The 262,265-nt window shown below is 40.7% G+C and overlaps 1 protein-coding gene across 6 annotated transcripts; it reads left to right on the top strand.

Moving 5' to 3' along the window:
* The first annotated feature begins 110,434 nt into the window (after positions 1-110,434).
* On the top strand, positions 110,435-243,540 carry LOC102460994 (TLE family member 4, transcriptional corepressor). Of its 6 annotated transcripts, none has more exons than XM_075931744.1 (22): positions 110,435-111,621; positions 112,500-112,597; positions 113,851-113,914; positions 115,253-115,297; positions 146,836-146,898; positions 157,793-157,903; positions 162,576-162,650; positions 180,372-180,576; positions 180,723-180,739; positions 226,943-227,062; positions 227,596-227,649; positions 228,257-228,409; positions 230,667-230,799; positions 230,951-231,144; positions 231,346-231,422; positions 235,397-235,646; positions 236,974-237,221; positions 238,165-238,312; positions 239,281-239,431; positions 239,716-239,792; positions 241,738-242,190; positions 242,735-243,540. In XM_075931744.1, the coding sequence occupies exons 1-21, from the start codon at positions 111,577-111,579 to the stop codon at positions 241,843-241,845; spliced, it is 2,436 nt and encodes an 811-aa protein (XP_075787859.1). In that variant the 5' UTR covers positions 110,435-111,576; the 3' UTR covers positions 241,846-242,190; positions 242,735-243,540. The 6 variants fall into 6 exon arrangements, with proteins under 6 accessions (XP_075787859.1, XP_075787860.1, XP_075787861.1 ...); XM_075931745.1 differs by having other exon boundaries at positions 180,375-180,576; XM_075931746.1 differs by lacking the exon at positions 157,793-157,903 and having other exon boundaries at positions 110,436-111,621.
* The last annotated feature ends 18,725 nt before the right edge of the window (positions 243,541-262,265 follow it).

A 262,265-nucleotide genomic window follows, 5' to 3' on the forward strand; every position in this document is an offset into this window, starting at 1 on the left:
CACTCAGCTTTTTTCCCTTATGATGTATTCGTTTATTAGCAATCTTCAAATTTCCTAAAATCAATATGGATCAAAAGGATTTAATACAACTAAGATGAAAGTCTATGAAGCTTTTTGTGACTGATTTATTTTAATTCACAAAATACAATTTCTGTTTGAAATCTGATCATTACCTGTGCAGTAAAATACTAAGAACCACACTTTGTCACCTTTACACACACTTAATAGTCTGTACTCAATGAGTGTTGTAGTAATTACTATTGAAATTACTGTTCTATATTAAGGATGGCAGAATTGAACCCTATGAGATTATCATAAGCTTAGTGAAAGAATATATGTACAGTACAAAAATATAAAAAGAGAAATTCACATAACTTCAAATTACTCATTGTACTGAAGAAAAGTATAATTAAGGGATCTGCAATTTTTTTTCAGAAGATCTATCCATACTGATTAAAATAGTTATATCATCCTTTGTATAAGTGCATTTCAGAACATAGAGTTACTTCTTGAGAAAGGCAGCTATCAAGCTGAAGATATTACCTGTTGTCTTCCAAAATATGAGAGATGACACTGAGGTTCCAGCTGGCAAAGTTTGGTGTTGTCACTGCTGTCGCATTGTTTTGTGACAACTTGTCTGGTGAAATCCTAAGGCAAAATTTCAGGCAAGTATAAGTTGATACAGTGCCACTGACGTTAGTGGAGTAATACCCAAGATTTTTTTCTTTCACAACTTGCCTCTCTCTTCCTTATCCTTCTAGTTCTCATGCAGAACAGAAGGAGGCATTCATTTTTATCACTGTAGTAATGAAATGCTACATGTACATACAATCATCTGATTTTTCACTGTAATCAGAAAAAATCGGAGCCATCATCAGGTAAAACACAACAGTTAAAACACAACAGTGCACTGATTTCAGATGCTGAACGTTACTTGAGAATTTCTATGGAAAACTTGTTTTACATCATCACATTGGTCCATGTAATAGACCACATGACCAAGATAAATAAATGTGGAAGGCTTTAATAATAATGTCTTCAGATTACTAGAAAGATGAGTGAACTGACCCAATGTCTGGCATAGCATTTGCTTCATTGCCTAATTTTAGATTAATGCTGTCTACCTCTCTCATCTCTAATTTAATATTTAATAACCAGTGCTCTGTGGAAGTCTAGATATTTAACAAGAAAATATATTTTAAAGAAGGGGTTATCCCCTCATTCACACAGCCCCTGTCATTCAGTTGTTTGTTTTGTGCTTTCCCCACTAGTTGACTGGCTAGACTAGAGCATCCGATGTGTGTTCTCTTTTTTTTTTTTTTTTTTTTTTAAATGTTTACTCAATATGATCTACACAATTTCAGGAGGACATGAGATTTATCATAGCAACCAAAGGAAATTTCTTCCTATTTTGTTCAAGGTTCAGTCATCTCTAGTAGATGAATAAATGTCAAGCTAGAGAAGAGTAAGGGTCATCATACCCAGCACTATAGGGATGTAATTATTTAAAGAGACTGTCAGAAGTCTGATCTGCTCTATAACACAGGCCATAGAACTCCCCCAAAATAATTCCTGTTTGAGATAGAGCACATCTTTTAAGAGAAGCATCCAATCGTGAGTTAAAAATTGCCAGTGATTGAGAATCCATCCTTGGTGAGTTGTTCCAATGATTAAATACCCTCACTGTTAAAAATGTATGCCTTGTTTCCAGGCTGAATTTGTCTAGCTTCCTCTCAGCCCTGGCTCTTGTTGAACCATAAAGCATTGTCTGGTCACTTTAAGCTGGGCCAGCTCTAAGGTTTTTAGGGCTGTGTGCAGTTAGATGTGTGGGTGCCCTACACACGCTTCCAGATCTCTCACATTTGTTGAATGAGAACACACGGATGATATCTCAGCTCTTTAGGTTGGGACCATAAATACCATGCATTTTCTTTCCTTACCCTAATATGTAGGTAGGGATTTGAACCCTAACCAAACCCATGGCCATGGCCATGACACTCAATAAAATCCTGAATGTGCTTTCACTTACACGGGTGGAATTCCATTGACTTGGGTGGAAATATTCCTGATTTGTACTGTATAAATGAGCTCAGAATCAGGCCCAGTCATGTATATCATTATAGATGGTTATATTACAACATTTGGATGGGTACAAACTTTTGGAAGGGGAATATTTATTGTTGCTTATAGGGCAGGTGGTTTGTTTTGTTTTTATTCTGATTAAACTCTTCCACGTTCTTTTTCTGTGCCTTTAGAGTAAGTTACTGTACATGTGCAACTTTACATCTCTCCCTCTATGCAAAACCTTTCCTCTGTTCCTTCCAGGATTATTTTATTTCCTGAACTAGTCCCTTCTCTTGGTCATCTCACTGTCTTCTTTTCCCCCTTTCAATTTTTTTCTCTCCTTAAAACTTCTTCCACAGTTTCTTCCACTTTTATCTGCATTCTCTTTCTGCCTCCCTGTGCCTCTGTTTCTCATTATCCCATTTTCACCACAAATCTTCCTCTCTTCTGCATCCCACTCTCTCCCTCCTCTTTAATCTCTGGCTTTCAAGAGGGTCCTATGTGTCAGCATGGACTCACCCCGGCATGCTTAGGGCTGACTCTAACAGTAGGACTGAAGTTTAAAATATTTGTCCAACTTAACATTTTAGTTCAGCTGTGGGGTAAGGACTGGCACAGCAATGAGGCAAGTATTAGTGTGTCAGCTGGCAGGCCAGTAACTGCAGTGCTGCCAAACCTGCAGCCTCCAGGGCCTTTGCTCCAGCCCATGGAACAGGCTGAAATACTACTGCGATGTTTCCTGCTCATGCTTCAGTGCTGCATGGTGAGGAGTACAAGCTGCCGCCCGCTGAGCACTCTATAGAGATAATAACTTGAGACCCCAGGGGACTCAGAATGTCACTGCCATTATCTCTGCTCTGGCTGGGACACATCAGAGTTTCACTCTTTTTCCTAAGAGAAACCCTCCATCCACTATTCCCTTAGAGACACATACAGTTCTGACCATATTACTTATGACTCCACTCCACTCGCCTCATCTGACATGGCAAAGGAACTTGGCATAGGAAAGAAAGTTGCGTATCAGCTGGCTTGCACGCTACCTTCCACATCCTAATGACTTAACTAATCAACCAAACAATGGGTACTTATAGAGGTACAAATTGTTCTTATCAGCCTCTTGTAACTTGAACAATCCAATTCTCTATTTTTTTTCTATTTTTCTTCTCCCCCATCTTTTTTCCTCCTCCCCATCTTCCCTTATTTATTCTTGGATCTGGACTTCTAATATTCCAGTCATCTGAAGAAGTGGGATGTACTCACGAAAGCTCATTATATCATCTACATATTTTGCTAGTCTTTAAGGTGCTGCTAGACTATTTGTTTAAGTTTTTCCAGTTACAGATTAATTCGGCTACCCCTCAAAAGCTTTTGAATCATTGGTGTTTAGCTAGTGCATTCCAGATGGAGAGGACTGAGTGGGGGGGGGGGGAGCGTGTGTGTGTGTGTGTGTGTGTGTGTGTATAAATAGGGCTGATTCAAGAATGCCAAATTTGTTGGTAAAGTCTGGGAGAGGGACCATGAATGTAAGATTTTAGATTTATTTAATAGCAAGCACTCTCCTCTCTCACTGGAAACATAAGGGTTTCAGAAAGCATATTGGTTTATGTACTTGTCTGTATTTCTATCTGTATGTGGGATCTATAGAGATCCTATCACTATAGTATCTAGATACTCTGTAAGTGCCAAACAACTATAAAAAGCCCTGGGAGAGAAAAAAATGTTCATATTATCCAAGCAGTAAGAACATAAGAACATAAGAATGGCCATACTGGGTCAGACCAAAGGTCCATCCAGCCTAGTACCCTGTCTGCTGACTGTGGTCGATGCCAGGTATCCCAGAGAGAGTGAATAGAACAGGTGTAATGATCAAGTGATCTCTCTCCTGCCATCCATCTCCACCCTCTGACAAACACAGGCTAGGGACACCTTTCCTTACCCATACTGGCTAATAGCCATTAATGGACTTAACCTCCATGAATTTATCTAGTTTTCTTTTAAACCTTGTTATAGTCCTAGCTTTCACAACCTCCTCAGGCAAGGAGTTCCATCGATTGACTTTCTTTTATTTGTTTGAAAGCTGCTGCCCATTAGTTTCATTTGGTAGCCCCTAGTTCTTATATTATGGGAACAAGTAAATGGCTTTTCCTTATTCACTTTCTCCACACCACTCGTGATTTTATAGACCTCTATCATATCCCCTCTTAGTCTCCTCTTTTCCAAGCTGAAAAGCCCCAGTCTCTTTCATCTCTCCTCATATGAGACCCATTCCAAACCCCGAATCATTTTAGTTGCCCTTCTCTGAACCTTCCTAATCATTTTAGTTGCCCTTATTAAAGCAGTGATTTAATAAATTAGCCCTAGAGATTATGGCTGCTTGTACCACATGGGAAGTTCCCAATGGGAATTGCACAGCAAAGTTTCCACATAATAGTGTATATATTTGGAGGGGAGTGTATGTTTATGCTAGCAAGGTTCTGTACAACCATAAATGAAGGCTTGGTACCAGAAAAGCTATTTTTTTAATTGTTACCACACAACTCAGGGTCATAATCTTTATTAATAGCTGCATTGTTTTACTTATACCATTTATACTACTTCTGGATCCATGCCTCTATTTTACCACTGATTTCTCCTTGACAGACATTGATTCTTAAAATATTGAGGCCTTTTCTCTAGACTAGTGAAAATAGGAGCCAATGTCTTGTTCTCTGCCAAAAATCTTTCTTCTCAGTCAGATTGCTGTCAGTGACAATAATGTTGGCAGTTCTCTCTCTGGGAGAGCCTGAGGTATAATGCAATTGTAGGCTATTCATACTTCACAGGTTGAAGTTGCTATTTTTTCCTTCCCTAAGAAGAATCTGTACTCGTCCATTTTTTATTTTCCTTGACGGGGCTGCCGTCAACTGTCATTTCATGAGACTCTTATGGCAAATGGAGAACAAACTGCTGTGCTCTTGTTATCTCTGCCTTGGACTAGTTTCAGAGTATCCTCATATTTATTATTTCAACGTGGCTTACATGAGATTTCATTCCTTTGCTATATGTGACCATTGGTTCTACAATTACATACAAGTGTCAGTGTGGCCATTATGCATATAGGCAGTGGATGACTCTGTGTGTTCATATCCAACATGTTGTGGATTGTACCTTTAGAATACTGTTAGTGAGCATGTTTTTGTTCAGTTTTTCATGTCTACTGTAGTGCAGTGATCCTATTCATCATTTGTGTACAATGTGCAAACAAAATGTACATACATAAACAAAAGCTAAGGAAAAAATGCAGAAAGTATAATGACATCCTATTCTGTGCACAGGTAGTAACATACATGATTATTTGTTGGTTTGTTTCTGGTAGCACCCATGCTAATACAGCACAGCAGGAAATAAATCATCCACCAATTTCTTGGAATGCAGTGGAGACAACTTTATTACAAAGGTGCTGAAAGTGACTACGGGAGAGGCTGCTGTACCTTTGACTCTGAAAATAGGGAGGAATTGGTTGAAAATGCCAAGATGGAAGAGCGCATGGGTGAAGAAATGATTCTGAGGAATGGGAGGAGGGAAAACAGTAGAATGGAGACACTGGACTTCAAGAAGGTAGATTTTAACTCAGAAAACTGGTAAGTAAGATCCCATGGGAAATAAGTGTAAGGGAAAAAAAGTTTGAGGAGAATAGGGAGATTTTTTTAATGAGGCATTATTAATGGCACAAAAGTAAACTATCTCCATATATACGAAAGATAGGAATTATAGTAAGAGACCATCTGACTTAACCAGGAGCTCATCAGTGATCTCTAAAGAAAAAAATATATAAAAAGTAGAAACTAGGTCAAATGAAGAATGAATATTAAAAAAAATCACATGTAGGCACAAAATTAGAAAGGCAAAGGCACAAAACAAGATTAAACTAGCTAGGAACATAAAGAGTAAAAAGAAAACAATTTTACAAATACACTAGAAGCAAGAGGAAGACCAATTACAAAGCCCATTACTCAATGAGGAGGGATAGAAAACATAGCAATGACTGGAGTGTTAAATGCTTTTTTGTTTTATTTTTTTTTTATGAAAAAGGTTAGCAGTGATTACGTAACATAGTGTAAATGGGGTCTGATCTGAGGCTAAAATAGGAAATTAACTTATTTACATAGATGAGATGTCTTCAAGTTGGCAGAGCCTGGTGAAATACATCCTAGAATACTTAAGGAACTGGCTAAAGAGATCTCGGAGCTTTTGAGAACTCAAGAAGAATGGGAGAGATCCCAGAAGAACAGAAAAGGGCAAATATAGTACCTCCAAGGACAATAAGGATAAGTCAGGGAGTTATGGACCAGTTAGCTTAATTTCAGTAACCAAAAAGATAATGAAGCAATAATCAAACAATCATTTGTAATTATCTGAAAGATAATACAATAATAAGTAGTGGTCAACATGGATTTGTCAGGAAATCTTGTCAAGCCAACCTATTAGCCTTTTATAACAGTGTAAAGCCACGTGAATGTGCGGAAATAGATTTGATATATTGAGAATTTAGTAAGAGATTTGATACTCTCTCTCCTACTATAAGGTGACTGCACAGCTGTTTGGAAAATCATACTCTGAGTATCAATGATTCATAGTTTAGCTGGAAGGACATATTGAGTGGGCCCCTGCCGGGATCTATCCCGGGGGGAGAGGGGAATGTCAATAGCTTCACACATTATTTGGATAAAAGCACAGACTGTACACGTATAAAATGTGTGGATGGCACCAAGCTAGGAGGGGTTGCAAGCACTTGGAGGACAGGATTAGAATTCAAAATAATCTTTCCCCACAGTGGTCAAGGGCTTTGTTTGCTCACTTTTACCCACTAGCTCTGCTGCTTTCCCAGCACCTAGTCCAGCAACACTCCTGGCCCTAGCCTAATGGTTTGTCCCTGGAAGTGCTCTCACAGGGTTGCTGATGATGGGCCAGGGGTGTTTCTGGAGTAGGAATGTTCAGATTATGGAGGTTCAACCTGTAGGATGAAAACCAATAAGGACTTATCAAAAGTACTTCACTTAGGAAAGAATACTTAATTTCACAAATACAAAATGGGAGATGACTACCTAGGAAGGAGCACTGCAGAAAAGGACATGGTGTTATAGTGTATCATAAACTAATAGGATTCAACAATGTAATACTGTTAAAAGTAAACCTTATTTTGGGATGTGTTAGCAGGAGTGCTGTGCACAATTCACAAGAAGTAATTCTCTCACTCCACTCAACAATGAGAAGGCCTCAGCTAGAGTATTATGTCCAGTTCTGGGCACATTGCTTTGAAAAAGATATGGCGGTATTGGAGAAACAAAATGATTAAAGCTCTAGAAAATTTGACCTATGAGGAAAGATTTTTTTTAAATGGGGTTTACTTAATCTGGAATGGTACATAAGTCTTGCAGTATGTAGAAGGTCATTACAAATGGGAGGGTGATAAATTGTTCTCCTTAGCTGCTGAGGACACAAAAAGAAGTAATGACCTTAACTTGCAGCAAAGGAGAATTAGATTAGATGTTAGGGAAGAAATCCTAACTGAAAGGGTAGATAAGCATTGGAACAAATTACCTAGGGAGACTGTAGAATTTCCATAATTGGAAGTTTTTAAATATAGGTTAGGTGTTTGTCTATAAGACATAGTCTAGTAATAGTCCTGTCTCAGTGAGAAGGTACCTATTGCCATCCAGTCCTACATTTTTACAATTCTATAAATCAAGGGTATGCCCCTATGTGGAAGAGGGTGACAAAAATGAACCCAATATCTCAAAAAAGAATCTAGCAGAAAAAGAGAGGGTTCAGAGGCTGGCAATGAGAATTGTTCAGTCAGAGCTCAGAAAGGTTCTCCATATGAAGTAGGATGAAAAGATTAGGGCTATTTTATCAGAGATGAATGAGAGCAGACTGTGTGATAAGTGTACAAAACCATGAATAGCATAGAGGAGATAGATCAGAAAATTCAGACTGTAAGAAGTAGGGGACATTCTGCTGGCAAATTTGAAGCTGGCAAAAAGAAAGGTTTTCTCATACAACTCACAATTAGCCTGTGGAACTCACTGCCATATAGCTCTGGGTCAAGAATATAGGAGGATTTTTAAAAGACTAAGTATTTATAGAAACAATAAGAATATCCTGGCTTCAGAGCACAGGCCAATCGCTAACTAATTGACGTTAAGGAGGGAGTTCTCACTGGGGGGCAGGGTATCCCATGATTGCCTCCTCCTTATCTGAAATAGCTGATACCGATTTCTGTCAGAGTAGTGGACTGAATGGATGAATTGTCAGTCACAGCAAAGACCCTGTGGTGTAGCAAATTTTGGCAACATGCCGCAATCACAAAGTAGTAACTCCCCATGCAGATTTAAGAGTTAGTAATAGATAACTGAACCCAGCATGGGCACTTACTGTATTGTAAATTTTCACATCTTGCTTTGAAATATTTGACTGTGACATTTTAGAGTCAAGGTAGGTAAAGTAATATCTTTTATGAGAACAACTTGGTGAAAGAGACCAACTTTTGCACTCCACAGGACTCTTTTTCAGCACCATCCTGGCTACAACAATGACACTGTAGACTGTTATGGCATAGTTAGGTTGTTCTGGACATGTCTTGAAAATGTCTTGTCTACATTGCATGTGATTTTTGACCTTGTGATTTCTATTTTAAAATTAATGATAGCCCCACACACACATTTTTTGAATAGGTGTCCTTTTTATATGTCTTCAAGGTTATTCATTTTTCTAGGAAATATTGGTGGTTTGAAGTGAAGTGTGGACTATTCATTTTTGGCCTAACCAAAAGGCACCCTGCACCCTGCTTGACTGCAAACTGATGGCACAACCGGGAGAATAATTACACAGTTGGACTAAAAAAAACCCTGTTGTTTAGCAAGATATGTGACTGAAACTTTTGTAATTCCTCACTCCCCCAGCAGAAAAAAAAAGGTTGGGTGAGGGAAGGCACTCTAATGAAAAGATATTTTTGGTGTATATTTTGCAAAGAGGGTAGCTGGCATCTTAGTTAAGAGATGATGTCTTAGACACCTTCCTTCCCATTCACAATCTATGGAGCACCAGCCCTCCCACTGATGATCAAATAACATGCCAGTAACAGCTAGAGGTATTGTTTAGTTAAATGTTATAAAATATATTTTAGCTTCTTTTTAATGTGTCCTAGCAGTTGGAAACAACAGGTGTTGGCAAACACATCTGCCCAGCCTGCTCTCTGTAAATCACAGCCAAGTGCTCAGTAATCCACTAATGACCCATGGACCCCACAGCCTGGGAGCCACTGCCACCTTAGGTTGTTCCCAAGAAGTCCTTTGTCGTGCTTCATTATTTGAAATTTGGGCTTTGTTAGGTAGTTCTGATTGGATATGAAAGCCACATAATATGGTGGTTCTTTATTGTCTGAGAACCAGGTTTATGTTTCAGACAAATTCAGAGTTCTGTTTCCATAAATATTCTCCAATATTCACTTAATTTGCTGTTTCCACCAACTCTTCAACCAGTAAACCTGTTTGCCAGAATATGCACAGAAAAAGTAATCAGATGCATGTGCAAATACAGAATTTCATAATAAAATTCAGACAAATATTTGCAGAACAACTTTTGCAGTATTTGCCAAACCCAGGTATTTTTATAGCTCTGTAGATGGATCACTTGTTGTCTTACCTTGTTACCTGCTATAGAAGATTTGTTGAACAGATGATCAATACTTATTATTAGAAATGGAAGGAATTCTTTTTTTTTAATTCCTGTTTTTATACCCCCTTCCCCCGGCTGACTAATATTTAGCCAACATTGAAACAATTATTGTCTCCAACTATAGGAGAGAAAATGGATTGACCAAGAGGAGTAGTTTGGAAGACCATCTTCACCTCTAAAACATATCACTGCTATTGTAAAATAAATATCTTTTATTTAAAACCCGTAAATGTGTAGCTCATTTTGGTCGTTTTTTCAATAAAGATGTCTAGGAAAGCATAAAAAGCATGATGTAAACCTCTAACTTTCTGATAATCTAAGAGTATCAAATAACAAGATTATATATAAACCATTTTATCACACAGAATATCAAGGTTTAGTCCAATCACCCACCAATTTTTCCACATATATTTTTGTTTTCAAACTGAGCATTTAGTCTTGAAGTATAGGAATCTTGTATTAAACTTTTAAATGCAAAGTAACTCATGTTAACCATTCAGCTGATGTAATCATGGTCCCATTAAAGTCAATGGCAAAATGTCAATGGGATTTCACACAGCATATATGTACTTATCAAAATGTATAATCCATTTTCTCACTTCAATGATATTTGAAGTATGGGCACTGTGTGTGTTTTACAATCAGACAACTCCATTGAAGTTAGTAGAGTTACAATTTATACCAGATGAGAATCTGACCATATGTTTATATATATATATATATGTATTTTCTCTCTCACTCACACACACTTGTTTGTGATACAAAATTGTGAATGTTTCTGTATAATCACCTATGATTGTTTTCTTCTGACGGTGCTTTTACCATCAGACTGGAAGTAAACATTTGGATGTACTTTAAACATCATTTATGTCAGTAGTTGTAAAAAAGCAAAGTATGATATAGACTTCTCCTGGCCCCCTCACAGTATTTTAGGATTTGCCTACCAGAAACGGTGTTAAAATTGTTTGCCTTTAAGTCTGTGATGATAGAAAGAAAAGACCATGACAGAAGAAGGAAAGAAAGAAAGAAAAGAAAAAGGAAGTTGAATTTAACTGAATGTGTCCATGATAAATATTCTCAGTTAATATTATGACTTTAAAATAGTATGTATTGTTGAAAAACTACTTTTAAAGCTTGGTATATACATGTAAAGTCCTAGTCTTGATTCTGGGTTCAGGAAAGACAGCTGCACTAGTGACAGCTTTCCAGTCTCAAGTGAGGAATAAAAGGGATCATTTTTTTAGCAGTTGCTCTTTCAAGGGATAGAATAATCGGAAGGGAGGAGAGCATTTGAGCAAGTTTATAGAGGAGGTAATTGGTAGTCATTGCAAAGCCCTTTGAGGGAAATAGCTTAGTAACAGTAGCGGGTGTTATTCATGTTGCCTCCAGGAGTAATGGATTAAAAGACAGGAGAGATGGAAATAAGAGTCAAGGGAGATGGGGAAGTTCCTTGTGAAGGAGGAGCTCCTCTTCTGGCCTTTGTGCATATACACATGCTACTTTTTCTACAGGCAGCTATTTCCATCCCCATAGCTTTATTTTTCAATGTTTATCTTTGTCCTTTATAACACATTAGAGACTGTCCTAAGAAGGCCACAAGCCCATTTTTTGGTCTCAAGTTGCATAAATCCAAAGCAACTCTGAGACCAATGGAGCAGAATTTCATACACTGTTTTCAGAATGTTAACGCCAACCTCAATATTGCTAAGAAAGCACATGGTTGCTCTAAGGGTTTTTTGTTATATATAGTATCCCTCTTGGCTGTTTTTTGCTTCTATTGAGTTTGCTAAAGCTTGGTTCTCTCTGCCACTAGGAGTCACTGCTATGTGTATCTCATTCTGTCTTAACATTAATGGCTGTGAGTTGCAGCTAAGCGGCCAGTGTGTTGTACTTGCAGGGCTTGACCAGTGCTGCAGAAGAAGGTAGGTCATCAATATTATAGATGCTGATGAACATGTCTCTCCATGATTACAGGCTACTTGTTAGTCACCCATTAGCCACACACTTCATTGTGAGTCTTAATGTGCAAAGTGAAAAATGAGCCTTAATTAAAAACAAAATAAAAAACCTTAAGCTACCAAGGTAATTGGAGATTCAAATGGTGTCAAACACTGGAACCAATGGAGCTGCAAAGGTAATACATAGTGTCATAAACTTATTTTAATTAAGTGTTTGATTCTCTTTATTTGGTGAGCTAAAGTAAGAGAGACAATTTAGTACCAAAACACTATGGTGCTTTTTTTTCTAAACCAAAGCATCCTGCGGCATAGACTGAGCTTGCTAGACATATTTTAAAGTTCATGCTTGTCAAAACCTGAAACCCATAGACATTTAAAGGCAATAGTGTTGTGCACACGTAGTTCCTCAAAATTATACACAAATGTGCAGGAAAAACATTTGACCATCTTCACATGGAGGTTGGCTTGCAAGTAAAATGTCTTAATTTGTTGAGATGTAAGTTAAGGTTTGAGAGTGATCATGTGGCTCTTGGATGAATTTATGCTAAATCAAAAGAATTTGCAGTGCTATCTGTTTTGTATTCACGTGCTTCTGCACTCATCAGCATAGTACCTTCCAGTAGTACCTTCCAGTAGTATAGTAAGCATGATTACAGATCTGGGAGATGCTGTTTGTTCTCTCGTTCTCTTCCCAGGAGGAAAAGTATGTGCTGTAGAGTTTTCTGTTTTGATAGGTTTTATTTGTGTTTGTTTTTCTTTGCTTGTTTACTTTGTAATATACATAATGCTCTATTTTTATGTCAGATAAGGGTGGGTCAAATAAATGAGCCTTCCACTTGGAGGGAAAGGCGGTGTGGTTCGTGACAGCCCTCGTTGCCTGGGGGAGTTCCTTCCGTAGACTCAAACCAGCCACTGAGAATGATCTGTTTCCTACCCAGACAAGAGTTTTCCATTGTGCCAGAGGAGTGAAGTTATCAATCATCATCTTCATCCTGGATCTTTAGGTGAGCTTTTAGATATCCTGAGCTTTGTCTTTGCTGGTGTGAGTGTGTAAGGCACATGTAGATACAGAGGGCATCCGGGTTGTGGTGTGTAGCTACATGCAGCTGTGAAAAGCTCTGTCATGAAGGAGGCAGTGGGGAGAAGATCTGCTGAAGACTGTGGTGAGGAAAGTCTCCAATAGTAGGACACTACACTGCTCAAAACAGCAGTGAAGATGTGGGAGGCAATGCTTTGGCATATAGAGAGCCATTTAGGATACATACCCTAAGGTTCTGATATGTCATTCACACACCTAAGCAGTGCTTCACTATCCACAGTGCTATTTGTACCCATGCTAGTGGGGCATGCAGAGGCTGTACTTTGCATGCTGTTATAGATGTAGCCAGAGATAAGGATCAGGACCTTGAACTTGAACTGAGGCATTTGTGAGTGCTTTTTGGGCATAGTGATGTGTGGATATCAAGTGATGTGAATAGTCTGAGTATTCATGTTGCCTTAGCTGCTGATTTTCTTGGTAGGAAGTGTACTTAAGCAGCTTTAACTGGTGGGTTAACAAAGTTTCATGTTTATCAGTCTGGGTCAAGCTGATCTGAGAACACATGAGCCAGTCTGAATTTTATTTTTCTATACTGAGGCTGAAATTAACTTAAATATATATCCAGTTTGGATCAGTACCTCTTTCTCTTCTTGCCTGACTTGCTATGGGTTATGGCATCCTCTCCTTCCATTTTATGAGCTTCTAGTGCAGTTCAAAATTTTCTTTCGTCCCTCCTTCCCTTTGAAAAGCTTGCGTGGTTGCTTTCCAACTTGAAATTCTCCTGATAGTTCCTCATTTCCCTTGTCTGTTTACTGCTTCCTAACTGTAGTACCTGCTGGCTTCATGCCCTGTCCCCCTTTAATCATCAAATACCTTCCATACTTCTGAAGATCACCTCATGGATTTGCATTTCTTACTACCAGAACACCTCTCTTAGGTCACAGTCATGGCTGAACTGTAATCTTTCATGCTCTATAGTGCACGCTGAATTAATCAATGATTGAAGCCCTGTGGAAGGGATACTAAAGCTGATAGACCCTGCAAAGAGAGATTGAAATTTAGTGGTGTCATACTGAATGCTCATAAGTGAGAGAGTGAAAAACCTGTGGCCGAATGGAAAATTGAAGGAACTGGGGATGAAACTGGGGAGCCATTTAAATCTTGTAAGGAGGAGAAGCTACTGAGGCATTTTATTTCAGGCTTGTGAAAGAAGCCTTTCTAACTGTTGAATGCTCATTTGAACAGAACCATTCACTTTTCGCTATTGGATAGATTAAAGTTCTCTGAGATGTGTGTGTCATATATGGCAAGAGAACTTATAAAAAACATAGATGAGTTTAAGTGGAATGTATTTGTAAACATAACCCAGTGTGTAAGAAATTCAGTAAGCATTTTTCCTCAAAAACTTCAGAGATTTTGGATGACAGAGTGATGTTGCATGGTTTAAGAAATAATATGCTCACAAAACAACCTTAATGGATTGAAACAAAATACAGGACTATGTAGCTACTTGTTTCAGCTACACCAGACTAACACGGCTACATTTCTATCACTATTCTTAATGGATTGAATGGCTCATGCTTTGACTTTTTCAAGTTTTTGGTTTTGTTATTTTTTACAATAGTACCTAGAGGCTTCAGTTAAGAGTAGGGTCTCATTGTGATAGTCATTGTACATAACGAGTCAATAACTAAGAGTTCATAATCTAAGGCCCTCATGATGCACACATTTGCATATGTGCTTAACTTTGCATGCATGAGTAATCCCTTTTAAGTGCACAGAATCCTAAAATTCAGGCCAAATCATCGATCCTGACCTTCTGTATATTTCAAGTCACCAACACCACCCAGCACCCACACATTATCCCCAGCAACCAAAATTAGATCAAAATGTTACAGCCCTCCAGAGACTAGACTGTTATGTGACCCATGATTAAGTCTTTGCAGGGTCAGGACCTACACAGACAAGAGTGAGAGAGAGAGGAAATGTTGTTATCTTCAGTTGACAGATTGGGAAATGAGAGATAGTGAGATTGTGTGTGTATGACCTCCTGAGGTCTCTTCCAATCCTGTGATTCTATGATTTGGTCAAGTCAAAATATGTAACAGAGCTGGGAATTGAGGATTTCCTGCATCCCTACTCCCATGCCTTAACCACAAAAACATCTTTCCTTTCAAACCTCCTCACTCTGTCCAATTTTTATCTTTGCTGATATTAAACTTTCTTTCTAAACTTGTAGAACAGTCATAAAATTTAGCTGGCCTGTTTGACCGGTTTCTCCATGTTCTCCCGCCACTTAGGTGCAGAATCAAACATTCTCAGTACATTTAATTCTACACATATAATTACTACTGAAGAAAGAGATCAGTTGCCTCAGGAAACAGAACAGTGACATATAAAAGGGGGAGGAAGACACATTACATAAGAAGAAAGATTTGCATGTGTTCAGTATCAAGTAGAGATGCTTCTTTTCTGAGCATTCAAGCTTTTATGGGTTCCCCACTGGGGAAGTGATGTTGCACATGGCTGATATGTTATAAACACAAACTGGCTAACACTTGCTGTATTTACATTGCACATTAGAAGTTTCAATTTCCATAGGGAATTCCAAATCCCTGCACTTATGGAACTGTTACACTGTGTAGAGACGTAAAAAAGCCTCCACTGCATTCATCAGCCAGTTGGAAATAACAGGAGCAAAAATAAATAATTCTTCATCCTTCAGGGTCAAACAAAAAACTTTGAATGGAAAAACGGACAAGTCAAAAACATTGGCATAAACAACCAAAATAAGCCATTAGATAGACAGGAATCATTCCTCCTGAAAGTAAAGTATGGTTTGACCTTTTCCCCATTTTTATTCTAATCTTAGTTGTTCAACAAAGATCCTTACTGCTTTTTGCCCATCTCTGGTTGCTGTGCTGGGAGAAACTTTTATAACACTCGGGCTGCGTCTAGGCTGGCATGATTTTGCGGAAATACTTTTAACGGAAAAGTTTTCCCGTAAAAAGTATTTCCGCAAAAGAGCGTCTAGATTGGCAAGGATGCTTTTGCGCAAAAGGTGCTTTTGTGCAAAAGCATCCATGCCCAGTATAAACGCGCTTTTGCGCAAGAAAGCTCTGATGGCTATTTTAGCCATCGGGCTTTCTTGCGCAAAAAAATAAGGTGCTTGTCTACACTGGCCCTCTTGCACAAGTATTCTTGCGCAAGAGGGCTTATCCCTGAGCGGGAGTGGGAAAGTATTTGCGCAAGAAGCACTGAATTCTTACATTAGAACGTCAGTGCTCTTGTGCAAATTTAAGCGGCCAGTATAGACAGCTGGCAAGTTTTTGCACAAAAGCAATTGCTTTTGCGCAAAATCTTGCCAGTCTAGACGCACCTTCAGGGTGCATTTACACTGTATCTGTAGCTCAAAATAAGCTATGCAATTTGCACTACATAAATTGCATAGCTTATTTTGAGTTAATTTCAAAATACTTATTTTGAAATTTGGCAGTCTCTGCACAGCACTTATTTTGAAATAAATCACTATTCTGAAATGTCCCTTACTCCTCAAGGAATGAGGTTTACAGGGATGTTGGAATAGCGAGCCCAATATATTTCGAAATAACAGGTGTGCTCAAAAGACGCAGAATAGCCCAAAATAGTGCTGCAATATAGACGTAGCCCTGGTGAAATACGGAGAAGCCAGTCTTTTTGCCATACCTTAAGTTATATTCTCTGTCTCCATTCTCTTGTCTATGACTGCACGTGTATAATGGGGACTTCTGTAAATTCAGTCTCTGCATCACTTGGGCTTTGTAAGTACAAAGGGGGAGTCAACTCTGTCATAGTCAGTAGAATTGTGCTTGCTTATTTCAGCAATGACTGTTGGTCCTAGTCTCCCATTCACACTTTTGTAAAGCTCTTTGAGATATCTTATTGAGGAAATGTGCTGCATGAATCAAAATTCTATCTGTTAATTAATACCACTTATTAATTTATCAGCAAACATTTTTAAAAGATACAGTTCTATAGAATTACAAAGCATCATTTGACAACAAAATGTGACTGTTAAATATGTTTTTCAGCCTGCTCTCCTCATGGAAACAAATTGGAGTTCTTGGCACATCTTCACTTTGCACTGTGTTTGTGTTTACTATAGTGATTTCTTTTTGTTCTGTGTTTGAGTTCTGTAAGAGTCAAGGGCTCATCTGTCATGTTCTATAGACAATCTCAGAAACACCTTCTCAGACAAGGTATGAACCCAAGGGCTGTTTATATGCATGAAAACTTTTCTCTGCAGAGAGGTCACTTTGGAGTAAGATAAACCAGTGTCATCACATATGCAGCATATATTACAATGACTTGCACTGCACTTGTAATACCTATTCTGCACTGCAATGGGAAGCATTGTTATTGTCCTCAGCTCAATTATCGCTTGAAAAATAAAATGCAACGAGCCCAGATTGTTAGCACTGTTACAGTTCAAGTGTAAATAAAACCACAGATTATAGCTATCATAATCTCTCATTACTGAGATGACAAATCATATTTTTTCCTGTCTGCTGATATTTAGAGTAACTGATATACAGATATTTCAATTATAACACAGATACATTATAATAGAACTAGTTTTAAAAAAGAGAGATTTGGCTTCAGAGCCTTGGAAGGCCTGGATTTTTCACATCTTCTCATTGCCAAAAGTATTTTAAGTGAATCATGCCCCAGGTTGTGTTTAGGTACCAGTGACATCAGTACTTCCTCAAAGTACGTTCCATTAGCTCAGGGGAAATGCCATTTGGTGCTCACTATGCAGTACTGTCCCATTCAAAATTTGCCAGTTTTACCTAACATTAAGAAACCAGGTTACCTGAGTATTTGCAGGAATCCCCTGTACATCTAATGGTAAGAATTACTTCACTGGGCTTTGGCTCAGTCAAATAGATACTTAAGGCAGGTTTTTAAAGGTCACTACAATATGCACCACTTACAAGAACTTATTGTGACACTAGTGTGATGTCATACAGTAACCTGGTAAATGAACTACAGACCTACCCCAGTCACCTGCTACTTCTTTCCTTTATATATGGAATCCAGTTAGCCAAGATGCAAATGTTTGTTCATTGTTTTACAGGATTTTAGGTGGAGGGAAAGGAACACATACATATCTTAGAAAAAGTAATTCAAAAATATTCAGCATGCATATTCTGTTTTATTTTGTTAAAAATCCTATATGAAATACAATTTACTTCTCCATTTAAAAAAAAAAACTGTTCTATTCTGTTTTGGTTTGCGGGGTTCTGTTGTCATTTCTTCCTAAAGTGCTGTTTCCTCACATTTGCATCTACCAGCCTTTTTAATGTGATATTCCATTTAAACTGCCTTTTAATTGTATGTGCTGCCTTGGCAGAACATGACTGATGTACTAGCGTTAATTAGGGCTCCAGTCAGCAGCCTGTGCCAGCTGGAAACTGAGAAACAAGCGTAAATTATTCTGTCATCAATCAGCTCGAAAATGTTTGAATCACTAATTAGTTTGCAATTTGGGTGACAGTTTATCTGACGCAGGCGGTGTCAGAAACTTCAGATCTTAGATGAATAATTTGCTAGCAACAAGCACATATTCCCTGCTTTTAAATACATGAAGGTTTATCTGCATGTTGAAAGGTGGCTCAGCAGTCTTCATTAACTTCCAACTGGGACTATGTAAATCAGGAATCAGTGTGAGACACTTCAGTCTGTGGTGGCTTAGCAGATGATATTTAGAAAAAGAAAGCCTCTTTTCTCTTTTTTTATTAATAATTCATAAACTGATAGACGAGGATGTTTGGGGCTTTAACAGCTTAAAAAAATCACAATGGTAAAAAAAAGGCAATCACACCCTTTTACATGAAAATTAGTTGTGCTGCATCTTGCTGTTTAACTGATTTCTTCTCCTCCACTGTCATGTGGCTGGAATGTTAAACAGCAAGTGATTAGCCCTTGTCCTTTAAAGCAGGATCATTATTGGAGTTTTATTAAATGGTAGACTTGTGTTTCTATTTAAAAGGATGAGGGCGAAAACAAGAAATTGTTCACAGGAAGTATAAAAGGTTATCTGTGTCTGAAAAGTAGAAACTATTTTACATTATAAATACAGTCAAGAGGGTCTTAACATCGCTGTTATTTTTAACTATCAGAGAGATAAGCTTGATATCTTGCAAACAGATACAACCCTTGCACAGTCCACCAATAAAACAAAATTGGAGAAGCAATTTAGTGGCAGAATTAGTATTACTTTGTAGACATGCTTATGTGCCTTCTGCATATGCATCAATGTATCTTAATTTGAAAGATCCACAGCAACTATGGGTAGACACAATTGCAAGAGATCAGTATTCCAGAGGCCAATTAACTAGCCCAGTTGCCAATTTGAAGATGCAGGTTAGGATATGATTTTAGAATTCCCTCAGGTTGGCACAGACAATGCTCTCAGTACCCAGATTGCCAGTAGGGAGAAAGAAGTAGGGGAAATGACATTGTGTAATTATGATTAGCTTGTGCTGCTCTGTGAGCACATCGCAGCAGTAGCACAGGAGTGCAGCTGTTTGATAGGGGTAGTTGAAGGGTTTTGAAATAACAGACCAGCAATGGGTTTGATGAAAGTCCCCTTTCCTTCTGGACCAGTTCTTTCCACAGCTAAGTAATATTTATTACAGACAGAGCTGATAGAACTGCCTATACTTAAGTTTCCCTGACATTTCCTATTATAAGATGCTGTTTTTGCTGCCTTAAAACTTTGCCAAACTTTAACTGGTTAAGCTGAAATTTTCCATCCCAGGTGTCTCACTCAGGCTGAATTAGTTTTGGGGGAATTTCAGAAAAATGGTTCAGCTGTTTCCAAGAACAAAACTAGGGGAAAAAAAATGTTCTTCTGCCCTTGTTTTAAAAAAAAAAAAATCCTTACAACTGTTTTAAGAAGCTATCACACCTTTCTGCTCTGAGGCAAGGACTTGAAATTTAGCAAGATGGTTACCTTTTTCCTGGTGTTTCCCTTTGTCTGTTTTCAGAAAAGCTGCCCAAATTTAGCCAGTTCATAAGTCTTTTCAAATTCTCATTTACATTTATTCAGTAAGATTTGATAGATTATGTCTGCTACATTCTCCAAGAATTTCATCTGCCCAGTACATGCTCCAGAGTGGTCCTCAATGGCTGAAACTAATAGGCTACGTCTACACTACAACTTTTCTCAGCAAAAATATGCTAATGAGGGACTCATTTGCATGAGTTATGATCTCATTTGCATATTTTCTGCTGATCCGTTTTTGCACTGGGGTTTTTGCGCAAAACCAAGCAGTGTGGACGGGGCTTTTTTGCGCAAAAACCCCTTTTTCTGCAAGATCCTTATGCCCCAAAAAAGGAAGTTTTTGTGCAAAAAGAAAATGTCCACACTGCTTGTTTTTTTGCAAAAACAGATAGGTAGAAAATATGCAAATGAGATCATGATTCATGCAAATGAGTCCCTCAACTGACTATGGGGGACAATGAAAAACAGGACTGGGGAAAGGTCAGAGGTAAAGAATCAGGAAACAAGAAGTGCCCACTGCTCTTCATCAACATCCAAGGAGCCAGGGGAAACTGCCTATAGAAGCATGATTGGACAAGGGAATGGAAATAGGTTCTACAATCACAGTGTATCCCATCCTCTGCCAATCCAGCTTTCTCCTCCTGGATGGGTGGATAGCAATGTGGTGAGTGCCAGGAGGTGATAGATGAGGAGGTCTTGCAAATTTGTGGGGCTATTGATGTGACATGAGTGGATCAGGAGATGTCGAGAGAAGTGCAATCAAAACCTCAGTAACAGGTTCTGGAGAAGCCTTGTTATATTTGAATGAGATCTCTGGGTTATCAGCTGTAAGAGATCCATTTCCAATGTTTATTCTGTTGTCTCAGAACTTGTTGCCGAACTAAATCCTGCTGTGGTCAGGAGAAGTTGGTGAACCTAAATTATAATGAACTTCATAGTTCAGTACCATTCTCTTCTTATATGAGGAATATAAATGCTATGATATCAGTCCACAGAGTGAACTGTTCCTATAACTCATCAATGAGAAACATATTTATTGTTAAAGAATTGAAATAGCAATAGCCATGTCCCCTGTGATTCATGTATGTGGTTAACTGATGACTAGAGCTGGTTGACAATTTTCAGACAACTAATTTATTCATCAAAAAATGCAGTTTTGGTTGACTTGAAATGGTCTGCAAATTTGACAGGACCGACTTGAATAGTCATTGGGTCAGAGCCAGAGGAGAGACTCTACAGCATGGTGGTTCAGGCGCTTATCTGGCAGGTAGGAGACACAAGCTCAGCTCCGTGCTCCAAAGGCTAAGTAATTATTTATACAGTTGAACAGCTTCAATGGATCAACCTCAAAGTATATGCAGTGGCTAGGCATTCTCCTGCAGTGTAGAAGACCTATGTTCAAATCCCATCTCCACAGCAGGCAAAGGAGGAACTGAACCTGCTTCTACATAACAGCTAATTTACCTTCCCATAGGACTAAAAGGGAAGCAGCACTTCTCTTCTAGACATTTTGTAAATTTTCCCCTTCATTTCCTTTCTTATGTTAAATAAAGAGTGCCCAGAAATAAAATGGCCAATTTGGAGCTGAACACAATCTGATGGTCTAATGGATCTAGAACACATTTATTTTTCAATTCATTTAATGTTTTTGAATTTTTAATTTGTTTGAACCCGTTTTTTTCTTTTCTATTTTTAAATGCCAATGAATACAAATAATGTTATTAACACAGATGACCTTGTTGTCTGGTATGAATACCTTTTAATGATATTTAATGCTGGCTATATTTGTAGTGAGCCTTCAACTGATGGTTGTGCGAACTCACTCTTCATCTGTAGACATCCCACCATTTCCTACATATCTGGTGGTAAGCATGCTGGGTTTTTTTTCTATATTGCTTCCCTTGAAATCCATCAGTTACTGTTCCTCAGCTTTAAAGTTGTTCCTCCCAGGTCTCCACAGTGCTTTTAGAATGTGGCCCTCTACTCTTTCCCTTTCCTTCTATCCTTTTTCCTTTCCTTTTAATGAAACCTTTTCTTTCTGTGAATAGGTATGTTACTATGTAATATTTGTGTAATATTCTCCTATTCAGCACCTCTAGCACTTTGATAAAGATGAAGATGAAGGACATTAAATAATATGATATTTATTTATTTATGTATTTATTGTATTTGTATTTGAAGGAAGAACTGAGATGTGAGCATGTTGGGTGACTGTCCAAGAGATGTTCTCCATTATTTCCCCTACCCCCAGCCATTGTTTCAAAGTGAGAGGAGGTGTGTTTATGGGGAAAAACATCCACTTGGTACTTTTGAAACTCCAGAATCTATCACTCTCTTCTGCAACTATGAAACAAATCTGTGCTCTCTAATTTCTTCCTTGTTTCCCAAAATTTAATAATGGGGTCTCTTAGGGCATGTCTATACTACAACGTTATTTCAAAATAACTCACATTATTCGAAATAACAAGGCGAGCATCCACACAGCAATTCTGTTATTTCAAAATAGTTTTGAAATAACGGGCTTCTTATGTCTCAACAATAAATCTCCATTTCTTGAGGAATAACGCTTATTTTGAAATAGCTATTTCGGAATAGCTTTAGTGTGAACACTCCACTACTGCTATTTCAAAATAGCTCTTCCCCAGGGCCATTCAAAGTAACTACTCCCCAGTGCTTTCTGAGGCTCCAAATTGAGGTAGCACATCCACATTAGGGGAACCTGCCTCGGACTAATTTTGAGGCTTCCCTGTAGTGTGGAAGTGCTATTTTGAAATAGTTAGTTTGGGAGTTATTATTCCAAAATAACTTATTTCAAAATACCCTTGTAGTGTAGACACACCCTTACTTAGTGAAAAAGGAAGGGAGGAGACTGGATAGTTAAGAGCTGAGTGAACAACTTTAAGGGAAATATGTTAAGAGTTTTAGATCAGATTGACTATAGCAATGTGAACCATGAACACAGTGAGGAACAGAGGGGGAAAGGATTATCATAGAATAGATCATAGGATCATAGAGCTGGAAGAAACCTCAGGAGGTCATCAGGTCCAGCCCCCTGCCCAAGTCAGGACAAATCCCAACTAAATCAACCCAGCCAGGGCTTTGTCAAGCTGAGACTTAAAAAACTCTAGGGATGGAGGTTCCACCACCTGCCTAGGTAACCCATTCCAGTACTTCACCACCCTCTTAGTGAAATAGCTTTTCCTAATATCCAAACTAGACCTCCCCCACTGTAACTTGGGACCATTGGTTCCTTGTTCTGCCATCCGTCACTACTGTGAACAACTTTTCTCCATCCTCTTTGGAACCTCCCTTCAGGAAGTTGAAGGCTGCTATCAAATCCCCCCTCACTCTTCTCTTCTGCAGACTAAACAAACCTAAATCCCTTAGTCTTTCCTGTTAGGTCATGCGCTCCAGCCCCCTAATCATTTTGGTTGCTGTCTGCTGGACCCTCTCCAATGCATCCATATCCTTTCTATAGTGGGGGGCCCAGAACTGGACACAATACTCCAGATGTGGCCTCACCAGAGCTGAATAATGGGGAATAATCACTTCTCTAGATCTGCTGGCAATGTTCCTCCTAATGAAACCTAACATGCCATTAGCCTTCTTGGCTACAAGCGCACACTGTTGACTCATATCCAGCATCTCATCTACTGATTTCAGGCAACATCTCACCCCACCCCACCCCACCCCACCCCACGCAAAATATACTAATTTATCAACAGATTTTTGGTAGTAAGAGATCAGACTGAAGAACAAAAGGGGGAGTTGGGACCACTGGAATCATTAGCTGGTCTAGATTTAAACAGGGGTAACTGAGAAGACAATTTGGCTCCAAGTCTCATTCTGTTGTTCAATTTGCTGTCCATCCACTGGTGTTCTCTATTCTTCCAAGTATTTCTTTTGCCTTCCTTATCCAAGCCCCAGTTCTACTAACTTAATGGGTAGCTTCATTTCAGAGGGCTTTGAAATTATGTAGGCATAGTTGGAAGTCTACAGTTTCTCTTCTGGTTGGGGGACCTACTGCAATGACCATCTCTGTATTTCTAGAAATCTGTATCAATAATCCATATTCATAGCTAGGACTGATCCATTCAAACCCGTTATTTGTGGAATTCTCAAAAGTCCCGAGTGACATCTATATTAGGTATGTACTTAAAATAATAAAGCAGTCAATCAGCTGAAATCAAAGGAATTACTCCAGATTTCCACTAGTATAAGTAAGTGTAGAATGTGGCCCTTTGTATAAAATGATGGAAGAAGTTGCAGGATTCTTCTGAAAAATTCTGTAATTTCCTTAGTTCAAGATTATCCTATTTTTAACCATTCAAAACTTTCATTTCAGTACCATGGTTGAGTTGTTCATCGTTTGTATTTATGGAAAATGAAGCACTAGGTTGCATATTCCTCCGTTATTTCATGTCGACTGACATTATTTCATTTTATATAATGATAGACTTTTTCTTCATATGTAGTTCCCTTCAATATTGTTCTATTATGTAAAAAATAATTCACTTTCTAGGATTCATTTGCAAAAGGACTCACAGATGTGAATTGCTTCTGGGATTTTACACTCAAAATGAATTATTGGAGCAAAGCAGAGCACATAAGCCAGTGTGCTCTGCCTCTTGCTACTCTGACACTGGTGCAGCTGCCCTATCCCCTGCACATGCTGCCCCTGTGGTCATTCTGGAGCATAAATATTCCTGCTATCTGACCCCTCCCTTTCCATATGATGGAAAACCAATTGGATTCCAGGCATGGCCCATTGTCCTGGCAGAGCTAAATCTTTATCTTGCTTTAAGTTATGACAAGAGGAAGCTGCATACCAAATTTGATGGTCCTAGCTCTTACCCTTTAGCAGTTCTTGAACAAACAGGCTCTCGGATGGATAGGCAGACAGATGGATGTACAGATGGATGTACATAGTAGGATCACCACCTGAAAACTTTTCTGTTCCAGCCTAAACTTTTTATTACATTCAACTTAAATTTCAATTTATGTTTTTGGGAGGCGGTGTTTGGGGGGGTTTTTTTGCTTTCAAATGACAAAAAATGTTACATAGGAATTTTTTATTCATGTAATGTATTATCCTTATAGGCTCTCATAGGTCTTGTGCTACCCTAGCTATGAATTTCTCAGTGAGACAGGATAAAAATAAAGTTTTGTAAGGTATTTTCAGGAGATCAAAAATATAACTTGATTTGATGTGTATCACTGTGAATCTTTGCTAAAAATTGTTTCTCTTCCCCAACCCTCTGCCCCCCCCCCACTCCACATACTCAAATCCTCTGCTCTATACACCCTCCCAGAGCTGGAACCCCAATTCCCGCCTACCCTAGGTCACATTCCAAACCCCTGCAATCCAGTCCTCTGCCCTAGGTCACAACTGCCTCCTTCACCCAAACTTCCTCCCAGACGCCACTCTCTCTTCTGCACCCCAATCCCTTACCCCAAGCACCCTTCTGCAGCCAACCTCCATCCCAGGCCCTGCACCTTCTCTGTTAATATCATGGATGAGTACAGCCCTCAACCACTTTCTAAAATCTTGAAGTGGCCCCTGTCAAAATTATTGCCCACCCCTGCCCTAGAGCAATTATTTAAATGAAGCAAGTACCTGTTCATTTTGTTTTCTAAAAGACAAAAATTAATTGAGTTGACACGAGCAATACTGGGTAAATCTTCTAGTACTTAATAAAAACACTTCTGTTTATTATAAAATCCCAATATAAAAAATTGTTACCTGTGCGGGAAGAGGGTATTGGAGAGGATTGTTACCTGCATTTTGGTACCTTCTGAGGACTGTGCTCTTGAATGCTCTCAAGTCCCTGTAGCTGAGCTATAAGAACATAAGAACGGCCGTACTGGGTCAGACCAAAGGTCCATCTAGCCCAGTATCCTGTCTACCAACAGTGGCCAGCACCAGGTGCCCCAGAGAGGGTGGACCAAAGACAATGATCAAGCGATTTGTCTCCTGCCATCCCTCTCCAGCCTCTGACAAACAGAGTCCAAGGACACCATTTTATCCCCTGGCTAATAGCCTTTTATGGACCTAACCTCCACAAATTTATCTAGCTTCTCTTTAAACTCTATTATAGTCCTAGCCTTCACAGCCTCCTCTGGCAAGGAGTTCCACAGGTTGACTACACGCTGTGTGAAGAAGAACTTTCTTTTATTAGTTTTAAACCTGCTACCCATTAATTTCATTTGGTGTCCTCTAGTTCTTCTATTATGTGAACTAATAAATAACTTTTCTTTATCAGCCCTCTCCACACCACTCATGATTTTATAGACCTCTATCATATCTCCCCTCTGAAAAGTCCCAGTCGCTTTAACCTCTCCTCATATGGGACCCGTTCTGAACCCTTTCCAAGGCCAAAATATCTTTTTTGAGGTGAGGAGACCACATCTGTACACAGTATTCAAGATGTGGGCGTATCATAGTTTTATACAGGGGCAGTAAGATATTCTGGGTCTTATTTTCTATCCCTTTCCTAATAATTCCTAGCATCCTATTTGCCTTTTTGACCGCCGCTGCACTCTGTGTGGAAGTTTTCAGAGAACTGTCCACGATAACTCCAAGATTTCTTTCCTGATTTGTCATAGCCAAATTAGCCCCCATCATACTGTATGTATAGTTGGGGTTATTTTTCCTGATGTGCATTACTTTACACTTATCCACATTAAATTTCATTTGCCATTTTGTTGCCCAATCACTTAGTTTGGTGAGATCTTCTTGGAGTCCCTCACAGTCTGCTTCTGTCTTGACTATCCTAAACAGTTTGGTATCATCTGCAAACTTTACTACCTCACTGCTTACCCCTTTCTCCAGATCATTTATGAATAAGTTGAAAAGGATCGGTCCTAGGACTGACCCTTGGGGTACGCCACTAGTTACCCCTCTCCAATCTGAAAATTTACCATTTATTCCTACCCTTTGTTTCCTGTCTTTTAACCAGTTCTCAATCCAAGAAAGCACCTTCCCTCTTATCCCATGGCCATGTAATTTACACAAGAGCCTTTGGTTAGGGACCTTGTCAAAGGCTTTCTGAAAATCCAAGTATACTATATCTACTGGATCCCCCTTGTCCGCATGTTTGTTAACCCCTTCAAAGAACTCTAATAGATTAGTAAGACAGGATTTCCCTTTACAGAAACCATGTTGACTTTTGTCCAACAAATTATGTTCTTCTACATGCTTCACAATTTTATTCTTTACTATTGTTTTGACTAATTTGCCCGGAACTGAAGTTAGACTTACCGGTCTGTAATTGCCAGGATCGCCTCTAGAGCCCTTTTTAAATATTGGTGTCACATTGGCTACCTTCCAGTCATTAGGTACGGAAGCCGATTTAAAGGATAGGTTACAAACCACAGATAATAGCTCAGCAATTTCCCATTTAAGTTCTTTTAGAACCCTTGGATGAATGTCATCCGGGCCCGGAGATTTGATAACATTAAGTTTTTCTATTAGTTCCAAAACCTCCTCTAATGACACTTCAATCCAGGACAGTTCCTCAGATTCATCACCCACAAAGGACGGTGCAGATTCAGGAATCTCCCCAATGTCCTCAGCTGTGAAGACTGAAGCAAAGAAATCATTTAGTTTCTCCGCAATGGCTTTATTGTCCTTGATTGCTCCTTTTATAGCTCAATCATCTAGGGGACCCACAGGTTTTTTAGCAGGCTTCCTGCTTCTAATGTACTTAAAAAACATTTTGTTATTTCTTTTTGAGTTTTTGGCTAGCTGTTCCTCAAAATCTTTTTTTGCTTTTCTTATTACATGATTACACTTGATTTGACAGTGTTTATGTTCCTTTCTATTTATCTCACTAGGATTGGACTTCCACTTCTTAAAAGATACCTTTTTGTCCCTCACTGCTTCTTTTACATGGTGGTTAAGCCACGGTGACTCTTTTTTAGGTCTCTTGCTATGTTTTTTAATTTGGGGTATACATTTAAGTTGGGCCTCTGTTATGGTGTCTTTAAAAAGTTTCCATGCAGCTTTCAGGGATTTGGCTCTAGTCACTGTGCCTTTTAATTTCTGTTTAACTAACCTCCTCATTTTTGTGTAATTCCCCTTTTTGAAATTAAATGCCAGGGTGCTGGACTGCTGAGGTGTTCTTCCCACCACAGGAATGTTGAATGTTATTATATTATGGTCACTATTCCCAAGCGGTCCTGTAACGGTTATATCCTGGACCTGATCCTGCGCTCCACTCAGGGCTAAATCAAGAATTGCCTCTCCCCTTGTGGGTTCCTGTACTAGCTGCTCCAAGAAGCAGTCATTTAAGCCATTGAGAAATTTTACCTCCACTTCTCTTCCTGAGGTGACATGTATCCCGTCAATATGGGGGTAATTAAAATCCCCCATTATTATAGAGCTCTTTATTTTGGTAGCCTCTCTAATCTCCCTCAGCATTTCTATGTCAGTATCGCTGTCCTGGTCAGGTGGTCAGTAATATATCCCTACTGCTAATTTCTTATTATTGGAGCATGGAATTTCTATCCATAGTGATTCTATGGAACATGTTGATTTACTTAATATTTTTATTTCATTTGATTCTACATTATCTTTCACGTACTGTGCCACTCCACCACCCACCCGGCCTGCTCTATCCTTTCTATATATTTTATATCCCGGTATGATTGTCCCCCACAGATTTTCCTCATTCCACCAGGTTTCAGTGATGCCTATTATGTCTATCTCCTCATTTAATACGAGGTACTCTAGTTCACCCATCTTATTAGTCAGACTCCTAGCATTTGTGTACAAGCACTTTAAAAATTTGCCACTGGTTATTTGTCTGCCCTTCCCTGATGCATTGGATTCCTTTGTATGCGGTTGTTTGTCAGCTCTGGCCCAGGGTTTGCCCTCTCCCCTCCTCTCTTTCCGACTACAGCTTAGAGAATCTCTATCAACGGATTCTCTTCTAAGAGAAGTCTCTCTCCGATTTACGTGCATCTCCGCACCAATCAGCTTTCCCCCATCTATTCCAGAGCTGTTGTCATCTTCTGTGTTACGCTACTCGGGGGCTGTTACCCCAACTCTTCCTTTGCTGGGGGAGACCAGAGCTTCAGCAGGACGGGACGGTGGGGCACCCCACATGGTAAGTAGGCAGGTTCAGTAGTATGATCGGCACACCAGGTGACAGTCTCAAGGGGACCACTGTGATCCAAGCTGCCACATAGATTATTTAGGAACAGAGTTAGGAAGGATTTAAATGGAAGATAGGTGGCTAAATCCTCTGGACTGATTTGAAAATTTTTATAGCAATCTAACAAATCACTGTCTAAGGCAGGATATTACTATAGTGTGTAGAGATACTTGATAAATTCTGAGGAGAAGGCTGAATTGTTTAGGTGCATAACTAGCAGTAAACGAAGATGAAATTCAGAAAGGGAAAAGCTATGTTTAATATAAAAGTATTTACCAATAGTGAAGATAGAATTGACAGGGAAATTATTTCACAGTCAATTCTAACAGTTGGGTTTCAATCACTACCTTCAGGACTTTTAAATCTAGAGGCGACAAAGAACAAGAAATTATACTGGGGGGATCAATCGTGCTCTTATAGAAAGATGGAGTAAATGATTTGCATGTTTGTTTAACTCGATTTATAGCAAACTAACCATCCATTTATCTTATTTTTAATACTGAAATACCCAGAAGTAAAATTTAAGATCAACATATATAATTAATAAATTATATATAAACATAAACCATTCTGTATTTGCATTATTGGGCAACTAATATTTTAATTATCATCATACTTTCATGTCTAGTGACCTTTCAACATTCTTCAAACCACATTTTCATTCTCAAACCTTTCCCTATCTCTATTAAAATAAATAGATCTTACAATGTGTCTAGAGAAGATTAGCACACTGGTGGTCAGACACATGAAGGAGAGAAGTTAGTTTTTAAGTCACTGTAAATACTTTGGACCACAAGCTAAACAGTTATTTTATGATTTTCCCCCTTAACTGTGAGCATGTGCTTCCGCTCTTTACAGAAGAGAGATTGATGTACGCAAATTCTTAAATGCTTTTCAGTATTGGGGTCTCTATCATTCTGTAAATACAAAATTTTGCCAAGCTATTTCTGAATATTTCCAAAGTTCAAGGTAAAAAAAGTAACTTAACATAATGAAGAAGCAGATCATGGTATTATTGGGGAGTAGTAACAATTTCCATTAGCAAGTTTGAGCAGTTTTCTGTATAATAGCTGAATTGTCAGAGCAAAGCCTGAGGTAATTTTATTGATAGTTATTTGGTACAATGTAGGCAAAAAGTTCTGAGGTGAACACATGTGGCTTACCTGATATTCATGCTGGGCTGTGCATATTCCACTCAGATTCTGAATAGTCAACCTTGTGAAACAAGACCCAGGGTCAGAATTTAGTTCTTTTATTTGTAGGAACCTAGTACATTTTAATGTTGGAATCACTACTGTTATTTATACACTTCCAAAATGTATCACTTCTTGAAATTCTGTCCATTTATCAGCCAGTATCATTGTTGTGATATCCACAGAAACTGCTTGTGTGTGTTTCACTTCTCAGAATAACATAACTCCAGGTGCGTCATTGCCCATTACTCATAAATATCTGAAGATATTTTTATTTGGTAAAAAATCACCATTAAAACTGATGCACTTGTGTAACTAATCAAAGCTGTTCTACCCTTGCTTTTAATTGGAGAACTAAGACATTTATAGGTAGATTACAAAGATATTCCAGTGTCGGCATGATCCACATTTCTGTTTTATGATATGGTAATGTGTTTAGCATTTAGGCCTGAAATTACCAGGTACTTCTGCTCCCATGCAGTGCCTCATAGACATCAGGGGAACTCCACTCACACAGAGTTCTTTTGTAGGATTAAGGATTTATTTTGCACAAGATTAATTGAAAATACAATTTTAAACAATCCTGCAGCAGACAGAGAAAGCTCTTTAAGGTCTTTGATCCTGCAAGGTTCTCAGCACGTTGGTCCTGATCCAATTTTGGCATGTAAGTTAGACATGTGACTAGTCATATTGACTTAAGTATTTTTCTGGACCAGCGCAAAAATGTTCAGCATTTTGCAGTCTCAAGCTCTCCATCAGAGGTTTCAGGGGTTCTCAATGTTGTTGTTTTTGTAGTTTGATTTTTATCTTATTAGAGAGAATGGTTCTTTTTTCATCCACAGCAGGACTGACAGCCTCCATGGGCTGGAGGCAAGGTGTGTATGTTGGAGCTCGCCTTTTATCCCCAGAAGGGGCAGAGCCTCAGGTAAAAGGGGCAGGACCAAGGGCAGTCAGCCCTTAGTGCTGCCCAGAGTTGTGCAGAGCTGTGGAGCTGCACTTCTGTGGCACTTCAAAGGGACCCAGTGCTCTGGACACTGTAGTTGCCTTAGTAGCAGTGAAGGTGTCCAGGAGCTCCAGGCCCTTTTGAAATGCCAGTCCCCTGTGCAATTTCTCCCTTGACCCTCCCCCAAAATTGGTGGGCCTGTCCATCCTCAATGACTTATGGGTTTTTCCTACCTATTGAATGCTTGACTTTGCAATCTTAATGTTTTTAACATAGGTTTTGGTAATGCAACTTCCTAGCTTAAAAAAAAGCATTTGGAAAAAGTCCAAATTCTATTGTGGTATCAAGATAGCATATGTATATGTGTCAGTTTTTAGACTGGGATCTTTAGATCCTCTGCAAGATCTCTGCCACTTGAACTGAGTGAGTGATAGTAATCTGCTGCTGTCATTCCTTGATGTAGCCCAGCATAGAGGATGATGAGAGACACACTTTCCAAGTGGGTCACACAGATGCTTGTTGGCAGCAGAGCACTAGTGAGTGATGGGAATTTTGGTTTCCATTCTGTGCTTTGAAGGAAAGTGAGCTCTAATGAGCACAAATTTGTCAGCCCTTTCTCCCCTTTGGCTTGACACCGTCTGTCCCATCCCCTTCAGCCCATCCCTATATATCTCTCTTCCCCACCCTTGGCTTCTTGTTCCAATCCCATTCTCCTTGACTTGCTAATCACTGTTGCCACTCTTCATGTAACCTACACACTTTCTGGGTGTGGTGTACTGTCCTACCTAGTGGCACTGAGATCACATGCAGAAAGAGAATAATGTGTCTGCTTTACAGCCTTAGCTGACACCAAGATGACTTTCAACTCATGCAGATCCAGAGGTCTTAGGTTCAATTCCGAGGGTCAGCATTACATTTACACTTCTTCTCCCAGTCCTATTCTCCTTGCTCAGCCAGTGTTATCTCTGTACTCACTCCCCAAGTCTCAGACTCTCCCACTTCCCATCTCTCCCCTAACACAAAATCCACTCGCTGCCAACTTTCAAGTTCCTGCTCCAAAGCACTGCAGCACCAAATGTGCTCAAAGAAAAGGTCCCCCCCAAAAAATTGAACATGGGCAAAAACATTATTTTTCTGCTTTGGAAATGGCTGAACCATTTTTCCCCTGAAATTTGCCAGAACGATACAGCCTGAGGAAGACAACTGGCATGCAAAACTTGAACCCAAATATTTTATGGAATCATAGGGTTGGAAGAGACCTCAATAGGTCATCGAGTCCAACCCCCTACCCAAAACAGGACCAACCCCAACCAAATCATCCCAGCCAGGGCTTTGTCAAGCAAGGACTTAAAAATCTCTAGGGTTGAAGATTCCACCACCTCCCTAAGTAACCCATTCCAGTGCTTCACCACCCACGTAGTAAAATCATTTTTTCCTAATATCCAAACTAAACCTCCCACACTGTAATTTGAGACCATTGCTCCTTGTTCTGTCAACTATCACTACAGTGAACAGCCTCTCTCTATCCTCTTTGGAACCCCACTTCAGGAAGTTAAAGGCTGATATCAAATCCCCCTCACTCTTCTCTTCTCTGAATTGAATAAGCCCAGATCCCTCAGCTTCTTCTCGAAAGTCATATGCTTCCTAATAATTTTTCTTGCTCTCCACTGGACTTTCTCTAACATGTCCACATCCTTTCTGTAGTTGGAGCCCTCATTGGATGCAATACTCCAGACCTCAGCAGTGCTGAATAAAGGGGAATAATCACTTCTCTAGATCTGCGGCAATGTTCCTCCTAATGCATCCTAATATGCCATTAGCCTTCTTGGCTATAAGAGCACACTGTTGACTCCTATCCAGCTTCTCATCCACTGTAATCCCCAGGTCTTTTTCTGCTGAACTGCTGCTTAGGCAATCAGTCGCCAGCCTGTAACAGTGCTTGGGATTCTTCCATACCAAGTGCATGATTCTTCACTTGTCCTTGCTGAACCCCATCAGATTTCTTTTGGCCCAATCCTCCAATTTGTCTACATCTCTCTGGACACTATCCCTACCTTCCAATGTATCTACCTCTCCCCCTAGCTTAGTGTCACCTGCAAACTTGCTGAGGATGCAATCCATCTCTTCATCCAAGTCATTAATAAAGATGTTGAACAAACCAATCCTAGAACCTATCTTTGGGGCACTCCACTTGATACCAGCTACCAACCAGACATTGAGCCATTAATCACTACTTGTTAAGCCTGACAATATAGCCAGTTTTCTATCCAACATATAGTCCATTTATCCAATCCATGCTTCCTTAACTTGGTGGCAAGAATACTGTGGGAGACCATATTAAAAGCTTTGTGAAAGTCAAGATATATCACATCCACTGACTTCCCCACATCCACTGACTTCCCCACATCCAGAGTCAGTTACCTTGTCATAGAAGACAATAAGGTTGGTCAAGCATGATTTGTCCTTGGTGAATCCATGTTGATTATTCCTGATCAATTTTCTCCTCTTCCAAGTGCTTCAGAATGGATTTCTTGAGGATGCCTTCCATGATTTTTCTGGGGACTGAAGTGAGGCTGTCTGGTCTGTAGTTCCCTGGATTGTCCTCCTTCCCTTTTTTAAAGATGGGCACTTTGTTTGCCTTTTTCCAATCATTTGGGACCTGTCCTGATTGCCATGAGTTGGCTCTGAAATCACATGAGCCAACTCCCTGAGCACCCGTTGAATGCATTAGATCCAGACCTATGGATTTGTGTGTTCAAATGTTCTAAATAGTTCTTAACCTGTTCTTTATCCACTGAAGGCTTCCCACCTCCTTCCCATACTAGTTGTCTAGTGCAATATTCTGGGAGCTGACCTTGTCTGTGAAGACAGAGGCAAAAAAAGCATTGAATACTTCAGCTTTTCCCACATCATCTGTCACTGGGTTACTTCCCTCATCCGGAAAGGGTCTCACCCCTTCCCTGACCACCCTCTTATTGCCATTATGCCTTTATATACCTTTCTTGTTACTCTTCACATCCTTTGCTAGTTACAATTCCAATTGCAATTTGCCCTTCCTGATTACACCCCTGATTACACCACTGCTTGGGCAATACATTCTTCTCTTAGTATATTCAAATTTCCACTTCCTGTAAGTTTCCTTTGTGTTTAAGCTTGCTAAAGATTTCACTGTTAAGCCAATCTGGTTGCCTACCATATTTGCTTTTCTTACTGCGTGTTGGGATGGCTTGTTCCTATGTCTTCAATAAGTCTTCTTTAAAATGTAGCCAGGTCTCCTGGTTAAGTGCTGGCAAAGTTATAAGTAAAGTAGAATTTTGTAATCCGAAGTGTTGGAAAAGCTTAGTGATAAGGAGGCGCTACTAACATCACATATACATATATATAAATACATGGAAATTTGTCTTTAAGACAGGATACTTAGAGAGAAACCTGTCAACTTCATGTTGGTTTTCTAAATGTGCTGAAACGGCTTCAGGATGAGAGAGAGTCATCCAACATGCTCATTAAATTGGGCAGCATTTTGAACATTGTGCCACTTTTGTCAAGACACCGCCATCAAACAAAATCTTCATTTTTTTACTAGATACGTGTCATATCAAAAAGGATTCAAATAATTTCTCTGTAGGATGGTGGTCAAATTCTTCTGCATTTTTTTTCTGTATGTGGAAAACAACTTTTTTTGTGAAGGGTGTGGAAATCTGCTTGTTCATTAATCTTAGTTTGATTATTCCATTTCTGAGCAGTTATTTATAAGGTGTAATGCTTTCTTTTGTGTTATTTAATGACAAGTAAAGAGATAAAACAACATTTAAGAAAATAAGATTCAAAACTGTTGGCAGTGGATTTGATTTGAGTTCAAATTTATGTTTGTTTAGTGCAGAAGGGTTTAATCACACTTTTTGTTTCAAAGCCTGGAAAAGTTAAATATTATTTATCTCATTTAATATGTTTAAACAAGATCAGCCAAGACATAGTATTTCATTTAAAAAGAAGTACCCTGGTGGCAGTAACAACAGTATCAATTATAGAAACGTTAGTAACAATGAAAACATTCAATTTCCCCAAGAAAGGTCAACAGTAAATCTCTCCAAAATGTGTACAGCTCATAAAAGGAATGGTTTTGCAACTGTGATTGAAACAGATGTTCACAAATTCAACATTTAAAACACGAAGATGCTATAAAATAAATGAAGACAGGATTAATTTAACAAGTTCATTCAAGAACAGAATGAGAGAAATGAGTGAATGAGTATAAATTTATATAATTTAGAATTTTATTTTACACTTGTGCTGATATCAGTGGGGTTACATGGATATAAATTGACAGAATCTGGTGTGTTATAACTGAAAGAGGAGCTGGCATTAAAAAAAACCCTCCCTATTTTGCTGTGTAAGAGACTGGAAAGACAGTGGCCTAATTCACCTCACCTACAGTAGTTAGTTTACACTGCTTAACTCCATTGCTGTATCATTACTCGTGATTTATATTAGTGTAAGAGAGAACAACACTGATGTAAGTGCGAGCCAAATCAAGTCCACAAGTGTCCACAGTGCAGTCCTATACATGGCCATGTTTCAGATGAAATCCAACTGCAGTTGTCTCTTAAAGGCACCTATTATCTTTGTATCTACAGGCCAAGCCACAGCAATGGAGAAAGCCTGTAAAGACATTTTTTTGCTATTGGTTTCCTTTGTATTCCAGAAAAATGTGAGATTTTTATTTAAAATAAATTCTTATCCTGGGTTTTTCCACCTACATCACTGTGTGGAGCACAGTTGTCATGGAGAAGTGATTAAACACTGTAAAAATTAGGACCAAAATTTTGACTGAGAACAGGCACCCAATGATAGATCATTAAAATGTTGCAAAGCGTCACTGAGGTGGACTCCTCATTGTTTCAGATTGCCACATGAAAATTGTAACAAGTTCATCATGCAACGGTGCACCACAAAGCTAACAAAGACCAGCATGAATACAGTGCATTGCTGCTGTGCAAACTGCCCTGGTTCTCTCTTTATTTTATGATCAAATTCAATATTGAGATCAAATAATCTATCTTCCAAGCAATTGATTTTCCAACTTTTTTCATTGTAAAGAATACTTATAGGAGATCCTCTCTGCACTACTTCCTTTCCTAACTGCCAATACTTTACCGCTTTGCTCTCAAATCATTCTGCAGACCACTAGCAATCTAGAGAACATAGTCTAAGAAATACTCATACAGTGTAAGTGTCTAGTTAATAGAGAATTTTCCATTGTAGGTTGTGTTTGTATGGCTATGCTTGCAGACCTGTATTTTATAATTGTCTGTACTGTACATTGGAAATTATGGATTCTGTGAGCTAGTTTTTTAAATCCATTGATGTTTCCCATTTTAAATAGTCATTTTAGAGTCTTTTATCTGAAAGGATTTTTTTCAAAAGCATGTCCTGAAACCGCATTCAGGGAAGTTTAATGGTATTTCTTCATTAAAAGATTTTATGTACAAGTTAGTCTTTTGAGCTTTTTATAACATACTTAGAAGAAGAGCTTGAGAGAGCAGAATATACAAAACCAAAGAACAATATGGTAATATAGAGAGCACAGAAGGAGCTTAGGTTAGGTAGCAATTTACTGCTTCAATATTCAAAGCATATGCATAGTATATATTTACTCAGTAATTGAATGCTTGGTGGATTGAGTCTTAATCTACCTACCACATTGGTTTCTCTTCATAGTTTACCTTTTCTTGGAAGGGCTGAGTATATTACTGAAGGATGTGCATTTATGGGTTTGACTGGGACACCCAGGCAATATTTTTCAAAACATAATACACATTGGATAAAGCAAACAGGTCAAGATCTAGTAAAATTAGGCCACAACTAAACAGTAAAATAATATATGGTGCTATACATTGGGGATGTAATTTACCTCTGTGTAGAGGAAGTTCCTTTTGTGCCCTGTTCTGTGGGTTTAGTGCAAAATGCTTACATGGCCCCTCTGGAGTGGGGTAAATAGAAGCATTAATTAAAGGGAAGACTCATTTCAACAGCAAAACATGTTTTTCTTTCTGCAAACGGAAGTTTTGCAAAATTTGCAGGCTTGCTTTTTTATATATTTTCTTATATTTTGTACAAAATTCACATGGTCAGAAACCAGGAACTTTTTCAAAGCAATTTTTCAAGTAACTTGTCTTCAGTAGCAATCTCTGCAGAGTCTTCCTATTTTCTGCATAGTGACGGACCACTTAAATGTTTGACAAGAAGGCAACAATCTAAAAGGCAATAATAGATCATCATTTAGCAGTTCAGTGAAGCTCATGGTTAACTTTAAGCATGTGAGTAATCATCATCATAATCAGTAACTTGTACTTATGTACTTTGCTGCATATGGATGAGATTATTTACAATTAAGCATATGCTTAAATTCTTTACCAAAGCAGGAACTTATTACTCATTGGACTAACTTAATAGTAATTCTTGTCACTGCCCTTTTTGAAATCGGAACCCTCATCCCAGTCAAATCTGTCAACTGTCTTTAAATTTCCTCCCACTAATGGAGCAATGAGGCAACACTCTATTCTTCCCTCTTGAGCTTTTAGCCCCCACTTGGAAAACAGTGAGGGAGTGAAGATGCATAGTGCCACTGAATGCTTTTTCCATACTGGAGCTGGTCAGGAGGGAAGGGAAAAGCATCTGCAGTTTCAACCTCATGACACCAGAAGCCTCTTTGTCTTCCTTCAGGGTGGGGCGGTTGCTGCTCTGGCGTTACTTCTTTCTCCCTGACTGCCCTTTCCAGCTCTGAGTGCAGGGTGGTCAGCCACTGTCCAAGAACAACAGCTTCCTTTAATCTTCAGCTACATCTAGACTACAGACTTCTTGTGCAAGAACCTCTTTTCAGAAGAGATCTTTTGAAAAAACTTCTTGCACAAGAGCGTGTCCACACATAAAAGTACATTGAAGAAGCAATGCACTTTTGCGAAAGCGCGCGTTCAGACTCATTGGACACTCTCTCTCATAAAAGGCCACCAGGAACCAGTTCAGGCAGGGCTTTAGGTCCCCAATTGCTTCTGAGTGCTGGTGCTGGAGTCCTTGCAAAAACACTCTGAAAGGGACCCCTCCTCCCCCATATAGCCGTTTCTCCGCTGCTGCGTGCTTGATACCTCTTCGAGGGACAGCAAAGCTCTCGCAGTGCTTGCTGTGGTTGCCCTGTTCTTTTTTGGACACCACAACTTTGTTGTTTATGCTACAGAGCTGGAGCTGCCCCTGGGCATGCGATGGCCCCCAGGGCCATGCTACAGTTCTTGCAGCACTTAGTGCTAGCTGCCTTCCTGGTCCTGCAGGACCTGGACCCCAAGCTCATTCTGGGGTCCCTCTCCATGGCAGCAGCTGCTCCACTCTGCCTACTGCACCCTATTGTGGAGAGAAGGTCCTGGAGGCTGGACACCAGTTCAGACTGGTGGGACCGGCTAGTCATGGAGTAGTGGGATGACCAGCAGGCCTTAACAACTTCCACATCCAGAAGGCCACCTTTCTAGAACTCTGTGCCTGGCTCATCCCCGCCCTCTGGAGACACAACACCCACCTGCGGCCTGCCATCTTCATGGAGAAGCGGGTCACAATCACCCTCTGGAAGCTGACCACCTCTGACAGCTACCAGTCGGTGGGCAACCAGTTTGGAGTGGGGAAGCCCACCATCAGGGCCCTTCTCATGAAGATAAGACCCTTTGGGGCTGCAGTCCCTGTGTGTGTGTGGGGGAGGAGAGTGTTGGATAAGGGGGACCCTTGAGAGAGGGGGCTGGAGACTGGGGGGTTGGAGTGGAGGTGGGGAGGAAAGCCCCGTCCTCAGGAGCTTGTGCTGTCCCATCCTCACACAGCCCTGCTACTGGGGGGAGGGAGGGGAGTGGCCACATAGGAGTTTGGGGGGAGGCAGAGGGGAGCAGTGCGGCCACCTCCCAAGGGCTCAAGCATCCCCTCTCTAATTCTCTGTTTTGTGTGTTTCTTTGTCTTCTTCTGCAGGTGGTGAGGCCATCAACTCCCTCCTGCTGTGAAGGGTCATCCGTGTGGGAGACCTGGATGTGACTGTGGCTGGATTTTCCACCCTAGGGTTCCTGAACTGTGGGAGAGCAATTGATGGGACCACAATCCCATCCACACACCATACTATTGAGTAGCCCAGTACATAAATTGGAAGGGCTACTTTTTCCGTTGTCCTGCAGGCCCTGGTTGACCATCGGGACAATTTACCATCATTTTTGTCGGGTGGTCGCGCAGGGCGCACGATGCCCACATGTTCAGGAACTCAAGCCTGTACCATAAGCCAGAGATGGGTACATTTCCCCCCCTTCCCCGCCAGGACTTTGCGGTCGGGGATGTGCACGTGCCTCTGTACATAGTGGGGGACGTGGCGTACCCCCTCATGCCATGGCTCATGAAGCCATACATTTCCAGTACCACCTCACCCGCATGGACGTAGAGGAGCACAACATCCCCAGGGTGGTGGCAGCATGTTGTGTCCTCCACAGTATTGTGGAGCAGAAGGGGGTGAAGGGCATACACCGACCACAAGGACCGAGTGTTCGAGCAGCCCCGGACAGCTGTCATCTGCCAGGCCAATCAGATGGGGTAAGAGAGGGGGAGCATCCGGGAGGCCCTGAGGGACAGGTTTTGTCAAGCATCCCACTAACTCTCCCCAGAGCCTCCCCCAATAGGGGCCTCTGGCTTGCTGCTTTATCCCTTCCCCACTACAACCCCTCTCTTTGCCCCTTCCCTGACCTTCCAATAAACACACCGGTGTGTCTGACAAAGTGCGACCACTCACCTGAAGGTCCCTCCCAAGCATCCAAGGAGATATTGTGGCTCACAGGAACCAGCTCAAGGAAAAGGGTCACGGTGCCCATCTCCTCCTCCTCTACCTCCAGCGTGGTCGGCTGGTCTCTGCTCTTCCCAGTCTCATCTCCTCAGCTTTTTGGCAATTCCTCTTCTGCCAACCAATCACTCAGTCTCCTGCCAGAAGATGCCGGAAGGGTGATGCTGTTCAAGCTTGGGGATTGGGAGCTGTAAGTCTCATTACTCAACAGCCACTGCTTGATCAGCTGAAGAGTGATTTAGTACAGCAGTTCCCAACCACCAGTCAGCCACGTGCTACAGCTGGAGCAGGCTGCTGTGAAGCTGACCCTATTGGGGCAGGCTCATCACAGCCCTGGTTCCAGCTCTGTGGCAGCCACACCGACTGGCTGGCAGGGCCACGTGGCAAGTGGCTGCTTCAGGGGGTGGGGCTGTTCCTAGAACAACCAGCCCTCATGGTTGAGTGGAGCTGCTCCAGGGTGGCTGGGGCCTCATGGTGGAGCAGGATTCCTCAAGGAGACTGGGACTTTTCCAGGGGCCAGGGCTGGCCGGGCTATGTGGCGGAACGGACTGTTCCGGGGGCCGGGGCTGCTCCGGGGGTGGCTGGGCTGCGTGGCGGACCTGGCTGTGCTGAGCCCTGTCTGTACTGAGCCCTGAGGCCTGGTTCAGGGACTCCCTGGTAGGGTGACTGGGATTGAGCAGGGGATGCCACTACCCAGGTGTCTGGAGGGGGGTGAAGGGACAAGGTGGGAAAAGCTCTCTGAGCTGGAGTCAGCACCCCACCGCTTTCAGCCTAGCTTCTCCCTGGCTTGGTACCCCTTTTTCTTTTCTGTCCCTCCCTTCTTCTTCACCACAGCCCCCCTTCTCTTGCCCTGCCTGCTTTACCCCTTTGCCTCTCTCCAAAAATTATTGAAAACCAGTTCTATTCTGCAAAGCATGCCAACTGTTTAACAATGTATGATTTTGATCTTCTCATGCACATAATGATATGTATTGTGTGTGTACAGATGCAATGTAAAATGACGACGTGACCACTCAAAATTAATTGCCACAATGAATACTCAAATATGCAAATAAATTAATTCCCATAATGAATCCGCAAATGTTTCAGTGATGGTCCGCCAAATGTTTTTGAATGAGTTTGCCAGTCAGTGGTATACAAAAGTTTGGGAAGCACAGGTTTAGTAGGTTTCCACTTGGTCTTGGATGTTAGTTGGAATTTGGAACCCTGCAGCGATAAGGTTAAAATAGAAGCGTTTTCTGTGTTCTGTGTGAACGACTGCCCAATCCTGGCAAAAGATAATAATAATCCTGTTATTCAACAAAGTGCATTTTGTGGCATGAACAGACACTTGTATTGCTAAAATGAAAGCCCATTGTTTAAAAAGCATGGGTTTTAAAAGCTGCTATACCTCTCTTTGTGTCCAGAGAATTCAATAGATTTAGACAGTATATATTTTGAGTCTCTTGGCATTTTACTTTTTTCTGGGCAGAAATAAAGGAGTGAAGCATGTCTGTATCAGTTTGTTTTATTGCCAGTCATGTAAAAGGGCATATCTTATTATTTTATCTAGTGGTCTGGCTATTTCTAATGAAAGGTTGCCATTGTGACTTTTTCTGATCCTTTCACTTTTAGTTTCGGGCCTTCTCTTTCCTGCTAGAAGAGGATTGTTTTGTTTTTAATATTGGGGGTGACTAATGCATGTGAGTTATCCCAAGTTGAAAGCACATTCAGGACAAAACATTTTAGTTTTATCCTGAGGTAAACTAGGTGTGATGGAGTGTGGTAGCTGAGTAGTTAAAGTGCTCTACCATAATTCTAGAGGCTCTGAGTTTGTCATGTGGGAACGCTGGCTTAAGTTCACCCTGCTGCAAAGTGGGTGCTCTGACCCATCTGGTTAGGGAAGCCAAAGGTGGTCAGATTCAGCAGCCACATTCCTCCTTAGTCTACTGCTGCTATAGAAATCTTAAACCGTGTCAGTTTAAGGGGCCATCTTTGGCTTGATGCAGAAACTAGGGGAGGTCAGGGTCAGATAGAGGTATAATGCCGGCATTGGTTAGCTTGCAGTAAAAACTAAAGTGTCTTGTCTTTACTGTTTCCACCTCAGGATCACTCCCATGCATTAGTTATCCCCAGGTAAAAGCAAACTTTTTTTTTTCGAAATTAGAGCCAAGACCTTAGTAAAGTGCTCTTACTATTTTCCTCTTGGTGAAACTTAGCTCTGGTGCCTACACAGAGACCTCCAATAAGACATATGGTCTGCGTGTCTACAAGGGAACCAGCCACACAAGCCTTGGAAGGCAGTACCAAATAGAATTGGGGACATTTGAGTACAGGGGAAAGATAAGGAGAGGCAATAGATTATGTGACTACATACATTCAGTAACCCTAACATCCTGTGGGTAGCAATAGTGTCCCTAGCCTCTGTTTGTCAAAGGCTGGGAATGGGTGACAAGAGGAGGAGGGATCACTTGATGGTTTCTGGTCTGTTCATTCTCTCTGGGTCACCTGGCATTGGCCACTGACAGGTGACAAAATATTGTGCTAGTTAGACCTTTGGTCTGACCCAGTATGGCCATTCTTATGTTCTTCTGGGTTTTGGAGCCATTTATGTATGTATCTTGAACAACAGCTGACAAGGGGATGCCGTGCACACTGCCAGAGTTACAATTCAATATCCACCTCTTAGTAAGGTCCCCACACAAACCCTAGTTGAATAGGTGATTTTGTGCAAAAGGGTGTGTTTCACCCCTCTAAACTAGAATGTTCATGATCATGATTTTGCATTCCGTGGTAGATTTGAGCATGTTCTCTTTTGCTGATTTGTTGTTCAATTCAACATGGTCTGTCAAAACAATGTCAACATTATCAGCTGAAAAATGTAATTGACTTTCTGATGTTTTTCAAAAATAACATCACTCAAGTAAGATAATCTGTTATGACAAACAAATCTAGCATCATCTTGGCTACCAGTGATTTTAAGTATTGTGATAGCTCTTCATTTGAACATTTCATCCCAATAACTTCAAGCCCAATAACTTCAAGCCTAACCCCTTGTTATTATTAAACTCAATATCTGTATATTTGTTACTGATCCAATTCTAACAAACACTGTACTTCTGTCAGTGATATTAGTGCATGAGTAGGTTTTTTATTTTAAATTGCTTTCAGACCACTGGCTCAGTTTTGCCTGCAATTAAAATGATGATTGTAATTCTATGGTTAAAAAGCATATTTTCTATGGCTAAAAAGCATACCCAAAAGTTCATGCAAAATGGCCTACATCTACATGCCCAGTACAGCTAATGCTGTCGAATGACTCCCAAGAGTATTTAACAAAATGTTCTATAACCAAGAACTTTCAATCAGTGTTCTTTTACTAAAGGAGCACAGTGGTCTAAAATGATCTTTTTCATTGTGGTTTTGAAACCATTCTCATTTGACTAAACCCTAAGATGGTCTTTGACACCGTGGCTGACCATTCTATCCATAATGAGCCTCTAAAAGCAATGTTGTGCCTGTCTGTTTATTTAGGTGAAGTATTTTTGTTTAATTATCACCATGTTGACAATCCTGACAAGCAAGTATAAAAATGTTGTGGAGCACCATTTTCCTCTGATTGAATACAATAACGATATATGTGTGCTCCTGCTGTCCACTTGAAGTTGCCTCCGTTTTTTAAATAAATTTTAATTAAGGAAACAAATTTTAAGTGTCCTTTTTTCACCCTGCATTGTCTCTTGAACGTCATGTTCCATGATTCATAAAGACTTGCTTCCACCATCCGAAAAACATTACTTAGAGGTCAGGTTAATTTTTTGCTGCTTCCACCAGCCTCATCCATGCTTTCATTTTATTCACACTAACTTTTTAAATAGCCCATTTTTAGGGTTGCCAGGCAAAATGTTGATCAAGTATCAACTAGTGCAAAATTCTAACAAAGGACAAATCACAGCTTTGCCATAAGTGCTAAGAGTGGAGCAATTCAATATACTTCTCAGTTTTCCCCCTTACTCCAGTGGGGATGTATTCTGTGCCAGGCCTATGCCTGCTGAAGAGTACTTTCCCTGATGCCAGCTCCAGCTACACTGGTGGCTCAGCCCAATTAGGGACCTTCATTTCTGGGACATTAGCATCTTTCTATGCAGCATCAAAATTGAATTAATTTGGGGGGAAATCCTGTAGTTCTTATTCAGGAAAAACTGACTAAGGTTTGTCTAAAGACAAATAAGGCTTATATATTCATATTTGCCATATCCTTATATATATTATTCCATATATAATAGCATTATCCTGTAAGCTAAGTCATTTAACTGATTTTTCTCTTAAATAAGAAAACTAAGTTTTCTAGAATGAAGACATTATATATATAGTAATAGCAATGTTCATTATGAGAGGCTTAATTATGGTCATCATTTACCAAAAAAATCAAAGTCTTGTCACAGAAAGCATAATAATGAATAGCTCTTGTTTAAAAATGAATGAACCATTTTTTTTCTGATGGTATGAAACCTACTTGTCTGCAGGGTGTCATCATTTTTATTCTCTTGTTTAAAAGAATTAATATTCATGCAAATTAGAATCCAAATAATTGAAGAATGAAGGCCTTTTTGCATTACAATTTATGTATCTATGTGTTTACTTACGTGGAAAATAACATAAAATCAAAAAGAGGACCCTGATAAATGAGTGTAATTTCCAGTTGTGCTGAAATTATTTTGGATTTAGAGCAAAATTGGGCGCGTAAATCACTGATGTGTTTAACTTTACTCTGCATCCAAACCAGTATGCCTAAGAGTCAAATTCTGCCACTCTTACTCATGAATAGAGCCATACTCTCTGGCTACGTCTAGACTGCATGCTTTTCCGGAAATGCTTTTAACGGAAAAGTTTTCCGTTAAAAGCATTTTTGGAACAGAGCGTCTAGATTGGCACGGACGCTTTTCCGCAAAAGCACTTTTTGCGGAAAAGCGTCTGTGCCAATCTAGATGCGCTTTTCCACAAAAAAGCCCCGATCGCCATTTTCGCGATCGGGGCTTTTTTGCGGAAAACAAATCTGGGCTGTCTACACTGGCCCTAAAGGACTTTTTCCCGAACGGGAGCAGCATAGTATTTCCGCAAGAACACTGACAATCTTACATGAGATCGTCAGTGCTTTTGTGGAAATTCAAGCGGCCAGTGAAGACAGCTGGCAAGTTTTTCCGGAAAAGTGGCTGATTTTCCGGAAAAACTGGCCAGTCTAGACAGCCTATGAGTAGCCTCAATGAAACTGAGAATTTACTGAGGCTATATCTAAACCACAGGGCCTACAGCAACATAGCCACAGTCCCATTGGCATGCTGGCATAACCCCACAGCCTACTCCTAAGGAAGGGGATTGCCATCGCTAAAAGAACACCACTTCCCAGAGCAACAATGGGTAGGTTAACACAAGCATTCTTCTGTTAGGTAGGAATTTTTCACATCCCTGAGTCCTCTAGCTATGCTGACCTAAGTTTTAAGTGTAGAGCAGGCTTTAATACTACTTAAAGGATGGAATTCACCTCAGAGGGATAGCACAGGCCTATGAATAGGATTCAGATGTGCATATATGGTACACAGGACTAATGTTAGCTAATTTCTGCATTAGGGTTAATTTTCCCTCCAAATGAGGAAAGGATGATAGATTCTTGCCTTGGTTTTTGAAAGGGTTTGCTTTTTGTGATAGAAGGATCTGGATGTAGGTAAATTGCCCCTCTCTTCACTTCTATAATAAAGCAGTTCAGAAACATACCTCCTGGTGATGTCACCGATCCTGTAAGTCATCCGTGAAATAACCTGTGCTAAGCTACATGCAGTAATGAATCATAACTGTGCTAGGCTCTAACTAATCCACAAAGCAGGAGCGGACCTGGTGACTCTCAGGGCAGGTATACAAGCCTCATAGGAGAAGTTAAGGGAGTATGGATTGGATAAATGGACTGTAAGATGGATAGAAAGCTGGCTAGACTGTCGGGCCCAACAGGTAGTGATCAACAGCTTGATGTCAGGTTGGCACTCTGTTTCTAGAGGAGTGCCCCAAGGATCGGTTCTAGGACTGATTTTTGTTCCACATCTTTATTAATGATCTGGATGAGGGGAGGGATTGCACTGTCAGCAAGTTTGCAGATGACACTAAGCTAGGGGAAGAGCTAAATATGCTGGAGCACAGGAATACGGTCCAGAGTGACCTAGACAGATTAGAGGATTAGGCCAAAAGAAATGTGATGAGGTTCAACAAGAACATAAGAATGGCCATACTGGGTCAGACCAAAGGTCCATCCAGCCCAGTACCCTGTCTGCCAAGAGTGGCCAATGCCAGGTGTCCCAGAGGGAGTGAATTGAAGAGGTAATGATCAAGCGATCTCTCTCCTGCCATCCATCTCCACCCTCTGACAAACGGAGGCTGGGGACACCATTCCTTATCCATACTGGCTAATAGCCATTAATGGACTTAACCTCCGTGAATTTATCTAGTTCTCTTTTAAACCCTGTTATAGTCCTAGCCTTCACAGACTCTTCAGGCAAGGAGTTCCACAGATTGACTATGCGCTGTGTGAAGAAGAACTTCCTTTTATTTGTTTTAAACCTGCTGCCCATTAGTTTCATTCGGTGGCCCCTAGTTCTTATATTATGGGAACAAGTAAATAACTTTTCCTTATTCACTTTCTCCACACCACTCATGATTTTATGTACCTCTATCATATCCCCCCTTAGTCTGCTCTTTTCCAAGCTGAAAAGCCCCAGTCTCTTTAATCTCTCCTCATATGGGACCCATTCCGAAATCCTAATCATTTTAGTTGCCCTTCTCTGAAACTTTTCTAATGAAAAATATATTTTTTTTGAGATGAGGAGACCACATCTGTATGCAGTATTCCAGATGTGGGCATACCATAGATTTATATAAGGGCAATAAGATATTCTCCATCTTGTTTTCTATCCCTTTTTTAATGATTCCTAATATCTTATTTGCTTTTTTGACTGCTGCTGCACACTGCATGGATGTCTTTGGAGAACTATCCACAATGACTCCAAGATCTCTTTCCTGATTAGTTGTAGCTAAATTAGCCCCCATCATATTATATATATATAGTTGGGGTTATTTTTCCCAATGTGCATTACTTTACATTTATCCACATTATCCACAAGTGTAGAGTCCTGCACTTGGGATGGAAGAATCCCAAGCATTGTTACATGCTGGAGACCGACTGGCTAAGTAGCAGTTCTGCAGAAAAGGACCTGGGGATTACAGGGATGAGAAGCTGAATAAGAGTCAACAGTGTGCCCTTGTAGCCAAGAAGGCTAATGGCATATTAGGTTGCATTTGGAGGAGCATTGCCAGAAGATCTAGAGAAGTGATTATTCCCGTGTATTTGGTTCTGGTGAGGCCACATATGGAATATTGTGTGCAGTTCTGGGCCCCCCACTATAGAAAGGATGTAGACACATTAGAGAGGGTCCAGCACAGGGTGACCAAAACAATTAGGGGGCTGGAGCACATGATTTATGAGGAGAGACTGAGAGATTTGGGTTTGTTCTGTCTGCAGAAGAGAAGAATGAGGGGGGAAGTGATAGCAGTCTTCAACTTCCTGAAGGGAGTTTCCAAAGAGTATGGAGAAAGGCTGTTCATGGTAGTGATAGATAGCAGAACAAGGAGCCAATGGTCTCAAGTTACAGTGGGGGAGGTCTATGTTGGATATCAGGAAAAACTATTTCACTAGGAGGGTGATGAAGTACTGAAATGGGTTACATAGGCAGATGGTGGAATCTCCTAGAGTTTTTTAAGTCTCAGCTTGACAAAGCCCTGGCTGGGTTGATTTCGTTGGGATTGGTCCTGCCTCGGGCAGCAGGTTAGACTTGATGACCTCCTGAAGTGTCTTCCAGCCCTATGATTCTAAACAGCAGATCAGTCCCCTAGGTGTCATTTCATGGTTTACAACCCCACCTATGCCTGCTAGTGGTAACATTCTCCACAGGCTTTAGCCTGTTCCAACCTTCCTCTTGCTCCAATGCGCTCCTAGACCCGCTCCACCATTTTTCTAACTGCACTCAGAATGCTTGTTTCTGGCTCCAAACACTAGACCTCACCTTCCCTGACGTGGTTTCTAACAGTGAGCCAACTGAACCTAGTCTGGTCTATTGGTTAGAGTGGTACCAGTCAGGTCTAGTGGAAATAGAGTCTAGAGCAGTGTTTCTTAAACTTTTTAAGACCAAGGAACACCAAACAAAAAAAAATTTTATGAGGAACATCAAGGATTTTTTGTTGAGGAAACCAAAAAAAGGAAGTTATTAAGCAAAAAAAAAAAAAAAAAGTCCCCTGCCCCTTTAGTCTGCAGAAGAGAAGAATGGGTGGCCATTTTGAATTCTGTTGTTCTCCGTGGCACACATCCGACTGCCTCGCGGCACACTGGTGTACCATGGAACACAGTTTAAGAAACACTGATCTAGAGTCCAGAGGAGGGCTGTAGCAGGCAAAGGCCTATGGAACCTGCCATGTACTAGATATGGACTGGCTTCAGAGCTTGCCTCTACACATTAGATGTGTTCCTTATATAACTCTTTAATACTCTGTCCAGTATGAGGTGAATTTAAATAAGGTTTGTTTCACACAGCATCACCTAGTGTGTGAACAGTGTAATAGAAGTTAGTATTCCTTGCAGAGCCTGTAATCAGACAGCGGAGGAGAATGACAAGTGACATTGAACAGACTGAGCTGCTATTTCTCCTGTGGGACTCATATACCTGCCCAGAAAGTCACCAGACCAGCTCCTGGCTTGAGGAATGGCAGGAAACTAGCACAGAAATTACTAGGATTGCCATTTTTGGTTGGATGTATTCCCGGAGATTTAATCACATCATATGATCTTTAATTAAAGATTAATCTTTAATTCCTGGAGACTCAAGGCCCATCCTGAAGGGTTGGCAATCCTAGTAATGACTCATCAACACATATGGTTTAATAGGGCTCCAGTTCAGGGATGACTCATCACTTTACAGACATTGCAGGTCTCATTTAACCCTGGAATAGTATCTTACAGGTTAGGAAAATGTGAATTCTTCATTGTAGCAGGCGTTTTGTTACCTCAAAGCAAAATGGAGTGAGACACTTTTTGAGCTGCTTTAAATTAGCTGTCACTGTTGCTTTCTGTAGTTGAAAAAACAAAGGATGTGGGTTAAAATGCACTTTTCAGATTGTTGCCTTTTCCACCAGGGGAATGGTCTGTTTGTAACTGGTTTTGACTGCAAGAGTTGGCCTTGTCATTTTACATTTTAACTAGGCTAAGAAATCCCTCAACCACCAGAATAAATTAGCAAATAACTGCTGGCAAAAAAAAAAAAAGATTTTTAAAAGCTAAAGTGCTAGGATAATTAAATGCATATTTCAACAGTATTTATCTGGCATTGATTGGCTCAGGCCACTTACTGTGAAGAGTTGAATAGTTAATTCAAGTGTTGGGCATCTCCTAAAGGAGATGACCTTGGGGTCATATAATTGTAACAGTAATTTATTTAGTTAAAGAAATGAATGTGTTCTCAATTAGCTTGGCAGACATTATAATAACACAAATGGGATTTATATTTGCTTATGTCACTCTGCTGTAAGGATAAATTATTGGATTTGTTTGCCTATATTTAGTTCCTCAGTTCAGGCTCCTTCACAGTAAAGATCTGAAGGTTTGTTCATTCTGATTAATAGGTGTCCAATCCTAATACTGCAGATATTGGCTTAATCACTCAAGAGACCCGAGGGACCTGCCCACATCAGTACAACTAGCAGAAGACTGTGTTACCTACTTTGCTACAGCTCATGCTGATTTTTTTTCAACTACCTATTTCAATTCTTCTTAAATTTACCCTGTAAAGTGGTGTCTGATTTGAGATTATTCTACCATTGAGGCTCTTGGAAATTTACCACACTATACTGCTGATATTTTCTAATCTGCTGTCACTAAAAGACAGGGAAGCACTAATTCATTTTACTGTGCTCTACTGCTACACCGCTGCTATCTTCTGATCTAAAAGTCTTAATATATCTTTTAAAATTTTAGAATGTTGGCACATTTTCACCATTTGCTGGTCAAGCTGCAAGGCAGAAATGTATGATAGCTATAATCCACCAACTCTATATCACAGGGTGTGATTTATGAAAGCTTGCATTCTAGTGGAGTTCATTATCAACTATTTCAGTTATAACTGAAGTAACCATCATGATTTTGAAGATATAGCCTCATATAGAGATGTGAAATAAGGCTCTCAGCCATAAACAAAGTTAGATGTCTATTAGACACCAAAGAGCTAGTCAGTAAGAGGTTCACAGCAGGCCAGTTAGATGCCAGACTAGAATTTGAGAAGCATGGCTTTCCAAAATCAGCCAGTAGAGGTCTCTGTTATACTCACTACTACTAGGGGTGCATTGTACACCCCCTTCTATGTGGTCCCAGCTTTTCTCTCTGGGTTATGCTACTCTTCTGTTGCATGCTAATATATGTTTCAAATGAACAGCACTTATTACTTATAAGCTGATCAGTGTCATCATATGCAGCCATTTATACAAACTAGAAGCAGCCAAAGGACATTCCTTTAGAAACAGACTAAACAAAGGCTTGCTGGTTTTGTTTGTCTGATTTTTAATAATTCTTAAAAAGTCTAAAACAATTATTTGGTGAAACAAGACACTTATCTCAGTATGGATCCCATTCAGCATTGCATTTCTGGTCTGCAAAGTTCCTAACCATACACTTAAGTGCCATTGACTTTAATTAGACTTCAGCAGATGCTTAATTTTAAGCTGAACAGGAATCGACTTCAACATGTTCTTAGATGCCTTGCTGAAGTGGGGCTTTAGTCCTTTGTAGCCAGCTGAATCCTGCAATAATCTCTGTGAAAATAGACTTCTGTACCCATGAAGAGCCACACTGAAGACATTCAGTCGAATCTAGTAGTACAAACCTTAAACCCTGATTCAGCAATCACTTATGCATTTGAATAGCCCCAAAAACTCATATTAAGTGTTTGAATGCAGTGGGATTGCTCTGTCAGGGTATGTCTACACTGTGGACTCAAGTTGAGTTAAGCTACACAACTTCAGCTATGTTAATTGCGTAGCTGAAGTCGAAGTACCTTAACTCGACTTTTGGCGCTGTCTACACAGCAGGAAGTCAAACGAAGAACACTCTTCCTTTAACTTCCTTTACTCCTCATGAAATGAGGGTTACAGAAGTCGGAGTAAGAAGCCTGTTATTTTGAAATTATTTTGAAATAACAGGCTTGCTGTGTAGATGCAAGTGTAGTGCAGTGTAGACATAGCCTGTGGTTTCATAAGGCATTGGGGTTTACATGTGCAGAACTCACTTATTTGTGTCCATAGGAAACAGATTTTCCTTTGAAATATAAACTAGAAAACAATGAGTTCCTTATAATATTTAATAGTTGAACTTTGAAGTGTTCAATAAACATTTGATTTCAACAGTCTTTTTTACTTGGCCAGTATAGTAGAATGTGCATTTTCATCAATTCTGCATATATCCCCAGATCACCTTGTGCCTTATTCCATTTTGTAAAATCTGTTATAAAAAAGAAGCATTCTTATTAAAATAGAAAGCTGTGCCACCCTGAGGTTTGGCTGAAGGAACATTCAAATCAATGGTCGGTTTAGGATGCGCTAGTCTCAGTTTAAATATTGAGTGTCAGCACTTACTGTAATTAATGTTGGGACAGAAAACTTGAGAGGGAGGTTGTATACACAAATGAGAACATTTTAGAAACAAACTATGCTGTATATGGGCCAATTTTTCTCCCTCCTCCTTTTTAACTTGCTCTTTCCCTCTTACAGTCTCTGATCCTACCTCATTTTCACTGGAATTCTCTATGTTAGATGTCCAATTGCTACTAACCTTCATTTCCTCTTATACTGCTGTATTTGCTTATAGCAGTGTTTCTAGGTCACAATATTACACTTCTGAAATCTTTGGTGCAAACACATTTCACAAAGTCAAATATTTTCACATTTTTGACTATGTTGCAAATTCTGAAATTGTAATTATACTGTGAAAAGAAATAGTTGTTTATTTGTGTTTAGGAAGGTAAAAGGAGACAAAATAATAAAGAAACGAGACAAGAATACGCTGTTTAAATGTACTTGTTGAAAGGATCACCTCTGGGATTAGACACTCCTCAGTGCATGTAATCCTTCATTAATATTAATGGAGGCTAGGCACATGTCTCCCAAGTCAAAACGGATCCCTTCCTTTTCAGATTCATAGCCAATTGCCATATGAAGACACCGTCATGGTTTAGGTTTTGAGATACATAGTTCCTAGATTTTCCCAAGACAAATCAACTATTATATCTAAATAGAAATGAATACTTTCCACCTATATCATAAGACATGCCTAAAATATAGGAATTCAGCACAGCAGCCTTGCTGAAATGAAAGTTTCACAGGTTATATCAGTACATTTTTAATAAAATTCTCTTACCTTGATCAATATATGACCTTCAATTTAGAGCTGAGATTAATTCTCTAAAACACATTGTGGTGCCATGTTAACACTTCAAATCATCTTATAAATGCTTGCTTTCATACTTGGCATAACTATTGTACCACTATAGAAACTGCTTCTATTGACCTTTAGATTAAAAATACATTGGATTATCATGATTGACACATTTAAAATGACTCATTCTTGCCAAACACACATAACAACTTTTTAACATTCCCTTTTTTTTTAAACGGCCTCCAGTTTCATTATATGAAATATGGCTGTATTATACACCATCTCTCATTGCCTAACATGCTTTTCTTTCCTTTTTTTTTCTTTGTAGAGTTCAAGATTTACATTTGGAGCTAAATGTTTCAGTGATTGCTCTGTTGGATTTCATTATACCAGTGTAGTTAATCAAAGCAAGTCTGGCCTTGCAACCATGATTCATTGTATAGTTTTTGAACTTAGTCATTTACACTGAATGAATATACACATTATCACCAGAGTGTCAGATTTTCTTTAACTGCCTGCATGACACTGTACTGTAATGCTCTAGTTGTAAACTGCTGATACCATGTGAATGAGCTAGTTTTTTTTTTTTTTTTTTTAAAGAAATTCACTGAGAGCTGTCCCTTTTGTATTCTTGCCAGGAAAAGGAGGAGTCATGGGTGGAGTCAGAGCAGAAGTGGTATGCCCTTGTAGTTCTACTGATTACTAGTTCACAGTCAATTAAATAATTTCAGTTTCATTGTTCAAGCTGGGTGGCCTGCACAGGAGTCATTAACAAGAAATCCCAAAATAAGCATAATAGATTCACCTCTGGTTGAGGTACATCCAACCACACACTTGAGAGTGGGTTTCAATTATGGGCAACGAAAATCACTATTGTTGGTATGGTTGGGGATAGATTTGGCTGCTATTTTTTTTCCTGGACAACCTAATTGAGCATATCATATCATTATTAATGAAGTCACAAAATCCATTAACCTCTAGGGCCTTATATAAACTAAGATTTAAGGTGTGATGTTAACTAACAAGGACTGGCTAACCTATTTGGAAAGTCAGGTGTAGACAAGTCACACTTTCTTGAGCAAATGCTAAGATGGTCAAGTTAAAACCTGGACTCCCCACTGGGCTCTAATTTAAGCAGTTTAGCACAGCTTAAAAGCTGTTGGACAGATTTACAAAGATCTTTAAGTGTCTAGAGATGCAGCAAGGAGCCTATTTGGATTTGGATAAGCACATTAAGCAGGTTAGGTACCTAACATCCATTGAAGTAAAATAAAAACCTTTGTAAATACCTTTGTAAATCTGGCCCTATTTGTTGTCTGCACTGGACTTTTAACCTAGATTAAGCATGTGGTGAGTAAACCATGACAATGTCACACCTTACATTTTAGTTTAGACAAAGACAGAAACAGGTTGTGTTGCTAGCATAGTGTTTAAGAAAACTGCATTAGAAAAATCTGCTGTTTATTGGTTTAGTAGTACTGCTGGTACGTATGGTATGGCTGCCTTCCTAATCTCTGCAGTTGATTTGCTAGCTCTGCAATACTCTCAGGTGGCACTATTCTTTTAATTTAAGCATGCTCAGAAGAAGCAATCTGTGTCACGCCCTGAAAAAACAGAATGAGATGTTACCTGTTGGTTTATGGCAACACAGTATTTCATGGGAAGCCATTATACATGGAGGGAGAGGAGCCTAGAACACAATATAGTCTGTAGTAGTAAAATCTCATACCATGGACAAGTTAGGGACAGAAAGGTAAGGGAGGTGTCACTATTTGTGAAAATGTACATAATACTAAGTCAAATGGTGTTACTCTCTGTATCATGGCAGGGTGAACTCACTACTTGCTTGCCCCCAGTTCCAGATCTTCTGGTTGATGGAAATTGTGATGCCATAACATCACCAGAAATGGATTAGGATGGGTATCATTGGAAAACCTTCACTCCCATGAAAATAATGGTACCAAACATGACACCTCAAACGATCATGTAGTTCAAGATTTTGAAAAAAAGTTTTAAAAATCTTTTTTTATGTTTATACTTTAATACAGGGATGCATTGCTTGCAGAAAAAAGACATTGATCTTTGATGATCCCAGGGAAGATGGCCGTGAAATGTAGTACTGAAAACATTTATTCAGTGATGTTCTTCTCAGCATCATCTTGTTGAGGGCACCATTGCTAGCCACATTGTCACATTGATTCTTGTCTGAGGTGCACTTGCGCAAGTACTAGGCAGGCTCCTGGCCAAATATCTGCAAGGTGGTGAGTGTCTGGTTTTGCATGTGAGCATTTGATTAGATGAAAGATCAATTTGGGAGTGCTTGATATTTCAAATATAACAGTGTGATCAGTCTATTCTTTGAGAACCATCCATGATGGATAGGACATGGTAGTTTTGGAGCTACTGCACTGATTGGTAAGTTGCCCTCTTGATAGCAGATCTAAATGCACCCCTTATACATGGCAATTTTTCTCCATATGTCTTTTTCTTGGAAAATATTTGCAAATGTTGTAATGTTGGTCTTCAGGTGTTAAACTTGGCATAGGAACACCCCTACACTTATATCCTCATCATCTACTGTCTCAGCTGTTCTGAGAACTTTTAGAGGAAGGAGAGAATCTTTAGAGGATTATTCAAATGCCTTCCAGTAAAATAATCTGGTTTTCCCAGCTAACCTCCCAAGAGTGTTACACTGTATAGTCATGTGGTAATGAGGCAGCTTTTAATGGTACACATGATAATATGTCTCAGAGATCTACAGGGAGTTTGTTTCCCATGGATTCTGTTTCCCAGGCACAAAACCGGAATCTTCAAAAAGTTTTGAGTAGCATTTCACAGAGGGCATTAGAACATGTGTCTTGTGCAAAAGTCCAGATTATAGTAACTTCTCTCTGTATGGCATTGGTAATTTTAGTGTCTGCTTCCTCATAAGAACTATATAGAAATTTCACTGAACAGGGCAAGGCAGCATATTTATTATGCCATGTGATGAAATTTTTCCTTTACATGCTGGAGCGTTTTCCCTGGAAAGCACGTGGTTAACTTGTCCTTCATGCAAGGATGAGATAGTAACTTATACTGAAGAAGTTCACAAAGTCAGCGATTTTGTACTGGACAGAGACAGTATCATGAAATCTCTTCTTTCTGATAATGTTTTTAATTGATTGCTTTGAATTTATGTAAAACATGAGGTAGACTTGTCATAAGGCCAGTATTTTCCTTGTAGCCTTCACTTTGTCATAAGGCCAGTATTTTCCTTGTAGCCTTCTAAAGAAGTGTTCAGGCAAAACTTGGTAGGTATTGGCAGTTTCTGCCTTTTTGAGAGATCACACATACCATCTATGATCACTATGCTGAAAGGCCTCTGCTGGCATAAGATATCGGTCATGTTGTCAGTAAGTGCTAGCTTAGTAAAACCATGCAAGATGTGCATTAGTTTGCTTTTTACCTGCCATAGATGCCATCACATTCGAAAATCAATTGTGGAATAATGCAAAACTAGTACTTTCTCAAAGTCTCACACTTTCCCATCCATTACAGTCCTGGTGACACAATTTATGAACACCGGCTGGATGGCAGACTTTACAGTAGTAAAAACAATATATATTTCTGTTGCTTTTCTCTTTTGATGCAGGAATTGATGTACATTCTTGGGGTAGCACCAATGTGATAGGGAATCTTTTGAACCAGTGCACCCACTTAGTGCCCCATGCAATGTTCTAGGATGGACTGCTCCACACAGTTTTTCATCTATCTCGTGTACTGACATTATGCTTAATGAGTGCCTTTAGGCTTCTAGCTCACTGCAAAAGAGGCATGTGTTCTTCTCTAAAAACATGCCATGGGACCTACAATAAGGCATGTCTTCATCATAGCTGGCACACGTCCTAGTGACTTCAACTTTTTCCTATGGCTCAATGTACTTCTTCTACTGTTTATAGGTGTTCTTCTAACAACATGTAAGGTACCAACAAGCATTATATTTAACCAGGTCCTTAGTGGTAGTATTCTCCAAAGAGTCTGCTCATAGTTAGTGCTATTCATCTCCCCATTAATGCCTAAAAATAATGAAGACCAAAATAAAAGCAAGTATTTTGTAATAAAACATTTTGAGCTTATAATTAATGTAATTATATTATAAATAATTAATTATGACAATGGGCATAGTGTTTGCAGATGGATTCTCATAATTTCTGGCTAGATGCTGATATCTTAACCAGTTCCTCATTACAACTCTTTTAGCTCAATAAACAAAGCTGATATTCAGTACATTTGATTTTTTTTCTTTTTTGCCAATGATGGCAAATCACCTTAAAGCACTCAGGGTATGTCTACACTGCCACCCTAGTTTGAACTAGGGTGGCTAATGTAGGCATTCAAAGTTGCAAATGAAGCCCGGGATTTAAATATCCCGGGCTTCATTTGCATCTTGCCGGGCGCCGCCATTTTTAAATCCCCCTTAGTGCGGACTCCGTGCCCGCGGCTACACGCAGCACGGAGTAGGTAGTTCGAATTAGGCTCTCTAATTCGAACTACTGTTACTCCTCGTGGCACTTGCAGTTATTGTATTTTGTTGCTTGGTTTCAGTTTTTCAAATGGAATTGTACCATTATCAGTAGGGATGGGGCCAAACTACAAAATTCAAATAGTGATCTTGATTTTGAAGAACCTTCCCCAAAGCTGAAAGGCCAAATCTTGTAGAAATAGAGACAACTTTGAAGTCTGGATCTAGATACAAATTCACATTCTGGTTCCCCTTCACAGAACTTAAGTGTTCAGACCCAAACTCTTACAGAGCCCCAGTTCAATCTTATCTATTGATCAGACCACATGCTCCAGGAACTATATTGACTCATGTATAGAAGGGCTGGAAGAGAAGTAGTTACTGAAAAATCACAGTTTTACAATTACACTGGAGAATCATAAGTTTTCATGAATAGAAAATTCTGTCATGGCTATGCCGGATGTGGTGCTCATAGGTGTTTGGAGCCCTTAGGGTCATGACATGCAGAAAATTGATTTTCTCACAGAAACTGGATTTACCCAGAGCATTTCTGATAAACTGCAATACAAACCCTGTGGATTTTAGGAAATCCAAGTACATCCTATGCTCTTCTACATGTTTTCTAGTCCTCTTCGCCATTATCAGTTGCATGTGCATGAGAGAGCCAAGGTACGAATATTATTCATGTGCAGTGGCAATATATCTCTTTGTAAATATTTATAAGTTATTCAGAAAGATGTACATGCCACATGGAGCTGCTATTTCCTTATGTTGCCATCTTCCTCCTCCTCCATTTGGCCATACCTTTTTGTGCACAGATACAAAGTTGTACATTGTATGGGCGGTTACACAGTAGGACTAGTGGTTGCTACCTTTTCCTTTCATGTGGACATCATTCCATTTTCTGCAGTATGTTTGCATTTTTATCCCCTCCAAGCTACCCACTGAAAGGAATAAAATGTTCTCAGGTCATCAGTTGAATTTCTCTACCATTCTTGGGTCTTTGGTAGTCTCCGTTAAAATAATACCATGTGAATTGATCATCATTGCTTCTTCCTTTTTAATATTTTGCCTCTTAAGACAAAAATTTCACACTTGCTCCACTGCAGTCAAAATTGACTCAATTTTTAAAATTAATAACTGCTTAAATTCTTCATCAGTACTGTAGTTTTAACATTCATTTAGATGTATATAATGCAGCGGAGTGAAACTGGGGAAAAAATATGCACAATCAACTCTAGTCTTAGCTCATGGGAGTTTGGGAGCAAAACATGTAATCTTGATTGGATATCTGGTTTTGTGGATACTGCAGTGAGTCTGTTTTGTCACTTCATAAGGACTATTTTCCACACAAATAAAAGGGTAACCAAAAGACAACAAAAAAATGGAAAAATAAGAGTGTGTCACCAAATATCATCTGCCACTTTAGCTTGCCTCTGTGATCTCACCTCCCACCCTACCAATCATATATTCTTAATTCATTCCACTGTTTAAAAATATGAGTATCTTTATGGTTATCATGCAATCATAACAAATCTCCTTTTGAATTTGCTTTCTGCAAATGCTCGAGTGTTTGAGTTTTACTGGTACTATTGGTCACAGAAAGCAAACTTCATTGCCTGAGCACTCACTAGAATCAAATATAACATGCTCACATGCAGATATTTCCACCAAAAATGTTTGCTTCTCTTCCCTCATTGGAACAGCAGGCAATGCCATGTGATTTATTTGGCTTATCACAACTAATCAACCCAACCCAGATATCATCTTATACTTGCAGATAACTTTGTTCATGATTAAACTGTAATGTTAAATTTTAAACATAATTTCTTATGTCAAATGAATCTGAGGAAACCATGATCTGTTCATAGATATATATATTCTTTCTCTCTGTTTTGTTTCAAATGGTTAACAGTTATTAAGATAAGGATATGTAAACTTGTGAGGCATTCAACAGAATTTGCCAAGCTACATGGGTTTTTTTTAGTATGACACTTTTCCCCATGAAGAGATATTAATGATTTTGCAAGACCCCAGATGTTTCACCTTTATTTTATAAATTAAGATTTTTTTTCCAGAGACAGTGTAAAACTAGACCTCTTCTGCATCACCAATAGATCTGATTCCAAAGCCTTTCCTTTTTATTATTAAACTGAAAAGACATGCTAGCACTTCACATACTTTAATACCCCAGGTCCTTTGCAGTTTTCTTTGCACTCAGGGGCTCCAAAAAAAAAAAACCCAGCAAAATGTATGTGGAGATTCTAGCCTTTGCTCAGATTGAATAAACAATAGCCAAGGACAAGACAAACAATATTGAGTTATTAATGTTTATTTAAAATGTGTTTTATTAGTTTTGGGAGTTAAATTCATCCTTTTTCAAAGGGCTATTCCAGGAAATATGCAGCACATAAGTCACAATTAAGCCCTATTTTGATAGATTACATGGTACTCAAAGGAAGCCAGGTATTTATCTTGGCCCTTTGCAGAGAGAAACATTTTATCCAGAAGGTGCTGAAACTTACATGCATAAAAGTATCTAGAAACTGTTGTGTAATCATGTAAAACCTCAATTACCCAAGTAGTCTTTACTCACAAGAGCACTGAGACCAATAAGTTTATTTAAGAGAGTAAAGGTTTGAAGTATGAGACTCCAGTTTAAAACTATGTAGTATATTAGAGTACAGAAACGTTGATGTTTTACATCTAAAATGACATACAAGTGTTTATATATTTTCTCAAACAGCAAAAGTTCCTCTACTGAATAGTTGTCTAAGTGATTTTTTTCAAAACTCCCACAGTAAATCAATGCTTTTTATGATAGGCCAGAGACTCGTGTGTCAGGTTTTGCCATACTTGTTGTTAAAGAACTATATGGCAAATGTGCTAGCTCCTCTCCCTAGATGCCCCAGTACTCCCCAGTATCAGCCTCAGCCTCCACCTCTTAAAGCTCCCCAGTACTAGCCCCACTCCCAGAGCCCTCCAGGATTAGTTTGCCCCCAGAGCGTCTCTGTGCCAGCCACCTGACTCTTAGAGCCCCCCCCGCCCGCTCCCCCAGCACTAGCTCCACCCCCAGTGCTTCCAGTGCCTGCCCTGACTCCCTCATCTAGTCATGCGCTATCTCCCAGCCACCAGCTGAGTGCTGCTGCCTGGGTTGCGGCTGCTCTAAGGCTGCCGTGCAGGGCTCTGTGCAGCCCTCCTGCTATGCAGCAAAGCACTCTTCCATGTCCAGGAAGAGACCTTGCCACTGCCTGGCACTAGTTGGCTGAGAGGTGGGGCAGGACATGCCTCTCCCAACTGCCATGGCAGGAGCGGTGTACCCCAGCTCTGGCCCCCAGAGCTGCCACATCCCGGCAGCCAGAAGTCTACGGCCAAACTGGCAGTTGGGAATTGCTGCCATAGAACTCCCCCAAAATAATTCTTAGAGCACATCTTTCAGAAGAATATCCAACCTTGATTTTAAAATTCTCAAAGAATCCACCACAGTCCTCAGTATATTATTCTAATAGCTAATTACTTTCCCTTAAAAAATTTTTCACCTTATTCTAGTCTGAATTTGTCTAGCTTCAGCTACCAGCCATTGGATCATATTATACTTTTTTCTAATAACCTGAAGAGCCCCACTATTCATCAAGACATTTGTTCTGCTTGTAGGTACTTATTGACTATAATCACCCCTTAACCTTCTCTTCATTAAGAGAAATAGATTGAGCTCCCTGACTCTGTCACTATAGGGCATGTTCTTTAATCCTTAAAGTAGTCTTGTGGCTCTTCTCTGAACCCTCTCCAGCTTATCAACATCTTTCTTGAACTGTGGACACCAGTGCTAGACAGTATTCTAGCAGTTGTTGCACCAGTGCCAAATACAGAGGTAGAATAATTAATTTACTCACTTAACAAGTGAGTGAGTAAGTGAGGTCATCTTAGTCAACATCCCATTGTACTCTAGAATGGCTATTGTCTCTTACTTTTTTCTGGCACTATCATGAAATCAAATTCATGTTTAGCTAACCAAAATAAGCAAACAAACATTGATCAGCATTTTGGCAGTTCATTGCATAACTTATTGTCCCTGTTCTATCTTCTGAGGTTCTCTTACTGGCCTGATAATAATAAAAATTTAATCCTAAATATCCAGGTATCTCAGGGAACATTGGGAAAGTGTGGTTATCTGGATTTTTTTTATATATATATACCTGAGTTTTATTCATGAATTTTGGACTGTGTGGACGTAGCCAAAATATGGACAATTGATGTTTGGGTCACTGAAATTGCCCTGTACTCACAGAATGAGAAATATATATATTACTTTAATGTAAACTGTATAGCATATTTAGCAACAACTACACTAAGTGCCAAATGGTGTAAGAAGCTGAGTACCTGAGAATTCAGCACCTTGCTGTTTAAGTGCAGAAAGAGCAAAAAGATTACATTTGTCATATATGGAAGATGTGTGTTGGAAGACTAATAGCTTAAGGGTGTCTCCTCACTATTTTTAAAAGACTATGGCCAAGTAGATACAGTTCCATTTTCTGTCTATAAGGAAGGTTATCTTTCAACAAATGAAACAGATATAGGCTTATGAGGTTATTAATATGAATGGTATTAAAGGTTTCTACTATTGAAAAGAAACCTAGTTTGACTTTCCCAATGGTAATCTGGGCCATTAGAACAAGAAAAATAAGAAATTCCAGACTCCATAAAATACCTCAGTCTTTACAAAATACAAAAAGAAAGAGGGAGGAAAAAGATTTTACTTAGTTCTTTTTATAGACATCATCAGGCTGGTTTCCTTTCTATTTACTTATCTGTCTTAAAATGTCCTGGGACTTGCACATCATTATCTGCAGTGAACATCATTAGTAAACAGGGAATTTAAGCATGTTTGTGTTGTTCTGGCTTGTTGCAGATGCTGACCTGATTGGATCACATGCTCCTTTGATCATTTAAAAGCAAAAAGGTTTTTACTGCAAAATGTATTGGACTAGTCTGCAAAATAAATAAACAGAATAAGTACTTGTTCTGTTTGTCTGAGAGAGAAAATTCCCCAGCACAAAATATAATTTGTATTTGAATATTTATAGTTAAATAACTTCCCGCATATGGAGAAATGACCTTGATTCTTGTTTGATGATGAAGTTCCTTTAAAAGGAAGGCTGGTGCTAGTAACTGCCCTATAATATTTGAAAACATACAAAGCCTTGTCTTGAGCCATTCAGATCAATGGGAGCTTTGCCACTAGAACAGGGTGAAACCCTTAATATAACTAGGACATACAGACAAGATCAGTGCTCTTGATTACATGTTTTAATTTAGATGGAATAAATGGGCCAAAGATATTAACTACCTCAGTTGTTATCCAACATTAAACATTGTTATACAAAGTCTGGGCCATGACATATAGTCTTCTCCGCTTCGTATTAATTTGTCCACAAATTACGACTAATTTCCAACACACAAATTTAGGTTCATTAATGTTAGTTTCCACATCTGATTTTACCAAGCATAAGTCCTTGAATTATATCAACTTGGCCTTTTTGGTTGGTTGTTTGTTTGGACTAATTAAATTTGTCTGGTTCTCTTGCACCTGTTGGTATTCATTAAGGCTAGCAACTTGATCTACTTTCCATCAACTTTGATTGTAACAGGGTACTGTAACATTTTATGAAATGGCAAGTATTTTTTATCATGGAGATTACAATTAGGATAAATCTGTAGACCAAATTATTACAACACTTCCCATTTTTAAATTTTGGATATTAATAAAATTCAATAAAAGCTACAGGTTTTGGTGACTGTATTTTGTGCGGTTAATTTTATTAATAATTTATTTTCACTTTCTGAGTCTGACTTGCCACTGCCTTCTTGCGTAATCTTTTACACATGCATGAAATGGAGCTAAATAACACTATCACATCAGAAGGGCATCTCTAAACATACTTTGTACAGGTGTAAGTGATGATGCAACATGCAAGAATAGAAAATCAGACCCATGCTAGGATGCTTATTTCATTTCAGGACCTCAAGGCATTTTTTGACATTAATTAATTCTCATCACTACAAGTTGGGCAAAAGAGTTGTGAACCCATTTTATAGGAAAATAAAATTAGTCAGAGAGAGGTTACAAGAGTCGTGCAAGGTCACATAGCAAGTCAGATCCTTGCTCTAATCATTAGCTCATATGCCAAACCTTGCCATGTTATGCTTTCATAAGTGAGACTTTTCTCAGAACAAGTCTGATTCTCCAGAAATTTAATTTACCACTTAATTTATCTGTATATGGTTCTTCTTCTACTGTCTTGTTATATTTATAACATCCCAGTGGCACATGCCATAAAAATCACTTCAGAGTAGATTGCGCCTTTATTTTCCTTGGCCAAGCATGGGAGTAATGCTTTCATTCCCATCCCCCTGCATGGCCTACCTAAAGCTTAGGTCTGAAGTAGGGCCCTTGCTTTCCAGACACTCATGCTTATGAGCAGAAGGAGGTGGGGTGTGAATCTTTGACTCTATCACTTGGTCAGTTAAAAGACAGCATAGAGAGGGAAGCAACTTCCACCCTTTCAAGGACTTGAGTAACTTATGGCCTGATCCAGATTCTACTCAAGTCAACAGAAAGCCTCCCACTGACTTCAGTGGGCCCAGTACCAGGCACTTATTTCCTCCCTGGAGGTAGAGAGTCAGAGGAGATGAACTTTGACTTTGTGAGTTACTTCCTCTACCAGTGGTTCTTGGAATGAAGCTTTTGCACACCATCACTCACTCACCCCTAAGTTCAATTTAGCCCAATGTGTTCTGAATATTTCCATGGGCAAAGGCTTAGAAAGGAACAAATCCACTGGCTTAGTAAAGTGAAAATAATTTCCCTAGGACTGCCTGAAATGTATCATCTTTCAATTCATGAGAGACCATGAATGTGCCTTGTATCATGGAAATAAACAAATCCCTGAAGGTGTGGCATCAAGGATATTCAGTTTCTCTGACCTCCTGTAAAGAGTCAAAGAAACCTTCTATTCCTGTAATACATTGTTCCCTCCAGGAGCCAGCACTGAGCTCCTTTAGGCTGCTGGAAAAAACATGGTGTCCTTTGGCTGTCCCTCTGTATATTCCGCAGCTTCGGGATATAGATTATACTACTTGTTGCTCCTGTTGACCATAGAATAAAAATGGGCCTTGGTTAACTAACATGGCCATGGCTGGGCTGAACCTTGTGAGGTGGGGAAAGCATGACATTCAAAGCCTTTATTTATGAAGAAGAGAGGTTATTTTTGTCCATTTCAGATAAAATTTATTGTTTCACCCTTGAGAATACAGACATGATACAGATCCCTAATAAATCAGCAATTTAAAGCAAAACAAAAAGCTAGGACAGTAAAAGCAAGTGGGTTTTTCCCTTCCATATATGGTATTTAAAAATAATCACATATGGAGCTGGTTGATTTACCTGTTGCAGATAATAGGCCAATATACAGGCAGTCCCCGACTTACGCGGATCCGACTTATGTCGGATCCTCAGTTACGAACGGGGCTCCCCCGGAGGACACGGACTGCGGGACCTCGCGGTCCTGCCACCCGTGTACTCCGGGGCTTTCTCCGCGTCTCCCTGGTCTCCCTGGTTTGCAAAGCCTCGGGAAAGCCGGCAGCGGAGCAGTCCAGACGCCCTGCGGCTGTCCCGCTGCTGGCATCCTCAGAGGCTTTGCTCCCCGTCTCCCTGGCAGACCAGGGAGACAGGGAGCAAAGCCGTGGAGGACCCAGGTGGCGGGACCGCGGTGCCTCTCGGTCCGCCGCCCGCGTGTTCCTGGTCTGCTGGGGGGGAGAGAGGGGGCGCAGCTAGTATGCCCCCCCCCCCCCAGCAGACTAGGCTTTTCTCCAGACGCCTGTGGCAGAGCAGCTGGGGCACTGCCGGTTGGTCCCGCAGTGCCGCTCTGGGCGCTACTGGACCAACCTGGCAGCACCCCAGCTGCTCTGCCCCAGGCGTCCTGATTCAGCCGCTGCTGGTCAGTTTCAGCAGCGGCTGAATCAGGATGCCTGGGGCAGAGCAGATGGGGTGCTGCTGGGTTGGTCCAGTAGCACCGAGGAGCTTCCTGGAATCAGCTGCTGATCAGTTTCAGCAGCAGCTGACTTGGGGACGCCTGGGGTTCTTAAGTTGATTCTGTATGTAAGTCAGAACTGGCGGTCAGTTTCAGCAGCGGCTGAATCTGGACGCCAGTTCCGACTTACATACAGATTCAACTTAAGAACAAACCTACAGTCACTATCTTGTACGTAACCCGGGGACTGCCTGTACCAAGTAGTTGTTAATCAGAATTCAGTGATGGTTATTTTTTGGTTGTTACTTGTTTGAGTCTTTAGGTGCTACCATCACACAAGATTGAGAAAGAGAAGGATCTTCTGCGTGAGGCATTATGGAAATGCATAGGAAGAAATGCTTGTTGCAGCCTAAAGAGTCTGCAATCAAAAAGGGCAAAGAGGAGAGACCTATAAAAGGGGTATCACAGATGGGCAAAGTGATTGGGATCAATCTTTTCCATCCATGTGCAGATTTTTTCCATCCATGTGTGGAATATACTTTTTATGTGCACCAAGGCATGTGCATGTGCATGTGCACCACCAATAGGAACAAAAACCTAGCTATGGACGCTCTGCTAATCAGCTAAGCAGCATTTGAATCTCTCCAGAATGGCTGCACAAGTGCCCAGCTTACAGGGAACACTGCCTGGGGCCATGCATTGTTAGTTCCATTTCTTTTTTGAAGTCATTTGTTGTTTTTTAATTTACTTGTATGGAAGGAGGCAGGAATAGGGGATGACAACAGGGTTGGGTGACTGGGAACATCAAAGAGAGAAGAGAGATGGGAAAATGAGAACTGGACAAGGTGGGAGGGGAAGAAAGGCTGGAGAAGAGCATACAAGACACAGAGAGGAAGCTAATGCTGGAGGTATGAGAGGAAGCTGGTGCTGGGAGCAGACTGGAGTAAACCACCTACCAGTGGGCAGTAAATATTATTCAGAGTTAAAAGTGTAAAAAGCAATGTACTGGCTTCCCTGGTGTCCTGGGGTTGAGAGAGTCTTGGGAGGTATGATGGGGTGTCTGCCCTGCACTGACCCTCTAAGAGTTAAAATCCAGCCTGGGAGAGGGCTCAGAGAGCAGAGCCCACAACTGAGGCAGAGACAGCCAAGTAGAGCTGTATAAATCAGGGCTCCTGGAGAGAGAATAAACACTCTTGTTGTCGCTGGGAAGCCAGAAGCTTCTTGAGACAGAGCAGTGCTAGGGAAAAACAGAAGGGCAGAGCTAGGGAGCTCTGGCCTGACCTTGCTGAGGCAAGGTGGGTATAGTGGAACTGGTGGTTCCCTGGGAAGGGAGGACCCCAGAATGCAGAGCCACTGACCTAGGACACTACGAGGAGGAAAGGGCACCATGGCTCGGAAGGGACATGGAGCTGAACCAGCAGAACACCTTCAACAGAGGTGGGCAGTGTTCCCTCTAAGTCTAAGTTGTGTGGCAGCTCTGCTCAGTCAGTTAGTTTCATGCATGAGCTCTGAGCCGGCAGGGCTGATTAATCACCTGTGAAGCTGTGCTGCCTCCAAGCATAGAGGGAACACGGGAGGTGGGGACACTGACCAGCAGAGGGCACTCTGAGGCAGGAGAGTTGATCCTGGAATGACCAGCTGCAGGTTCCATGGGGGTGAGTAAGGCAAGCAGGATTTGATCCATTAACAAATAAAACCTAATAACAGCTTGTGAAACCTGTGCTTTAGGGAAATTTGGGAAACAGTGGTAGCATCTTGAATTGAATATCAATGGATAATGTTGCTCTATAACTTCGTAACTATTGTGACTTCTATATAACACTCCTGTGGTGCAAGGCAAAAACATTGCCCAAAATTGTGTTTTCATTGTTTTTTAAGCTAACACATATATCCTATTGTTGAGATGATTTCCTTTGGTTAAGTGGCTTTGGTCAAAAATGTGAGGATTTTTGAGGGGGCAGTCAGGAAGGGTGATATGCATTTAATATGCTGGTTTGTGACCTGCTGGATCTGAGATAAAGAACCACCATTACTTTCTCCTGAACACTGCAACCTTTGCATTACTACCCATTACTGAATGACATGGTGCAGAAAGGCTGCTAGAGAAGGCTAATGCCTATACAGCTGGTGTAATGAAGAAATGGGAGGTTTAGGCAGGGGAAACCACAGCTCCAACAGAAGAAGCTGAAAAGATATAGATAAGATTAGTGACATATGTAAAGGCACAGATACTGTGTGACAAAGTCTGCCCAGCTGAATAGGCTGAAGCCAGCAGTAATAGGGAGACCATGTTCTCCCTAATCCTCCCAGATAAGCTGTTCCATCCAGAATTATCAGCCAACAATCTTCAGGGTATCAGGCTGAAAATGAAGTTTCAGACTGCTTTGATTCCTCATCCATAAATGAGAAAGTGCCTGAAGGATCTTTATTTATTCTCACTCCCACTGAAACACTCTTCAGAAAGTGCCAATATACTAGCAACAGATGCATAAAGCCTCCCTTACTTTGATTGACAGAAGATGATATAAAGCAGCCCTCACTTGACATTTCAGTTTCATAAGACTCCTAGCAAAGGGGGGGGGGGGGGGGGGGGAGAACCTTGTAAAAAAAACTTCACAAGGAAATAAAGGAGGATTTATGCAAACTCACAGTGAGTGTTTTCAAAATGGAATTTATCTGTTTTCTTGTTTCAGGTTTTCTTTTGACACCTTGTGCTGGTGATGAATAATGTCAATAATTATAATTTCAACCACGGGTTTATTAAATACTTATTATGGCTTCTTTTAAAAAGGATTTTTAAATATTACTTTTTGACAGTTGACCTGGGGGGGGGGGGGGGTCGCGTGCTCAATTACAAAATAATTGGTATATCTGGGGAAAATGTGTTTTTTGTTGTTTTTTTAATTTGGGGAAGAGGTGCTTTTCTTTAAAATTAGCCTTCAAAATAAGAATATGAACGTAAGACAACAACGATCTTTGTTCCCTTCATATTAATTATAATTGTCTGAAAACTATAGTGTAAGAATTTTGTAGATTTTTCTATGTCTGATCATGATAGTTCTAGCAAAATGGAGGGGGAATAAAATCTTCTAGAAACAGGTATAAGATGACTATCTTTCTGATATAACTATTTTAATACAGTTCTTTCCAGAGAAGTTAGACTGAAAAAACCAATCATCTTAGCTTTGGGAATTTACACTACCATTTTCTCATTAACTCTTGTTTTATAATAGATGGTCTGTTATCGCATGTAGTTGGCATTGCTCTGGGTGTTCAGAAGGTCATTACGTGCTATAGACCTGATTGTACTTAGAGCATCTGCAAAACTTGGGGATGAGAGAAGTATTTTTTCCTTGATAGCCACAAAAATGAACTTCTATGGTCAGACCTTGTGCTTGTGTATTCAAAAGGGCAAAATAGGAACTGTAGCATTATAAATAGTCATCTGTGTGTGTGTGTGTGTGTGTGTGTGTGTGTGTAAGGAAGAGGAACTGTACAAATTGTGATGTGTACCAGATGGGAGTCAGTTTTCATCATGAACTAAACCCACTTATCACCAACCCCTCCTGGTACTTTCCACCCTCTAACAATGCTGGCAATGTTGAGTCAAACAGGTGTTTTCTTTTGCCATCTCATTTGTCAGCCTTTTGAGTGGAGAGGGAGAGAGGCCCAGATAATGTAAGAAAACAGGAAGGCAGAATGGTGACTTGACTCTTAACATGCCTGCTTGTGTAAGCAGGCAGGCTCTTCAATAGCAATGGGAACTGCATTGTGGATTTGCTATACATGAAATGAAAGAAGATTGTTGTGAATCTGCAGATCTCAGCTGCCCATGATGGGATGAATCTGTCCTCTCTTCTGTGGTGAAAAGTGTTCTTCATTAGTTCAAAAAAAAGGGGGGGAGGATCTTTAGTAGGGGCAGAGAACAGAAACATGATCAAAGGAAACTGACCAAATGTATTAACAAAACTGCTGGGACATCTGTGAATACTCCAGAGATATTTTTTTTATTTCAAAATTTTGTTTCCAAATTAACAATGTTTTACACAGGCAACCAACTTTTACCAAAATAGAACAAATTAACACACAGTTTATTGACAGAAGAACAATAGAAAAGGAAAAATATGCTCCAATAGTAATGATCTTCATACAACATACAGGCAGTCCCCAAGTTAAGCGGATCCGACTTATGTCGGATCCGCAGTTACGAACGGGGCCCTCCCTCTCCCTGGTCTCCAGCAGACCAGGGAGAGGAAGCAAAGCGGCGGAACACGCGGGCAGCGGACAGCCCAGACGCGTCTGGGCTGTCCGCTGCCCGCGTGTTCCGCCGCTTTGCTTCCTCTCCCTGGTCTGCTGGAGACCAGAGAGAGGGAAGGCCCCATTCGTAACTGCGGATCCGACATAAGTCTGCAGACCAGGAGGACGGGGAGCAAAGCAGAGCAAAGCAAAGCCGTGGAGCACGCAGCCAGCTGACAGCCCAAACGCGTCTGGGATGTCCACTGCCCGCGTGTTCCGCCGCTTTGCTCCCCGTCCCCCTGGTCTGCAGACCAGGGGGACGGGGAGCAAAGCAGAGCAAAGCCACGGAGCCTGAGGTCAGCAGGATAGCCACGGTGCGTCTGGGCTGTCCCGCTGCCCCCGTGCTCCGCGGCTTTGCTCCGGACGCCTGTGGTACAGCAGCTGGGGCGCTGCCGGTTGGTCCCGTAGCGCTGCTCTGGGCGCCACTGGACCAACCCAGCAGCACCCCAGCTGCTCTGCCCCAGGTGTCCCCAAGTCAGCCGCTACTGACCAGTGGCTGACTACAGGAAGCCCCTTCCCTGGGCTTCCTGGAATCAGCTGCTGATCAGTTTCAGCAGCAGCTGACTTGGGGATGCCTGGGGTTCTTAAGTTGAATCTGTATGTAAGTCAGAACTGGCCTCCAGATTCAGCCGCTGTTGAAACTGATCAGTTTCAGCAGCGGCTGAATCTGGACGCCAGTTCCGACTTACATACAGATTCAACTTAAGAACAAACCTACAGTCCCTATCTTGTACGTAACCCGGGGACTGCCTGTATTTAAAATAGTGGGGGGAAGTAGGAGGAAACCACACACACACACATCCGCGATCCAAGTTATATGAATACTTTAAAAAATCTACAGAAAAAGTAAGCATGTAAAATTGCAATTATCTGACAATTTGTATCAACTACACAGTTAGTTGATAAGGGGGCCCTCCACAGAGCCACAGCAGGAGCTGGCTGGAGACAGGACTGAGCAGTCCCTGCTTGCACCAGCTCTGGACTGCAGTGGCTCTGCACTTTACATGTAGTAAGAGCCTCCACACTCTTACTACATTTAAAATGCAGAGATGCAGTATCTCAGATTGGTGCGAGCTGGGACGGTTTGGTCCCAGCTTGAGTCAGGTCCAGCAGCCCCTGTTTGCAGAGGCCCGGGCTGGCTGTAGGCAGGGGCTTCTTTAGCAGCAAGCCCTGTCCACAGCTAGTTCTGGTCACCATGAACAGGGGTGCTGCCGGAGCAGCTTCCCCTATCCTCTGATAGAGACAGTTGGGGGCAGGGGAAGGAGGACAGGCAGAGGGCACCACAGAGACAGTGCTGGGGGGGGGGGGGGACTGGCTTTTCAGCTGGCTCCCCTCAGCACCGGCTCCTGTTCTTCCCTTCCGCTCTGCTGCCACTCATACAGAGGCAGCAAAGGAGGAGGGAAGCAAGTAATCGAGAACTCCATTCGACTACTCACATCCCTCAAATTTATTAATTTATTTGCCAATGCTAACTATAAATCAATTGCCACAGTATTATTGCTTCTTATTTAACATAGAGATAAACATTATAATTTCAGAATGTAATGTGGAGCAGTGGAAGTCATTCCATTAAGTCTTAAGCCAGTTTTCCTGATTTAAACTGGAATTTCAACCTCTCATCTTCACTGCACCTTTCATAAACAAACAACAAAACCAACCCAACAACAATCCCCTTCTCTTCCTCCAAAAAATGATTTCCCAGAAATGTCATGTGGTGCATATTATTCCAGGGTAGAGTTTTTTCTGGGAAGTTTGGTAAAAATTGAAAAAAGTCAGTCATAGAGTTTGAGAAGTTACTTGAAATTTACATTTGATTTTTTTTTGTTTTTTTTACTCAAAATATCTCCAAAATGACTTGTCTTTGATGTGCATTGTTCTGTTGTCTGCATTGAATAGAGGGTGCGTGGGGGAAAGAGTTTGCCTTTGGGCAAAGGGCTTATAGGTCAGGGTAATTTACAGACATAAATAATAAAAACAGCCTGCAATACCCCACACTAATGTAAGCACACATGGGATTAACTAGGAGCTCTCTAAAGCAGGTTAATAAAAAAAAAAGCTGGTGGGGCCCTGTGGGGGAGTGGCAGTGTTTGTGCAAACTGCTATGCAAAAGGTAAGGAAACCAAAAGAAGGAACTGTGACTATGTGCCTCTTAAAAGAGACATAAGCTAAGAATGGTACCTAAAAGAAGGATGTTGAGATGAAGAAATATTCTATGCATAACAGGTATATGTGTGTGAATGTTTGTGTAACATAGTGTTAGGATATGCTGTCTGGTTTTCTTTTCCCTTTTCTGTCACCTTCATCTTTGGTCACACATCTCAATTCTGTAACTACCTGTGAGGGACAGGCAAGACTTCTAAAAAGACAGGACATAGGAAGCAGAAGGGGTAGCTGGGAAGTGTTGCAGTCACTTCCTGGGGGGAAAGGGAAGGGTATTTTGCAGGATGTAGAATCAGCCTGCAGTTGCTTCCTGGGAAGAGGGAGTAATGAAACTGGTAGACCCAGGCTGTGTCTACGCTGGGCTACTTATTCTGGAAAAGCAGCCGCTTTTCCGGAATAACTTGCCAGCTGTCTACACTGGCCACTTGCTTTTCCGGAAAAGCAATGACAATCTACTGTAAAATTGTCAGTGTTTTTCCGGAAAAACTATGCTGCTCCCATTCGGGCAAAAGTCCTTTTCCGGAAAAACTGTTCTGGAAAAGGGCCAGTGTAGACAGCATAGTAGGCTTTTCCTCAAAAAAGCCCCAATCACGAAAATGACAATCGGGGCTTTTTTCCGGAAAAGCGTGTCTACATTGGCCACGGACGCTTTTTCGGAAAAAGTGCTTTTCCGGAAAAGCATCCTGCCAATGTAGACGCGCTTTTTCCGGAAATACTTATAACGGAAAACTGTTCCGTCTTAAGCATTTCCGGAAAAGGGTGCCAGTGCCCCAGAGAAAGAAGGGAAAGCCAAACGGTCCAAAAAGTGCTCAGAGCTATCTCCACAACCTCCAGGAGGTGTTGTCATCCAGCACTGAGTAAACTGTCACACATCCTCACTGGTATTAAACATTGCACCCTGTAGGGGAGTGATCCCCAAAGACTGCATTTGATAGGTTTGTGCAAGGAGCAGGGGTATGAACTACAGGTCGTTCATGAAACAGACTCTAATGGGTGGAGATCTTTGCTTAAAGCAGCACCTGCTCAAACATGCCACACAGCCTACTTTGGCACTGAGGCTTTCAGCGGATTGGAGGTCACCCTCGTGTTCTGGGAGTGATACTGTTTTGTGCTCTGGTGCCGGTGTCTCTCCAAAGAGATAGAGGAGCTGTTCCCGGTTGCATGGGCTGAGACCAACTGAGACCTGCAGCAGCAGGGCTTCTATTCCTGGAACTCCCTAGTTCACAAAACCAAGGTAGCATTAAGACCTATTCTTGATCTCTCAGACTTCAACCAATGTAGTTCCTTCTGGTCATCCTCCACATGTTGACTCAGAACCACTGGTTTGCTGCTCTGCCCCTGCAGAATGCTTATTTCCATGTGGCAATGTCTTGCAGATGAGTATTCCATGGCCCACCTTCCATTGCCTCTGCATTGGAGTCTACTCCTCTGGGTATTCAGTATGAAGGAACTGAGTGGGTTGGCGGGAGAGGGGGGGTGAGGAGTGGAGCACCATCTCATGCAGTCAGGAGAGGGAATAAGGGCAAAAGGCTAAAGCACTGCCCTACTGTGGCCACGGGTAGGCAAAGTTCTCTGGCTCCAGAGTGAGCACACACCTATGTGGAATACCTATCTGCATTACATCTCAAAGAACCCCAATTACAGCAAGTAACCATTTCTTTACTGGGATGGGGGAAGAGCCTTTATGTGCTCCCCTGACTTGTGCTGTGGTTCCTCAGTCATGCTGCAATAGTTTTAAAGTGTGCACTGTGCAGAGAACAGTTGAAATATGCTTCCCCAGGAAACAAGGAATATTTTCCTTTGCTTTTGTCTCTATTTGGAGGGGGAATCGCGAGGGAGACAAGGACAGGAGAGGAAAAATTGAAATAAGGCATGTTTCATTTTACTTCAGTTAGGCATAACAGTTAATTATATTATTCTTGTACTTTCTGATTTAGCTGATGTCTCCTGTACCTGCAAGTAGGTCAGAAATACAACTCCCAGGATGTCTTGAAGATAAAGTACATCATTTCATAAGTGCTAATATTCTGGATGACCCTATCTTACAAAACCATAGAGGAGCTGCAGCAAGGAATGGCAAGTAAGGGGTTAAAATAATTTGAAATGCCACACAAAGTGCTCCCACAGTTTAAAAATGTTAATTAGTTTTGAAAGTCTAAGTCATCCCCTGCTGGTAAAGAAAATGAACATGGGAACAGAAGAAAAACTGAAGTTTCTGAATTAAAAATCTGTGTGGCTTTTCATCGACACTTGGTAGGCAATCCAGATACTCGATGCTGTCATCCAGCACACTGGTGCACAACACTGCTTAGCTTATAAAACCAGCCATTATGCTTACATGTATTTGTATAGGAGCCAGTTTTAGAAGATGCCGTGTGTCATGCACCAGCTCAACAGGGGAAAGGACTAGGACACCAAAAGGTATTCTTGCACGTTTCTGAATTTACTGGTTCCTTTCCCTGCCAATTATAGTGCTCCTAAGATAGAAGTTAATTGTTACATGCCACAGGGACTCTCCCCTGCCCTTTCCCCAGATCTGGCTGATTTAACAAAAGCTGAAGAAGAGAGGGAAGAAAAAAACATTGCCACCGTTCTGTGTAGGCAGTAGCAAGAAGAAATCCCTGGATCAGTCTTGCTACTGCCATTCCCAGTGGTGAGCAAAGATATAACCTTTCATATGACATCTTCCTCAAAAGAGACCAGATTCCTTTTACATGCTGAAGGTGATGAGTCCCTGGTATCACTCTAAGGGTACGTCTATATAGCAATATTATTTCAAAATAACTAGCGTCATTTCGAAATAACTTAGTCCTTGTCCACAAAGCAGGCAGTTATTCCGAAATAATGTAGAAATACTGTCAGGCTGGAAGTCTTCTTACTCGGACTCCTCTAACCCACATTAAATGAAGAGTAAAGGAAGTCAGAGGAAGAGTGCTCTATTTCAAAATAAGTGCTGTGTAGACACTCCCTATTTCAAAATAAGCTACACAATTGACGTAGCTCAATTTACATAGTTTATTTTGAGTTAAGCCCTGCTGTGTAGATGCAGCCTTAAAGTAGGGGATTTTGGTTTTGCCAGATATGCCTCCTCCTGTTTATAGTTACCCTACATACTGCGAAGTGCTGTTGGGCATCAATGGAGGGTGCATCTACACAGCACTTATTTCGAAATAGAGCACTCTTCCTCCAACTTCCCTTACTCCTCATACAATGAGGGTTACAGGAGTCAGAGTAAGAAGTCCTCTAGCTTGACAATATTTCAACACTGTTTCAGAATAAGTGCCTGCTGTGTAGACGTGGACTAAGTTATTTCAAAATAACGCCAGTTATTTTTAAATAATGTTGCTATGTAGACGTACCCTGGGTGTGAAGGGTGCTCACTACCTCACAAGACTCAGATGAGAGTAGCCGTCCTGTTTTGGAGGGAAATCCTGACTAGAAAATGATGCTATTATAGATTTTTAATAATATAAAAAAAATCACAGAAACTTCACTGTTCTTCCTGTTATTACAAGCATGAAAGTTCTTTCACCATCTTGTAGACACTATAACAGACAATATATAAGAAGCAGTCTTTTTCCTTTCATTATTTTAAACAGGCACTTGCCTTCTGTTTGTTTATTTTAAATGTATTACATTTTATAAATTCAGAACTTGTAGGCTCAGAGTAGGATGCTTTCCATGGCCCAAAGCAAACATCTCTGATTTTAGCATCCTATTATGCATGGATGAAAAGTTAAGCTAATAACTAATTTTCATCCTCACAACACACATCCCTGACAAGATTAAAAATTATCATCTTTAACGGACGTTTAAGTGGACAAATGGGCAAGTGAGGAAAGAAAATATGATCCTGGATTAAAACTAGATAATTTTACCAGAGCACATATGAAAATACATAGCGTATACAAAAGAAAGAAGACATAGGTAGAGAATATGTTATGTTTGTGCAATACAAAATCAACTGGGTGTAAAAGGCATCAAAGAGGCTCCAACTGGGAAAAACATCATAAAAAATCTGAAGTGTTTGTGGACAGAGCAAACACAGTCTTTCTATCACTTTTATGCATGGGGTTGTATTCTGTGCAGTGTCATAGGATATGTAGTCATTAGATATGTACTGAATAAGCATATCATACAGAATATACAGTCTCTCTCTTAATCTAACAATGGGTTAATTTGAGCCAAAGCACAAGAGCTCATCTATTTGTATTAAAAATAATATAACCTCCATTCTTTTTGTGTTTGGTGTTTGAAGGGAATATCAGCAGAAAATTAAATGCCTTAGTGCTGCAACAAGTGGTACAAGTGATCCTGTAGAGTATTTTTTTTTCCTTCCAAAATCCTTATTGAACTGTTTGGCTTTTACCTGAGGCAAAATCAATACTCATAGTCTTTAAAGAAAATAATGGCACTTTTTGTAACAGTTGGAATGTTAAACTCCAGTGACAAGGCTAAATTTCTACTCAGATAATTATGCTGAAGCCTATGCAGGGCCTGGTCTAACTAAAGGAGAAGGTCAGGTGAGATATGCAAATCCAGATATGTAAATTATGTAGCTGGAGTCAAAATACCTGTCCACACAGCAGGGGGTCAATGGGAGCAAACGCTTCCATTGGTTTCCCTTACTCCTTGCAAGGAATAGGAGTACCAGCCTCAACAGGGCACCCTTTGGCTATGTCTACACTGGTGGGTTCTTGCGCAAGAATGGCCGTTCTTGCGCAAGAATGGCCATTCTTCTGCAGAGCGTCCATACTGCCTGCCGGCTCTTGCACAAGAAGATTTACAGCAAAACGTGGTAAGAGAGGGATTCTTGCGCAAGAGCTATGCTCTTTTCTAACAAGTGTAAGCTCTCTTGCGCAAGAGCTAAAATGGCCATCAGAGCTTTCTTGCGTAAGAGAGCATCCACATTGCCATGGATTTTCTTGCGCAAAAGCACATGGCAGTGTGGATGTGTTCTTGCGCAAGAGTTGTTGCACAAGAACCCTTGCGCAACATGTTCTTGGGCAAGAATCCACCAGTGTAGACATAGACCTGGAGTTCAATCCAGTGGCTCTATACTAAACCTGCTATATCGAACCCCAGAAGATTGACCATAGCAGCGTCGATCTTCTGTGTGGTGTAGAACATAACTGCTGAAGAGCCATAACTGGCTCACTCAGAATTTTCCTAGGTAACATAGTTTAATGTTGCTGATCCCCAGGTCTGAATGGTCCCTGACCAGCTGTGTAGAAGAGAGATCAGTTCTCAGGCTGCTATGTTTCATGTCAGGGATCATCCTGCTCCCTGGCCAGTGGTGGTGTCAGAGGGATGTAAATGTGGTTTAAAGTCAAATTTATCCTCACCCCTATTTCTACATTAAGTGCAGCTCAATCAGACTAAAGGTATGCCAATAATCTGCATAGCTGCAGGCTGAGGTAATGGTTACAGAGTAAAGATAACTTTTTAAAATGTTTAAATATCATGAAATGTGAAATTAACTGTTATAAAGCATTGATTGAGTCTTACAACATTACGATTCATAAGCTAAGTGTCATCAAGCCTGGAAATTAAGAATCAGCATTAGCCTTAAATCTGCACCTTTTCTCTTATTTGTTTTATTTTCCTGTTATGAAAAGACTCCCTTCTCAAATAATAAAATTAACTTATAACACAATATGTAATCAGGTCAACCTGTCCCCTACCTATCACAACAAACTTTTCTCAGAGCATTGAGCAGCAATAAATTAAAAATATGATAGAAATCCTTCAGAGGTTTTCAATGACTATTTTTCTTGCATGTTACAAAGCTACAGGCATTTATTTTAGAGTGGCTTTCAAATATTGTCAGCCGACGGTCAGGGCAGTGTGTATGTGCTATACACCCGAGACTTCAACTGCTGGGACCGGGGCCCCTTGCAGCGGGCAACCTGGAGGAGGTTGACGGGCGCCCAATGAGTTTACAGGGAGAGCTTATAACACCTTAGATTTCAGCTGCTAGAATTCGTAATTCCTTCGCAGCGGGCAGCCTTAGGGAAAGACTGAAAGGTGCACCAGTGGATCTGCCACCTGGGAGTGACACACATCCAAACACCCAAGCTCTTCCTATATCTGTCCCTTAAGACCGGCTGAAGTTCTTTTAAATTGTGCCTGGTTCTGTTACAGCAACTGAAGGAGTCAGGTTAAAGCTTAAACAGTTACAGGTTTATTGAGGACGCTTATAAATCATATGGTTGCAATGGCTATTGTTCTATTTCTTAACTGCTGGCAAGTGTGTGTGTGTGTGTGTATATATATATAGATAGATAGATAGGTCTTGAAAAAAAGATTACAAAGAAAATAAAGATAGAAAATAGAGAATAATGGTACCAAATGACAGCTTAATCTTTAAAGAGCTCTATTCTATGCATGCACTAAAACAAAAAGACACATACGGGTACAATTTTTACCCCCTTCTGCGTCGCTCGGTCCCAGCGTGTCAGGCCAGGATCGGTCCCTCAATTCCTCAGAAAGACAAAAATACAAGGTGGGCGTCCCCGTGGGCATCCCCGTGGAACCTCGGGAGTGTCAATCTACCCTCTACTGGTCGGGTTAGGTGTTTTGACCCGTAAAAATTGTACCCGTATGTGTCCTTTTGTTTTAGTGCAAGCATAGAATAGAGCTCTTTAAAGATTAAGCTGTCACTTGGTACCATTATTCTCTATTTTCTATCTTTATTTTCTTTGTAACCTTTTTTTTTTAGATCTATATATATCTATATATATCTATATCTATCTATCTATAGATATAGATATATATTATACATATATACTTGCCAGCAGTTAAGAAATAGAACAATAGCCATTGCAACCATATAATTTATAAGCGTCCTCAATAAACCTGTAAGTGTTTAAGCTTTAACCTGATTCCTTCAGTTGCTGTAACAGAACCAGGCACAATTTAAAAGAACTTCAGCCGGTCTTAAGGGACAGATATAGGGAGAGCTTGGGCGTTTGGATTTGTGTCACTCCCAGGTGGCAGATCCACTGGTGCACCTTTCAGTCTTTCCCTAAGGCTGCCCGCTGTGAAGGAATTACAAATTCTAGCAGCTGAAATCTAAGGTGTTATAAGCTCTCCCTGTAAACTCATTGGGCGCCCATCAACCTCCTCCAGGTTGCCCGCTGCAAGGGACCCCGGTCCCAGCAGTTGAAGTCTCGGGTGTATAGCACATACACACTGCCCTGACCGTCGGCTGACAAATATGCAGGATATAAAATAGTTAGCCTTTTTATATACTAAGGCTTCAAACATAACCATACTAAATTTTAAACACCATCATCACTTTTACTTAAAGGATTCTTTAATATGCCACAAACTATTGTAATAATAGGAAATAGCAGAGTCCACTGATGGAACATGGGGCTAGCCATTCTGGGTTTTAGTCATAACACATTGAAATTAAAAGACTTGTCTATGGTCAAACAATGTCTTAATTTCTTAATATGTAAAATAGCAATCATATTTATCCATCCTTGCAATAAGCTTTAAAATCTTCGAATGAAAAGCATTATAGGCTCAGTCCAACTTCCACTGAAGTCAATAGTTTTTCAAGTTTAATTTCATTTAGTAAAGCCAAAATGCTAAAACTAGCTCTTCTCCCTGAAAACTACTAAAATATTATGATGGAAACAGAAAGAGGCCTATGAATAAAATGTGTTAAATCATTCAGTGACATATTACAGCATATGCACTCATTTTATTAACTTCTTGGGAGAAAAAAACCCTGTGAAGAAGTAAAACTCCTTACCAACCACAAAAACTCTATGAAGACTATGTGTCATGTAACTAGCTATTATACACGTTCTAATACCACTTCCTAAAATCTAGAAGCTATTTCTACCAAAATCCGGGGGGTAAAGGAAAGGTCAATGGGTTATTATAATGCTGGACATTGTGGGCCTGATTTTCAGAGTTGCTGGGTACCTCTCATTCCATTGACTTCAGTGGGAATTGGTGGAGCTTAGCATCTCTTGGCATCACATTGTCTCATGCCTATAAACCCATCAGCATGTGGAATTTAGGTAAACTCATCAACTCTGTTATATGTACTAACAGTATTTATATAATACATGTATAATTAATACAGCCTTATACATTACTGGCATTAATGACTTTGTAATTTAAATTAACAATGTAATATATTAACTCAAAAGGATACTTAAAGACCTTGTCTGTCCAAGAGACCAGACATAAAGCCCACTGAAGTCCATGGAAAGACTTCATCCTACTTCTTTGGATTAAGCCCAAGGAAAATCAATACCAATTTTCCGATAAAAACGCTGTAAACCCATGTTAGAGGTCAGTTCTTCATGAATACTATGCATATATCAATAGGATAATAGATATTTACATGTTCTTCTTAAATGTTGGTGGCTGTAATGCATGTGGGGGCTACCTTCAGTACTACAAAAGCTCTCATACCCTTTCAGGTGACTATTTTTGTAGACAAGGGATTTTTTTCTTAAGGGGTTTTTTAAAACTATTTCAAATCAGTATTGTGTATTGAGGAAGTCTATTGTCTGTAGGACCCAACCTCCTTTCTCACAAGTGGGTAAATGAAAGATATGTAGTGAACGAAGCAGAGAACGACAGGAAGATAATAGATTCTCATGGTTATGACAACTGAACATTGCCCTGGAGAACTGGATTCTGTTTCTGCCTCTGCCATGGGGTTTTCACGGTGTGACTTCAATGCATTCATAGCTTGAAATACAACACTTATGGTACCCTGACCTGAGCAGCAGAGATCACAACCAAAGGACTAGCTTGACCCTTCCTTGAGTTATTGCCAGTTCACTGTCTTAAGCATAGGTGGGACCTACATTATACTAGGCAATGCATTGGTGGCCTACAGGCAGTCACTCAATGTGTATTTCTCATTTTCTTGGTGACCAACTTGAGGCCTGGTTTGCAGACTGCTGTGGATTCACAGCTGCAACTGAAGTCAATAGCAACTGTGCTTAGAACACGCAAGCTGCTACATGATGCTACATGCTCTGAAAACTCAGGCCCTACATATTTTAAATTGGGCATCCTACATTTTACCTTACTTTCTCTTTGCCTAAAAAAACATTTGTAAAATGGGGATCATAATTGCATTGTACTTCACAGAGATATTGTGAAAATAAATTAATTAATGTTTGTGAAGCACTCACACCCATAAGAAGCTAGTAACTCTGTATTCAAAGCAGGGTTTGAATAATGTGTAGTAAATAGGGCATTGGGACACACACTGAATGATGAGGATAAAAAAGAAATATTGAATAACTAACTACTCAGTAAGCACCATCCATCATGTGCACTGAACAGAAGAGGGATCCTGTGGAAAAAAATAGTATGTGATCATGTAATTAAAGACTGAATCATAATGGATACACACGAGGGGGTTGAATTAAGGTTGCAGAGGAAATCTTAATTCTATTATCTAATTTAATAGAATTGTTGCTAGCCTTATTGTTGTTTTAAAGTAGGGTGGTTTTTGTTTGTGTGTGTTTCATTTAATCATATATAACTCATACAATCTGTCAGGTCAGGCTATGTCAGTTACTATAATGAGAGTAGACAGAACTACCTGTGGCTCAGCAAACCCATTGCCTTGTGAGTAGCCCAGGAGGGCATAAGGCTAAGGGAGCAGCCCCTGGAAGAAACACCCCACTGCCTTGTGTGTGAATTCAGGAGAATGTAAGGCTATGAGAGTGACTCTGGATTTTCTGAGTTTAATCAGGTACTAACAGTTTAGTATCTTTCCGGTAACTGCTGCAGCAGATTGGGTACCAGATGCATTGCTTTTTCCTCTCCTCAGGATTTTACCAGTAACACCAAGAGGGGCAGGAAAGAGAGAGTCCTGATGCATGGACAACTCAGGACCTCCATATCAGCTCCCTATGCTTGTTCCTTGTAGCTTGGGCAACGTCTAGACTGCAAGCCTCTTTCGAAAGAGGCTTTTTCGAAACATACTTTTGAAAAAGCCTCTTTCGAAAAAGAGCGTCTAGACTGCAACCAGTACTTTCGAAAAAGCAAACCGCTTTTTCAAAAGAGAGCACCCAGGCAGTCTCAATGCTCTCTTTCGAAAAAGCACAGTTTGCATTACATAGCGCTTTTTTTCGAAAGAGCACTTTCGAAAAAAGGCGTTATTTCTCATGAAATGAGGAGTACCATCATCGAAAGAAAAGCCACATTCTTTCGATTTAATTTAGAAAGAAAGCTGCTGTAGTCTAGACGCAGGTGAAGTTTTTTCAAGAAAAGGCTACTTTTTTTCAAAAAAAAAACCCTGCAGTCTAGACACAGCCTTGGTGAGCTACCCAAGCTTTACCTCAAGCATTCACAAAACATGGGAGGCAGTAGTCACTGGTTCTGAACTCTTGTTTTGGCACAGAGTTGAGTGCCACAGGGTGTCTCTGATGGTGGGAGAGATCATCATATTTCACTGGATATCTACCATAGTATTGGGCAGCCCCCAGAAAAGAAAATGTTATCCTGCCACAGTCTGCCTGCTTCAATAGGTGCTTGGAGGTTCAAATTTTATACTTAACAAATGGACTATAATCAACCCACTAGACAAATCAAGCAAAAGATAGGAAACATGCTTAAAAGACAGGGTGTTGGAACACCATGACAACTAGATTATCAGGGGACTTTCATTAAATCAACATTGCACATAAAACTGCCAGGATCAATGATGAGCTGAAACAACTCAACGTGAATATCACATCCCTCCAAGAAACACCACTAGCATAAAGAGGATCTCTCAGGGGAAAACATTACACATTTTTCTGGCAGGAGAAAAGCACTGAAGAAATGACAGCATGGCATGGGATTTGCCATAAGGATCTCACTTCTGGGGATGACTGAGCCACTTAAAGGATCAGAAAGAATTTTGGCACTGTTTGTTCACATCTGAGGGCCAGTCAACCTTGTGAATGGGTATAACCCAACACTCTCCTTGTCTTCTGACATCAAGGGCCATTTATAAAATCAGCTCAACACCACCATCAACAGGATTCCAAAACATTACAATGTTTTCTTGATAGGGGACTTCAGCACTAGGGTGAGTGCTATTCATGAACTATGGGTCAACTGGCTGGTCATCCTGGAACTGCTAGAACTTTGTTTCTACTATGCCGTGTGTGTGTGTAACAAACCCATCTTCCAGACAAAGCCACAACACAATGTCTAGAAACATCCCAGATCTGGCCACTGATACCAACTGGATTTTATCATCATAATGCATATCAATCTTAATCATGTCTTCATTATCCATAGTTGCACGGACCACTTTCTGAAATGCCGCAAGGTTAGATTTAAAGAAAATACACCTATCTGAAGCAAAAGGACATCTTCGTATTAACATCAGTACCATAACAGACCAAGAAAAATCACAGCAATATAATATACTACAATAAGCCCTTAACTCCAATGATTGTGCCACAAGTGCCCAGCTGAAGTGGGAGCAACCAAAGAACACAATCTACATCAGTCTTTGGGAAGAAGGAAAACAAGACTAACAACTGGTTTGACGTATAGTCCAGTCATAGATGACACCACTCATAGAATACTAGGACTGGAAGGGACCTTGAGAGGTCATTGAGTCCAGTCCCCTGCCCTCATGGCAGGACCAAGTACTGTCTAGGTGATCCCTGATAGACATTTTTCTAACCTACTCTTAAATAGCTCCACAGATGGAGATTCCACAACTTCCCTGGGCAATTTATTCCAGTGTTTAATCACCCTGACAGTTAGGAACTTTTTCCTAGTGTCCAACCTAAACCTCTCTTGCTGCAGTTTAAGCCCATTGCTTCTTGTCCTATCCTCAGAGGCCAAGATGAACAAGTTTTCTCCCTCCTCCTCATGACACCCTTTTAGATACCTGAAAACTGCTATCATGTCCCCCTTCAGTCTTCTCTTTTCTAAACTAAACAAACCCAATTCTTTCAGCCTTCCTTCATAGGTTATATTCTCTGGACCCTCTCCAATTTCTTCACATCTTTCTTTAAACGTGGTGCCCAGAACTGGACACAATACTCCAACTGAGGCCTAAGCAGAGCAGAGTGGAAGAATGACTTCTTGTGTCTTGCTCACAACACACCTGTTAATGCATCCCAGAATCATGTTTGCTTTTTTTGCAACAGCATCACACTGTTGACTCATATTTAGCTTGTGATCCACTATAACCCCTAGATCCCTTTCTGACGCACTCCTTCCTAGACAGTCGCTTCCCATTCTGTATGTTTGAAACTGAATGTTCCTTCCTAAGTGGAGCACTTTGCATTTGTCTTTATTAAACTTCATCCTGTTTATCTCAGACCATTTCTCCAATTTGTCCAGATCATTTTGAATTATGACCCTATCCTCCAAAGCAATTGCAAATGCATGTCCCAAATCAGCTAAAAGGGAGACCCAAATGAAAAACATGTACAATCATTCAAAGCAACAAGAACCAAGATACAATAAAGTGCTTGATGTTGCACTGATGACTATTGTTTGCAATTATGCAAAAGCATCTGAATAGCAACCAAAAGAGACAACATCAGATACATGTAGGACAGGATCAAAAAAGCCTTGGGTCCAGCTTCAAAGAAGATAGCCCCATTGAAACAAAAGTGAGCAGAAACAATGACTGCACTGAGCAGATGGATCACTGGGAAGAATGCTACGCTGAGCTTTACTCTTGTGAAAAGATCATTACAGACACAGCTATCAATGCCCTGAAAAGCTTGCCTGTTATTAAACAACTGAATGATGAACCAACTGTTGAGGAGCTTAACCCTGACATATATGACCGCCTCAATGGAAGGGTCCCCAGAAAAGACAGCAAACTGTCAGAGGTCATAAAATGTGGAAAATCCTATTCTTGTGAAGTACCACAAGAAAGGAAAGATGTCAACATCATCATTCTCTATAAAAACAAGGCTGACGGTAGAGTCTGTAACAATTATTATGCCAGATTTCAGAGGTAGCTGTGTTTAGACTGTGTCAGCAAAACAACAAAGAATCCTTTGGTGTCTTAGGGTATGTCTACACTACAAAGTTAGTTCGAACTAACGGACGTTAGTTCGAACTAACTTTAATAGGTGCTACACTAGCGCTCCGCTAGTTCGAATTTGAATCGAACTAGTGGAGCGCTTAGTTCGAACTAGGTAAACCTCATTTTACGAGGACTAACGCCTAGTTCGAACTAGCTAGTTCGAACTAAGGGCTGTGTAGCCCTTTAGTTCGAACTAGTGGGAGGCTAGCCCTTCCCAGGTTCCCCCTGGTGGCCTCTCTGGGCACAACCAGGAAAACTCTTCTCCTCTCCCCCAGCCCCGGGCCCTTAAAGGGGTAGACTCTGGCCAGACGGCACTGGAGTCAGCCAGCCCTGCCAGGAGTCTCTGCCCCGAACCAGTGGCCCCACCATGAGCCAGGCAGCCAGTGGGAGTGACATGTCCCCTGCCCAGTCCCCCAGCACCCAGGGGCCAGCCAGGGGCCGTAGACGGCGCGCGGCCTCCTGGACTAGTGCGGAGGTCATGGACCTCATTGAGGTTTGGGGGCAGGCCCCCAACGTCCATGATCTCCGCACTAGGAGGAGGAATGCGGCCGTCTATGGGCGCATAGCAGCCGCCATGGCCACCAGGGGACACAGGCGCACCCAGGAGCAGGTGCGCATTAAAATTAAAAAGCTGCGCCAGGCGTACGCCAGGGCCACAAGAGGCGGCGCCACTGCAGGGGCTGCCACCTGCCCCTACTTCACTGCCCTCCACCAAGTCTTGGGGGGCAGGGCGGTCCGTGCCAGCCCGGGGGACATTGAGCTGGGACCAGAGGGCCCTGACCTGGGCACACCGGAAGGGTCACCGCCAGCAGCGTCGTCCAGGGAGACTGTACCAGGTAAGTAGTTTGAATTAAGTAGTTCGGGGGGGGAGGTGGCAGGGAGACCAGGGACCGCGCGCGTGGGCCATGCCTTCCACGGATCACGCAGACACCTGTGCACGTGCGAGCACGTGCCATGCCACCCTTGGGCAGGTGGCTCCAGCTGCGTGACACCCAGGGGCCATTGCCCAATAGGCACATGCTTGTGCAAAGAGACGTGACATGCTCCCGACCCCGGGGCAGGACCCAGCAGGATGATTTCCCTTCACATGTCCCCTCTACACGGAGGCAGGGGACATCTCCCCTTTCCCCCCACCGCCCCGGCCACACTATACATGGCACAGGGACATGGGTGCGGTCTTGGGGCAGCTTCCAGTCCCGGGGAGAGCCAGACATCCTGACCATGGCCTCTGTACAAGCACAGCGGCTGTGACGGTGCAGGACATGGTCACCCTCACGTTGCGGAGTTGGGGAGGGGGCTGGGCATCATCCTCTGCGTCCCCAGGGAGAACTGACCCCTTCTCTTCTTTCTCTACAGCTGCACCAGCTGCTCGTGCAGGGCGCACCACCCCGCCTGGGACATGCTCCCGCACCCGCGGCCTGCTCCGGACTGCCAGCACGGAGCAGGAATACTGGGACCAGCACCTTGGGGCCCTGCAAGCCGTGCACCGCACACTACGGTCATGGATGCAGGAAGACCTGCAGGTCCGCCACGAGCTGCTGTCTGAGGTCCGAGGGCTGAGCACCAACCTGCAGCTCCTGCTGCAGAGCATGGTGCCCCGTGCTGATCCTGCACCAGCTGTCCCCCCAACTGCTGTCCCTCCTCCCACTCCTGCTCCCCCTCCCACCTCTCCCTCCTCAACCCCCACAACCTCTTCCTCAATGTCCACACCCCCCACCTCAACCTCCGCACCCTCCACCCCATCGCCCCGGGGACGCCGAGGCCCCCTCCCTCGCTGTACTGGGAGGCGGTCGGCCCGGCGAGACCCCCACCCCTGATCCTTCAGTTTCCCCACCCCCTCCTTTCCCTTGCTTCCCCCTTTCAGCTCCCTCCTCCCAGTTTTCCCCCTCCCCTCTCCCAGCCTCTCTCTTCCCCTCTCCCACCTCCTTTTCCCAGTTTCCCCGAGTTTTGTTAAATAAACAGAGTTTCTATTTTTGAACACATGTGTCCTTTATTTTGTACATCAATAAGAAGGGGGGCTAGGGAAGGGTAAGTGGAAGGAGGTGAGGGAGGAATGGGGCACGAGCCCCCGATGGGGAGGACTGGGCTGGCTCTGCGGGCTTCTGGGGGTGGAAGCTCTCCTGCAGCCCCCCGATTGTCCCCTCTCCCCAGATGGCAGCATGCGGCAAGTGCAGCCGGTCTGATGGCCGAGTGGTGTGATGTGCCCAGTGTGGGTACTTCGGGCACTCCAAGCCAGGACTGGTTTGTAAGCGGGGCACCCCTGAGAACTGTCTGTCCGGGGTGGGGGTCGGGACCCTTTAAGCGCAGCCCTCGGCTAGCCTGAGACAGCATCTCCACGCTCTAAGTCCTCCTCTGATGCCCTGCCAGCACTGCTTCCGGCCATCCTTAAGCCCTGTTCAGAGTCCACTCAATGTGGACTTGCTAGTTCGAATTAGCAAAACGCTAATTCGAACTAGTTTTTTGTTCTAGATGCGTTAGTTCGAACTAGCTTAGTTCGAATTAACTAATTCGAACTAAGTTAGTTCGAACTAGCGCTGTAGTGTAGACGTACCCTTAAAGACTAACAATTTTATTGTGGAATGAGCTGCAACTCACAAAAGCCTCTGCCCTAATAAAATTGTTAATCTTTAAGGTACCACTGGACTTGTTGTTTTAACTATTGTGCCATTAACCTTATGGGGAAAGCCTTTGCTGAGTCATCCTGGACAGACTCCAGTCTCTTGCAGACACAATCTATCCTTTGGCTTCAGAGCCAAAAGGTCTACTATTGACATAATCTTCTCAGTGAGATAATGACAAGAGAAATGCAGTGAACAAAAAGCCCCTTTACATAGCTGTCATTGATCTCACAAAGTTTATGACCTTGTCAGTAGAAGTGGACTATTTGCACTTTTGGAAAGATTGGATGTCCCCCCAAGCTCTTAAGTCTTTCCAGGAAAACATGGAATATGATGGTTCAATATGATGGTTCAGTCTCCAAGGCTTTCCAGATTCACAGCAGGATTAAGCAAGGCCATATACTTGCACCAACTCTCTTTTAGATCATCTTCTCATTGCTACTGAAATGAAGTTTTGATTCCTCAACAGAATGAATCTTGTTGCATACACGATCTGAGCGGACAGCTGTTTAATCTTGCAAAACTCGGGTTGTCCTCATCCAGCATCTGCTCTTTGCTGCAAATACAGCAGTGACAAACCACTCAGAAGTGAAGCCTGTCTCCAAAACCTCATGGAAGTTTTTCTAAAGCCCACCAAAGCTTTGGATTTATCTAAACCTGAAAAAAAGATTAGCATTTTGCCAAGGAGTTGAAGAAGCACCATCCATCAAGATCAACAGCTATGAACTTGAAGTGGAGAATGTGTTCACATAGTGGGGTCCACTATTGCAGTCAACCTCTCACTTGAAATGGAACTCAACATCTGCATTGGAAAAGCAACCACAAATATACCTAGACTAAGCACAGGCTTTGGCAGCCCTGCCAGCTTCCCTGCCCTGTCGGTTGCGGGCTCTGCTACCTCATGGGCTTTGCTGCTCAGCTGGTCCCCATTAGTCACCTCTGCTTTCAACCACCAGCAATCTCTGCTGCTGAGACTCTCTGATCCAGCAACATCCGTGGTCCAACAGATGTTGCTGGACAAAAGAGTCCCAGACCACAGAGGTTCAACCTACTGTTAAAAATACACTTAAAATATAGATGTGTTGCCAGAGTCTTTAGATATAAATTACTTGAGATTTATTTTCACAGTTTATATTTGTTGTCAGAATATCTCAGTAGAAGTATATCCATATGTTACACATCTTAGTATCTTATCTTTTCTTTACCTATAGGCAGATTGACTAGAGATTTAGTTAGATAAATCCTTCTCTCACAGAGAGAATTATTGTCATTTTATAGACTAGCACTAAGGTGAGGCTTAGATGTCTACAGTTTCTGTGATATGTTATATAGACATGGAAATACAATTTCTTTCTTTCACACATGGATGGGTAACTTCATTAACACATGGGGGTTCATTCAATACATATTAATTTTTTCTCCAAAACCAATGTCCTAAAAAGCTCAGGAGAAAATGTTCAAAAATAGCTGCAGAATGTACACCTTTCATTTGTGTATATACAGAACACAAACAGGTAACCGATCATACCAAATGCATGTTTACTCTTTGTGTATGTATGCATCTGGTTTGCAGACATAGTTTCTGCACCAAATTTTTAAAAACTGGAAGATATGACTTTTTTCATATACCAAAGCATTTTTTTCTCAACTGCAAGCTTACACTCTGTAGTTCCAGAAATGTTACACTGGTTTATTCTGAAATGAATCAAAGGGTAAAAGGCCTGGATGTCATAATAGCAGTGATTAAGTAGTTTTATTTTAAGTATGGAGAAAATAAGCCAGACTGCTGCAAAACTTTAAAATACAAATGTTTGTATAAGAACAATGCTGCTCTCATTGAAATCAAGGACAAAATTTCAAATGACTTCAGAGCACAATCAGACACACAAGGTGAGATCCTATTTCCATGCAAGGATCCACTCAAACATTGAATGCACCCTCAAGTGCCATTGATAGCCCATGCATGATGCAAAGGTAACAGAATCATGCCCTTGTTTCCTTAGGAAGGTGAGGTTCCATCCGGAAAGGTATCAAAGGTAAGAGCCTTGTGCTTGTTCTGACCCCTTTATGCCACATACAAAGGCCCAAGTAGCCCTGGATATAGTAGAATTCCCCGAGTTGAGGGAGTCTGAGAGACCACCCTTAGGCTGTCTCCCCAGGAACCACTTGCAACACCCAGCAGAGAGGCTGTGCTGAGGATGGAGCCCAGCATGTAGCACTGCAATGATTTTCAGGTAAAACTGCAGCCAATGTAACATTATGGGAAGGATTCTAGGCTATATATACTTCATTGGGGTCCCAGAATAGCTCAGGATCGGAAGGCCACAAAGATGGCTCAGACTTCCTGTGCTACACCAGGGACCTCACAGCATCTCAGGATTAGGAGTGTGCAAAAGGGATCTAAAACCACCTTAGCTTTCTTCCTTTGAGGATATGAGTTCTGTGTGGCACCATTTAGATATGTTCATACTTGAATCTGGAGGAGTACTTTCCAGCTCTGGTAGATGTACACATGCTAGCTTTGATGGAACAAGCGTGCTAATAAAACATCAGTGTAACCACTGCTGTGCAGATGATGGGACAGACTAGCAGGCCTGAATACAATCCCACATGGGATCATGTACTTAGGGCATGTCTACACTGCAGAGAAGATCGACCCTCTGGAAGTTGATTTTCTAGCATTTGATTTAGCAGGTCTAATGTTGACTCCTAAATCTAACGCTGAGGGCACACCCCCCCCCCCCCCCACCAGCATCTAATACTCCTGTTCTGCGAGGAGTAAAGGAAGCCAGCAGGAGCATGTGTAGTTGCTGCGGCGGCTCCAAATCCAGCTGTGCATTTTGCGTAGCTGGATGGTGTACCTTAAGCCAAGCTGCCTGGTATAGTATAGACCAGGCCTGAGTCAGGTGGCTGGCCCATTCTGCCATGTCTACCACCACAACTACACTTCTTTTTAGTACTTAGCTTAGTCAAAGCTAGTGCACGTATGACTGCCAGATCAGGAAATCAGTCCTCCAACTCCAATGGTAGACTTATCTTCAGAGTAGCAGCTTGGAATCTCTGCGTGCTACCATCACATTTCTGAGCACCCTGAGCTCCTTTTGATTTCACTATGAACATTGTGAGAATGGACCCGCTGACTTCAGTGAAAACTGAAGGTTCTTATTCAGAATCTCAGAAATAGTAGAAATTCTATATTAATTATACTAGATTATATTGTTCTTTAGTGGCCATTTATTTTTTTGATGAATAGACAAAAAAAGGAACATCACAAGGTCTAAATTGCTGTTGTGATGCAATAATTTATCTATTCTGCTGAAAAAATACTTTTGGTGTACATTTATTCAAAATCTCAGGGAATAGCTGTGTTAGTCTATAACTTTAAAAACAATGAGTAGTCCTGTGGCACCTTAGAGACTAACAAAAATACATATAGTATCATGAGCTTTTGAGGGCAAAATGCACTTCTTCAGATGAGATGATCACGAAATCCCATGGTACTATATATATATATTTGTTAGTCTCTAATGTGCAACAGAACTACTTGTTATTTATTCAATGTGTTATCTAATTTTAAAATCTCTTCTGTACATATTTGCGCATACCATTTTGGAACTAAGGTAAAAAGAAAGCAAAAATGTAGAGAGTTCCCAGTCAGAAATGGAAAAAAGAAATATTGTAGTAATGCAATGGCATGTTTCATTCTCTCTCATGTTGGCATAATGGCGGCTGATTGATAAAATGGACAACCAACATGTTAATTTTAATAAATGGCAGTGCCAATTATCTATATTAACACATTGTTTTCAGGAAGCTTCAGTGCAAATAGGTTTAAAAAACATAAACTACCATGCAGCTATGCTTTCAGCCATATGTTGTTTTATTATTTCTGCAAATGTGGTCAACAGTTTTCTTTGAGATGATCAAACAAATAAACAGACATTCACACAAATAAGGCATACAAGAAATCTGTGCTTCTATTTTTCTGTAGACTTCAGTCTTATCATTTGGTTTGTTTGCTAAGGAAAATTAACTGAATGTTTGTGATTAAAATTCCTATCATTTACTACTGTAGGAAAGCCAAAAGGTGTTGTGACCTTTAGTATATACATACAAGTGATAGACGTCTGATTGCACTCTAAAGAGGTGCATGTAGAGGTGCATGCAGATATCACAGAAGCACTCAGATTCTGTATTACATTGATTAGAGCAGAAAAAATCCTGGGCAAAAACCTGGATTAGATAGAGGAAACAGCTTTTGATTTGGTGAACTAAGCAAGGGACTGCAATTAAATAATTCCTGTCTTTTATTCCATAGAATGGAAAGCTGTGCTCAAGTCATTGGCAGATATCTGGGGTAACTTTCTATTTCCACAGAAATTTGGCAATGCTTTATTCTGTCACCTTCCCTGTTCAGTATCAGCATTGATTAGATGATGGGTAAATCTGAGGAAGCAGCTGTCAGTGGAATTTAACTGAATTCAATTCATTTCTAGAGGTGTATGTAGGTGTTATTGGAATGTTATTGCATCCAAGATAAGGGGGTTTAAATTTCCTGACCACGTCTATTCTATTCAGACCCATCCACGTGTTGGCTGTCTACACATCCCTGAAATAGAAAAGGGTCTGGCCAGCTTGTCCTAGTGTAGCCTCCCACATGAAGGACTTTCCACTGGAAGGAGTCAACTGGTTTGATATATATTTGGTGTAGTAAGGGTATCATCTTCCCAGGTATGTATATGCTGACCATCCACCCTGATTTTCTCAGGACAGTCCCCATTTTTAATGTCCTGTCCTGGAGTCCCGCACAGCTCTGAAATGTCCCGGAAAGTGCCCACGCTCCAAACTCAGACAGAAGCTGCTGCACGCTGCTAATTCCCCTTCCCCTGCCTCAGATGTGAGATCACTCCAGAAGCCTGGAAGGACAGTACCTGAAACCTTTCCCTGCTGCTGGGAATCCATCCAATAGGAGCAGAGAGAGGTGTTTCCTGTAGGAGCCTAGGAAAGCAAGAAAGCAGCTGGGGAGAGGACAAGGCAGGGATCCATCTCACCATTCAGCTAAGTTGTGGGGGTGTGGGGAATGTGGGTGATGCTAGATTCAGCTTGGTTGTGGGGGAAGTGCAGGTGGTGGGGAGGACAGGGTGAGTGCAGTTGGTGCAAGGGCCAGATGGTCTGGCACCCTTGGGACCTAACTGGTCCCAGATGAGGGATTTTGCCAGACCAGGGAAAATAATTTCTGCCCCCACTGTTGCTGCCCTCCACAACCCTGCCACCCCACTGGACTTCCCAGCTCCCTGGGGCAGCCCAGCTGGACTGCATGCTGGGCTTAATGCCCCCTCTGCAGCATGGCAGCTTCCTGGCTCCTCTCCCCTCTCCCCAGCTGGACTGCTGGACCAAAAGTTGCTCCCCTACACACACACACACGCAGAACACTGAGACTTTCTGATCCTAGAAGATTGCCGAACTTGAGAGTCCCGGTTTATAGAGGTGCAATCTGTAGAAGTTGTATGACCTGGGCAGATTCAGGATGCCTGTTTTAGAAACATTCTAAAAAATACTACTGCCAGTTAATACAATGAATAATATCCATCAGACATTTTTAATATTAGCAGACCAGTTTCCTGGCCATATTGCAGTAATAATAATGGCATTGTACCTCTCTATATTCCCTGTACAATGTCAGTTAGATAAGATATTCTTCACTTCCTGCCCAAATCTGTTGGGTAGACTTCCTGTGGTTTAATAAACAAGTGCTTCCTTCCTTTCCATTGCTGGGTTGAGTCATTCATGTTAGTGTCAGTCAGACTGGGATACCAACAAGTCAGGCCTAGTGGCTGAAGCCAGAGTCAGGCAGTTAGGAACTGGAGCCAAAGGTCAAACCTGTCTCAGCTGGAGTTGGAAGTCAGGCATCAGAGCCAAGGGTCAGTGTAGGCATAAACTGCAGAACAAGCAGGAGCTATCACAGCCATACCCAAATGCATTGAGAAGCCACTAAACTGCTACTTCTGCTGGCCTGAGAGTCAGCTTGCTTACTTTTCCCACAGATCAGAAGCGTAGCAAGTCAGGCCATCTGCTACAGGTCAGCTGAACTCCCTGGCTACGTCTAGACTACATCCCTTTTTCAAGAGGGATAAGGGATCTTTTCCAGACTGACGCTTTTCTCCAGCAAAGCTCCGTGTGGGAAAAAAAGCGGCAGCCATTTTTATGCTAATGAAGCAGGGGAGATTTAAATCCCCCGCTTCATTAGCAATTGCGATACGTCTAATTTACATCCCTTTTACGAAAAAGGGATGTAGTCTAGACGTAGCCACTAGGTTTCCCAGAGAACCCTCTCAATTAGGCCCTGAATCCTGACTCAGATTGTCTGTGTGTCTAAGATATTAAGTGGGTTGGTGTCATATCGTTTATTGGACTAATTTCTGTTGGTGAGAGACACAAGCTTTCAAGCTTAACAGAGCTCTTCTTCAGGTCTGAGAAATATAATCAGTGTGTCACAGCTAATCAGTAGGTGGAGCAGATTGTTTAGCACAGTATTTCTCAACCAGTGGTATGAGTACCTTTGGGGTACTTGAGAGAAGTCGGGGGGGGGGGGAGAGGGTACATCGACACAATTAAAATTTGGAGAAAACTGAATTTTTGTTTTAAGTTTTACAGCGCTTTATTATTTTTGTACTTTTTACACCCAAACATTTAATCGCCCGCCCAGCTATGATGAAGTTGTTTAAACAAATGTGTTGCAATGGTAGAAAAATATTCTGTGTTTCTGAAAACTGTAGGTACTGGGGGAACTTATAATTATTGTTTTTAAAGGGGTATTTTATAAAAAAAAGGTTGAGAAACACTGGTTTAGCAGACCTACCTTGTTAGGGTATTATGAGAATAAATAATTAAAAGATAGATTTTTGCCCAAGTGTAGTAGTTTGTTACTCTTCCTAGAGGCTCATTGAAATTAGTTGGTCTGTTTAAGGTTTCAGTTGTTATTCAGTGTGATCTTTAATTTAAGATCTCTAACATATTACTATTTTAAGATAAGATTTTTATCTTTTAATGAAAAGATTTTATATATGTGAATTATTGCTATCCTATTCAGATTTCCATGTTATAACATGCATGTATATCATATGTAAAAGTACCCTAAAGTTCAGCAACATATATCTCTTCAAAAGAAAAGCTTGAGCAGTTTCTCCTGAATTTTACCGTCATCTGACTACATTTTTTTCTGATGTTCAATTTTCACAGAGCACATTATGGACTTCTCTCGGGAGCAGAAAATGCGTTTTTTAAGTAAACATAAAATGTTTTGATAAATCAAAACATTCAAATGAACTTGCTCTTGAAAAAATATCTATTCTGTTTTTACTGAAGTTCTATATTTAAGATGATGATAATAAAAATTGGTTTCCCAAAAGGCTAAAACAAAGTCTTATTTCTTGCTGCAATGTTGCACATAGTTTCTAACAAACTAAATTGCCATACTAAGTGTAAATACAGCATTCCTCAGAGTTAATCCAAAAGATGTAAAAATTGCCTACTGAAAACTGAGTCATCATATTTTATTGTGGTTATTTAAAGGTGTGGCATCTTTCAGATGCATATTCTTCCATGTGACAGATGTTCATTGCTCTGGCTTCTTTTTCCATTCCACAAGGCACCAGTAAAGCCAACCACATCATTAATATATCACATTATTTAGAATATCAAACTTTCATAGTCTATTTCAGGCCACTATCATGCTCTGTTTGGAATAGTGCAGGATAACACTTTAGTTCGTCTAGACTGGCATGATTTTCTACAAATGCTTTTAACGGAAAAGAGCATCTAGATTGGCACAGACGCTTTTCTGCAAAAGCACTTTTTGCGGAAAAGGGTCCGTGCCAATCTAGACACGCTTTTGCGCAAAAAAGCCCCAATCACAATTTTCGCAATCGGGGCTTTTTTGTGCAAAACAAATCTGAGCTGTCTACACTGGCCCTTTTGCCCAAATGGGAGCAGCATAGTATTTCCACAAGAAGCACTGATTTCAGACAGTAGGAAGACAGTGTTCTTGCAGAAATTCAAGCGGCCAGTGTAGACAGCTGGCAAGTTTCAGTCTAGACACAGCCTAGATGAATATATATCCCATACTTTTAGGTACTTAAATACTATGTAATTGCTACACATTATCCTAACCTGTTCTTAACTACACCTTTGGAATTTAATGGGCGTACAAAGATTTGTTGATTACCTATATGGAGATAGAAGTTGAAACCCTGTTTTAATAACATAGCCTTCTTTTTCAGTCCTAAAGTATAGACTAAGCCTGATGCTGGAAGACAATAGTGCCTCTTACCAGGGGCCCCATTTATTGGGGTCTAGAGGAGCAGTAGCCCCCCCTTCCTGAGTTTGAACCCCTGGATTTCATGCTTGAAATCTACTTAAAGCTGCATGCCCTGACTCCAGAGGCAGTTCTTAAATGCAACAGTTTGGGCTACTTGCAGCTTTGCCTTTGGGGCAGGGAGTTTGTTATAAAAAGAGGGAAGAGCATGGTAATTAAGAATAACAAAAGGCTGGTTATTAAGATAATTGAAGGATCGTTAGATCATCATTAAAACATTGCTGAGTACTGCACTTAAAAAATGGGGGGGGAGTGTAGAAATGACTATTGTGCTGCAGGGATCTGCATTTGGATCACTGCTGTTAAACTTTGTCATAAATGTTCTTGAAAAAGGGGTAAACAGTGACTAATCCAAAGCTTACTGCAAAGTGTTATAAAATTGGGTGACTGGGCATCACAAAGGCAGCTGGAATTCAGTGTTGATAAGTGCAAAGTAATGCACATGGGAAAATATATTCCTAACTATAGATACAAAAATGATGGGGTCTAAAATAGCTGCTACCCCTCAAGAAAGATCTTGGAATCCTCGTGGGTAGTTTCCTGAAAACATCTGCTCAACGTGCAATGGCAGTACAAAAATTTAAAAAGTTAACAATATTGGGAATCATTAGAAAGGGATAGATAAGACAAAATACCACATTGCCTCTGTATAAAATTATTGTATGCCCACATCTCTATACTGTATGCAGATCAGGTCATCCCATCTAAAAAAAAAGATATATTGGATTTGGAAAAGGTATAAAAGGGAACAGAAATGACTAGGGGGTAAGGAACAGTTTCCATATGAAAGATTAAAAAGACTGGGACTTTTCAGTTTGGAAAAGAAATTATTCAAGGGTGGGGAGATATGTTAAAAGTCTAGAAAATCATGAATGATATGGAAAATAGAATAAGGAAATGTAATTTATTCTTTCACTAATAACACAAGAAAATGACCCAATTAAATTTATAGGCAGCAAATTTAAAACAAAAATTTTTTTTTCAGGCTCAACTTGTGGTATTCTTTGCCAGCAGATGGTGGAAAGGCCAAAACTATGACAGGGTTCCAATAAGAATAAAAATAAGAATAAAATAAGTTCAAGGAGGATAGGTTCATCAATGGCTACTAGATAAAATGGGCAGGGATGCTGTCCCTAGATTCTGTTTTCCAGAAATGGGCAACGAGATGGATTATGATGATTGCCTCTTCTATTTATTCTTTCTGAAGCACCTGGCATTGGCCAATGTTGGAAGACAGGATACAGGGCTAGAAGCGCCTTTGATCTGACCCAGCATGGCCATTCTGATGTTCTTATATAAAGCTAAAATGTATATGCCACCTTGCTGTAACCCATTAGACCTCACTCCCCTTCCAAAGCTGAGAGAGAGCCCAGGAGTCCTGACAGGTTCTGTCTCTTCCCAGACTTAGTAACAAAGTAAGAATATACATTAACATTTTAAGACTAACTAGTGTCTCTTGAGTGACTTGACACATGATGTCAGAAAGTGTTAGTGTTAGAACTGAGTCTAATATTTATTTAATTTTATTTATTTTATATAGGAATTAGATACAGTGCTCCTGTCAGCTAACAGCTAAATTGTCTGCCAAAAAAAGCGGAGTTTTCCAGTGCCTTGGTAGCCCTTGGATAGAAATGACGCATGTTGGGGGAGGGTGGATGGGGTTGTTTCCCCCCTCCCACTGAGTGCTTGGTTTGTGCTGAGCATGCTCAGTTATACTGCCCAAGCTGCTGTCCTCAGTCTGCTTCCCATGCTCTCGCTCTCACTTTCCTCTTCCCCCCATCACGGCATGCACAGGTCAGCCTCCCCTACCAATTAATTTGGTACAGTTAATCTGAGTCCCTCCCATCTTCAACTAGGAGATATGATGTCCTTGTATATGTCTCTGCACATCTCTTACAATATATATGAACATTACTATTGCTAACGATTACATTAATAGTAGTTGTGCATTATGGACCCGATGATTTAAAACAGCATTGCTCCTTTGAAGGAAATTGAACCAAGATAATTTACACCAGTTTAGGATTTGGCCCTCTGTCTTTGGAAAAATCAAAATGTTAAGTATGATCTCTAATAACCCATATGATACATGTTAGCATTTGGAATGTGTACATAACTGTGACAGATGGCTGGCTAAGCCAAAGCTCTGCCACTGTAGCCTGGTTAAAGAGGCTGAGGGGGAAACAGCTGAGCAAGCCCAGGCCTGAAGGGCTATTAGAAACAGCTGTGGGCTTCATGAGCAGAGGGCTATATAAGGCAGAGGAAGGCAGCTGGGAGAGGGGGTGAGGAGAAGAAGAGAGTCAGAGTGTGAGATGGAGGAGCTGGCTGAGTTGATTGTGAGCTTTGTACCTAGAAGGTAGTGGGAACTAACAATAAAAGGTACAGGTGACTGCACCAGAAGTGTCTCTAGCTGATTTGTGGACCAGAAGGTGGACCAGACCAAGGGGCCTGAGTAGGGATAATGTGTAAATGTTTGAATATGTAACAGTCCAAATTCCACTTCCATTGAAATCTATTAAATTAATGCCATTGACTTCAGTGAGAGCCAAAATTCCTAAACCAGTCGTTGATGCAACAGGATTAAAACATAAATACCAAAATTACAATTTTAAAAACCAGGCTTTGCAGGCCAGCAAAGCATTTAAGCACAAACTTGGGAGCAAGTCTGTTAAAGTCAATGGGACTACTTGTCATCTTAAAAGTTAAGCATGTGAGTGTTATTTTGCTGAGTCAAGGCCTAATATTATCAAATTGGGACCTTCTAGGTGTGCTTCACAGAGGCGGTCAAACTTGGAGTTAGTGGTAGCTGTATGAGGATTTCAGCTTTAAGAGAATCTCAAGCAATTCTGTAAAAGCTATGGGACTGACCAATCCAATTTATTTGCAGTGATTTCTGGATTTGGGTGTGCTAATAGGATAGGTCCACCAATGGTTATTATCCAGTATGGGTGGGGATAGTGTCCCTAGCCTTTGTTTGTCAAAAGCTGGGAATGGGCTACAGAGCATGGGTCACTTGATGATTACCTGATCTGTTTGTTCCCTCTGGAGAACCTGGCATTGAATAGTGGGCTATGTTGACCTTTGGTCTGACCCAATTTGGCCATTCTTATGTTCTTAATCTTTGGACAGCTTTATAAGATGTAATAATGATTAATAGTTTCAAATATTAAAGCTAGGGAAGTTTCCTTACACTTCCCTATGGGGAGACTGAATGATGTGAAGTGAATCCCCTCAGTTGCACGGTGAGGCAGTAGCAGAGCTATTATATAGCTCAAGTTCCCATTATCTGCCTGTTTTAACTCTTACACAGCACTCCCTCTGATTAAATATTTACTGCAATAGCTTATATGGACCAATCCAGTGGTTACTTGAGGATACAAGTTTAACATTTTCTGAAGCAGCATGGGCGATTGGTAAGGTAGGCAAGGGAAGGTACAGCCTTCCCAAAATTGTCTACACAACTGACTGCCTGAGTCTGGGGCCTCCAGCCGCAAAGGCTGAGGCTGCTTGTGCAGCAGCTTGGCTCCAGCCACTGAGGAAAGCAGCCCAGCTTTCCCTGCCCACTGCTGAGTGGCACCACAGCTTTTTCCACCCAGTGAGGAGGCATCGGGTTGCTGCATGGCAGCCCAGCTTCCCCCAGCCACTGGGGATAGGGCCACAGCTCGGCAGCCTGACTTTCCCTGGTCCTTTTCCGGGACTGCTGCACAGCAGTTGGTGGCTCTCCATGTGGGCAGGAAGGATCCAGCTGGGAGTGGGTGTGGCCTCAGTGGAAGGGGTGGGACCTCAGGCAGAAGGGGCAGGGCTGGAGCTTGCCTTCCCTAGCTGGTCTTTCACCTGACACCCATGTGAAAGTGCTACAGCAGAGGATTTTAAGACTCAAAACCTTTCTTGGAATGGGGCAGGGGAGTTATTCATGTAATTCTCATCTGGTAACTAACTCCATTTGAATTAGGAATGTAAGCAACCAATTGACTAATTGTCTATCTGATAAGCATAAGCTTACTAGAGAGTCAAGTCAGTAACTCAACTAATTGGCAGCAAGTGAGGGAAGCAAGAGCCAGTGCTGGGAGGAGACAGCATAGAAGCCGTGGGGGGAGGGACTGAAACAGTCCACTGCTCATGACAGTTCCTACTGCAGCCGCTTCAGCTTTTGAAATGTACAAGAGCCCACAGGGGCTCTTCAGAAGCAGAAGTGATACAGGGAGCATGGGGTGGGCAGGGGACTCGAGCAATCCCAGTGGGTACTGCTTGAGTTCCTGCTGGCCCCATGCTCCCTATGGCACCCCTCTTTGCTGCTTCTTTGTCTCCAGGTGCTGCCTGCTGCTCCTCTGCTGGCAGCAGGAGAAGATAGGGGAGGCTGCTGTGAAGTAGCCCCTGTCTACAGGGGTCTTAGCAAGGACCTGGGTCCTCCTGTGGACAGGGGTTGCTGCCACCAACCAGTGCCTGTTCATAGCAGCCAGAGCTGGGCTTGGGCAGGGGCTGCCTGGGCAGCTGCCCCTGTATATGGCCAGCCCTGGCTCCCACAAAGAGGGGCTAGTGCCAGAGCAGCCCCTGCCTGCAGCCATTCCTGGCCACCAGGAACAGAGGCTGCTCTGGCACGAGCCCCTGTTTGCAGCGGACAGGGCTGTCTGCCATGAACAGGAGCTGCTGGACTCAGAGCGAGCAAGGACTCAGCAGTCTTGGCCTGTGCTGATTGCTACACCTCTGCATTTTAAATGTATGTAAGCAGGGGCTGAACTGCTGCTTGCTATCAGCCAGCTAAAAGGAGGGGTGGGTATGCCCACTACAATTGTTTAGCTCTGCAAGGTAATTAACTGTTAACTGTTGATATGTAAATACAGCTCAGGAGAGAATCCGAGGTGTGGCTATGTAAATCCCATTCAGTCAGGGCTGATGGAGGGTAAGTGTTGAAATGGACTGTGGAGAATGGTAAATAATTTGGGACTGTTGTGGGGGGTCACTAATGTGGGAACTGTAAAACATGCCATCAGTGCTTGCAGGAGAGACACCACCATCATGGTAAGAGATCTTGGAGGAACAAGCCTCCCCCCTTCCAGAGTTGAGTGAACTGAGCTGGGGGGAAGGGTTAAAGGGCTTGAGTCAGCCTGCTTCATACCTGCTAGGTGTGAGCTGTAAGACTGGCCCAGCCTGCACCTTTCCCCCTGGCTGTGTCTAGACTGGCAAGTTTTTCCGCAAAAGCAGCTGCTTTTGTGGAAAAACTTACCAGCTGTCTACACTGGCCGCTTGAATTTCCGCAAGAACACTGACTTCCTACTGTCTGAAATCAGTGCTTCTTGTGGAAATACTATGCTGCTCCCGTTCAGGCAAAAGTCCTTTTGCGCAAAAGGGCCAGTGTAGACAGCTCAGATTTGTTTTGCGCAAAAAATCCCCGATCGCGAAAATGGCGATCAGGGCTTTTTTGCGCAAAAGCGCATCTAGATTGGCACGGATGCTTTTCCGCAAAAAGTGCTTTTGCGAAAAAGCATCCATGCTAATCTAGGTGCTCTTTTCCACAAATGTTTTTAATGGAAAATTTTCTGTTGAAAGCATTTGCGGAAAATCATGCCAGTCTAGACGTAGCCCCTTTGTTTTAAGAACAGACCTAAAGCAGACTCCCTGAGGAGTCTTTTCTTTTGCTAGTTCAGTGAAAGCTGGATTCATTTGTCAGTCCAGCTGGTGGCTAAAGAATTGAAATCACTGAGATCTGAAATCACTGGTTTGGCTGAGAGCAAGACCTACTGCTGCCAATGAAGTGGTGGCGACCAGCGGTGTGGTGCAGAGCAGCGGTGGGCGAGGAGCGGTGACCAGCGGTGTGGTGTGGAGTGGCGGCAGGTGAGGAGCGGCAACTAGCGGCGGTGGCAGATGCCCAGCGGAGCATCCAGTGGCATGGGACGGGACAGCTGGTGGAGCGTGGCAGAGTTTCGTATAAGGTGCCCCCTATCTATCCGCCCACCCCCGTTTCTATCCTTGTTGGGAGGTGAAACCCTGCGGGTGAACTTTTGGACTCTGGGTGGCACAGACCAGGGACAGAGACTTTTGGAGTGTCGGACTCTTTGGACTTCAGGTGATTCTTGGCTGGGGGGGCGTGGCTCATGTTTGGGTTATGAACTCTGTTTGTGGTGTTTTCCCCAAGTTAATACCGTATGACTTCTCTCTCTGTTTCATTAAATGTTTCTTTCCTACACTCAGACTCAGTGCTTGCGAGTGGGGAAGCATTGCCTCTCAGAAGCGCCCAGGAATGCGTGAATTTCCCAGATTACTGGGTGGGGGCTCGAGCTGGTTCTATGTGAGATGGACCCCAAGATATTGAACCCAGCCCTGGTTACTGCCAGGACCTACCCAACAGAAAGGTTACATGTAGTAGGAGCCCAGCGGCTCTTTCTACATTTAAAATGCAAAGGTGAAATGTAGGTGGCTCCTGAAGTTGGCACAAGCCGGGATTGCTCAGTCTTGGCTTGATCCGGCTCCTTGAGCTACCCCCTCCGCTGTGGCTATGCAGAGCGGACCTTTCAACTAGTCGTATAGTGGATACAAATTGTATCCACTATACAATTAGCCTGATAACCACATTTTAACATCCTTAGTTTGAATGATACCCATCAAATAAATAAGTATAACTACTGAATCCCCAGAAATGTAAAATGATAGGTTAAAATACCACACACAGCCCCACTCTTTCCAGATCTAGCACTAGAAAGTGGTGAAACACACCACACGGGGGATCCTGGATGTTTTATAGGCCAGTGGTTCCCAACCTTTTCGAGCTTCAACCGTTTTGAAGCTATTAAAATGTCACGGATCCCCCTCCTTGGGGGGGGGGGGGAAAGAAAAGTAAGGATTGAACCCAATTTAGTGGGCCTGCTCCTTACTTTTGAACTTTCCACAGACCTCTTGAAGTACCGTCATGGACCACCAGGGGTCCATGGACATCAAGTTGGGAACCATTGTTCTAGGCCACACAGAAACCCCAGCCAGAGCAGCACTGTGTGCCCAAATTTCTTTCAGTTCAGCATGCAATCCTCATTCTCAGTCACTAGTGGTATCTTGAGTTTTCTTGCACACAGTAGTAAGATGTAATATTTAATACTATAAAATACAGTAGAAAGACATTAAATTCCCAATCACTTCCTTGTGGATTAATTAGCAGCACAGCATTTGGTTTCTTAACTGAAGTACTGTAGTCTGTAATTTGAGGGTTCTCATTAGCAGCCCCGATTAAAATTGGTCAAAAAATGTGAACAAGTTCCTGTAATTCAGATTAATATAGATCTCATTTGGCTTTTCTTTTTTAAAATCTAATTGAGCAAAGGAAATGCATCATGAATTAAATAACAATCTTAGAACTTGACAGTTTTATTGAATGGTTTTCAGTGAGTTAGCTTCTGATTTGCTATTTGGTACCAAAGAAATATAGAATATTCCTCAAATCTTTAGTCAGTAAAGATATAAATGTAAGGCTGATGTCAAAGATAATTATGATGAATTTTAATAAAATGCCGATTCGAAATGTAGTTGTCTTGTTAGGCAAAGAGCTTTTCAGAAACAGCTTTCTCTACTGGGTTACTGTATTAAGAGTCTTAAAGCTTTTTCCAGTTAAGGTTAATTTATTATTTGTAATAGTTCATATGCCTTACCAACCCAGAGAGCTTTTCCCACAGATCAGTTAATAAGATGCAGAATAGAGAAAGGGCCAATGAATCTGTTTGTTACAGTCTACTTAGTGAGGCTATGGCTACAATACTGCAGTGCTGAAGTCAGTGAAAAGACACCAGCACGACACAATCCAAGGCAAATGCAAGCTGATACAGCACAAAGATTCTTTGTTTGAGAACAGCAGAAATTTCCAGCAACTATTCTGGACAAAAATGCAAGATAGAAGGGAATGTAATTAAACAACAAAACAAACCCAAACTAAGGGAGAATCATTATAAACCAACACAAGGACACTTTGTTTTTAAGTGCACACAATGAATTTTAAAGATCTTTGTTCAAAAGGGAAATAAAGTATTATGGAGGAGTGACACATTGGATGTATGGGTGGGTTCTGAAAAACTACATTATCAATTACTTTTTCCTTGTTTGGCTCCAGACCAGTAATTTTTAATGGAACAAGCCAAATACTAGCCTGGTTTTGACCACAGGAAGTGACTGTCTTGTTAAAGGATTCTATTTCATTGATGATCTTATGTTTTCCTCTCTCTCTCTCCTTTCTGATAGGGACTCTGATAGGGCAGGCACTATTTCAGTTGTTAACAGCAGAATGAAGGTTTGTTTAGTAAACTACCCCTTGTCCTGTTTTCAAAACCCACCCTCTCACATCCAATCCAATCCGTTTGTCAAGAGTTTTGCAAACAAACACTTAGATTCTGTCAGATGTGTTTCCCAACTATTTCCACAGTTTGGGCTACATTCTGCGCTTCTTTACACAAGTGTAATGCCAAAGTAACACCACCGAAGTCAGCGGAGTTACTTAGATTTACACTGGAAGTAAATTGAGAGCAAAAATCATTTTGACTTAATGTAAACTTTGATTTCCTTTACCTTAAATAAACCTTTCAGATACTTATGCAGTTACACCACCAACAGGATTAGTTATCAGTAGCAACATTACATTGTTTATCTTCGTGAGACCTGTTGATAAAAAAGTATGTAAACTAGGGATCATTGCACGCTATACAACCTGTCATGCCAAAAATCTTTTTCAGATAACAATACATGTCGTCTTCTTCCCTTTCATTAAAGTTAGTTGTTTATAAAGTTCCATACTCTAATGCCATTGAGGTCACATTTCCCATTGATTCCATGGGATCAGGATTTATCCCTCTCTGTAAATCTATCTAGCTGCTGAGGTTGCAATTGCAAGCAGATCAGGGAACAATTCAATGTGGTTGCAATTTGCAGTGTAGACTGGTCCTAACAATAGTATGACTGAGCTAAAGCCTTTGGTCATTTGGAGTCAAAGTCCCATTTATACAACAAATTGGAACCATTCTACAACCAACTCAAAAAGCTACAGCATGATAACTGGGTCCCCTAGTTCAGCTGAGGACTATGCATCTTTCATATCTTACACCCTATTTTGAAGCCTCAGTTGGGACTTAAGTGATGCATAGGCCTTGTGCTCTCTGCAAAGGAATAAATTTCATCCTAAGAGAGCTTTGCCCTCCAAAAATATACAAAAACTGCAGTGTTACAGTAGCACATACATCTAAAGTAAAGAAGTCAGCGTGTTAATCAGGAAAAATCACTTCAATGATTTGAAATATTTGTCAAAGGTGTTTGGCAAAATGTGTTTTTGCAAATTGTGTCTGGTTAATTCATGCAAAATTGGCCCTATACAGGATTTCCTCTGCCGGCAAAATTCCCATTGAAATTTCAAGGCCAGTAAATGACTTGTAGATATATGTTAAATGCAGAATTATATTGTTTGAAAAGACTGAAGCTTTACATGATACAGAATGAAGTACTTGAACAAAGTAAGACAATTCATCTAAATTGTTTACATATGTGGGAAGCCGAAACAAAAATAGAAATGTGCAAAATTAAAACTAAAGGAGAATTTGAAAACTTATTTAGAGTGAGTTTTGTACATTTATACTCCCTTGCAAAAGATTTGTGTTTACTGGACTAGTTATCCTATAAATTATAAACACATTATTTATAACAATATCAAGTATTTAAGTTCGCGTGGCTTACTAACAATCTACTATGTATCTTCACAATCACTGACAATTAATATTAGGAAGCTTGAAGCTTTTAAAAACTTGTTGATACAGGGTAATTTCATAGTACTAATACAAGATTTACCACAAGGCTTTATTTATCAGACAGCTTAGCGTGTGTGTGTGTGTGTGTTTGAGATACAGATCTAACAAGTCATATTCATATGATAACTTTTTCCCAAAAAAGTGGCATTAAAGCAGCATGGAACATGATGCCATAGCAACTGAGCCATTACTCACATGAAGTCCATGGATTTACTTAAATAAGAGCTTCGGGTTTGGGCCCATTATTCAGGGTCCTTTAGCACTGATAAACCTGTATTATTTAATTCATAACTCCACTAGAAAAGTTCAACAAAGGCTTAAAACTAGGCTACAAAATCCTAGCCTGAAAATAATTTTCCTTTTAGCTATAATTGTAAAAATATACAAATTGTTTACTTTAAAATGTAAGTATAAATAAAGATTGACTAGTGCAGAACTCATATGACTCTCAAATGACTGAAATCAAATGATGGGCTCAGAATATGATCAAAATACTCTTGGAATTTTAAACAAAATAATGTAAATGACAGATTAATCAACAAACACTGGTTCATGTATGAGAATTCATAAGGATTTTTTATCGGCGATCAAAATTCCTGGTACATATAAAGCCACCTAAATAATTTTGCAATCTTTTGAAACATCTTTCTTCAGAAAAATATATTATACATTTAAAAACTACTTTCTCTACATTCTGGAAAATAATACAAGTTATACAACCTGCCATAAAGCATTTTTCATAAGAGGAAAAAAGCAATTTTCAATTAAAAAAATCTATATTTAAGACTCATCAGGGTTGTCAGAATTGACAAAAGCTGAGAAAATCAAAATGACAATGCCATTCTGATAGTAATTTGCATAATTTTAAAATGGCAAGTTATGATGCAGTATCAGCTTTTAGTTTCATAGAATTTTGTCAATGTGTTGAAAAATTATGCCTTGCTCCTGCAAAAACAAATGCACATGGTTTACTTTATACATTGTCAATGGTCCCATTAAATTAAGCATGCACATGGGCTTTTGTAGAGTAAGGACTCTAGTACAATTTAAATAGGACAGAAATTGGTTTATTTTATGTCCACTCAGACAACCACTAAGCAGTAATGGTGAAGCGTTCATATGCATGAAAGCTGACCAGCCACCATTTTCATTTTTGGTGAGCTGCTCTCACAAAAAGATAGAGAGGTCTGTTTTACTCACAGAGACCTATGTATCTGCCCTTCTCAGGACTTTAATGTTTCAAATCACAGTACTATCCCAGATGTCAAACTAAATGGAGGTTTAAAAATAAAAAACAAAACTCAACTGGTGTTCATTTTACTTTTCAATTTTCTATCCAGATTTTGAACCTAATGCTGGAAACTGAAGGATAAGAACACATAGCACTTGTGAGGTTCAGAATTTTGCAGAAACAGACCCATAAGTCTTTCTGTGATCTGTCCCACCAATACTTCTGAGCATATGCTATGTCTCATGTGATTAAAAGTAAGCACAGGTGTAAGTTTTTGGAGGACTGGCATCCATATATCCTTGTTTTAGGATTTGATCCTGCTACTTGGTGATTGCCTCCTAACTCAAATAGGAACTAGGGATGTGAAAAATGAATAAAAATACTAACTGCATAACTGATAACCGTTACACAGTTAACCGCTTCCAGGGCTGGCCACAGACGCAGGGCTTCCAGTCCTGTGGAGCTGCTGGGGTTCTGGGCTCTGTGATTTTGCTGGCGCTCATGGCCCCATGGAGCCAGCACACCCTTCATCTTTGGCATCCTTTAGGAGTTTGAGGCTATGTCTGCACTGGCGGGTTCGTATGCCAGAAATATGCAAATGAGGCTAAGCGTGGAATATCGCTGAGCCTCATTTGCATATCTAATGAGCCGCCATTTTGCGGAAGAAGCTCTTGCACCAGAGGGAGCGTCTACACTGCCCCTTCTTGCACAAGAAAAACCCTCTTGCGCAATGCCGTTATTCCTGAAAATAATCAGCATAGTGTATCAGTTAACTGGTTTAATTCTTTCATCCGTAATGGGAACTGATGACATTGAGCAATTAGCAGGAATCACTCGGGGACAGATTTCTGAGGGTATTTAGGGTATTCAGAAAGGCACCCAGTAAGATTTTTAAAACTATGGAGAGGCCATTAGATGCCTATCTGCATCTTTAGGCACCTAAATAATTTTACAGATACTTTCAGTAGGATGTAGTCTTGCTCTCATTTGATGACAATGTAAAAATTACTGACACATTTTTGTTAATAGTGCCTCAAAGTAGGCCATTTAAAATCTGAACTGTACCCCTTACTCATGTGAGTAGCCCAAAATAGCCTCCTTTCAATTGAACTATTTTTATGAATAATGATTACTCATGTAAGGAAGTCTTGGAGAAACACATCCTTAATTATGTTGTACATAAAGAAGACTAACATCTATTTCTCAGTATACCAAAGCCCAATATGGGGACACCATGTAATTAGATACAGAAGAAAAATAACAGCTTAGCAAACTTTGAATGATGTGGGATTGCTTTCTTGGACTTCAGTAGTATTTGTTTTATAACCTGTGTCAGAGAGAGAGCATTTTTTATGTAAATAATTACAGCAATAAAAATATAGGTCAAAGGTCTAAAATGAAGCTTATCAAACAGGACTTTGAGCAATTGACAAGTTACTTTATTACTAAAGAGAGAACAAAACCAACCCATATAAAAATGCTATGGTTATAGTGCAAAATGTAATAAATGAATTTTCCTTTGATGTCATATTTTGGGTTGTTTCTTTAGAGTATCTTTAAGAAAAGAAGAAAACCAATCTTAAATGCACATGGGTAGGGTTGCTAATGGAAAGACTCAGCCTCCCAATAGGTGCCTGGCACCCAATTATGAACATCTGGAATTTTCTGTTCTATGTTGGTCTACTATGGATGCAAATGGGTAACTGGTTATCTGGTAAGCATCCCCCTTACTGGGTGATATTTACAGGAACTAGTTAACCAGTGCCTGACCCAGCTGGAGCAGACCCCCTGCCCGTGACATGATGCTGTGGGCTGGTTAATCACTTAAACATTTTGAACATGATTTTACATATCTCTGTGGTCTACATCCTTAGGTCTCTGTACCAACCCATCACTCTTCAAGTGCACCAGGCATTCTATAGTACTATGCCAGAACAATGTCTAGATCAGTAAAAGCATGGAAGCAAATGAGGCATAAAAGTAATTCATAGACAGTACACAAGTTTCCTTCTTTTCCGCAGGATAAAAGATGTTGCAACAGTTTATTTTTATAACTTTGTAGTTTTGGTAGCAAAAGCCTTTCAATAGTTGAAGAAAAGTGAATGCATGTCCTTGTGTTGAGAGCATAAATATAAAACTGTGAATCTGTGGAATGTGGGATTGATGAATAGGGCACTCCGTGAGCTGTACAGTCTGTGTATGTGGCTATCACCTACCTAGAGCAACAAGAAGGGTGATATATTTTTTTTACTGGACCAACATCTGGTGGTGGGACTGAAGAAGAACTCTGTACCTCAAGCTTGTACCTCTCTTACCAACATAAATTGGTCTAATAAAATATTAGCTCACCCACCTTCTCTCTCTAATATCCTGGGATTACAGGGTTACACCACCACTGCATATATGGTATTTAATTACACCATTCCCATTATCCTCTTTGCAATGTTATGTAGTGTGAAGCTAATGCCTCCTTCAGTCTCCACTCCGTGGGCTGAACAGTGTTAGGTTGTTGTGCTGGACAGAGTAGCAACAAAGAGGCACAGATGAAGGGGTGACTGGGGAGGCAAGGGGTACAGAGAGGACCACCCAGGGAGGTATGTGGAGGCACCCTATCTAGTAATAAAAATGTTGGCGTGGGCCTACGGGGGTGGTCCACCTCCCTAGTGCTCAGGAGTTACCAATGCACAGCTGTAACTAGAAGCCGGATGTGAAACCTGTAGAACGCTGTGTAACTACTGGGTGATGCTGCTTTTTGCTCAGAGTGGTGGTGAATTTGGAAGTCTCTGCTATTTTTCCTATTGCCTCAGTAAAAATTGCTAGGCGAGTGTCTGTGTCCCTCACTGATGTGAAGCCGTGGACTGTAGCAACTAAAGCCAAACCGCTCTGCTATCGAATCTCTCCTATTTCTGCTGGACAAAGAAACTTAAGAAAGCCGAATATTTTTTTTAAATTTCTCCTCTTCAATAGCGAAGGCAGGAAAAAGCACCCGCCTCCGGTATCTACCTGCTAGAAGCATCATTCCAAACCGGGCATGTTTTACATGCAGCCTTCACGATAGCGGTGACTGCCCATCCGAACCATATGGGGGGGGGGTCGGTCCTGGGAAGGGGAAAAACCCCTTCGAACCCTGAAATTAACAAATCGCCTCGCTGTCCCCTCCCCGAGCGCTCGCGGCTCTCGCTCCAAACAGGGCAGCCAGTCAGTCCCCTTCAAATGAAAATTACGCCAGCTCCAGTGGCGTGTAAAATTGATGTGAGCTGAAAGAAGTGGGATCAGCGCGATCCTCCCTCTCTTGTCTCAACAGGGGTCCCTGCACGTTACACAAGGCCGAGCTTGTCTCTTTAAGGAGACATTGGCCCCTAATTAGTCCGCATTCCTCCTGGTGCGGGTGATATAGCAGCCGTGAGTGACGGGGAGGGGGGAGCACAGAGGCAGAGCGCATCCTTTTCCCCCTCCAAACCTCCTCTCCTGCCACCACCCAGAGCACAAGATACAAGCAGCAGCAGCAGCCCCAGTCACCCCACGTTACTTTGATTGACAGCTGAACAAATGTTTCCCCTGTTCGAACGCCGGCGCTATGGAACGTCAGCGATCTCAAAGCTCCACCTCCGGCAGGGGGAAGGAACTAGGAAACGGGGGTGTGGCCCATTGGATAAAACAGCATGATTGGCTGCCACGAGAAGCGACGTCTGTCCCCCACGTGGGGGCTCGGTTCTGAGCCCCACCCCCTCCTCAGACCCGCACGCCCATTTGTCAGCAGCGAAATGATGGGCATTAATACAGAACGGCGATTAATGTGTAGCCGCTGCTGATTGGTCGCCGGCAACGCCCTTCATGGGCGGAGCAGAACGAGGGGTAGACCCGGGGAGGGGGCTAGGAAAGGAGGGCTCGCTTTGCCTCATGGTCGTTGGAGTTTTTTGGACTGCAATTTGCAATGTAGCGGGGGGGCAAGGCCACGGAAATGAAACTACAATTCCCAGGAAAACTCGCAGCCCCCTTGTCTTCCGATTGTTGTGAATATGTATCAGAATGTTAATGATTTGCCGCTGCTAAATTTGGTCAAAGAAGTCACCTCACCGGAGCTTGTAGTTAGAGCTGCTCGGAGCGGCGTTGGTGAGGTGGCTGTCGCGGCTGCTGCTGGCTTTGGTGATCTTGTTCTGAGTTGCAAGAGTTTGCGAGGCGAGGAGGGAAGGAGAGAAGACCAATGAACCAGACCGCGTTTCTTCACCCTGCCGCGCTGTAAAAAAAAAAAAAAAAAAAAAAAGGAAGGCGGAAAGGGGGGGGGGGGTTTGCTGCGACCTGTGAATGGGAAAGAGGAGAAACATCACAACAAAAGGTTACTGCACTTGAACCTTTGAAAAGAAGCGAGTATTTGCGAGGCGGAGAAAAGCCAGGAGCAAAACCACCAGCAGCTTTTCCCCACTAGGAGTTTTTTTCCTCCCTACAAAGGAAAGGAGCGGGTTGCCTTTTTTTTTTGACAGGATAACAATTGAGACCCATAAAAGTTTGCAGCCGGAAGAAGCAGCGAGAGGGGGTGTTCTGGGGGGGTGATTCGGAAACTGGGGCGAGTGGAGTTTTCTCTTCTTCCGTTCTTGCCCCTCCACCGGGACTGGATCGGTTGGCGGGGAAGGAGAGACCCCCTTGGAACTGTGGGGCGCTAGGAGAGGGACCTGCCGAGCCCTGGAGGAGGCGGCGGCTGCCGCGCGCTGACACATTGGAAGCGAGACCTGCCGGACGCTGGTGTAGGAACGTCTAGGACACGGGGATCTTCCGATCGTCGGGACACTGGGACACGGACCCTCGGAACGCTGCCGGAGCCGCCGTTCCGCCCGCGACCATGTCTGCTAGCGAGTGACAGCCCCTGTGGAATGTGGCAGCGGTTCCCTCCGGCCGGGGACAGAGCCGCCGCCGAGTGTCCCTCCTCTTGTGTGTTCACGCGAGTCCCGAGGGCGGGGGGGTTCGGGGGCAGCCGGAGACGCTCCTTCGAGCGCTAGCGCCGGGCAGCCCTTTCCTCCTGCTCCTCCTTTGCATTGTTGCCATTAAACTCAATGAACCAAGCTGCTCTGGCCAAAAGCACAAACTAAATCGGTTTGGATGATTCGCGATCTGAGCAAGATGTATCCTCAAACCAGACACCCGGTGAGTAGAGGCAAGGCAGGGTGGGGGGGGAGGACTTGTATGTGGCTCTTGGTTTGTTTCCCCCCCCCCCTCCCCTAAGCCTGGGTCCCCGAGAGAGAGGGCTGGGACCAGGAACAATCGGCACAATACACCCGCCTTTCTCCTGCTGTCCGCTTGCCTCCTGCTTGGAGAAAGCAAACGCAAAAAAGGGGGGAGAGGGGGGAGAAACAATTGAGTTGTAGCCATTTTCTTATTGTTGTCTTTGGCTTTTCAGGCTCTCCAGTGTAGCGATTTCGCCGCTTGTAGTTGCGATCGCTCAGAGCTTTAAAAGAGTCAAAGGCAAACTAAAGACAGAAGGAGGGAGCGAGGGTTCCAGGTCTTAATCTGATTCGTATTATCCCCAAAGTATATTCCTGCTCTAGCAGCTCCCACGGAGCGACCTGTGATTCCCTCCCTTCCCCTCCTGCCTCGTCTCTTTTTCTTGCCCTCTGTCTTCCCTTCACAGTCACCCCAGTTTAGCAGTAGGGTCCCTGACCCCCTTGCCCACTTCACAAGCCTGGCAGTCTGATTACGGGTTGGTGGGTGCTGTTGGGGACGCGGATGAAACGGACATGACCCTGCCTCCCTCTATTCGAGATCTGTAAAGGAGCGTATAAGCCTGGAGCAGGCTTGTGTATGTATGTGCGTAAAGGGCGAGGGACTTTTATGTTTCAAAGAGGAAACGCTGGTGTGTGCGTGTGTATGTAAAGTACGTGAGTTTTAACAGCCTTCGTCCTTACTGCTGTGGGTGAGCCAGCCCCCTTGCACACACTGGGCTGGGCATGTTTGTGTGTCTGCGTGTCTGGGACTGGCTTAGATAGGGCATAATTAAAACCTTTGATAACGATCATTATTTTTAGGCACCGCATCAGCCTGCTCAACCCTTCAAATTCACCATTTCCGAATCCTGCGATCGGATTAAGGAGGAGTTTCAGTTTTTACAGGCTCAGTACCACAGGTAATGATGTTTACTTTCCTTGATCCTCGTGTTTGCTTAGCTCTTGTCACTCTTTTTTTGTTTTGTTTGCAAAGGCATGAACGTGTGTGGATTGCTTTTGGTGTCTTATGGGTTGGGTTTTTTTGTTTGTTTGTTGTTTCCTCCCAAGCAGAAATGTCACTTCCCAGCCCTGCTAGACCAGTGTCTGGAAAGCAACATTTTCTTCTCTCGAATATTGCAGAAGCTGTCTTGAGCTGCGATCATTTGGACAAGGGGGATTTCAAAATATTGTGACTGAGATTTCAAATGTCTCATTGAAACATATGGTTAAAATAATCTCTCAAAGCCTCTTAAACTGAGAATTCATCTAAAATGTGGGAGTCTCTGAGTGAGACTTGTCTGGTTGGACATTCAGGCATAAATAACAGGTCTGCAGTTGTGAGGATAAAGCCATTAAGAAAACACTTTGAAGCAGGGAGCTCAGAAGAATCGAATGTCAAATATTGGAAATAGATCTATTTTTTTTCCTGTTTTTTGGAGGGGGGGAAGAGGGGAGGGAGGTGGCATGGGGTTGTGGATCAAGGGCTGTGATTTGATTGCTTGTGGTATCCTCTTCTCTTGACCCAGCCCCTTCCAGCTTTCCACTGAAATGTCAAGTGCTGATAACCTAGAAGCATAGTTGGTGAGCTATTCAATAAGCTTTATGGTAAAGAGCATTTTATTCTTCAAGTGAGGAACCACTTACCACAAGATTGTTTTGTGCACATTTGAAAACAAAACTGCCATGGAAGGTTTTGATGTTTGCTTACCTTGTCAATGAAATAATGTGCAGAATTTTCTTTACAGTTTCATCAACAGAAAAACACACACACACAATAACACTGCTTTGTCCTTTAAAAAGACATCATTCCTCGAACCTGATTTTTTTTAAATCAAAGCGTCAAATTATGTGTTTGTAGGTGATTTTTTAAAAATGTTTTTTAATATTCTAGATACTGATCTCAATGAGAAACATTTTCTATGAGCCAGTCTACTTTTTTTTCAGAGTAATATATATTTTGGATATAAATTCTGTATATTTGGCCCATTAGAGGAGTATATTATACAATACTTGTTGAAAAGGGAAACTAACAAGACTCCACCCACAAACAATAGCTTGGACTTACATTTTTATTTATATTTTGCAGAAGATGACAGGAAAGGGAAGTAAATGTGTGTCCAGAAGGATATAAAAGTAGTACTCATCATTTTTTTTTTTTTTAATGTTTGAACAGTTTAAAGCTGGAATGTGAGAAACTGGCTAGTGAGAAGACAGAGATGCAGCGACATTATGTCATGGTAAGCAAGCCGCATAAATTCAAAATGTGTATTATCTTTGTGTACGAAAACAAAAATACATTCAGATTATGATAGTAACAGTGCTATAAATGTGGTTGCACCAGTCTCTCCATTGTATACTTCACTTTTAGAGGTTTATTACCTGCGTACACAGTCTTATTTTCCTAAATTTGTCAACGTTTTTAGATGTATTTTGAAAAAAAAATCCAATATTAATAGGAAGGCAGTTAGTCTCTTAAAGATACCCCCAAATTAATAGGCATCTCTTTTCGTTGCTTTTATTTTCTTTTACTGCTTTCCCCTTTGCCATTTTGTCCAGATGTTTTGTTTTGTTTTGTTTTATTATTTATTTATGTATTTATTTAATAAAGGGATGGAACCAAGAATTTCAGAAGCCTTAGGTCTCTGAAAAAGTATTGCTTGTGAGCTGCAGGTCCATACAGTCAGAGAACTGAGCTGGAAAAATAATTTAGTAATTGTTCATATGGGTAAATAACTTGAGTATAAAGAAGTCTCTAAATACATAACTGTGTGATGCATTATGACTACTGCAACGGAGCTGTTTCTATCTGCTCTCTTGTACATCTAAGGGAATAATTGATTTCCATGTGTGTGATCTATAACACAAATATTTACAAAAAGAGTAAATAACTTAAGTGTATCCAAAGCATAAACCTTTAATTAATCTCACATTCTGTCCTTCCCATACCTGATGATGAGTGTAGGTACGGAGCGCATATGTCACACATTGAACTGAGCTCTCTGCAATTCTAAGACATAACAGGACACATTACAGTTGGAATGTCTGCTTTAACTCTGAATTTTCTTGCAAATGTTCTATTAAATTTTAGCTTCTTGTGTTTTTTAAATTTAAAATATTGAATAAAGAGTGCACAGTTTTGCTGATTTATGTTCATGTCTGGTTTCTAGCACTTCAGGCGTTTTTTTGCATCTTTAGTGTATAGTAGAGAACAAAATTGAGAGTATTTTCCATATATTTTCATGATTTCTCATGTTTGACTCCAATTGTCAGGTGTGTTCAGTGTTGTGTTCGCTTCTCGGCCTTATGGCTAAGATCATGTGCTGGCTATTTTTTTTTTTTTTAAATGTGGCTGTTCCTTGTAAATTTGACATGGGGCAAAGTGGCAGTAAAAACAGATGCAAGGGACAAGATGCTGTGAAATTCCCATTCTAATTTTGGGAGATTACAAATACTAGTAAATCTTTGTTAGGTATATAATATGCCATTATATCTGCTGTGAGATTAAAACTGAATATTGGAAGCATTTGCATTATTATGAGGACTAACAGAATCACATTCTCCTTTTTTCTCCTTAGTATTATGAGATGTCCTATGGGTTGAATATAGAGATGCATAAACAGGTAGGCAAACATTTCACTTGGTAAGAAAGTTGGATATAATTCCTCAGTCTAATTTTAAAGTGTTCTGTGACTTTTGTTCAATTGCACGTTTAAGTGGCTGAACGTGTGTGTGTGTGTGCACACACACTGTGGTGCTCTGATACTTCCCTAATGGATTTAGTATACGAATTTAGAGAATTACTGTGTCTGTATTCCCACATGAGTAAGAAACCTGATTCTGTCTCTTACACACACCCCTCCCTCACTGCCAGCTCACAAAAATAGTCCCATTTTACTACAGTGAGACTGTGCATGAGGAAGGATTTGTGAGTAGGACTTGTTAATCTTTTATGTTAGGCATATTTATATCTTTTGGAGCCAGAGTTATATTCTGAACACTAGGCATCAAGGCAAAAAGCTGTATAGTCAATGCATGGAAAAGATACTGCTGTCTTTCAATAGTTAAACTGGAAGGAGAGGAAATTAAAATCGGTCGACACAAGAAATTGATGCAAACCACATACTTGTCCCTTGAGACTATTTAATAGGCCTTTTGTACAGAATTTGTGTCCATTAGTTCCCCAAACTCTACTGGGTAAATGAGTTTTCTAGGAGGATGTGATAAGGGTCAACTCTGTGCCTTGAAGTCTGACAGCTAGGCAAAGATTATTTCCTTGTATAAATCTGTTTGTGTGTTTTTTTTTTTTTAATTTACATTGAGAATGAAACATACATCTGACTTCTGTTTTCTAGATAAAACTCTTTTACTTGGTGTTTACTCAGAAGTTTTCTGAAGTGAATTGCTGCTATTAATTTGCATGTCTTGAGTAATGTAAACAGATTTAAGTGGATATTTGTAGAAACCAATTTTAAAATGTAATAGTATGGGATTTAAAACTTTATTTTGATTGTGGAAATTGGATTTCTTTGTCTTGTCGAAAGCAGTTAAATATAGTTTATTTTAATTTGTTTAACATTAGCATCCTGAGGTACCAGTTTTGATCAGGCCACCTGATAGTAGGCACTATACATCACAAACACTGAGATTCAAGGCGTTCTCAGTCTAAAACACCAGTCCTACAGCGACACACTCACACATGCATAATGTTACACGTGTCCGTGTGAGTAGTCCTCTTAAACTTGGTTGTACTAGTCATATGAGTGATGGTAAGTACATGTGTAATTCTGCAGGAATAAATCAGGACCTAACTTGTGACTTGACAAGTGGGCGCAGCAAACACTTGGAAGAAATAGTGGGGCATATGGAGTACAAGAGTAGTAATGAAAAGTTTGTATATGGGCCTTATTCAGAATTCATGTAAATAAGTGGAAAGACTGCCAATGACTTATCCGGTTTTAGATTTTGATTCTCAATTCATAGCTAGGAGTTTCTGAGTAAAATTTTTAAAAAGTAAATTGTTGGACATAAACACCATAGGTATCCAAAATCTCTTCAGGCCACCTATTTAGCGCTAGGTCATAGACTTCCAAGATAACAAAGTTTGGCTGCAATGGTTGAGAAATGAACAGTGCAGAAATACAAAGGATTAAATGTGTATAAACTTACAAAAACCTATGTACATTTAGCAATAATAGCATCAATCTGAAGTTAGTTGAATTTAAAAGAAAAAAAATGGATTTTTTTTAATTGTTTCAGAAACTAGATACTATTAAGGTGCTGGGAACTTTCACAGAATTTTAAAGAAATTAAACATTTTAATGCTGGGCTTACTAAGGACTGAATTTAATTAAAATTCACTTTTTCTATTGTCACTTTTTAAAATTCAGATTAGTAATGTGGGCCCATTTAAGAGTCCTCTAGGAGCCTAATATCTTTATGGATCTGTGCTGTAAACACTGCATCCAAAACACTTCAATATTTTATCAAATGCTGGTGACTCAAATGAATTACAGCTAAGAAACTTGTTCACTATCACTCTGAAATCTTATCTCTGTTTCTTACATGGCTCCTGTTTTGTTGTACTCCCCCCCCCCCCCCCCATGAAGTCATATAACATCACAACATTTCCTTCTTCTGTTAGTGTAGCAACCACAAAATATTTCCTCTCTGTCCCTACAACTGTAAGAGTAAGACCCAGTTTCTCATAGTAATCCTGTATGTGGGGGGGAGGGTACTTTCAGGCTTCCACTTAAAATTCTGCTTTCTTCCTCCCCCAGTCTTCAAATTCTACATAGTCAAAATTGAGCAATTCTCCCATACTTCCCCCTCCCCTTCCCCCCACCACACACACCATATTTTTTGGCTTCCTAAATTCAATCATATCGAAAATCCTGAGGGCAGTTTATCACATTATGAAATACAGACAGCTCTGCAAACCACCTACTTATTATATTTTCTTTCTTTTTTTTTCCCCCCCCTTAAGCACAGAGGCATATCTATCTTTATTTGTTTTCCTAGGCAGACAGCCTTGGTTCCTCTTAGCTTCTTTTCCAGATATACTCACTGGATGCCCTTGTAATGGAAAGCAGGCAATAATGCAGTGAAGTTGCCCTGTGGCGTAATTGGGCCTAGTTCTCAAGATCAAGTTAGGCTTATTCACTTATTAGATTTGCGTCTCAGAGGGTTCAAGAGTAGGACTCCCTGGAGTCCTTGCAAGTACCCTAGTAATTGGTGGCCCTGATATTTGAGACCTTTGTGTATTTTTCTGTTAAAGCTTCTGTTCTTCTTGGCTGCTCCCAGCCACAGAGTATTTATTTTTAGAGAAATTTTTCATTGGAACAAAAATGATGGCTGTGATGGAGTCATGACTCTGTGACTTAGCAAATTGATAAAAGGATAAACGCACATAGCAGTGACAGTGTGGGTGCATGTGTGATGGCAAGGGTAGGGGGGAAGTGATAGTTTCTTTTCCCATCCCTCCTGTGATGCTCATCATCAGTCATCCTGTGTTGATTTTGATAGAAGACTATTAAAGTGAAACCTATGGGGAATTTGTCATTCTGAAAGGAAAGCTAATGTAATTAGTACCAATTAAAGTACATTTAGTAAATTGGATTTAATCTTAATTAAGCCTGCATAATGTTGCCAATTTTTAACAATTATGTTTGAGAACATAATTAATTTAAATTTTGGTAACTGAGTCAATAACATTAGACTGGTAGAATTAGTCATTTATATATTTTTTAGAAGAAGCGAGGGGGATGTTGAGACATGGCATTACAGCCTAAAATAGTAGTCTAATTTCTGGTAATCTCTAGCCGGATCAATAGAGCTCATCAAACAAATTTAGAAGAAACAGCAGAAAAGTTAGATGGGATTGTGGATTGCCACATGAAACTATAATTCCTTAGACCGTTAAGTCCTAGTATTAGAATAAAGGTGGAAAATGGAGTATGATTTGGAAATGTTTGTTTCTTGCTAAATTGTTGTAGCATGGAGGTTTTTTTTTTTTTTAATAAAAAGTTAAATGGCTTGTGTGTATCCATTTATGTGCTCTTATTTTTGTGCTTTTTTTGTTTTTGTTTTTGCTGGTCATCTGATCTAATTTTTAGAGTTAGGGTTTTGAAATCACATGGTCAAGAGTTTATTTCAATTAGTGTAATCAGACATGAATTCTGATGGATTTTAATCCAATGTGAGTGATTATTATTTAAAATTAAGTATTAACATTTGGCTAGAGACACAAGCATTTATGAATGGAACTGGTGGGGAAGATAATCAGGTTAAAATATCTCACTTTAATATTTTTAGAGTTGGTGACTATGAATTGGGGTGCCTTCCAGTTACAATTCTGCTGTTTTAAAGGAATTCTGAGGGTAAAAAGGTGATATCACAGCATGTTTTAAAAGAAAGTTCAGCTCTAAAGAAGCTGGGTATTAAAATGAAATGACTTAAAACAAATCACTATAGGTTGTCCGTCTTCCTCCTGAGCCCCGATTTCACTCAAATCCATGTAAATTTTATTATAAGACTTGGGCAACAACCGTTTGAGTGCTGCTAAAATATTAATTGAATAGAAATGAAAGGGCTCTACTAGCTGATGGGATATCATAATCATAGCTGCAGTAGTCGATGGTAAATGATGATAAATGACATTAGGAACCTTTTAGCAAACTGTAATAACTATGAGAAGGGAAGCAATATGGATTTGCATTATATCTGATACCCTCTAGTACCAAGTGGATTGCCGATACTGCTTGTTTAGCATTTTCTAAGGGCAATAGGATATTGATTTCTGACTTACAAGGAACAGCTCTATTTTCACCATTGAAAAGTATTGCAGGTTGTTAAGAAGAAATTGACTTGAAGAGGCCTGACTGCTGCCCATCATGGAGCAAATAAAGCAAAGCTGCCGAAGCATGGTGGAGCAGCGAGATGGGGCCCTCAGCAATTTGTTGCTATTAATTTACCATGCTTGACAGCAAATCAATCGGCATCTACTTCATCTGCTGGAGAAAATGCTGTCCAGGGCAGATAAAAGGCCCTGTGTGGTACAGGGAATAGAGTGGATTGGCCAAATGGAGGCTGCAGTTAATGTGTAAATAAGTGAAATCAAGGCCACTGTTGCAGAGAAAGCTGTTTTTAATTAGGTTGGGGCTTTATAGTGAGCTATTTAAGAAAGTGTAGAGCTTGGCGAGTAAGAGGAGATTTATTGCCAACTGAGTTAATATATGGATTGTATGACATACTAGCCTTGAGTCTGCTTGCTTCTTGCACCTTAGTAAATTATTTCAGTAAAAAGGTAAAGATGGGAATCTATTTGTTTAATTTAGGCCTAAATTGTGACTGTTTTTCATCATCTTGGCCATAAAATGCATGTATCACTGAAAATTGTTTTGTGTATATGCTACATCTGTAACAGGAAAGTGTTTTTAAGGTGGGGACCTGGACACTGTATACACATATCTAAATAAAATGTTAGGATAAAGATACCCTGTGGTTGAATGTGCACTGTCTTTCATTTGAAGAATAGCTGGAGAGCCAACTAAAATTGCGCTGGCTAAATTTGCTCCCCATTATGAACAGTAGGAAAGGTTTAATAGCGATACAAGCAGTGGGTAGTCAGAATTGAGCTGCAAAACTTCAAAACAGGAGACATTAGAAACAAAATTTTGAAGATTGCAGCACTGCACAGTGCTGTTAAGGGAGAAAAGCCTACTTGTGGATTTTTCCATTAAAGCTTCAAAATATAAAAAGTGGATTGACAAATCAGTTTGACAACCAAACCTTATCTGTCCTCGTTTAAGATTATTCAGCCTACTCAGGGAGGCCAGTACAGTTAAATAGCTCATCCACCTATTTTCATAAACTAGAAATCTCTAATATTCTGGAATTAAAACAACACACACACAAATTCTTCTCCATAACTATCAAGTCTTGGGCTTGGTGGGCAGGGAATCTTTCTTACACATGTCCTTTGGCTAAACAGATGTAGCAGAAACCTGTTATTGAAAAGTTTGCCCATTGCCACCCCAGAAAAATGTGTATTAAGACAAGCACTTGTGTTGTACTGACAAGGAAAGAAAAAAACCAACATTTTAAGTATCTTGGCTGTTCAGACAGATGCTTAAGATACGGGAAATGGCATACAACATGCTGAGCAAACTTTTAAATTAAGACATATGTTTTATTTTTACTGTCAGCAAGGCATTACTCTAACAGCTAAAAACAAAAGCATTCTTTTCTCTTGGAAAGTTACTCATTTGCTTTAATGTTGGCTCAATGTGTGAGCTGGAGGCAGGAGGGAAGTTAGTAGTGATGTCTAACGTTTTCTATGAGAGATTCTTGCAACCTTGTGACAAATCTGAAGATCTCTCCTAGACTGAGGAGTCATTAGAGGAGGTTTTGATAAGATCAACAGTAATAAGTCACCGGGACCAGATGGTATTTTCCCAAGAGTTCTGAAGGAACTCAAATGTGAAATTTATAGTTTACAAACTACAGTTAGTAGTTCTATCATTTAAATTTGCTTTTGTATCAAATAACTAGAGGATAGCTAGTGTGATGTCCCTTATTAAAAGTGCTCCAGAGGTGATCCCTGCAATTATAGGCTAGTAAGCCTGACTTTAGTACCAGGCAAACTGGTTGAGCCTATAGCAAAGAACAAAATTGTCAGACAGACAAATGAACATAATTTGTTGTGGAGGAGTCAACCATGGCTTTGCAAAGGGAAACCATGCCTCACAAGTCTACTAGAATTAATTGAGGGGGTCAACAGGCATGTGGATAATGGGGATCCAATAGATATAGTGTACTTAGATTTCAGAAATCCTTTGACAAGGTCTCTCACTGAAGGCTCTTAAGCAAAACAAGCTGTCCTGGGATAAGAGGGAAGATTCTTTGCAGGATTGGTAATGTGCTAAAAGATAGGAAACAAAGGGAAGGAATAAATGCTCAGTTTTTAGAATAGTGGTCTCTCTCAGGGTTCTGTACTGTGACTAATCCTATTCAACATATTCATAAATGATTTGGAAAGAGGTGAACAGTGAGGTGGAAAAATTCTGCAGATAATACAAAACTACTCCAGATAGTTAAGTCCCAAGCAGACTGTGAAGAACTTCCAAAGGATCTCAAAAAATGGGTGACTGGGCAACAAAATGGCCAATGAAATTCAGTGTTGGGGAATTGCATTTTCCAACTATACTCCTAAAATGAAGGCATTTAAGTTAGCCTTTACTGCTTAAGAAAGAAATCTAGGAGTCATTGTGAATAGTTTTATGAAAACATCCACTCGTCAGCCGCAGTCAGAAAAGTGAACAAAGTTAGGAATCACCAAGAAAGGTACAGAAAATGTATTGCCTCTCTCCAAATCTGTGATTATGCCCATATTTTGAATATTTCATGCAGATGTGGTCGCCTCATCTGAAAAAAAGATAGCTTGGCATTGGGAAAGGTGCGGAAAGGGGCAATAAAAATGACTAGGGATATGGAATGGTTCCATATCAGGAGAAATTAATGAGCCTGGGACTTTTCAGCGAGGACTAAGGGGGATATGAAAAAGGGGTGTGTGTGTGTGTGTGTGTGTGTGTGTGTGTGTGTGTATAATCATGGCTGGTGTGGAAAAAGTGAATCAAGAAGAGTTATTTATACCCTCTCATAGCAAGAGAACTTGGGGTCTCTGAATTAAATAAATAGGTGGTAGGTTTAAAACAAATTCCCCCCCCCCCCCATACAAAATACAGTCAAGCTGTGGAATGAAGATCAAGACTATAACAGGGTTTGGAAAATAATTAGATTATAGCTCTATCAACAGTTATTAGCCAGGATGAGCAAGGATGGTGTCCCTAGATTCTATATGCCAGAATCTTGGAATGGGTGACAGAGGATGGATCATTGGATGATTACCTGTTCTGCTCATTTCCTCTGAGGCATCTGACATTGGCCACTGTTGCAAGACAGGATACTGGGCGAAATGAACCCTTTGGTCTGACCCAGTATGATTGTTTTTAGCTCAATTGTTTGCGGCAGGTGGTAGGAACTGATCAGAGTGGAAAAGGCCCTGATCAACCCAAGAGCTTTCTTTGCTGTATGTAATTTCTTTCAGCTTTATTTGAGTTATAAACTGTTAGATTGCCTTGTATTCCCTGGGATAATGTTAGCATCTAAGCTAAGAAGTAAATGTGAGCACTCTCAACAGCTGGATCCATTTTACTGATTCTACTGCAAGAGTAATAGAAGCAACAACCATTCTACAGCAGAGTGGGGTTTTTTTTTCTGTCCCCCTCCCAACCATTTTTCACTTATGGTATCTGAAAACGTTTTGCATAGAGATGTGGATCCCTTTGGAAATCTTAGACCTAGTCCATAGAAACAGCTGGGAGCTTCCAGGCTGCTGTTTCATGTACAATATAGGGATAGAGAGGGGAAACTGAGAGAGAATAAGTGTCTATCATGCCAGGCTTTTGCGACCAACTTGTGGATCCAACATATGGCACCAGCACTTCATCACTCTTTGTGGGATAAAAGCTTTCTGCTGCTGTTGGCAAATGTAGCTAATCTTGTAGTTTTTAAGTGGTTGAAGTCTATGGTCTTATGATGGGACATGATTGGGAAGAGGTGTGGGGTTTTTGTTTTTTACAATTAGACATAATTAAAATGTCCTTTTTTCTCCCAAAAGAGAAAAAAGTCACTTAGAAATTAATAACGATAAACTTTTTTGGGGTTGCAAAGTCAAATAGCCAAATTTGGAAAATTGTAAGATTTACAGTTGCTCAATTCTGCCTGTTTGTGTGCATATAATATGTGTGTCTTATTGTATAAGTACATATCACTTTTTTCTTCAAATCTTTGTTTATGGCACAGAGTAGATACACAAAAGGCATAATTAAAGTTGTGCAGACAACTATAAAGCTGACTTTTAAAAAATGTGTACACTTGAGCTAAACTTTCCTGAAGTTTTGTGCTATTTTTTCATAGTTATTAAAATCACTAATTATATAGCTTGTAAGTTCCCCAGAGCAAGGATTTGTTTGTGCTTCTCTTTGTACAAAAGAAAAATAAACTTTTGTTGCTTAGTATATACAAGTGCCAGTTGACTAAATTAAGTAAAACAAATTAGTGAATTTTCTTTACTCAAATACCAAAGCTTGTATAATGCCCAGTTTCCAGATACAGAGGAGCCAGATTTGTTTTCAATTTATTTTATGTTTTAAGAGTGTTACTGTCGGATAGGATATACCAGAATAATTGAGAATTGGGTAGATTTTGTGAATGAGTTGATTGTGATCATTACAGAAATCACTTTTTTGCTATCCATAGATTTGAGCACATCTATTGTCATTGGCTTCAAGAAAGTCCTCTCATCCATGAGGTGATGGATGCAAAAGGATTAGAAAAAAGATAACTGTTTGATACTTGCATTAACCAGTATAATTACCTTATTTTGTGACTGAATAAATAGAACCTCACTCAATCTTATTTTAGAAAGGATTGCCTCATAGGAATGTAGGGTTGGAAGGGCCCTAAAGAAATCATCAAGTCTAGCCCGTTTTTAAATCCTCCAAAGATGGGGATTGTGCAGCATCTCTTAAAAGCCTATTTCAGAGCTTAACTACCCTTATAGTTAGAAAAAAATTCTTAATATCATTCTAACCTAAATCTCCCTTGCTGCAGATTAAGCCCATTATTTCTTGTCCTACGACTAGAGGACATGGAGATTAGTTAAGTCCCTGTCCATTGTGTAATAGCCCTGAATATATTTGAAGACCATTATCAGGCTGTACCTGTTTTAGTTATCTTTTCTCAGAACTGAACCTGCCCAATTTTTTTAAACTTTTGCTCATAGATCAGGTTTTCTAAACCTTTTATCATTTTTTTATTGCTCTTTTGGATTCTCTCCACTTTGTCCTCATTCTTCTTAAAGTGTGGCATGCAGAATTGGGTATAGTATGCCATCTGAGACATTACCGGTGTGAGAGGAGCAATACAATTGCTTTACAGGACTGTGGGAAACTTGGCCGTGGACATCCAACTAACTAAAATCATGCCAAACCACGGATATTGCCAGGCCAGAGAGTGCTGGACTAGAGAGGTTCTACCTGTACAATAAAACAAACAAAGTATCAAATAATATACAGATACTATTCACTAATCCCGTGGTAGCACTGCACTGAAGAGTGGGTTGTTTCTTGATATACTTAGATGAATATAGGTAAAATTTTCTATACAGTAGAGATTGTATTATAACACCTCTTATCGTTATGGGTAGTACAGGGCATTTACCTAGATCACAAATACATTTAGTACTAAAACTAAACTGAACATAATTCAGTTTTTGATTAAGAAGGAACTTCATGAACTTGCAGTGGCCCAGAATCATTATTATTATTATTATCATAATCAAGAAGAGGAGTGGGCTAAATCAGGCCAACGGGTCAGATGCAACCCACCAAGCATTTTTCTCTCCAGTTTGCCCAGCTGATTAGCAAGAGCACACACATGTATAGCTGGCATCCTATGTTCAGCTGCCCCTCTCCTCTTCTTGCTGTGTCCTGTAGCTGAGTTGCTCCCAGGATTCTTCTACTAGCTGCGTAGAGGGGAGGGCAGTGCTGAAGTCAGGGTGTCCCTCTGCCCCACCCCCTGCAGAACAGAGAAAGGGTTGGGAAGAGGGAGACACACCACAGAGCTGTTCCAATTTGAAGCATGGATGGTAAATGACTCAGAGGTGTGCCTGTCTTAAGAGGCAGGACACTGTACACACACACACCCCTTACCCACCCATATTCTATCTCTGGCGTGTGGGGGAGACAACAGGGCAGGGAAGTTTTCCTTATCTTAGAGACGGCGTGTGGCTTCTCTCAGAAACTTATCCAGCAGCAATCAGCACACACCCTCTCTGTGTCACGGTCACACACTCCCAGTCTGTGCCACACTCTGTCTATGCCATCTACCCACATAGTCCCAGTTACTAGATTGAAGATTTGTATTGGGAGGCAGTTAATAGCACCTTAAACTATGTTTTTACTGTATTTAAAGTTAGTTGTGGTGCACACACTGGTATTTCGTCAGTACTGTGTGAAGGATTCCAGCAAAATAGAATGAGCAGATGTCTAACTCTTATTAATAATTTAGTTTATTTAAAACATGTGTGTAATTGAATATGTCACAAATGTTCAGCAGAGCTTTAAATAGTTTGTTTGTTCTGGGTGAGATTTAGACCTGTTGGAATTATCTTTCCAGGCTGATTGCTTGAGCATGGAAAACTAATGTTATTGCTGAGATGTTTAAATACACAAATGTGTCGGGCAAGTTAAAATTGCAGTTCCCGGAGTAATCTTAAATTGGTCCCTTTAAAGCTATGCGTTTATACGGTATACACTATTGACAAATGTTAAAGAATCATGAATCTGTCTCTCCTCTGCCCTCCAAAATAACGATACTGTTTTTAAAAACATCTCCTGATTTTAAAGCCAAAGAGATTTGACTTGGTTTCATTTGCTTTCTGACTTTGGAGCCACAACTCACATTTAAAAGTTTTTGCTCCAAGAATCTAATATAATCTGTTGTGTTTAGCAGAAAGAGGCTTTAATTAAAACATGCCATTGTGAATAATACAAAAAATCTAATCATGAGAGATGACAACATCATGTGCTGTTAAAAAAATATAAGTAAACTGCTGTCTTTTGTTGTAATTTCTTGGACTTTGAAAATGTGGGCTTCAGTTATTTAAGAAAAAAACAAACTTTAAAATATTCCGCTATTTTTTGTTAACTCCTTGTATTGCAAGTGGATTTATATCTTGTGCTGCCATGACATTTTCTGCAGTTCTGCTTTCAGTGGTAAAAAGAGGGAGAGAGAAACGTGTGCGGTGCATATGATAAGGTACTCTGTTTTAGCTTCTTCGCTTTGCCTTGCCTAAATGGGCTCTCAGCAGGATTTCATCCAGCCAAAGATTTTTGACATTTACTGGATTGTATTCAACTTCTTAAAAGGAGAGAAACCTATTATTCTTGTGTTTTGGGATGTGGAATGTTGGCAATAAAATTTTCTGTTTCTGTTTTCTTGTATTTGCTTAAAACCTCCATAGAGTATCTCACACTTGAGCAGAAGTCTGAGTATCCCATTCAGCCTATGCACAGTGTACTGTCAGCATAATAATGTCCTGCCACCAGATTGAGTTTTTGGCTTGCACGGTGTAGTGTTTTGTTTTCTGAAAGCACTTTTGTAATATTCCTTTCCTCCCTCTTAAAACAAACACAATAAATCTCCACCTGATTTACCATATATCTGACTGGATTCCCCTAATGTCCATGTTGCCTCTTTCCCATTGGCGGTTTTATGGAGGAATTTGAAAATGTAAAACTCAAACAGAAACCTCCAACAACAGCATAAAAACCTGGGAGTAATAAGTAGTCAGTAGCACTCGAGCACCCATTGGAATCACCAGAATAGCAGATAAAGAATATGGTAATATGGGTTTTAATGTGCCAGCTGTCTTTAGCTGCATCCATAGCCAATGATGCAAATTTACCATCTTTTAGAAAGCAGAGGAACCTTTCTCCCCTTCTCAAGAGTTTGAACCCACAGTCAACAAATTAAAACACAAGCAAGCCAACATATGCTCTCTGCAAAGACTTAATAAAACATTTTGGTACTTGTAGTCAGTGATTTAAATTTAAAATAATTTTTACATACTGGAGTGGGAGGGCGACGCTGGGAAGGGGGGAGGGGTGCAAGAAAGGGAAGCAGTTCCATCACACACCCAGGCACATTGCAGTTACTTTTCAGAAAACTTTGTCTCAGTTATATAGCCGATATGCTGGTGCATACTTTCTGAAAAGTAACTTTAATGTGCCTGGGTGTGTGATGGCTGAGGAGAAGGGGAAAGAGGGACTGTACTCAAGGCCACTAGCTGTATGCTTTTGCATAGATAAATTGGAAGATAAGGGAGATCATGTGCATTTCATTATGAATCTTACAATATGTAATCATGAGAGATCTGAGCCATTCTGAATGCCGTTCTTCCCTACAGCCACTTATTGGTTATCATGATTGATATATTACATAATTGTGTTTAAAATTAATCATAACTATTGTTGGAATGACTGCATAACCTTGAATTGATGGGGGAAAAAATAAGGATCTTCCATGTCCTGGGGCCTCTCAAAAAATTAACTTCTTTTTTTTTTTTTTTTTTTTTAAATTGATCTAGCTCTGTAATACAGGTAGAAAGAGAGTGGACTTCTAGACTTTTATAATTCCTAATGGTTAGCCCATCTATCTCATTTATCTGTATATAGTGCTTGAGAAATTAATTGCTCCTGCATCCTGTTTGCCAATTGCTTTCCATTTTAACTTCCTCTGGGAAAGGGGAGGAACCAAAGTAACTCTCAAATCTCAGTCAGTAAACAAAGATTACTCAAGCTATTCATGTCAGATTACCACCCATTCCCTATTCATGACCTTTCCTGTATACCAGCATGAATTTTTCAGTAGTCTTTAATGTTTAGCTTTGCACTTAAATCAAAGATAGTCACTCTCCCTTCCACTCATGCAAGGAGGGGGCCAAAAATCAGTGCAGCATAGCTGTAGAATAGCTTTGGGAAAGTGAGAATACCTGGTCTATTCTATGCCTTGGATTCCAGAGAACTCAACGGGAAACCACTCCACAAAGCTGTTTCAGACTTCTGACAAGACTTGGCGCCAGAGCCAGGACAGAGTGGAGACACTGAATTCCTCCTCTTTGGCATGCTTTCTTGCTGAGCCAGGAAATTCTGAGTTGGATATCTGATAGTGAAATCTCAGGAAAGCCACTCTACTACTACCGCTGCTGCTCTAAAGCCAACCGATGAGTGGCAACGTTGGTTCTGATGGATCTTTGTGGTGGCATTGTCCTTAATGCCAGATGCCCAGAGATGTGGATTTCCACCCCCTGCTTGAGAGAATATGGGTCGTTTATTTTGGAACTTAGTTAATTCTTTTTGTATTAACTTTTTTGGTCTTTGATTTCTTTTGAATCTAGAAAGGAATTTTGTTATTGAATGCACAGTTCTTAGACTAAGAAGATCTGGAATCTATGCCGGTCTCCTCTTGTGAACTCTCCAGGTGACCTTGGCAAATCACTTAACTTCCTGTGCCTCTGTTTCAGAAAGGGGAGGGATGATTGATAGGAGAGGCTTAATTTGTTAATATTTGAAACTGCATTGAAATCCTCAAATGGAAGGTTTTCTAGAAGTGCCAAACATTAATTGAATAGCTATGTTGTAGGGGAAGGGAGGGCATATTTTAAAATGGCTTAAAGTAGTGTTCACTTTAAAACACAGTCCTGTTACACATACCCTGCCATAAAGTTGTATTTGGTCTTATGGCCAGCAATGTCACCCTGTAGTTTATATCAATGATGTGTAATACTGAAAGCACTTGTGTTGATCTTCTATCTTATCCCAAATGAATTTTATAGCAGGAAGAGAGTGTTGGAAATCCTAGGCAGTGGTTTGAAGATTGGCTCCCTGTCCAAATGAAAAAATTATGTTCAGGTATAAGTTGATCCAAAAAGTCTGCGCTGGATTCTTGGTCTGAAGAGGAGACACTGAACAAGGAGCAACTGGAAGGGAATTATGTTTTCTCCTCACGTCTCATATGTCCCTGCAGTACCATTCCCTCTATGACAATTCTCTAGCTACACAGTGCCCTCTTTGAAAGATGGCACTTTATCACTGTGTGATACAACTGAATATAAAAGGGAACTTGGGAGAGATTCCACCATAGCAGCACTGCTGTCTGGTTTATTTAATTTCTAAAAGTATGTGACATGGTACAAAGCAGATACCTACTGTAAGATAGCGTTTGGGCAATACCAAAAGATTGGATAGAATTTATGTGTACCATACACCATATATACTTCAGTTGTATGCATTAAGAGATTGCCCATCTGTTTCTAATGCTTGGGTTAGTACTTACTGGTTATACAGGGAGATAGGGTTATCAGTGATGACTGAAGCTATTCTAGGACATTTTTGTTCCCCCCAACCAATGTGTTATGATATAATTTTCATAAAATATCCTATAAAAAAATCTCCAGGATTGCTTTTAGTAGTCACCGGGAGATTGATGCTGATTCTGGGAGACTCCAGGCCAGTCCTGGATGTTTTGCAACCCTTCAGGAAGGTAATGCTGACGATCAATCTATAAACCAGACATCATGTGGAAAAGGGATTTTTTTCATACATTTCTAGAATAAATTATAGCCATTATTTGTCTGACTAATCTATATCACCTTCATCACTATGGCATAGGATTGTGTTTTCAAGTCAAATAGTGGCAGTGTAATTGACTGCTTGTTACCTGCAGTTGTCTGTTGCATACTTACAATTTCTGAGACCGTTCTGCTTGTGACATTTTTGTCTCAAACCTTATTTTAACAGAAATTTATATTTGTGTTTTTTCTTAAGGTTGTTCATGCTGCACATAGATACAAAGGAAGATTAGCACTACAAGCTTCTAACTCATCCTCTGAAATATGTAATGGGAATATGAATGGCGTTCCAATACGGAATATATAGGAAGTAGAATATTCTGTTGTGGGTTTCTCTGTTTTAAGAGCAGTTTGGACTGGAAGAGAAGGAATGAAGTTTGAATATAGCTGTATGTTTTTCAAACAGATACTAGCAACCTTACTCTTTGCCAACTCTAGGACATGTTTGCACTTACTGCGCTGCAGCGGGAGAGCTCAGAGAAGATGCTATTTGTACCATTGGAAAAGCTTTAGTAGATGTCTCCATGGGAGAAGTCTTCCTATCAACATAGTGCTGTCAACAATAGGGATGGAGAGAGGCGGATATAATTACATCAGGATATGGAAAATCTGCACCCTTGAGTGATGTAGTTATACCCACATAATTGGTAGTGTAGACCAAGCCTTAAAGTTATGTACTTTAAAGGACTTCCATTTGCAAAATACAAAAGTTCTAATTCTCCCCATCTTTAAGAAGATATTTAAAACAAACAAACCTACAATGGAATGGATTTGTTTGTAGATAGGGCACACAAAATAGTGTACTCCTAGTATAGGTGCAATCTTCCCAGCTCTGTTTTATGTCTGAATCTCGGTTACTGTTCTTTTTTTTTTTTTATTTTCTATACATTTATTCTGATAGCTCATTGTAGACTAGCAAGAATAATAATGGGATATTCTTCGCCTACATACTCGCAAAGACAAATATTTTCTAAATGGGACCTTATATTGGGCATCATAAGGTTGATCTAAATCTGTGATGGAAGGCTGATGACTTAAAGCTACAGACACAAGAAATATCTCTTGAAATTAACATGGGGTAAGTGAGAGAACTTCTGTGGTTTTCTTAGGAAAATGGTGTTCCGTAACTTGCTTACCATTGCAAGGTCAGGTTTAATGGCACAAATGAGTAGCTTGCATTATGAAATAGTGCTTATTTCTTTCCACTAAGGATCTTGATGCATTGTGCATCTGCATTGTTAACATTTGTCAGCTGCTGGATTACTGTGGACTTGGAACATGAGAGACCCAGATCCAGTTCTTTGCACGCTCACAGATGTCCTTTTGTGACCTTGGACAAGTCACTTAGTTTCTCTGTACCTGATCTGAAAGATATGTAGGTGCCCAAAATATGAACTGGGATTTTCAGAACCACCGAAGTAGATTAGGCACTTTATGCCTATTGATGTACACAGGAGTTAGGTGCTTACTTGCTTAGTCATGCAGATTTTCAAAAGTATCTTCCTGCATTTTTAGGCACCTACATACCTTTTTCTAATCCGGGCTTCAGTGTCTCATTTACCCTTTTTTCTAAAATGGGGCTAATAGCACTTCCTTATCTCCATGGGGTTTTCAGGAGAGATACATTAAAAATAAATCTAAGGGATCAGATAATACTGTCATGAGTGCTCTATGAGAGTCCAATGTAGAACCAAGTCTCACAACACAACTGAGAAGTTGTGACGTATTTATAGGTAGATTGCAAGCTGTTTGGTGAATATCTACACACAGTGCCTCACACTTGATTTTTAACTGGTACCCTCTACAATGGTACCAATAATTTAGAGGTGGCGGAAATCAGGCATTTCATTTAGCTTCTCTATGCCTCCGTATATTTAGCCACAATTAGCGAGTGCCACTTTAGAGGTGTGCAGATTCCCAGTTCCTTGCTTTAACCAATTGTAATGTTCTGCTCATTCATTTAAAAATATGGATATGAAACTGATTCTTGGTTTATTTCTTTTCTTTGCAAGGGTTAATGTGGAGAATAATTAAAACAAGAAATAAACCACCTTTGTTGAAGGGCAACAGAGAAGATCACGCATTCGAGTCAAATTCATGTGACTTCAGTTTTAGTATTTCAGAAATATTTGACCCCAAAATACATAAATGTAAATGCAAATAGTTATACTACAAAAAAGAGTTAGTCTTCAGACTGCTCTGTCTATGATGTGGGAGGAGGGATGCTTGATATTATAGTAATTCCATTGTGCATTGCATGAGTGTTATAGTATGATCTCTTCATAGATAGGCACTGAGGAGGCATTTTGGCTTCTGAAATTAACAGGTAGTGAGAGATGTTGGCTTGAGAAATCTGAAGCTCTCTAACCACCACTAGGAGCTTTCCCACACTGGTGTCTTAAAGTTCTCAAGAAACCTACTTCTAGGTGAAAGAAGATCTGTCTTTGGTCTTCACTTGGCTATTATGCTGTGAAGGATGCTACTAATTAGGATGTGAAACAATTGTGCATTTGGTACTGTCCTCTCCTTAATATCTGCTAATTTACATGATGACCCTTCTTACCTGGTGAGCTATGACCCCAGGTTTTCATAAAGATGTTAACAGGGGTTTTCTATCGAGTTGAATAACTAAGTTGAGAATCACACCTTTTTTTTTTTTTTTTTTTTTTTTTTTTTTTTTGCCAGTGTAAGCAGGGACAATGTGTAGACTAGGGATGGGCAATAATTTTAGAAGGGGGGCCACTTCACAAATTTTTTAAGGCTTCCCTGGAAGGGGTGGGGCCTCAGATGGAAGGGGTGCAGCCAGGACACTTCCGTGCTCTCCTGCTCACAGGAGATTGGCCTGGGGGTGGGAATGAGTGTGAAGTTTTTGTCCCTGCCTCTCCCTAGAGAGAACTGCCAGCTGTTCAAAATAGCTGGCAGTTCCCTCTAGGCACCTGCGCCTCTGGTGGCAGGAGAAGATTGCACGCTTTCCTGTCCCCAGGTCAATCAGAACTTGGAGGTAGGGGAGCGTGCGAAGTCTCTCGCTCCCTGTCCCTGCTCTGCAAGCGAGTGTGCAGTGCCCAGAGTGAACCACCAGCTGTTCAGCTAGTGGTTCACTTTAAGCGCTGCATGCCCCTGGTGGGGGTGGAGGCCTTGATTGGCCTGGGGGCCAGGGAGTGGAAGGGCATCGGTGGGCTGGAGCAACCTGCTTGGTGGGCTGGATTCGGCCTGTGGTGGCTCTGTTACCCACCCCCAGGTGTAGGCAATGAGGTTAGTGTGTCTAGCTTGTGTGGCTCTCTGTTTGTGTAAAATGGTAGTCTTATTTGTTTTCTCTGCCTATACCTCTGGAACTTTATGCAGTTAGAATAGTGCAAACCAACCTTCTGCAAAAACATTTAATAATTTTAAATGGTTTTTATTAAGGTTAATATTTTCCACCTTACTTTCATATGCTTTACTGAAACACATTCGCACATACACAAAAACCCATATTCAGAGCTATCAGTTATCAAATCTTCTTTCTTCCATATCATTCTTCCCTTTTTTTCTTTGCAACAGGTGGTGATTATTCACAGATTTGCGAACATTTTGTAGATAGTTCAGTGACTTTACATTTCTATAATTATTCATGCTAGCTTTTTTAACAAACTTAATAATTGCAAGGGGAAACTGGCATTAATAAAAAAGTTGTTTTGTACAACTATAATCCGTGAAAAATAACAACATAATTTTCATGGACTTTTGTGTGTATAAAATATATTTATGTCCAAGTAGATTTTTTTTCCTATAAACACTTGTCTGAAATCTTTGCAGTTTGTGACTAAGAGAGTGGCAAGATTATAGCCCTAGCTAAATAAAGATGAAATTAACAAGACCATAGGCTACATTTTGGTAAACCATAGTATTGCTCAGTGGCAAAAAGCCACAGAAGCATTTAGAAAAAAAAGTGCGGAAATGCGGTTTTGATGTCTGTCACGCAGTCTGCTGTAACTGACAAAAACATATGTTGTCTTATGGTGTGTTTTCACAAGTTTGACCACAGTATTCAGTTTGCTTCATCCCCCTTTCCTCTTCTCTCTCCCTCCCCTTTCCTTCTCTGTGGTAGTATACCCACAGTTAATTTTTTGGCAGGTTGAGTTTATTTTTTTTAAGTTACTTTAAATTTAAGTTACTTTAAATTTAATCATGAAGTAACTGCATATCATAGTTCATCAAACTGTCTCTTAAGTGGCTGAAAGTATTACTCAGAAACTTAAAGCTAATACAGATCTTGATGCTAACTCAAAAGGTGAAAAGTTTATTATGTGATTGCTAGCAGTAAACAGTGTGTGGTGCAAGAAGTGAAACAGAGTGCCTTCCTAGCCCGAGACAAGTATCGGTATGTGTCACAAGATGTGCAGTTTGCAGAGAGTATTACTGTGTGGTTTGCTTTTTTAACTCTACTGTGTTTTGTACTCTTTATCGTGAAGCAGGGAAAGGGGGCGAGGGTTACTTCACTGTTCACAGAAAGTCTCAGTTCAGCAAATGTGGGTCTCTTGTAGCACTCTAGCCACAGAACTGACACGGCACAATTAGGGGGAGACATTAGTGCTTCTACACTCTGAAGTAAAGAGACCGTCTTCTGGAGTGGTGGTAGAGTTAGAGGAAAAAGCTGTAGAAACTGAGTTAGTGTGAGACTGTATGGGAATCCCTTTTTTTGCAATGATTGCTTTTGTGTTCATGACACATCCTTTGGGACATAGACTGAGACCACTCACCTCACTAACCGTAGGCCAAGTGTCTTGTTGTTTTTAAACCAATTTTACTCGGAGATATTTAGCCACTTTACATAAAAATGATTTTATTAACCATTAATCGTTGTTTACACTTGTCCAGAACAGGGGGAGTAAGGTTATGATTGCTGTAGTCTACCAGCAGGGGGTTCTGTGAAGAGTATATGCAGGTTTCATTTTGAGACACAAATATTCACCTGACATTTAGTACAGTTCATTATGTTGCTTGAAACAGGTTGTGATCCAGTAGTGAGTAGGCATTGGCCCCATAAAACTGTTAAGGATTGTACAGGATAAAGTTTACTCACTTCTAACAGGGACTACCCTTTCTGCTTCAAACTTCTGCTTTGTTTTAAAGCATTTTTGATCTACAGCATTTTTATTTTTTATTTTTTTAAGTGTCAGTTGAAATCTGTCAATGAAAACTGCAGCCATGTTCTGTAAGGAAAAAAAAAGTTGTTTAGTGTCCTCTGTGTTTTGGCTAGCTTTAAGGGGAAGGGCCGTTCAGAGGAATTGATGTACTTCATGTGCTGAACAGTACATTTCCTGAATTTTACTTCAGCGTTCATCACATACAATTGTCTTCAATTTTCTTTGTAAAATGGCTTTTTAAAGAAGGTTAAAAATCTGTTTTTTTTTTTTTTAAGATATGCTTCACATTTTGATAAATTGAAAGTAAAAAAATTCTTGGCTTCCACTCACCCTTGTTTAAGCAAAAATAGTGAAAATTATAGAAACCTGCAGCCACACAAATGGTGAAATCCAAAGCAGAAACAGATTTTAACAGAATTAGTTCTGATCTGTGATTTATGACAATTCGAACCAGGAGAATTTATAGCCTATTGAGATGCTGGATTTTCAAACACGATTTTTTTTTTCTAAACTGAAAAATGTAGCATTCTGCTACCAGCTAATAACCTCAGAGCACATTATGATGTTTGCATTTTGTACGGAAAATGTGAGTCAGGCCCAGTCTTAATTTTCTACTGAAATCAATTTAACTATGTTAGTCAGAGGTGTGAAAAATCCTCACCCTAAGCAACATTGTTAGGATGACCTCAATCCTTTGTACACAGTGGTAGGTTGATGGAAGAATTAATCAATCAACCTTGCTATTGTTTCTCAGGGAGGAGGATTACTTGTGCCTGTCAGCATAGGAAGTGGCTGAAGCTTTCCTGCTGTATTGTTTTAAGTGTAGACAAACCTTTTAATCAGGTCATTTTCATCATGGACCCTTTCAGCAGGGAGAGGCTATTTTTAGATGCTGGGACTTTTAGTGGTTTACTACTGTGTAAATTTATTCGGCCCTAGGGTGTCATCAAAATTATTTATGTTGGTAAGCTAAATTAGAGGAGGTGAAATCTATGGAATATGATTTTGTCACTGTATACCATATAGTGTTTTGAGCAGGGGTGGGAAATAATTTTTGATTGGAGGCCACTCCAAGATTTTGGAAAGTGCTCAAGGGCCATGCTTATCTATGGAGGAGGTGTGGGATTTAGGACAGAGGTTGGGTGCAAAAGGGAGGTGGAGTAAGAGGACTGGAGTGCAGGACAGTGTGTGGGGTCTGAGAGGGAGTTTAGATGAAGTAGGGGGGTTGTGACCTGAGGCAAGGGACTAAGGTACTGGGTCCAGGGGAGTAGGGGTGCCGGACTGAATTTTGAGCTGAGGGAGAAATGTAGCAGAGGGTGCAGGATCTGGGAGGGAATTGTGATCGGGGTGTGTGGCATGTAGAGGGAACCACCAGCCATTTTGAACAGCTAGCGGCTCCATCTATGTGCCGCACACCCCTGAGAGCAGGGAGGAAGAGTCGTCTTGTTATACCCTGCCTCCAAGCCAGTTGGGGCCTTGGTGCAGAGAGGATGCAAAGTCTTTTGCCTCTGCCCCCTGCTAAGGCGGGCCATGGGCCAGATCAAATGGCTTGGTGGGCCACATCTGTCCCGTGAGCCATTCTGTGCCCATGCCTGGGTTGGAGATGTGAGGTCTATTAAGAGCTTCCCCACCCTTCACCTCTCTTGCTGCTACAGTAAGTTAAAATCTAGTTTTTCAGAGACGCAGTATTGAAAATTGTTTCAACGTGAGCGAACCACTGCGTAGAATTCCATTGATGACAGTTGCACTCCATGTGGCCTCAGAGGTCTTATATGAAACCAATTTCAGGATGAGGCCTTAAGATTTGTAGCAGAATGGAACAAAGATTTTCACAACAATTGGCCATGTTGATGACATGACATTGTATATTTTCCCCACCCCAAGAAGGCGCCTCATCGAAACGTGTGTGTGCAGACGCAGGAAAACTTGGAGGTGCTACAGTTTGTTTTATGGTTATCACTTTGTGTTTTCTGCAACTTCCTGGAAATATGCAACTTTTTATTTAGATAGAGCAGTCTACCCTTGTGATGACACTATCTTTATAACAAAAACCTTATGGAAAAGTCTCTTCAAGCCTTCAGCTTCAGAGAACAGTCTCTTCAGAGCTTAGCAAACTCTGTGAACGGTTATACAGATCTTGCCCTCAGAAAGAACCTATATTTAAATGACTCTTCTGAATTCTCCTAATTCTTTTAGTAAACAAAAATACCTTGAACTTGTAAGTTGAGTGCTCCTGAATGCTGCTAAGTGCTCTGTACTTCCATTCACGTCAGCACTCAGCTGTTGTGTACCTAGCATGGTAAGGAATCAGGCCATGTGTGGTCTGATTTTTTTTTTTTTTTTTTTTTTCCTCTTTTTCCTCTTCACAGTTTGCTACCTGAAGGGAAGGCTTCATGTTGGGAAGGGAGTTCTCCCAACTTTTTTCTAGCAGAAATATTTGGATGTTGTGCAAATTAGTCTTATCCCTTCGTGGCTGGAAGCCGTGTTTGTGGGCTACCTCTCTTCTTTGTGTTCCCCCAGCCCCTAAGAGTAGAACAGAGACATTTAAAGGTCTCCAAATGGAAAGTGTCACTTGGTCATCCCTTCCCACTTTGCTGTCACCAGAGTACAGGGACCGGTGTTTAGGATAATGGAAACACATCTGCATTTACATTTTCCCTTTGCCTGTATTTTTTTAAAGGAAAACCTGAAGTAGAATTGAGGAGGGCCACCATTCTAAATATTTATAGAATCATTTTGTGTGAGGGGAGAGGGAAGAAGAGGAAAGGGGGAAGCAAATATCTGTTTATATTGTGGTAAAATCTAAATGCCCCACATAGGGATTGTGGCCTCATTGGACTAAGCACTGGATAAATAACACAAATTGAGTCCCTGCCCTACATGGTTGACAATCTATGATTTAGAACAGGAGAATAAATAGACTAATATGTGTGTGCACATGTGTTGGTAGGGGGTGTTTCCTACTTAGTGTTCACTCTTTATTTTTCAGCAAATGTAGGCTATTTCCCCAATATTTCCTTTCATATTCCCGCATCAGAAGTATTTTCTTCTGGACTCCTCTTTTCCCCCCAACACCCCCTCCCCCCGGCCAGTGTGGACTGTTTTCACAAATTAACAAGATACTTAAATGTATCCAATTAAAATAAAGCTCTGTGCTTTGTGGCATATTTACCACACAGTAAAAACACCAGAAATATGGTCTTAAAGAGTACAGATAGTTGCATTGTACCACTTTCATTGGGGATAAAATGGTTATAAGCCAAAATTTTACCTAATGGGAAGAGGAAGAAAGAGAATCAAAGACTAAGATCATGGCTTATATGTGTGTTCATCTAATAACTTAATCATAGTTACAATTATGTAACTAAGGATTAAAAAGAGAAAATGCAGTGTAAATATAACTGTGGGATTAAGTTAAATATCTGAGGTTTTGATAAAGAAGCTGACCAATGTAGTACAGTAAGTACATATGCATAAAAGGAGTTAGTTTTAAAAAACATCAAGCCGGATTCCTGGAAGAGAAGTGGACATTTCTATCAGTGAACCACGTTGCACTGAAGGAGAATTTGATCCAGGCTTTTCCCTGGGAAAAGAAAGAGCAGCAACTCTTCAAAGTTCACAAGAGCTCTGCTATTGGCTGAGCTTCCTTCTCACTTGCATTATTTTTTGGCCTGGGCTATCTTCTTCTCAGCTTTTTCCCTCCATCTTGGTGGAAGAAAAATTGAAGCCATTTCCTGCCATTGTGACCTCCATCTGCAGTCTTTTCTCAGTCAGGGTCAATAACAGTATAAATCCAAGGTGAATTTATCTCATTGTCTGCTTTGGTCCTGAGTGAATTGAATGGTCATGCTGATTCCATGTCTGTCTTTGTCCGCACACTCAATTAGATGCAGATATTAAGCCAGCTCTTTTCTGTTGTTGTTCCTGCTGCTGCTGCTGCTGTTTCTTCAAGTGACAGGCCTGAAAGTACCGTGGTCAACTTCGTTGATTTGGATTTTCACTAATTATGAGTGAATCCATGTACGTTTTTAGAACTAAATTGCAATTTACATAGTTCCAGAGACATGCAGTATATAAATAAATAAAAACCCTGTCTTATTAGTTTGCTTAAGCAGCCCAGAGAGTTGTAGGTACATTAGTAAATTGATCCTGAAACTTCAGGTGCTTCAGTTGATTGCTTATGTCACTGTATGTAGTATTTTGTGCAAAATAAGCATATAAACTAATTATAAAGTGTAAGTATCCAGTTGGGATGTTTGTAAAGAAAACTATAAGGAAAGCGAGATGGATATTATACCCAGGTTCGTTTGGCAGAGTCTGATCATCACACTTATATTCAACCCATGTGGATATGTGCAGATTGTAGAGACTTAAAAAACTAAACCCCCTAAACTTGATTAGTTGGCACAGTGAAGGAGCAATTGCCCACAGGAGAATCTTTGTATTTCTGACTTCAAATCAAGTCTAGATTCTCTGAGGCTTATTTTTCCAAACAGCATGAATCTCTGGCTGAGGATAAAATTTATATTGAAGGCTTACATATTTTCTACCATTCTGTAGAGTAAGTGTTACGAGACCACTCTAATCTGTGATTAAACCAAAATGTGCTCCTCTTTATGAAAGAAGAGTTAATTTTGTGTGAAATACTAAGGTGTGTGTGTGTGTGTGTGTGTGTGTGTGTGTGTGTGTGTGTGTTTCAGAATTGTGTGGGATGTCTCATAATGTAGTAAATTTTTGTTTGTTACTGCTAATTCATGAAATGCTCGTGTAGATATTATGGGGGTATTTGCATATGCTTTTGGTTAGCACTTAATAAACTAGATTGATCTTTTGACAAAAGCTGCACTGTGTAAAACAAATTAAGTCTGAAATAACTGGTTCCGATTATTTTTTCTAAAAATTTAATTGCGTGGGTGTATGTGTGAATATAACACACACACACACACACACACACACACTTCTACTGATTGCTGAAATGGATTTCCCAAAAGTGTTTTTTTTTCCTCTTTTATCTTTAACAGTACATACATACTAGTATTTGTTCTCAATCCCATCTCCTTCAGGGGTAATTGTTTACTATGTAACATTGTGAAACATAATGGAAATATGTTTCTAAGGTTTATGTACCTTAAACAAAATCCCAGTCTCCTTCCCCTCCCTTGCCCCCCCCCAAAAAAGAATGCAAACACCAGTATTTCAAATGACAAAATAATGCTGAATTTCTTATATATTTAGTTAATACCAGGACTAGCTTTGTTTTTATTTTAGACTCCACTGTAGCCAAACACTTTAAGTACATGGTTAAATTCATTCCTGCCCAGCAAAGCACTTATACATGTTCCTGAGTTTAAACATGCACTTAAGCCCTAAAGTCTAGTGCTTAAGGGTAAAACTTTTAAAAGCGCTAAGTCCCATTTACCAAAGGGACTTGAGAAGCCTACATAACTTTTAAAAAGTAATCCGAGCTCCAAATCCCAAGTTCCTCTGATTTTCAAGGAACCTATGGATATGTCACGAAAATGGTGTGTCTACGCTGCAGTTAGAGGCTACCATAGCTCGGGCTCCAGCCCATGTTCAAATGTCTGTATTGTAAGGAAATAGGCCCTTAGCCCCATGAGTCCAACTTGGTTCCTGTGAGTCAGCCGTGGGTGTCTAATTACAGTGCAGATGTACCCACAAGCTCCTGATTGCCTCCAAAGTCCCTTCTGAAACTGAGACTTAGGCTCAGAAGTCACTTTGGTGCTTTTGGAAATTTTACCCCAAACCCAATTTTAAAGGTATTTAGGCATCTAAAGAGTCAGATAGGGGCTTTTAAAATTCCAGTAAGCCCCTATCTATCTTTCGGTGCCTAAACAACATTAAAAATCTGCCCCAAGTGTAGATTGCAAGGGATGATTTGCTGACTCAGGTCCTTAAACAGTTACTCTTGTGTTGCATTCCTTTTTTATTGATAAGGAAATATTGACTGACATAAGTGTTTGTTCTTTTATCTGTGTTCTAAATTGGCCTGGTTAGTTACAGTGCCTTCAAATAGGAGACAAAATATTCCAGAAAAGCATGTTTATAGTTTGTAAATGTTTGTTTGTTTCATTATTTTGATTTTAAAAAATGTTAATAAAGCACACCGTTATGGAAAGAGCTTAAAATAAACAAGATTATTTTAAACAGTTTTTTTTCAGTTATAACAACTAAATAGTTTAATACAGTGCTAGCTTAAAACCGTATTTAAAAAAACATTACCACCACCAAGACTACCCTTCTCTTCACTTTGTGTTGGTGTTTTTAGGCAAAAACAAACATCTTTTTGTCTCGGGAAAGGAGTAATAGAAGTGTCAGTGTTTGTTAACATATTTGACAAAGTATGGCAGCAAAAACTGTCCTTTTTTATTTTGGCATGAACAATTGCCCTTTTATTGGGCCATTAATGCTATTTTGGAGCCTCCACAGACAATAATTTAGCAGCTGTTTATCAGGAGCTTTCATAAAGCATTGAATAGTATTCTAGCATTCAGTAACCCTAACAACAGCATTTCCGAATCTGTGCCTGTTTAAATGGGATATCTGTAAATGTAGTTGTTCAGGGATGCATGACCTACATAACCTATAAATTTGATTGGAAGTTACAGTGCTGGCATAGGCTGATGGATAGCAGATTAGAACCCTGATTAACCATGTGATTCGCAGGCTGGGAATATATTGTCCTAAGCAAGATTCATCAGATGCAATCAGAATGTCAAGTGGTCAGATGAAATTCAAATTGCTGTGTGGCTTTTTTTTCTTGTGCTTTTCTTCTTAGTCTCCTTCCCTCCCCTTTCCCTCTCCGCTTCCTCCCCCCCCCCCCCCCCGGCTTTTATTTCCAAAGCTGAAAAATACTACTTTGATGAATCTGCTCCTCACCCTAAAGCTGTCTGTCTGTTATTCATCAGAAAGCAGGTCGCAGTTCAGTGAGCAGAAGAAAAGATTTTAATAGAAGCTGTGCCAAGGGCTGTAATGCATCATTTTAGGGCCCTAATTACATTACAATGACAAATATCAATGGTGACAACAGCAATAACCTACATCCTTTAATGGCTATGCTGGAAAAGGAGTTTGGGCTCTGCGCCATTAGATTAGACTTGGTTTCAAAACATAGGCCATTAGAAGTGTGTGTACCGTCCACAGTATTATTGGCCGATAACTGAAGCCCACTGGAAAGGCCTGTAAATAAATGATGCTTCTCTAAAGCTTGGTCCCATGGGACAAAAGAGGCAAAATTAGATGGCTGTGGAAGCAGCAGTGTTTCCGAGGCAACTTTAGCTTCAAAGTGAGGAATTGGCTTCTTATTTTTATGAAATCATACTTCTTTCTCCTCCTGCTGCCAATTAGGTTGATCATGAAAGCCAATGGAAAAGCATCTAAAAGGGGGAAAAATACTCTTAAAGTGGCTAATTTTAAAATGAAGTTGTTGTTGTTTTTTAATCTTCATTTAAAACTTTTCTTTTCTTCTTTGTGTCTTGCCTCTTTTTATGCCTGCAAGGCAGGGAAAACTGGTGTCAGTGGTATTGTACGGGCTTAATAACCACAGGCCCACTGAGATACTAACACACATAATTGGTGCCTCTCCCTGTAAATAGTGGAATGGCACAGCAAGAAATTAGACTATCTGTCTTCCAGGGGTTAACTCTCTTTATTACGTTTTGTAATAAATAGTTAAGAGCACACTAAACCTGCTGTCATACTACTCTACAGACACTTCTTCCACGAATCCAAGCCAATTGTTTAGATATTGATGCATTTCTTCATTTGATTTATTTCTGCAAAAAGATAAATGGAAGTGTTTGGGTTTGAGGGTGTTTGGGGAGCATTTTATAGTATCCTTCATAATAGGACACCTGACAACACAGGCTGTGAGCATATATTTTACTCTGATTAAATGGGATAGAAGGATAATTGTTTGAAGAAACTGAAGACTGAGAATAAAACTTGTGCACTAATAATAATACACTGTGTAATAATACTAATACACAGTCCTTGGCCCAAAGAGGGGTGTGTGTGTGTGTGTGTGTGTGTGTGTGTGTGTGTGTGTGTGTGTGTGTGTGTGTGTGTGTGTGTGTGTTTGTTTGGTAATCTACAAGAATGCCTCAAATAATAAAATTTTCCAATTAATCTCCTTTCACCTAAGTGCTTGACTATTTGACTCATAAAGGATATGTCAGGAGAGCTGGGTTTCAGGGAGTTTATTTTCTGGATTAAATTCCTCTCCCCCCCCCCTCCATTTCCAGGAAGAAGGAAATTTTGACTCTCAGATTGAGAGTCTCTTCTCTCCCACATTCTTCAAATCCAAAATGGAAACACTGCTTATCTCCAAAGTCTACCTTTTGCCCATGGTAGCTTTCAGGATGTATTCAGGCAACCTCAAGGTTCACCTTAGATAATTCTCTGAAGATTGGCTCAGCACGGCTAACTGGCAGCACTACAAGGCCATGCAGAAAAATGATAGATTAATTCAGCAGAAAGTAATGGTTCATTGTGGTGGGTTTTTTCCTCTGTCTGTGGCTAGAAATCCAAATCATAAGTGTGGGCTTTTTCTTTCATTCTCTTGCACCCTCTTGTTGGCCCCTCCCAAGAGTTGAATAGTTTTGAGATGTCTTACCAACATTAAAAATTCTTCTTTTCCCATACAAATCTTTCATACTTTATCCAGGAGTAGGCTGCTGTGTCCACCAGTTTAGGAATCCTGACCTTTCTTTTTGAAGCGGTAAGAAGCCGCAGTTTTGTAGTACTCTGTGTTTAGGACCACGCTTGTTTAAGCTTGTTTAAGGTCTACATAATAATTTACTTTCTGAGCTCTTGTTTAAAATTGTTCAGACCTTCCAAAACTTTCACTTTTCTGGCTGATGCTCCCCGGGCTCAGACTCTGCCATAGAGGGAAAGGTACAAGATGTGTATGTTTGAAATACTGGGGGGGGGGGGGGGGGAGATTCAACTGTTTTTGCCAAAGGAGATGGGAGAGGGTGGAAGAGTTGTGTGGTTGTGTGGGAAAGGAGAAATTATTTTTCTCATGGAAGAAAAATCTTGCAACTCTTTTTTTTTTTTTTTTTTTTTTTTTAAATAGTTGCATAGTTGAAACAGCTGTGCTTCAATGTTGACATAATATGGACAGAACTGTAACTGGGGTGAAATGCCTTTTATGTATGCTGGATAAAATAGTTTAGCCACATCAAAAACCATGCTGTAGCTCAACAAGAAGTTCTAAACATGATTCAGGAATCAATTGGTGAAATTCTATGGCCTGTGTAAGGGAGGTCATAGGTCTCTTTGCTTAAAAATCTGTGATTTTTGTGAGCCTTTCCCCTTCACTGTACAAGGATCTATGCTTTGTGAGGGACTCAGAGGAGCCTGGTTAAAGAGAGTGGGGTTCCTCGCAGATGCAGGGGTCTGCCTCATGAAAGAATAGCAGTGTCTATAACTTATTCTTGTTGCTTTTTTAAATAAACCTAGGAAATTCTGTATAAAAAATTGTATGGTTGCTAAACCCTCAAGTTAGGAAATGCTCCAGAAGCATTAATTTTAGCACCTACAACTCAATCTCCTTGTTCCTAGATGAAAAGAACATCATAAACTGTATTTACTCAATATAATACATAAGAGACGTACTGTAGAATATTGTGAAAAACTGCAGGCTATGTAGGTCAGTTAAATTTGCAGGTAAATTAGCTTTGTAGTTAACTGTGTAAGCTCTTAAAGTGCACTTGTGGGCTGTACAGCTAGATAACCAGAAAATGTGCAGTATGTGGTTGTTGAAAAGTATCATACACACGGAAGGGGTGAAGTTAAAATGTCACCTGAAGCCATGGCTGTAGCATATCATGACTTCTGATAACATAGCTGTATAACCATGTTTCATTAATGTGGATTTTTATATAGAGTGATAGATACTTTGTTAGCAGTTCTGTGATCGTCTGTTGGTTACATAATTTTTTTTAAGGTTTTGTCATTTAAAAGGTTGCATAGCAAGAAGATTGAAAGGGTTGCCGATGAAAGAAGGAAACTTAGATTGCACAAGTATGAATGTTTCTGTCATTCTGGTAATGACTTTGCAAGCAAAAGACATTTTGTCCTCCTGTGTAATGAGGAACTGACCTTATGTAGAATTTATTTTAAAAAGGTCCCTGTAATTATAACTGCTGTGGTATCTCCCTTACCTATATTAAAATGTGCAGGTTAAATATCTATAATAATCCATCTACTGTATATGGAAATATAATATAGAGAATCCGATTATGATCAGTTGCACTGATCTAAATCCAGAGTAATTCCAGGGAAGCAGTTGATTTCAGTGGAATGACTCTCTCTAGTTTTAATCAGGGGAACTGCTATAAAAAAAATCTAAGTACAGCAGACTTCCGATAATCCGGCACCTTTGGGACATAAGAACGGCCGTACTGGGTCAGACCAAAGGTCCTTCTAGCCCAATATCCTGTCTACCGACAGTGGCCAGCACCAGGTGCCCCAGAGAGGGTGGACCGAAGACAATGATCAAGCGATTTGTCTCCTGCTATCTCTCTCCAGCCTCTGAAAAACAGAGGCCAAGGACACCATTTTATCCCCTGGCTAATAGCCTTTTATTGGACCTAACCTCCATGAAATTATCTAGTTTCTCTTTAAACGCTATTATAGTCCTACCCTTCACAGCCTCCTCTGGCAAGGAGTTCCACAGGTTGACTACACGTTGTGTGAAGAAGAACTTTCTTTTATTTGTTTTAAACCTGCTATCCAGGGGGTGCCGGATTATCGGATATGCCGGAGTATCAGGAAGTACTCCGGCAGGGGGACTGTGACGGGTCTGGAGGGGGGGGGGGTGTCGGGTGGGGAACGGTGCGGCGTGGGGCGAGCTGGGTGTTGGTGAGGGGCGGTGCTGCGGGACAAACCTGGCAGCACCCCAGCTGTTCTGCCCCACGGCTTCCCCAAGTCTGCAGCTGCTGAAACTGACCAGCGGCGGACTTGGGCAAGCCCTGGGGCAGAGCAGCTGGGATGCTGCTGGGCGGTGAGCAGGGGGTGAGGGGTGGCGCTGCGGGACCAACCCGGCTGCGCCCCAGCTGCTCTGCTCCGCACCGCTTCCCCAAGTCCGCAGCTGGTCAGTTTCAGCAGCGGCAGCAACAGACTTGAAGAAGTGGCACGGAGCAGCTCCAATTGTCTGGCTGGCCGGAGCACTTCCGGGTTCTAGTTGATGCTGGACTATTGGAAGTGCCGGACAATTGGATGCTGGACAGTTGGAGTTTTACTGTATTACTTATTTTTCTAAAACCAGAATCTCAAACGACAGTGTCTGTCTACATTAACTTCAGTGAAGTCGTAAAGCTCCCAATACATTTTTTAGTTCAGAAATTCTTTTTCTCTATGTATTTATACCCATCTCACAATTGAGAGGTTTTTTTAAGGTTTGAAAATAGTACTGGAAAAAGAGAATGGTTGGTTTATTTGCTGCTCCTCCTGGAAAATTCATGAAACGTTTCTGATTTTGTCATAGAAATGAAATTTTCTTTGGACCACATAGAAGCTCAAAAGTTGTTTTGTGAGGAAACTCTTTAAAATGTGAGGGGTGAATAACTAACAATAGCCATTACCCGTTTTTGAATTAGGTCACTGAATTATTTTTTTATTCTTATTAAGTATTCCAGTTTGACCAGGATTACACAAAAACCACTGAGAGATGTTATTTGATATGTTAGCTTTTCATGTGATTACATTAACATTTGAGAAATATAGAATCCACTAACTTTCTTCTTCTTTTATGCAGGCAGAAATTGTCAAGAGGCTGAATGCTATATGTGCACAAGTCATCCCTTTCTTATCCCAAGAGGTAAGGTGGTAGTTTGCAGGTGCTGGCCTAAAAGTTTCTCTAATGTTGTTGTCATTACAAAAGTGGAGCTTTATATGACCTGTCTGGCTTTGTGAAACTTATAGTGCCTGTATTTCATTTTCCAAGGTGCTGTTCCAACATCAGTGTCTTATTAAAAATTCAGTAGAATATAATTTCAGCACATTTATATAATAGATCACGTTCTAATGTGCTAAGCAAAATTTAGTTGTTTAAAATATTTTGCTGTCATGTACAATGCAGTGTTGCTCAGAATAATGACTTTGTCAAACTGGCATCTGATAGAATAGATTGAAAAATTGCTAGAAATACATGATTTGTGCTACGCTCTTGACAATGGGCATTAAAAGTAGGTAGAAATGTATGTATATCTATCAAATAGTGATGCTCTAGATAGTAAACGTACTAATGAAGCTTATGTCTGTAGTCTTTTTCCTCTCTGACTTCTGTGTGTTTATGGGGAAAATACGCTGATGATTGGTGCTTACAGAGAGAGAATATTCTCAAAGTTATTATTCACTGTCATGCTCTTGAGTACATTATAGATGCCTTCTGAGAAACACAGGGAACTTGAAGAAAAGGCGTGGTATTGGCTGGGGAACCTTGCTACCTTGACTTCAGTGGGATTTGTGAAAGGAGACTTCAAGTGTGGGTTTTTGGTTTTTTGTTTTTGTTTTTTTAAACAAACTTTTTGTGTTTTTGTTCTTGTGCAGGGGCAGGATTTGGATGGGGGAGGGGCTGTTGAAAGTAGGCTGGCTTGATTTTTTTTTTTTTGTATAATTTAGGGCTTCATTTCAGTAAAATCAGTGATGGGAAGTCAAAGCTTGCAGCAGTATTTCTTTGTCGTGCAGCTGCAAAGCATTGTACTGCAGTCTGAGAATGTATTAGGATTCTTTTTCCCACCCTTTCAATTGTTCCACAAAGTGTCATTGCTTTTCAAGAGAGCTGTTCATCCTTTTGCTTGCTGGAGGTCATGTGCTGGAGGATACTCACATTCATCTGTGAGTGTGTGGTGTGTATGCGTGTGAGAGAGAGAATGAAAATAATGTTGACAAGACTAGATCAAAACTTGCCACTATTCCCTTTGGTCTATAAAGATGTGTTTATGAGGACTAAGAGGCACAGTGAGTTAGTGCACAAATTCTTCTTTATTGCCACTGTGGGCCTGAATTCAAATCCTGCCTTGAATTACATGTGAAAATTAGTTTAACCTTTGAACTTACTTTGTCACTTCTACATCTGAAAATTGCTCCATTCAGAAGTTACTTGAGGTTGAGAAGTAAGAGGGGATTGAGGTGTATTGTCTGCTTTTTTTTAAGCTGTCATTGTACCTGTTTCTGATTCAAGGCAATGCCATTGGTCTCTTCGGTCAATAAGTACTAAACTGACAAAAGTTTAAAAGATGGGTGCGAGACACTGTTTGCAGTTAAAGTTGTGATCTGGGCAAAAGGTCAAGTCCAGTGATTGCAGTATGAAGTGGCATTTTGCTTTGGTCCTGCATTCAAAGCTCTTCCTTCATCATTTTTTTTATTACTTTATTTTCGGTGGCTGCAGTGTTAGAACTTTCCATTGGAGTCCTAAAAATATCGTTCTTTGCCTGTTTATTCAGCGATACCTTTCTCTGTTTTCCCCTTTACACACACAATAACTGAAAACTTGGATGATGGACTTTGAAAAGATAGATATTACCAACAAACCCTGTATGAGTTTTTGCCGCCCTTTTGATCGTCTTAGATTTGACACTTTGTATGTGCTCATGTGGAAAAAGGGGTAAGATTTGGTGTGTGTTTATAAGTGGTGGTGCCCTAGTCAGTTCAACATAGATTTAGTCTCTCCCACTGCTCCACATGTATCATGGATACCTGAGTCCATAGTCAATCTGCTGAAAGCTTGCACTGATGCATTTTAAGTGATATGCTGGAGGGAGGAAGAATCATGAAGGATGCATTGTTTCCTCTTTCTGCCGGAGGGGAGAATAATCTGTCTGTGGGATGCATAAACAAGGATTTGGGGACTTGTGCTAGGACTCTTAACTTTAATCTTAGTCCTCCACACTGTAGCTCCCAGCCTTCTAGGCCATGTATACACGACAAATTTTGGTCAATACAGAAAGTCCCCGGGTTACGTACAAGATAGGGACTGTAGGTTTGTTCTTAAGTTTAATTTGTATGTAAGTCGGAACTGGTACATATTGTAGGGCAGTGGTCCCCAACCTTTCAAGGTTGCCGGACGCCAGGGGGCGGGGCCGTTCGCCCGCTGGGCGCCAGGGGGCGGCGACACTTGCGCCCCAGGGGCGGCCCCCCACATAGCCGCATGCCCGGGGGCGGCCCTCCCCATAGCCACATACCCGGGCCGGCGCTTCCCCCCCGCCCAGCGCCGCGCGCCCGGGGCCGGCGCTTCCCCCCGCCCAGCCCCGAGCATCTGGCGGGCGCATGGAAATGCCCCCGCGGGCACCGTGTTGGGGACCACGGTTGTAGGGGAAACTCTAGCCAAACATTTCTCCAGAGCTCAGTTTTATTCTTCCACACCTCACTTCCCTCAGTCCTGCAGACCAGGGAGACGCGGAGCATCTTTTCTCGCCGTGGAGGACGCGGGCGGCGGGACCGCGGCGCGTCTCGGCGGTCTGCTGGGGGGGTGGCCTCACCCCCTTTGTAAGTAGGGATCCGATGTAAGTTGGATCCATGTAACCCGGGGACGGCCTGTACAAGTTAAGTCCGCACAGAGCCACCAAAATTAGTTTTGTGTATGCATATCTGGCTCCTGTTTGTGCTGCAATTACTTACCAAGAGTGCATAGTGTGGTGCACCATAGTTAGGGATCTTATACTCCAATGCACTATTTCTCACAAAATGTTGGCATGCAAGTCTGACTGGGGTCAAGAGGTCAACTTCCTAGTGTGTAACTATCTCAATTCTATAATGTTGTCTTAAAAAAAATCCCACAAACCCACCTTGCCCTCCTTGCTGTTGGCCATATTTGACAGAAGCATGGAGTACGCACAAGTCTGCCCTAATGTCAAATGTTACAAGCACAGGACACATGATACTCTGATATCTTGCAGAGCCATGAAGGGAACAAAATCAGCAAGGAACAAGATGATTTTGTGGAGGACAGATTGCTGTGAGACATAGAACCAGTTCATTGTTGTTGCTGGCATTCATAGTGCAGCTGCAGATGGTAAAGTGCCACTTTGGGCATAGAGAAATGGGCACTGACGAGAGGGATTGCATCATAACGCAGGCATGGGATGATGAGCCCTAGCTGCCATACTTTGAGATGCACAAGACCATGTTCTTAGACCTGTGGGCCAAACTAAAAAATTCTTCCAGTGTAAGGACACCAGAATGAGAGCTGCACTGAATGTGGAGAAGCAAGTGGTGATTGAGGTGTGGAAATTTGCATTGCTAGAAAGCTACCAGTCCCTGGGAAATAATTCTGAAGTTGGAAAATCTGCTCGGGGGACGGGGACGGGGGGGACCAGTTGTCATACAAGTGTGAGGGCATTAATTGTCTCTTGCTATGCAGGAATTTGGCAATGTTCAAGCCATGGTGGATGGATAGATTTCCAGCAAATGGGGTTCCCTAGCTGTGGTGAAGTGATAGGTGGCTCACATATTCCTATTTTGGCACCTCAACACCTTGCTATACACAATAGGAAGAGAAAGGGCTTTTTTATGATTAAAGTGTTGGATCACTGAGGAGGCCTCACCATCTTTGATGTTAGTTGGTCAGGAAGGTGCATGACTCTTCCATCTTTAAGGCTATAGGACTGTTGAGAGAGCTACAAGCAGGGACTGTCTCTCTCTCCCCTCTTCCCCCCCCCCCCCCCAAACAAAACAAAACTGTGGATTAGCATCAGTGATATTGAAATTCCAATAGTGATTCTGGGGGACTGTTGATGGCTGGGGTTCAGAGCCAGTTCTGCTGTAAGTGTTCACATTTCCTGATGGTGAACATCAGATATTTGGGATTAGGGGAACCTAACTACTCTGCTCTACCAGATTCCACCCCAAGACCCAATGAAGTAGTAATTAAAAACATGAAGCCTGGGGGGGAGGCGGTGGATGCCCCCGTGCATGCTTCCTGGGACATTGTCTACTGTGGCTCTTGTTACTGTTGATGTCACTAGTTCACTTCTGCATCCTTCTGGAGTCTTGGCTCATTGCTGCCAGTCTGCACGATTGAAAGGCCTGTGATGGTTTAGGGTTGAGGACCAGGCCCAACTGCATGGGACCTGAGAGGCTTCCTGACAGGAACCTGCAGCACACAACTGCTCTCATGCCCCATCTACCCAAACCAAAAATTGCCCTCTTTTGAGCTCAGTCTCTTCTTTGAGCTTGTCCAGCAGGAGCAGCAGCATTTTTCTGGGCCCAGAGCTGCTCCTTAACCTTTAGCTCCCCAGTGTTGGGTTTGTACCTCCCATCACAAGGTGTCTTAGAAGCACTCAATGTGAAGCTGTATGGCTCCAAAAGGCTTTGAAAGATCACTTCAACAGCAAGCCACAGTAATGCATTATGGAATACTGTGCGCCACTTGGCCTGGTGTTTTGGGGCTTGTTAGGAACTGTGTAATGCTTCAAGTACATTTAAGACTATAACTCAGTCAATTCACCTATTAATGTTGCTATGTTTGCTGTATGGTTGATTGTAACACTGTCACTGATCCAATTAGTTGTCACTGTACAATAATAAAGCAGGTGCTTTCAAAATTGCTAGGCACTCTGCAGCTAATATTGTGAAGCAATTAAGATGAATTATTTTTCAAATAATAGAATTTTATTCAGTAACAAAATCCGTGGAAAGAAAAGTCTGTGCAATTTAAAAGCAAATATATAAAAAGTTAATAAATTAATGGAATAGAACTTAACAGAGGGAAGAAATATTTATGCCCATTTTAGCCACGGTCACTCCATGTGAAGCTGTGTTGGTTCTCAGTGTCCCCTGGTGTGAAGTGGCAGGGGTAGGGATGTGGTCCCTGATGTCTTGTAGAATATTCAGGGGAGTGTAGTGAGGTGCTGTGATAAGGTTCTCTATAGACTGCAAATGTTGGCAGGCAGTGTTCCCGCTAAGATTTTCCATCTATGAGCAGAGTGAGTTTTGTCTTGTGCACCAACGATGATGTCACGTGCACTTGTTCGAATGTGTGCCACTGTGGCACCCACCGGTGGCGCTGCTTCCCAAGAGACTCTCCCAGGTAGTGGCCCCGCTTCTTAGAGAGAAGGTGTGGGGTTGCCAGGTGACTGGTTTTGAGCTGGCCAATCCAGTATTTGAGCTTTCTGTCCGGGGAAACAAATTGAGAAAATTAAGTACGTTTTATTATTATCATGAGTATCAGTATGTAGTTGCGTACTGCCTGGCTAGTAGACACTCTCGCGCTGTGTGAGCGTGTCTACCAGCCAGTCAGTACGCAGCTACACAGTGGAGGAGGGGGCTGGGCTGAGCCAGGATGGAATTCCCGGGGCTGGACTTGCCCGTGCACTCCGCCAGGACTGTGCGTGGGACGGGCGGCACCCCGGGATCTGCATGCGCCCGGGCCAACCCTGCTCCCCCCACACCCCTCCCGGCCAGCCCTGCTTTCTGCCGGCCAGTTCCCCCTCTCCCCCCCACGATCTCCCTCAGCCAGCCCCACTCTCCCCAACCCCCTCCCAGCTAGCCCTGCTTCCCTCCCCCGCTCTCCCCCACCAGATCTCCCCCGGCCAGCTCCGCTCTGCTCCCCTCCCCTCCCGGCTGGTCCTCCCCACCCCCGATCTAAGGTCAAGTGTGTCGGGTATTTTTTTTCAAACCATCTGGTAACCCTAAGAAGGTGAGATGTGCCCTCCCACCCCAGGGAGCCCTACTCCCTAGGCAGCCTGTGTGAAGGGCAGGGACTGTCCCAGGCTACTCCTTGTGGGGCTGCTGTGAGTCCCCTCTGGGGCAGAGGGAAGCTGCTGCCAGCACCCCAAGGTTTGCAGGGAGTGAGGTGCTGGGGGTGGGGCAGTGACATGTAGGGAGTGGGGATTGGCAGGCAGGGGGCTCTGAGGGGCAAAAGAGAGGTGTGGGAGGGGGGAAAAGAGGTACAGGGGGCCCCAGCCCCAGGAGCAGCCACACCATAGCCCAGCTCCAGCTTTGAGCTGCTGCCATGCGGCCAGCCCAGGGAGCAGTTGGGAAACCACTTTGCAGCCTTGAACACAGCTCCAGCCTTGGGGAAGGGCTAGGGCTAGAGCTGACCCCAGCCACCGGAGCAGCCCTCCTACCACACAGCCCCAGCTGCCAGAACAGCCCTGGCCCCGCACCGTGCGGCCTGTGCCACATAGCCCCGGATCCCCAAGCAGACCCCCAGACCCGGCCCCCCAAGCAGGCCGACGCCCCCTGAGCAAGCCCTGGCTGCTGGATAGGGTTACCAGGTGGCTTAAAAAAAAATATCGGAGGAACTTGATCTCAGATGGGGAGGGGAGGCACCGGCTGGGAGGGGAGCAGGGCTGGCATGGGGGGGCGGTTGTTGGGGGTAGCGGAGCTGGCTGGGGGAGATGGGTGGGAGGGGTTGGAGGCAGCAGGGCTGGCCCGGAGGGAGTCGGGGGGAGCAGAGCCGGCTGGGGGAGATCATGGGGGTAGGGGGGGACCGGCCGATGGAAAACGGGGCTTGTTGGGGGGATTGGGGCTGGCTGGGGGGAGGGGAATGGGAGGAGAGAATCGGCCGGCAGGGAGCGGGACTGACCCAGGTGCACACAGATTTGGGGGTGCTGTCCATCCTGCTCATGGTCCCGGTGAAGCACAAGCCAATCCGTCCCCGTCCCCGTCCTGCTCCTTTCCACTGTGTAGTTGCGTACTGCCTGGCTGGTAGACACACTGACGCAGCATGAGTGTGTCTACCAGCCAGGCAGTTCACAAGTAGGTACTGATACTCATAATCAGTGGGTTTTTTTTTTTTTTTTTTTTGTGATGGTACTGGCCAGTATGCAGTACCGGCACCCCCAGATGCAGTACCAGCACCTCCTGGAGTATCGGCACTTTTGTTTAAAAAAAAAATTTAAAAAAAAGCACTGTTTATAATAATAACAACACTTACCTAACTAGAAAATACCAGACATTTTATGTGTCCGGTACTTTCTTAATTTTTTTCCGAGACAGAATCCTCAAATACCGGACTGTCCAGTTCGAAACTAGACACCTGGCAACCCTACTGCCAGAATAATCCCCTGGCCCACCAAGCAGGACACCGGCCCCTCGAGCTAGCCCACCGAGCTGGTCCTGGCCCCTTGAGCAGGTCCCAATCCCCCCCTGCCATGTGACAGGTCCCGGCAGGTCCCAGCCCTGGCAGCTGGAACAGGTTCTGCCCCCTCCCCCCCATACAGCAGGTCCTGGCCCTGGCTGGTAGAACAGATCTCGGCCCCCTTCCCCCCCCCCACACCATGCGGGCTCAGCCCCCTCTCCCAGTGGCCCCACCGCCTCAGCTGGTCCCAGCTCGGAGCAGCTGCCTGCCGCACCACTCGCCTTCCAGCAGGAAGGCAAGTGCTGCTGCGCGGCCGTGCAGGCATGCACCTCGGCAAGAACTATGTGGGCAAGCCCATGACTGATAAACTTCTAGGTTCACAAGAGTCTGTAGCCTCTGTTTCTGCTACCAGAGAATCTCCATTATGTGCTGGTGTATCATCTTTGCTTTCTGTGGAACTCCTGGGTCTGTCTCTTGTCTGCTTTTGCCTTCTCCAGGCTGTCTGCAGTATTCACCCTCTAGCGCCCCTTTGTTCACAGTCTGTAGTAGCACTGGCTTGCAGGATCTCATTGAACATGTCCTCTTGAATTCTCCTCTTCTTTCTCCTCCTTATCTTGCTCAGAGGCTCTAAAGTGTAGAGGGGAAAACTCCTTGAGGCTGTAATGGCAGCTGCTCCAGGTAAAACACAGAGGTACCATTGTCTGCATAGTAACAGAAACTGTTTCTGGCCAATGGTATCTGGAAGGATAGAGCTGGAGGTAGCAGGTGGAGACCCGCTGCCCCTTCCCACCAGCGACACACTTGCTAGCAGCAGCAGGCCACTTCTGGAAGTGGCATGGCCAGGGGCACTGCAGGGCAGCCTGTCTGAGTGCCCTCCTGCACCACAGGACTTTTAGCAGCCTGGAAGGTAATAGCGGGTTAGCAAAAATGTTTGGCTGGCCAGATCAAGCCCACAGGCTGCCTTCCCCACCCTTCCCTCCTCCCCCTGGTCTACAATCCTGCTGCATTGACTTCAGTACATCGATAATGGCTCAACACTGCGTGGGGAGATGGTGTTTCTGTACGGCTGTAAACAGGACAATGAGAAACAAAATTAAGTTGAAACACGTTATAACTAGGTCTGCGTCAGATAGCTTACATTGATCTATGAAGTATAGAGTAGGTCCTGGCTGGAGAAGCAATTTTTAAATGCCTGATCAAGGTAATCTTCACTAGTAACTTACGTTAGTATAACCGTCACTCCAGGGTATGCAACCCTGAACTACGCAGTTATAGTGACCTAATTACCAGTGTAGACTGTGCTATATCAACAGAATTCATGCTATGGTGGATTATCCATCAGTGTAGTTGGCATCTACACTGAAGCACTGTCGCTGCAGCCTTTGAAGTGGGGACAAGCCTTTGGGGAAATAATCACATTCTTGAACTTCCCTGAGTCATTTTAATTACAAGGAACTTAGATGATAGACAGCTGAATGATCCAAAAGATCAAGTTACAAACAGACATTGCCCCACTTCTTTTATAGATACAATATTATCTGCTAAGTTAGTGTTTCTCAAAGTGTTGCACAGGCCTGTTTTGGAAAAGTGGCTAGTGGGCCTGTACCACTTTAGGTAAACAAAGGGTCCATAGCCACTGAGCCTTGCGGCTCCCATTGGCTCTGATTCGCTGTTTCCCAGCAACCATGGCCACGTCACTTCCCTAAGAACCCTTTATGTAACCAAAGTGGCGCAGGCCTTCTTGCAGCTTTCCCAGAGCGGGTCCACTGAACATTTTGAGAAACTCTGTGCTTAAGTGCCTAAGGCAATTAATTGAGGTCCATGGAAAGACCTTGGGCTTTGGATTGGACCCTAAGGTTGAGTGTTTTCAGATCTGCAATTTGAATCTTTCATGGTTTCTATATTGGTATCTGCCAATTGCCTCTTCTTCATAAAATCTTGGCCCATAATTATTTTTTCATCTGCTCTCATCTCATTCCTTCACATTTATCAGGTGGTATACATGTGTGCGTGTTCTGTAGTGTCAAAGCTCTACAGGCTAAAAAGGAAATTAAGAGATTAAAAAAAATTGGAACTTCACATGCATTTTCACAATTCATCTTGTTTGAGGGCAAATGTAAGCATATGTAATTTTAGTGCCTCTAATAGGAGTAACAAAAATCTGTCTTAAGTGCCACTGATGATCAAAATAAGGTCTTTATGCTGAAGTGGTAAAATTCTAATAACTGCATAGCCTCTACTTACAGCATGATCTTAAAAGATATTAGTATTGTTTCCACTCATAGATAATAAACCAAATTAGTAAATCACTCAAAACTGCTACATCTATTCTTTAACAAAGCGTATTCATGAAATCCTGGTTTTCATGATGTCAGTTAATGCAGAATTGAAATATATAGTGTTTATGCTGTTTCTGTATTTTGCTCACAATATAATTGTGTGATAATAGCTTAAAAATGTGACTTGTCATTTTAGTATTTTGTGTTTCACTGCTGACAAAATGAACAAAATGCAGTGGTTATTACCTCCTCACAGCACCAGGTTAATTTGTCTTATTGCTTGTTAGCTTTTTAAAGAATCAATGGATTGCAATAACTCAGTTTGATGTAAGAGATTATGGCCAAAATTGCCACATCTCTTGATAATGATGCATTGTAGAAGTAAGAAATGATTTTAATCAAAGTGACTTAAGTCACTGGTTTTAATCATTATTTAAATCAACAAGAAGGAAACCTTGATTTAAATAAACAATTTTCATTGTTTTGCATTTCTAATTTCTTAAAGATAGGATTTTTTAGTTAAAATTGTTTTTAAATGGTTAATTTAATGATTGATTGTTAAAACATGTTGATTTGAAACTAAATATAGCCTTCATGATATACTTTTCCAAACAAGGAGACCATGCTGTATCTGTGTACGTTTAAGTAATTATGTAGCTTTCTGTTTGTTCTAATTTTTACATTTTTTGAGTTTGGAAAATGGTGAACGATGCATTTCTTATTTATGATTTTTTTCCCAACTTTGTGTGGAAATTAAAATTCAATGACAAATGCACAACAACAATTTTTTGAACTATATTAAATACAACTTTCAAACTATGGGATGCGCAAGCAAAATCATTTCTCAAAATGTTTATCAAAACCTGTCGTGCATTTAAAACTTCCTGATTACTGAAGGAAGTATTATGTATTGTTAGTGAATTGAACAGATTGTTTCTTGACTCCATATCAGATAATATTTTAGAACTAATAGATCTCATCCTCTCAGACCTAGTTTTTATACATAGATTGGAAGAGGAAAACAGTCTGTCCTGCTTTTTCAGAAACCAGTTAGTTTCTTAATATTGAATGAACCAGTCATTGAACTGAAATGAAGAAAATATTCTCTCTGTACTCACAGAAGAGCTTCTGTCATCAAAAGCTGGTTTAGCAAAACAACGAATTGTAGTTTGACGTGCTTAGCCAGTGACTTCCATCAGTTCAGTGGTCTGACTTTCTTTCAAACTTGGCAGTAAACATGTATTGTTTAATATATTTGTTCTATTTAATAGTGGATAAAAAGTTTGACTTAGTTTTAACTAGGGCTGTCAAGCCATTAAAACAGTGATTACTTATGATTAATTTTTTAATTGCACTGCTAGACTACCAATTATTAAATATTTTGGGGGGGGTTCTGTATTTTCAAATAGGCTGTGGGCTGCAGCTGTGCTCAGTGCCTTAGCGCCCCCCTCTCCATCACCTCTGTAAAGCGCCGGGCTGGGGCTTCAACTCCCCCTCCATGCCTCCCTCCCCACCCGCAGGTATGCAATTAACTTGTTAAATAAATTAACATGTTAATTTTGTTTTCAGTTAATTGCAGGCGTTAACTGCATTTAATTGACAGCCCTAGTTTTAACATGGGTTGTCAGCTTTAAATTTAGTTTTCAGCAGTTTTATTTATAAAACCCTGTATTTAATTTAACTAGAACTCCAATTTAAATAAAATCTAGTTTAAATAACAAAATACTATGTCCTTTATTTACAAAAAAAAAAAAAAAACCCATATATTTTTATCCAAGCCTGTATAAGGTCTGGTCTGTATTGACCTAATGTCCTAGTATAACTGGTCAGGAATGTGAAAAATTCTTTCTCCCTCTGCCCCCCAGTGATGCAGTTAAACTGATCTAACTCCTAGTGCCAATAGCCCAATGGGAGAATTCTTCTGCTGGTCTAGGTACCACCTCTTGGGGAGGTGAGTTAACTACAGTACACCTCTTGGCATAGGAAATGTCGTCACTGAAGTGCTACAGTGGTGCTGCTCTACTGCAGTGCTGTTAAGTGCTGACAAGTATGTCACCACTGTGTGTACTGTATTTAGTACAATTTTAATCTGTCTGTACAGTATTATTTGGATTGCACCTGGTAATAAAATATGTAATCAAGAATGCTGAGAAGTCTGTGGGTTTGGGGCTTCAGTCAGTTTTGCTGTATTATCCAGTATCGGAGGTGCAAGAAAAATAATAATTTAGCCTTTTTGAATATGCAGGTAATTAAAATTCGGTAATTAGTACTCTGCTCACTTGTACGACCCCTGCCAACATAACTAATCTCTGTGGCTCAAGTCATCATCTGTACAATGGGGATAATAATCTTTCCCTGCATCACCAGGGTGATATGAAGATAAAATTCTTAAATGTGTTTGAAATTGTCAGAACTACAGAGATCAGGGGTTCATGTAACTGTCTAGATAAATACAAGAAATTGCTAGTACATGATGAGTTAATTCGATTTTCTGATACTGGCAGACTTAAACTACCCATTACACTTGACACATATATTAGTTAAATGTGACTGGAGATGCTAGTACAGCACTGGTTTTCTTTTGAATGAAGTTCTGTGGGGAAACTTCTTAAAATTAATATATTCCTGTCAGCTGTCAGAGATTAAAAATAAGATAGACCATTGTGTCTTAGATTTTTATATAATACTAGATGATTTTATACTGTGTGTGTGTGTGTGTGTGTGTGTGTGTGTGTGTAAACGTGTAGTCCTGTGGCACCTTAGAGATGAACCAAAATATACGGAACCATGAGCTTTCATTGGCAAAAATCACTTTATCATCACTGGAACTAACAGAAACCAAGATATATATAACAGCAGAAGAAGTGTCTGTCAATTGCAGGACTTCTGTTAATGAGGCTAATAATACATATATGGGACACATCCAGCCCACTTAATTAACCTCATTAATAGAGATCCTACAATTGACAAGTACTACTTCTGCTTTTTTATATATATCTTAGTTTCTGTTAGCTCCACTCCAGTTCATATGATGAAGTGGGTTTTGTACAGGAAAGCTCATGATTCTGTAAATTTTGATTAGTCTCTAAATAGCCACAGGACTACTTGTTGTTTTTAAAGTTACAGATTAACCCGGCTATCCTAGTGTTTGTGTACATCTGTTTTCATGGATGTCTCGATGAAGAGTGGCTCTTTGGTTTGAATCCTGCAAGGAGTGCTAGCATGGGGAAACCATTAATGATGCTTCGTGCAGGTGCAAGGATCTGTCTATCCAGATGTAGAATTTGGGCATTAGTGACAGTGTCCATTGTGAATTTTGGTTTGTTTGCATGGAATGTAAGTGAAATCTAGATGTTTAAGAAGAGGGTAATTGTAATTGTCCTTTCTTTATTTAATGAAGAGCTCAACGTTACTAGGCTCGCACCTTTTCTCCTTGCTATGGGCCTGATCCCAAACCCACTAAAGTCAATGGAAAGGTACCCTTGGACTTAAGTGGGGTTTGGGTCTGGACCTGATAGAGTAGACTTACCAGTTAGATGTTCTGAGACTTTACTTCTCTGTTAAATCTCATATAGAGGAGAGTTAGTAAAACTAAAGAGAATTAAAGTGAGATTTTTGGAGTGTGGACAGAACAAGAGATTTTTCTCCTCTTCACTATTGACGATAAGAATTTTCTCAGGAAACAGAGCAGTATTTGTTCCAGGTCATTCATGAAGGTAGAATTCTCCCATGGTGAGGGAGATCATTTGTACTGTAAGTTGTAAGATTGACTTGCTTTTGCAAAATTTAGCTGAAAACCAGAGCTCTTAGTATAGCAGCTTCAGTGCTTCTTAGATATTTAAAAAGCCTCTTTTAACTGTTAAGTTTTCCATGCCCTAACACTAGTACTTGCATGTCCTTTACTGTAGGGTTGATGTAGAGAATTTTGATCTGGTAGCTCTTCCCGGAGCTGCACTGGAAATCTTGTGGGTTTTTTCCTATAATTTTTCAGTGCTTTAGAAATAATTGTTACCTCCAAATTATTGTATTCTAACTAACCTGGCAGAGTGAAAAGAAATTCAGCACCACTTCAAGCAAATGAATATTCACAGATCCAAAACCTTTGAATTAGGGTTAAAATTAACATACTGAAAAAAAATGCATGCATGCATGCACACACCCGAGAGAGAGAGAGAGAGAGAGAGTCTGTTTTTTCAGTGTGGAAAAGGCAGCCTAGGAGAGGAACAGGGAAACCAAAATGGTATAAAGTCCCCTTGTACCTTTCAAATTTCTGGGCTTATCTGAAGGGCAACATGGCCCCTGGCACAACTTAGGGAAGGGCTGCTATAACTGATAGTATCTTCCCACAGTTGTCAGAGCTCCTCCTTGTAGCTCTCTTTCCTCTGAGTAGCATAATGTTCTGTATTCTCACATTTTGCTTCCCCTGTGTGGTGGGAGCTCTCTGGGGGTTGTTTTTAAGCCCCTGTTTAAGACCCCTTTGTCTGTTTAAATGGGATTTATGCAGGGTCTACCCCCCCCACCCCCAACCCCACCTCCACCTTAATTCTGCGCTGCATCCCCATTGTAAAGATCCTTTCTATCACTGCCCATAATATTCTTTCTTAATACAGATGAGAGCTGGTTAGGTTGGGGAGAGGAAGTGAACTTGCTAAAAATAAGAATAGAAATATTTTCCTTAAAAATGTGTACATATAAACTTAAATGCATTGACATTTTTTAAAAATTTCAGACAGCTGTACCCAGAGACATACGGCCAGATATTCCTACATTCCAGCCTCTGTACATAGCTGTCTGATACAAAGGGGTAAAGAAACATCTGGATCTGGCCAATTGAGAATTGCTGCTTGTGATGGGGCACTTTAAGCTGGTATATTTGGCTCCTGAAGCAACTGTTTCTCCCAGCCCTAATATAGGAACATGTTTGGAGGAAAAAGAGGGATGGTGGGAAGTAGCTGGAGTGTGCTGTACTCTGGCTGTCCATACTTGCATATCTTAGGTACGCAGACTGGTCCTAAAAATCATGACCCCTAATAGGAGCCTGACAAACCCCATTTCCCACACTGTGCTAAGCCCGACTGCACAGCATAAAATACGGGTCATAGTTTTGAAAGAGAGTTCAGAGCTGACCTCTCAAAGTCTCCTGTTCCACTACAGCGTGAAGACTCCATTATACTTGGTGCATCCTTGCGATGTGAGGTCTTGTCTATACTATCTTCAGTTCAGCCTCTGGCTGTATATCAGAGAATAATGCACTCCCCTCTTCAGTGCCAATAAAGAGCAGTCAACAGTTAGCCTGTACTGTGGAAACCATAATCTTCAAAGTGTGTTTTCTAATGTGGCATACAAAAAACATGACACAAATTTACTTCCCATTTCTGCAATCTCATCAACACAGTGCAGCTCCAGATAGATTCAGGTCCTCAGATATGGATCTGATTGCAAGATTGGCACTTGATTCTGTTTTAAGTCAATGCTTTCAATTAAATATTCCTTAAAACTTTCAGAATGTAGCCACCCTAACTGATAACAGAAGTATAGCATCACCTAAAGCACGATAACAAAACTGCTGAAGCTTATAAACCGTGGGGTTAATTAGACCATGTTTTTGATGGCATTGTGTAAAGTATTAAAACTTACGTTTTTAGGGATTGAAATAATCAACAGTCACATTTTTGACAGAAGTGAGAATGGAATTTTGAATTTCCTTACCACGATTGAACTGCTCTGGACCATACCATGAAGGGGAATCTCTGTTTCCCAGGCTGAGGAAGCAGTGTGGCTACTGAAATGCATTCCTTTCCTTTTCAGCACATATAATTTTATTTAACAATATTCTGTTTGTGATTAAAAGGTTCTGGGTTTTAGGATGAAGCCTATTATTGACAGAACCACACACTGCCCTGATCAATTAAAAAAAAAAAAAAGTCAGTCTTGGAGCACTTCACTTTGGGAAAGGAGGGGCCGTAGTGTTTATTTTTAGGCAGGCAGTTACTTGGATCAAATTCTCCCCTCTTTCTCCTTTTACACATTCATACAGCTTTTTACAATCTACTCACAGAACCATTATTTCAAGCCCTGCATGCTGTTGAAGAATTAAAAAAATAAAATAAAGGGGGGAAGAAAAAAAGAAAATCTGTGCTTAATTGACTAGAAAGCAAATAATTTTATTCTGTTTCTGATCTTCATTTATAGCACCAGCAACAAGTGGTGCAGGCTGTGGAACGTGCCAAGCAAGTGACCATGGCAGAACTGAACGCAATCATTGGGGTATGTGGTCTTTCCATTTTAGCTCTAATAGTATTTGTAATTAGCTCTTTTTTTTCTTTATTTAAGAAATAAAAATAAAAATTTACTCCATCAACTGAGCAAAAGTTGTGGACAGCAGTAAAGTTAGGAAGTCTGACTTAATCTGAATAAAAACTGATTGCTATATAAAAAAACTTCTGATTGAACTGTGCCCATAAGGTGACTAGTGTAACTGCTTTACACTTCCCTCTGGGAATTGCCTTTTTTTCTTGTTGTTTTTTACTTTTTTTTTTTTAAAGTAAAACTTCTTTTCATTTGCTTAGTGCTGTTCAGTCTGCCTCTAATACTACCTTATAGGTAGCCTTTGATTTGCACTGCTACTGAATGAGGCCTCTGCCCCACCCCTACACATCAAGGCCAAGTATATCTGTTTTCTAACTCATTTTTTTAAAATAAAAAATCCCTTCTCCTCTCCCAGTCTAATATTAAATTACAATTCTCAAAGGAAGAGATAGATATCATGCTCCCATTTGTTTAAAAAAAAATACAGGGCCCCTCTTCTGAAAACTTTTCTGGAAACAGTATTAACATAGTGTAGAAGTCCTGTGAGATTTTTATGGGTTTGGGTAGCCATAATGTTTACATCTTATGAATCAAGAGGAAAAGGAAAACCAATGAAATATTAGCTGTTCACATTGCATAAAATAAAGGTGAAAAATCATAGCTTAATAGAACATTCACATCTATAAATATGCAGCTGGTGGAAGAAGTTCTTTAAGCTCTTCTAATGAGCACACTACAACTGTACTTTCCTTATTCTACCACCTCCAAAATGCTTTTTCTTTTGTGTATAGATTATACATAAGTCTTTCCTTTTTTATTCAGTGTATCAAACACACTTTGAAATGCTAATTATTCCATTTACTTTCATTAAAATTCAAATTGCTGAGTGAAGATGTGGATAAGGGTCGCCGAATAATCAATCTGAAGTGAAGATATTGCTTCAATTATGCCTCTGTCTTTTAACAAGGAAATCGGGACTCTCTGATCATTGCTGACGGTAGTGTAGAGCAGTTGTCTGATTGTAGCTTGTTTTTAATAGACTGTTTCTAACTCTGTTTTTGGATCCCTCCTACCATAAGAATATACTGGTAGTCAATTAGAAGATATAAATGGAAAAGAGTAACCTTTATTTCCTCTGAAGTGCCCCTTGGAAAGAAGGGGATGAATCAGAGCGAGTCGTGTAGAATCATGAATAACATTTGTTGTACGTCTTTTACGCTCCAGTGGGGAGAGTGGGAGATGAATAATTTCCCAATTAGTTTTCATTACCTAACCAAAATACTGCCTTATATTAACATTCTTTGCATAAAGTAAGTTGTGAAAGGATGGGTTTTAAAAAAAAAAGATGTGTGTGTATATGCTATATGCCTGTATGCATTGCATTTTGTGTGTGTGTGGGTGTGTGTGCTTGCATGTATATGTATACTTACTTATAAATGTGTATAAATAATGGTTGCCACTCAACATTACATTTATTGAAGAGTCTGTAATAAGTTTTGCTTTCTACTAGAAAGTCAGGTATTAATGTAGAATTTGTGGCATTATTACAGATGTTGCAGATTTTGCTTATTTAAAGTTTATCCTGCTTTCCATGAACCAATAAAACATACAAACAAAAATGAACAAATGGACTGAATGCTTATTCAAGAGTTTGGGCCTCTTCTTTTCTAAAGGATAGAACTAAATTTCCTATTTGTCCAAGGCTCTCTGATACTTTTTACAGACTGATGGATTGATTTTGAAATTCTACCTCACCCAGATTTCATAAAGGCTGTAATTTGTGGCCTGAAAATAACTCTCCTTTTACCTTCCCCACAAAAAATAATTTGTACGTGCTGTATTTCTTTTGTACACTCTTCTGAATTGGAAACATGGGGATATTTTATGTGGATCGCTTATAATTTATGATGAATATATGCAGTATTATTTAGTGAAAAATTCTTGTTTGTTCATATTATGTAAAAAGTAATCTGGTATAATCTTTAGGCGATTTATTAGGAAAACTGATTCAGTAGGATAGCAAATTATCAAAGCAGCATAACTGTTAGTTGTATGGATACCCAAGAATAAATCTCTCTGGGTACACTTGAACAGAAGATAAAAGCAAAATTTGAGCTGTAGCGCTAGCCCTAGAAAAACTCTGGCACGCTTAAAATGCATATAAATAAAAAAAGCAAAACATAATTAGAACATATTTGGTTTTTTAAAAAGAAAAAAACTAATTACGCTCTGTCTTATGTTGGTTTACTGTTTGCTACACCTGCTGGAGTTCCTGTTGTTACATTGTGGTGTAATTCAAAGGATTCACTACTCAGTTGCTGTTTTACTTTTTTTTTTTTTTTTTTTTTTTTTAAATTATCTCTTAATAACCAGTTAGTTCTGAGCTGAAGTTGTGCTGGGCTTAGAGCTTTTAAAATATAATTGTGGATAACACAAAGTTTATGTATACTGAGGGCACCGTAGATGCTTACTGTAGAATGAGAGCCCAGAGCAAAAACCATTTTTTGGTTGCAACAGTGGATAGTGATTTAGGATTTCAGAACTGGATCCTCTGAGAGTTAAAGATGGCACAAGAAAAAATGAGCATACACAAATTATCTGTGTTTCTCTCTTTTGAGTCTCATGTATATATTTTACACACATGTACTCAGATTTAATGAAATCTGATGAAGCACCTTTTTAACTTTGCAGTATTATGCTATCTTCATTGGTAAATGAACCAAACCACTGATCCATGCAGTTTAAATGCAAAATACTGATGTGAGCCTGGAACCTGGAGAGACTGCTTGTTCTCTTGACAATAAACTAGTTGTGTTTAATGGAATGAAACATGGTTATAATGACTTCTTTCACAGGTCATGTTCAGTTTAAAACTGTTGACAGATTGAAACAAGTTAAATTATTATTATTTTTTTAAAGAAATTGAAGGCTGGAGTGGGGAGGACAAAGTACCTAGATATCCTGCATATGCCAAAGTATTTTAAAAACTAATGAATGCAGACTTTGTAACCGATGTTTGCAATAGTCTATACTGCTAATTAGAGATCTTATTTTGAGTCAGTTCTCTTGAACAATTTGAACCCTTCCAAGTTCATGCTGCTGGGATAAGGAATATTATGTTTCCAGTTGATCTTGTCATGTGTCACTGTCAGGTTTTTTTTACATTAAATATGGCAAGATCATACTGTTGGAACAATACGCATTGTGGTCTTAAATCAGTAATATGATCTAATTAGGAATAATATGTTCATTTCCTGTATTATTAAACAGTCATCTGACTTCCTTAAAATATTTTATCCATTATTTTGTATAATCAGAACATGCTGTGTGAATGTGGTTACATTTTAATAAAGGGAAAAGCAACTAATGGGTAATCAGAGTAATTATTTTTTTCTTGTTTGAGTTTCTTTTAATATGCATATTTAAAATTGTATATATGTTCAGCTGCACATAGGTAGTAAGGCAGAAATGGAGGCTACTGTTCATATGCGTGTCTATTACAGAGTGAGAGAAAAATGTACCAAAAACTTAAGACAGGTATGTGATGGTGTTCAAAGAAAAGCAGTTTAGCACAAGATATGCTGAACCTCCATTTTTAGCAGTGACATTTTAATGATAGGAAGTCTGCAAAATTATTTGCCATCAATTGTGAAGGCAATAACAAGCCTTGGTGGTTTTTCACACTCTCTGTGTTAAGTGCTTTCAGAATGACAGCGTAAACTGTGTTAGAGAACTCCAAGGAAGTAAAACTGATTAAAATGTTCATGCTTGAATGGTGCTGATGGAATAGTTCATTTGGACTTTCTCTACCTCCTGCAGCTCAAGCTGAAATATTAAAATTCAGTGGATTTAAATCTCTCTCCCCTCAGCTCAGGAAAAAAACATTACATTTTAATAGGTTTTAAACTCATAATTCATTGGCTTGGAGCAGCACTATTAAATCTATTTAAATATTACTTGTATTACTAAGGAAATGATTTAAATGAGTTTTCCTTTACCAATCTATATGTTTGAATTAAAAAAAAAAAACCTTTGGTTTAATTTGTAAGCATTTTGTTTTATTATGTCAGTTTTATTGTCTTCTTTAAAAAATAAGATTCTGTTTCTAAGGCAAATGGCATTTGCAGGAGAAAAAGGCCCTTTTTATATTGTGGCATATAATTATCAATCTATAAAGTTCCGTCTTCAATACACCGGTTGTCAAAATTTCCATTTCATGTTTTAGACTGAAACTCTTGTTTGCCTGAGCTCGGGAGCTGTGTGGTTTTGTTTTTTTTGAGTAGTCCATCAGCCAAACCTCTCATACTTTCACAGCAGAAGTGTGGAACAATGCCTCTTAAGAAAACAATATGTCATCTTTTATGCATTCACAGATATGAGGATGTTAGAAATCGGTGTGGTGTAGATAAGTGCACACAAGTTCTAATAAAAACTTAGCATCAATGCATGCTATTATTCCCTTGGCGCCAGTGGTCCCGAGCTCCTGCTGCTAAATGCTAATGCGTTTTTTGCACTGGTGCTGAACATATAGAGCAATTTCTGACTCCTTGTGCAAAGAGTCTCTTTCTCTCTGCCTTTCAAACAAGATTACAGTATGTGGGTAAAAGTAAGGGCCTGTGGTCTTCCCAGATCCTCAGATGACGTAATCTGGTGTAGCTTTGTTGAAGATACACTGAGGATCTGGCCCTGGATTTTTAGAAGGGAAGAGGAGCTAGCTTTTCCTCCAGATCTAAACATGGAGACATCTCCTCTATCTGTGGGAGAGGCCAGCTGAGCGTTTTCTCTGTAAATTGTGGATGTTTTGATTTCAGTTTGTTCAGTAAAGTCATTCTTGCCAATTGCATGCATTTAAAGATGGTAACTTCTGAGAGGAAGGAGGGTACATTATAAATTGGTAAATGCACTCTGACCCGTGGGCAACAATAATTTCTCTGTCTTTCCTTTTATTGTGTGATCAAAGGCTCAGCCCATATTAAGCAGTGCTTGGAGCTTAAAGGCTGTAAAAACAAACTGGCCACCTGCTGTATACTGTACACAGATTGTTATGGTGGGAAGGCAAAAAAGGAGGTTGGCTCCAATGGTGTATCTGTTTTGTGTTGTATTTATTTGCATCTTATGCCCAAGGAAATATTGAAATGCACTGTGTCGTATTTAATTACTGTATTTGGTGTTTGTGTACAAAGTGCAAAATGGCTTGGATCCATTGGCTTGAAATTTGTGACAGTATCGAGTGCTTTCAAGTTAATTCTTTATCCTTTTGAGTTTTGATGATTTAACCTGGTACAGAAGGCTGTTATATTAGTAACTTCTTCTCAATGATTCCTCTAAAATCCGGGTACATCTCGGTAGGGCTGCCAACCCTCCTGGATTGGTCTGGAGTCGCCAGGAATCTTTAATTAAAGATTGTCACGTAATGGAATCTCCAGGAAAATGTCCAACCACAATTGGCAAACTTAGGCAGGTGATTCTCTTTTGGGGTGATTGGGTTCTCCCCCCACCCCCATACACTACTTGATCATCCGTGGGTACTAGCTACAGAACCTTAACAGCAGTTGAAGCATGATTTAAACAAGTCTCCTGCTCTCCACAGCACTTGCTGTAATTCAAAAGGGTTGAAAAAAGTAAGAGAACCTAAGTCCTCTTTGGGGGATTTTAGGCAGTTTATTTTAATGCAGATATTGTTTGTTTAGTATTTCTTTGGAGAGGCCCAGGACCAATTTGTACATTGGGGGTGCTGAGAGCCATTGAACCAAACCATAAACCCTGCATGTGGTGGAAACCACTGTGGAAGCAGGACTAAGGAAAAGGGGATTTGGGTGACCATTTCAGGGTTTGTCAGTAGCAAAGCAAAAGTCTGGGTCACTCTAACTCCTGCTAACGTGAGAGCCAGAAGAGACGCTGTGTTCGCCTTTCTGTCTCTCCCATATTAATAAAAGTAAAATGCTTACCTCAGTAAAAGCTTTAAAATAAAACAGTGTCCTATGGGAACTAAGTGGGCAGGAAAGTAATTGTTTAATTTTATATGTAATAAAAAGGTATATATATTGGCTTTTAATTGTTTTGTATTTAAAGATCCGCTTATAAATATCTTCCCTTGCAATATTGCTCAAATAAACTGCCTCTGGCAACTTGTTGCTTAAACACAACACAAAGTAAAGGCTTGTTTTCTTCCACACCACTTCAAGACAGGAAGTGCAGCAGCACCTTTACTGTTAGCACCTATGTTTCCTTGAGAACTGTTGTTAGTATATTCAGTGCTTTTTTGGGGGGGGAAGGTACCGGTACACCAGGATAAATTATTGACTTCTGACTGGAGGTGCCGGTACTGCGTACCAGGCAGTACCGTCACAAAAAAAGCACTGTGTGTGTGTGTGTGTGTGTGTGTGTGTGTATATTTTAAAAGAGCCTTGTGCTGAGTATCCTAATGTTGAATTATATAGGCCTGTCACAACCAGTGTAGTCAGTGACAGGGTGCAGCGCAGGATGCAAATCATTTATTACTTCCCACTCACCAGTGTGTTGAAATCAGAGATTTTAGTCATGGTGATGCACCTAAGTGCATATGACAAGATTAGTGCCATATTTGATCATGGGGAAGGCCTGGCTTCTGTCTCCACATTTCTCAAGGTCTTCAAAATCCTTGAATTTAAGCTATGGGATCACCATATGTTTCTGATTTTTAGTCTCTGCGGGTATAGAACTTACCCTGTGGAGAATTTACTTCAAATTCTGTGGCATCTGCCTGTGTTGTTGCAGACAATCACCTGTAACATTTTCCCCCTCACTGTTTTTAATAAGCTAGCACTTCCATGCAAAGGAGAAACGATGGTCTATAATCTAACACACACAAGATGCTGACAAACCAAACCTAGGATTTGCCAATCCACATCAGACCACTGGTCCAGCAAGCACAGTATGTTGCCTTCAGCAGTGGCCTATGCTGATGCCTCAGAGGGAAAATGTATTTTTTAATACACCTATGTGATTGTGTAGTATGGTGTGGGTGGGTATTTCCTAATGATCACATCCTGGAAAATACTCACCTAAAAATAAGGATATAAAAGTACTGGGGGGAAATGCAGTTGTCTTTGCATGAGACTTCCTGGGGAATGAAGTGAAGTAATTATCAAGAGAGTCATGGCTTCTTTAAAACAGGTGTTTTAAAATGGTCTCTAAATACACTATACATCCATGATGTAGACTTTTTTTTTTTCCAGCTACACTTTATAGGCTACACCCCCCAAGAATGGTCAGAGCCCCGATCCAATAGAACACTTAAATACATGTTTATCTTTAAGCATAAATAGGTCTTTTGAAGTTGATGTACTAGTCATGTGCATCAAGTGAAGCATGAACTAGCATGGTGTCCTGGATTGGGGTCTAAATTATTGGAGAGAGAAAATTATTGGAGAATACAGAAAAGGAAAGTATTTAGGAGCATTAATGTGTGGCAGAAGGAATAAAATGGATATTATTGCTTGAAATTTAAATTGTTTGAAATTATTTTGTTAGTGGTTGATGTGTTAGTGAAGACTATTCCTTGCATGCTGTTTGCAATTTTGGAAGGTCTTATTTACTATGCATTTGTGATGGAGGCTGCACTATTGTGTTTAAACACCACGCTAATGTTAATGAATTTATCCTTAAAACACCTTAGTGAAGTGAGGAAGTACTACTTTCTCCATTTTAAAGATGTGAAAACAGAGGCACGGAGATTAAGTGGGTCACACAGGATCTCACACGCAGTCTGACAGGGCTGTGAATTTAATCCAGATCTGTGTAGTCCGAGTCGAGTACTTTAGCAATAGGACCTTTCTTTATGCAAGTTGCTATAAGTGGAAACTGCCCTGGAGAGCAACAAAAATTACTCTGGGTTTCAGTTGTTTGAATAATGGAGGCAAGAGGACAGAGACTGGACTGCTAAAATTTTAGAAATAAAAACATTTAGGCCCTAAATACAGCCATGTGTGAAGAGATGGGAGTGCACCTCCGTAGGTCAATACTGAGTTGTGGTCTGTGGGTCCAATCCTTTCCATGAGATCAATGTGAAAATTTTTAATTAGCCGAAATATGACGAAAAGTGTACCGGAAGTGGAGATCTCCTGAGGAACTGATTATATTGAAAAGAATGAATGGATAACAATAAGTTGCCTATACACACGTTTCTGTCCAAAGTGAAAAGGTTGTGTGTGTGTGTGTGTGTGTGTGTGTGTGTGTGTGTGTGTGTGTGTGTGTGAAATAGGCATGTAATATAAATATTTAAATACTTAAAAATGTTGCACAGTATAAGAATTAGTCACTGTGAGTATTAGAAATAGCAATCAAATAATCTTACTGCTACCAGTTTAAAAACAGGACAATGAAGAATTATTTTAGACAAAAGCAAGATAAACAAATATAAATCTGTGTGTTTTTAATGTTGGATCTAGTGTTCTTATGTAACTCAGGCTAATTCAGTGGATTCTGCCCTTCTCTAATGGCTAGACCTCAGAGAGATTTGAGTATATTGCTTACTCCTCGCTAATGGCTCAAATAATACAGAACCATGCTTTTAGATCCAAAAGCCCCAAGTCAAACTTGTAGGCAGCAAGGGGCATAGCTAAACTCTTCTTCTAGACTCTAAAGCAGTGGTCCCCAACCTTTAGAGGCTGCCGGGCGCCAGGGGGCATGGCCGTTCGCCTGCCGGGCGCCAGAGGGCGGGGACACATGCACGCCCGGGGGCGGGGGCCCCCCTATAGCCGCGTGCTCGGAGCGGGGGCCCCCCCTGCAAGCGCCGCGCGCCCGTGGCGCGAGTGGCCAATTCGCGGCGCTCCTGGGGCCGGTGTCCGGCGTCCGGCTCCGGCTCCATGCATGCACCACGTGCCTGGTGCCAGGCCAGCCCCGAGCACTTGGCGGGCACACAGAAATGGCTCCGTGGGTGCCATGGCGCCTGCGGGCACTGTGTTGGGGACCACTGCTCTAAAGGTAGTATGTGACACAAATCTCATGTGGCATTCTTTGAAACTTCCATTGATCAGTGGTTCTAAACTTTTTTTTTTTTTTCGTACCATGAACCCATTTTACAACAGAAGTTTTAGGACAACCTATTTTGTTGTTATGGACCCCCTTCCATTCACCCATAAAGAGAAGGGTATGGTTGTAACTTTCCCTCCCATTCCTCACCCAGAGTTTTCTGCAGCCTGTAGGTTATAAATGCATGACACAGATGCTCCATAAGCTCTTTGGGGACAAGTTTGAAGGATAGCTGTGTTAGTCTTTAAGATGCTAAGACTCCTCTTTGTTTTTGCTGAAACAGACTAACACATTTATTTGTACATAAGCTTTCATTGGCTAGAGTCTACTTCATCAGATGCATGAAGACAAAGTGAGCTCTTTTCATTGTCACTATGAAAGTTTATGCCCAAATAAATTTGTTAGTCTTTAAGGTGCCATAGGACTCCTCTTAAGGGACAGACATTGTCAAAGAAACACACACACAGGAGGTATGGAGATCAAACTCATTTCCGTCATTTTGTGGCTAGGATATGGATAGAACATCTAGCTGAAATAGACATTGCAATTTGTATGCACCCCATGAGTGGGCAATTGTTGCCACTGAATGTGTGTAATTATAGCCCCATTGTCACCATTTCCAGCCTTCATCAGACCACCCTTATCTTCCTGTTCGTCATGTTGGTCTGTGCATATGTGTTCTAGGTCCCAGAATACCTGCCAATACTATGGACAGTGGAATCTTGAGGTTCTGTTGCATTTGGAGACTTCTGCCTTTTCTCTTGCGTTAGGCGAATTTCATCCATAAAAAATAAAATTCCCTTTTATTAACTAACAGGTGACAGCGGTGACTCTTTTTTTTTTTTTTTTTTTTTTTTAAAGGGCTTAAGTGGAATATTTATGCAGGAATTTTTGCTCTTTATCAAAAGGGTAATTTCAAATAATGTTGTACTCTTCTCTTTCCTACCATTCAAGCCTAGTCTACACTAGACAATTAAGTCACCATCACACGCACCAGCTTTTCCAGGGGGTTGCTCAAGCCCTGCTCAGCCCCAAGCCTTGTCCCCACTAAGGATGTTAAATTGTGGTTATCTGGGTAATCATGTAGTCGATACAATTTGTATCGACTACACAATTAGTTGATAGGATCGCTCTGCAGAGCCACAGCACGGGTAGCTCCAAGATCTGGCTCAAGCTGGAACTAAGTAGTCCCAGCTTGTGCCAGCTCCGGGAGCAACCCACACTGCAACTCTGCATTTTAAATGTAGTAAGAGCCACCATGCATTTTAAAATGAAGAGGTGCACCATCCCAGACCAGCGCGAGCCAGAACTGTTCGGTCCCAGCTTGTGCTGAGTCCGGCAGCCCCTGTTGTTGGAGTAGCCTCTGTTCACAGTGGCCCGGGCTGGCCACAGCCAGGGGATTCTTGGAATCAGCCTCCCATATTCTCCTCCTCCCCCTGCTGCCTCTGATAGAGGCAGCAGAGTGGCACCACGGAGATGGTGCTGCAGGGAACCGGCTTTTAAGCTGGCTCCCCCCAGCACCTGTCTCTCCCCCCCCCCTTGCTGCTTTTCATAGAGTAGTGGATACTCCAGTCAACTACTTGCTAAGATCCCTAGTCCCCACTTCACTTTTTTCCATGGCCCTGCCCTGCCTCTTCCTGCTCAGTTCTTCCCTGACCCCTAGCCTCCCCCACTTGTCTCCTTCATGCCATGGAACTGATGATTCATGATGGGTGGCAGGCATGAGGAGGGTGAGTTGATTGGTGGGGCTACTGGGAGGCATTGGGGAAGGGTAAGGAGGGGAGCTTAGCTGCCAATGGGTGCTAAGCAACAGCTAATGATATTTTGTGCAGGTGATGCGGAGCTGCAGTTGACCCTTATTGTCTGCATAATGACATTGCATAGAGGTATACAAAATCCACATCCCTGAGCGGAGTAGTTAAGCTGACCTCAATCCCCATGTATTCAGCACTAGGTTGATGGGAGAATTCTTCCATCAACCTAGCAGTGGTCTCTTGGAGAGGTGGGATTACCCTGTGCCAATAGGAGACTTTGTTCTATCAGCATAGGTAGTATCTATGCTTAAGCCCTCCAGCAGCAGCACAATTATAGCATTTAAGTATAGACAAGCCCTTAGTTCCAATTCAAAAATGTGTGGGTGGGAACTCCTGTAATTAAAATAATAAACTCCTGAATTTCAAATACTTTGAAAAATGTGCACACTGATTTTTTTTTTCATGTGATTAAGCATGTGTTCTTTTATAAAGGGGTTTGCTGCTTTTGTTTGGCAGCAATCTTCCTGTTTGTTTGTTTCCTTTTATAGCCCTAAGCTATTTTGTTGATTAAGACATCACTCCACAAGATGGATAAATGATGATGCATAGTATCTGTACTCAAGATCAAGAATGGAAATGTATTTATATTTTGTCTTTCACCCCACTTCATGTTTTTGGGTTTATTTTTCTTTCTAAACCATTCACAAAGAATCCTGGAGACAGCTGGGTAGTATGCGCTTCCAACAGATCCTTCAGTATTTTGTATATACAATTGTTTTAAATAGCCTACTTCATATGACAGTCATTATACCCCCCTCCTCCATAGTTATCCAAGCCTGGCTTTCTTTCTTTCTTTTTCTTTCTTTTTCTTTCTTTCTTTCTTTCTTTCTTTCTTTTTCTTTCTTTTTCTTTTTCTTTCTTTTTCTTTCTTTTTCTTTCTCGTTGTTCAGTGTTCTAGAATTTAAATCCATGGCTGTAAATTAATAAGAAATGTGTTGGGTTTTTTTATGTGGTCTTTATTCCCTCTGTCTCATTTTTGCCTCTTGTACTTTCTCTTCCCAGTCTTTCCCTACCACAGGCATTCATTGAAAGCACTCTTGTTCCTCTTTGTGGTCAGAAATGAAATCCATCAGCTTTTCCCAGTGATTTAGCTGTGTGTGAGAGAAGGAACTGTTTTGAGAGCTCACCTGTGTCTGATACCCTTCCTTCGCCTTCCCATACCATGCATTCCAATTTGCAAAGTGATGGCTCTCTGTGTAATGAGAGACTTTAAAGACACCAGGTCATTTTCTGTTACGTGCATACCGTTCCCTCAGTTATAGCAAACCAATCTTATATATTTCATACATTCAGCAATATTTATCAACTTAATGGAGGGGTGGTTACATGAATCTCTTTTTGCAGCTGATTTTACCATGTATTTTCTTCCTGTTAAATTATTCATTAGATTATCAGAAAAATCGGTGGGCTAGGGGTTGGGTTGTAGCTTATGACTGTTGGAGAAGATATACAACTAGTGATAATTGTGGCAGGCAATGTTAAGAGAAATGTCATGTTAAACACAAGGTTTCCAAGACTGTCTCTTTCTAAACACACCTGGAGTTGTGGGTGCCAAGGTACTCTCATGTGTTCTGCTTAATTGCTTTACTTGTTGATCTTTGAACCAGCTCTTGACATTATCTACTTTCCCTTCTTTGGGTTTTTTGTCTTTATTTTACCTTCCTTCACCTGCTTCAGTTTTTTGTAATGGTTTTGTATGTGATGAGGTCTTCATTATGATTGGACACAAGCAATCAATCTATGAGAATATTTTCTGATGTAAGTAGTGTGTGTGTGTGTGTGCATGTATGTGGAAAATATAGGCATAAAGTAGATTTTTGAGCGATTCATATGTTCATATAAAAAATGTCTCCAGGTTAGAGGAGGATGTTCTGGTTGTTTGGATAATAGCAGCGAATTTTCAGGATCTATAAAGGTAAAAGCAGTTAATGACTCTGACACAGAGCTGCTTGGAAAGTATCCAGTAGAAACTTGAATCCTTTCCAGGAAAATAGGCTTTGATTGCGCTGACTATAACAAGAGAACATTAGAAGCTAATTTGTTAGTGGGTTTATTATCACCTTTTACTAGAAATTTGAATTTTTTTTTTAAGTTGGAGATGGGGGGAGGGAGGGAGGGAGGAAAGAGAGAGAGAGAGAGTTAAGCTTAGCATTAATGTTTAGAATCTCCTTGGTAGTGATACTTAATCTTCAGATGGAGAAACTTTTTACAATTAGAAGAGACAAGAGTAGTTTCAAATTGTAAACAAGAACGTCACTGTAGACTATCTGTAAGAAAAATCTTACTGAAAGTCTCAACATCTGTTTGTTATTAATCAGTATTTTATCTTTTGATATGTTTCACATGTTTGATCTCAGTTTCAAATACCCATATTGTTTCACCAAACATTTGGCTTTATGGATTTTTTTTTAAATATAATTTATTTTGGGGTTCCTTCTCACTTACTTGATTCCTCTCCATCTTTGTAATATTATGTCTTAGACAGCACTTCACGAAATAACAAATACATGCTGCAGTACTTTCCTACTTGGCTAGTTTTAGGTAAAAAAACTTCTTCAGTCGAGTTAACTTATCATTTTTAAGCACCCAAAGTCATTCTGGGCAGTTTACAATACAAATAGAAAGCCATATGCCCTGCTATAAGAATATGAACTCTATGCCCTAATCCTGCAGAGATTTAAACAGGTGCTTAACTTTATGTTTATGGATAGTCCCATTGTAGTCCACAGAACTAGGTGTGTGTAAAGCAAGGCACGTATAAAAGTGTTTTGATGTTACATAATTAGGGTAAACAAACAAAAGGGAATGGGTAGAGGGAGCAAAAGAATTACCACAACAAAATCACATGGGTATTCAGTTTAGTCATATACACATCTAGCTCTTTCAGTTATAAGTTCCTCATTAATGTCCTGTCCTTCTTAATTTTACTTCAGATGAAGAGTATACTATTTAATGTGGTTTGGAATGTTGGTGTACAGTTCTCTCACACACAGCACAGATGAAGCACCATTTCAAAGATAGTGGTTTTCAGTTAAGATAAATTCCAGCTTCACAAAGCTGTCAACATGGGGCCAGATATTCTGGTCTTCTGTGTTCAGTTGCGTGTCAAAAAGTAAATGTAAACCTGCTGGAACTTCCCTGTGGAGAACTCTCCCTGCATAGTAGAATATCCTGCAGTTGAAGGCATATCCTATGCCAGCTGCCCTGTCTATCTCTTCCCCAGTGTGGGTGAGAGGAGGGAGAATGAGTGGCTGGGAAGGGACCATTGGACCTGGTACCCTGCTGACTTATATGTTTGCGCTGTGGGGTAGAGGCCTTATGTTGCCCTAGCTTCCCCTGGGGTCAAATGACTTGAGACCAGTGAGCCCAACTGGACACAGTGGAGAATTGGTGCCAGTTTAAGTATGTCAGAGTATATTATACATTCCTAAAGTTACAAAATGGCACCTAAAGATGCACTTGTCTCTCATCCCTTGTGTATATGCTTTACAGCACAGCCTTTAATCATACCATACTACTTTTTTTCCTTACGGACTCTGCCTCCCCTAGTACTCAGGATTAGTGGTCTAGAAATGAGTTCACTATTCTGTATTTCATTTTGATCATCATTTCAGCTTTTGGACCAATGTCTGGTTGGCTAACCTTGGAATAGGACTACTCAGAGCCCTTCCTCCTTCTATGTGCATGAATACAAATCATAACCCAGAACTCATACTCTTAAACCCTTAGTCCCACTCCCAATATAAGCAGATGTGCACTGCCAATGAGATCCAGAGATATTATTCTATGGAAAGTCCCTTTCAGTGTATAAAGCACGCATACTTAGTATCCATGGAATATTGAGCGTCCTCTACTTTTAAGCATTTCATACAATCCAGTGTATGCGCTCAAGCTGTTTTTGTTAAACCATTGCATCATAGCCAAATCAAATCTAAGAGTGCGTCTAGACTACAGAGCTTTTCCGAGATACCAGAGGTATCCCAGAAAAGCTCTTCCGCGTCCAAGGAATGCATCTGCTTTTCTGGGGAAAAAATGCTGGAAAAGCGGGGAAAAAATGTTGGGAACTGGTCCGCATTTCCAAAAAAAGTTGGAAAAAAATGTTTTTTCGGCATCCCGGTAAATCTTGTTTTGTGACTAAGAATGGATATTCTGAAAGAAGGTATTTTTCTTGACATTTGGCCCTGTGTAGATGGGCCAAATGTCAGAAAAGCCTTTTTTGGAAGAAGAACGGAAAAAATACACACATTGTGGTTTGCAATTTGCATATCTTTTCCCAACTTTTCTTTGTAGTGTAGACATAGCCTAAGTTTCCCTTGGCCTATGGAAGGCACCTTTTTGACTAAAGGGACTATGACCCTGCCGAATTTCGAGCCTCTTCTGCTGAGGTGCATGAGTTGTACAAAGAGAGGTTGCAAATGTGGGATTTTTTTCTCTCCCAGCAGAAAAGCTGCCATTTTGTCCTCCTGCTCCTTTCATGCTTGAAAACAGCTCAACTGTTTTTAATTAAACTGGCAGCGAAAACAAATCACTTCTTGACCAAGAGCAAGTGAGCCAAATTTCATCTGAAAAGGTACAGCTTTGAGAAGTTAGAAGCCACTGAGGATGATCTTTTATAGTGGAAACATGTAGGCAAACTCTACCAGAGGTGTCATTATACATATAGCTTATAACATCTAATTTATTTATAGAAAATGCTGATGCTATATGTTGCATCAATGATCTAGAGTATGGCACCGCTATAATACTGATGAAAGCAGATGGTCACTTTAGAAGTGTCAGTGGAAAAAATTGATGGAATTTGGGAGGGAGAAACGATACTCTCTACATGCTGCTTACAAATTGAGGTGCATCCCCTGGACACATGATACATTGTAGATTTTTAAAGTACTGTACTACATGAGTGTCCTTTTTCTTCTGTAATTTGATCCTTGAGGAAATAGTTAATGTTGACATTTTCTGTCAGTGTTAACACCCACTGAGCAGGACAGAGAATTCAGACTCCTCTGAATTATCATTTGAGGCTCTCTACTCACCCAGACAGACTGCACGGTGTTAGTTTATGTGCAGTTCTGACTTCGGAAGCTTTCTTCCCAACACTCTATTATTTATTTTTATTAAAAAAAAAACGGCTTAGATGCAGGAGTACTAGGTGTCGTTCTCCTAAATAAATAATACCAGCTTGCTGAGTAGCTACAAGGCAGCCACATTAAACCCCCTGCAGCTGAACAGTGCATAGTTGTCTTTTTAAATTTTGAGCAAACAAGCATCCTTCCATAAGAGCATAAAACAAACACACACATTTGATGCTTTCTACTAGCAGTGAAACCTTACCAGAATGATATTGACTGATGAGAAGGGTTACTAGTGATACTCCTTTTGTTTTATTGCTAAAAGTGGGTCAGATGGGGTAGGATAGGATTGGCTCTACCATCTGGAATCTAAAACTAGTTTTACATTTCAAAAACTATGAAAGGTGTCTGGGTTTAAGAGTAGCATCTTTAGAAAATACAAAATACCTGCAGGTAATGTTTCAGACAAACTATTCATCATTTTTTTAAAAATACTGGTTATACTAATTTAAACCAAACCCAAGAGTCAAGTTTAAAGCTGGGGAGGGAACGATTTAAACATTTAAAGGGGAGAACGAATGAACAATCCATATGCATCTTGATCTATTAAAGTCAAGAGGCAAACTGCTGGGTCAGAGGTTTAAATTTTATATTAAATCAAAGTGTTTTTTTTTTTTTTTTTTTTTTTTAAAGGAGGGTGCCTTGCACTAAGGAATTTGATTGTATTTATCACCAGTTAGTCCTGGGAAGTGACAGCTCTAAAAGCAATTTTAAAGCTAATCCTAGTAACTGTATGAACAAAAATTTGTCTGACTATTATTGGGTACGTCTTAAGCTGAGCAGATCCCTGGTGTGATATATTTAACATAACATGTTACCCCCCCCCCCTTTTTTCCCCTTTCTTCTCATTCAATAGCTACAACAAACCATCTACCCCATAATGGTTAGTAAAGCACAGAGCTTGATGCAGCCTTGGCTGAGGTCAAGCACTCCAATTCTAACCTCTCAAGGGTTTTCTCTGTGTTGCCAGTGTACTGGTAAAAATGACTTTAAACTCTTGTCAGTGCAGTTACTGGTGCATGCATCACAGTCCCACTCAAATAAACCTGTCACAACACAGAGTCAGCAGCTAGAGAAGAGTACAAGGGCAGGCCTCTAGCTTTTCATTCGAGCATCACTAAACGTGCACAGAGTGCCCAATTATTTCAGCATTATTGAGCAAGCCTACAGGAGGACCCAAGCCTTGCTACATTAGATTTTCTTTAGTAATTTGCTGAAGTACCGCTGAGGACACTTAAAGGGCTTAAAACGGTGGCTGCAACCAGTTTCCTTTTCTGGGTTGTTAATTCAGGTTTTCTCTTTCAAATTAACTCTCACTGCATGCTGTGCAGTAGCGCTGGGAGAACTGTTTAACACTAATTTTCTCAATTTTCAGCTTTTTTTCACTCCCCCTGCTATAACTGCTTGCATAGTTATTCACATATGTTTTGATTAGACATATATGTAGTGTGTCTCTTTCCATATGGAAAAAAAATTCATTACTTCTGTCAGAGTAAACTGAGTTTGTGTAGAACTGGCAAATCTGTTCAATCGATTCTAAATATTTTTTTCTTTGTTAATTCAACCTGCTATCTAAATGAGACTTAGTCAGTAATATCCCTAAATATATGGCCATCTTTGAAAACGTGTGTGTGTGTGTGTGTGTGTGTGTAATTGTCCTGTATCTGTCTGTCTCAACTTCCTTTCTCAGAACAAGTTCAATATCTGTGTTTAATTTCTCACAGCAGCAACAACTCCAGGCCCAGCATTTGTCACATGGACACGGTCTCCCAGTGCCTCTCACTCCACACCCTTCTGGCTTGCAACCTCCAGCCATCCCACCAATTGGCAGCAGTGCTGGCCTCCTAGCACTATCCAGTGCGCTGGGTGGACAGTCCCACCTACCAATTAAAGATGAAAAGAAACACCATGAAAATGATCACCAAAGAGGTAGGAGCGGATTGAAAGACATGATTTTTTTTATCTTCCAAGTATGATAAATGTATAATTTTATGTAAACTAACTAGTACTTTTCTCTTTGTATTTCCCCCTGCTGCCTCCTCTTCCTGCTTATGTTGCTGCTGTTCTGTATGCAGACAGAGACTCCATAAAGGTAGGACTCTATTTCATAGGTGGAAGGAGCAACTAAAAGAAATGTGTGGTGCATTTTATTGCAGTTTGATCTAAAAATGTACAAAAATGTCACAAATTGAAACTGGATTGTGATGTTTGTTCTGATGAGCGGAGTCTCATGTAGATACAGTGTTTCATTAAGAAAGTGTTTAATAATATACATGTCAAGGATTGTAGGATGATTTATTAGCCAGTGAGTTTAATTATCACATCTTTTCTCATTGGCTTAGTCTTCATAATTGTGTCCTGTTCCTATATATGGAAGTGCAGAACAGTTCTTATGTCGCACTGAAGAGCAAGGAGGATGGGGGCGGAGGGAATGGGCTAGTATGTGATATTAACTCTTTGGAGCCTGCAGACTTATGCTCTGAATATATTCAAAAGATAAACTTGTCTGCAAATGTGAAAAAGAAATGAGTTGTACAATGTGTGCAAATAAAATTTTACTTTCTAACCACTTGGGTTCTCCTTCTTAGAAATGGTTTATTCCTAAGCCGTATCTAAGTTGTATAGGAAACCTATTTTTCTAGTGACTCTCACACTTTCCCCATCTCCCTAAAATAATTCCCTGATCTTGAATTAATGTCTATAGGTAGATCGTCTGAGTGTGAGCATGGCCATGTAAATGTCGGAATGTATAATGGGACACACGGCATCTACAAGAGTGATTTGTGTAGTTGTGAATGTAATAGTCTGTTTTCTTTTATTTGTATAAGCACATATATCAGGATGCTCCTCTATACCTGGAACACAATCAAATTGTGTGTGTGAATTGCATGAATGTTCAAATCTGGGCTTGAAAAATGTACCCTTCCTCGATTAGCATAAAAATAAGCTTAAGTGGGTGCTTTCTAGTATGAAAATAGGAGGGAAAAATGTATTTCCAGCAATGCTTCCCAAAAGAATAACATCTTTCCGTACTGTTTGCGTACAAGTAACAATAGTACCAAATTGTCAGTCGACTTTCTAATATTTTATATAAAAAGTATGTAATTTGCTATTAGGGCGGGTTAAAAGCAGAAAACTATTGGTTGACTAAATCTGACGTAGGATTGGCAATATTACCACATGCTTAATAGACAGAGAAGTATATTTTTTGCCCAAGTGGTTCCAAAATATTGGTTATAAGGTCTGGGAGGGGGTTGTGACCTGAGAAGGGGTGTAGGAAGTGATGCAGTGTCTGAGAAGGTGTGTGGAGCCTGTGACAGGGGTGCAGAAGATTTAGGTTACATGAGGTAGGGGTACAGGAGAGCAGAGGCTGGGGGATGGAAGGAGGGGCTGGGGTGCCAGAGGCAGGCTCTGGCTGGGAGACGCTTACCTGGGTGGCTACCAGTGAGCAGCCCTGCAGGTTTCTTAGCCAGGATTCCTGCCTGTCGAGCCCCTGTACCTACTCTCAGAAGCTAGAGGCCATGTTTGCAGCTGTGAACTGAACACTGAGAGCCTGGAGGATGAGCGGGGAGGCTGCAAATAGGCAGCTGCTGTTGGCCTGAAATTGGCCAATGGAAGCTACAGGAAGTGGGGGCAAGGTGAGAAGCCTCTTGCCCCCTCCCCCAGGCTCACAGCATTCAGAGTTGCACACATGACCCTGTGACTGGCTTTACTGAGTGCTGAGCAGGGTCAGGCCAGGCAGGGAGCCAGATGAGACTCTCGTGGGCCGGATCCAGCCCATGGATCATATTTTGCCCAGCCCTGGACTAGTATGTCTGATAAATTCTATTTCTTCCATCCAAAGCACTCCACTTCCCTGGTTACTCTTTCTCCTCTCACCTACAAGTCCCTTGGATGCTAGGAAAAGAGGTGTTTCTTTGATTTTGCTGCTTGCCTCTACACTACTGTTCCCTAGCGTGCTACCACTGGCAATTTTGCCAAGTTACAGCACAATGAAACTGATCTGATAGCCAGTTTTATTGTTAGTAACAACAGGGTCTAAATATCAGCCATGAGCTGTTAGTTTTTACTGTGATAGTAGAGGCACAGCAGCTGACTGTCTGCAAACTCAGGAAGACAACTCTACATCAGTTTGCAATTTATTTAATTTCCCTACCACAATGATTAGAAACAGGATTTTTGTTGTTAAACAGAAGCTTACATGGTACAGAAGTTAAGAATATTTCTCCTCCTCTCTGGATCAATAGTTCAGATTTTTTTTTCAGTTTCTGATTAATAATATATAAATAAATGTGAACACATTAGACTTAAATTACCCAGGTGATATCCTCCATCTGTCTGAAGTCATAATAAAATGTTACTCTTCTTGCAATGTGAGTTATATATACACATACATAAATAAAAATGAATGGTGTTCCATTAAAGTACATAGTACACTAATCACTAAACTAAAATAGTGTGATGCTAATAGTACAGGATGAATTCAGCTTCCTTATTCTCCCCCCTCAATCAGCTCCCTTCCCCCTCTCCCCCCAAAAAAACCAAGAGGTAGGGGAGCTATAGAGCTATACACTATATTTTTTGCTAATGCTGGAACAGTAGCTTTTGTTCATCTTGTTCTGTAATTATGTGGAGTGATTCAGTGAATGATCATATGTACAGCCAGAGAGACAGAGAGAAAGGTGTGACTATTTTGTCCTGATTTATTATGGAATGATAGCTATAAATAGATGTTTGTCTTGTATACTGTTCAAATTGAGTTGGATTGTGTTAGCTTTTAGGGCTTGCTGCCAGCTTTGCAAGGTGAAATAGTTTGCTAATTTCCTTAAATGTTTTCAGTGATGCCCAGAGTAGCAGTTAGTCGCTTGTTCTATTGATCTGTCCTCCCTTAAGTGGCCCTGGTTAAGAGAGGCTTTTATGATTGTCTGCTGTGTGACTTGAGATGGTTTTTATCAGCCAGAACGTGCCAGTTGCCAGCAGCTGGAGTCTGTGTGCTTGTATGAAATAATTTATTCATGCAGGATAATGCTCCTTAACATTTAACAGGTAATGAACGTGACATAAATTTCCTTCTTGCTTTTAATTTTTCCCTTTCCTCTTCTAGTGTGCAAACAGGCAGCTCTGGTACTCTAAATAATAAGTAATTTTTGGCCATCTGTCAAAAGGAAATTTCAATACAAATTTAAATTAATGGTGCCTGAAATTTTTTATAGCTCCTCTAAAAGCCTCTAATGTGCAGAAAATCCTGAATCTGCTGGTAGTAATTAGTGTAGCATGTAATGAGGATATGGGCAACATTATACAGCCCCAGTGTAACGTTTTGATATGGTAGCAAAATTTTGATTTATACAGGGTTGTATGGCTAGGTTTAATTGTGAGAGACAGTTTAAAGTGTTTTCTTGACGATATAGATTATTAAGCAGGGCAGGTTTTAGAATAGCTCATAAAATATAAATTTAGGCTTTACTGCAAGATTCAGGTAATTAGGGTACTTTGCCTATTGGTATAAAGAAGGAAGATGGGCATTTAGTTGTAAGATTCTCTCCCACCTCTTACCCCTCTTTCAAATAAAATTCTGTTGGCACTAATTCCAGTGTTCTTGACCTGTCAGCCAGTTGTCTTCATTGAAGTTGCCCTCTGTAATTATACTGGCCTTTACCATACATTTAGTTCTCCCTGGGGATGAAGGAAACAGTTGATTCACTAACACTAGAAAATTTTCAAATTTGAATCCACATGGAAGAGTCCAGTGTACGAAATTACTCCCTACAAGTAAGAAAGTGGGTGTGGGTCAGTGTAGGGTAAGTAATACTTCTTACACACAAGATTTTGCAGACTCTTCAGGGATTGTGGTTTAAAAGAAAAACCTCATTCATGTCCTTGCTGAACACTGAAGCCAAAATCAATGGTTGGAACAGTGAAGTAAGGCAGGCTGACATCAAAAGCCAGCTCTTGAGGCAGTGGTGCAAACAAGAAAGGCACAATCATACTTCAGTTTATATCACCCTTCTAAGTGGAACATTTTCTGCCTGATAAACCAAACCAGACTTGGATCCTTTCAAACACATCCCCGGAGTAAGCAAATGACTGCTGCAACTAATTAGGAACCTTCTAGATAACATGAGATTGTCCAGCATCAACACAATAAGGCCCGGCAAGGAAGAAAGCTTTTTGGAGCATTCTGATTTTGTGTTGGATTTAGTCATCAGAATCCTTTACAAAATTAAAGTATGGAAAACTGAGTACCCAATAAAATGTGTCATGGGAACTCTGTGTATAGACTCAAAACGAGCAGGACAAATCAAAGGGAGAAGTGAATCACAAAGGCAGTTCTAGAAGTGTTGATATTTCAGGGACTGTGATAGAGAATAGACCTTTCTTTTTAAATTTATAGATGCCTTTACAAAATATTCTGATCTTTTACATGAGCATTAAAACTCTGGGAGGAGGAGCAAGAGGTAGCGTATTTTTAGAAGTTATTCTGAAGCACTATACAAGGGGAAAGACATGATTCTTGCTGGCAAATTGTTCTTGGAATTTCCATGTCTATAAAAATTCATCAAATAGGAGACCGGGATCTTCTCCTGATTTCATGTCCCCCCCCCCCCCCCCCGATCCAGCCACATTTTCCCCTAAAAAGAGATAAGAGGATCTCCTCTGTTCCTTGACAAAAGTTGCCTGTGGCAAAATTATCCTGAAAGCAGAAGTGAAAGTAAGCACGTTTCTTCAGGTGTGCGTCTCCGGCAAGAGCTAGCTGAGTTGTGGCAAAAGCCAGCAGGGAGCTATTTAAAGAGCTGGCATGGACTCACGTTGCAATAGGGCAGTACCTGTAAGAAATTCTAAGTTCCTTTCACCGCTGCCTGTAAGAAAACTGAGGAAGCGTGTGTGTGTGTGTGGGGGGGAAGTATCGTATGGGAGGAAGCGTTGTGTGTTTAGAGGTCTTTCCCTTCTGTGTAGCTTTCTGTATGCTATACCTTTAAGAAATGGACCAATTAATGTTGGCTATGTTGTGGGACAGTCAGAGAGAGCTGATGATATTTGTTTGCTTTTATAAAAACCTACTAAGGCTTCTGAACCATCATTTGGGACATTTTGAATTATGTAATGGTATAGTTCTGCTACTGTTAGCTTCCTCCTCCATATTGCTTATTACACTAGCTTGTTTCATCTTGTTTTAGCTTGGATTTGAAGCTTTTTGAACAGAGCCCATGTCTGAATTCATAAAGTGTCTAGTACAGTGGGTCCCAATTCTGCCTATAACCGGCGGACACTACCACAATTAGAAATAAGCAATAATAATAATAATTGAATTAAAAGTTGCAGGCATATTGTTGGAATAAAAGTCTATTTTGAGACTGAGTTTAAGAGAATAGTCTTTGTGCAATATGGCTGTCAGTTTTTGATGTGATGTATTAAGCTTTCATGAATATTTTGGTTACAGTTTTTCCAGTTTGGTCATAAGCTAGTAAAACACAGTACAAACTCCAGTGGATTGGATAACTGAGTTTTCCATGTGATATTGTGTTGAGGCTGCAGTTTATAGGAAGGCCTTGATCCAAAAAGGTCAAATCACTAAAAACTTCTGAATATTTAGGCCTCTCTTCAGGAAAGTATACCAGTAAGGGTGAGCATCTTGCTGCCCACAACTATAATTAGGTCATATAAATTTTTTGGTGTGATGTTCATATTTCTGAAAGGAGCAAAGGGCTTAGCTATAAACAGGCATCCTTAAAATGCTGAATTCTTGTATATTATCTAATTTAAGCATGTTTATCTGCTTTCTTATTTTTATGCTGGTAGATTATCTAGTGCAGTGGTGGGCAACCTGCGGCCCCCTGAAGTTCCACCTGCAGCCCGTGGACCCCTGTCTACTCCTCTTCCCTATGCATACTGGTGCACTGGAGCCCAGCACTTCCTACTCCTTCCCCTCCCTCCTCGCACTTTCAGGGTATGTCTAGACTGCATCCCTCTGTTAGCAGAGGGATGCAGATTAGGCAGGTCGACATTGCAAATGAGGCAGGGATTTAAATATCCTGTGCCTAATTTGCATTAAAATGGCTGCCACATTTTGCCAACTCAGCACTTTGTTGGCAAAAAGCGGCAGTCTACAGGGGGATCTGTCGCGAAAGAAAGCCTTTTTCGGCAGGTCCTGTAAACCTCCTTGCAGGAGGCATAAGGAATCTGTCGAAAAAGGCTTTCTTTCTTGACAGATCCCCCTGTAGACTGCCGCTTTTTGCCAACAAAGTTCTGAGTTGGCAAAATGTGGTGGCCATTTTTATGCAAATTAGGCACGGGATATTTAAATCCCTGCCTCATTTGCAATGTCAACCTGCCTAATCTGCATCCCTCTGCCAACAGAGGGATGCTGTCTAGACATACTCTGAGTCCAATTTGCACTCCACTCCTACTCTTCCCCCTCTTTCCCAGAGCTGGAACACTGCAAATCAGCTGTTAGCAGCTATTCAGGCTCTGGGAGGAATGAGGAGGAGTGTGAATCAGGTGATTCACGTGCTCTCAAAGTGCTGGGAGGAAGGGGAAGGAGTAGGAAGTGTGGGGCTCCAGTGCCCCAAAGCGTGAGAGGTACGTGCGCAGGGAAGGAAGTGTACGGGCTGCAGGTGGAACCCCAGTGGGCTATGCGCTGCAGATTTCCCACCTCTGTCATGTGGCCCACTGAGATGAAGGAGGGCCACATCCACTCCCTATTCTTGGTTACACATCACTGATCTAGGAGGTATACACAGATGGTCGCCTTTTTGTCTAGATTAGTGACTTTTTAATGTGAGGCTCATAGGAGTGTTTCTAATTATGTCAACCCATTAAATGATCTATCTATCTATCTATCGATATGCAAAATTTATTAAATATAAGTAGTTTAAAGATCCCCAAATTATATCTAAGGAAACATACAGAATTTAATTTCTATTATATTTTCTTTTTACCAGACTCCACTCATTTAAAAGTTAGCCCACATTTGCAGTACTTTTCAAAGTATCTACATTGGAGCCAATGTAGATGTGTGCTTTTTCACTTTGTCTTCCCATCACTGTTTCTCTTTCTGTGTTGTACAATAATATACTAATTTTTCTCAAATACATTGATTGGCATGTATTTTGTTTTCAACATTGTGATGTCGTCATTTTATGTTGAGCATATTTGAGCTACACTTCTCTCCACAGAAGGCTTGTTGAATTTTCAGGAGGCACACTGTTGTTTGTGAATAGCCATATCACAGTGTAATTTGTAACTTTTTTGTTCTGTTGGTTTGTGATACAGTAATTTGTTCAGTATTAATTGATATCTGCCTCTGGGCATGTAAACAGTGCAGAATGTAACAGGTGCCCTAATTCCTGAAAATGTGTTGTAATTGTTTGTTTGTGGAACAGATGAATAAATATCTTTGGGGCATAGCTGGTCCTCAGGTGGTGAACATGAACGGATTAATGATGTGATTGGGTGAGACATGCTTGTGTTTTGCAGTCTCGTCCAGTAACTGTCCGCTGAAGCAGAACAAATATTAATTAGCAGGGCCCTGTTTGTTATCTTGGTCTATCTTACATAGCTGATTTTGGCACTGCCTTTTTTTAAAAAAAAAGTATTAAATCTTGTTCAATTGGTAACACGTCACTACATTTTGTAATTTTAAAACTAATTCTTTAAAACAGTGAACTTTATCTCCAGGTCAATATTTCTCTTACAGATTTTCTTAAAACTTACTTTTGCAATTGTGTGTGTGTGTGTGTGTGTGTGTGTGTGTGTGTGTGTGTGACACATCGCTTTGTATTTTTTTAGATGAAGCCATTGGGGTATATTTGTTCAGCGGGGAGAATTCATTTACAAGTAACAGAATGTAATCTGTTTTCAAAAAAGTTAGCTTTTTGAGCTATTTTTGATCATTTAATCTCCTGTATATCATACAAACATCTCTTGCACTCTACTATATACAAACTATTCACCACCCCTTATCCCCCATTATATTCTGTCAGGAGAATTGCTTGCAATGACAATTTCTGATGGCTGCAGTATGCAACAGTGCGTTTATTGGGGGGAACTTCTATAATGCTTAGCACTATCAAACTTTATTTTGCCACTTGGTGATTTAGAGTAACTCAAATATTCTCTCTCCAGATGCTCTCATCACCCAGGAGGCAAACGCTTACATGGCTTGTAATTTCTAACCTGAGCAGTCATGTTTAATTATTTCCATGGCAACAGACTGTGATGTTAGTAATATAAAATTATGACTTCACATTGTAGGGGAGAAATAGGAAGTTTGCTGGAGTGAAGAAGTGGTGAGGTAGCTGGACAGGTCATCTTGAATGCAGTATGTTCGATAATGCACTTTTGGAGAAAAGGGGGAAAGGTTTTTTTTTTCTGCTCTGTATTCCTTCAAGTTGTCATATGAGTGTACGGTCATAATTAGTTTTTAGATGTTGGCATTAAAGATTTGCCACAGTGTATTCATGGTGAACAAAGTCAGAATGAAGAAAGTACTTTTACTTCATGTTCAAATAACTTTTAGTCTAAGTGATTGGAATGGGCTGGGTGAGAGAGAATATGTAGTATTGATCAAACTTTATCCAAGCAATATCCAAAAGTGAGTCAACTGCTTTCTACTTTAGAGAGTTCCCTCAGCTTTATGATTTTTTTCCCTGTGTAGATCAATTGGTGTTTAATTTTAAATTCTCTTAAAATACTCTGTGGACATTTTATTTTGAAATGTTCTTTACTGTAATGCAAATTAATTGATTCATTTGACACTCTAAACACTGATTAAAAGAAAAGGGGGGGGGGGAAAAGAAGGAAGTAAAGAGAAATCACCTTCTGGTATTAAGAGAGTGGTGGGGGGGGGAGAAATCAAAACTGATAAAAAAAAAATTAGGGAGGTCATAAGTTACTGAGCACTAATCAACATGTTAATATTTGTATTAACCCAAACAATAACCCAACCTAATAACCCAACAACATAAGATAGGAGGAGTCCTACCAGGAATACACTTACTGCATTGTCTCCCACAGTGTGCCAGAAGTATATTCCTGGTAGGACTCCTCCTAGCTTATGTTGTTGGGTTATTAGATTGACTTTGGAAGACATTGGAAGGAATGATCTAAGTGTTTTCATGAGCCATAATGGAGAATTCATAAGTACATCATGAATTACAAAGTGTTAATTTTTGATGGGGTGATGGCGGGGTGAAGAAGGTGGGAAAATAAGTATCTCAGTAAGTACATACCAGCCAGTGAGAGGGATTTCCAGGAAAGTTACACCACCTGCCCTCCTCTTCTCTTCCCAATACTGTTCTAATTAAGCTTAAATAAATAAATAAACTTTGTGTGACCTATTTTATATAGCAATTTTAAAAGTTCTCTGTTTTCTTGAGCGACATTTGGCCTTTTGAAGAACAAAATAAAATTGGAAATGCTAATGTTTTTCAGCCAACTAAGGCAAGAAAATAAAAATGTCACCATGGCAACAAAGCTGCTTTCTAGATGGTTTCCTAAGATATGCCTGAACTAGAAGCAGATGTCTGATTTGAGAATCTAGCCTCCTTCAATGTAAACAAATAACTTCTAGGCAGGTGTTGGAAATAATATGGAAATCCTATTAAGGGGCCCTGGGTTCCTGTCAGTCAGGAAGCCCCTGCCACAAAAGGGCTGGTTGTCTGAATAAAAGGGACAGAGTAAATTCTCATTAGGCTTTAGCTTTTCCCAGGAAATGATTGTCTCTGCGTGTTCCTTCTCCTGTGAATCTGAATGTAAGCAGTTTCTTCTATTGATCTCTTCTCCTGGCATTCTCTTTCCCTTCTTTTTTGGATTAACACTTGATATCTGCTGCTGCTCTAAGGGTTGTGACATTTGTGATTTTAACCCCCAACCCTCCACACACCCCCTCTTGGTCCTCCGCTTCCCCACCCCAAAAATAGCTCCTAACAAAACAAAACTGATTGGAGGGCTGTTCAGGGCAAATAAACTCAGATGAAGCCAAGGGTTGAAAATAGGATATGGGGAAGGCGGAGTATTCAAATCATGGATGATTTATTGCTCTAAACTGGTTCTGTGAATATATAGATTATGTGGTAGTCCCAGACACTGAAACCCTAAACCATATATGTACAAAGGATTTTTTTCTTCTTCAAAAGCCACAAAGCTTTCAGGGTTGTATCAAAGGTGCTGTCTTTATTTCATTATTGATGGTACATGGTAGCATTCAACAGTGCACTTCTTGTGGTGATTGTGTTACAAAGAGATGTGCTTTTTTTAAACTATCTAACACTGCCAAGAATGTATGTTGTATTCAGAATCCGTCTGTATATTATTATTATTATTATTATTATTATTATTCTAATATTAAGTTTGCTTCTAATGCAGTAGCATCATGAATCCCCAGTCATGGACAGGATACCATCATGCTAGACACTGTACAAACACCAGAGATAATTTATTGCAGCTCATAAGTTAGAATTTTAACATGGGCCTTTCTGAAACTAAAGCTCGGGAAGTGCTTTTGAGCCTTTCTAGGTTGAAAAGTGAAGACAATCCCCCACTTCCCCCCTTTTTGGTGCAGAAGATGTGCATAGCAATGTTCTTAATAATATTCAGAGGGTTAAATGTGGATAAACACAAAACAAGGCTTCTGAAAAGCCTCACTATTATCATGCAGCATTTCTCGGACTATAGTCTCCGAGACGCACTTCATAAAGCCAATAAAGCGCACACTGGTGGTCTCCAGTTGCCCTAGCAACGGACCATAGGGCACAGTGTATGTGAAATGCATGAACATCTGCGAATTAATCTTTTTTAGTTTGTTCTTTTCTTGGCACTGATTGGGCCACTCTGGCTTGTGCTTGTGACATTGCGTGAGGAGGGATAAGCTGAAGAGTTCCCCTGGGCCCTGCCCTAAGTGGTTGGCAGAATGGAAAGTGAAGTGAGATTTATCCAGGCAGTGCTTTCAGTAGTTGAGGGATTTAGCCTGACAGCACTCTCGGTGGGACGTTATTAGCTTACTTTCTGCTGCGCAGGGAAAAGAATAAAAAATTTTCTAGTAAATCTAGGCGTTATTGGGTTTATTGGTCTGCCGTGAAAAAATAATGCGATGAGAAAATTGAAATAATTGCTTGTGTTTAGATCACAGTTGACTGGACCTTACCACTTTTCTGCTTTGTTCTTACTGGGTTGTAGCCAGTAAATAAATATTGGGCTGGTTTGAAGCAACCATCGAATGGAAACAGAAAATAAAAATCTGTGTTGACAACAGATGAGGAGTTTTCTCATGACTTCATTTTAAGGATTCAAATATAGGTGCATAAGGGATTTTTTAAGGGCAGGTGAGTGGAGAGCACTGAAGTACAGTATATAGAAATAACTTAACACAATAACATCAAGGTAGTTAGTGTCTAGAAGTCTTGTGTAATTCTTCTTTCACCTCCTCATGCTCTTCACCACCTCTTGGGCACACTACACTGCAAATTTTGTGTTCAGTTCCTAATGTCAATACCAGATGCTCACTTGTAAACTGCTTCGCTTACCCTTGTTGTTTTCCACTATGTCTCTGAGAGGACTGTAGGGGGAACACTGTGTACGTCATATAATCAGCTAATGCTGGATGCAATCAGTATTTTAATGAAGTATTGAAAGTGAAATGCTGCTTTAATCTGCTAATTGCATTAAGAGAACAACAGATTGTTCTGTATCGTTCTTTCTTTGGAACTACAAGCTTTCAAAGAATACTCAGGTTCTTTTAAGCGAGGCATTACAGCAAGTTGGACTCTACGTGTTTGCATACGAATATTAAAAAGCCCAGCTCTACGTGGGATTTTCTGTGTCTTGAGGAAAATAATACAGTTGTGGGGTTTTTGTTAATATGTACTTAGGAGCAAAAGGAATGGGGTGGCGGGGCGAGAAATTTCAGTAAGATTTGTTCTCTACTCTATATAGATGCCGGTGGTAGGTGAACGTGAAGGTAAACAGTGCAATGAAGGGCAACGTACAAGAAGACCTTTTTATTTCAAAAGATTATATTGCCTTTGCTGTATTAATCTTTGTACATAAATAGTAGAGGAAACTACCTTTTTGAAATTGCCCTATTTCAAAAGCTTTGTCCATGAGGCTAAGATGAAATCTCGTCACTTATCATAATAGCACAGGTGTGTGAAGGGTTGACTCTTGATTCCAATCTTGTCAGTCAGAAAGGGGCGTCTGTGTAAGTGTGGCTGTGTGTGTTAGCATAAATTGAGCATAATACAAATCTTACTCATTGCAGCCACATCCTGTTTAGTTTTCTGCTAATTTACAAAACCAAATGGCTAAACTTTAGAGGTTGACCATTCTTTCTGTATTAACTTGCTAAATTTCACTAACTAAGCACATTTTAACTTGAATGGTATGTAGCTATGCCCTGCAATGCTCTAGTCTCGGCTTTCAGGAAATCATTGTGGATGGATTACAATAAAAATATCCCACACATTTTTCTTGCCTATGCTTGCAGTAGGTATGATGATTTTTTACCCGTAGGTTCTGTATTTCTAGAAATGCAAAGTGCTCCACTTAGGAAGGAACAATCAGTTCCATACATACAAGATGGGAAGCAACTGTCTAGGAAGGAGCATGGCGGAAAGGGATCTATGGGTCATAGTGGACCACAAGTTGAATATGAGTCAACAGTGTGATGCTGTTGCAAAAAAAGCAAATATGATTCTAGGTTGTATCAACAGGTGTGTTGTAAGCAAAACTCGTGAAGTCATTCTGCCGCTCTACTCTGCACTAGTTAGGCCTCAGCTGGAGTATTGTGTCCAGTTCTGGGCGCCACATTTCAAGAAAGATGTGGAGAAATTGGAAAGGGTACAGAGAAGAGCGACAAGAATGATTAAAGGTTTAGAGAACATGACCTATGAAGCCAGGCTTCATGAACTGGGCTTGTTTAGTTTGGAAAAAAAGAAGATTAAGGGGGGACATGATAGCGGTTTTCATATATCTAAAAGGGTGTCACAAGGAGGAAGGAGAAAATTTGTTCCTCTTGGTTACTGAGGATAGGACAAGGAGTAATGGGCTTAAAGTGCAGCAGGGGAGGTTTAGATTGGACATTAGGAAAAAATTCCTAACTGTCAGGGTGGTCAAATATTGGAATAAATTGCCAAGGCAGGTGGTGGAATCTCCCTCTCTGGAGATATTTAAGAACAGGTTAGATAGACATCTGTCAGGGATGGTGTAGACGGAGCTTGGTCCTGCCTTGAGGGCGGGGGGCTGGACTCGATGACCTCTTGAGGTCCCTTCCAGTCCTATTATTCTATGATTCTATTCTATGATTCTATTAACTGCCTCCTTTGCTATTTTTCAGGATTTGTTTATTTAAAATATCAAACTAGAGTGAACTTTTGCCCTGACATGTTTGATTTAAATGCCTTTTTTTAGTCTTCTGGTGTGAAAAAAATATTTTGCTAAAATAGCCTGCTAAATATATATAGTTAAAAGTGTGAGCTCTTTATCTGCTTCTGGGCTTGATGTAGCAAGATAAGAGAGGCATTCAGTACCCTTTAAAATAAGCCTCTTAATTACCACTAACCCTGTTAAAATGAAGGCATGTTTTGGACTGCTTTTCCCAGAATTGAGGAACCCTTCCAAATATCCGAGCAGGGCATCAGTATCCATGTTCAGCATGAAAGCAGCCTATACAGGCTCAGCTCAGTGACTTGGAAGAAACATTCTCATGGTATATGCCTTACCAAAGAGGTAATTTCAGAGCTTTGTATCCCACCATAGGGTGTTTGTTTGAAAGCAAGAAAAAAAAGTAATGGGCTTTCTGTAGGAGAGTTCTCTGCTATCTCACAGGTTCCAGGACAGCTGCTTTGTCCCCAGCAGTTGTGTATGCTGGATGTGGCCCTTGGATGTTCAGCCTTCTTTAGCCCATTAACTGATGGGAATAGCAGTGGGTGAAATGTGAATGTCTTAAAAACATACCTCTTGTTCTCTCTGCTGTATTCTGGATATTTAGCACCAAACTGGGCAGTTTGTTCTGTTTACTAACATCTTTGCTGTTCCCCTCTCAATTTTACTAGATGTCAAATGCTTTTCATGCAGTGAAATGTTAATCTTGTATCTATAAATGGTCTGTATGAGAGTCTACAAATATTACTGACAGACTGCACAAACTCAGGCACCGATCCAGAAAACACCAATATAGGTATTAAACTTTGTGAACATTTAGAATCCCGTTGACTTCAGGACTTCAGCAAGGTTCCCAGGGTGATTAGAGAAATTCCTGTATATTTAGGCCCTGATTCTCAAGGTTAGCCATTTTGGTGGTAGGATGAAAGTCCACCAGGTGGTTCATCTTGAGGAGCAGGGCCTAAATATATAGGATTTTCTCTTGCCACCTCCAGGCTAGAATGCTCAAGTTTCTGAACAGAGAATGTACATTAGCCAGTTGAAATTGAGAGGGTTGTTGCAGATTCAGGGTAACTGCACCTGTATTTCAAGGGCACTCACTTAAAATTTTCCAGCACCCAGCCATCATCAGTCCTGCATGGAGACCCGCATCTCACACCCTTCTAAATGATGTTTTTAATATTATGCAGCTCCCCGATCTATCCTGTGATATCCCCAGTAAGCTAGTCTGCCTAAAAGGCTAGTGCTTGTGTTTTGCTTTCTGTACAAGGGTTATGCCAATGTTTTGCCAGTAGTTACAAGTTACCCACCGCTTCTTGTAAGCAAGCACGCTTATTCTTAAGGTAAAAACATTATCAAGACAGTGTATAAAAACAATACAAGAACTTATACATAGGTTGCACCCAGAGGTCACCCCTGTCTCCGGCACAGGGCTCTGGTGTGTGCCAGCCCTTTAAACCCCACTAATGGGTTTTTGCTATGGTTACAAGTTCATGTCAGTCTTCAGCTCAAGAACCAGAATGAAGGCTGGGAGTCAGTTTAAGCTTGAGATACTTCTTTGCTGTTTGATCTCTGAAGAATCCAGTTTAAACCAGAATTTGTGAGCCTTCTTATGAGGTTGCACCTCCCTGGAGGTATTCACATTTGAATGATTTGTCTTAATCGTCCTGTACTGTTTTTATTTCCTGAAAGCTCTAGAAATCTCCCCTGTGAAGTGCATACAGTGTTTGGCCCACAGCAATATATAAATCATTCATATGCTCAATAAAATATGGTCTCCGAAAGATATTACAGAAGTTGCCCTGTCTTTCACAAAGGTAATGGAAATTTGTTGAAAAGAGTCAATGGAATGACCTAGGTAGTATACACCTGTGAGTGTGACATTGATTCTGTGCAAGATAATGGAGCAGGTGACATGGAACTTGATTTAATGAAGAATTAAAGGATTGTACTATAATTAATGCAAATCAACATCTGTTTATGGAAAATAGATTTGTCAAGCTAATTTGATACCTGTTTTTGAAGAGATTACAAGTTTGGCTGATAAAGGTAATCATGTTGACATACTATATCTGGATTTCACTACACTTTTATTTAAAAACACCTAGTACAACTTACACCAAAATTGGGGGAATGCTAAATAGTGTAGAGAGCAATCACTGATTCAGAGCAATCTGGATATCTAGGTAAATGGATGTGTTTTTAATAGGGATAATGTAAATGTATACATCAGGGGAACAAAGAATGTAGGTCATACCTAGAGGATGGGGGCCTCTATCCTGGGAAGCAGTGACTTTGGGGGAAAAAATAGGGGGTCATCCCAATGTAGCGCTATGGCCAAAATGGAATCTCAAGTAGCAGCAGGTTATTTTATCTCTGTATTTGACACAAGTGTGACTATTGCTAATACCCATCATTGAGGAAGAATGTTCACAAACTGGAGAAGATTCAGAAAAGTATCATGAGAATGATTAAAGGATTAGAAGACATGCCTTAGTGGTAGACTCAAAGGGTACATCTAGATTGTAAGGCTATTTTGGAATACCAGAGGTATCCCAAAATAGCTACCCCATGTCCAAGGGTCACGTCTGCTATTTCAAAATAATTTTTGAAATAACGGACGCGCTCTTTCAACATCCCTGTAAACCTCCTTCCACGAGGAATAAGGGATGTCTCTAAATAGTGCTTTATTTCGAAATTTGGCACCATGTATACATGCCAAATTTCAAAATAGCCTATTTCAAAATAAAATCAAAATAAGATATGCAATTTGCGTAGCGCCAATTGTATATCTTATTTCGATTTTAGAGTGAAGTCTAGACATACCCAAAGAGCTACAATCTACTTAGCTTGAAAAGAGAAAGTTAAGTGGTGACTTGATCACAGTTTGTAAGTTCTTACACTGGAAAAAGATACTTAATAATGGGCTCTTCAAAGCAGACAATAGCAACACGATTCAGTGGCTGGAAGTTGAAGCTAGATAATTTCAATCAAGGAAAAAGGTGTACATTTTTTTACAGTGAGGGTAATAAGACTTTACCAAGGGTTGTGGAGGATTCTTTATCACTGATAGTTTTAAAATCAAGATACGATATTTTTCTAAATTATATACTCTCAGAATTATTTTGTGTATGTTCTATGGTCCGTGTTACCCAGGGTGTCAGACTGGATAATCACAATGGTCCCTTCTGGACTTGGAACCTATCTATGAGCAGAAATATGCTGGTTAGATTTGGACAGTACAGTGAGATTAACACCCTCTAAGCAAATTGTGATATGATCCTTAGTTATCAAAACAAAAATGTGCAATTTAGTCTGAAATAGGGTCAGAATTGCTGTTACCATTTTGCTAAAATGTAAAACAACCTGATAGTCCCTTTGGGAAAACTAGCTACTTAGCTTGCACCACTGTTACTATAGATGTCAAAAATAAAATATTCATAAGTGTTTTCATACTGCATTCTAGCTCAAAATATGTCTCTCTCCAATTCTAAACTGAGATGTATATCTATACTGTTCTAAGAGAAACTGTTGTACATCTACAGTATTACGTCTGCCAATAAAGTGATAAAAGCAAAACAAGCACAAAATGTTAGCTACCTGATCCTCTTTTTTAAAAAAAAAAATTAAAATATTGTATTAACATAATAGTGAAGTTATGGCCACAGCCAATAAAAACAAGAAAATTGGCTGCTGTTTCTTGTGCACAAAGTGGAGAGAGAATTGTGGTGGGAAATATAAAATTCAGCGTTTGCCTACCACCTAGTTTTAGAATAGTGTTTACATATGCAAAGAGCTGTACAAATATTAATCACCATGAAACCCCTGTGAGACAAGTACATTAATACCCATCTTATAGATGGGGAAACTGAGATGCACACGTGACTTGCCAAACAAAACACAGAGTCAAAGACAGTGCTGGGAATAAATTTGTGTATGCCTGCTTTGTGCCTATGTTGTAAAGGAGCTGTACCTAGTTTTAAATAATCCCTGGAGATCAGTCTCTCTAGTTTTTGTGTTACAACCTTAATATTGTGTATAAATTAAGAATACGTCAAGATTAATAAATTCACAGGCACATGAGTAGCCAGAACTCTGTTCTACACACTGCAAATCCCCTCACTTTCTGTACAGTAATTGTGCCAGGATTACTGGGCACAAAAGCACCATATCCACTGAACGTTAAGCTTTTTAAGGTCATAGGTTACTGCTGCCCTCTGCTATGTCAGAACTTGTCTGATTTCTCCTCTACAATGAGACAGCCAGCGGTTCCTCAGAAATATTTGAAGAGCCATCATTTAGTAGTTTACATGGAAAGCCTTGAATAATTCACACCACAAATGATTAGACAAGCACTTGTCATTCTGACTGAATTATGCTGCATGTTTGCTGAGGCAGTAAAGCAGGAGAACAGCATTTCCTTCTCCAGAGGGTTTACAGTGGTAGTATTGACCCACCTAGTTATTGGGTTTCAGCCTTTTGTTGACATTGTTGTAAATGAAAGCAGCCTGGACAGGCACTGAGCAGCTGGGTTGGATAATCGTGAAGGATTCATGCTTGTTGCTGTTACCCCCAGTGTTTGTAGTGGGTTGTTTGCTTTGACTTTTGTTGAACTGTTGACAAAAGCATTAGATACAAATGGGAACAAATAAAGTGGTGAGATGCCAGGAGGGCTTGGCAGTAATGCTGGTTTTCATGCTGACTTAAATGGGGAATGTGGACACTTATCTGGATAGGAAATGGAAGGTGTATTTAGTGTTTGTGCCCTCCTCCTCCCCTCCTATTTCAATTTCTGTTAAACATGTTTTGACAAATAAAGGAGAATAAAGCATAGTGGAGGCACAATCACCAGCACCTTAACTCTTTGGCAGCAGGTAATTTTTGGAGCATCTGTTTCTGGCTGGAGTTGTCATACTGGGCAAATTCAGTTCTTTGCGTGAAAGGATTAAATCTAAAAAAGGGGGAAAGGAGGTGAATTGGGGAGACTGGAGGATTAAATAGAGCAGTATACACCAAAGTAGGATAGCCAGCAAAATTGAAGTCATTTACTGGAACACTTTTAATTTGGTTTAAACAAAATACTCTTTTGTATATTCAAATATGGAGTAGCTCAGCTGTTGTGAAGCCAGAAAATTAATGGTATTTTTAGAGAGAGAGCAAAAGCATGTCAACAACAGAGCTGTGGATGATAATGTTGGCATTTTATTCATGGGGAATTATCAATGCAGGTTACTGGACAACACTGTGTGACTGAGAATGATTGAGCACGGAGGAAGTGACTGTCCTTCTGTAAGATGATTTCATTTTGCATTTAGTCTCTTCAGGAAGGGAGCAAGGAGACAGAAAGGAAGCATTTTAAAACATTTAAAGATGCCTATTGTGGTACCTGCTTGCAGTTGGAGGAGGGGAAGAATTTTTACCTTTTACTTCTCCCTGTTCCAAGAACTTGCACTCTTCCCCTTCCCTGCTTTGACATTTATTATTTTTATTTTGATAGTACTGAAGGTACTAACCAAGAATGGGACTCCATTGTGCTAGGTGTTGTACTAGCACAGAGTAGTGGTCATTTCCTGCCTTGAAGAGCTCATAATCTACAGACACTGGCTGTGTCTACACAAGTACCACATAGGCACAGCTGTAGCGTTGAAGTTACCTGACTATAGTGTAGGCACTTGCTACAGCAACAGAAGGGGTTTTCCCTTGCTATAGTAAATCTTCCCCCTCTAGAGGTGGTAGCTAGATTAAGGCTAGGTCTACACTAAAAGGGAAGGTCAAATCAAGATATGTAATTCCAGCTATGTTAATTAACATATGTAATTAACATAGCTGGAGTCAATATACCTTGTTTCGAGTTTCCCAGCCATCCCCACAATGGGAAGCTGATAGGAACAAATGCTTCTGTCAGCTTCCTTTACTCCTCAGAGAAGTAAGAGTATTGGTTGCCAATGGAGGCACCATCTGAGTTCAATTTAACAAGTCTTAACTAGAGTTGCTAAATCAAACTCCGGAAGATAATCAGGACAGCATCAGTCTTCTATTTAGTGAAGACATGGTCTAGTTAGAATTCTTCTGTCTATCTAGGGGTATCTGTGTCTTGCTCAGGTACTTTGTCTTCATTCAAAGTTTTAAATTTGCTATTAGAACTTGTTAGGGCCAAAGTGAGAAATCTGCGAAAGGTGAACATCTAAATCAAACAGAAATAAATAGCATACCCAGAATTCTGTCTTGAGAGCATTTGGGATACTCAATGTAATGAGAGTATCTAGGGAAACAACTTGTGATTGTTCTAGGGACATGTTTGTTTCTTAACACAAATGGATCATTCTCTGGTTTCATATGAAATCCATTCCTCTCATAATAGATGACTCATGGTAGCACTCAAGATGTGCATCACCCCTCTATGCTTCCACCAAATGTTAATTGCAAAATGGGGTGCCTCCTTATGTACCCCTTCCCATTCCTCTGGGTGGCCCTCCCTGCACCCACCTCCCCTCGCAGGCACCAATCTCCTGTGCCTTCGATGCCTGTTGAGCAGAATCAAAGGAGTGGCACGAGAAAAAGCTTTAAAATTATTCAGCTTTCCCCAAAGGCCTTATAGGTAGCACCCAAAGCTGTCATCTACTAGAAAGGACAGTAGGCTTGGAAACTCTGAAACTGAAAATGGGGAGAAGGGTTTGTGGCGGTAATGGGGATACTGATTAGTGGTCATAAGACCAAGCAGAAGAGAGAGACGTGGTCTGGTGCTTAGATCTTGTTTGGTCTTGGTCTCCACCTCATGATGGGATGCATCACCATGTAAAATAGTGATAGAAATGTAGCCGTGTTAGTCTGGTGTAGCTGAAACAAAATACAGAACTATGTAGCACTTTAAAGACTAACAAGATTTTCAGATATCCTAGTTTCAATAAACTGGGAAACAGAATCCTAAAGTGACCAAGTGAAATTGTAGGTCACAAAGTGTTCTCTGTAATTTAACATAGAAAAGTGCAGAGTGGTATGATTAGGATTGGAAAATGGAGAGAGGGAAGATACACCTCTGATATCCCACTTTATAGCCCAGAAGCCCTTCATTGACTGTTTGCCATGAGTGCCTGGACTGTACCCAATTTGCATATAATTTACATTGGATTTGAATCAGATAAATGCCCACACACTGTTTTTAAGTATAAAGTGCTGATAGGATTTGTTTAAAAAATAAACACTTCCAAAAGAGACTTTCACAAGTAGCCACCGCCTTGCATAACTGACTGTCCGGCACTCAGTTGCCCTTTATAGAAATTCTGTACATTTCCTTCATGAAACTTTGTTTGGACTCTTACTGCAGTTAAATTTTAGATGAAATACGGCTTCAGCTTCTTTATGTTCAACTGAAGATAACTTGTGTCCGTTGCAGACATGTCTGGTATTTTTCAGTTCACAAGACCAGCTACTTAATTTAGATGTAGGCAAACTAAAACATGGGCCAAAGGCACTAACCTGTCGGTTTGTAGCATGGCAAGAGGGAAACGTATCTAGGCACTAGGAGACCAAGTAGGAATCAATTTCTATAGTTAAGGACCCCTTTACAGAAACAGGACTCATCTTCTTCATATCATTGGACAGTAGCTTGATAACTATCCCTTAGCAGTGGTCTCCAACCTTTTTACACCCAAGATCACTTTTTAATTCTCAGAACAGGCAAAGGTCTTCTGCCCCACCCGTTCCTTGAAGCCCCGCCTACATTACATGAGGAAATCTAATGTAAATGCACTGCGCAGGTGCGCAGTTCAGAGAGGGCTCAAGAGCTACTCTTTGAGCCCCTGAGATCTACCGGTAGATCATGATCTACTGGTTGGTGACCACGGCCTTAGAGAAACCAAGGGTATTATTTCATGGGACATAAGACGGTCTCTTAATAGGTCCCAAACCGCTGTAATGATTTATAACTTTAAACCAGGCACTTAAATTCCTTCTGGAAACTCACCAGTAGTGTTTTGTACTTTCAATGCAAAAGTCCCTCTTAATAGCAGAGAGTATGGCTATTTGCTTAATTTCACTTTCCTGTCAGCATAGATGGAGAACATAGTAGTCTTGGTTGGAAGTGACAAAAACATGGATAGTTGTAGCGAGATCTCTGTTGAAAAGTAAAGGGTACACTCCTCTGACCTGCCACCAGTGGAAAAAGTGTGTTTGACATGAACATGTACAAGAGCAGCACAAATGTTCTAACAAGAACCCCATATTTGTAAAACTAGGCCATGCTCTCTTAATGCCATTGTAGCCATTATAGTCTTCACCACCTCTTATGTTTGTTTCCTCCAGCTAGCAGCATGACATGAGTCTTGTCTGGATTGAGTCCTCCTAGCCAACCCCCAAAGTTAAATGCTAAAATGTATATTTGATCACCTAAATCAGGTTAGGGGAACCTAAGGCCCAGGGGCCAGATGCAGCCCCTGGGTTGCCTGGATTTGGGCCCTGAGGGTTAGGGCTTCCCCCAGCATTTGGGAGCCTGTGCTGGCACTCTAGTCCTTCTCCTCCCCCCCTCCTGCCACTGCCTTCCTGCAGTCCAAAACTCCCGACTGATGATTCTGTGGGCCAGCAGCCCTCAGACCAAAAAAGTTCCCACTCCTAACCTAAATTATTGGACACTCAGGATTTCTAAAAATTAAGTCATTTATGTACTAATTTTTGACATTCAATTTTGAACATGTTGGTCATAAACTCTCCAATTAGCTACTCAGAGTGGTGGGCTGAGAAAATAGAGATCATCTTCTGAAAACATACACTCAATTGCATGAGATGTAAGACAGATAATATCTTATTGCCTCTATATAAATCCATGGTATGCCCACATCTTGAATACTGCATGCAGATGTGGTTACCTCATCTCAAAAAAGATAGTAGCATTGGAAAAGGTTCATAAAAGGACAACAAAATTATTAGGGTTTTGGAACAGTTGCCATATGAAGAGAGATTAAAAAGAATGGGACTTTTCAGCTTAGAAGAGAGGAGACTAAGGGGGTTATGATTAAGGTCTATAAAAACATGACAGGTAGGGAGAAAGTGAATAAAGAAAAGTTATTTACTTGTTCCTGTAACATAAGAACTGGGGGGGGGGGGTCACCAAATGAAATTAACAGGTAGCAGGCTTAAAACAAACAAAAGGAAGTTTTTCTTTACATAGCACACAGTCAACCTGTGGAACTCCTTTCCAGAGGATGTTGTGAAGACCAGGACTTTAACAGGGTTCAAAAAAGAACTAGATAAATTCATGGAGGTTAGGTCCATCAATATGTATTAGCCAGAATGGGTAGGAATGGTGTCCCTAGCCTCTCTGTTTGTCAAGGGCTGGAAATGGATGAGAGGAAAGGGATCAGTTGATTAACTGTTTCTGTTCACTCCCTCTTGGGCATCTTGCATTGACCACTGTTGGAAGATCAGATACTGGGCTAGATGAACCTTTGGTCTGATGCAGTATGGCCATTCTATGTTCTTACGTTGTGTTCTTTCAATATAAAAGTAAATTTTGGGTGATTTCTCTGAACTCAGTAATCACTGTATCTTGGGTTGATTATATTAGTTGGGCCTTTGACCTCCACATGTTTGTTTAATCAGGTGTACAGTATTACTGTATAAATAGAAAGCTCTTTGAAGTTGTCATTTAAATAACCTTGTTAATGCTACCTTCTCTGATTTATCTGAAACCACAATGAACATCTTTAATTTTTATAAATAAATAAATATTATTGGTTTACTTGACAACCCAGATGCAATGTCTGGCTTTGTTATGGGATCTAAACCCATACCAGAGAAAGTTATTGTTATTTCTGTCCCTGCTGAGTAATTTGTACACTGCAATAGTTTGTTTGGAAACATGCCTGTTGTTCTTTTAAATGTACTTAATGCTAGATTAGAGAACAGAAGCTTTTTGTTTGTTTGTTTGTTTTTGTTTGTTTTTTTTTGTTTATACAAGCTCATTTCTAAACCATTTAAAATAAAGAGTTTGAGTATGTAGGGTATTTAAAATCCTTCCACATGATGTTTTTAAAACAGATCAATTTCAACATTAAAATGTTAGGAATTCAGCCAAGGAAAATTCAACTCGGGGTTGTATAACTATAATGATAATGTATTATCCCCGTCTTCTTTGAAAGTGATTGTAACAGCAGAGTTGAACCTGGTGAATTACATAATTTAGGAGTGTTTGCCAGAGCACTGTGTTTTAGGCGGATTACTGCAGTCTTTTCGTAACAAAAGCAGAAGGAAAGATGGATCGTATTATGAAGTACTTAAATAAGAGAATAGTCTTCTCAAATCATCTAAAGATAATTCATTTGAGTAGAACAGAAGGTCATGTGTATGAATGCCAGTTGTCACACTTAACTACTTGGCAGAATGTAGGGGAGTACAAGACATCGAGTTCTGTTTTTTCAGTAGCTCTAGCCTGGATAAAAAATGTATTGGCTGCTCATTGCTGACATCAAAACATTTCCAGCTAGACTAAAGTGAGTTCTTGATCATGCTTTTAACATTTAAAAAATTAAGTGAGTGACCTGTCTTGTATAAAAAATGAAAGGCACAGCAAAATAAAAGCTACTGTTGCCTTTTGCATGATTCTTAGATGCTAAAGAGACTGTTCTACATCAGAATGTTGGCACAAACACTTTTATATATATTATTTACTTGATGTTTTGAAGTAGGTGTGATAGGTATAGTGGATTCACTTTGGCCATGACTTGTCTGGTAATACTTCACTACTGTTGAGATCTGTTAATGAGCTATTGTTCAGAACATTCCTTTTGTGACAAATTGGACTTTCAGGTCTCAATTCAAGAAAACATTAAAGTATATGCTTAAAGCCCAGAGACTTTTTAGCTACTTTTTATTTCAGTGAAGTTAAAACACATGCCTAAAGTTGAACACATGCTTGAGTGCTTCGCTGAATAGGAATTGTTTCCTGAATTAAGGACTATTATGACACAGCTGTTTTATATTCCTAAGAAAATGCAATAGATGAAGTCAGGCTGTGGTAATGTGCTTGAACGTTCTTTGGGCTGGAAAGCAGAGCAGTAGTGATCAAAGATTACTTTCTTGGCAGTATTTCATTGGAATTCAATATAGTATGTTGTATTAAAAATAACAGACATGGATTTCAGCCATGCTCAGTACCACCTATTCATATTTTACCACCCAGTTAGCGCACTCATTAGTTAATAATTTTGATTGTTGCAAATAATTTCTGAGCAGGTTACATTAATTTGTATTGTGTTTATATATAGCAATGAAAATACTGTAGAGAGAAAAATCAAGGTCCTTTCTCCAAGCAGCTTAGAGGCACCAAGGGATGTAGGGGATGAGAGCCACATATTTGAAATCTGAGACTACATACCCCCCCCCCCCCGAATATAACCAGAGGTTTTTTAAAAAAAAAATGGAACTGAAAAGTGGGAGGAGAGGAGCAAAGTTTTATTGTTTAGCATGCACGCTGAAAGAAGTTAGAAGCAATTCCTCATGAGTTTGCTTTTATAAATGAACTGTTTAATTTTGAAATAAAAGAAAGCTAATTAGTGTTTGGCTACAGCCTGATCAAAGCCAGGAGTCAAATAGGGAGTTCTCATCCCTTGAGGATGTTGCTAGGACCTATCTACAGGAAAAAGAGAATCTACTTAACAGTTCCCCTGAGACTGTTCAACTTGGTCATTTTTGCTTTGAAACCTTTGACACAGACTTTGTTTTCGGTTTAATCTCTATTTCTACTACTGAAGTGTATTTACAGCCCCTTGTTGCTTGAGACCCTACACTGCAGGAATGTATTCACATTCTGCTTGATTTTTGCTGTACAATATACTAGCACATCTACACCAGCTTGCTGGGGTCCTTAAGGAGGGGCTTGGGTTAGGAGGCCAGGAGTTTGGGGGTTGAAGGAGTCAGGGTTTGGGGAGAGGAGAAGCTCTGAGGAGAGGACTAAGTGTGCATGTAGTGGGGGAGCGCCTCCTCCTCCCCTTCTGTGTCTCCCTTCCTTCCCCCCCCCCCCCCCCCCCCGAGATTCATACTAGGGGCTGCTTGCTCTTCCCTTTCGTGTCCCTGTCAGGGAGTGAGAAAAGTGCACAGATCATTTGCCCCCTATGCTCCCCAGCCAGAGTGAGCAATCTAGCAAAGCATGCACTTTCCCCTTGCTCCTTACCGCTGCCCGCAATGCTCCTGTACAAATCTGGGGAGGGGAGCTGAAGCCACCCCTCCGCCCTTCCTAATGGGCAGAGTGGTTGGGGCAGTTCTGGGAGGCATTTCCCAGCCAGCCCCTTTCACCTGCCTGGTGATTCTGTCTCTTTTCTGTGTGGTTTCTGTGCAATCCCATTGCAGACACATCCCATTTTGCTGGCCCAATCAAACCCTTACCCTACCTACTTCAGGGGTGGCCAACCCGTACCGGACAAAGAGCCAAAATAGTAGTGGCTACAGCACGAGGAGCCGGGGCAAAGTTGTTGTGGGGGTGGGGGGAAGGGAGGACTGCCCCTTTAAGAAACGCATTTACAGGGTTTTTGGACACATGAGGCTCCTGCTGGGCACCACCATCTTGAAGACGCCATTTTGAATGGCTGCGCTGGACAACTCCCCTGCCCTGGTGAGCACATGGAGCCGGGGGCCGTTTTCAGGGGCACAGAGGCAGCTTCACGAGCCGCACTTTCGGGGGAGAAGAGCCAAAAGTTGGCTACCCCTGCCCTACTTTAAGTTATAATAACAGGAAGTTGTATTCTGAATTTGATAGTCCTAGCTTTTACCATTTTAGGAGTTCTTGAACAGACAGACAGATTGGCAAACTCCTATATAGATTTAAATCACAATCCAAAATTAAATTTGTAAGTATTAGTTTTTTTAAAAAGGTTCACTTTTGCAAAGGGATTCCTCAATTCTTATTATAGTTTCTTAAATATATTTCTTCTTAGACATTAAGATTTGAAATAAGCCTTTAATTTCTCATTTTGACAATATAAGGCTCTATCTTTTAGCATTTTCCTACTATTCTAAAACTAATCAAATGTCTTTTGTGTGTTGTTTAAATTCAGTTGCCATAAAAATGCATTTACCACTAGGATCCTTGAACCATGCTCGGCTTTGGAATTGTTTTGTCGGTCATCACTTACTATTTTAAGGCATTCTTAAAAAAAAAAAAAAAAGTGCTTTGCTCCTGAGGTCCAGAATTCAGAGCCAGTAAAACAGGCTGATGGCTATCATTCTATCTGTCTTTCATAGTGGTGACTCCACAATTAAATAGCTGTTTTGAATGCTATGGCTAGTTGAGCTGTTTCTCTTATCCTGTGATTGCTCTTCCTCTTCTTAGCTCGCTACCAGTACTCCCTTTTCTTAGGTTCCATTTTGATGGTGCTTCTCTGAGTGTCTCAGAGGAATTTCTTGAAAGTTCAGTAACTGGAACACCCTAAATGTTTGAGAGAAAACAAGAGGACCTGATGTTTCCTGGGTTTTATGGTGTTTTTCGGATTCCCAGAATTGGTTGTGTTTGCTCTCAGTTCTTTTGAATCTGTATAATTCTGTGACCTTTGGCCTGTCTGTTGTGGCTGCATTAGTACAGATTCATTCTTGATATTGGGATTTTTTTTTTCTAAGACACCAGAAATGCAATTTGCAGTTGAGTTTTGTCTGTCCTCCTTTGCTCTTAAGCCTTTATTACTGAAGAATGTTTATAATTTCAGACATGATTTGCAGCGTCTGTACATTTCTGGGCGCGCTCTCACTGTGTCACATCTTCCATTGTACATACTCATTATAATTGTGTATGAACACATCCTTGTGAAACTCTTCATTCTATCCAAATTACCTGCTACTTTTTTGTTTTGGAGTATGTGGTCTTATCTTGGGTATGTTGAAAGCTTTTTCAGAATTGGAAGAGATAGAAATGGGTTGGGTGACAAAGAACCTTGTGATTTGCTTTATGGATTAGAATGGAGGCTGTTTGACACTGCCTTGGATGTTGCCATCAGTTAATTCCAGTTTTTGCAAATTGGCAGATGTGAACAAGAGCAGACTTGATGGAAATGCTTCAAAAAATTTTGTGTGATCCTTGCACAAGGGCCATGTTTGTACCCATTTTAAATATATGCTGCTGAGCTGTAATTGCTGACCTTGAAGCTCCTATAAACCGATCAGAAGAGGGTCTTGAAAAAAATTTCCACGGCTGTTTTTTTTCTAATATTCCCCTCCCACCTATTTCTTTGTTCAAACTGCCTTGCTTACCAAAAGATGTCTGTTGTCCTTGCTAAAATCCTTCATGTATCTGTGCTAAGATACCATTCCCCCTGCTAAACATCTCTACTCTTTGCTTTGCAGCTGTGCTTAACTACTTCACTGCTTGTGCTTATGTGCTTTTTTATCTTTTGACCCTCAAAGTGTAAGTAAGTGATTAGTCCGTACCCATGTTATATCTCTCAGTCACTGATTATAGAGGAAGCTGTATTTTAAAGGATTTACTTGAAAGATCCACCTGTGAGAGGCTAGCTAGCAGCCCCAGTCATTGATTTAAACACCTGTTTTCCTTGCCATTGTGTGCTTGTACACCAGAAGAGGCCAGAGAAGCAACAGCCCATGCTGATAGACGTAAGCTTCAAAATTGCCTGGTATCTCAGATCTCCACTGTGTAGCCTACTTTTTTTTTTTTTTTTTTTAAGCAAAACTAAGCATGTACATGTGTTCAAATACTTCACTGGAATTAACACACAGCCCATTTATGAATGCAGCATTCAGACTCTGGAGTAATGATATGTTAATTTTAAATTTATCACCGTTATTGTAATTATGATTAAAGTTCTAGAGTTGGATGCCTTCAGATCGGGCCTTCTCATTTAATTAGATTATGTTAAAATGTTTTGGTGGTGCTGCCAGAGAAACTAGATCATCAATGGGAAAAGTATCTCTTGATATTTTGAATACTTTTAATTTTGAGACTGTGTGGGTTTGGAAAGCTAACTGCAGCATGCACACATTGTCTTTTTATTCCAGCGATCTTTGACTGTTTAGTTGTTCTGGTAGAGACATTAAACATCTAGACTTTGATGTTTTATGTGACAGTCTTATCCACTAATTAACTTCATTAATTTTGTAATTAGTGAAGTAAATCAGTGGATAAAATGCCATATAAAACATCAAAGTTTGCATTTTTAATTATAGATTGTATAAAAAATAATCAGCACAACCTTGGATTACTTAACTCAATCCAAATTGCTCAGACAGGGCCATGTAATATGAAAAAGCTGTGTACTGTGGCTTTCTGAGCTGAGACAATCCATCTGAACTCTGAGAATCTAGCCACGGAGAAAAGGCAGCAAACATTGATTTAGTCTGGGTGGGGCTGAGCAGGAGTTCATATGCTGACTAAGCAAACAGAATGACTAAAGTTGTGTGCAATGAAGAGTGAAATATTCAATAAGTTTACTTAAGCATTGTCTGTACCAGAAAGAGAATAGCTGTATAGGTATAGCAATTCCAGCAAATCATCCTAGTGTAGACACATTTTGATCCCTCCCCCATTTTCTACCCCACATAGCTATGCTAGTGAAAACTTTGCTGTAGACACCGGTATACCTGCGAACAATCCTTTTGCCAGCATAGCTTAATTCATTCAGGCAACTAGTATAAACTACCCTGTCAAAAACAGTTCTTCCGTGGTATAAGCTAGGAGGAATACAGGTATAGCTATACTGGCAAACATTTTTCTAGTGTAGACAAAGCCATAGACCTCAGTGAATGAAATAATCTCTCTAATATAAGAAGCAGTTGGCAAACTATAGAATGGCCATTGAAAATATAAAGGCGGTTAGATATGGAACAGTTTTGCCTAAAACAGTTTTGTATGTAAGGACAACATGTGCATGAAAGGCAGTTTGATCTGAATTTTGAAGAAGGTAGGCGGACTCAAATCAAATCAAACAGCGTGTGCTTTGAGGGCAATCGTTAAATCCAAATTCAGTGTACTGGTTCCTGCTCGTTTGGGTTAAGTGATGGAGAGGACGAAAGAATTTTACATCAGAGAAAACTGGAAGTAGCAGGAAGGCAAAAGAGGAAGTATGTTCGGATACACTCCACTCCAACATCACTGAAGGGATATCTCCTTTTAACAAGATTCAAGCAACGTTTACATAGCAAACTTTGGTCAATGCAAGTTACGTTGATATAAAGCTGCCCCAGTATGTTGTTTGTGCAAATGAAAGGAGCAAAGTCTGTACCAGCACTGTGTGTACTACCAAAAGTACTTGTGTTGATACAAAGTGTGGTGCACTATGGGTAGGTATCCTAGCATACTACTTGCCATTGTCCATCTTTAAGATGTTTTGACAGTGCACCATGGGGCAGAAATGAGTTGCACGGGGTAACTGGGAGCAAGAAGTCAGGGTCCCAACATGAAAATGTGTCCATCCCATATGTCATCTTTATCCCATAATTTTCACATCATTTAAAAAAAAAAAAGTCCCACAGACCCCACAGCCCTCCCCAGTGTATGCCATATCTGACAGAAGCATGGAGCCTGCACAGCTTTCACTATCATAGTCATTGCAAACCCAGGATGCAAGATCCTCCAGTATGTCCAGGCCTGTGAGGAACTTGAATCAGCAGAAATACAATTGTAATGAAGTGTGTTAAGAATCAATTTATGCCACCATCCACAACCATTCATGAAACAGCTTCCGATGGTGGCGTGCTGCTTCTGGGCCCAAGAATGGAGCATAGACTGCTGGGATTGCATCATAACTTTAGAGCTGACAAGCAGTAGCTTGCAGAACTTTTGATGCAAAAGGCCATATTTGTGGATCTCTCTGTCAAGTTTACCCCAGCCCTAAAGTTCAGGAATACCAAAGTACGAGCTGCACTAACAGTGGAGAAATGAGTGGTAATATCATTGTGGAAACTTATAATCACAGGAATGCTATTGATCAATTTGAAACCATTTTGGAGTTGGTAAATCCACTGTGGGGCCATTAATTGTCTCCTCTTATTCAGGATTGTGACTCTTGACAACATGCAGCACAAAGTGGAAGGATTTGCATCTAAATTTGGATGGTGTGTTAGACAGAACTCCCCTCCCCCCTTTTTTGGCATCCAAGCTCCTTGCCACAGAATATATCAACAGCAAGGACTACTTTTCTGTGGATATGCAACTGTTGGAGTATCACTGGGATGTCTTCTGGACATTAATGGTAGCAGGTCCTAGAAGGTACATAACGCTCTCATCTTTAAGAAGCAGGACTGTTCAGAAAGATACAAGCAGGGACTTTCTTTCCTGACCAGTGGATTGCCATTGGCAAAGATGAAATGCCAAGCATGATCCTGGGTGACCCAGCCTTTTCCTTGCTCTTTTGGTTCTTGACAGCAGTGATGAAGATTCAGCTATTGGCTCAGTAGGTACACAGTGACAATTGGATATGCTTCTTGGTAGATTGAAGGGGCTCAGATGTTTACTCACAAGATTAGATTTTAGTGGAAAAAAAATTATCCCGATGGTGATAACTGCCTGCTGCAACCTGAATAATATCTGTGAAGCAAAGAGGGGAAAGTTGTTTTGGGGAGTGGAAGGCAGAGGTGGAGCAGCTGTGAGTTGAATCTGAACAGCCAAACACAAGGACCCTCAGAAGAGTTGAATTTTAATTGTGACCCAAAGTAATGTGTTGTGTTGCACTGAGCTCTATCTCAGTGTTTCTCAGCCTTTTTTTTATAAAGTACTCCTTAAAAACAAACAAAAAAGAAGTAGCCCCAGTACCTACAGTTTTCAGACACACACAATTTTTTTCTACCATTGTACCGCATTTGTTTAGACAACTTAATCGTAGCCAGGCGGGCGATGAAATTTTTGGGTGTACAAAATACAAAAATAATAAAGCACTGTATAACTTAAAACAAAAATTCAGTTTTCTCCAAATTTCAGTTGTGTTGACAAACTTCCGCCCCCACCTGTTTCCCCCTCCCCCCCACACACACACTTCTCTCAAGTACCCCTAAGGATACTCATACCACTGGTTGAGAAACACTGCTCTATCTTACTCTGCTCTTTGGGGGCCTGTTATGAAGTATGTCGCACTTGGTGTACATCTATGCCTATAACACTGTTGATACACTTATTAATTTTGCAGTTCTTGGTGTACATGTATGATTATTACACTGTCACTGATCCTATGATTTGTGTCACACTGTACAGTAACAAAGTGGGTGCTTTCAGAACCGCTAGACACTTGAAGCTAATATTGTGAACTAATAAAGATTAATTCTTTTCAAAACAATAGACTTTTATTCAGTGAAATAATCAGTGCAAAGAAAAATCTGTGCAGTTTTTAAAAGCAAATGTATTAAATCTGAATACATTATTGGAACAGAACTTAACAAGGCGAAAGAACATTCATGTCTGGTTACTTACATATACAGTAACAGTGACTCTCTCAGATCAGTCTGTTGAGCTGTGGGTTGTCCACAATATCTCCTGGGGAATGGCAGAGGTAGGGATGTGGCCCCTCAGGACACACAGATGTTCTGCAGAGTGCTCCTATGTTTTCCATCGATTGCAAAGAGAGTCAAGAATGTGTTGATTAAAACAATAAGACCTGAAGAGACTTCAGCATTTGTTTTTGCAGCCAGAGAAAGCCCCATTATGTCCTGGTACATCTCCCTCTCCTCTTCCTACTGGGAATGAGACTGACTCCTGTCCTTTCTTTCCTTGTCCAGGCTGTCTGCAGTGTTCACCTACCAGGCCCTTTGCTCACAAGCTGATGAAGCAGTGACTTGCAGGAACTCATTGAACATGAAATCCTAAATCCACTTTTATCTTCTCAGTTTCTGGATTGAGTATACCAGAGTCTAAATTGGAAACCCGTCAAGGCTGCAATGCAGCAGATGCAGATAAAATACAGAGGCACCATTATCAGTTATAGTCTCAACAGAAAGTGAAAGTTAAGACTCCGAGAACTCCCTTCCCTTGCTCCCGTGAGGTTTTAAACAAGACATGCTCATTGACTTTTCTGGTTCAGAGTGCATGTGCACAGTGCCACTCGCTGCCCAGCCATGGGGAGTGTGGCCAGCCAGAGATGAAGGAAATGAGAAGGGAATTTCTAGGCTGCATGAAGCTATGAAAATAGAGGAGTGACACTGATACTGCAACTATTTTACATACGTGGTGATGATTTCAACTGATACTTTACTCCTGAGGGTAATAAAGGTGCAAAAAGCACAGTTGCTGCTTGCCTTCTGAAGCTGCCCAACCTGTATACTGTTCACTACAATAGTGCCTGCTAAAATTATTGCCAAGTGGTGTGGGAAAGTGTCCTACAATGGAAGAAGAAATAAGGCAGCCATCCCTAGAACCCTTTGGGAGAGAATTTTAGAGTACTTCCATGAAATTTTTATGGTGATTTCTTGGGAGGATTCAGCGTATGCAATTGTGTACATAAACTTGACACAGAGGAATAAAAAGAAGGTTATGTCTTTTTTTATTATGATGATAATAATTATTATTATTTATTTGCACCGCGAGCTCTTATAGTACAAGTAAATTAATAAAAACGTTGCTTGCTATATCCTGTTAACTTGGGAGTGCCATCAATATATCACTAAAATGGGAAATAAAATGACACCGCTATCAACATTCCTTCTCCTATTCACCTGTGCTCAACTGCTGTCACTGGATGGACTATGGTGTAGTCTCAAACAGCTCCTAGTTTATGGTATGGAAGACCCTCCCCCCAACACACACACTTGTATGTTCCCCATCCTCCTCCTTGGCATCACTTTTCATGACAGAGGTCTTTGGTTTAAGCTGCTTGGATGTCTTCATAGTGGTTTACAGGTTGGTGATGGGGTCTCTGCCATGCATGGCTTGCAGCTTTTTGTAAAAGCACAATGTCAGCAACTCATCACCAGGTCAAACGTTGGCCTCCTTGGCCTTCTGGTATGCCTGACACAGTTCCTTTGCTTTCATGTTGCACTGCTATTGGTCCCTATAGTACCCCTTCTCTTATATCTCCTGTGTAATCTGCTTGTAAATGTCAATGTATCTATGGCTTGTCCATAGCTGTGCTTGCTCAGCCTCTTCTTACAAGCCTAGGAGATCCAATATTTCCGGTCTACTCCAAGCTGGAGTACTTCCTTGTAGGATTGCCTGTGCAGTGCAAACTGGAATGTGTAGTTGGCTTGTTCTCTAGGGGCGTATCTAGACTACACCAAACGGTCGAATGAGGAAAGCGGAGCTTTCAAAAGTGAAAGTAATTAAGGCGTGGCTTTTTTTGTCAAATCCCCCCTCCTTGTCGAAAAGCCGCATAAACTTCCTTTTTTAAGGAAGAATGGCTTTTCAGTGAATGGGGCAGCTTGCCGAAAAAAGCCACGTCTTAATTACTTTCACTTTCGAAAGCACAATTAGAAGAAGATATGCAAACTCCCATGGAATTTGCATATCCTCTTTCAACCGTTCGGCGTAGTCTAGATACGCCCTATGAGCCCTGAGCAGTAAAGTATAGGGCATTGTGGGACAGTTCGGAGGACTGTTAGGATCAATGTAAGTAACTCAATGTCTATATCCATACTAAATCACCCTTAGCACATCAACCATAGCTCAACGCCCTTCAGAAGTGGTGTTACTGTGTCACTGTAATGGGACATTTACATAGGTAGGAGACAAAATTAAGTGCATGCATGTGCAAGCTTATGTCGACCTAACTTTGTAGTGTAGCCCAAGCCTGAGTAGGATCACTGGAGAAATAAACTTAGAGATCAAAATGTGAGCTCTGAAAGGGAGAGAGAAAGGCAAGTAATCTAGAGGGATTATCTTGATAGTCCAGAGCCTGGCCCGAAGCATTTGTCTTCGATAAAGAGAACAAAGTGTAATGCTACCTCTCAGGTGCCTGAGCAAGGAATGCCATAAGTTGAAAAAAGTTGGAATTTTTGCTAATTTAGGCCATTTGGGGATATGGTGGGAATTCAGACTGAGCTATTGATTACTTTGGCAATGAGACTGGTAGCTGCAAACATGCTACATGGTATTCAAAACCACTGCTCTCGGTTTACTGAATGAGTGTTTGCACATGCGTAAGAGAGAAGATGTACACGTTTTGGTAAAATGAAAGGAATTATGGTAGAATTTTGTGAATCACTCATCAGCTATATCATATGGGAAATTTTTAACATTTTAATGACATTTCTCTTAATAATCAGGTAACTTACTATTCTTTTATTTTTTTTTTCTTCATCTTCCTCAATTTTATTTTCCTTTTTCTGCTGTATCTTGGTGTTTCTTCCTATGCATCTTTATCATTGGCTGTTTTTCTCCCTCTTTGATTCACTATTTCTTTCCTTCTTTCCTTGACATTGTTTTGGTTTTGTGCTAATAGCTGGGGCAGGAGGCCATGGAAGGGAGATGAATGTGACACTGCAGTCTGGGTAAAGTGAGGCATCTTTGGATATGTCTATTCTAGTGCTGAGAAGTGTAAATTCTAATTATAGGAGATGTACCCATCTTAACTCTGATCAAGCTAGTGTGCTAAAAATAGATCATCTCCCCTCTCCTGCACACACAAAATAGGTGAATGGCAATGTTGGACAATTCTGTTTTTTATCCCTCTCGTTGTCAAGAAGGGGCATTAGAATATTTGGTCTTGGGACTTCTCAGAAGGGTGTAAGCCCAAGAGCTCAAAGGCTTAGCTACGAAGTTTTCAGGCAGAAAGAATAGTCTTGTGACTGTTACTCCATTCTGTCTGGCACAAGGTTAGAACAAGTGCAGCGCTATATTGCACTTGGTCTCCTTAAAGTAGACTGGAAGCTGGTTCATCTTTGGGCCCACGTCAGTAACCAGCCAAGTGAGGTTCTGGACATTCTTAACTCAGACTTATGCATGAGTTGCAATTCTTCAATTGCTCCAGGTTCGTGATATCATCTCTCTCTTAAGGAATTAAAAGAACGAAACCAAACACTGGAGTGATTCTGAATCCTAACATTGACTTTTGTATTTCACTGCCCTAAGTGTGAACCTCACTCAGTGAACTAGAGCTCCTCTGAGATCATTTTTCTGCAATGAGTTTATATCCATTTTTATTATTTCTCTTATACTTTGAACAGACTTTCTAACAGAAATAATGTCATTCAGATAATTATATCATAATTGACCTTAGTAATGCACATCCTTGGCTTACTTCAGGATGGTCAATTATCTCATAATTCCCACGTTGTGAGGAATTGTTTTAATTATTTCACTTAAAATGCATAATTTTGTTCGTGTTATTAGAAAACACTACATAATGGTCATATCACAAATGCTTCAAGAGTTACCAGCTTTATTGTGTAGGATTTTTTTTGTCCTATCCTTTCTAGTTATTATTTGTAATACTGGTTTCATTTAATCATCACTTAATTTTTGTCCAATTAAGGTTAGCCATTCATGAGAGCTAGCTGATAACTGTCCAAACCATGGGGCTTGAGAAAGATTGGATAGCCCTTGTACTTGAGCTTATTATATTGTTTTTCTTCCTTGTTGCAATGTGAGCCATTTATGGTAATGTAAGTAATTTTCAGTAGAAGTTGAGGTTTAAAAGGTTATAGTAATTCTTGGGGTTTTTCAAGTAATTTGAAAGATTAATTATTACAAGTTGGCAGCACATTGATGTTTGCACTGCTGCTGATGTGATATTTATGGCTTTATGAGAGGTTTATATAGTATTCTTTATTATCAATTAATTTGTGCATGGTCAGGAAAGATATTTGAGGCTGTATCTGGCACCGACATTTCTCTGTGACTGGCACTGTATATCAGAGAGGGAATATGCCACCTCATAAAATTCCTGGAGAGTGTTGGTCTCATTTATTGGTAGTGTTGCTCAACACTGTACAAAACATAATGGGAAACACAGCGTTTAGTGTTTTAGTCTTGTGCTAATGGTTCTACAGACCTAATGTTTCTTAAATGAACTAAATGCATGTGTCAGGGTGCTGAGCCTTGCTGTTCTCATATCTGTTCAGTAGAGCTGGGTCACCATTTTGCATGTATTTACTAGAAATGAACCTTTTCTGCACAAACAGAAAATACAAGTACAGTACCTTAAATTAAAACAGCCACTATCACCAAAAACAGTATTTCCCTATATCTTGTTCAATTATTAGACGTGAACAAACTCAAAACTGCTTAGTGGGAAAACGCTTGGTTTTCTAGTAGATTAAGAGTTTATTGAAGAAAACTGCAGTGTGAAATTTATCTATAAATTTTAATAGTTGTTAGAAGGAGGATTCTGGCCCATTAAGTTACAGCCTGCCAAGACATAATGCTGAATCGCTTAATATCTCTAAGCGGCAATCTTGTTCCATCTTCTTTTGAAGGAAGCTGTTAGAAGAGCATTGATATTTTAATCGAAAAACAGAGCGAAGTCTGACAGCTAAACTCTGCTTTTGATGGAGGGTTTTTTGTATGCAGCCTGCTTGTCATGGGATCTCCCACAGGATCCCTAGGTGTAGACTCTGGGAAGAGGCTAGTGCAGATGCCAGTGTCATTTGTAGAGATCTGATACACAACCGCATCTATATAGTTGTCATTCATTTGGCTGAACAGGCCCATTGCATTTGTGCTGTTTTGTATAAGGGGCAATTTTAGGTCTGTCAACACCAGTCACAGAGTTTTTGCAGTATTGCAGTTTTTTATATAGCAGATACAGTTTGTAATGGAGAGACAAGATTTGACTGTTAAAAAATCTGTACAGAGGCTCCATGCAGGAGACCAGAGTTAGGCTGCAATTTCTTGAATCTCACTCGTGAAGGCTAGCCTTGTCATCTTCCCGGCCACTGGCACAAAGCCAAATCTTCATTCCTCTCCAAAACCTGTAGGGCAGGAATTAAAATGAAGGTTTAGAGGGACGGGGGTAAGTGAACTGTGCAGCTCAGAATCTTTTTTTTTTTTTTTTTTTTTTTTAAATCTCTAGATTGTCAGTTCAGATCTAGCCCAGTTCCTCACAGCTTGTTGTAACTAAAGATCCAATTACTCTTTTCTGCAGAAGTATATTAGTCCCAGCGTATCCCAGTTGTTGAATTGCATTCTGCCTACCTAATCCCCCTGATCTCTCTTAGTTTCAGTTGGGAACTTTTTCTTCATTTTCTCTTCTAAAAAGTGTCAAGCTACATGCTTACGCCCAAGAACATAATTGAAACCTTACCTTGTAATAACCTCATGCTCCTGATCTTCTGCTCAACATCCAAAGCTGGACCAGCTAAATGGCCTTAAAAAAACTGTGCAAAATCATACACATCCAATCACACAGGCAAATTACAGGATTTTTGTTTGGGGTTGAAAGAAAAGTAAAATATTCATTTTTTTTCTCATTTTCCTTCTCTTTTTATGGTGTAAAGGAAAGACAAAACTCTTTGCACCGTGGCTAGGAAATGTTCGTGGCAGTTTTAAGAAGTAAGTTTATGTCAATACTGTAGACCGAGGCTACTCAACACGTGGCCCGCAGGCCACATGCGGCCCACAGCCTGTTTGTTTGCGGCCCGTGGGTGGGAGCTAAAACACAAAAGTAGTCAATAGTAGTCTTCTGTTGAAATGCGTTTTAGTAGTTAAATTTCTGGACTGTCATTTCTCATTAAAAGTGCTGACGTATGAGTGGAAATCAGGTAAATAGTGCATTTTATTAATATCAGCAGAACTGACTTAAATGGGGCCTGCGTGTTGTGTAGTCTTTCCTTAATTTTTGTATTCATGCCCGTCAGTGTGAAAGAAGGTATTTGCATATTTTTGCATGTGCATGCAACCACACTTAAGTTGCGGCCATCGGCACGTGCTATGAGTATCATCGTGGCTCCCGGAGCTTCCAAAGTTGAGTAGCCCTGCTGTAAACCCTGTGCCAGCATAGCTCCAATAAAAGTTTGTCTGTCAACACTATTGCTTATATCTTAGAATCATCATATGGTTGAAAGAAACCTTAGGAAGTTGAGCCCAACCTCCTAATAAAAACAGGATCAATCCCAACTAAATCATTCCAGCCAGGGCTTTGTCAAGTCAGCATGTAAAAACCTATAGGGATGGAGATTCCACCACCTCCATAGGTAACCCATTCCAGTGCTTCCCCACCCTCCTAGTGAAATAGTTTTTCCTAATATCCAATCTAAACCTCTCCAACTGCAACTTGAGACCATTGTTCCTCGTTCTGTCATCTGCCACAGCTGAGAACAGCCTCCTTCCATCCTCTTTGAAACCCCCCTTCAGGTAGTTAAAGGCTGCTATCAAATCCCCTTCCACTCTTCTCTTCTGTAGACTAAATAAGCCCAAATCCCTCAGTCTCTCCTCCTGACTAAGTCATGTTCTCCAGCCCCCTAATCATTTTTGTTGCCCTCGCTGGACTTTCTATGTGTCCACATCCTTTCTGTAATGGGAGGCCCAGAATTGGACACAGTACTCCAGATGTGGCCTTACCAGTGCTGAATAAAAGGGGATAATCACTTCTCTAGATCTGTTGGCAATGCTCTTACTAATGCACCCTAATATGATGTTAACCTTCTTGGCTACAAGGGCACACTGTTGACCCATATCCAGCTTCTCATCCATTGTAATCCTGAGGTCTTTTTCTGGCAAACTGCTGCTTACGCAGTCAGTCCCCAGCCTGTAACAGTGCTTCTCTGTGTATCACCAGCCAAAAGAGTTACATTGTATGGGGCTGCCTAGGATTTTTCCACTTTAGTACCAAGTACTGATTGGACTTTAAAGCAATTATGCCATTAAACAGTATGCATTGGCCCAGTGCCCAATATGGTGATCATCTTTTAAGTGCTGGTGATAATTAACTACTTTATCATTCTAATAGGGCACTCTAAATTATAGTTTTATTGAGCAGCAAAATCAAAGATTAAAATGATATCTGCAGTACTAAGGTTAACTATATTGAGAAAAATGAAACCATGTGGCTTCTAATTTATGAAAATAAATATTTCTATTTAAATAAGTACAGCAGTTTACTCTGATTCTTTAGATGTAATTCTAATTGCAGCTTGTGATTTATGTGAATATGAATGTAAGGGAGTACTCTTACGGCTTATATTGCAAAGGGAATCCTCAACAGTAGATAATACTAAGGTTACATCTACACTATGAGTTTTCTCAGCAAAAAAGATGCTAATGAGAGACTCATCTGCATGAGTCGTGATCTCTTTTGCATATTTTCTGCCGATCCGTTTTTGCGCAAAAACAAGCAGCATGGACGTTTTCTTTTTGTGCAAAAAAAACTTTTTCCACAAGATCCTTATGCCCCAAAAACGGTTTACCGATCTTGCGGAGAAAGGGGTTTTTGCTCAGAAAGAAAACATCCACACTGCTTCTTTTTGCACAAAAACGGATAGGCAGAAAATATGCAAATGAGATTGCAACTCAAGCAAATGAGTCCCTCATTAGCATATTTTTGGTGGACAAAACCTCCTAGAGTGGACGTACCCTAAGAGTTTGCCTACACAGTGGAGTAATGCACACTGGGGGGGGGGGGGGGGGGGTTGATTTCTAATGTTTATTAACATGTTGCATTTGATTTGATCTGTGTACACCCTACTCACTGATGGTGCTCATGAAATGTTCCCTTTAATATTTCAAAATGCACCAGTGATTATGATCTATGCTAGCTTTTCAAATTTATATTTTTTTCCAATATCGTGAATGTGTAAATAACCAGAACCTGTGAAAAATAGAGGGGAAATTTTTGCCAGCACCCCCTAAAAAAATCAAAAAATTTCAATCAAGTCTATAAATAATTTGGTAGGGAAGGCTTCAATTCAAAAAGGCATTTCTTTTTTTTTTTTTTAAAAAAAGCATATGCTTAACGTTTAGCATAGCTTAAACTCTCATTGAAGTCAGTGGGATTTCAGCATTTGCGCAAGTGCTTTCTTGAGTAGGGCGCTGTTATCACATGCTTAAGTGCTGTCACGAAACAGAGCCACAGTGTTTTAAGAATACTGAAGTATGAGAAGTACCAGTGGTGTCAGAATGCATTAAAAGCTACTCTGGGCATATGTTTATCCTGATGCTGCTTTACTCGTACACTCAAAAAACTCTTCTTGAAGAGTATAGGGTACAGCTGAACAAAATGTAAATTACATCCCAGGAGAAATGCTAACATTACAATGTTGGATTTTTTAAAAATCTCAGATAGAAACAAAATGTCAAAATTTCAGAACTTTGTATGCAATAGAAATTATGAAAAATTTAAAGTGAGAAATTTCATCATATTATGTTTTGACATTTTCAAATGAAATGAAACGTTTTGACATTCCTAAAATCAAAATGTTTCATTTTGGTTTGTTTATATGTACCAAAAAATGTCGTTTTCAGTCAGTTTAAAAATAAACTGTATTTTCTTTTGCAATGCATTGGCCTATATATAGGAGCTTAGTTCAGCAGTCTGATGACCTGTTCTCCCTTCTAAAAGTTAACTCTCTGGTTGGACTACATATTTCATGATGCACACAGTCATGTGACTCCTGAGATGCACTGCAGAGAGGTTGGTCAGGGATCACCACATTGTATTATGGGAAATAGTGTTGTAGGGACCCTGATGGAAAGAAGAGTACAGGGGTCCACAGTATAGTTCCCATAAGGCAATGCACTAATTGGGAGAATGCAGTTTAATGTTGTATTAAATGGATTTGAAACTAAATGTTTTGGGCTAGTTCAAAAACATATTTTCGCATTTGGGTCAGACTAACCTGAAATGAAATATTTCATAACAGATTTTTCAAATGGAAAAATTTCAATTTTTCATTTTTCATCAGGAAACTGTTCTAACAGAAAATTTGGCCAACTCCAATATGGGGAATTTTAATTAAAGATGGGAATAAGACTTGCATCTTTTTGACAATGTCTACATTGGACTTTTTAGCTAAAAATTCTCTACTGTTATAGTTCTAAAATTGTTATTCCTTTTCATTGCTTCTGTTGAGACAACTTCAGAAAACCTAGCATAGATGCTCTTACAATGGTTGACATAATGAAGCTTATCATCCCAATGATTGCCCGTATCTTGATTATATCAGTGCTCCAACCATTGCTACCTCTAGCAGAGATGCATCTTTGTCAGAAATGTTTGGAAATAGTAGGGAAATAAGCTTAAGATAGGCTTCAGTGTTCAGGCCTACAGAAAGCATTCTGCAGTCTGAGCAGAACATGCACAGATACGTTCTATGGCTAGCTATTCTTTGAGCCTTACCAAAAGTTTAATGGTCTAATAAATGAACTGAAGAAAAAATCAGCAATAAGGGAAAAAAACTCTTTTAAATATAAATTTGTTTCTGGGCTTGAATTCTATTTTTGTGTCAGTATTAAAATAAATGTCAGATTTTCAGAGGGCGACCCTTAAAAATTAATATACCATCTGGGACATGATCCAAAATTAAATAAAAACTGGATACAGTACAAAGGAGGGGAAATGCCGAAAGAATAGATCAAATATGGTGTGTGTATTTGTTTTTGTTTATTTTTAGATAAAATAGGTGGACAAATAGTCATCAAATGATGGTACAACAGAAACATTTATTTTTCTCATCATTCCTATCAATAGAGTGCTGTAACTCTGCAGATACTCACTTTATATCCAAGGGTATCCACTAGGGATGTTAAATATCGGTTAATTGAATAATTGATTATGCTTATGAATTCTTATCGGTTACTTGACTATTCTATAGTTCTGCAGGGATGGGGTGGCAGCCAGTGTACTCTGCCCCCAGCCCTGAGGACCCCCTACCACTCCACTCTGCTGCCTTCATGGGGTGGTAGTCCATGAGGGGAGCCAGTTTTAAAACGGTTCTTCTCACGGTCTGGCTGCCTGTCGCCTCACGCTGCTGCTTCTGATACAGAGGACTCAGCGTGGAGTAGCAGCAGCCCCTGTGCATGGGGGGAGGAAGGGGCAGGTCTGAGCTCCTGGACCCAGCACAAGCCAGAACCGAGCCAGGCTGCCTGCCCACCTGGCTCCTAATTAGGGTTGCTAGGTGTCTGGTTTTGAACCGGACAGTCTGGTATTTGAGCTTTCTGTCCGGAAACAAATTGAGAAAATACCGGACATATAAATGTCTGGTATTTTCTAAGTAAGTTTTGTTATTATCATGAGTATCGGTACGTAGTTGCGTGCTGTTTGGCTGGTAGACATGCTCACACTGCATGAGCATGTCTTCCAGCCAAGCAGCACGCAACTACACAGTAGGGGGTGGGGGCAGGGCCAAAGCGGAATGCAATCCTCGGGGCTGGACTGGGACGGGCAGCACCCCAGGATCTGCATGTGTCCGGGACTGCCCCACTCCCCACCAGCTGGTTCTCCTCCCCCCGATCTATCCTGGCCAGCCCCACTCCCCCCAACCTCCTCCTGGTCAGCCTTGCTTCCCACCGGCCAGTTCTCTCCCCTCTCGGCTTTCCCCTACTCTCCTCCTGGCCAGTCCCCCTCCCCATCTGAGATCAATTGTGTCCAGTTTTTTTTTTTTTTTTTTTTTTTTTGAAACCATCTGGTAACCCTACTCCGAATACAGGCAGTCCCCGGGTTACGTACAAGATAAGGACTGTAGGTTTGTTCTTAAGTTGAATCTGTATGTAAGTCGGAACTGGCATCAGCCGCTGCTGAAATTGATCAGTTTCAACTGCCGCTGAATCTGGACGCCAGTTCCGACTTACATACAGATTCAACTTAAGAAACCCAGGCGTCCCCAAGTCAGCTGCTGCTGAAACTGATCAGCGGCTGATTCCAGGAAGCCTGGGGCAGAGCAACTTTGCCTCGGGCTTCCTGTAGTCAGCCGCTGGTCAGTTTCAGCAGCGGCTGACTTGGGGACGCCTGGGGCAGAGCAGCTGGGGTGCTGCTCTACCCCAGGGGTAGGCAAGAAAAGCCTGGTCTGCTGGGGGGAGGGGGGGAGGGAGAGCACTAGCTGCACCCACCCCCAGCAGAGCAGGGAGACGGGGGTGGCGGGACCGCCCAAGTCCTCCACGGCTTTGCTCCGTCTCTCTGGTCTGCTGACCTGGGAGACGCGGAGCAAAGCCGCAGAGCACGCGGGCAGCGGGACAGTGAAGGCGCGCCGCGGCTGTCCCACTGCTGGCGTGCTCCGAGGCTTTGCTCCCCATCTCCCTGGTCTGCTGGTCAGACCAGGGAGACGGGGAACAAAGCCTTGGAGCATGCCCGCAGCAGGACAGCCCAGGCGCGCTTGAGCTGTCCCGCTGCGGGCGTGCTCCGTGGCTTTGCTCCCCGTCTCCCTGGTCTGCCTGTACACTATAAATGCAGAGCTGCAGCAAGGGTAGGTCCTGGACCCGGCACAAGCCAAGACTTAGCTAGCCTGCTGGGCAGCCTACAAAAAATTTCCTGGCCTGGTGGCGTGGGGGGTGCGTGTAGTCTATAGAATTAACTGAGAAACTTTTGCTTATCGGTTAATCGACTTCACTATTGCATCTCTAGTATTCACATCTGTGGGTGTCAGTGCAGATATCTGCAACTAATTTTTGTGGATACAAATGCAGACAGCAATTTTGTATTTGCTCAGGGCTCTATCTATCAGTTCTGATTCCAGAAAACCCTAGGGAGTTAGTTAACCATGTGCTTTAGTGCTTTTCAGCATCAAAGCCAGAGTGCTTAACACTTGGCAGGATCAAGCCTGTTAAAAATGAATCCGCCAGGCTGCGTCATTTACATTCTTGTTCGTATATCTATACGTATAAAATTATGATGACTAATTTAGTTGTTACCACTCGAAAGAGAGATCTTGGTGTCATTCTGGTTAGTTCTCTGAAAACATCCACTCAGTGCAAAGCAGCAGTCAAGAAAGCAAACAGAATGTTAGGAATCATTTTTTAAAAGGAGTAGAGAATAAGACCAATAATATCTTATTGCCTCAATATAAATCTATGGTTGTCCTACATTTTGAATACTGTGTGCAGGTGTGGTTGCCTTATTGCAAAAAAGATATCTTGACGTCGGAAAAAGTTCAGGAAAGGGATGATTGTCATGAGGCGAGATTAATAAGACTGGTACTTTAGTTTTGAAAAGAGAAGTCTAAAAAGGGATACAATAAAGGCCTATAAAATCATGATTGGTGTGGAGAAAGTAAATAAGGAATAGTTATTTAATTGTTCCATAACAGAAGAACTAGGGGCCACCAAACAAAATTAATAGGTAACAAGTTAAAAACAAACAAAAGGACGTATTTCTTTACACAACTCTGTCAACCTGTGGAACTCCTTGACAGGGGATATTGTGAAGATCGGGGCTTTAATAGGGTTCAAAAAAGAACGAGTTAAATTCATGGAGGTTAGGTCCATCAGTGGCTGTTGGCCAGGATGGGCAGGTACGATGTCCCTAGTCTCCGTGTGTCAGAAGCTGGGCAACAGGGGATGGATCTCCTCTTCTATTCATTCCTTCTGGAGCATCTGGCATTGGCCACTGTCAAAAGACAAGATACTAGGTTATATGGATCTTTGGTCTGACCCAGTATGGCCGTTCTAATGTTCTTATGTATATCAAAATATAGTCTGTCTCCACTAAATGTTGGCAATACTCTTGAGGGTTTTTTTTTCCTGCCTATATCAGCAGAATAGAGTTAAGAGTTATAGGAAGTTAATGCATCACTGGAGAGTTAATGGTTTTCCTTTTCCACCCTACCTCCCTTCCCTTAAATGTAAAATGTAATGTTCTAGTAGGTGACTCACAGCAACAGGTCTGACTGAACCTTTGTGTCCTCTTTCTGGTCTCTGAGTGTACCCCCGTCAACAGTTGTGCCTTATACCTTTATGTATCTGAGGAGAAATTTGAAATTCCTCCCCAGTCTTTGACCAGACCCTGCACTACAGAACACCTGTAGAACCAGATAAATATGGGCACTTGCAGTTCTTTCCTTCAGGGGTCTGTGGCCAATGATATATAGCAGGAGTTCTCAAATTGGGGGCCGGAACCCCAGGGGGTTTTGAGGTTATTACCTGGGGAGATGTGAGCGGTCAGCCTCCATCTCAAACTCCGCTTTGCCTCCAGCATTTATTAAGGGTGGTAAATATACTAAAAAGTGTTTTTTAAAAAACATTTATAGGGTGGCTCACACTCTCTCAGAGGTTTGTTGTGTCACCAGTACAAAATGCTGAGAACCAGTGGCATATAGTGACAAAATAGCCTTCTGAAAACAAAAGAAATGTGTGTTTTTAACAGGAACAAAGCAGAGAGAGAAGATTTTAAAACAGTCTACACATTTTGTCCATTTTCTGTAAAGAGAGACAAAGTAGGTGAGGTAATAAGATAAGTGGGTCCCATAAAAATATTACCTTACCTACTTTGCCCGTCTTATATCATGGCACAACACAGCTACAGCAAAACTGCAGATATCTTATATAAAGGCTAAACATCCCCTAGAAGTATTCTAGGCAGGTTTTCCTTCTTCAGATGCCCCCAGCCTTTGTCTCTGCCTGGATTCCTCAAACAACTACCCCATTTCCTTTGAGACAGTGTCACTTTTAAACCTAGCAATAGTTTCTTTGTTGTTCTGTGTTTCTGAGCTTTGACCCTTCTGATCAAAACCACTGCTGTAGGTTGGTTGGAGCTATAGGTAAAATCATCAAAGCCAGTATAGCTTTGGCATTGTTTCCTAATCAAACTCTCATCTATTTTCTGAGGGTTGATCTGGACCCATTATTTTCCTTCCTCGTTTTTCATGGTAACCCTCTGTATATTTGTAAACATCCCCAGATCTCTGTCATTCTGGGCCTCAACTATTTGGTGCTGCAGTAAGTTATCATTTATACAGCAGTTTCTGCCAATGATTTTATGCAGAGTGTCAATATGAATCTTATTAGTTAATGATCATTGATTAAATCCCTAAGTGTTATCCAGGCCTCAAAACCACCTCCCCCACCACCCTATCTGTTGAGAGCAATCAGAATGAGATTGTGTACATGTGTCACATTTCCCCTTCTCCCTTCTAATTTCAGAGCTCTTCTGTGTCTCCATCAGCTAGTTTCAGAACAGCAGAGAAGCATAGGAACTCAACAGATTACTCTTCAGAAAGCAAAAAGCAGAAAACGGAAGAGAAAGAAATAGCAACTCGTTATGTGAGTAAAACATTTGCATGATGTATTGCTAATCTAAATGGTTTTTGTAGTTGTGTCAAACACATCGGCTGTGTCTACATTGGCACCCTTTTCCGTAAAAGGGTGCCAATGTAGACACAGCCATCATATTTAATAAAAAACAACAACCACCACCCATGGATAAATAGTAACTGGTCCTGAGCATGAATGCGAGTTGTAGCACTATCTGGCCCTTTAAAATTACAGAACATGTGAAATGCAATGCATCATGTTGTCTGGGATTCAGAAGACTTGGTTTCTATCTGGTCTTCTTCTGTGTAACCTTGGGTAAGTCACTTCATCTCTCTTTGCCTCCTTTACCCTTCTGTAAAATGGGTTTAATGAGATGTAAAGCACTTCTACATAATGTAAGAACTTTATCAACTTAAATAGGACCAAAGAAATAGGAAATATTGAACAGTTATGTGATGCTTTATGGTGCTAGATATTTTATTCTTTAAGAGACCACAGACCTGTGGATATTTATTTTTAATAATTTTGACTTGTCATTGCAGGACAGTGATGGTGAAAAGAGTGACGATAACTTGGTGGTCGATGTTTCAAATGAGGTATGTGTTAACACTGCTTCCTGTGCCTTACAATAATAGAGTGCATTTTAAGTTTCAGTGTAGGTCAGATGTATTCCTCCACAAAGTGGCTTGTAATTTCTAAAGAAATCCAGCCCCATCTTTTTATTGTCTTGGTTCTAAAATATTATTTATAACAGCAGCACTTCTTCAGAAGAGCTTCTCTCTGCTGTTTTATATAATTAAAAAATGCAATCATACCTTGCACATTTTAAAGCAGATAGGGCATTGCTATGGTATAGTGTACTGTATGTGTTGTGTTCTTGCTGTGCCACTGACCTTGAACAAGGCAATTAGCCTTTTAGATGCCTCAGTTTCCCCATCTGTGACATGAAGAATGTAATTCTTAATGACTTTGTACTAGGCATTATCATTATATTTATACGATTAACAATATACAACGTTAAGTATTTCTTGTATTTGTTTGTTATATGTATATATTTTTAAATCACACAAACCAAATGAATTATGAAGTCCAGTAATGCTAAATGTTTTATTTAGAGGTCTTCCCCAAAAGCCTGAATTACTATAGATGGGTGTTTTGAATAGGTAGGAGCATGTTACACTAACCCATGTTATTCTTTTATAGGATCCTTCTTCCCCTCGAGGGAGCCCAGCACATTCTCCAAGAGAGAATGGCTTGGACAAGACCCGACTCCTTAAGAAAGATGCACCAATTAGCCCAGCCTCTATTGCATCTTCTAGCAGTACTCCTTCCTCAAAATCCAAAGAACTTAGCCTTGTAAGTGGTTTTGAGCACTCTTGACCTATAGCAGGACACAAATGTGCATGTCCACCAGATCATATTTGCATATCTAGTGGGATCTGTAAATCACTATGGGACATAATACAACTTGAGGCTGCATATAAAGGAATGAGAAGGGTTTATTAAACTATCAATGTAAATAGATGATGGATGTGTCTGTGTTGTGGTAACTTTTCACGTGAGGGAGGAGAGAAATATGTCATTCGGAGGATGATAAAAAAAAGAGAGCATACCTAAGTTCCTTGATATATATATGTTTTGTACTGTGGTTTTTATAGTACTTTCAGCTTGGATATGATTTGATTGGTAGCTTTGTTTGGATGACGAGGCTATATACAACTGTCATAATTTTCATTTTCTGTCTGTCATTTATGAGAGTCCTCCTTGACTTGCATCACAAATCACAATGCAAGAAAGGGTTACTTGGGAGTGTGTGAGAAGGTCTCTTCTTTTGTTGACCATTGTTTATCACGTTCCTGACCTGCACTGTAACTATTCCTGCATATCTGTACCTTTCTACTTCTCACGTCATTATTTAAAGCAGTTCTGTGGTGACTGTAGTACTCAGGAAAGGTGCTGGAGTCGTAGGTTTACATGCAGAAGTTGTTGTTTGTCCACCAAACAGGCATACCACAGTAGTGCCTGTACCAGATTGCTTACTCCAGTGGCTCCCAAACTTTTTTTTTATACTGGGGACTGGCAAACTCATTCACAAGCTTTTGGCAGGCCAGCAACATTTTATTTTAAAAAAATTTGCATGTTCATTATGAATATGCATCTATGCAAATAAAATGTTGCCGGTCAGCCAAAAGTTTGTGAATGGATTTGACGGTCCCCAATATAAAAAGCCCCAACCCCCACGGACTCCAGTACCAGCCCTAACCCCTAGAGTCCCTATCTCCTCCACTACCCCCGCAGTGCCATCCACTGACCCCAGAGTCCCCTGTCCCAAATTCCTCAGTTGCATCCTTCTGTTTCCAGAGCTCCAGTGTACCCAGTCCCCCCTCTGCCAGATCACCCCGCTGCCAGTCCCCAATATTTGCCCTGTCCTCAGCGTCAGCCCTGCCCCCTAGCTTCCTCACTACTAGCTTCATCCCCAGAGTCCCCTAGTGCCAGCTTCCCATCCTGGATGTCAGTGCCCCTCAATGTCAGCCCCCCTTCTCTTAACCCCCCCCCCCCCAGGGCTGCCTGTGCCTGCCCGTTCTCCCTCCCCCCCACCTGCTGCCTACCAGCTGAGCACAGAGTGCTTTCTTCCATGTGGGGAGGGCTGCGTGGAGCCTGCAGCATGCTGAACCCCTGCTGAGCACTGTGGCAACTGAGCTCCACGTGGTGCTTGGACCCACCCAGGTGAGGGCCGCAGCAGCCGGGCCCCTGCTGAGCTCTGCTGCAGCTCTGAGTCAGGGCCGAGAGCCACATGGAGCCCGGCTGCCATGGCAACAGGGCCCCTGCTGAGTCAGGCTCCATGCGGCACTTGGCCCCGGCCGAGCCCTGCAGCTGCCCATTATTGGCCCCACCAGCTGGGCCGCATAGTGGCCGCCAGTGCAGGAACCGGAGCCACCATGAGGCTGCCCCAGTGCCTCACTGTGGCCTTGGCTCCAGCAGGACACCCGGCTGTCCGCAGGCACTCACCCTGCAGCCATATGGGGAACCCCAGTGGGTGGGCTCATTAGCATCTGGGGGCATGGCCTTTCAGAGTGTCCAGGTCCGGCAGGCAGAGATTCGCATCCTGCCGCCGGTCATGAACTGCTGGCGTACGCTACCTCCATCATTGTGCCTCAACCCTGTTTTATAGGGATCACTGCTAGGGGGGACGTTGACTATTTCAGTCTGCTTGTCAATCTGATTTTTAGGCCTCACAGTACAACAGAGGTGCTAATTGTGATGTGGACATGTGTCCACCAGGAGCAGATTGAGACCAACAAGTTTCACATGTACAGCTAATATGATTGTCCGATGGTAATGATTTTCAGTCATTGACCTTATCCTGAATCACATCAGTAACCTAAAGGAGAAAAGCTGTGACTCCTAGTGTTAATTCCTACAGTCACCCTTTCCTTTCAAGCCACTTTACACACCTCTTTGCATTGCCAGTGATGAGTATTAGGAATCAAAACGAAGAGCTAGGTTTCACTAATCAAACCACATTTTAATTGCCATGTATGGTATCTTGTATGTGCTAATTAGGAATCCACAAAGTAAAATAACTGCCTTTCATTACTTCTCTTGATATTAGAATGAGAAATCTACCACTCCTGTGTCTAAATCAAATACCCCAACTCCACGGACTGATGCTCCAACTCCAGGCAGCAATTCTACTCCTGGATTGAGGCCTGTGCCTGGGAAGCCGCCAGGAGTCGACCCTTTAGGTTAGTAACAATTAGGCCTCTGGAAAAGCTTCAAGCTTTTTCAGTTCTTTTACAAACTGCATTCTTGTCTGTGGCCTCTATTTGTCATTCTCTTCCTTGAAATGCCGAGTGTCCCTTATAGCTATTTAAATTGGTCATCTTCCCCCAACAGCTTCCGGTCTAAGGACTCCAATGGCGGTACCATGTCCCTATCCTGCTCCATTTGGAATTGTGCCACATGCTGGAATGAATGGGGAGCTGACTAGTCCAGGAGCTGCATATGCCGGTCTACATAATATTTCCCCGCAAATGAGTGCAGCAGCTGCAGCGGCAGCAGCTGCCGCAGCTTACGGGAGGTCTCCAGTGGTAAGTGTTTACCCTAGGGGATGCTAACGTGCCTGCAGTCTGGAGTTGGCAGAGTCCAGTTAAATTAAAGGCATGCAGGGTTTAAATCTCGTTCTGCCTATTTGTGATATGGGGAATAGGTTGTGGAGGAGGTAAATGAAACTCATGATCACTGAATTCCCACTTAATGAATGTTTTTGTTCTGCTTGGGGAAATCTGCAGGTTGGTTTTGATCCACATCATCACATGCGAGTCCCAGGCATCCCTCCCAATCTGACAGGCATCCCAGGAGGAAAACCGTGAGTTTTAAACACTAAACTTACCCAGTTAATCATTTATTGAAATAGTGTTCCCTTGCTGGTTAGATTTCCCCTGGGCTACTGAATACTATTACATGAACTGAAGTAAGTTTGAGAGAGTAGGGAGAGTGGCTTAATCCTTGTTTTAATTTTAAAAGCTTATTTGGAGATTTATTTTAAAATCTACTGTCAGCCAAGAGGTATCAGATGGCATCAAGCAAAGAGAATCTTTGGTGGAGAGAGGGAGTTTCTCTTCTAGATGTGAAGTAGGGGAGCCATCTCTGTATAGAAATACACTATAAAGGGATCTCTGGTATACATGGCTGTTGTATTGTGCCTCTCCACATAAAAATAATTCCATTGAATGTGAAAGCCTTGCAGTCACTTGCAAACTCATTAGATGCTATAAACAGCAGTGTGCAGAGAAAGGGATGCTGAAATATTTGTTTGTTTGAAAATACCAAAAAGAATTATAGATCAGAAAGTTCAAAATCATCCTTTATGTTATGGAATTCACCAGAAGAGGTGACCTCTTCTAACAGGCTTTGTTTGCTGTGAGCCTGGAAAAAGAATTACACAGACATGAAGAACTTCATACCCTTGAATTAGAAGGATGAAAAAAACAGTGATGCAAATCATAATGATCTGGAGTTTGTTTGAAGGGCCTCATGTTCCACTTTTTTTGTCACAGTTGAAAGACAAATCAGCTACCTAATAATGGAGAGGCTGAAGGATATTTGGGTACATATGACTTCATTTTAAATATATAAAAGTTGTACGTACTATGATTGTATCCTTCTCCTTCAATGTTACTTGTCATATTAGGCTGCCTTTTCCAGCTGCTCTGTGTTGAAGTACACTTGCACCTTATGCCATAGACTGTAAGATCTATAAAGTAGAAACTTCTTTCTATGGGTAGAGCCTGAACATTTATGGATATCCACTTTAGATCAAGGGGTATCTGTATCCGTGAGTGTGTGTGCGAATATCTGTGGATCACTTTTGCAGATATAAATGCGGATGCAGATACCAATTTTGTATCAATTCAAGGTCTCCCCCGATGTTTGCAGAAAGCACCCAGAAAGTTTCAGTCAGTACTATAATATAATAACTGAAAAGGCAAAAGGGTTTATTGCATCTCAAATGTTTTTATTAATTCCTTGACATAATAGTGACTATTTACAGGGTCCATAATAACTAATTATTGTTAGCTATATTTGAAGACTGCAAAGATGGAGACCTAAGGTGTATACACCTATCTCTACTGAGAGTTGTCTGAAATGGAATGTGTTGCATTGGTATCTTGTTACCTCTACTTCTCTTTTTGATTTTGAACTACTGCCCAATTTTCCTAGGGAACAGTACAGTATATGACTCAAAATTAGGACGTATGTTTAAAAATATCCGTACAACTCTTTATAATTGAGTAGATTGGTAATATATTTACAGTTCTTTAAACATGCAAAAATTCTATGTTAGTGTTAAACATTGCTATTACTAATGATCTATGACAGTGGTAAAAGGGGACTGGTAAGAAATGAAGCATGGAGAGAGGGAATGAGTAATATGACACCAGATCTTTTTTAAGATTAAATGTATTTGAATAATTATTCATAGCACTTACTGTTTGATTTAAGAGACAGATTCTCAGCTGGTGTAAATCAGCATAGCTCCATTGACAATATCTTCAGCTGCATCCTCAAAGCTACTTTGCCAACATTGAATAAAACATTGCTTTTTTAAAAATAAAGCTATAATAAAGTTCCACTTTTGGTATCAATGTAAATTCTCAGAGAATGTTGGGTGCTTTCCTCTTGGTACTGTACAACAGCAAACACGCTGTTGGCATTGAACAAAAGATGAATAATGAGACCTCCTAAATAGTGCCTATAGAATCTGCTAGTGGAAATCTAATCTAATTCAACTAGGAAGTTTGTATCAACTGCAACAACCAAAAAATCTGCCTGAGCCTTGCTTGAATATGTTTAGTGTCATAAAGCAAAGTGACAATTTGTCACTCAGAAGAAGAAAAGAGAGAAGCTAGGATGTAGAAATTGTGAACATTCTGTGGTTATGGGCATAAAAAAGGGAAAATTGGAGATTATGTAAATATGGTTGAATTTTTATATTGCTGACAAAGCCAGTGTAATATTAGCACATTGTGTAACTTAACAAATAAAATGATTGAATTTTAAAGGCTCCCTTTTAAACTAACAATTTCAATGCAACAATTAAAGCAATGGTCACCTTCAAAATTATATTTCTGTGAGCTGTTTTCACATTTCTACTATTACAACTGTGTTTTTATAAGTACGATTCAGAATTAGCTAGTCTGTGGAAATTAGGAACCCTCTGTTAAAGGTACTTTTGTGTGTACAGAAGAGTCATGTGATAAAGTTTGTGTCCAGTAATATGTGCTCTGATACATCCATCTTCAAACAAAAGAATTTCACAATCTAGGTGTTCTTCCTAGGAACTATTTGGAAATTAAGTTGTTGTAACTTATTCATTGGTGGCATAACTGACAGTCGAATAACACATTCTTTCTGAGTAAGAGTCCTGACCCCAGCAAAAGGAGTTGGGATGTGTGCTTGTCATATCCATGAAACCACAACAAATTAATTGCGTCTTTTTGCTGGTCCGCAGTTGGGCCTAAAAACCTTAACTCTTGGTATCATTGATTTCAGTCCATCTACTCACAGAGAGCTATAAAACATATATGCTTAAAGATATGTGCTCCACACAGTTCAGTTCATTGAGAGCCAGGCAATGAATTACTCCCCTTTGTGATCTCTTGAAGATTCATGTTGATAAATGAAAGCTTCTAAAGGAGTAGTTCCCTATCTATCCCCTTGGACTGAACCATTCCCTAAAGCTTGAAGAGATGTTCCCTGCTATTTCTGCCTTTAGGGAGGCTCTGATGTGTAGGATTCCCTATGTTTACTATGTATGTATATCAAATTGCATATCACAGCTCAATCCCAGTCATGTGCAAGCTTAAGGTTGGAAACTATAGCTTCACATATCTACTTATGCCAGAAATCAGAAGCATGTGTCTTGAGCGATAAAAGGCTATTTGGTCTGTGTCTCAGTAACTTGCTTTGTGGAGACCAACTGGATGCCTAAGGATAGGTATCTAAATTCATATTTAGACTAGGGATGTTAGATAGCATGTAATTGAATAATCATGTAACTGCATCAAATTGTAGGGGTTACACAGTATTTGATACTTCTCAGGGGAGGGGGTGGCAGCCAGTGCTCTGGTCCCACTCCAGGGGAGCCCCCGCCACTCCATGCTGGCCTCTGTATCACCCCACGCTGATGCCTCTGTTTAAAAAACAGTTCCCCATGCAGATCGGCTTCCATCAGCTGCCCCCTGCTGCCGCCTCTGATACAGAAGCAAAAGTGTGGGGCAGACAGAGGCTGCTCTGTGGTAGCAATCCCTGTCCATGGTGGATCCAAGCTCTGACCCTCCACGGAGGGGGACTGCTGCCATGGAGGAGCCTCTGTCTCCAGTGGGCCCATGCTCACCGCGGGCAGAGGCTACTCTGTGGGGTGCAGAGCAGCCTCTGTCCACAGGGAGCTCGAACTCCCACACAGACAGAGGCTACTACTGCCTGATACAGAGGCAGTGCGGGGAATGTGTATAGCTGACAGGATTAACCAATAAGCCTAGTCTTACTGGTTAATCATGTAGTCGTCTACATATTGACATCCCTAATTTAGACATCTAAAATTTCAAGTCTTCAAAAGTATTTGGTGTTCTCCCAGCTATTGTTAACATAAATTGAAGGTGAGGATGTTCAGTACCTCTGAAAATCTGACCATTGCATTAGGTACCTAACTCTGGAGTTAGATGCGAAAATGTAGGCAGCCATATTTGAAAATATTGGTTTGTAACAATCATGTTCTCTTTTCTTAAGTAGTTACGATAGGTAATTCATTATATTACTTTCCCATTCTCCTTTCTTCAGAGCTTATTCATTTCATGTAAGTGCGGATGGTCAGATGCAACCTGTACCTTTCCCTCCTGATGCCCTCATTGGACCAGGAATCCCTCGCCATGCTCGTCAGATCAACACTCTGAATCACGGGGAAGTAGTGTGTGCAGTTACCATCAGCAACCCCACAAGACACGTGTACACTGGTGGAAAGGGGTGTGTCAAAGTCTGGGATATTAGCCACCCTGGGAACAAGAGCCCTGTCTCTCAGCTAGATTGCCTGGTAAGTGAACATCTGTGAATGAAAGTGAAGATCGATCAGATGGGATGGGGTAAAAAAAAAGCCACCGAGAAAATATTCAGATTGTGTAAGAGTGATATGATAGCATTAAAATATGGATTATTCTAACCCACACACCTACTGGATGTGATGTACTGTCCCATCTAGTGGCTGAGACTGCTTATCAAGAGAATAATGAGTATGCTCCAGGCTTCGCTACCATTCAGCTGATATTTGGCTCATGTGGCAGAGGTGGATGTTACATTATGATGACCAATTAGCAGGGCTCAACAAATAATACAATACCACAGGCGAGTAGATTGTAACCCAGAAGAGCCGGGTTTGGGAGATATGACATGCGCAGAACGATCTGTGCATGCGCAGATCACCGGACGGCGCGGTTTGGCAACCCTGCCAATTAGTATCTTCAGCCCTGAGGTGGCTCCTCAGTTTGTGCTGATTGGTGAGCTTAATTCAGGTTCTTTTTATTATTACAGGTATTGCTGAGTTGTTCAATTTCCGGTCTGTTTGTTACAATACCCATGCTTTTCTCCTGATAAACTAAAATCTCCTAAAACTATATAGGCAAGAGGCAAGATTAGACACACTGCAGTAGATGCAGTGTATAAATGTTGACACTTATGGGTGCATGTGTAAGCCCTATATCCTTTTATGTGCTAAAAATTATTTGTAAACTTATATTCTAATACTTGGTTCATGCAGCTGCATGATCGTGTGTATTCTGACAGTTTAAAAATCTTCCTATGTTGTTATTGGGAACAGCAAATTATTTGCATGTGCTTACAGGATGCACCACTGTTAGTAACTTTTCTTGTCATTTACTTTTCTTGATGAGATGGTACTTTCTGATGTAATTACCGCTACATCAGAACTGTGCAGAACATATGATCCTAATATCTCCTTGGTGGCAGCAGGGCTCATTACAATGAGAACAGGAGGTATTTTAAAAATTGGTACTCCCTGGTATCAAGGGGTTAATGTACTGAAATGAGCAGAGTATAAAAATGAAACTTTCTATAAAAGCTGTCGAAAGCAGGAACATTGAAGTGTTTGGAGTTGGGTGCAGATCTTTGCATTTTGATGCTAATTAAGATTAAATAGCTCTCACTACTGAATTTTGTAGATCAAGTTTAAGTACTTCCCTGATGTCATGTAATTTTCTGGCATTAATACACTTTATCATTGTCATAAGTATAAATGGCTCATTAAAACCAGGAGGGAATACAATACTTTTATGGATTTCTGCTCTCATGTTAATGCTGTTTTCCTTTCCTCATGAGTAATCTCGTGATGGCTTCTGTCTCCACAGAACAGAGATAACTACATCCGTTCCTGCAGATTGCTCCCAGACGGCCGCACCTTGATTGTCGGTGGGGAAGCCAGCACATTATCCATTTGGGACCTGGCAGCTCCTACCCCACGTATAAAAGCAGAGCTGACATCTTCTGCTCCAGCCTGCTATGCTCTAGCTATCAGCCCCGATTCAAAGGTCTGCTTTTCCTGCTGTAGTGATGGGAACATTGCAGTGTGGGATCTGCACAACCAGACATTAGTCAGGTAGGTCAACAGAACTGGATTGATGGGTTGTGAAGGATGAATTAACAATAGCGCGTATTTTTCTCTCTTAATTTTACTAATGTGCTCTTATTTCAGTTGTCAGCATACCTTTCAGTATTTTGTTGTGGAGGAGACAGAATAGTAAAAACTTGAGAGAGTCACATCCTTTTTATAGGTTGAAGAGGGTTTTATAGTAGCAGACTTAAGTCCTGTTCTAATGCTGCCAGATTGTATTCTGGCATCTGATGGCTGCTTACTCAGCCCGTGTTGACTTTGCTAAGATTCTTCTAGGTTCCACTAAAGCAGGAATAATTGGATTTTGGGTAATATGTTTCACACAACCATGCCTAGTGTTTATATCCTAAATAAGGAGGGTCCTGAATTACCGCATTCAGATATGGGTTTGAACAGCACAGAGTTTGGGTATTTTCACATTTATTTTGGTTATTTCTCTTCCCCAGTGTAAATCATCTTAAGTATGACCCAGAGATACAGATCTACATTACACAGCATGGTAATACATGTAAAAAATGGGCTTTTTTCTGTATTAAACCTGTGTAAGTAAGGCTTTTTAGAGCTAGTACATTTAGAATTATATGCTGAAATCCCCTGAGGAAGATATGACATTCCCAGTACCTGATATGTCACAATCTGAAGCAGAGATCCCCAAATCTGAACTTTAAAACATACTTTTTAAAAAAGCATGATGCTGACTAGGCTGATTATTTGATGCATTCCACACACAGTTCATTCTGTTATCTACAAATTCAAAATAAATTCAAATTGCTCTACTAAAATATTATTTTGCCACTTTTTAAGAGCTAGAGATTTTTTTAAAGTAAATAAATCCAACTAGCATGGCCTGCACAGAAAAATGAATGTGAATCAAAACTGAATCTTTGTACCATGAGTGTGGACATGTTTTATTTTTTGACATTTTTAGACAATTCCAGGGCCACACGGATGGAGCCAGCTGTATTGACATTTCTAATGATGGCACGAAGCTCTGGACGGGAGGTTTGGACAATACGGTCAGATCCTGGGACCTCAGAGAAGGAAGACAGCTACAACAGCATGATTTCACATCACAGGTTCGCTCTCAGAAGCTTTGACATGTTAGAGAATTCCATAGTGGTTTTATAAAATAAGCACATTTTTTAAAAACAGACTGGAAGAAGAGCTTCTAGAATTTTTTCACTTAGTCTCTTCCACTGTTTTAAAATGGCAGCTAAACGTTTATTTCTAGATTATGGCTCTCAGTTTGACAGGTCAATATTTTACCCATAAGAACAACAGAGAGCCCTATTTATAATGGGAACTTGTCAGATTAAAATGTTTGTCTAACCAGTTTTCAGTTGTATAGATATTTGTTCAAAAGATATTACAAACATATTTCTAATGCTGATGGGATAGGACAGTAACTTTCATAGTTTTGATGCTTTATGCAGTTCCAAACAAGTTGTGTTTATATGAACTAATTTATCCTGATTATTGATTAGCATGTTTTAAAACCTGTGTAGTAGCCCAAAATGTGTGTCACATTTTTGAACAGTGATAACAATGTAGCAGGAATTAGCTCTTGACTATTTCAAGGGCTTCCCTTAGCCCTGGTCTACATTAGGACCTGAGTCTGGAATAACCCCTCCAAGTTCAAATTAGTAAACGGTGAGACCACACTACCAAAACCATTATTTCGGAATAACGGGCTGCAGGATTCAAACTCTGTACTTCCGCTTTTCATCAGGAATAACTCTAATTCCAAACTTGTAAATTCAAAATAACTTTAGTGTGGATGCTTCAGTGCCACCAATTCAAGCAACTTGGCTTTCGAGAGGCCTCCCACAGCTCCTCAGAGTGCCTGCTGGGCCTCTGAGTCTGAGGTAGCACATCCACATTAACGGAGCTGCCTTGGACTAATTTTGATGCTTCCCTGTAGTAAGGACACACAAATTCAAATTTGTTAAATCAGGAGTTCTTAAGTTGAATTTAGTAATTTCAAAATAATTTCCTACTGTAGACATGGCCTTACTGACTAAAGCATGCGCTGTGTTAATTCCAGATCTTCTCACTGGGGTATTGCCCAACTGGTGAATGGTTGGCAGTAGGAATGGAGAACAGTAACGTTGAGGTGTTGCATGTTACTAAACCAGACAAGTATCAATTGCATCTTCACGAGAGCTGTGTGTTGTCACTCAAGTTTGCTCACTGTGGTAAGCTATAGCATCTATGCTCGTATTTTCTTTCTAACAAACCTCTTTTGAATAAAAACAAGGAAATATAAAATCAGATGTTCAGTGTAATATTAAAATTAAATATTTTTCTACATGATTTTTTCAATGCAAATTACTTAGTGAAATACCTTAAATTAGTCAGACATAAGTTTAACTATTTTTTTCATTAAGATATGAATTGATCACTATTCTGCATAATAGGGGGGTTGTATGAGTTCATTGAATATATAACAATTATAAATTTAAAAAAAATCTGATTTCAGGCAAATGGTTTGTAAGCACTGGAAAAGATAATCTTCTTAATGCCTGGAGAACACCTTATGGAGCCAGTATATTCCAGGTAATAATCTCCTAAAAGCTGTTTTACACATTACAGTGCAATAAAAGGGCACTTTTCAAGGTCCATTATTAGCTTAAGGAGTTTTTAAAATGAGTGTTTTTGGCTAATTATGTTTCTTGTAAGATTTTTGACTGTTATAATGAGGTATTCAAGTTTTTGTTCTCAATAAGATTACAATAATTTTTATCATTACAATAAAGTGGACCCTTATCTTGAAGTTGAGCTTTAATGCCTGTTTTGAATTATTTTTGTCTTGAGTTTCTTATGCCCGTTTCCTCTCCATATAATGCAGGTTCCACGTGGCTAACTTTAGCATTCATTGAATATCCAAAATCCTGCTAAAAATAGTGAAAACCAGCTCCAACACTTGTGTATCTTTTCTCGCTTCTCAGATAAGAGGAATAAGTCTCCTCAGCATTCTCCCTGCCCCCCAAACTTATATCTGTGACACGCCATTTTTTTAAAAATCCTGTGTAGTGAAACAGCTTAACAGGTTTGGTTTAGATAGGCACCATTAAGATGTTGTGAAGTGTGTGAAGATTTAAAAGTCATTAAATTCAGCAGGAAAACTCTTAAACTTAAGAGCTGACTCTTATGGAAGAGTCTTCTAGAAAGGTTAGCATTTCCGATTATATTCTACACGTTTTTTCTTTAAGTATCCTGCAAATATTAACTGTGCCTAATGGAGCAGAATAATGTCACTTTCAGAAAAGTGAACCTGCTCAAACTTTTTATAGTCTGACTAACCTTCCAAAAATCAGCACTGGAGCAGGAAAATCTGCCTAGTGTAATTCCATCTCCAAACTCCCATTCCTATAGAGTATCCTTCAGGACAGTGTTTCTTAAACTTTTTTAAGACCGAGAAACACCAAACACTAATTTTTTTTTATGCGGAACACCAAGCATTTTTTTGTTGAGGGGGGAGGGAGGGAATCAGAGGGAAAGTTGAGGGGAAAAAAGGGTTGTCTGCCCCTTTAAGGGTGGCCATTTTGAACTCTGTTGTTCTCTGTGTCACACCTCCAACTGCCTCGTGGCATACCGGTGTGCCTCGGAACATAGTTTAAGAAACGCTGCTTTAGGAAGAAGTGACAGCCAACCTTCAACAACTTTTGCTAAAATCCCAGATGTTTCCTGGTTGGGCTCCAGATTTTAAATATAAATATGTATTTTGTGCTATAGCTAGCTAGACATAGATCTAAATTAATTATTCTATTTTTATGTTGTACCCATTGTCTATTGTAATCTGTTCCATTGAAGTGCTTCTAATACACTACTCGCTCTGTTGTCTGTTTACCTGTTTGTTTATTATTCCTGAACTTGTAAGTTCTTTGGTGGAGAATGATCCTTCTTTTCTATTTGGAAAGCACTAAGAAGAGGGCACTAAAATAATAATAATAACAATTAAATAATCATTCTCTGTTACATCCTGAGTGATTTCTGTAGAAACCTCTTAAGTTTCTCAAGAACCCTGTTGGTTTTTTCCCAGTTAAACTCTATAGGACTTCTCCAGAAGGGGAATATATTTTTAAGGTGGCTTTTGGATTGTTTTTAAGCATGCAAAAACTAATTCAGTTATATAAACATTTAATAAACACTCATTGTTTCTAAAGTGTGTGCATATAGGGTGGAGGATTGGTGGTTTTATAGGTTGTCTTCAGTTCTGTAGTACTGCATAAAACATTCCTTTTCCTTTTATGTTGCACTGTGTATTGTCTTAAATTCTTCTGGTAAGGTAAGTGTGGGGAGGTTTTTTTGCCAGTCCTTCAGCTGTGCTTGGAGTCAATACATTTTGGTATTTTGATAAGCTGTAGTTTGCACTTTCCCTTAGTAAACTCTCTACTGATTTAATCCTCTAGCTCTGGTGTCTTTTGTATTCACCTGATTTTATTACAACTAAAAATAGTTCATTTCTTTATACTTATGTATTTTCTTTTGTTTTTCTTAGTCCAAAGAGTCCTCATCTGTGCTTAGCTGTGATATCTCTGTGGATGACAAATACATTGTCACTGGCTCTGGGGACAAGAAAGCTACAGTCTATGAAGTTATTTATTAGAGACAAAGCTGAATGGAAACAGGACTCTTCCTCGTAGCACTTTGCTGTATATTCCTTTTTTTTCCCATTCCCAAACTGAGGACTTACAATGCTCATCACAGTTGTGGAATTGGTTTTTTTTCCCTCCCCTCCCATCTAACTTGCTATTAAATTGTGAATGCTCATTAAGAACTTGTGATACCAAACTTTAGATATCTACGTAGAAGAAGAGGGGATAAGACACTTAACATTGAACTGATTCTCTAATGATGTATTATAGCTGTAATGTATTTATTTTGTTTAAAGAAGACTTTCTAACAATGAACTGACTAAATAAAGCTGTCTGCCCCTGCCTTGGTTTGAAAGGTGCGTTGTATATTTTGTGAGGTTTTGCTGGTGGGTGGAAAGGAGGAGGGGTGGGAATGCAGAAGTGACAAGTGCATTAAATAGAATGATAGCTTATATGAATTTTTTGACTACTTATCTTGCTCCTGTTGAGACCTCTTAAGTATTACTGTAATATAAATAATTATTGTGGGAGGAGATTTTTGTAACTGAACTCTTTTAAACCAGTTTGAAAAATCTAGAAGAATAATTGCAAATGGAAACCAATATTTGTATGTATGTGTGTATAATAAATAAGTGTGTGTGAGTGCGCGCGTGCGTGTGTGTGTATTATGTGCCTTTGATATTTTTCCTGTGATTTTTTTGGGCTAGTTTAGTTCATATCTGAATTAAATAAATTGTTGGGAAAAATATACCAAAAATAAGGTTCCTTTTTTATGTATATAATAATCTGCTGTCATGTAGTGTTTTGTAAATAGATTTGTTTTCAATGCTTCTGGCGAAGGTAAATGTCCTCTGTGTTGATCCTGGCTTTTTAATATAATATCTCTTTGTTGTATTGCAGAGAGAAGTACAGTAGCTTGCCTCAGAGAGCCACCTTTATCTTTTCTGGATGTTTTTGCCACATTTCTTTGAGAAGGAAGATGTGCATCTTTCAGCAATTTTGCAGTTACAAGAGATTACAGAAAATATTTGCTATATTCATTGGAAACTGCACTGAAATAAGAATGGATTCCTACCAATGTACAGACTACAAAAGCAAGAACCTCAGAGGTAGGGGTTTACAAGAGCACTCATACTGAAGTTCAGAAAAGAATGGATTCTCACTTGGGAGAAGGACTTGCTTTATTTGCCACAGTTCTATCCAAGTCCTAGTTGGATGTCCCTGAAATGGACAGGCTGTGCCATTGTTCCAGAGACATTGTGATATCTTTTTATGTTGTTGTTGCTGTTAAACTATGATCTGTGACTTTTTTTTTTGAATGCTTTAAAAAAATCTTTAAGTCTGTGGATCTGCTGATGTACAGTGCCTTTGCTGCTATGGATCAAAATCAAAAGAACGGTGTAGATAAATCTTATTGTATAAGTAGAAAATTACATAATTTCATACTAGAAATGGATTGATGCTGCAAGTTTGAAATGGACTGTTCATTGAAGTTCCAAATGTGGTAGCAAAAAATAGTGTCTTAAGTGCTTAGTGTTTGATGTCATTAACAGTTTCGTAATACTCTACAGTGTAGAAAGATTTTGATACTAAACTGTGTCATTGTACATAGTTCTAATGCATTGTATTGACCACCAGTACTTCTATAATGGTAGATTATTGTTTGTGCATTCAGACTTTTAAGCATTAAACATAAGTAACTTCTATGATGTTTATTTCTCTATTTTTTTCCCCTTTGTGAATTTGCATACCTCAGTATTGTGGTCAGATTTCAGTTTGGTCAAAGGAGAGTAGGCATCTGAAGAAAAGATTCTAAATTGCACAACACACCACTATAAAGTTTTTTGGAAAAAACAACAACAATGTATTTGTAAAATATGCTTCCCACCAATTGTCAGGTTTCATAGGAAACTTTAACTGAAAATTGCTATAATTATAATACTGTAATGGGTCTGAAGCCTTTTAAAGTTTGATACCACGCTAAGAGCTCAGCTGTATCATTCAGAGAATAGTAGTTCCTCTTGTTCATTTTCTAATATGCGGTGGAATGCTGTTTCCTCCACACCTCAGTGAGTGTTAAGTTTGGAATGGTCTGTTTCCATGTCTTCTGATAGCATGTACAGCTGAATGGAAGGTGGAAAGCAATGGTGCACTGAGTTTAGCATGTAGGCTCCATCACAGAGGAACTGGTTCAAAACTCATTGACTTCGTTGGGCTTTGGATCAAGCCCTAAGAGCTCAAGCTGACTTTCATTTAATCAACAGAAAAACCATCATTTATTTCTGTGAGCCCTAAGCTAGGAAAGGGAACTTAGCTCACCAAGCACAAGTATGAAGGGTACTGATATGGGAGCCTGCGATTGCAAACCATTTTTTTTACTGGTATTTTAAAAACAAACACATTACCCATTTGAGTCACTACTAGTATTGTGAGTGAGTTTGTGAGGAAAAAAGGAGGGTGATAGACTAACTTCTTTGAGTGATAGTCCCAATTGCACTGAACTAAGGGTTAATGCAGGCCCACCGTGCATCCAAAGCCTGAGAATTTGAAAGAACCTTTCTAGTCCGGCATCCTTGAGATCTGACCAGAGAATTTGGTGAACCATGGGAGGTAGATATTTTCTAGCAGCATTACAAACTTTTCCACTGCTTACTTGGCACTTAGAAGACACAGCACAGAACACTGAGAACCAGGACTGCTGGCTGTAAAGAAACTTCATGGGACTACAGGAAACTTGGCCACCCCTATGATAAGTGGACATCTGACTAACTAAAATCGTGCTAGACTAGAAAGGTTTGATCTGTAGTAATGTCTGTTTGTCTGCACATGTGCCCTTGCCTCACCTTATGGTTTCATCTGACGTGACAGGAACAGGGAGGACTGAATTAATTTCCAGCTCCTCACCACAACATGGTCTGAGCTGGAGCTACCAGTGTCCTGTCACGTATAAAGCACCTGTAAAAGGTCAGCATTGTAAATAATTATATTTTCTTGTAATGCTTGCTATTTTTACTGCTTTAACATGGGTTTTGGTTTTTAGTAATATTTTTAGTAAAACTGAGATTTGGGGAGAATTTGTTTACCAGTTACTCCCTCACTTCCACCTTCATACTCAGGTGCAGATACTATACTATGCTAAAGATATCAGGATTTAAAATCTGCACCTCTTGCCTACATTGCTTCGTGATCAGTGACAGATATCGATGCTGCCTCTACTGCTAGAGAGAAACAGACATTTTATCTAGATGCTGTATCTGTTAGTCCTTCCTGTGCCATACTCAAGGAAGCTGCATTCTCTGCCTTAAGAAGCACCTCACAGAAGTTGCCATGAGGCCTCGATTGGTCTCAGGCCAAAAATCCCCCAGTTGGGAGTGCATCTCTGGATTTGGAGATGCAGTTTGACTCTGGCATTACTACCTTTATGGACCTTGTGTTGGGGCCGCCTTGGGAGGCAAGGAAGCAGGCATGTAAGCATAGCAAGAAGTCTTTCTCCAATCAAAGCAAAATCACCTGTAAAGGGCGGCAGACTATCTTCAGATCCCCCTGGAGGAAGTACAAGACAAACCACATCAGCTCCTGGTCATCCTTCATTCCTTGGTACCAAATAGGTTTGCACTATCAGTCACTGAAACCATTCTCTAGCCAGCTCAGTTTGTCATACCCCAACCATGTGAACACCTACCCCCAAGGGAACAAAAAAGAGATACCATGTACCAGCAAAGAAATCAGAGTTTCATTTCTCTCCCACACATCTTGGCAATTCCCTCACGATGCAAACAGCAACTGGACAGTCCAGAGAGCAACACCCATGCTCCACCCCAGCTGATAAAGAGGGCAAGTGATTGGATCTTCTGGGACACAAGATCTTCTAGTCAGCTAGCCTCCAGTTCCAAAATTTCTAATTGCCATGCCCCGTTGGCCAAATATGACTCCCTCGACTATGGCAAACTGGAGGACTCTTCTGAAAAGCTGCCTCAGCAAGATCAAGCCCAGATACAGTCTGGTGTTGAGGACAGTGCTTCAGTCTGCTGTAGATGCAGAAGATTGATGCTTGTGCTCATCATGCTTGATGGCTACGGGCATCGTCATTTGGAGGGAATCATGGCTTCGTTCCCCAGGGAAGTGCACAATATCAGCTAGGACCTCTCTTTTGATTAACTAGAAAACCAATGATTCCCTGTACACCTTAAAGGATTCAAGAGCCACACTTAGATTGCTGTGTATCTGTACACCTGCACCCAAGCAGAATATCTACCAGTTCAGGAACAATGATTCAAGAATCTCCAAATGTTCCACCAAAGGGAATACAAACCACCATACAAGCACCAGAAGAGCCAACAATCCCACCTCCAAGCCCACCTTCACAGCCTTATCATACACACAACCCTTTCAGAAAAGATATCTCTGGGTCTGTCTAAACTACACTCCTCTGCCGACAGAGGGATGTAGATTAGGAACATCGCTATTGCAAATGAAGCGGGGATTTAAATATCCCACACTTCATTTGAATAAAAATGGCAGCTGCTTTTTGCTGCCGCAGCACTTTGATCCCCTAGACGGGGATCAGTCGACAAGGAAAGCCTTTTCTGACCGATCCTGTAAACCTTGTTGCACAAGGGAAGTTTATTGCTCAAGTACAATCACATCTTTGAAAGCAGGTTCTCAACTACTTATTAGAGCAGGGCTTGACAGAGATAAACATGATGTAGACATTTTCTGGTTGTTACTTTAATCTGAACATACATACTAGGAATAGGATATACCTATTATTTTCAGAACCATTCAGTAATTTGAAAGGCTGGCTTATTTTATACTTAAGGAAAGGAAACCTTCAACTTACTGTGCCAAGAGTACCCAAAAAGCATATTTTTGTATATTATTAGAGGCATGAGAGGCTGTTTTCACCCTTCCTCTCACCCCAAACACAAAGCCTTTCATTCTTTAATAAATAACTAAAGGTTTCAGCTCACCCTCCCGCATTTCTGAAACATAAGTTTTAACTTTATGGTGATATTCTTCAAAACATTATACAATAGCTCTCTATAGCGTTGTTTGTACTGAGGCTCTTTCAATATTTCACAGAATCAAATGTATTCAAACCAGGATTGTTTCAATTAAATGTACAGTTATCCTGATTTCCCCCTACTACTACCTCAGTATTCAATGCAAATAAAAAAGTAACCTAGGTCATTTTTTTTTTTTAAGGTAAAGCATTCTTTATTTTTGATGTTACTGCTCAGTTGCTTCTTTTCCTCTGTTAGAATCTGTTGCTGTCATATGGTTTTTTTAGTACTGTAGGTTATGAGCTCATGATTTGTTTGTTCATAATTAATAATTAACCTTTAATTTCCTTTTATTAGTTTTCTCCTCCACTACCACTTCTGTCATTATTTGATGCAGTGATATGTTAGACAGGCCATCAACATGAAGTGTATGAACACGGTAGCCAAGTGTAGGAGATGCATTAAGTCTAAATCTCTATTTTAAAGGCTTACACATTTCTAAACATATGACTACATTTGAAATTATATTTCTATTTTGTTCTTAGCCTTAAGGTGATTCTTTTGTCTTTCCTTTTTTATTTTCTTTTTTTAAATAATTGAAGAGTGAGAAATCGGCAAAAACCTCATTTGTTTTTAACTAGGCATTTTTTCTACTGTGATAGTACAGCCTGCACATGAAAGTATGTGATTCTTCCTCATTGCCCAAATTTTAACAGGTGTTGTGTTCCACATGATAAAAACCCACTCACAACTATGTGGCCATATATATCTAAAGCATCACACACAACCGTAACCTAGCTCCTCAGCTGATACAAATGGTATAGCTCTGTTGAAGTAATGAAGCTACACAAATTCATCCCATCTACCACATTGTGCTATGTCACACAACACAAGTCAATCAACACAACTAGTCTCTCTTACACTTTGCTGGTTTGGGCCCTCTCCAAATTCTCTCCTCCATCCCATACCCCCACTGTTTATTTGAATGTGTGATTTAATAATTCAGATGCAAATCCTGGTGTGTTTATTTAAATTGCACTTTCTAATCCACATGCAAGTATTTATGATGCTTATGAAATGCAAAAAAACTGTTAAATGAAACATAGCTGACATTTACTTGCACAGGAGTCATAAAATTCAAAGTAATGGCTCAGTCTGTAACTGTTTCTCATCTATATTGGATATATAATATACTTAAACTGTTCAAATTAACACTATATGCAATAATACAAAGTATAAGAAAGCTGTAAGAACCGTAATTTTGAATGTTCCAATTCCCATGCATTGACAATTTTGGCACTAGAATGAACACAGGATTTATGGGAGCAGGGATTGCATTTAAAATAAAAACATTTGCTAATATGATTTTTTTTCTAGTAGCCAAGTTAGTATTGAAATGACATGAGGGGGACCTGTGACACAGATGATATTTCCACACAGTTAGAAGCCCCTTCACATGCACAATAAAAGATGAAGCCTGAAGTAGTGTCCCGTAGAAGATCATCTCTGACAAGCTCTTAAATAATGCACCTACAGTGTTTGCTTTTGAACCAAGAGTTACTGAACATAACCCTTGAGATTTCATGTTTCTCCTGGTATTTGGAGTACAGCACTTCCACCTCACAGCAAGAAATTTTTATGTCAAAACCAATAAATGTTCTTACTCTTACCAAATGATTTTCTGTCCCGGTTACAAGGAAACAGTATTATAGTATCTTTTTTTATTATTAAAAAAGGTGTCATCTGACATTTACAACATGTCAATAAACCCGCCATCAAGTACAAAGAAGCATTTCTATGGGTCATTTGGACTCTCGTACATCTATTCTAAAATGTTGGTGAAATGCTTTTTTTTGTTTGTTTCTCTCTAATCCTATGATATTGTAATAGATAATATACAATTCTGAGGAGGAATGTTCTAGCAGTTGCCCTGCATATCAGTAGTTTGGAATTATCCTGTTACCTATCTTTTGAAGATGCATGTGAAGGATATATTGAATTACATACAAAAATACAGTATAGATTGTTTTTTATTTTTTATTACTGTCTCCCAAAATATTTGTCAGATCAAGCCAAACACTAATATTATTAATCATAATATTATTTTCCACATTCAAATAGGAAGAGGTGGAGGATTTGAACTTTCAAAATGCAAACTTCTATTTATTCCTTTTTTAAACAAAACCAAAAAATCTTCAGTGCCTTGATTTGCTTTAATTTTACAATCCTCAGTCATTAAGAATTTTGGTAGCAAATACATTGTGGCTCTATGGTTTCTAAAGGAAACCACTATAATGACTTTAAAAGGATGCTTCAAGGGGTAGCTGAGTTAGTCTGTACAGGATAAACTTAAACACAAATGGTCTGGTAGCACTTTATAAACTAACAAAACATGTAGATGGTGTCATGAGCTTTCTTGGGCAAAACCCACTTCTTCAGATGACCAGAAATGAGCTGTGCCCACAAAAGCTCATGATACCATCTACGTGTTTTGTTAGTCTATAAAGTGCTACCAGACCATTTGTTTAAGCTTATTTAAAAAGGATGGTTTATATTTGTGTGGTGGAAAAATAGGGATGTAGCACAAGCTCCTATGCTCAGAAGATTGATACAAGACATAAGTCTTAAGTTAGGATTTTCTGATGTTAAATCTTAATAAAGTACTTTCTGACATTCCTCCAATGAAAATTAGAGGTTCTGTTACATCAATTCTCAGTTCCAGAAGTGAGAATCTTTACCTGGCAAAATAAGGCAATAGAACAATTCTGCCCATGGTCTTAACTTATAAAGATTGAATCTTGTTAATCATACAGTTGATTTGTCAGTATCAGTGAGGAATCAAAGCACCATTGTGATATCAGGGAGAGGGCACTGTGCTGTAGGGGAGTTTCCCTCCTTTAAAGGAAGAATACATTCAAACGTAATATAAAGCTATTAAAAATTCTGTGGCTCCTTCTGGAGAAGTACTATAGGACCTAGTAGTTTAAAATTGCTCATTTCCACCCCTGAGGCATCAACACTTGGTGGTAAAATGATCCTTATATAGAGAGTGTAAAGTGTTTTATAGTCCCCTGGCTGAAATGTGCTATGCAAATGTGAGGTATTCTTCATTTAGCAAGGCCTTCGTAACAACTAAATTGAAATGTGTTTAAGAGGAAAAACCTCTTGAGGATTAAGCATCTCAATCTCTTATCGAGCAACCCGTGTGTTTGAATAAGGCTTTTCCAAAACTGCCATATAAACTGCCAAAGTGGGTCTACCTATCAGCCACATGCTGCTGATGGAAAAATCTCTTCCACAGTTTGGGTCTCTAAATACAAAACTTGGGTGTTAAATATGTGTGTTAGATCTGAATGTGAGGTGAAAATGATATGCTAGTTTTAAGCCAGTAATCATATAGGAATGCTCCTGCAGTTTTAACTATTGTATGACTATGCAGCATTTCATAATACTAACAATAATGTAGAATTGGTGAAATTGAAATGAGTGCAGCAATTTGACCGACACCTTACATGTGAAGTAATCATGCATACTTTGGGTAAACTTACATAATGTAAAATATTAGGTCACTAGAAGATTTACCTGGCATTTCTCAAGTCCTCAGTTCAATTACTTTTTGTGTATTGAAAAATAAAATGAAAGTGTACATGGTCTGTTTAAATCATTGCTCTGGGATGGGTTCAGTATGCAGGCTACCCTGGGGAGAGAGGACTACACCAGCCCTATCTCATTGCAGCAGCTCGGGGCCAGGTGAGAACTGCCTCTCCATGGCCACTGAAGCTCCAGTGGGCACACCTCCAGCTCTACAGGGCATTCCCCTGGGTGGGGCAGGTCCAGGTTCATCTGCTCCTTGCGCTCCCTAGCCAAAGTGAGGAATACAGCAAACTCAGCATTTTCCCTTTGTTCCCTGATGAAGGGAAACAGCTAGGTAACACCTCCCCCCCCTGCCCATCTTTGGTAAAGGGTGCCTGAATGGTGGCCCCCAGCTAGCCAGTCCTTTTTATCTAGCGCGTGATTTTTTGTGTATGGTTTTCTGAAAAGCAATCCTTTTCCATGCACATCCCATTTTCCTGGCAGTTATGATAAGAGGAAGCTGTATACTGAATTTAGTAGTCCTAGCTCTTACTGTTTAAGAGGCATTCTTGAACAGACAGACAAATCTCTCAACTATAGAGTAGATTATTTTGTTACACACTCAGCTGAACAATACAAAATTTATTTCAAAGCCATATTAGAAATAACACTTTCCCTCTCAACTGTCCCTTTTAATTTTAAAACAAGGGAAACCCAAGTTTCCTGTTGCCCCAAATCTTTAATAAATGAGCAGAACTGTTTGTGTATATTACACCATGTACGGGGTGTTCTGTGAAATTGTTGCTGCCCCTTACTGAGGAACTTATTTAAGTAGGTGTTCAGATATAGCATCTCTGTGGTGCTGAATCACTGCAGGCCTGATCTTATGAGCTTCTCGCAAAACAGTGTTGGAAGTGCTTACAGGACCAGGATGTCTGCAACAACTGTAGTGACAGCTGTTCCAGACCAGCAACTACCTATTTTTCCCTCTGATCAGTCTTAAATAAAGAAATGTGATTTGAGCAAGTCTCATTCTAACTGCCTTGTCTGCTTTATCGCACGGGACATGTTTAAGATGCTTAACTGAAAAGGTGGTGGTGGAGTGAAGGGGGAAATTTGGAGAGGGAGGGGTTGAAGATGAATTAGGAAAGAAAACTCCCCTCCCCCCCAAAAAAGTTTCTTGTACAGCTAAGAGATTTTTTGAATAATCTGATGGTTTGAGCTAACTTTTTTGGTTTTAAAGGTCTTATCTAAAACAATATCTAAAAGAGAACTAAGGGATATCCAAGCACCAATATAACTTGTTCTAGCATCTCCGTTTAAATCCCATTATTCCAAATTGGTGTCCTCAGGGCTGGTGACAGTGTGGGCACCTGGGTAATGTGGGAGGGGGGGCGGGGGGAGAGGGGACTCGGCTCTGGGCCCCCCAGAAAGGGTGGGACTAAGGGCCAGCCTCCTTCACCAGAACTCAACATTGTCCAGGTGGCACCACAGGGCCGAGGGTTCTGACTGCTGCTGCTGCGTTTAAATCACCAGGCCCGGGGGCAACTGACCTCTTTTCTGTCGGTGGTCCTGGGTGACCTGATGGCTGTTAAAAGCTTGACTGCATGGAACTTTTGTGCCCTGAGATTCCACAGACTCTTCTTCTCCATGACTCTCATTAGGCAAGTGTGTACCATCTGGGCTTCAAAGAAGTACCAGCAGACCACAGTTATGCCAGCTGGAGATGGTAAGCAGCTTGGAACAAGAGCAAAGGAAGAGAGGGAAGATGGATAGTTATAGCCCTTGCTAGGTCAGTAGTATTGGTTCCTTATGTGCACTCTTGTCAGATTTGGCTTGAAGACAGGGATTGCTGTGGTTCTCTTCACTTGACTGTTTCAGGAGAAATGGGGAATATGGTATTGCCAGCCAAATCCCTCAGCATGAAACACAGGCAGCCAGCACTGAAGGCTGCATCCTACACCACATTAAGTCTTGCCAACCTCACCCTCAAGGCTTTGAGCTTTCCAAAAACATAGTATAAGAAAGATTTTTCAGACTCACTTCTACATCTATTTACATGTTTGAGGAGGACTTTCACTAGATTTGAGCAAATATTAACTAGCCTTTATGGGATTTATGCTTTGCCTTGTGGGATGTTTCACAATGCTGAACATTACCTTCTGTCCCAATATAGTGGAAATTTTTAGCTGCTGATATGTTGTTTTCAAGAGAAGCATTTACCCTAGTACTTCCAGAGCCGCATGTATGTAAAAATAACAACAACAAACGAACCACAGGAGAATGTCATTTGCTAAGTTTCATGGGGGTCTAGACCATTTCTGTGGACAGAAGGGTTTGGTACCATATAAGTTGTGCACACTATATGATTTTATATTCAAATAGAATGGTTGGGCAAGGGATTGGAAAGTGAAGTGGAAAATTCTTCCCTGTGTTGATGCACACTTGGGAGGGACAAAGAGGAGGTGCAGCTGAGTGAGTTTTACCACTGAGGAAGCAGAAAAGTACAGTACAATATACTTCTTATAGTGTAAGTAAGATCAACAGAAACAGAAGCTCGTACTTAGTAGCTCCCATGTGATTCAGGAAGGTGAATAACTTTGCATGTCAGTGACCTTCCAGCACTTCTGTGCCTGTTTGACCTAGGGCCAGAATTGGCAATACAATATAAATTGCTCATCCTACTGGTGTGCCTTCTGAAAGGAGACCACTAAAGACATGTCTAAAAGGCTCCTGTGAATACTGACAGGAGTACTAAATAGAAACACTTAGTCTACAGTAGCCTCCCCTTGGGGAGCCACCTAAAATAACTAGTGACATTTATTTATCGCATTTTGTTCAGAGAGCTTGACAAACTACAAGTACAGTACAGGTATTGCTTTGTTCATTGCTGAATTCCAGCCATCTCTGGTTTGGAAAGAAGCAAACGTTTAACAGTACATGGCAACCCTACAGGACAGAGTAAAGAATATATAGGAGAATTTTAGCAGTGATGTGAAGCATGGCAGCCTTGCCTTTGTGAAATAGGTTTTGATGACCAAGTAGTCAAGATTTTTTTTTTTTTTTACTTCTTGGTAGACACCTCTAGCACTACACTGTGTCTAACCACAAGCTTTAGCATTGCTTCAGAACTGATGGAGAGGGAAGAGAACCCATACAGGGTTCTGAATTGCTAGTCTGACTTCCCAGAGAACAACTGTGTCTCCTTTTATAGTGTCCCGTTCAAATGTTCAGGAGCTTCAGGGGGTAGACGAGTTAGTTTGTTACAGAAAAGAACAGAAAGCAAATGGTCTGGTAGCACTTTATAGACTAACAAAACATGTAGATGGTACCATTCAAATGTTGATCAGGTCTGACTGTACTAATAACATTGAGATGGCATCTTCCCTTTCTAAAGCTCATGGAGCCAGCCTGGGCAAAATACAGCCTGCAGGCAAAATACAACTCCAGATACAGCCCACCAAGCCAATTGATCCAGCCTACGGATGCTGCAGGAAGCCCCAAGCAGGCTCCCCGCTTGCCATGCCCCACCCACACGTTACTAAGAATGTGGCTGCTAAGCAGTTTTGCTTTAAAATCTGTGAGCCCCGAGGGGCGGGGGGGGGGGGGGGGGGAGAGAGACTTTAGGAGCTGCTCCCATCCCCAGCACAATCCCGTTGGATGGTTTTTGGTGGGAGCTGCCTGTTTCAATAACAGATCGCCAAGAAGCACTACACTCCCTCCCCTCAGGGGCTCATAGTTATTCATAGAACACATGGCTGCAGACTGTGTGGGGACAGGGCAGGTAGGGAGGCTGCTTCAGGAAAGTGCTGTGCTACTGGCTGGTAAGTCTCCTGGCCAGAGCCTGCATCTGTTTATCAGACAGTTGACTAGTCCTTCACATCCCTAACACACCCAGGCCCTTTTATCTCCTCTTTCCAAAATTTTGGCCTGAGATCTCATTCCAAATGCACCTTTCAGCATCTGTGCTACACTGCATTACGTGCATGTGAACTTGATCCTGTGGACCTGCTTTAATTTAATCCCACTCCAGAAGATTTTTGCCTCCATCAATAGCACTCCTCTTCTCCTGGCCTGATGACTCTTCTTCCTCACTCTGAGTCAAGAATTCTTCCCCTAGTCACAGCAGGATTCAATTTTTGTCCTGTTGTCCATAACTTCTGTGTCTCCATGAATGCTAAGGTATCAGGCTGGAGTTCTCACCTGGGCAGCAGTGCAAATGTTCTGCTCCTGTCTCTCCCCTTCCTCCCAAACTTTGCCTCCTCCTCTCCACACTTCTTCATATTTTAGGAACACCAGCATCAATATGGTAGATTTCCAAGCTCTGATGGGTCTTGCTGCCTGAGAGTTGCGGTTGGTTAACTATCACATCCTAGGTTAATACAACAGCTGTAGCAAATGTAAGCAGACGGGGAAATCCACCTTGCTTTTTTTCCTAAGGGCAAGAAAAATGACGTTCTCCAGCTGTTGAGGAAAATCAGACTGAAGTAGAGAGAATTCCAAAGTCATGAAAATGGCTTGTGCTTTTAGATCTACATCTGTTTTTCTTTCAGTTTGTGATCTTTTTGGGGCAGGAATTCTCTCTTGTGCATAGAGTGCCTAATTCACCAGGGTCCTGACACTGGTTCAGGTCTTTAGGCATAACCAAAAACCAAATAAGACATAATGATGTGGATGCCATTCTTCAGATGGGACCTCTTGGTCCATAGACCAATACAGGTCTCTGACCACAGCATCAATAGCCTAGAGTTTGAGTAGCAGTGATAATGTTGATTGATGATCCATGCAGCATAAACTTCCACTTTAACTAAATACTGTAGGGCCTGGGATACCATCATTCACTATATTAAGGATCAGATAATTGGAATCACAGCGGTTCATACCAGCATGACCTGGAATGCCAATTTGCAGGTTTCAAAAGAATCCTTAAATAAACCTATTTGTTCAAGGTATAAATGTGTACATGTGTGGCCAGGATAGGGTAATTGGATGCTCCTCTAATACACCTGTTCTGCTTCCTTCTTCTACAATGTACAAACCATTGTCGGTTACTCCACTGTGGGACCTGACCAAATGTTCTCACAGATCTCCTCCATTTAAACCTACAAGAGCCTTTCCCTATAAGCTGCTTTCTCTCATTGTAGTTTTCCAGTCAAAGTTGAGCTCGCATTGTGTGAGAATTTCTCTCTCTCTTCATTTCTTTGCAGAATAGTGCTTCTTGCCAGACTTTATTCCAAAGGTCAATACAGAATTTCTTATTAATGACACCATTGTTCTCCTAATCTTGTTTCAGGCCATCCTCCGCCTCACAAAGGAAACTCTGTTCCTTCCAACTGAAATAGGCATTGAAGTTTAGTCAAACGTTTCTGAAATCTAAGTTCTTGTTTTTGAACTTTGAGTTGTGATAAAGGCAAGGCAGCTTGTGAGTCTGTGATAGAACAGTGGGCTTAAAACTGCATCCTGACATGCTATCTAGCCAGAAAAATCACAACCACAGTTCCTAGGCTCCCACTCCTCCCACATGTGGCCCGCTGGAGTTCCACTTGTGGCCTGTGGACTCCCTGGCTGCCCTCTACCCCCATGCACCTCTTGCACTCCTGAGTACCAGAGCCCTGCACTTCCTAAAGCTCCCCCTCCTTCCCAGCACTTTTGAAGGAGTCATGAATCACCTGATTTGTGCTCTATCCATGCTCCTCCCCCACCCTCTCCTTCCCAGAGCTGGAATGCCATGAATCGGCTGTTCACATGTGCCAAAAATGCTGGAAGGGAGGAGGAGAAGTACATAAGTGTGGGGCTCTGATACCCCAGTACACAAGAGACACTTGGGGGAGAGAGGACAGACAAGGGGGCTGTGGGGCTGCAGGTAGAACCCCAGTTGGCTGTGGGCTCCTATGGCCCACAGAGATGGAGGGCCACTCATTCATCCCACCCTCTATTCATGGTTGCCTGTCCCTCATTTACAAAGTTGTTTCATGCTTCTCTAAAGGTGAAGCCAGACCTTTTACTGTTGAGGCTGTTGCCAAGAAATATGGGCTATGGAAAATCAGATTTAGTGAGTAAATGTCCCTAAGCACACAAAGGATAAAACCCACTCTTTAAACAAGATGTCTACCACTTCAAATCAGATTCCTTAAAGCAATCTCTAATATTTGGGGTTCTTCAAGTAGCATCCCTATGGATGCTCCACAGTATCTATCTGCATCCATCTGTTGCTAACGAGAACTTTTGGTAGCATGCAGGTGCAGCCTGCTCATGTACTGTTCCACTCCCTTTCCCCAACTTTGCCACAAAGCTAACCAGCACTGCGTGGGCAAAATCTCCTCAGTTCCTTCTCCAGCACTCCCTGGCTAAAGACAGACCTTTAGCAGATCATTAACTTTTTCAGAATGGTTAATTTTAGCTGACCTTTTGGAGTTTTCTTTTCTTTCCTTTCCTTTATCTCGTATTTCCAAACAAACAAACAAACAAACAAAAAAAAACCCTGGACAGGATGTGTCCAGTTAATTGAGCTTCAGGAAGTGTGTCAGTTGTAAGGAATCTATCACAATGACTGATGAACATTCTGAGTGAGTCAGTTGTCTGAGACAGAACCACATACCATAGGGCTGTGTCTAGACTGCATCCCTTTTCCGTAAAAGGGATGCAATTTAGACATATCACAATTGCAAATAAGGGATAAGGGATCTTTTGGAAAAGGCTTTATTTTCCGAAAGATCCGCGTCTAGACTGGTGCTTTTTTCCAGCAAAGCTCCGAGCCAGAAAAAAGCGGCAGCCATTTTTATGCTACTGAAGCGGGGGGGGGGGATTTAAATCCCTGCTTCATTTGTAATTGCGATATGTCTAAGTTGCATCCCTTTTACGGAAAAGGGATGCAGTCTAGACACAGCCTAGGAGTGTGGTTTATGCCAACAATTAAAGCTCAGAGTCAGAAAGGCTAAAGAACCAAGACTTAATCTCTTAATCTTCTCCTGATGGAGACAGCCCTTCAACCACCCTCTGAACTGTGCCAAGATCCCAGAGAGCAGGAAGCTTCCCTGCAGCACCCTTCTAAGAGAGGTGAACCTAAGAAGATGCCAATGAGCCACTCCCACAAGGCTTTTAAGTAAAGGACTGTGAGTCCCCAAAGTGAGTTCTGACTGAAACAAAAACAATCTCAGGCTTGCTTGGTAACTTTGATACTGACAGCACCAAAGCCATGTAAGTCAGATACTCAGAGCTTGTACAAGAGAGCATATTGGGCTGTCTTAGGAGCCAGAGGGAACAGGCTAGAAATCATCAGTACCAGCTGAGCATGAAAAAACAAAAGAATCAGCACTGGGAAAGGCTCTTTTGGTATGGCCATTGATGTCGGTACTGTCTTGGGCATACGAGCCGCTGATGGACTGTACTGTCAGGTCTTGATCACCAACTTCTTTGGTGCAGAGATCACCAGAACCAGTCGGCCTTCTAGTCTATGACAGGCCCTATAGTGTCTGATGCATTGAATGACCTCTACTCAGTACGAGGGTCCTGGTATCACGTTCACTCAGAGCTCCACTCTTACTGGCAACATCATGACATTTACCCTCATTTTTGTCCACTGGGTCAGATAGTGAGCTAGAAGATGTGATTTCCTGCCACTCTTCTCACCCACCCTGTGGTGCCCATTCCAGTTTAGATCTCAACTGTACTGTCTCTCTGACCCCAGTCTCCTGGTATGGCCAGCAATGGTACTAATCACCAGGCCCATTCCAGTATCAGAGGGGTAGCCATGTTAGTCTGAATCTGCAAAAGCGGCGAGGAGTCCTGTGGCACCTTATAGACTAACTGAAGTGTAGGAGCATAAGCTTTCATGGGCAAAGACACACTTCGTCAGATGCATGATCACCACGAAAGCTTTTGCCCACGAAAGCTTATGCTCCTATACTTCAGTTAGTCTATAAGGTGCCACAGGACTCCTTGCCACTTTTGCAGGCCAATTCCTACTCTCTCAATGACCCTACAGGGATTCTTGACAATAGCTCTAGTATGGCCTGTCAAGATCCAGGGGCACATTCTCCTGTATTGAGGGTACCCAAGCCATCTGAATAAGAGAGGAATAAGAGGCTGAAGTGGAAGAGGAAGCTACCTCCTGACTACTTTCTCATCATCATCACCAGAAGAGATGGTGATACTTCCTCCACCATTGTTGGGAGATGCCTTTTTAAACTTTATCAGAAGCTGGCCCAGCAGGTGTAAAAGAACTACAGATACCACTATAAGAAGTAACCAAGTTATACCACAAACTAGTGGGCATTTTATACTCTCCTGTCTCATTCAGAGAAGCTCTCTGTATTAACAAGGCCCTCATGGATCCTGCCAAACTTATATGACAGATCACCAACCTGCAAGTGGACTGACAGAAATATGTGCCAGCAAAAGACAGAATTTCTCTTCTCCTCTCTGCCTTCCAGTCTGATCATGGTGAACTCAAGAGGCTGTCAACCATTTATGACAGGGAGTGGAAGTATGTAGATTTTTTTGGGAGAAATACTTACTTATCAGCAACTCTTCAGTTCCATATTGTGAAGCTATCAAGCTTTCAAGCTTTAACAGCAAAATATGATTACTTAAATTAATCAAAACTAGACCAAGTGCTCAAACATCTGAGAGGTAAAGGCTTTCACTCTTGTTACTTCTTGAAGCCCAAGAAAAAGGGTGGTTAGAGACCCATATTAGACTCTCAACAACTCATCCAAGCTCTCAACAACTTTGTCAAGGCTCAGAAGTTCAGGATGGCCACATTGGTGACAATTATTCCACTATTAGTAAAGGGATACTGGTTCTCAACACACAACCTTCAAGATGCTTGCTTCAACATTTTGATTATTTCTTTAATTTTATTTTATTTTAATATTTTTACCCCACCTTTCTATTAAAAATATTCAAGGTGGCTAAGTCACAGACAATACCTCAGATTCACAGTAGGTCAAGACTACAACAAGTTGGACCTCCCTGGTCCAGCACCCTTGGGATCTGCTGCCCCAAACTGGCATGTTCTACCCCCGCCCCCAGCTTCCTGGGTTCCCCTGAAGTCCAGCTGAGCCATATGCCAGATCCCACCACCATTGCAGCCCAGCTGAGCTAGGTTTTTCCCTCTCGCCCACTCCTGGCCTCTCCTACCACCCACAGCATGCCGGGACTCTCTAATCCTGTACTATTATAGAATAAACTTAAAAAACAACAAATGGTCTGGTAGCACTAACAACACATGTAGATGGTATCAGGAGCTTTCGTGGGCATAGCCTACTTCAGATGGCCAGTTTTGAGTTTAGGATGAGCAGACGCAAAATAGGGGAGAAGGGGAGGGGGAGGAAAAAAAGAGGGAGGGTGGAAAATAAGGAGCATAGGGTATAGAAATATCAAAGGGGAAAACTGGAAGGCAGAATCAGTAAGCATCTGAAGACTGGGTAGTTAAAACGAAGCAGATAAGAATCAAAGGCAATAGATAGGAAGGGTACTAACACAGGAATCTACACAAAAAGTTGTTTGCACCTTCATTGAATGTTAGGTTGAGAGTGTCATAACCATCCCTCATACCGATTGAGGCCATTAGCATGCAAACTGAACTTGTGAATGAATTGTAATTCCAACTTCTCTCTGTGTATTTGGCTAGTAGAATTGGTTTGTGACAAGACAGCCACTTGAAGATCTTTTAAACAATGATTAGGTAGATTGAAGTGTTCCCCAACAGGTTTCTGTATGTTCCCTTTATATAAATCTGATTTGTATCCATTGATTCTTTCCCTTAGGGACTGTCCAGTTTGTCCAATATATATATAGCAGTCGGGCATTTCTGGCATTTCATGGCATAAATCAAATTACTGGATGTTCAGTCAAATGACCTTTTGATTTGGTAGCTTATGTTGTTGTCTCCAGTGATGAATTCACTTGTATAGATATGTGGGCAGAGTTGGCACAGCGGCTGGTTGCAGGGCTGGGTTCCTCGATGCTTATGATGTGGTTGTGTGGCATGGTTACCAGGAAGAATTCGTTTCAGGTTGGGGGGTTGTCTGTAAGCGAGAATAGGCTTTTCTCCTAAAGCCTCTGAGAGTGAGGGATCATTTTCCAAGATGGGTTGTAGATTGTGTATAATGCATTGGAGGGGTTTGAGTTGTGGACTGTAGGTAATAAGTGGAATTCTGTTATTTTCTTTTTTGGGTCTGTCTTGAAGTAGTTCATGTCTGGGTACATTCTTGGCTCTGTCAATCTGTTTTTTCACTTCTCCAGGTGGGTATTTCAGTTTTAGGAATGCTATAAAGATCCTGTAGGTGTTTGTCTCTTTCTGTGGAATCGGAGCAAATCTGGTCTGAGATGGAAGCTGGAGGCATGAAGATAAGTGTGGTGGTCAGTGGGTTTCTGGTATAGGGTGGTGGAAATTTGTCCATTATTTAACTCTACTGTAGTGTCCAGGAAGAGGATTTTTCGTGTGGACTGATCCAGGCTGAGGTTGATGGTGGGGTGGAAGTTGTTGAAATCCCTGTGAAATTCTTCAAGAGACTCTTTTCCATGGGTCCATATGATGAAGATGTCACAAGGGATTGTTTCTGTTTCCTACCTGGATAAGCATGCAAGAATTTCTAAAACACTTGCTAGCATATGTGAATTTAAAATTCTCAGTTCTTCAATACTTGTGCTTGTAGCTTTCAAATTAGTTTTCTGTGAACATTTGTGCTAGTAACACTTGCTTGTTTAAATGTTTGCAGAATGTAAAGGAAACAAAAAGCGGCCAAAGTGAATGAATTAAAAATGTGAACAGAGAAATTTTGCATTATGCTCTGAACTCTACAAGGACAAACTGTGGATTCTGTTTTGCTTTCTAATGACCTTGCAGGTGAAGATGTAGTCTAGTAGAATGTTGCAAAGTTTGTTGACTAGAAAGGAGCACTGTCTGAAAAAAGAAGTGACTTGTTCCAATTCTGGGTTATTTTACATTTTACAGATAGAGAAATGTTAAGAGAATAATGAATAAGGTACATTGTGATCTCTGGATGAAAAGTGCTAGGTGTTGCTACTGTCTTGTAATAGAAGTTTGTTCAGACTTTCATAAAGCAATGGAAAGTAGATTTTCTCTGGATGCTTTTAAAGAATAGGGAGCAGGTTTTTAATAGCAACTCCTCTCTGGTACAGGAAGCTTATGAGCCCAAAACACAGACCAACATGCAAACCTGATACACCAATAACAGTGCCAATAGTTGTTTATATTGGAGTCTAGCCTATGCTGTTTAGAACGTATTGATCTATTCTCTAGTCCTGAATCCAATGGAGTACATATTTGCAGACAGTTTTTCAGTGTGTAGGAGAGAGTGCGTTTACAGTGTGCATGTGTGTGAGAGAGGGAGGGAGATTTGATTTTGTGAAGTAAAAGCATTATCTATATGATGTGTTTTGCTGAAAATAGACAAGAATAATAGTTTTTGTATTTCTATTAGTATTGGTAGTAATCGTTTTTATCAGTAGATCAAATGGAAAAGAATTGTATCTGGAGCATGGAGCAATAAACCCCCCCAAATTATTTATCACCATTGGGTTTCTTGGAATGAGCAGTGAGGGGAAGTTGGTTAATGGAAGCTTAATTTGTCTAGGTACATTGCTAATATAGTCAAAGAAAATGTTTACTAAGTAAAAATGGTCCTCTGCAATTTGAAAAGATAATATAAAATTTAAGTCCTACATGGACAGTCATTTGTTTTGCATTAAATTGATGCATTACAAAGATTTGGGTTGACGTATTTTTGCTCTGGTTCAATGAAGTTCACATTTGACATGAATGCATGGGTAATGGATGCAAAGCAAATCTATAATTGTGTCCTCTACAAGTAGGTCTGTGTTCAACA

Source organism: Pelodiscus sinensis, chromosome 6 (assembly GCF_049634645.1).
Source record: "Pelodiscus sinensis isolate JC-2024 chromosome 6, ASM4963464v1, whole genome shotgun sequence".
NCBI classification, from domain to species: Eukaryota; Metazoa; Chordata; order Testudines; family Trionychidae; genus Pelodiscus; species Pelodiscus sinensis.

What these genes read in the sequence shown, in the direction of transcription:
- LOC102460994 (XM_075931744.1), top strand. Translation starts at nt 111,577, where the DNA reads ATGATTCGCGATCTGAGCAAGATGTATCCTCAAACCAGACACCCG. An exon ending in TTACAGGCTCAGTACCACAG is followed by an intron (nt 112,598 to 113,850) that starts GTAATGATGTTT and finishes ATGTTTGAACAG; the next exon opens with TTTAAAGCTGGAATGTGAGA. An exon ending in TGCAGCGACATTATGTCATG is followed by an intron (nt 113,915 to 115,252) that starts GTAAGCAAGCCG and finishes TTTTCTCCTTAG; the next exon opens with TATTATGAGATGTCCTATGG.